The sequence below is a fragment of the Solenopsis invicta genome, chromosome 6 (genome assembly GCF_016802725.1).
Source record: "Solenopsis invicta isolate M01_SB chromosome 6, UNIL_Sinv_3.0, whole genome shotgun sequence".
Classification (NCBI taxonomy): domain Eukaryota; kingdom Metazoa; phylum Arthropoda; class Insecta; order Hymenoptera; family Formicidae; genus Solenopsis; species Solenopsis invicta.
In genome coordinates, this window is record NC_052669.1 from 21930876 (window position 1) to 22156341 (window position 225466).

Sequence of the window (225466 nt, forward strand, 5' to 3'; positions counted from 1 at the left end):
GTTGACCGACATGAAGATTATGCATATAATTGGGCCAATTTAAATTTTACTCATTAATTAAAATTAATATTATCTAACAATGATTAATAAGATTCAATGGTCTTCAACTTCAGATCGCGTGACAAAGTTTCTTTGTCTATAAGAATGCGGGTTCAAAGACCGTGGTTGCTTCAAGGTAAGCAGCTATTGAGATAAGAAAAAAACCGCTTTGTTCTGCTATAAAAATCCTTGGCATGCCTCATAAGACTCAACGGAAGATGTAATACACAACAGAATATAAAGGACATTTATGTATTAAAACTAATTAATATAAAATTAATAAAATGTATATAAATTCAACTTAAATGGCTTAAGAAATTATTGGCAATAACGCAACACATAATAATACAAAAATGTATAAATCATAAAAAAGAAAAGCGTATATTTAACATAGCATGCCACACATATATTTTATAGATTAATTTATAGAGAAGAAAAAGGTATTACGGCTACTGTAGGCATTATGGATATATAAACTATCCCCATTAATATGGTGTTTTAAACAAAATTTTTATTTTAAAATATTTTTTCAATAAATTGATTGTTACTCTAAAAGACGATGTTCTTAATTTAAAAATCTCATAAATTAAACAAATTATAACTTTAATGTGTGCTGCAATTAAATGGATAAAAGTAATTATTAAGTAAATAAAAAATGTTATTTACTAATTACTTTTATCCATTTAATTGCAGCACACATTAAAGTTATAATTTGTTTAATTTATGAGCGATGTTTATTTAAAAATCTGCTTAAATGGAAAATTAAGAAAGGCGTCATTGAAGATCTCTGTGAAAGCAGTTGAAACGAGTTCATTGATCAAGCCTCTTGTTAAGACAAAGCTTGGCTGCCATGTAGAATTAATTATTCTATCAAGGATTTCCTCAAAAAATCGCTTGCCAAAAAGAAGGTTTGAAACGTGAAGCTTTAAATCATTGATAGATTGAACATCCATTTGAGCTCGCAACCTCTGTCCTGGATATTTAGTTACTGTAGTTGTTTGTATAAGATCATCTAAAATGAGGAAAATTATAAAAGTATTGTATAAACAAATGTTTTTAACATTTCTGCTAATTTATTGAAAGCGTGTAATTATGATAATAACATTATTAGTGAAAAATCGTCTAAATTATTTTATGTATATCGGAATTTGAATTTTAGTAATAAAATTCAAATTCTCTAACATTACTTACATAAAGCGAGAGTGAATTTCCCTTTATTGGTCACACTTGAGCCAAGGAATTTGCCTTTAAATTCGTAATTACCCTTCAGAAATTTCTCTGGGAAACTTTGCGTGTACACAACCTAATTAATGCAATATTTTGTTTAGTTATTTCGTTGCTTGTTGCATGTTCATTCATATTTTTTTGTAATAAAAGATTAAATATGTACAAAAATAACATACGGAATAAGAAAAAAATATGTAACCGGAAAAACATTTCGAAATATTGAAGCATTTGAGAGAAAAATGTTATATACAAAAGTTGTACGATCTGAAGAATGATAAATAATATAAAATCAATTATAGAATTAATTTTCGAAAAAAAAGAATTACCATTTTAAGATTAAATAAAGATTATTTTTTAATAAAGGTGTATGATTTTTATTACACAGTTACAAAAACTGTAATTATTTTGCTTATAAAAGTATTGACGCAGATTTTTTAAAGTACCAATAGTCTTTAAGATATTTTATACTCCATTCTGTTATATTTGGCATAAAATTTAATTTTAATTAAATATCTCGTAAATAAATTTTACAATAATTATATATATCTTAATACATTTATGGATAAAATAGCTGAATTAATTGGTGTCAAAGAAAACACGTTGTTGCTTTTCTAAAAAATTATTTAATTGCATTTACATTTTGAAAAGCAACGACGTATTTTTCTTTCATATCAATTGATTTATTTTATATTATTTTTTACACAAAGGTATTAGAATACAATTACAAAAAAAATAATAGTTTAACATCATTCACTGAAGATAGCCTAAAGTTAAGTCAAAACGTCTGTATTTGCAAAACAATCGTGTAAATCTTATTTAAAATGATAATTAAAAATTATTATAAGTTAAATCAATTAATTTAGTTGCACACCGTTTATCTAACTCCTAATTGACTCTTTTTTTCTTATTCTATCATAATATTTATAATACAAGGAGTCCTAGCTCTTAGTTATTAAAGTATAAAAAAATCTCATAAATTATTGTTTTTTCGATAAATCTATCTTTTATATGCACAATAATTATAGATACTATATTATGTAAAAAAAAAAATAATATAACTGCATTTAAAAAAATCTCTTTCATATAACCTTAAAAACCGGTTTCTTCGAAAGTTGATTTACATTATTGTCCTCTTTTAAACCATACAACTTCCATATGTCACATTTTTTTTTAAATGTCTTATTATTTTGAAATATTATATCGATTCTCTATTTTCTTATTTTGTAGTCATATCATTACTTCTTAATAAATTTTCATTTTTAATATAAGGTATGTGCTATAAAATATCCACATTATATCATTAAACATATACATATGTATATATATACAACGTGTGTATACATATGTATATTGAATAAATGACAAATGCTCCGCATAAAATTATATGTTACGCTAAGTGAACACTTAACATATATAGTATAATTACTTATATCAACAGATAATACATGTAATACCTTGTAATTTGTCAAATCAGAAACGAATTTTGTCACTTTACTAAGGGACCATCCGGTCTCGGTGACATTTCGAAGAATTAAAGTGAAGCCGAAATTCGGTATCCCTCTTGTAGCAATTATCTCTTTGGCAAAAAAGGGATCAAACGGGAGTATATTATATTTCGGCACACCGGTTTTGAAATAAGGTTTAATCGCATTCAATCCTTCTCGCACGCAGACGTCAAAGCCTGATACATCGGGGTGACAATTTTTGAAGTGGTCCTCTAAAAACAATAACGTTTAATTTACAATGCGTCTTCTTCCTTGAAAATTAAAAAAAAATTTGAAATATTTAAAAACGTTTTTATAATTAGCTTTGACTACTTCTTTAACCATATACAAAGAATTTAGAAAATCATCCCTTATATTTTGGAAGGTTTGTTATGGAAAACTGTAAAATACGTGTTCGATTATTTTAAGAGATTGCTCTTTTAAGAGGGAAATTGCCCCCTCCCCCGCCCCAGAATGTCCAAGGAGAATTCCAACTCAAAAATTTCAATTGAAATCTCCAATATTGTAATATATCGTTTGAAAAGGCATAAAAAAAAAGGAAAATTTTTTATTCAAAGCGAAGAGGTTGACACGCGTCGACCCCAAAATTATGTAGGATCAAAGTTCAAAAACTAATTTTTAAAAAATCGTTTTCTTATTCTGGAAATTCTAAAAAAAAGCATTTGAGGTGTGAAAATGTTTGTCTTTTTAGATTCTTTCTATTGTAGGCGTATAAGACCACGCAGGGCCGTACAATGTAAGCGGGAAAAAGTAACAACGGAATTAAAATTTGTTAGTTGAAATCTCTTTAAAGCAGCCTTTAAGACCGGAATAGGCAACTTTCCCAATTTCCTGAAAAAGTAGCTCTTCAAAATGATCGAACACATATTTTGCTGTTTTTGATAATTTTGAACTATTTCTATATACACTACTCAAAAGAAAATAGGGAACACTTTCCAGACACCAAAAATTAGGCTATTTTCAAATGACTGTAACTCGGTGAAAAATCATCGTAGATAAAAAATAAAAAAAGCATTTTGAAGCTTGAAGATCCAACTTTAACGCTCTATCAGCAGATTTTCAAAATTCTTTTAACTTCCTTGTCTTATGCAGTAAAAAAGCACACCCTGTTTTGTTTCTTAAAATTTCGTATTTTTGACACTTTGCAGCTCGACCAACAAATTTTTTTCGAATAATTCAAGTAAAGCTTCATAAACTACAACATTTTGCCTACAAAATGCTTTTTTTAAAATTTCTCTACGATTTTTTTTGACCGAGTTACGCAACTTTGAAGCTAAACCTGCATTTTTTACAAATGATATCCGTACTTCGTGAAAAATCATCGTAGACAAAAAATCAAAAAACCATTTTAAAGTTCGAAGTTTCAGCTTTAACATGTTATTAATGGTTTTCAAAAATTTTTTCAATTTCTTAGTACTATGCCCCAAAAAAGATACACTGTTTTTTCCTTGAAATTACGTATTTTTAACAGCCTGTAGCTCAATAAAAAATTTTTTCTCGACAAATCCAATGCAAGTGCCATAAAGTATGACATTTTATCTACAAAATGCTTTTTATAAAATTTTTTCTACGATTTTTTTTGACCGAGTTACAAGACTTGGAAGAAACACATTTTTTACAGTATCTTTTTCTGAAAAATGACGTCTACCGCCGACATTAGCATTACCCAATATGCACCACGTGGAGGTTGCCGGTCGGATATTTGCACATCGTGTGTGTGTGTGTGTGTGTGTGTGTGTGTGTGCGCGCGTGCGTGTGTGTGTGTGTGTGTGTGTGTGTGTGTGTGTGTGTATCACAGCATAGATAAGGACCCCACAGTTCTCCACTTCTGCGGTATTTAATGACTCCAAACCCCCTCTGCTGTGTGTGTGTGTGTGTGTGTGTATGCGCGCGCGCGCATGAGTGTTCAATAGTGTGTATTTCCTCTTCTCTGATCAATTACTACTTGCAAGCGTTCTCGCATATTTATACATCTTGCAATATGATCTTGCGGAATGTTGTGCCAAATTTTCGTTAAAATTTCTCCCAATTCTTCTAAATTTTGCGGCTGTTCTTCGCGACGCCTTAATCGTCGTTCTATTTTATCCCAAATGTGCTTGATTGGATTTAAGTCTGGGCTATTGACGAGATGATTTAACAATCTAGTTGCGTGTCGTTCAAAAAAACGTCGCGTTATATTCGCCGTATGAGGTCGAGCGTTGTCCTGTATGAAAATAAAGTTCCGACAGGTTCGATTTAATTGCAAAACGTGTGGTCGTAGAATATCGTTGATATAACGAACACCTGTCATTGCCGGAGGTGGCAGGATCACTAGATCACTTTGTCTTGTAAGAGATATACACCCCCACACCATCACGGAACCGCCGTTGTAAGATCGTACTGGCATTACGCAACGTTGATCATAGCGTTTATTTCGTCGACGCCAAGAACGACGATTAAGGCGTCGCGAAGAACAGCCGCAAAATTTAGAAGAATTAGGAGAAATTTTAATGAAAATTTGGCACAACATTCCGCAAGATCGTATTGCAAGATGTATAAATATGCGAGAACGCTTGCAAGCAGTAATTGATCAGAGAAGAGGAAATACACACTATTGAACACTCATGCGCGCGCGCGCATACACACACACACAGCAGAGGGGGTTTGGAGTCATTAAATACCGCAGAAGTGGCGAACTGTGGGGTCCTTATCTATGCTGTGATACACACACACACACACACACACACACACACACACACACACACACGCACGCGCGCACACACACACACACACACACACGATGTGCAAATATCCGACCGGCAACCTCCACGTGGTGCATATTGGGTAATGCTAATGTCGGCGGTAGACGTCATTTTTCAGAAAAAGATACTGTAAAAAATGTGTTTCTTCCAAGTCTTGTAACTCGGTCAAAAAAAATCGTAGAAAAAATTTTATAAAAAGCATTTTGTAGATAAAATGTCATACTTTATGGCACTTGCATTGGATTTGTCGAGAAAAAATTTTTTATTGAGCTACAGGCTGTTAAAAATACGTAATTTCAAGGAAAAAACAGTGTATCTTTTTTGGGACATAGTACTAAGAAATTGAAAAAATTTTTGAAAACCATTAATAACATGTTAAAGCTGAAACTTCGAACTTTAAAATGGTTTTTTGATTTTTTGTCTACGATGATTTTTCACGAAGTACGGATATCATTTGTAAAAAATGCAGGTTTAGCTTCAAAGTTGCGTAACTCGGTCAAAAAAAATCGTAGAGAAATTTTAAAAAAAGCATTTTGTAGGCAAAATGTTGTAGTTTATGAAGCTTTACTTGAATTATTCGAAAAAAATTTGTTGGTCGAGCTGCAAAGTGTCAAAAATACGAAATTTTAAGAAACAAAACAGGGTGTGCTTTTTTACTGCATAAGACAAGGAAGTTAAAAGAATTTTGAAAATCTGCTAATAGAGCGTTAAAGTTAGATCTTCAAGCTTCAAAATGCTTTTTTTATTTTTTATCTACGATGATTTTTCAGCGAGTTACAGTCATTTGAAAATAGCCTAATTTTTGGTGTCTGGAAAGTGTTCCCTATTTTCTTTTGAGTAGTGTATATATATATATATATATATATATATATATATATAAATGTAAATATATATTTTATGTAAATATTGTATTTTAGTACGTATATTTAACAATAGTGTTGAAATAATCAGGGGGCTGAGCATAATACATCTTTAAAATATTTGGAATACAAAATACTTTCATAAAATACAAAATATTATACATTTATAAAAATTTTGGTAGCAACAAAAGTGTGTAAAAGAAATTATATTATCCGGTACTTTTAAATAAAATAATAACCAAATATAATTGAGTACTATAGTACAATAATTCTAATAGAATAATCTGTCTTCTTATAAAAGTAAGAGTTTGCAAGAAACGTTATCAACGTTTGCAAACGTTTCTCTTTAAACGAATATAGCATAATAATTGAACAGAAAGCCATTTGCATAACGTAATTGAATAAAAAGATAATGTCACTTGTCCCATACAATTTGCGAGAGAGCGATTGAGCGCGTGTCATGAATGTCCAATTGATCACAAAGAAACTGAAAAAAATTAACTAGAAATTAATCAATCAAACTACATTTAAGTTATTATTTTTGTCAAAAAATTTTAACAAAAATTTTTTGGTATTTCAAATACCAAATAGATTAAAATTGTATTTAAAATACAAAATAGATTAAATAACCTTTTTAAAATGCAAAATAGTTTTTAAGTACTTTTAGGTGCTCTGCTAAAATACAAAATATAAATTGTATTTCAAATACAGTATTTTAAATACAAGTATTTTAAATGTGCTCAATCATGGTAAAAAACGCAGAACTTGTAAAAAGTTCTTTTATTTTCTAATCTAAATATGAATGTGAAAATTTTTACATTGAAAAAATTGATCATAGAAAACTTGTGACAGAGCAGATATAATATATTAAATGTAAAACATATTTTCATCTTATTTCAGTTGTGAAAAACAAAGCAGGAAGTTAAACACAATTTAAATTATTTGTAATAATTATAACAGCTGATTTTAATTAGCAAATACGTTATATTTACATACATTATTATGAGAACACGTTTTAACAGTGAATGTTAATGTATACGTATTAAAATTGAATGCACACACGTAATCGTACATAATGCAACTTTCACTTCCAGGTATTCCGGTTTTGATAGTGCCAGCGTTTCTTGAGAACATTACACTGATGCACTTCACGTGCATTCTATTACAAAATAGAATATTACGTTATATAGTGTATTAACAAACAAACGACATATTCGTTTATTTTTGCTGGAAAATGCATTTTGTAATTTTGATATCATTTTGAATATTTTTGAGCTAATCGAAATTCGAGTTAACTCTAAATAATCATTAGATTAAATTATTTTATTCATTTTGTTTTTGTTCCAAACTCAATAATGCATGTATTACGTTTCTTCTTTTATAGTAATTTTTAAGATGAAAAATAAGATTTTCTTTTCTTTTTCTCCTTTTTTAAGAAGATTCAAAAACGTGTATTTGTTTTGACAGTTTCCGCATAATTCATTAATTTTTGTAAAAATTTATCAAAAAATTTGCAATTTATATACGTAAATGTTACATTTTAGCTTAATAATGCTACAATAACAAAAAATTAATAGAAAGCTTCCTTCATTCTTTAATAAACGGTAATACTCTTTATGATCAATAACATTCTTTATGAACAAATTATTCATGCAAGAAAAAACGGTATGTTGAAATAAAAATTTAGCCAGATACAAAGATGAAATAAATTTTATTTGATTAAAATAATTGTGTATTATGCTCAAACGTAATGATAAATGTTGCAAAAAATTATAATATTCTGACAATCAATTTGAACATATTTATTTTAAGAATAAAATAAAATAATTTTCTGACTTATAATCCTTTCTGAAAAAATCCGTGTTAAATCAATAGTCACAATCTCTCGAAGTTTATTGTTGCCGCTTTTCCAAAATGCTCATTGGTTCTCGCGTTGTGCTTACTTTGTGAGCTGCTATCATCGTGGAGATTGCGTTTTGACAGTTATAGATATAACTGTTCTGTTACATGCATCATGAGATTAATAGTGTATGAGGTTAATGGTGTAATAATAATATTATGACATAATGGTTGTGACATAATTGTTACATTCATCGCGAGGATGATAGTGTTATAATGATATTTTGTTGTTCCTGTTTACTACGTTATAGCTGCGTGTGCATGCGTGTGCGTGCGTGCGTGCGTGCGTGCGTGTGTACGTGCGTGCGCGCGCGCGCGCGTGTATGTGTGTGTGTGTGTGTGTGTGATATAAAAAATATGGCAATGGGAGTAACGAAATTAAAGAAAGGAATTGCAACACTTCAGTGTCCAAGTTATATCTTGGAATGACGAAATTGACCGGGTGGAATCTCACATAAAATCAAATTATGTAGGTGTTTTCATTAGGCACTTTATTTTTTACATATTTAAATCTTTTCGCATTCTTTGAGTGGGCGATATTGAATTGATTGTATTTTTGAGACAAATTGCAGAGTTTTTTAAGAAAACTGGTTCTTGTCGGTGACGTTTCGGCATAATTAATAAATTATTTTGATCATTTTTTAACAGATTATTTATTTAGACGGTACATATTCTTGTCCATCAAAAGCAACTCAATTTAATAATGGAAATGTTAATTATGAATTACAAATCTCATCAAGTACTCGAATTTCATGTTTAGGAAAATATAAATTTGAAAACACATTAAATCTGCCAGAACCGGAAGAAGTTAATTTTTCGGAAATTTTGAATACAACAACAAGAGTCAGTAAGTTTCTCAGGTTTATCAATTTATTATATAAATAAAGAAAGTCGACAATACTAGCAAAAACTAATTATACAATACATCACATTTTTTAATGCATCACATTAACATTTTAATATAAAATAAAATTCTTCTTTAACAATAAAAAATTATTATAGTGATAGAAGGTTATATCAAAACAAATTTTGTAAAACTATATAATAATAAATAAAATAAAAAGATAGGTTGCGGTTCAATAACTAACGGAAGATACAAATTGGAAGTTCACGTATCAAACTTCGATACAGAAGATTATGATGACTTAAATTTAAAAAAGGGAGATAAAATAAAAATAATAGAAATTATACAAACAGGTAAAGTATAAAAGAAATGAGTACAAATTTATATAATATAAAAAATGTGAAAAAATTTATACACTTTTTATAAAATTAAAAAATTTTTTTTTATTTGTGTGCACCAATTACCATATCTATTTACCAATTTATTAAAATATTTATACTTTTAACTAAATATATATTTTTTATAATAAATCTACATAATTATATGGACATTTTTTTATATTTTTAATTTAGTATATTTAGTATTACACACACACACACACACACACACACACACACACACACACACACACGCACGCACGCACGCACACGCACACGCACACGCACACGCACACGCACACGCACACACACACACACACATCTTTAGTTATACTTAATTATTATAACTGTATTACATACATACTATGCATAAAGTTCAATGTTAAATCAATAAAAATAAAAAAATTAAAAAAAATTGTTTTTATTAATTTATGTAAAATTTTTCTGAACTTGATTAACTTTTTAATTTTTTTATATTTATTTTAATATAATATAATATACATTCATCATCAGAAGCTCTATAGCGCGCGCATAGCGCGCGCTTGTTTTGTTCTAGTTTAACTAAATTTTTAGTTATTTCAGCAAAACTATTACTTCCGCATGTAATCATAACTTTGAAATTTACGTTCTAGAGAGCACACACTATTTATAAAAAAGTTATAAAACATTTATAATAAATATTTGAATATTTTATAAATATTTACAAAAATACTTTATAAACATTTTTGGAATTTTATAAATATCTTAAATTAAACAGATAATAAAAATTTATTATAAATATTACGTAAAAATGTTTATAAAATACTGTACTATAAAGTACTGTAGTACCATAAATATTAATTTTTTACTTACCTTAAATGTTATATAAAATATGTTTACATTTTAATAACTTTTTGAATAAATATTTTATGAGGTTTTTTCTTCATTTATATAAAATAATATTTATATAATATATAAAAAATTAAATAATAATAAATATTTATAAATTAAATAAGAAAGATTTATAAATATTTATCACAAATATTGTGTGCTGTCTAACGTATTATTAAAATACATAATGACAAAAATAAGCATAACGTACAGTTAAAACTATTAATTAAGTTACGAGAAAAAACAGTTATAAAATTTAATGGTTTTTAATTTTTGACATATTATTTATGTAATTTATATAGTGCAAAAGACGTAATTAATTTTTAAGCGTTTTGGTACAAAAAACGGAATAAACACTCTAAATGGATTGAACGAAATTAGTGATTTTTAATACTCTGGTGGATATATATGTTAATAGACGATAATAAACTTTTCTCTTAAACCATATATGCAAAACCAAAAGATTAATTATTCATTGAAAATAATATTTTGTGCCAATCTTTTCGTTCGTCGTGTTTCTTTTCAAATACTAAATACTTAATCACGCAATTCTTAACAATTCACGCAATTCTTAGCAACACGCGAGGTATAAGGTGTTACACAACTTTCAACAGTCAAGAGAAAAGTAAGGGAAAACTGTTTTAAGTTTTCAGCATTTTGCGAATTTGTTTATCTCATGTTACAAATCTGCCGACTATGATTCGCGTGCTTTTCTTATACCGAGCATTGAAATCACCGGCGGCGTCGGAGTTCATTGCGCGTGCGATCATCGAAGTCGTCGGGAGTACTTACCGAACTCAACAGCAACCGAAGCGCGCAACAGTAGAACAAACAAAAAAACTTTTAACTGCATCTCTTGGCTTTCTTTCTCTTTGTCTTTTTCTCTTTCTCCGTTTGATAAGCCTAAAACACGTAAAAGAAAGACACCTCGATATTTATCAATATCCAGGAACGATAGAAACGGTGGTTCACTTAAAGTATTACGCGGACGAGGAGCGCGTACCACGCACTTTCACTGTTAGCGATACATCTGAGAGGTGGGTTAGCGAACTGCTTCCGAGTCGCTAAATTTTGGTTCAGATTTATGTAATTTCATCGGTGAAAACATCGGAGAGAAGGGTGACGTATTACATTCGAGTGGGAGCAAGAATGTCATGAGAAACATTCTTTCTTTCCTCTTACTTCGGTCTTTGGGCCAGTTCTTCTTGAGGTATACGAAAACATAAGGCAGATTACATAACATTTCATCGCGCGGTTAAAGGGGGAATAATGCGCAGTCTGTTATGAAATTGTACCTATATTACAGCATTTTATTATACATAATACTGAACTCAGAAAAGCGTTTTTGTACATTACAATTAAAATTTTTATTGTGTAATATTATTTCTATTTTAAGCTTCCGTATATACATACACACATGCGCGCGCGCGCACTCACACACACACACACACACACACACACACACACACACATTAATTTAATCTGCAAAGATAAATAAAGTATATTTAAATTAAATATTAAAAAAATTTATGAACAATGAAAAATTATTTATACTCTTTCCAAAATATGTAAAGATTTTTTTTATCGTTAAAACTTTATAAGAATACGCGTTTTGATTTGTTAATTTTTGATACAAGGACATCAGGATAATAAATTTTCTGGATAATAAATTAAGTTTTCTCGGGATTATGAAACAAACATACTTCATTCTTAATTATTGTATAATGAAATTAAATTAAAATTAAAATTTTAAATTAGAAAATCTTTTACGAAACGTAAATATTCTTTTCAAATATTTATTTAATTTTGACAAAAGAAAATTTACATTGATTGCTAATCTTTTTTAATTTCATTATTGTTACTACACTATTATTTTTGTTATAAAAACACAATTTGTTAATTTTTTATTGTATAATTGCAAACTAGATTAAAACAGTATTTTTTTAAATGTGTTATATTTTTATATCATAATTATCATTTTAATAAATGTCTGCACGCAATTACTTAAATGCATGTTTTATAATAAATTTCATGTCCAATTTCATGCTACAAAAAATTCGAATCCGATTTAATTTAGACATTTAAATAATTTCTTAATTTATCAGATTATACACTTCTAATTCTTAATCAACTATTCTAACTTTAAAGGAGAAGAGGGTATTATGGCTACTGTCGACAATATGGTTACCCCTATTATCTCCGTTATTAGATGACGTATTCTAACAATTGCTTATGGAGTTATTCATTTAGTAGCCCGCCGTTTTTTAGTGATATTAATATGACAATACATAATAAGTGACAATTGTTATAAGGCATTTTTACTTTTGAGCACTTCTAAACTTTTTCAAGGTTCACCTTTAACCTTTAATTAATCATACTTTCTCATTATTTTTAAACTTGAGTGTATTATCACACGAATGTACATACACTTGAGTGTTTTTTTTTATTATTTATCTTTTTATTCAGCTATACACATTTTGAGTTATACAAAGTTAAAATAATAACATGGAATTTCATTAGTATGGCTTTTAAAGCAAAATTTTTATATTGAAATATTTCTTCAATAAATCGATCGTCATTCTAGAGAGCGGTGTTTAGAAACATTAAAAACATTATTTTATGCTTGTTGTTTAATGTTAAACAGGGATAAAATGACATTTCTAACTAAATTTCTAATGGTATTTTTAAAGTTACTGAACGCAAGAAAATTCTATATTAGGAAAATTCTAAACAATGGAAAATTAAAAATACATAATTTTGTAACAAGATACTGTGTTTCTTCTAAATTAAACTAACTTTTTTAAATTATTCTTATAGATAGCCATATTACACTTTTTTTCTGCCACCAGATTATGCAGAGCATTAGATTTTTATAAATCACGTCCTAAATAATAAATATCTCATTACTTTGAGCCTAGAATCTGTCAAATAACATTTTGACGAATGTAATCGTTCAAGTTTCAATAGAAAATATTAATTATAAACAAAATGATTAAAAAAAAATGAAAATGGGTGCCATATTACCCTCTTCTCCTCTATATAATTCAATTTAACATTAGATAATTCATAAATTAAATATTCTAAATATTGATTCTGTACCTATTTACTTACCTGTAAAGCTTTCCGTGAGAGATCTAAAATGCTTAAGATGTTACGTCAGCAAGAAGAGACACCAAATTTAACATTCGCACTGTAACGCTGTCCTACCAGTGTTGTCTAGTGTTGTCCAGCGTTGCCCAGCTTCATATGAAGCAAAAATATGCGTTCTCGAAAAATACAAAACAACGAAGAAGAGAAATACTAGTTCCAAGAGTTAGTTATATCCTTCGTTGAGCAAAATTTTTTTCAAGCAGGCGAAATATAAATGTCTAACCATATACACCAGCAAACGGATATTCAAGAGATTTTTTTCACAAATTGTATATTTTATTACATTTATGTGACATAAAAGTGATTTTTTTAGAAAAAAAATGATAAATTGTTAATATTATTTATAACACTTTAATATAATGTTTAGCAATATTTATATTAACGCACAGAATAAGTGCCTAAAAGATTTTTTAGAAAATATCTTAAAGATACTTTCTAAAAAATCTTTGAAATTTTATCAACACATATCTTAATAATACTTTCAAAATTTTTTGAAAATACGTCAAGCTATAAGTTATCTTTTAAAAAAACATTTTTACAAACGTATACAGCTATTTACAATATTAATTATTTACATTCTCTATATTATTAATTGTAACATTTATTTGTTAAGATATAATATGGTCCATTTAGACGTAGCATCTAAAAATGTTTCGCTATTAACTAGATCAGCAACGTTATACAAAAAAATTTTAAATAGAAATGTATAAAAACATTACTGATAAAAAAACATATTGCAAAAATTAATTTTGCAACTAATTGTTATAATCAAATTATTAAAAACCGACTGTAGAGAAAAACTGATTGCACCAATTAATTCTATGAAAAAAATTACTAAAGAAATATCTTGTATCGCTTTCCTTAAATTAATTTTATTTTATGCAGAAAAATAATAATAAACAATTAAAAATATAAATTATTAAAATTCTTTTTTGCCTATGGCTAAACTAGCAAGGTTAGTTAAAATATAACAATTAGAAATAAGATCGGAGAGTAAAAGAACGTTTTTGAGATAAAAAGTTAATCAATTTTGCAATCAATTGTTATTAATAAATTATCAAAGAATTATTGTAGAGAAAAATTAATTGCGCCAATCAATTCATCAAGAAAAATGATTGAAAACAAAATTACATATTACATGACTCTTGATCTGTATTCGTTTTATTCAAACAATAAAAACTCGTTTTTGCTCACGGTCAGACCAGCAAGATTAGTTAAAATATAAAAATTTTAAATAAAATTGTATAACATAAAAATGCATTCTTGTCATAAAAAACACGTTTCAATAAAAAGATGTTCGTAGAAACAATAGTTTTTGCAACATGCTTTTTAAGTCGAGACAGTTTTTTTTATTCTGATCTTGCTGATCTGACATGGACTTTAGTAAACGTTAAAATTTTATATTTTGATGTCTTTCATTATTCAATGTTTTAATAATGCAGGAAAAAAACATTCTTGTTTTAAAAATATTGTTACTTTTAAAATGTTAAATATTAAAATAAGGTTATATAACATATATAATATTGAAATAAAATTATATAACATTAAAAGACAGAGCAAATAATTTACTCATGTGATAAATTGTTCATACAATTTTATTAAAAAAATATATACTCTTTATTTAACAATGATTTCTATGATTTGAAAAGAAAAAGTATCGGATAAAAAATAATAGCTTCAAATCAAGAATGAGAATTTTTTATTACGTATTATTATTAAAACAGTATTGTGCATTTTAGATGACTCTTACATTATTAAAATAAAAATATAATATTATACTGAAATTTAAAGTTAATTCAAATTTTTCAAAGAAGATTAAATTATATATACAAGCAAAATTATGATTATTTAATATTAGCAAAAACATAATTTCTTGTTTTATATAAAACGACAAATAGTAAAGAGAATATATTAAATTTAATTTAATACTTTTTTTTACAATTAAGTTTTAATAAAAACAAAGAAATTTAAATATGTTGATTTCAACCTTTTTGTGTAGATGATTCAATTAAGAATACAACAATCAAAAGAATATTTTATGATACTTTGTTAAGAAATAATAAAAATTGTTAATAAAAATTTTTCTTTTATATTGTTGCGTCTTTGGGATTTCTCATGACTAAATATGAGTTTTATTTTATCTGATCTGCATAAAAGGTGATTAGCTTAAAAAAAAAGCATGCTTACTTAAAGAATTGAGTTATCAGATATAATAAATAATATTAACATTTTTAATTTGTGATGTCTTGTATAAACGTATTTTTAAATTTCATGAATTTATTAAACATTAAATTTTATTAAATGTGTGTTATTTATTTGTATACGTAAGTGAAGTAGCCTTCCAAACTTTTTTCTCTTCCTCAGATTAACTCACTCACTCACTCACTCACTCACAAAAATACGGAACGTGCGTATATTATGTATAACAAAAATTATAGCAGCAATCGAGATAATTAATATAATTAATATAATATAAAAAAAAATGTTTGTTTTTTAAATTCTAATAGTCTATTTAAATTTAAATAAAAAATTATTATATAAAAGAATTTAAAAAAATTTTATTTTATTAATATCTATTAAAAATATAAATAAAATTCAATGAACTACATAATTATTCTTTAAAATGTTAATTACCTCGATTGCTGCTATAATTTTTGTTATGTTACAGATTTACAAGATCTGAGAGGAAGAGAAGGTCTGGGAAAGGCATCGAACTCCAGCGGAGCAACCTTGGGGTAAATATAATTCCATATTTATGAAAATAATAATTTTTTCCCTTTTTTTGGATGTTATCAAATAAATTTAAGAAAAGCTATTTTTAAAGAAAGTAAATAAATATAAAATTGTATGTACATCCAGAGAAAAGTTACGTTTAAATTGATGAAATCGTTTCTTTAACTTTTTTAAGTTGAAGTGAAAATACCTTTGAGAAAAATAAAAAATTATTAGCATTTTTAAAAGTAAATAAATTATTTGTTTAAATTATTTATTTGATTTAAACAAATAATTATTTAATTCAAAAAAAGTATTAATAGAAAAGTAAAATATAATTTAGTTCTGGTTTTAAAAATATATTTCTTTCATTTAAATAAAAACTGCCTCGCACAATCAAATCGTTTGTTTAATTCTAATAAAAGAAACAACCAAAAAATTTCTTCAAGTCAAAGAAACTTTTCTTTAACCGTATAGCAGTGCACGAACTTCTTTAGTCAAACAAATATTTTCTTACTCAAACAAACTTTTCTCTGACTGTACAAGAAATAACTTTTAAACTTATTGATTTTGAGCGCAGTTTTAATTTTTAAATCTTATGTTTGTGTTACAGTAATCATCGTAGCTTCGTGACTGATTAACTCCGCTCGTTGCGCATCGGGTCGCTGAGTCAGTAATCAATTTTCTTTTTATATTTCATTGTTTTACAAATGTCCTGCAAGAGTTCAAAGCATAATATTATCGCGCAATCGTATCCGCATTTTTGTTAGTATGTCGTTAGTGTGCCAGGAGCGTTATAGGAAAAATAATACCGGCATGGCCGCTTCAAGTTCCTCTCTGCTATAAGTAAATGAATAGGTCGCCTGCAAATAGATAACCATAATACACTTGTGCTCTAAAGGTAATCGGCTTGCTTTACATTCGGAGATTTCTTAGAAATCACTTTCTAATGACCAGATTCTAATAATTTTCAATAGAAAATTAATTTTATGAATAAAAGAAATAAACATTTATAAATAGTATTTATTATATTTATCATATACACAAATAATTTTTGTTTTAATTAATTTATTTGAATTAATAAGTATATGTTATTTTAATATTTAGTATATTTAAAAATATATACCTTAGTATGGTTCATTGCGTTTATTTTTGAAACGTTTAATAAAGTATATTAATATTTAATGTATGTTATTCGTCTTTAAAAAACACATTTAAATAAATTTAGAACATTAATTATAAAACAAATATGAACATATTTTAAATTTATTTTATTTTTTTCATAATTATTTAATTATTATAAGTTTCATTATGCATTATACATTGTGTATTATAATTTTATGCAATACGTTATGTAAATGGAAAATTTTCGTTGCTTTCGATTTGCGGTATTACTTTCTAGGTCACATGTTACGTAACGTTTACTTAATCGAGAAATCAAATAAATTTTAATAGGAAATTATACAATTAACGAGAACGATTTCTACTGTCAGTAATAAATTTACTCAGCATTTTTGTGTAATTATATTTATGTAAATATATTCTTGAATATTTATAAGTGTAAGTTTATATCTCAGACACAGTTGTAACTTGTATTGGAGAGATATGATTAAAAAAACGAAATGTTTTAATTTATTTAAGAATTGCATAAAATACTTTTTAAGACGAAATTAATATTATTGTTACGTCCAGCCTTAAAAGGAAAAAGTAGTTTTGGAAAGTCAACTTGGAATTTTGGTAAGGTAGGGAACGACGTAACAAAAACTTTATCTCCTAGCCGTATTATAGATTTGTACGACACAAGGGCAAACGCACTTATGACTCCGAAAATGAGTCAACGTGTCGTAAAACCCTATAACGCCTTTTCGAGAGTCGTGCGATTATATAGTCACACAAAAAAGAAAAAATGTCCGAGAGATTAGACCCATGTATCCCTATGCATCTGATCTTTTTAACTATTGAACCTAGCGCGAACTGATTTCTGGAGAAATGCGAGGAGGGTTAATTTGAGGGAATTAAATAATTTTTAATATTTAGGGTTTCTTGTAAATTAATATAACATATATTCTATGATTATGGTACATGATAAAAGCTTAGATCTATAAAGCTTATTATAATTTAGTTTGCCGTGTTTTGTAAATGAATTTGATCGACGTATTCTATTATCATAATGGCTATATTGATTTTAAACATTGTTTACTGGAATTTTTATGTTGGTATTCAGAAGAATATTTTTATAGATTTTGCCATGTTATATATTTAATATAAGAGTAATTTGTAAGATCTAAATATGTATTTCAAAACTCTAAGAGTATGTACTAGATATGTACAAATATGTGTAATTAATAACCGTATTTTATTAACTTGATATATCAGAAGGAGACGGGATTAATTTAATTCATTTATGATTACTAAGGAGGGAGGGAAGAAATTGTAAAAGGAATCTGTAGGGACGAGGTATTGGAAGGGATGGTCGGGAACAAACAGATGTATTTCATCTTGCGTGTCTAAGAAGCAAACTATAGAAAACAGGACGTCTAAATTTACGTAGGCATTTAAAGAAAATTTAGAGAGAAAATCAGAAATTATTTTAAATGAAAATTGCACTATTAATTTGAAGAGAAAATTTTGATATCAACAATAATAATAATATTTTAAGCGAGGAGATGGAATATGAACTTTTGTGATTACTTATTAGCGATCGATTCTTAGTTACTTGAATGACAAATTGAAGAAAAAAAGCAAGAAAAGAAAAGAATGAGTGACTTATTTATGGTAGTAGAGAAATGACGCTTTCTGACTCTTGGAAGTTGCTAATAGAAAACGATCTTGAAACTAAACAATTTTGCGTATATACAAAGGTCGTGGTTGAAATTCTCAGGTACAGATTATAACCACTGAGTCAAATAGCTGGAACGATGAAGGGCTTAAGTCGTCAGGCACAATTTTGAATAAGAAATCTTGAGAATTAGAAGTTGAAAATAATGCGTACAGAGTCGAAATCTTGAGGTGTTAGAGAGTTTGAGAGTTAACGTCATTGCTCACAGCTTTGAGTTAGAACTTTGAGGAGTTAAGCGCTTGGAAGTGCTTGGGACTTGGACATTTTATAGGGCTTGGAAAAGAGCGTAGAATTGATCAAATGGGCGAGATAAAGATTTGATTAGTGGAAACTTTTGTGATATGTTATTTTTATCTCATTTCAAAAATTTGATCTGTTCGTTGGTTTATTCACCAACGCTCTTTTGCTGTGATATATCATCTTTTTAGATGATCTTTCATTGATTAATTCTCCGTCTTCCCCAATTTTTTTTTAATACTAAGAGGAACTTAAATCACCCAATTGCTCAAGAAATTCCTTATTAATCGATTTTTTCATTTTGCTAAAATTATAAACTCAATTTCTTGTATCATTTATTTGCTTCGGAATTTCGTATCGTTCGTTTGCTTTCTATACCGTGAGTTTCTCTTTAAGGTATACACTTGAACAAATAAAGCCAGAGCCATAAATTTTAATTTATAATTTTGATATTTTTTGTCCAACATCTTGACTCAATTAGCGTCGGATTTAGATAAAAATTAGGTTTTCTTCAGATTCTGGTGTTACTCGTTTTTACGATTCATTGCATTAGAATAACCAAATATTGATCTCGATTCTGTCAATATACGATTTCTCCTTGTATTTTTCATCTTATTGTTTCGGATATGACATTTGAGAGTCGTATTTCTCAGGAACAAAATTTTTTCACGCTGTCGCGTTTTCCCTCTGATAAGACGAGAAATATTCGTTATTTGTGAAAAGAGAAATTGTGGTGTTCCTTGAGCATAACATTATATTAAAATTTCAAAACGTTGACCGTGTAGTTTCTAAGAAAAGAGAAGTTTAAGTTATAGTTTCATAAATGGCATATTATATCAAGTGTATATTAAATGATTAATGTATTATTTTATTTTTTAAATGTTTTGCTGTATATAAAATTTTTATGAATAGTTATAGCAAATCTTCTTACATGCCCTTGCAAAAATCCCACTCCATTCTTCATGCAGTTTTTTCGTGTACAAACAAAGAGCTGACGGAATAAAGATGAAGTGCTTATGAATTAAAGATGAGTCTTAATGCAGTAAAAAAAAATATAATGGAAAATGTTTTCTTTATTTTTAATTTTTTTTCTAAATTCTTTCATAAAAATTTATTTAAAAATTATACGTTTATACGTTTAAAGGTTTTGCTAAGAATCACATAAAGGTAAAAATCTTTTTCTAATACAATATTATCTTATATTATTAAAGGACGTTAATTTATATTATAAATGTTCATAATGATACATAGCAAATCACATATTCGTTTTACCAAAATCTCATTGCATAATGCAATCGGCTTAATTGCAGTCGAATGCAAATCACTCGTTACATCATACAGAATACGCTATATTCTTACTGCGTTGCGTCCACAACTGCACTTTATTAACGTGGACCTGTTGTTTACATTGCATGTACAATTGTTGTCTTCGTGAACCATCTTCGCAATTTTGCAGTTTCGCAGTTTCGCAGTTTCGCAGTTTCAAATCAAGAACCAAGCGTTCTATTCACTAGAAATAAAAGAAAAAGTTATTTACATGATTTTTGTAATTCTCTCTGTAAATCGCTTTTGTGTAAAAGTAAAATGCTTCTTGTATAAATTGCAATAAAAACATTTTATTATATAATTTACTAAAATAAATGGAGTTTAAGATAAAAATGGAATAAATTTATAATTTTTAAAAAGTTACATAAAGCATTATTTATAGAGAATTAATTAAGCATAACTTAAGAAAATTTCTTAATGTAAAACACTCGCAAAATTCACCAAATATTGATTTTATTGAAAAATATTTTAAATAAATTTGTAAGAAACATTTTAACAATTTCTGTTTCAAATAAAACTGTTTCCAAGATTAAAGGATTGATTTTATTTTACTTTTAATGTGATAACATGAAACTCTTCTTATACAACTTTCTAGTCGTTTTTGTGTGAAAATAGTAAACCAAGGGAAAATAAAATAATCAAGGGACTATACGTTACATTCTATATAGAAATGAATAAAAGATAGCAGATCATAAGAAAATTTAAAGTTTCAAGGTTACTTCAATCAACTCTGATTAATTGTAATTGATGATTCACTTAATTGTTCAGGTAGCAAGCTGACATTATTTTCTAAACAACATACAATGTGCTTATAAAAAATTTACAAAATAAATCTAGAAACTAATGATTATATAAATATTTTATAAATATTTACTGCAATATTTCATAAATATTTTTATAAATTTAAATTGAATAAACCATAAAAGTTTATTATGAAGCATAAAAATATTCATAAAATATTATTATATTTTTAAATAAATATATAATATTTTTAAATAAAATAGTAATAAATATTCATAAATGTTTGTTATAAATACCGTGTGCTGTCTAGGTTATTACTATTTTGACTAAAAACGACAATAAGTAATATCTATCAATTGATGGAAGTGTGCCTTATGTCTCCTATTGTTTAATATTTTAGATTGCCAACTAAAAATATTTTGCAATCAGAGATTAATTTATATACACATTCGCATTTGATATGTTTAATGCTTATTTTCTTCAGTCTACATTTTTTGTAGGAAAAACTGTACGTAAAACGTCCGTTTGTGGATGCAATATGCTTTCGACACGCCGCTGTAGATTTCTCATTATGCGAGTGTGCGGCGATCGATGATTTATACTTTTTACGTGGGGGACACCATCGCATATCTTTCAAAGTACTTTCGTCTCGCCGTTCTCAGTCTGAGTAAGACTCGTCTGCTGTTGCAGACGACGAAGAAGGCGCAGGTGCATGCATGTTGCAGTAGTGAAAGTATCCGCGAGTGCAGCTACGATCTGCCGTCTGTCAATGCCCTCTCTTTCATAGTCAGTCCGATTCTAACGGCGCCGTTTATCGCGCGATTCAAGTCCTCAGTCGAATTCGCCATCGTGCCCGGTGATCCTCGATTGCTATAAGATCCTTGTGTTCAACTTTACCTAAAGATACGATTGAAGTAGCAACGATTGCAATAGTCCCGATAATCGAAACTTTCGCGAAACTTTCGTCTTCATCGTCGACATCGCGGTTGTACTGAAAAATTATGACCAAGAGGCTGCGGGCCATCCTCCTCCTTGTCGGTTGTACGGCAACTCTCTCCTCTAACGTCAACCGTGAGTAATCAAAATATTTTCTGCGAATTTGACGATATCTTTTACGTCTTCTGAATATTCAGTTATCATTGTGTTTAAATCAAATTTGAATACGTAAGAATAATGAATAAGTATAAATCTAAAAGTATAAATGGCATATCGTGGAAAAAAATTTCAGTGAGAGATTGAATTTGTATCTGTTCATTAAGAGTTTTAACGATAGTTTTATTGTTCATAAAGAATTTTAGTGATGGTTACGTTGTTTGGAAGCAGTTTGCATTATCTGACAAATCCTTCGCTGACAATAAAATGTAAAAACACTTAAAAACTAATGGAAACGTTTGAGATTATGCCATTAAACGTCACTTAAACACTTTATAATCGTGAATGTCTCATAAACAGTTGCATGTCTTAGTATTTATCTCATAAATAATTCAATAAACTTTTTAAAATTCAGTGAAACATCTATTTAAGTAAACTTCACATAAACAATTAATAAACTTACAATTTTTACTGGGATTAATGGTTTGCAATTAATTATCGCCAAGAAATCCAATTGTATCTGAAGAAATAAGTGAATTGACTGTAAACAGTAATATCCATAAAAAAAACCTCAAATAATTGAACACAATGTATGATTTTAAGAAATCATGAAATTATTCAATTGTTTCGTATATTATAATAACCGAAATACTTTTTATGATAATAATAAAAACGTTTATTCAAATTACTTGTAATGGTCTACGCACAATTGTGCCGCATTGTCAGAAAGGCCGGATCTTCGTTTCCGTAGAGAATACGATGTTGTAATCAAATGTTGAAAGTACAGCATAAACGTAAAACTTTCATTTAAATTCGATAAATTTGTCATATTAATGATTTAAAACTATTGTGAATATTCATTTGATTTAAAACTATTGTGAATATTCATTTGCCGTATTTACGTTATAAAAACTGAAATTTAGTCCCAAAAAACTTCCCCAAAAAAAGATGCAAAGTAATGTAGAACACATTATGTGTAATAAGTGTATGAATATGCATGTGTACACGCGTATGTGAAGTGTTCTAATTATGCAATTCGCTGTACTCTGGACTAATAGTTTTTTTCCACGCAATTTTGCAAAGCATTAGAAAAAACGGAAAAAGAGCACTTGATATAAGTAACCTCTTGCAGCTGTACCAATTTGCAATACTTATTCTTCAAGCTGCATTTTTGTCACGAGATAGTATACTTTCACTTTTAACGCGACTAGAGTTTAACGCTTTTTATACATTGACGCTTTTACTTATATGATCTAGAACGTTAAATTTCTCCTGCTTAATGGAAAATAAGTGGTACTCGAAGAACACGTAATTACTTCACATTTGGAACAATACGACTGAATAACATACTTTGAGGTAATTTACAGTATGTATAATAGCATTTTACTCGTAGCCGAATATGTGAAGCAATGTTCCAAAAGCGATCCAAAGCTGGTAACTTGTTTGATCGGTGCTCTGCATCATCTGCGACCTTATTTGAGCGTCGGAATTCCCGAAATTGAGTTACCTGCGGTAGAACCGTTCCGTGTAAGTTCAAAATTAGAAAAATGTTTTAAAAATTAAAAACTGCACGAACAATATTATATGTACTGTTGCACTTATTTAATTAATCAGTAGGTTTCTTTCAGAAACATTTTAAATAAAAAATTGCGATTGTTATGAACTTATAGCGTTTTGCTGTTACATTAAAAAAAAAAATTTGACAATCTCGTAGACTTAAAATCAGACCTAATAAATCGTGTTACGCAACGTACGATACAGAAATATAAAGTAAATATTTCAATTTACGCAATTTTACATTCACTACTATATTTTATCTTCCCCTACAGATGGACGAACTGACTCTCTCTCTGACAGGTGGTTCGAACGGTTATAAGATTCAGTTACGGGACCTTTATATAAAAGGAGCGAGTAACTTTTCGGTGGAGGATATCAAACTGGGCTCACCCTTCCAAGCAGTTATACGAATGCCGGCCCTTATATTAGACGCGCATTATTCCAGGTACTTGAATTTGGTAACTATTAAGATTAAAAGAAGAATATACAAGTCATACGAAGTAGAAGAGAATCATCAATACCGACATTGCTCTTCTAAAAGAACAGCTCCTTATTTCTTACACATTAAACATTGCAAATTAATATTGATAAAAACATGTTCTGCTTAAATAATTAAAACAAAAAGTATTTAATAATTTACACATTTGTGGACTTTTTATACATAAAATTTGTTAAAAACAAATTAAAAGTAAGAATGAAAATGTGCTACTCTTTTTTGTAAATTTTTTTAAACAATGAGCATATTATTAATAACACTAAATTATTTTACATGTCTTACATTTTTGTTGCCTTATAAATCTGTTTTATTTTTCTGTTTCTTACGTTTCTTGCAATGCAGTTTTTGAAATAGTATTGGTATAAAGTAAACTTTCACATTTGTCGATAAGATGGGCTATAAAACAATAAAAATTAGAATAGAATATAAACAGCATTATGAAATCCATTTATTAAATTAATAAACTAATCTGCTTTTATTATTATTTTTGCGCTATATACTGCGTCTTGTAGAACAGCATGAAGTATTTGCATAAATCGGCAAAAAAAACGTTTCACATTGAAGTGAAAGGCTCGTAGGAATCCTTGTATACATTAACTTGTAATTATTTCGTATAGATGACTCATGTGAAAGGAAAAAAAAAGAAAATGTGATATTACAGCCTACTATGTCGGTTTTAGAGCTCATTTTGTCAGACGCTCATTTTTGTTTATTTTACAATACTGTACTTGTATTTCTAGTTTTAATTTAAAAAAATATAACTCAAAACCAACTGATATATTGATAACGCAAGTTTTTTCTATAAATTAATTTTTTTTATAAATACTTCAATAAGTACATTGTAAAAAATATTACGCAGTAATGATATTATAAATTAACAAAAATTTTACATTAACTGTAAAAAATGATATATTATTACGCGACAATTTTCTCAAAATAAAATTTCTAAATAATACTTGTACAAAGTTAGACAAATCTATATTTGAGATATAAATACTTTATAATTGATTCAAAAACTGTTTGATTCTTTATTTAAAATTTTGCCATGCTAAATATTTAATATTTCACGTTGCAATACTTCTACATTATAATTTTGAAATAATTATGCTTTATAAGCATATATGTGGTTTAATTTTACTTTATGTATATTTCAACACGTTTTATACGTAATAGAGCTAAAATATTTTTTTTTAATTATTAAAAAACTTCTTTTCAAATTTATTTTGCAAATATATATCATCATATTATTTTGGTTAAGCAAAAATACCGTTTCGAATTTAATTGCGCAAACAGTTATTACTACTTCATAAAAGATAAATATTTTTACTACTATTTTCATAAATATACATAACTGCAGATTATAATTTTTAGAAATACTTTGTCATATATTTTAATAAATATTGTCTTATCACAAAATCTCTACATATATATTGAAGGAAAAGTTATACATATATCTATTTGGAAATAGTATTCGTTTTATAAGCAATAAAAACTTTGATAATAAATAATAAAAGATATAACTTGTATTATTTTATCTTTCTACATTTAAGCAACACATACTTTATTTCATTGAATTAAAATTTTTATAGTTCCGGCGTATTAATAATTTTACCCGCAAGTGGAAACGGTACGTTCCATGCGCGTTTCGGAGATGCTAGAGCACTAGTCAGAGGAACAGTCTCGACGAAGTCACGAGAAGGAAAGTCATATTTAAACGTTGACAACCTTGACGTCGTACTCGCTGTGAAAAACCTACAAATGCGAGTCAGCAAGATCTTCAACAACAATCGAATACTCAGTGAGAAAATCCTACAAACATAGTCTATAATTATTCACAAAATACACAAATAGAATTTTTAAAAAGCGTTATAAACTTGTAGCATTAATAATACTATTAATAATAAATATGTTATTAAAACATATAGCTCTCTCCCTCTCTTTACAAAATTTAATATAATTACACGTTAACTCTTTCAATTAATGTGCAATAATAATAAATATTATTCTACTTTTAATAATTTATTATTATCATTAAATTATCTCTTTATTAATTTTTGTAGCCGAGGCAATCAATCTCTTCCTTCGAGAAAATGGGCAAGAAGTATTGAAATTGATGGAGCCGCAGCTGAAGAAGAAGCTATCGGCACTCTTTGCTGGCATTGTTAACCAACTGCTGCGACACGTGCCACTGGACACGTTCCTTATACCTTGAAACGTTTATGTTATATCTTCATTAGTTACCATTAGATTCTTATTATTGAAATTAATGATAAATTTTGAACATGCACGGGACTTAAGTAACGCGTAATAGCGTAAAAAATGATTTGTTAAACATTCTTCTAATTAAAACAAACAAAAATATGTAGACAATATGTGGACACGCATTTAAGTTGCTTTTCAATTTTTAAGTAGCAGATTTATTTTATTTTATTAATGTGTTTTAAGATTTCTTTTAATATTTAGATATTTTCTAAAGAAAGAAAATAAATAACACGCAATTAAAAAATTGTCAATTTTATAGACAAAGTTTATATCAACAAAAACGAAATTTTAAACACATAATTAAATGTAGGACGACATACAATTAAATTCCAGGCTAATAAATAACTGTTGTTAAATTTTCTTAAAGAAGTATGTTGTAAACGTAATTGTTGCTTATATCATATTAAAATAGTAATATATAAATCGTTATCATGTTAAGTTTCAAATACGGTATTACAGATTTAGCGCACAAATGGAATTAGTGGTTATAAAAATAGAATAAGATAAATGTATTTTTTATCATATATAAATGTATGATAAAAATCAATTACATTGGTTTTCTTTATATATTTGTTTATTTCACAAATTGTTATCTACTGCGTTCTACGTAACATAAACAAATTAAATGAAATTATGCATAGACCAATAATAATTTAGAAGAAGGTTTTCAAGAGTATTAAAAATTAGTCGGGAAAATCATAAATTAAATTTATATATCTGATACTTACTTCTTATTTTGATATTTATTACGTCTGTGCTTTACATAAACAATCACTAGTGAAAATAGCAATAACATAATAACAGTAACAAAGATAAAAATGTTTACACGTTACCTAATATATAATTATATATTGAACTCGCTATTCTCGCACGATTCACACGCATGTCGACGTCGTATAAATCTAAATAACATTATTAGGAGTACGCACGGTGAAAGAAGAAAAAACTTATTACGCCGGGATGTTCACAGATTTTTAATAAAAAAATTTTAGTTACTTTCGACTTTAAGCAGTCGCTCAAAATATTCCAAATTCAGCGCCCCTTTGATCATACTACGCTATGTACGTATCATAGCAGAAAAAGAAACGCATTTTCAAGGGTCTCAAGGGAACGTCTTCGAAAAAGATACTTTTGAGAATATACTATTAAGGACCTCAGTAACATGTTCATCCCAGTTCTTTGCAAGCATTGGCAGCATCTGACGATACAAGGTCGGCCAATATTCGTTAACGAATTTTAAGGCGGCATCGGCTGAAAGTGAAAATTCATAACAATCAGTAACGGTTGTGAGAATCACGTAACGAAGTATGTCTACGCGTGAAAAGGTAAAATTATTCGTAATCAGTATTATGTGACAAAGGATTACGGTATGTATCAAAGTTTCTCATCGAACAATTATCAAAAAATTGCTGAAGTGATATAACAAAACAATTATGGATAATAAAGCAGGTAGTCACAATAAGAGTAAAAAAACATATAATATTTTACATCCAGTACTCCTTTTTGTATCTCACGTACAAAAAAGTTAATTTTCCTTATTTGTGGAAATATGAAAATATATCAAGTATAGAATATATATACATATATAATATTTTTGAGGGAATTTAATATGCATATACTTACTGAGTTCGTTGTTACCATTGAACATATCACTAAACCAGACATTCATTTTTCCGATTTCCGGATTTAGATAGAAATGTTCGATTGTCCATCTATCGTTAGCTACCCCACCTTCTACTATCCACGAGCCTTTAACATCTTCCATGCTAATATTGAACGTTCCTATTGCGAAAGACAATAAGACAATATTAAGCTAATAATATTTATTTGTTGCGTGACTAATTAATATCTCACAGAATTTAAATCTGACAAGACTAGGTAATATAGTACAAAAAAATTTGGAATTAGTAAATATAAATATAATTTATGTAAACATAATAATGCTTAAATTAAAATTTTTTTTGTTTTATTTACAATATTTTAAATAGAAATATTGTTAGAATTAAAAACAATTTATATACCTTCGCCACCCATGTGGAACGCTTTCACAGTTCCATCCGCCTTGAAATTACCCTCCATAAGCGCCTTTGGCAGAGCGAAATCAAACTCCAATTTGAAGAAATTGTCAGAATAATATGGTCTTACAGCTAAGAATTCAATCTTCGCAAGTCCGTAGGTGTTAACATTTTTGACTGTTACATCTAATTTTATGTCTTCAGCTTCGTACAAGATTCTTTCCTCTTCGGTAAAGTACGGATCCAAAACTGGCACACCGATATCCGGAATACCTTCCGGAAAAAATTAAAGCTAGAGTAAAGATATTATGATATATTAACGTAAATACAATATTATTATCCATTTTTAATACCTGGGACGAATTTCGGCCACGCTTCTATTACTGCTGCTTTTAAGCAAGACGCATAGTCATCTGCATCATGCTTGCAGGTTGTGACAGCTGCGTAAGATGTATATAAATATATTAATAATAGTAATAATATTAAATATACTAATATAATTTTAAATATTATTATATACTACTTATTGTCAATAATAAAATTCCATCCAAAATCTGTCCACCAACTGTTCATTACTCGGATAATGTTTTCAATATTATTTTTATTAATTGCTTCATAATTTTAAAATTTAATTCTAATACTTAATTTTATTATTTAATTAAAATATATTTATCATTATAGGTTAATATAATAGAATTTCGCACAAATTGATTTATGAAATCTTATACCTAAGCTTTAAAATTATTGTGATTAACGTTAATAAAGTCTTTTTTTTCCTCATTAATGAAAGTCGCCGTAAAGTGCACTGATCAATACAAAATTATGAATTTTTGTAAAATTGATAATTTTGTATAAAAAACATTTTATTTAGTATTTTGTTTAAAATAAGAAAAATTACTTTTGGAATTGACATATTTTAGTAGTTAAACATGCAAAAAGAAAGATAAATGTTCAAAATTATTTAATTACTTTCTGCCCAACCGTAAAAATAAGTCTAATAAGAAAAAAAATCACAAAAAAGAATAAAAATGTTTATATAGAAATAGTTTTATTATGATTTTTTTTTCAAGATGTATTTACCCAGAAATAATTTCTAGATCCAGTGCATTACTCTATGTATTATAAAATAAGATTGATATAGAGACAATCATTATTAAGAAAATAATATTTTGTTCTTGTAAGGATTATAATAGAAAAATTCTTAAATTTAGAAGAAAATGATTTCAATGCTGTGTCATTACTCTCTATTCTAAAGATTTAGATATAGACAATAAAAATTTCTGACAATCTTTTATATAATATCTTTATATAACAATAGGTTAACTTGAAAAAAATTTTTTTTAATCTTTTTTATTTTTTTATTTGCTTTAATCTAATTTTCTTTATTATAATGTATGCCCTTTTTGTCAATTTCTTGAAACTAGTTATCAATTCTGGATGGATAATATATAAAAAAGCAAAATTGAAAATAATTTTATTAGACTATCAAAACAGTTATGTTGAACCACTCAACTGGTTAGTGGAATGTCAAAACTTTTTGCAGCTTCTGTCATCATCACTTTTATGATCGAATAAAATTATTTTTAGATCTATATCCAGCTAAAATTTTAAATACTTTAGTGCAATTTTTTACTTCAACGTTGTAAAATGACAATAATTTTTATTTTTGCGATTCATTTTGAAATAGTATATAAATCTCTCAAAAATTAAAGTAATAGCTATATATTACTTAATTATGTGTATATTTCGTTAACATTTCAACTATTAAGCAAATAATTTAGTTAATAATTAAATCAAATAAATGAATTTTTTTAATACATAAAAACTGTTTTTTTATATAAAATTTTTACATATATCAAGAACTTTGTATAATTATAACGGGGAATAAGTATCATAAAATAATAACGTCTATCACTAGCAAATTATCAAACAAATTTTTATATTACATGGAAAATAAGTATCATAACCGTTTGTAAAAATTGAAAGATAATGCACACATTTTTATTCGCACACTAGAAAATAATATCCAAAATTATTATCATATAAATATTAATATGCTTGAAATTAATAATAAATTTTCCTATTAACTGCTTTTTGATAGAATTGACATTAAATGCAAAAATTAATTAAACTTGAAATTATAGAAAAAACTATTAGATCAAAGAAAGGAATAGGTAATTAAACAAAAAACTTACGAAGCTCTATTTCTTGAGCCGCAGCGAGCACAAACGCGGTAGCACAGAATAGGGCAAGTGTGCAGAACGACATTCTGCTTAGTTAAAAATCCCAAATGCTAGCTTGACCAATTATAAACATTCGGTTTATATAGTTTCCTAACCCAAGGACTCGGTAAAGATACGTTGTAAAATTGCATGTCATTAAACACGTGAGAGGCGAGAAACAACTGCAGGAGTTGATCAGCGACGGTAAATTAAAATGCTTATGCGACAGCTCCGGGAAATGTACATATTTTTATTTTATTTAATGCATTTCCAGTAAATGGTTGAGAAAACAAAGGAGTTGGCTACTTAATAATCAGTATTGTGTACTAAAATTTAATAATTTTATTTATGAAAATGTTGTTTCATAGATTCTAGGCTTACAGATATACAATATTTATTACTTAGAACGTGATCTATAAAAATGTGATGACATTTTATAATGAGTCGAAGAGAAACAGAAATGGTAATATGATGATAAAAATAAATTTAAAAATTTATTTATTTAGAAAAGACAGTATTTTGTTACAAAATTATATATTTTTAATTTTCCATGGTTTAGAATTTTCCTGCGTCCAGAAATATTAGAGATACCATTTTATTCTTATTTAACATTAAATAACAAGAATAAAAGATATTTTTATGTTTTTGAACACAGTTTGTTAGGGTGAAGATCCATCGAAGAAATGTTTTGATATATAAATTTTGCTTGAAAAAATGAAATTAACCAAATCCCAAGTTATTGTTTTACTTTGCTTAAATCAAAATGTATATCCAAATAAAAGTTAAATAACAAAAAATATTTATTTGTGTAATATTTAATATGTTCAAGCTTAAAGAGACAATGAGAAGGTATGCGTAAATAAATGTCAAAATAAACCTCAAAAAGTTTTGAAATGCTCAACAGTAAAAATTCTTTATAATATTATAATTGTCAGTTATTGTGCATTGGCATATTAGCGCTACTACATAACACCAGGTTACTAAACAAATAATTTCATAAATAATTACTAGCAATTTGTCACCTAACAACGTAGATAAGTACAGGTGCTGGTAATACCTACAGCTCATAATACTACGACTCATACCTTTTTAGCTATACTCTGTATAACATATTTCCAAGTAAAATTAATACCTAATTGTATTTTTTTCTTGTAAAACAATACAATTACTAATAAAATTAATAGTCATAAATTAATAGTCATTATGCGTTTATTTTTATTTTATAATAAATGAGTACACACGTTTGTATTACTTTTAATAATTTTATATTAATTTTAATGGAAAATACTTTTGTTTGCTATTTAAATCATAATTTTATTTATGATTTTTTTCACATTGTTTAATGTTATATCAATGATGTTATATCAATGATGACAACTCTAACAATTAGTAGAATTTAAAACATTTAAAGAAAGTAATATAAAAATTCTTTTTAGCGTATACTAAACAAGGAACACGTTATTTAAAAAATAATATTACAAATAATGTAATTATTTACAATCAGCTATCATTAAAACTACACATATTACTTTACTTAAATATATTTTTCAGTTATTATTCTTTCTATTATCAACCTATGTTATCAATATTTATTATATAGTTTAACAGAAAGAATTATTGAAAGATTGTTAAGTGTTGACATAATGATGGAAAAAATTTTACATAACAAATATGTTGTAATTATCAAATTAATTAATTATGCAATTAACGATGAAACCTTAAGCAGGAAATGCATTCAGGCGTTTACTTCTTCATGATCTTAACGTGAGCAAATGGACTTCCATGACCTTAAATTGTCACCCTTCGCAATACGGACGATCGGGCAAACATGACCTCCAGACTTGATTACATTTTACATTTATCTGGCAACGATGGAATTAAGATCAGACCACGAATGTGCCAAAGTAGCTATCCTTGGAACTTATAGGGTCGACGACTAGAAACGAGTTTCTTTAAGGACATACGCTTGAGATGGAAGGGGGAGAAAAGCAGTTTGTTTGTGATTTAAATAGTATTTTTCAAATATTATAAGGGTATTCTATCATAAAATTCCAAATAGGGGTAGGGGAGTAAAAACTTATTAGAATAATCTTTCTTCTTCAATAATAAATTTATACAGTTATTTTAGTTTATTAATTTAAATATACTATATGGATTTCTTCCGTAGGAATATTTTGTCGTAACTATGACAGTATTTTGTGTATTTGAAAATCTCTCCAGACATTTAACTATTTATGTTATGCATTTCAAGAAATTGACAAATTATATTCTCAATTAGTATAAAAAAGAAAATTTTTTAAAAGTTTACATTATTATTCAGTTGAAAGAACAGGTGAACTAGATGATTATATAACATTCCTGTGTTGTAAAGTTTTCTCGAATTAGCTGTGCTAAGTATAGGTTCTTACTCTTAACTATTAGTGTTTCTTATTTCATTGTCATACAGAGGTGGCTGCCTTAGTATTTAAGAGCAACGTAGGCTGCACTTACCAGTCTTTTCTAACAAATATATGTCGTGCACTGTTACGTGTGATTTCAGTACAATAGGGCGTGTTACATCTGGTACAATAAGGCGTGTAAATTATAAAGGAGCGCATCATAAATTAGCTAAAAGCCAGTGTTTTGATTTCGTAACTGCTCAATGTTTTTCTCGTTGGTTTTATAAGCAATAATAATGCATAATTATAGCACGCGTGATCAATTGTTATCCGTTTATAATATAAAATGAAAACTTTGTTTATCCTGATAAAAATGCATTTTTATAAGCATTTTTAATTCTAGAACAACACACTGAATGTGGCATATTCAACTTCGATTATTTGTAACTTTTATAAAAATAAACATTTAGTATTTTAGAAATTTTTATGTAATTAAAGTTTGAAACATGGAGCAAAAATAAAAATGTGTTTTGTGCTAAATATGTAAGCACGAGGCTAACCTCTGAGGATTATAAAAGTATAAAAAAAAAACAGTTTATTAATATTTGAGGTCCGGTAATGCCCGTTCAGCCGAAAGTAGTAACGTATGCAAGCAAATCTTTGATTAAAAATTTCTATCTGTCTTTCCTACTTTTTGTGCCAAAATGTAAAAGAGTGAGGACATGCTTTAAAGCCTCCAAAATAAAAATAAAAAAATAATTTCATTGAAATACGAGGTCCGAAAGTGCTCGGTTTAACCGGAAGTAGAAACGTACACAAACCAATCTGCGATTAAAAATATAAAGTAGGGGTATACTAATAAATGAAAAGAAATCTTTTATCAAATATAATATAAATACATAATATTTTGTCACATATAAATACATGATCAAAATTTGTGATAAAATGTACAATATGTATAAAAATATGTAATAATTATTAATTATTTTAATTTGTCTAAGTATCCATATTTTTCATATACATTGGTATCTACTACGCAATATAAACAAATTAATTAAACACGTACACATATAGACCAGCAATAATTTGGAAGAAAGTTTTCAAGAGTGTTAAAAATTATTTGGGAAAATCATAAGATTTATGTATCTGGTATCTACTTTTTATTATAATATTTATTACGTCTATGCTTTGCATAAACAATCACTAGTGGAAATAGCAATAACATAATAACAAAGATATAAATGTTTACACGTTACCTAATATATAATTATACAATAAACTCGCTATTCTCTCATTATTCACACGCATGTCGACGTCGTGCAAATCGAAATAACACTATTAGGAGTATGCACGGTGAGAAAAGAAAAAAACTTATTACGCCGGGATGTTCACAGATTTTTAATAAAAAAATTTTAGTTACTTTCGACTTTAAGCAGTCGCTCAAAATATTCCAAATTCAACGCTCCTTCGATCATACTACGCTATGTACGTGTCATAGCAGAGAAAGAAACGCATCTTCAAAGGTCTCAAGGGAACGTTTTCGAGAAGGATACCTTTGAGAATATACGATTAAGCATCTCAGTAAGATGCTCGTCCCAGTTCTTCGCAAGCATTGGCAGCATCTGACGATACAAGGTCGGCCAATATTCGTTAACGAATTTCATGGCGGCATCGGCTGAAAGTGAAAATTCATAACAATCATTAACGGTTGTGACAATCACAGAACGAAGTATGTCTACGCGTGAAAAGGTAAAATGATTCGTAATTAGTCTTATGTGACAAAGGATTACGGTATAGGTATCAGAGTTCCTCATCGAACAATTATCAAAGAATTGCTGAAGTGTTATAACAAAACAATTAAGGATAATAAAGCAGGTAGTCACAGCAATTGAAAATTGAAAAAATATGTAATATTTTACATCCAGTAGCCCCTTTTGTAGCTTATGTACAAAAAAATCAATTTTTATTATTCGTGGAAATATGGAATGGTATATCAAGTAAAAATTATATATATAATATTTTTGAGGGAACTTGATATGTATATACTTACTGAGTTCAGAGTTACCATCGAACATATCACTGAACCAGATATTCATTTTTCCGACTTCCGGATTTATATAGACATGTTCGATTGTCCATCTATCGTTTGCTACCCCGCCTTCTATTATCCACGATCCTTTAATATCTTCCATGCTAATATTGAACATTCCTATTGCGAAAGACAATAAGACAATATTAAGCTATTAATATTTATTTGTTGCGTGACTAATTAATATCTCACAGAATTTAAATCTGACAAGACTAGGTAATATAGTACAAAAAAAATTGGAATTAGTAAATATAAATATAATTTATGTAAACATAATAATGCTTAAATTAAAATTTTTTTGTTTTATTTACAATATTTTAAATAGAAATATTGTTAGTATCAAAATCAATTTATATACCTTCGCCGCCTATGTGGAACGCTTTCACACTTCCGTCTGCTTTGAATTCACCCTCCATAAGCATATTCGGCACAGCTATATCTAACTCCAATTTATAGAAATTATCAGAATAATATGGTCTCACAGCTAATAATTCAGTTTTTGTAAGTCCGTGGGTCTTAGCATTTGTGACTTTTATATCCATTTTTATTTCTTCAGTATCATACACGATTCTCTCCTCTTCGGTAAAGTACGGATCCAAAACTGGTATACCAATACTCGGAATACCTTCCAAAAAAATTAAAGCTAGAGTAAAGGTATGATATATTAACGTAAATACAATATTATTATCCATTTTTAATACCTTGGACGAATTTCGGCCACGCTTCTATTATCGCAGCTTTTAAGCAGGACGCATAGTCATCTGCATCATGCTTGCAGGTTGTGACAGCTACGTAAAATGTAAATTTATTAATAATAGTGGTAATAATAAATATGCTAATATTTATTTTAAATATTATTGTATACTACTTAATAATAAAATTTCATACAAAATCTTTTCACCGACACTACTATTTTAATATTATTTTTATTAATGGCTTCATAACTTTAAAATTTAATATTAATATTTAATTCTTATTATTTAATTGAAATATATTTATCATTATGGGTTAATGTAACAGAATTTCACACAAATTGGCTTATAAAATCTTATACCCAAGCTTCGAATTTATTATGAAGTCTTTCTTTTCCTCATTAATAAAAGTCGCCGTAAAGTGCACTGATCAGTGAGTGTCAATTTTGATAAAATTGATAATTTTGTATAAAAACGTTTTATTTAATTTTGTTAAAGAAAAGGAAAATTGTTTTTGGAATTAACACAATTTACTGGTTAAAACATGCAAAAAAAGGATAAATATTTAAATTTGTTTAATTACTATTTGCTCAACGTAAAAGTAAGTCTAAAAAAGAAAAAAATTAAAAGCAAAGAAAAATGTTTATATAGAAATAGCTTTATTATGATTTTTTTCTCAAGATGTATTTACACTGTAATAATTTCTGATCTAATGCTATTACTCTATGTATCATAAAATAAGATTGATATAAAGACAATCATTATTATTAGAAAAATAATATTTTATTCTTGTATAGATTACAATAGAAAAATTCTTAAATTTAGAATAAAATGATTTTAATGCTGTGTCATTGCCTTTTCTCAAAAAGATTTAGATTTAGACAATAAAAATTTGTGACAATCTCTTGTATAATATCTTTATATAATAATAACTCAACTTGAAGAAAAGAAAGAATCTTTTTTATCTTTTTATTTGCTTTAGTCTAATTTACTTTATTATAATGTATGTTCTTTCTGTCAATTTTTTGAAACTAGTCAATTTTAGATAGATAAGGTGTAAGAAAGCAAATCTAAAAATAATTGTGTTAGGCCATCAAAACAGTTATGTTCGACCACTCAACTGTTTGGTGAAATATCAAAACGTTAGACAGCTCTGTCATAATCACTTTTATGATCAAACAAAATTATTTTTAGATCTGTATCCAGCTAATTTTTTAAATACTTTAGCAAAATCGTTCTTTCTGTGTAATATATCAATAAACACATTGAATATCACGTATTTTATATCCACTCTAATGCAATATAAGTTATATTTATATAATTATAAAATACAATTTTTTATTTCAATGTTGTAAAATGACAACAATTTTAATTTTTGCAGTTTATTTTGACATAGTACATTAGTCTCTCAAAAATTAAAGTAACAGCTATATATTACTTAATTATGTGTATATTTTGTTAACACTTCAATTATTAAACAATAATTAAATCAAATAATTCAATTTTTTAATATATAACAACTGTTTTCTTTTATATAAAATTTATACATATGCCAAGAACTTTGTGTAATTATAACGGGAAAAAAATATTATAAAATCATAACATCTATCTCTAGCAAATTGTCACACAAATTTTTATATCACACGGAAAATAAATATCACAACCGTTCATAAAAATTGGAAGATAAATAATGCACACATTTTTATCCGCATACTAGAAAATAACATCCAAAATTATTATCATATAAATATTAATTGCTTAAAGTTAATAAAAATTTTTTTGATTAAATATTTTTTTGATAGAATTGAAATAAAATGCACAAATTAATTAAACTTAAAGTTATAGAAAAAACTATTAGAACAAACAAAAGAAATTAGTAATTAAACAAAGAACTTACGAAGCTCTATTTCTTGAGCCGCGGCGAGCGCAAACGCGGTAGCACAGAATAGGGCAAGTTTGCAGAACGACATTCTGCTTACAATTAAAAATCCCAGACGCTAGCTTAACCAATTATAAACATTCGGTTTATATAGTCCCGATCCAGGGACTCGGTAAAGATACGTTGTAAAATTGCATGTCATTAAACACGTGAGAGGCGAGAAGCAACTGCAGGAGTTGATCAGCGACGGTAAATTAAAATGAGGATGCGACAACTCTAGAAAACGTACATACTTTCATTGTATTCAATGAATTTCCAGTAAATGGTTGAGAAAACAAAGGAGTTGGCTGCTTGTATCGTAAGTAAACATCTTTGAACAAAATTATTAGGATTTTATCTATGGCCGCCTCAAAAAGATTATTTCACATTTGTGTTCACACTACACTCTCATATTTGAGTATGTAGTGTGAACATAGACGTGGAAAAACCTTATTGAGGCGGCCATATTAGATACGGGTTAAAATCTCAATTGTGTTTTATTGGGGGAGAAAATGACATGAACTTACAGCAGTACCTAATAATCAGTGAGAAAAGCAATATTTTGATTACCCATTTATATTTTAGTCAATAACTTTGTTAATAATCAATGTTGTGTAATGAAATTTAATGAGAATATTTATGAAAATGTTGTTTTATAGATTCTAGGTTTATAGATATACAATTTTATTACTTAGAATGTGATCTATAAAAATGTGACGACACCTCATAGTGAGTCGAAGAGAAACAGGAGTGACAATATGATCATAAAAATAAATTTAAAAATTTGTTTTATTTAGAAAAAACATAGTATTTTGTTACAAAATTATATATTTTTAATTTTCCATAGTTGGTAAAATCTTCTTGCATCCAGAAACATTAGAGACATCATTTTATTCTTGTGTAACAAGAATAAAAGATATTTTTAGATCTTTTATTTCAGATTTTTCTTTTAGATCTTTCTTTTGACTATTAGTATTTCCTATTTCATCGTCATACGTAGTTGGTCGCCTTAGTATTTAAGAGCAACGTAGGCTGCACTTACTAGTTTTTTCTAACAAATACATGGTGTTCAACAGTGTTACGTGTGACATCGGTACAATAGGGCGTGTTACATCTGGTACAAGAAAGCGTATAGATTATAAAGAAGCGCATCATAAATTAGCTAAAGGCCACTGTTTAGATTTCGTAATTGCTCAATGTTCTCCTCGTTGGTTTTACAAGCCATAATAATGCATAATGAATAGCACGCGCTACCGTTTGTTGTCCGTGTATTAAATAAAATGGCAACTTCCGGGTTAAAGAAAATAAAAGCAGGATACTGTTTATCATGCTGAAAATGCATTTTATATGCATTTTTAACTATAGAATGACAAACTAAATATGGCATATTTAATTTTGATTATTTGTAACTTATAAAAATAAACATATTGTAACAAATTTTTATGTAGTTAAAGTTTGGAAAGTGGAGCGAAAATAAAAATGTGTTTTGTGCCAAATATATAAGCATGAGGCTAACCTCTGAGGATTACATAAGTATAAAGAAAAACAATTCATTAATATTTGAGGTCCGGAAATGCCCCGTTCAGCTGGAAGCAGTAATGTATGCAATCAACTCTGCGATTAAAAATTTCTGTATGTCTTTCCTGCGCTTTGTGCCAAAATGTAAAAGAGTGAGGGCAAGCTTTAAAGCCTTCGAAAGTAAAAACACAATAATTTGTTGAGATACGAAATCCGGAAGTGCTCCGTTCAACCGAAAGTAGCAATGTATGCAAGCAAATCTCTAATTAAAGGTATAAATTATAGATATAGTAATAAATTAAAACAATTTCTTTGTCAAATATAATACAAATACATGATATTTTGTCATATACATAAATACATGATCAAATTCATTATAAAATGTACAATTCGTATAAAAATATCTAATGAGAATTAATTATTTTAATTTGTCTATGTATTCATATTTTTCATATAAACTAGTATCTACTACGTAATATAAACAAATTAATTAAATACATGTATAGACCAGCAATAATTTGAAAAAAAGTATTAAAAATTATTCAGAATAATAATTAAATTTATACATTTGGTAGTCTATACATCTTTAATCTCTTCGTATTACCTTTGATACCTTTTACGTTTATTCTTTACATAAACAATGTCTAATGAAAATAGCAGTAACACAATAATAGTAACAATATTAAGAATAATCTACGTTTACGTTACATAATTATACAATAAACTCGCACTATTCACACTCATGTCGATGTCATGCAAATAACATGATCAGGAGTGAAAACAAAAGGACGCACGATGAAAAGTAAAAAGCTTATCACGTCTGCACTTCAGATAGAGGAATTTTGCGGTCCTCCGCGCCGGTTTTGAGCAGTCGCCTAAAAAGTATTGGCGATCTCCAATTTAACGCTCCTTCGATCATATTGCGCTATGTACGTGTCCTAGCAGGGGAAGGAACGCTTCTTCAAGAATCTCAAGGGAACGTTTTCGAGAATGATATCTTCGAGAATATGCTATTGCTGAGCTTGGTAAGATGTTCGTCCCAGGTTTTGTCAAGGAACGGCAGCATCGAACGATACAAGTTTGGCCAATATTCGTTGATGAATGTCATGGCAGCGTTATCTTAAAATAAAAATTTGTAACGATCAGCAAGGATTATGACGATCATGCCACGTGCAACAATGAGTAAAAAAAAAAAAAAACAAATTAACCGGATTCGTAATCTGTATTATGTAACGAAAAGTTACGGCATCAACTTTGATATTAAAATTTTCCATCTTGTAATTATCAAAAAATTGCTGATGTGATATAACAACACGACAATTACAGATAATGAAGCAAGCAGTTATAAGAAAAAATGCAAAATTTTACATTCAGTAAGATTATTTTGTAGCTTACAAACAAAAAAAGTCATTTCATATTTATTCATGGAAATATGGAAATGTATTAGGTAACAAATACATATGAATTTTTGATTAAACTTTTTATACTCACTAAGTTCCTCGTTACCACTGAACATATCACTAAACCAGACACGCATCTTCCCAACTTGCGGATTTAAATGGACATGTTCGATTGTCCATTTATCATTAGTTACGGGTCCTTCCATAGACCAAGTAGATTTAATGTCTTCCATGCTAACGTTAAAGGCTCCTGCCATAATAAAAATAATAATATAACATTAGTTTACATAATTTCGTGCAAGAACATATGTAGACTACTTTTAGACTAACTTTTGACGCTGAGTCTGAGTCTCTGCCATCAAAATACTTTTGTCAGATCTGATGGTTGAAATGTATATAATAAAATACGAATTTTTTTCCAATGTGTTTTTATAATGAAGTTATATTGAAATTAAAAAATATAATTAATATTTAATTTGTATTTATACAAAAAAGTTGTGTAAACAAAAAAATTTCAGAGAATCTGTAATTATTCAACCGTTCTTTCCAATAATTGTCTACAAGCATAGCAAAAATAGTTTGCATTAGACAAATAAATAGAAAAGCAAATAATTTGAGTTAGTCTTATACAATCTTACTGACTTTGTTACTCCATAATACCATAAACATTGTAATGTTACTATCAGACAAAGAATACTACCAACATGTTTTATCTTAAAAGTTCGACCTGATAATTCAAATTCAGAGCAGATTCGAATTTAGTATCTTAAAATACGTTCAAAAAAATTCCCTTTTTTGCATTAAAGTTTACATAAAATTTGTAAACAAAATTTTGTAATTAGAGCTTATTAATAAAAATGATTTTATCCTACAATCTTTAAAAATGATTTTATCCTACAATCTTAATCTAGTAAATTCAAAAAGTATATTACAAATAAAGTTAAAATTAAAAGATATACGTGTTTGTAAATAAAATAAATAAAAAGATTAAGTCTGTGGTGATTTATCTTATTAAATAACAACAAAATTACATAAGATTAAAAAAATTAATTAATATCTTTTTAAAATTTTTTGAGAAAGTGAATGTAACATATTCTTTTATATTTTCAATATCTGTCAAATAAATTTTTATGACGTTTCGTGCATATATTAGAAATAGAAATACTATATTATAAGCAATTAGTTTACATACCTTCGCCGCCAATTTGAAACGATCCCACAGATCCATTCGCCTTGTAATTACCCTCTACAAACATCTTTGGCAAATCGACATCAAGTTCCAATTTGAAGTAGTTTTCGGAATGCTGCGGTCTTACAGCCAAGAATTGAGCCTTGGCAAGTCCATAAGTGTGAACATTTGCGATTGTTATGTCCGCGCGTATTTCTTTAGTTCCGAACTCGTTTTTTACATAGTCGATAAAGTGTGGATCCAAAGTTGGCAAATTGATTTTCGGGATACCTTCCAAAAAAAATTAAAGCTGGAGTAAGGGTATGATGTATTAACATAAATAATGACAAAATGATTTTTATACTTGTACATTTAAATAATAATAAATGTAATGTAAACTTGAAAATTTCATTCAATTTAAACATTATTATCAATACTCCATTTTTAATACCTGGGATAAAGTTTGGCCATGCTTCTTGTATCGCAAGTCTCAAACAAGATGAATAGTCACTTGAATCACGCTTGCAAGTTTGCACAGCTGCGTAAAATACATAATGTAATAATAATAAATATTGTAATATTTAATGTAAATATTACTGTGCACTAAGTTACGATAGAAATAAGATACAATTTCAGTCTTTTCAACATCACTTTGATATTGCTTTTTTTTTTATTCTGTTTCCCAAGATTTAAAATTTAATTCTATTTAGTTTTAATATATTTATTATTATGAGTTACTGTAACAAAGTCTTATAAATTGAAATCCTATATGCAAACTTTGAACTTATTGTGGTTTATGTTAACAAAACCTCTTCTTTCTTCAATATGAAAAGATTAATCAAAAAGACACCAATCAAATGCGTTTTATTTTTCATAACAAGCATTTTATTTGAGTTTTTGCAAAAAAAAATTGCTATTAAAATTAGCATAATCAGCGGTTAAAACGCATGAAAAATGATAAAAATTTATTAATAAAAGTTTAAACTTGTGCAACTATTATTCATTCAACCGTAACAATAAGTCTGTGCACATGCAAACTTAAATTACTAGCCATTTCCTTATATATATGAACATTACTTTGCATATAAATTTATTTTCAAAATATTACAAAATATTATAAAAGGAATTTTTAGAGAAAGTATAAAAAAGGAACTAGAAAGAAAGCAACAAGTTTATATAGAAGTAGATTTGTTATCACTTTTTTCCAAGATATAAACAATGTAAAATTACATATTTATAATTTTCATACAAAAAAGTTGTTAAAAACAAAAGTTATTAGAACAAGATAAATAGTTGTAAATTTTCAAAATAAAAAAATTATTAACATAGTTAAAAAGTTTGACGAACTTGAAAAAAAATAGCAAAATATTGAGAATAATAAATATTTTATGAAAAAGTTAATACGATAAAAATTCTCATTTTAACAAATTATTAAATTGCGTCACACAGTTGCTATAATATTTATTTCACGTTTACTGAAATTTTTTGTTTGCTTTATAAAATCGGGAATTTCACAGTGATGTTTGTAAATAACTTTATAAAAATAAAACAACTAAATTTAAACAGGTTTATCACTTTTATTTCCAAGATATGACAATCATAAAATTACTTACAATCATAATTTATCATCATAAGTAACTTTATGATTGTTACATCAATATAATATATTATATTTTAAAAACAATATATTGAACCTACATGCTCATACATAGCTCTTTTTTGAGGTGCCTTTATACATTCACAAAGTTACATAGTTACATTAAAGGAATTGTAGTTAAATATTAACCTATTAAATATTAAATTAATATCTTAAAACATTATCTCATTTGCTCTAATCTAATTTGTGATAATGTATGATTCTTTTTGTTAAACTCTTAAAACCAGTTGTCAGTTCTGCATGGCGTAAGAAAGCGAAAGTGATATCTGCGTCATGTAATTAATAATAGTATTAATACACCGATAAACGCTCTGAAAACTGTTAACTGAAAACTATTTTATTTACACGGCAGTATAATTTTTAATTCATATAATTCATCGTCATTTTTTATCTCAATGCTGTAAAAAGTGACACCGGTTACAATTCGCGACCTATATTGACATACTAATTAATCCATCAAAGTTCGATTAAAATATCTGCATATATTATTTACTTATGTGTATAATTACAACACCTGTATTCGGCAATTTAATAGTTGCGAAATCTAATGATTAAATTATTTAACACATAAACATTTTTTTTATATAAAAATTATTTACTGTTAACACCAATATATAATATAATACGGCAATATTAAATAATATTTATATCAAACAGACTGTCATAAAAATTTTATCTTACATGGAAAATGATTATCAAACAATAAATGAAACTTAAAAATAAAAGATGCACACATGTTTGTCCGCAAACTAAAAAATAATGTCTAAAACTATTATAACACATGCCAAAATTAATTAAAAATTTTCTGATTGATTGCTTCTTGCTTAAGCTTAAGCTTAAGCTTAAGATTAAAATAAAGTAGGTAATCGATTAAATTCCAAGTTATAGAAATAATTATTAGGTCAAGTAAAGGAATTTAGTATTTGGACAAAGAACTTACGAAGCTCGAAATCCTGAGCCGCGGTGAGCACAAACGCGGTAGCGCAAAATAGGGCGAGCACGTAGAACGACATCCTACCTGGTTAAAAATCCTAGCGGCTAGCCTGGCCAATTATAAACACTCGGTTTATATAGTTTCTCAGCCCAAGGACTCGGCAAAGATACATTGCAACATTGCATGTCATTAAACACGTGAGAGGCGCGAAGCAGCAGCGGCACTTGATCAGCGATGGTAAACTAAAACACGGCTGCAACAGCTCCGGGAAATGCGCTTCTCTTTTATTCAGGGCTCCGATAAGTGGTGGAAAAAACGAAAGGGCTGCCTACACGTGTCATTGGGTTCCAAGTTATATTATTATCTTATTAAATTTTATACATTTAAAATATCATACTCAGAAAATTAATTTTAATAAATATTTTTTTATCATACAATTTTCAAGTATTTCTATATACTGACATAAAAAGATAAATTTACATTTTTATCGCTAAAAAATTATGAGAAAATTGAAACTATAAAAAGATTTAAATAAAAGAAGTAAAGAGAAAAAGAAAGTAAAAACAGAGGTTGATATAAATAATATTATTTTTCTAGAATTGAGAAAAAATTTTACTGCTTTGGAGAGGGAAAAAATGAGGGAATAGAAAACTCTCAACAGAAAGAATATTATAGACATCCATAAATAAAAAGTAAAGGTAATTCTGGCGACTGGAACCATTCGATTTACTTTCGGATTATTTCTCTTTGTCATTGCGTCGGCATTTTGGGCTCGGTGCAATTAAATTGTGCTCGATCAGTACATTGTTGTTCTGTGAGGCAATTTAAATTCTAAGAACTACATACCCGGGAAAAAATGATCATCTATGAACATGCAAGATCATGCATGATCATACATAAACGATCCACATGTAATTAGGCATCATCGTGTATAGATTTTGTCTCTGAATAATCACATCTGTTCATGCATGATTATACGTTATTGCATATGATCATGTATAATTGTATATCCGATGAAAATGGATACATGAAATCCACGTTCTTTTTGCATGGATATTATCCGAGTGGAATCTACGTGAGCAAAAGAACATTTTAAAAAACATTTTTCTTAAAAAAAAAAATTCTTTTTTAAAAACATTTTTTTGAAAATTTCCAAGCAGTCACCCACAGAAGTCGCGACCCCAGTGAACGTTGTTTGACCTCCAAGATCGCTGCAAACTGGCCTTTTGTGATGAGCTGTGAATACTTCGTGCTAATACCTGTATACGTATAACTGATAGATTAATCAATATATGTTATCGAAAAAATAAAACATGTATAATTAAAATATATTATTTATATAAACATATATAAAATTATAGTTTTTTTACTATTCTCACAAATGCGGAATAGCATCTAGAATAACTTTTCTGTTATTCATTTAAATAAGAATGCAACTAGAAAAATGTCAATATAATTAATAAATATAATACAAAAATATTTTTATTAAAAAAACATTTTAAAAAATATTGTTTGCTTATTGGGATGTAGATCGAGATTTTTTTATTCATAGACTTATTTCGTCTATTGATTGTACCACGTATGATTGTCAGGCTTGGATAGTAACTAATTAAAGTTAAAGTTAAGCAAATGTTAAATAGTTAATAACTTTTAACTTAATTTAGTTAATTTTAAAGATGTTATTTTTTAACTTTAACTAATTACTTTTAAACATTAACTTATTAATTTTTTTCTACGTTAATTTTTTTTATCTGTCTTATAAATGACAGTATAATATAATATACATCAGTACCATTTTCAGCAAATGTAAAACGAATGTTTAGTGCAGGTGATTTGCTACTTGATAACATACGAGGAAAGTAAACCGATCATCATTTTGAAATAACGCTCTTATTAAAATTTAATAATTACTTTAACAATGATAAATTTTAATAGGATTATATTTTATCGATATATTTTATCGATAATTTAAAAATTATAAAAGAATACATATTTATATATAAAAAACAATATTTTTTCTTTACTTCATATTAAACTTAAATTATAAATAAAACCCTGATGATTGTATATGGCAACGAAACAAAATTTTTTCATTCATGCAAAATCATACATGATTTTATATCACCATGCATACCTCCATGTGTAATCATACATAATCGCGCATGACTATACATGACAAGACACAGGTTATCCAACTCGTGCAAAATCATACATGATTTTATGTGATCATTCATGATTACATATACAATGTATTATCTCATACAAATTGATACATAACTATACATGACTATGAGTGATTTTACATAATCTTGTACGACCATTTCGAAATTCAGGCATGATTATTCATTATCATATAGAATCATATATTATTTTGCTTGAGTATTTTTTCCCAGGTAATAGAAAGATGTTATTCTCCTTAACACTATTATCTATTTTAAATCTAAAATGTGCATTTAATATAAATGTATATTTATACTGTAAATTAAAGGTAAAGGAAAGATAAAATATAATCAACTTGCACAAATAAAATAATATATTTTGAAATAAAATTAATATACCGCATTGCATTGTCTCATAAAACAATACGATTATTTAATAAAATTAATAATTAAAGTTGCTGCCATTTTGTAATTAAATAAATACATACATTTATTATTTTTTAATAATTTTGTATTATTTCAAAAAAAAAATTTTAGAAAACTTGTGTCATTTAAACAATTTTATTTGTTCATGTTTCATTCACATCGTTTATCATCTAGCGTGGACTGTTGCAATATAGACTATCGGCGATGGACAATCGCGCAAATTTGATCTACCTATTCCTCGCGTTTATTTACCTGCGATGGAATTAAGATCAAATCATGAATGTTGTATCTGTGATTTAAATATTTTATTTGTCAGTAATAATTACTTAAAAAATTATTCAAAGGATATAGTATAAAATTTTTTTTATTAAATGTGTACTACATAAAAAAAAGAAAAAAAAAGTCCACTGGACTTACATGTTTCTATTGTCAAAAATCTATATAAATTAATATACTTGAAAAGGATTTAAACCTTACACTGAAACGTTGCGAACAAATTTTACCAATTTTACCAATAAACAATTTGTTAGTTTGTCGACTAAATTCGGAAGTATTTATTAATTTCATCACTAGCGATTATAAATAATACTATACTCAAATTATTGAAAAAAGATATCACAAATAACGTAATTATTATGCGTATAGTAAGTGCCAATGAAACTGTGATTTGCTTATAATATGCTTCCAAAATCTACGTCATCAACATTTATTGACAGCAGAAAGAGCTATCGAAACGATCTGTTGAGTGTTGATAATAATGTTTTCTTACTATCATACACTTCCTTATGATTTTAACATGAGTTCGATAGATTTCCGTGATCTTCTGATCTTGTATTTACTCTTGCAATGCGGACAATCGGCGATCGGGGATCGCGCAAATTTGACCCGTAGACCCGATAGCATTATACGTTTATCTGGCTGCGATGGAATTAAGAACAGATCACGAATGCGCTGAAGTAGCTACCCTTGGAACAGATCGCGGCGATGACTAGAAACAAGTTTCTCTAAGGACGTACGCGGGAGGAGGTAGGGAGAAAAAATGGAGATGTCGAAGAAACGATGCCACTCTCGACGGGGCTCCACTGTGACGTAGATGTACATGACATATGCCGATACGTCAGTGCGTTGAATGCGAAGGCCGCTATATGGACCAGCGCTTACTATGAATGGTGCACGCGTGAGCTTTCTGTTCTTTCTTATTAGATGCCTCACCTCGCGCGATACTCAGCAGTACTGGAATCTCCCCACGGAATAACACTCACGTTTATATTTTACTTTCAAATACAACACAGCGCGACTCACATACACAGAGAGAGAGATGTTTTTTTTTTAGATTTTTAACTTGTTTTCTTACATTGAAAGAAATTTATCCATTGTAACAGTCCGACCAAACAAATATTTGGTTTAAAAGAAAATACAATTATTTGACTTTTCAAATAATCTTCATATCTTTATTTTAAAGAAAATATTTTTTTTTAATTAATTTTTTTTTCACTTAAGTAATTTTATTATTTCAATGTGTTGCATTATATTTTATTTAAATTATGATACACTTTACACAATTTTATTATTTCGGTAAAACTATTGTGTCATTTTACTTAACGTAAATTTTTATAATAAATAAATTACTTATACTTTTACAATAAAAAGTACCAATTTACAAGTATAACTTCTAAATAAACTTAAGAATTAAAAGTATTTGTGTGAAGAATTCGTAAACAAAATTCAGCACGTAGAGAATTTAAAACCGAGCAGCGCAAGCTTCATCAAATACATTTAAATATCAACTATAACAATTAAAATTAATAATTTTATTAGCAAATATCAACTTTATCTGTTGTTGTTGAAACTCGAATGTGCGATAAACCTCACGCCGCGCGATCTTATATTCACCATGTGCTGAATCCTGCTAATGTGTTATTAGCGATTCTGCTAATCACCTGGTGTTAGTAGCCCGCATAAGTGGGCTACTACCACCAGGTGATTAGCAGAATTGCTAATAACACATTAACGGAAAAGTTATTTAACGTAATCAAAGAAATTATTATTACGTACCTTTTTGATCTCTTTATACAAGGGCAAGAAAATTTGATGAAATTTAAACTTATAGTTATGCATTTGAAGAGTAATTGATTAATTGCATCACGATTACATACTATTACAAAATATAAAAAGGAACAATTTAAAAAATTCCTTTATTATTTATATTTTTAATTAGTAATAATTGAATAGGTAATTATAATATAACAGTCTTGTAAAATTTTGTTTAATTAACCGAGCTAAGTGGAGGTTCCAACACTCTTTACCATTTGTGTTTTCTATTTCATTGTCATAGCGAGGTAGCCTGCTTAGTATTTAAGAGAGCGTAGGCTGCACTTACTAGTCTCGTATAACAAACATTTGGCGTGTAACAGTGTTGCGTGTCACATCTGGTATAATAAGGCGTGTAGATTATAAAGAAGCACATCATAAATTAATTAAAGATCAGTGTTTAAGTTTCGCAACTGCTCAGTATTCTCGCTGGCTTCCATAAACAATAGTAATACGTAATGGATGTCACGCATCACCGATTTTTATCCGGTTTTTATTTATACCTTAAGTAAAACGATGACATCCGTACATTAAGAAATAAAAGAAAAAGAAAAACAGGATGCAGTTTAAATGCATAGCATTATCAAGTTTTGAATAACACATTATGTTTTATCACGGAAACGACACACAAGATATAACACGTCAAACTTTAATTATTTATTACTGTAAACCATATTCAGTATGTCATTCCAGGATTAAGTACAATTTTTATATTATTAATTTATTAACGTAAAATGAATTATTAATTAGTATTTTTTTCATTATTTAATATTTGAAATTGTGCACAAAAAATAGTTAACGTTTCGCCGACGTCACTTTTTAATGTGTTAAATATTCGACGTAAGACCGATTTGAATAGTTGCATGCAGTTTCATCTAGTATACGCGATAAACAGTTGCTAATATTTTCGTCCGACATCACTCACGCATGATACAAATTATTGCACATGATAATCTGCATAAATGCACTCGCGCGGATCAATGAGCGCGAGCGATAGTACACTAAGTCCTTGTGGAGGTAAAGAAAAAAGATAGTCCTTGTCAGATTAAAAAGGAAAGACGCGCATAACGATTAGAAACGATAGAGCGTCTTTTCCTTCCCTCGTCGTACAAAGAACAAACGGGTACGCGTGCATGTCTCTTCTGTCAGTGGCGGTTTAGATCATTTATGGGCCCTAAACGTTTGTTTCATGTCTTTTGATTACGTATTAACAAAAACAAAAATTAAATTTTCAAAAGCTTTCCCTATGAAAAACTTGCCTTATTTTATTAACTACAGCTTAATAAAAGGAAGAAAGAGGAAAACTGGTAGTTTGAAAAAATATGTTTTACACACAAAGCTGCATATGTAAAAATTGTTAACAAAATTTGTTTCGAAAAATATGATGTCACTGATCCACAAAATACTACATTTAGGTTTTGTATTTTATACACTTTTATACTTACTTTTTTTTTTAATATATCAGGTAGTGTAAAATTTTAAATTTTTCTGTTATTTTGTTTCGAATCTCTAATTTACGGATCTAGGTCGCGAATGCTCAACATCCGGCCCACGTAGCTTGTCAGTTTCTTTCTCTCCGGCTCGGGTTTGTATTCTAAAATATAAAAGAGACTACAGAATTCGAAGTCTAAAACTTGCGTCTAAAACTTGTACAATAGAACCTCGTAATAATGCGCAAAATTTTTTTCATATTTATTGCTAGTTCAAAACTCGCGTATTAAAGCATTTCTATCTCTTTGTCGTTTAGATGAAACGAAACAGAAAGCAAACGAGAAAGGATAGACTCTGAAATCTATATAAGAAATGTTAGTTTGGCCCGCGGGCAATGATCAAAATTTGAAATCTGGTCTGTCGGAAAAACGATCCAATCGACACAGTTGTGATTTCACTACACACTACATGATAGCTATAAATATCACATTTTATATAACGTGAAAGTTGCAGCAATTTTGTAGTCACATTATATTTTTGTATTTTTTTTTTTTTAAGTAACGATGTTAAGTAACGATAGTTTACATAACTACTTTTTAAATAACGTCTATATTATATTATAGTTCTAAAGTTTAAATTCTCGGCATTTAATTATTACATATTTGTTATGTAAATAATACGTACCACTTACACATTTATATTACAAAAGGAAGCATTAGATAAAAATAGTTATGACATAGATATTACGAAATATTTGTTATACAAAGTGTTATTTCCAAAATATATGGTAGATACAAATAGTATCGACTGAGTAGTTGGGCATCTTTGATGTAGGCATCTAGGCAATAAAACGTCCCTGCTTCTCGTTAATTCAGAGGAAAGATATGTAGGTCTCTCTTGTAGCATTGGCTTGTTTATACCGATCACCATTCACTTAACAGTGACCACTTCTAGCTATCCGGCGCGCGTGTTATCATTAACGAAACGCACACAGTCGCATGGTTCACACCATCGCGCTCCATTGCACAATAATCTGTATAATTATGTTTAATGATCCACATTTGGTCTCTGAGCCACGAAACAGGTGCAACTAGGTGACGGTAGTAAGATAAAGTATCAAACTTACCCGCTCGTTGATCAGTGTCAATGTTGTATTATATGTCGTCATAGTATTGCACTAAAGAACAATAGATGTAAATATTTGAATTTAAATATTTACATCTATTTCCTGTGAGTATCATAAAAAGTCCTAGATAATCGAAAAATGAGATATTTTTTCAACGCCATGTAAAACTTTTGTTTAAAGAATAATAATTTTTTACGTCACTTATACATTATACATAATACACATTAACGTAGATATATTGTATACACACATCTTACGTAAATAACATAGATTCTACAGTACATAAGTCGGTAATGGAAGTGTAAAAGGAATCAACGTTGAATCATTGGCATTTATTTCATCCCATTCATCATATTTACTAATCGTCTTTTCTTTCCACAAGTCCTCCTGTATGGAAGATATGGCACCTAGCCAAACCTAAATAAAATACAATAAAGTTTAACCCAGATTATGTGAAATTACGATAGAAAGAACATTTTGTTTACCTGCTGACAATGATTTGCCCAAGCATAAATCATTCTGTTGTCGACTTTTAAACATAACTTTTTTGTCTTTTGTAACATTCTTATTGCAGCATTTTTTTTGGACTGTATCATATAATAATAAGCTTTCAGTAACATATATCTGCAAACACCGGTTCATTAAAATAATCTTTCAGAAAAAAAGTCATTTTATGTAAAGGAAAATGTGTTAGTAATGAAATATTCTATGTATACAGGGTCCTAGATTACTGGTTCAACCTCTTTTTAAAATAAAGAAATATGGTACTTTTTATTGCAGATATGAATTATACGTAAAAAAATAAACAAAATTTGTTTTAAATATTTTTCTAAAAGTATCTCCAATAATCTTTTATTATAAGTTTATTTCTTTATCATATTTAATTTGAGATTATTTTAAGATTAATAGAGGTATTTCCGGAAAAAGTGTTTGAGACAGAGTTTGTTGTATTTTTTTGTGTTTGTTATCCAAATCTGTAATAAAAAATATATGTTACATTTAAAAATTTTGATATAAAGGATGTTTTAGTTTATTTTCGGTTGTAACCGGAAGTTGAAGATATTATTGTTTAATAAAGCGTACCTGCTTTACTTATTAAATTTTTTGAGAATTTTTTATAAAAATTATTTCTCTTTAATTTAAAAAGGGTGTATAGTTCGTAAATTTAATAAATTCTGCTCTAAAATTCTACTTTTTTTTCTGATGTTAATAACACTCTAGGTAAAAATTCACTTACAATTAAAAATTTTTTGCGCGTTTAAAAATTAAAAACATTTGTTTCGACTTTATAGATAAAAAGATACTGGAATAATTGAACTAACACTATTTGTATGTAAAAAAATTTTATTATATATTCTTTTTTTCTACTATTTTAAACTGCTTGTATTTACTATTACAATTTTAATAATTAAATCTACACTGAACTCAAATTAATACCTAGGTGAAAATTTACCCAGAGTAGCACTCTAGGATTAACATATTACAACTGCATGTTTTTTACCTGGGAATTGCAATTTTTACGATCTTTATCATACTTTTTATATGCTGGAATTCATGCTTAATTTCTGTTAGTGTGATCAATGCGTTTATATTCCTGTTAGTAACTTCCCTTACTGCAAAATTGTAACTTTGATTCGATAATAATTACATATGTATATTAAATAACGTTCGAATATTTGGCCACTTTATTACCATATAAAATTAACAGTCCCTCAAGTTTCTTCAACGCGGTAATCGTCGCTGCCACTTTATGCTCGTCCACCTCACTCTCGGCCGTCACGTTCCTACTGCGCCAGATTTTTGTAGCTTCCCACTGCTGCGTTCTGATGCACCTGAGGTAACACATATTAAAACGAAAATTTAAAACGTTTATTTCTATAATAATAATAATTTATTTTCAGAATCAATTAATTCTGATGCCAATACAATAAGGCTTCTCGTACTTACCATAACCACATAGAGGTGAAATATCGTCTTTCTGCTTCTGGATCATGAAAACTGACTATGGTCTCACCTTCCTTAAGATAATATTTGTCGCAACTTTGAAACGAAAGGACTGTGAGGCCTGTGTCGAGTTGAACATCAGCGCATAAAGCGTAATACCAAGTGCGACTCGATTTATCCAAGACATGTTGCGATGTAAATTCTGTGTATAGAACTTTATACTTTAATACATAATTAATTATATATACGAATTATCTAAATACTTGCTTGATTTTGGCATTAATAAAACTCACGAGATTAACATCTTTAAGATTTATTGTATTATATATTATATAAAGCATGTTTATTAATTAGAAGTATTTACCCAATTCTCTCAGCATAGCCACTGCTTCCGAATGTCGACACGAAATCATAAGCAAGTGCGCTAATCTCGGTAGTATGAGCAATTTGAGAAACATGGAGTCCAAAGTTTGCGCCATCCTCATTGTAATAAAACCGATTCTTATCGCTTTGCCGATCTCTCCTCTCAACCATCGTGAGAAAAATACTGCCGCGTAAAGCTCAGCAATGGCCTTGAGCTCTTGGAATTCGAGTAAACTTCCTTTCTTCGCGCAGATGCTGAGAGCCTCTTTTTCCAAATAAGGAACAAGTAACCTGCTCAAAAATAATTAAATAACGTAACAAATGTTCTCGTAGAAGGAAGATAAATTCAATGACGCCCAGCATCTCGTAATGAATTTTGTTTATCGAAATAATTAATTGATTGATTAAACTGAAAGACTTTTTGTAGCTCTAAATGATTTTATCTGGAATCGCACTTGGTTTGATAAACGTGCGCAGTGAGCATCATGTTCGTGAACGAAGCGCAGAGAATGAAGAAATCATTCGATGCATCCAGCGCAGCATTTAAACCCCAAATGGCTGCTAACCGCGCGTGTTTCTTCATTGCCTTCATCCCCTGTAAATTATAATACAATTGACAATATAATCTTTCTGAAAACTTTCTGCAATAATTGGTGCTGTATAGGCATTTTGTTAACTTTAGAATTTACGTTTTAGAACTACGTTATTATTATATTTATTTATTTGTTTGTTTAGTTACTTGTAAATTGTGTTATTTTAAGGCTAAAAAATATTAATTAACAATTTAATAAAATGTTCATAATAATATGCTAAATTAACAATTGAGAATGTTAGAAATCCAACACAAAAATTTTTATAAATGGCCGATTTTAACACAAGTACAAAATATTTTTTACCATTTAGATTCGTTACAATAAAATGATCTTTACTCTGAAAACATTAAACATCTGCGCCAAGCAATTAGCCAGTTGCTCGATATAATTCGTAGTTAGTTCATCGGTGGTGTCGATTTTCCAACGCTTGGGACAAATCAATCTCAACTTTAGTATTTCGAGTTGAATTGCCAACTTCAAGTCAATAGTAAATTTGTGATGTGGAAAGTTGTAGCCTAAACTGCTCATTGCGTCGTTCAGATTCTTATTTGCTTCAACAATTAAACCATTTTCCCAATGGCATTTACCTTGAAGCGTTTGGATTTTTGCGGTAAGATAAAACAGCAATATTGATTTCTCCTCGTTGATTTCAAACATCTATCATTAAGCATCGTCGTTAACTCGACTTTTTTTGCACATTAACATACTTTTATTCTGTTATATCCGTTCTGCTTACTTGCTGCACTAAAGTTTCAGCATCACTCAGAAGTCTATGCGCTTGAGGTATGTTGTTACTTGCTAAACAAATCTCCACAAATTCCAAAATCGCCGTCAAGATTATATCTTGTTTTCCTAGAATAGAAAATATAAAATAATTAAAAATGTTAACAATTATTGTAAAAAAAAAGAAGTAAGTATAATATTCGTTAACGCATTCATGTAGACTCACCTATTCCTTGACAATGGTCCAACATCTGAGAGTAGACGGTCATTAAGATAAGATGACATTGACAGTTGGCGAAATCAACATTAAAAAAAGTCTTAGTAGGTCTCCTGACTTTTCGAAAGATGTTGAGATAAATCGGTGTTCTCTTTGTCACCTCTTGCATACCTTGCGACAATATTTTTTATATAATAAAATAACTATAATTTTCTAATTTTATTTTTATACATAAACGTAATAACAGCAAGATGACATCAAAAATCTACATTTAAAAATTGCTGCATACGTATAACTTCCCTAACTAGTAAAAAAATAAATAAATAAATTTGAACAAATTGAAAATTGCAATTTATTTTTGCTTTCTATCTCGTATATAATGCATTAATTTAATTTATATCTACATGCTGATTTCAAGATACATTTCATACCGTTTTCTATTTCTTCTTTGGAAGTGTAAGTTGCTTCTTCTTGTTGATACATTTCGTTGGTGTCGATAGTTAACCATGTTTTTCTAGAATCCTGTGCGGCAGATTTTCCCAACAGTCTTATAAATTGTATCTCACCGCAAGCCATACATCGTTTGGTATGTTGCCGAAGATATTTTAACGCCTTACTGTGTAACTCCATCTTTTGATTTTCCGTGAGCAACCTTAGATGTATAAAGAATACGATTGAATTTATCAAGACCTAAAGTATTAGATGTAATAGAATTGAATACAGTGTAGAATATGTAGAACATTATGCAGAGAAGAAAGTGATATTATGGCTACTGTAATTATTATGGCCATTTCTATTTTCTTCGTTATTAGGTGACTAGTAATTGCTTATAGAAACATTCATTTAATAACCTGCTAATTATGTGGCGCTAATATGCCAATACACAACAATCGACATTTGTTATGAAGCATTTTTATTTTTAAGCGCATTTCGAAACTTTTTCAAGATACATTTTAACATTTATTATAATAATTACACATACTTTACTAACATTTATTATAATAATTGTTTTTAAACTTGAGCATATTATCATGGATGTATATACAATTAAGTACTTTATTTTTGTTATTAAACTTTGTATTTAACTGGCTACATTTTGGGTTATGCAAAATTATTCAATAGCATAGCATTTTGTTAATTTGTTCTAAGTGTGGATCTAATACAACTATCGGGATCTTCATATTAAAATATATAGTTCTTTGATAAATCAATTTAGAGAACTGCGTTTAGAAAAATTAGAGATATTTTATTTTTATTGTTTACCAAATGCTAAACAAGGATAAAATGTACTCGGTCACATGGTGACCATACTCCAGTAGAACGAGTCATAATAACGTTAAAATAATATAAAAATAAACAGTAATTATTAAAAGAAACCTTTAGTAATTATTTTGCAGTCTTTTGATATTATAATTTTTTTATTTTGTTTGGAATAGATTTGTAGTATTGGCAGTGGGGAGATTTACATGTAAATGTGCAATATTTTATTTTTTTTATAATTAATTATAATTAAAAGTCTAAAAATTTGTTTTATAAAAATTGTCCTATTGACAGAGTTTGACTGTGATCTATTAATTGAAGTAAGTCAGCATTTATCTGTACCTATTTTAAATCTTTGCATTTATATTGCAGCTTTTACTAACAATTTATTTTAAATTATACATAATTATGAAATAAAAAAACTGTATGTTTTTACAAACAAAACCTATTTAATTTATTTTTCTGACGACCATATTACCATCTCTGTTTCTCTTCGATCCATTATAAAAAAGTGTCGTCACATTTTTATAAATCACGTCCTAGATAGTAAATATTGCATAACTTTGAGAATCTATTAAACAACACTTTGATGCATATAATTATTAAGTTTCAATATAAAATATTGATTATTAATAAATTTATTGAATAAAATGTAAAATTTAAGTGATCATATCATTTTCTCCTCTATGAAGTGCTCTATCATTACAATTTATTCCAGTAAATTAATTTATTACCTGTAAGTAGTTTCGCGAAACATCGACATTTTGAAATGCATCAGACCACAAGACGCGTACTGCGGCAAGTCAGATAGCTCTTCTAAACATAAACAAAAGTCTACTTTTATTATTTAAAGTTGTGAAAATTTAAGACAGACATAATTTTAATATCTTAAATTCCTTAAATTTCTTATATAATGGAAAAAATAAAGAAAAACGTTCAGACAAATGAAATATGTGCATGACAAGTTATCGAATTAGTTTTTTTTTCTCTTCTTTAATTAAGGGGATATTATGGCTTTTGAGCTTCAAAAAATCAATTACTTTGAACACTTTTTTAATAGTCCCAATGTTAAAAAAAAAGTAAATTAAAAATAAAAGTGTGCTAAAAGATTTATCTACGTGTATAATATTTACAAAATTTCAAAGCATTTTTTTGAAATGACATATATAATATGTTCAAAATTATTCCCCATAATAACACATTTAATTTTGAGATTGTAAAAATTATTATTCAGCACTAAGTATTTAATTTTGTTATACGCCAGATATTTTTTTTTATACGTCCATTACGCGCAAATTAGCAAATAACTGCCAAAATTATGTTTTAACGATTAAAAAAATTTTTAAAGAATACTCAAATTTCAAAATAATAAATGCATAAGTTTAAAGTTTTTCTACTTTTTCCAAAAAAAGATTCCTAAAAAAAGCAAGAATATTCCTTTAATTGCTTCAATTGTAACGATTGCTTAATCATACCTGGTATAATAAGATCCACACATTCGCACTCAATTTCTTCTTCGACAGTAGATTTTCTTATATTTCTGTAAAATACTAGCGGTCTGCCGCTCGTAGTAAAATCGCCCTGTGCGCATCCAAAGATTCGAATCTCGAAGAGTTTCTTGACAGCTGCAGTAAATCATACAAGACATGCTCTAAATATATCGAAGAATTATTATTACAACGCATTTGCATTTTCTTGGATATTTTTTTTACCTAGTCCAATTTCTCTCGTAGATTTGTCGTCCATTAGATATTCCAGCATGCTTCTATTAATAATTTCTCCCAAAACCGACGCGCATTTTAATAATAATTGATCCAACGGTGTTAAAGAATCGAAAATCTTTAAGATCATTACTAACAACATAACATATAAAATAATTTAGGTGACAAAAGAATAGCAATTTTGTACAACGTATAAAATTACACAACATATACTTCCAAATGCCATACAGTTTAAACGAAAAAAAAATTAATTTATAAAAATATATGTATTAACGCTTATTAAAAATGTGAACAATTAATAATTAATTGTGTAAAAAATAGCATAAGAATAGTTTTAATTACCATCCATCGTCATTTCAGCATCTGCCTCTTCTGATGTAAAGCCTTCCGTAAATTTACAAACGGCAATAGTTTCTTCATTATAAATTGGCATTCCCGATTTGTGGATGGCGCTTTGTATCCTTATCGAAGATACGAACTGACCGTTCTGAAATTAAAATAAATATTTTATATTATATACATGAAACTATTAATAAAAGGATAAAGACAAAACCTACTCGATAACTTGTTTTGTACATCTTCCATTTGTCCGAACGTTCTTCATTATTTCCGTTATTCAGAAAAATGTCTTCTGAAGCAAATCTGAATAGGTTTAAGAAAAATTTTTTAAGATAAAGTACAACTATTGAATAAGTTAAAATCTAGAATTATAAATAAAGTGATGAAACCTTTTCAGCATATAAATGGGAGGAAGCACGTAGCCCATTTCCTCGGCGATCGTTGCTCTGATATGGATTATTACGAGGCTACCAGATTGCGTGAGGCTTAACAAATAACTTTCTATCCATCCCGGATTGCCAAAACTATTTTCTTGGATTAATCTAAAAATACAATGTAAAAAAAATTATTAATAAATATAAAGGAATGTTTTCTTGCGTCTATATTTTGTGTATCTGTTTATTATATTTTTAAATTGATTTAATTGCAATTATATTTGTATATTTAGAGTAGCCAACTTTTCGAGTTCCGGAGGAATTCCACATACATCAAGGATCTGACATGCAAGCGCTGCATGATACCACTTGTCTATACGACCCAATTCGATTATCTATTAATAATACAAAATAATATATATTGTATGTACATACTTTACGCCTTGTAATATTACAAAAATAAGTATAGAAAGTATAAAAAATATATTATACAAATTTAACGCAATACTTTTATTTCTTATTACGGAATATTATTTACAAAAAATAAAAGATAAAGGTAGACATTATTATTGGTTAAAAAATTACTTTAATCGTAATTTTATAGATTTTTTTTTAATTCCTCTAAGTATTCGTTTTCACTCTGTTTCAATGCACGTACTTGTGCTTTTTCTAAAACTCTAGGATGTATTTCGTATTCGCCGTTGAGCTGACGCCCAAAGCTGAGGATGAAGAAAATTGTGTTCTGCTTAGCTATCGTACCAAATAATTTCATTGAATTATTGTCACTGTATTGAACGTCATCGATGATCACCACACACAGTTCTCTGAAGCAGTTTTTTATTAATTTAAGCAAAAAATTACGCAATACTTTGCGCTTTTGCTTTTCGGATAGTTCTGCATAGGGCGTGCTTATCATAAAATGCACATTGAAGAGTTGATTAAGAGCGCAGAGAAATTCTGATGCATCTACGTTGCCCAGTTGAGACATCAGTATCTCTTCTCGCTCCCTTGGTGTTGTGGTGATGTTGAAGCCCAGTGGCACAGAGAATATCATATGGATCAAATTGTAAGAAGTCTGTGCTAAGAGAAAAAGCATTGATTTGAATTCTGTTTTGTTTTGATTTTTTATCTATTAAAAAGGACAGCAACAAATAAGTGCCCTAATAAAGTGATAGTAATTTTTAATTAAAAACATGAAAAAATAATCTTTTAATTTTGTCTATTTTTGACATTATTGATTATAAATAAAAATTTATAAATGTAAACTTAAAAAGTTATATGTTAACCTTAGAATCACTCATGACCAAGGAGATATAATTGCGTGATACACCTATGGGAATATTCTGTGCAAATTCATCCAACAATCTTGTCTTGCCAATTCTCGGTTCACCTCTGAAAAACATAAAACAATAAAAATCAAGTTAAATTAAAAATTAGATTAAATATAAAAAATTGTATTTGCAAATTAATAGTTGAGAAATAAAAATTAAGATAATTAAAATTATTTTTTGCAATAAATTCTTTACTGTTTTTGAAGGTAACTTACTATTAAAATTGGTGATTAACTTAATCTAGAGAAGGTAGCATTATGTCTGCTGTAAGCATTACGGCTATTTTTATTATCTCTGTTATTAGATGACGTATTGTAACGATTGCTTATGAAATCATTTTTTTAGTAGCTTGTCATTATGTAAGCACGCTAATATACAATAGCTAATAATTTTTTCAAGACAATTTTACTCATCAGCATTTCAAAATGTTTTAAAAGTATACTTTAACATTTAATTACACATACTATGTTATTGTTTTTAATCATGAGTGTATTACCATGCAAATGTATAAACACTCAAATGTTTTTTTGTTAGTTAACTTTTTGTTAATTAATTTGTTAGTTAATTTAAACAAAAAAATTTTAGTATTAAATCAACAATCTTTGTTTCGTATATAAGCAAGAATATAAAATTTTCTTGGAAGAATTTATAATCTTAAACAGACATAATTTATTTACATCAAGAAAATTTTTCTCTTTATGTAAGCAAATCGTGTTTGTTTAAGATTATAATTTTTTTGAAAAAGATTTATATTCTTGCTTATGTATGAAACAAAGATTGTTGATTTAATATTAATTTTTTTTGCAGTTATACACGTTTCGAATAACATAAAATTTCAGTAGCAAAACATTTTATTAATATGATTACTTAGCAAAATTTTCACGGTAAAATTTCTTTGATAATTCGATTGCCACTCTAAAAGACTACATTCAGAAATAATAGAGATATCATTTTATTTAAATTATATTGTTTAATGTTAAACATGGGTAAAATATCTTTAATGTTTTTAAACGCAAAAAGATTCTAAACGATCAAAAATTAAAAATATATTATTTTATAACAAAATATTGTGTTTTTTAAACAATTTTTTATTTTTGGGCTGACCATATTACCACCTTGTTTTCTCTTCCATCTATTACGCAGTGTTGTAACATTTCTATAAATTGCGTTTTAAGTGATAAATATTTTATAACTTTGAGTCTAAAATCTATTAACACTTTGACAATTATAAATCGTCATGTTTCAAAATAAAATATTGATTATTAACAAAGTTAATAAATAAAATATAAAAGAGTGCCATACTACTACCTTCTTCTGTATATTAATTCTAATTTCAGTTTATAATTGCGCTTCTAAATCGAATGTATTCGGAACGCAGTTTATGAAACTATTTAAGATTTATGTATAAATATATGTTACTCAGCAGTAAGTCTAAACCACGATTGAGACTTTTCTAATTATTAATGTGAGTCACTTCAGAAGTTTGGTTAAATTTATTATTGTTATATTACAAATTTCGATAAGAATTTGACGGCTTACTTTATAACCAACACGTTGTGCTCGGATTGTAAATGCTGCGTCGCATTGTTTGAACTGAAACGCGTTATCAGATTTGATAGCATCTGTCGAAAAATCTTGATTTCCGCTTCCCGTCCGAGTAAAGGAAATTTTCTCCGCGTTAATTCAGGCGAGTCGAATTTACTACCATGTGTCAACAAGAGATAAGCAGAAGTTTTTAAAAAAAATACAAAATAAGAAAATTTTGAAATACTTTATCTGTTCCTCAAACTCGTAGACAGGACCGACGTTTGTGATTCCTTTCAGATGTCTCGGTTCCTGCAATGTAAAGTGCCTCGCTTCGAGACGAGAACGCAGGAAGCTCTCACGATCGCATATTACCTTAAAAAGAGAAACAAAGTATTCGTCATTTTTAATTGCAAATACGCTAAAATTTTATGTACAAAAATTGTAGGAATTGGATTAAAAAATAGCTTAATTTTCAGTATCACGTACGAACATTTATTCACAGGAACAGATAAACAATGTGTTTTCTTTTTATGGAAATATAATAATATTAGGCAAATTTTATGCGGGTATGCGAATATACCCAAATAAAATATTTGCTCCATTTAAAAATTTACTGCACATACAAAATTTTAGAAACATTTTTGTTGCAAAGTTTTATACGACGTTTTGCAGAATTTTTTAGCAGTGCACTTGAAATGCGATACATTGATATTTTTCTGTAAGTTTTGTACAACGGTTGGTGCTAGTGGTTTATTAAACTTTGTAATTATTTTTCTAGAATAAAAATACTTTGTTATTGTAGGCGACCATTAAGCGCGCTGCCTTGTTCACCGACATTCCTATTACAGTGTATTCCCTCCGTAAGATATGACCGACTACACCACAATATGTCATTCCGGTAGTAACGGCGATTGTCACAGATTTTACGTTACTCATTTCTAAGAGATCTTGCCGCACTCTGCTGGCGCATCTCAGTCCAATCTGCGATTCCAGCACGTGTTTGTCACCACGTAATCCAAATATGCATAGAAATATTAGATCTTTGTCGAAGAGAGATGTCTTATTCACGCATCCGTGCATTTCGCAGACTACTCTTAAGAAACATTAGCAGTTGTACACTCCATTAATATAACGTCGCTATTAAGTCTATTTTGAATTATCACGTAACATTTAATAAGCAAAATTACCACATTTGTAACTTATCGCATCAATACAAATAAATAAATATAATTGTTCTGAACTATTATAATATAATTGTTCATGCAAAAAAAAAGATCTAGATAGGAGTGCAAGGTTAGACATTTACCCACAGACTAATTTATAAGCTGCACTAACGAGCGAAATCAATTCTTTGTTATCCATAACCGTCGTAATGACATTGATGAAGAGGATGACTACTTGTCTCATTTCTGTAAGATGCTCTAACGGTTCATCCATTTCGATAGATCGTATTACAGGTCTGAGCATGTAGCTTCTCAATGAATCCTTCAGTAGCTCTTTAGCTACCTTTATGATTTTGGGCCTCACTACAAAATTAAATACTTGTAATTTTAATTTGGAATCTAATCGATTTGGTATGATGTAAAAATAAATAACATAGTGATTAAAGTACCTGAGTCGCGTAAACCCACTTATTTTATTTTTTAAAAGCTATTTTTATTATTGTGGATATTTAAATAGACTAATTGTAAGTAAGAATGAAATCATTACTTCAAATACTAAAAAGAAATAAAATTAATCTCTTATATAAAATTTTTATAAATAAACCAAAGATTCTTTTTAACTCTGTTAATAAGTTTCAATATGTGTTTATGTATGTAAAAAGAAATCTAAAACAAAAATTCATTAAAATAACAAAAACTAAATGTTACTTTTTAAACCGATTTAAAAATCAGTTATTAATCATAGAAACAAAATAATTAAATTTCTTTATCTCTAAGCATTAAAATTATCTTTAATTTAGTCTTTGAGAAATATTTTAATTATTAGAAATTTCCAGATATTTGGCTGCAATTTTCAAAAAGTAATAGCACTGAAAATCGTTATTTTTCTAAAATAGCATCTACACATAACAAAAAATATCAATGATCATATAAGTGAGCCTCATTTGATAAGTACAACATTTCTAAAAAATATACTTTTTAAAAAAATCGATATACAAATTTTATTTGTTCCGTATGCTTTTGCTTGCTTCAAATCTCTCACTTGCGCTGAATTTTCGGCACATAATTAGGCTTTATTTAGTACTGAGCCTTATTTGACTCAGGTACTATATATGCTTCCACTCACGACTGTAGTCGACTTGTTCGAAATTATTTCCATTTTGAGTATCGGCAGTCCAAAACGTTATAGCTGTACTATTTGGCGCTTTAGCATCATGCAATAAATCGACGTAGTTCCCGTCATGTTCAATATTATTTCTCTTATCTAGAGATTGCAATGTATATTATAACTTAGAATAAAATTTCTCACATTTTTTTAGTGTAAAATTACGTACCGATTTCAGTGTCACTGTGAATATTAAGAGGTCTGGAATGATACCACATTGCTGAGCAAGCTATAATCAGAGTATGCACGCCATCTGGCAATTTCTCATAAACGTAGTCGTTAGGATTTGCCCATTGCCAACTACTAGGAGCAACGAGAATATCTCCACCTCTAGATGTTATTTATTGTTAATTAGTGCAAAAATTAAATTAATATTTAATGTAATTCTCTCTCAAAAAATTAAAAAATGTTTTAACAAATCAAAATAGTGGGATATTTTTTATTTAACTTGAAGATTTTTTATGCTAAAAATTTACAATTTACACTTATTATTACTATAATACTTAATAACAATTTATAAACTTATGGAATTAACGTAAACGTAAGTAGATAAGTAATTTTTAATATTTTACTTATTAATATATCTTTTACTTGTTTCATTTTTATTTAATATATCTTCTTATAAAAAATTATATATATTAAAATGTTAAAATATTTTATTATAATACCGGCATAATCCTTCGGCTAACTTTGCATCCCAGACAGGTTTTCCAGTAATGACATAATAGGACATCCCTTCTGGACTGCCAATAGACGTGAAGTATGTTATTCCAGAAGCAATTGCAAGTTTTACTGTCAAAAATATTATTAAATTAGTTTTCAGTTATCGTTAGATTCTGCCATCGTGTAACGTTCTTAAAAATGTATAATGTATATTTTTTATATGTTATGCGATCTTTGATTACTAAATTAATGTTAAGTTTCGATAAAGCTAGAATTCAAACGCTATGATAAATTAATGAATTATTAAGGTAATGGAACCTCTGAGCGTTACACCAACATCAGTGTTGTAGGTTCCAAAATGTTTTTGTATGATACAGGCGGTTTGCATCGCTTCCACCGCGATATCACGCATAAACATCCCTTCTTGGAGCTTCCACATTACTATGAATGCGTCGCCGGAGAATTTTACGACATCTCCGTTATGCGAAAGAATTTCTTGCACCATCGCGCCGATATAACTATTCAATGTTTCCGACAGCTTGGAAGGTCCGCCAACGCCGGTCTTCGTATATTTTTCCGTGAGGTCTGTGAAGCCTGTATTATAATTAAAACTACACATTATAATTTGTCGCGTTAGTTTACTATAATTATAGTTGATCAAGGCCGGCAAAATCCATTACGGTCAGTGTGGAGCGTCCTATGCTTAAAAATATTCAAGGAGAAATTCCACATCTTATGGAATGCTAAAATTTTTCATTATATCAATAAATGATCGATTCAATTAAGAAACTGTAAATTTTATTTGAAGATTTTGAAGCAAAAGCAGTGTGTTTGAGGAAATAAATCAGTTTTACAATTCGATAACAAAATCTGACACAAAATCAGAAAACTGTTTTAATGAACAAAAGCTTCAATTACATCGTGACATGTATTTTGGAAATTATAATTTATGAAAAATAATGCTGCATTGTTTAAAGAATGTAGTGCAATTTATGAGTAAAATATGTTGTTGATAATTTAAATATACAAAGGAGCATATATTAATAATTTTATTTAAAGATAATATTACAGTTACTTTTGCCATCTAGAAATTTAAAGAACGTCTATTAAAAAAAATACGAAAAAAATCTATTTACACAAGCACTTAGACACTCTATACATTAGAAAATTTTACTTTGCCGACCCTGATGATCTAATAAATGATTCCAACCTGAAATGTCACCGAGCAGCAGTGTCGTGTGATATTCTCTGGTTTCGTAGTTATCATAAAAATCGAGGATTTCATCGGGACACATAGATGCGAATATTTTAGTATGTTGCTCCAAACGAACACGCGAAGATCGATTTGAATTATAATCTATTAATTGAATAATAATTAGAGATATGTTTTGGACTGATAATGTAACAACACAATGATGATAAGAAGGCCTTCTTCGGTCGTAGCTAGATCTTAGTGCTTATATTTATTCGTATGATTTTATATATTTTTTCGAATTTAACTAGAATGTGCGCCGAATTGTCACTCATATACGAATATTGCGAGAAATATCATTGTTCCCCGGTCGAGGTGGTAAGATACCGGGACCGGAGATTCCAAAGGGAGGCTTGGGGAGAATGGGTATATCGATGCAAATTAGCATCAATTATTGTATTAAATTAATTAATTTAATAAAAATTGTGATATTACTAATTCTTATTCGACATGCTGTGTTACGACCGGAAAAACAATTTGGTGCACATTCTGGTTGAATTTGAAGAAGGATATAAAATCACACAAATAAATATAGCACTAAAATCTAGCTACGACCAAAGAAGGCCTTCATTGAATAATAATTACTAAATTGTGTAACATCTTAAACAGGATATGTTTGCGTTGATTAGCGTTGACCAGCCAAACTGCCACGCTAACGTATACGTTTTAAAATGTACAAGCAGTATATCAAAGGTATAGTTGAAATGTTTTTCCACGTGACTAAATTAATATTAATAATCAAGTCAGTTTATTTGTGATTTACAATCACGACAATTAAGATGCTTTTATAAGCATCTTTTTACAACTGATGCATATTTAAGATTTTGTATTATATTGATATATTTAAAAAGTTATACAAAAGTACAGATAAAAGTATTATAAAATTATAAAAATAATAAATTATATTTTTGTATACTCTACATACGTCAGATCACATTTAATGTAATGTAACTTCTATTGTAGTTTAATTTTTCCGCATTAATTGATTTACCTTCTGTTATCAAAACATTCGTGTTTCTTAGCATATCCATTGTTCTTTCTTCTCTATACGACCATGATGGAAAATAAAGTGTGCTCGTTCTGAAGAACAATTTTCGTCTGACTTTGCGCAACCTGTCCCTTGACTCCCAAGTGCCTCCATTTTTAAATATCGATACGGAAATCGATATACTGTCATATAGTCATTCATAACCATTGACTGTTTATTCGCACGTGTGTCATTAATATTTTCGTATTTAGATACGAAGTTTGTGGAATTGCATTTCGTATCGTTATTATCGGAACATTTCGCTGATCGCGATGTTTAGTAATAATTATATTTAAAATATTGTCTCATATTGAATCAAAATATCAGTCACAATTCCTCCTTCTGTTGAATGCTGCACCTTTTTATGTATTAATGAACAACAACTTTATTTTTTTTTTTTATAAACTTGGACTTTTAATAATAAGAACTTTATAATAAATTTTACTATTCTGGACACAGATAATTTAGAGCTACTTCAATCTTAGTGAATCGTTTGTTTGCTATGTTTATACTTAGAGATACAAAAATAGATATTTTTCTCTTCAAAGTAAAAGATCAAGGAGAAAACAGATTTTTACAGAAAAATACTGAAATAAAGATATAAAATTTATTTTTGTCTGGTATTTATCATTAAAACGTTTGACATTATGTTATTTTGATGTTATTTGTTAAGTTGATAACGCTTGTTTGTTAATAAATAAGTAATAAGTAAAAAGATTTTTATATATCAACATAGTAACGGAGCTAAAATTTGTAGAAGTTAATGTTACAATGTATAAATAATAAATTTCTAAGAAAACAAAAAAAACGTATACTGGAAAAAATTTTACTTTTAATAAATGTTTTTCAATATGATTTCTTTGATAAAAAAATATATTTCCAAAGTTTAAAACTAATTTTACACTAATATTTGTTTAAATCAAAGAAATTATTTGCACTAAATAAACGTTCTTTTAGTACAAATTTTTAATAAAAGAAAATCCAATTTTGTAACACGTATATTTTTAATTGTAATGAGTGTTATTTGATTAAAATATAATATTTTGACATTTTCTATATTGCTGAGAAAATGAATGATTAAGGTGCACGCGCTCGCTCATTGTTTGAAAATTTTCCATTGTATCACTGACATCTTGCGTTTTTGTTCCCGACTCTTTTTCCCCACTGCGGGAGGATTAAAAGTGCTAGGAAGAGGTCTGTCAGATTATTTACACGACACCATTAATAGGGTTTAATAACATTAGAAGTTACAAACTGCCCAATCACAGTTATTCCATTCTTCAGAAAAATACACTTGATAGGCCAGTTTCATAACTACGGATATTATTAAATCCGATAGTGCCGTGTGATAGAGATCAGTCAGTCAGTGTTTTGTCCGCCACGACAAAACGTCTTGCAGGGAATGTAACAAACGACATTCCGTTAAACAAAAGGAATGAAGAAGAAAAGTTTTTATAAAACTTTTAAAAATTTATTTATATAAATAAATTTATGAAATAGTGAAGGTAAAAGAAAATTGTATAGAAGGACGAAAATTTCATGTTTCTTCACTGCACACATTGCTAAGTATATATTTCGATGAATGCAGCTGATCGTTGTTGGCAGTTTTACATTATCTTTTATAATAAACGCATATATCTTGTAAATTGTGATAAGCATGCAAATTGCTATTTCAAATATATAAAGATTAATTTTATACTATTTCCTTTAATTTTCTACAATTTTTTCAAACAGGTCTGTGGTGTATATCTAGATACATATATCAAACAGAAAAAGATTATTAAGTTGATGTAACAAATATATATATATATATATAGAATCTTAATATACAAACATGGTCTTTTGTACCAAACTATTATTAAAAAATTGTATATGTTTTTAAAGGATTTATTTACTTAATTTTATTTACATAATTTTAGAAAATCTAAAATGTACATGGAGATTATTCATAAATCTATTATTATTTGCATCGTCTAAAGCTCAGTGAAAGAACAACTTACTTTTCACATTCTTGGAGGGTGGGAAATTTAGAAATGCAAGTTAACATCACTATTATCAAATTGATTTTCAATTTAATTATGTTTTAATATGAAAGAATTGTGTGAATTTCTCCAAAAGTAACGGTGCGAGTTCAAAATAAATTAAAACATACATAAATATTATTTCAGCACGAAGACCTTGTTATGATCGTCTAAACCCATTTTCAGTTAATTTGTTGTGAACAAATAGTTATTCTGCATTGGAAAATTAAAGCTCTGATAAAATAATATTTTTAAATTATTATTGATCAATGCTTATTGCATCTGTTTTTCATTGCAGACTGCATACTGCACGGGAATACAAAAAGTATTTCCATTGACATTGTTTACAACTAAGGTTTTTCTTACAATCTACATTGTTTTCTTACAATCTGAAGTTGACAATAAATAAGTTGACAACAGATATGAAACTTATTCTACTTTCACTTATGCTTGTAACATTCTCAGAGGGAAAATCGCGATTCTCGCAGGACATGTCATTTCTTCAAAACCAATTTCTAAATATTTTATTTCCTAAGGATCCTGGTATAGTGAAAGTAAGAAGAATGAATCCAACCGAAGGAATAATGAGCAATGCAGTACTGGATTTTGTAAGTAACAAATCGTTTTAATCAAATTAGTAAGTATCTTAAGTCCTACTTTATTTTAAACAGCTCTATAATAAATGTAGAACAAGTTGTACGACTTGACTTAATTTATCAATTTGACAATCTCTATATATTGTATTAATATTTGTCGATACTTAGAAATCATAAATATGAAACGACGACATCTCTCATGGATGTTAGAAATACTATTCTTTTACATAGATTGGTATGGTAGAACAATACGGTTATCCTGCTGAAGAGCACAATGTTACAACAGAGGATGGTTATAACTTGAAAATACATAGGATGCCTGGAAGTCCATTACTGGATAACAATATAAAGAAGAAAGTTGTATTCCTTCAACACGGTCTTTTCGCTTCATCTGATAGCTGGGTATGGTATGGTCCGGGAAAAGATCTTGGTATGTATTCACTGTATAGAATGTAATGCAGTTGTAATGCAATGTGCGAATTGGTGCAAAGCACTATATAAAATTTTATCATCCAGCATTTTTGTAAAAAAGTTTTTATTAAAAAGTCTTAGAGTTTGAAAATCATCGTTGTCTAATGATTTTGTAAATATGTTCTATTAAAAATTAATCAAACTTTTTCGATACAAAAACACCAATAATATAGAATATTTAGAATTATCTTATAAATGCAAAAGAATTGATAGGTTTTTAAAAGATGTAAGTAATGCTTTCTTTAATAATACACATATTAAAATGTGTTATTAGAAAAAACAGTACTATCATCTGTAAAAAAAAAATTGGTTAACCTGGTTAAGCTATAAAGTGTTTTTAAAGCAAACTGAAAATGAGCGAAGAATAACTTCATGTACGTGTAATAATAATTTATAAATTGCGGAGAAAAACAAATATTCGAAATAGTGTCATGAAAACTTTTATAATGTATTCAAAGAGAATGCTGTGTGTGAATTACAAACCTGCGAAAGATGGATCGCTACATTTAATTTTTGAGCAATTCCTTCATCTTTTGCGAGAAGCGTGCGCTAAGGAGAACGATTTCTCTATTTTAGCATAGAAAAGAATGAAATAGAAAGAACCACCTAACATGTTTAAAATTATGATAATAACATATTTTATTAAAAATACTTGATTGACAACAATAATTTCTGATGATCGTTTGTCACACGGGAATCATGCAGTAAATGTGAATCGTGTTTTTACCAACTATTTGTTGATATACATATATTATGTAGTTTATAATGAAAAACTTTTATTAAAATAGTTGCATTATTAACGTATAGTTAAAAAATTTTTTATGCAATTTGTAGCATTTTCATAAAGGTGAACAAACTTCTTATGTTCCTAGATGATCAAAAGCTACGTAAGCAAATAAGTAAGAAACTGACAATGTCTTAAAAAAATACTATTATTGCTAATTTTTTATTAGTATATTGTGTTATATTAAATTTTTAATAAATATAATAAATTTATAATAATCTCCCTATCTCTTTTAAAACATAAAGTTTATACCAATAATGACAATTTTAATTTTATATTACGTGTAGCAATGCTGTGTTTGGTTACACAAAGAAAATAATGAAAAATAATATGATATATAAAAACGTATTAATTAAAATCTAATCTACAATGTGGTCTTCACTTTTTATTCTTGTTCTTTACTTACTGTCTTTTTGCTTCTTCATACTATTTTATCGATAATTATGTTTCTTATCGCACGTTCTTGTCTCCATTCAACTTTTACCTTATCAATTTCGGTAAAACATTATAAAGGGACAAAGGGAAAATAGGCCAAGATAAAGAAAGGAAGCAAAAAACTAAATATACATTAGTTTCAAATTTAAATAATTAATAACTCGAAGAATAACAAAATCAAAATATAAGCGGATAAGTGAAATGTTGACAGCACCTCAGCACATTTGACGCTTTGTCATTGTTTATTACTTCAATATAAATGATCCATTTCAAGATAGCATAAAGTATTGCAGCAATGCTTTAGGCTACCTGGGATCAGTAAGTTAAGATCAATAATAAGAAGGTAATAAAATAATTAAATCGATGAGTAACTGTTGACAACCTATGTAAAAGTATGAAATACTTTATATAGTACATATAAAGTATAGAAGTATATATTTTATGAATTTAAAGAAATTATTTTTCAAGTGCTACCTCACCTACTTACTTAAAGGTTAAACGAGATGATTTTTACCTCAAATCAAACTCTGAATAGTCTTCTGACGTTGAAAATGACAATGTTTGCAATTTAGTAGATACAAACCTACAAATTTTAACACAAAAAGATGCAGAGAAATTAAACGTTTCTGCATTTAAGAAAATATAATGAACTGTTATTGAAACCTTTTCAACATTTTTGTCTTCACCCAATAACGTAAATTCTCAATTAAGTAATGAACTATTAAAGATAAAAAATTTTTTCATAATTATATTAGATTTCGAAAAGATACATGCAAAAAAATAATATAACATTAGTTATCAGTGTTTAATTTAAACGGCAATAATTAAATAGAATTTGTAACAAGTTTTAAAGAATAATAATGTTTCTTGCACTTAAAAAATAAATATAAATTTAAAAAAGTAGCAATTCATATTTTGTTTGCAATAATTTACTTTTAAAATATTAAGTTATTATTTTTGTTATAGCGTTTCTATTGGTAGATCAAGGATATGATGTATGGATCGGCAATATGAGAGGAAATACTTATTGTAGATCGCATGTAAATATGACGATATACGATCGCAAATTTTGGCAGTATAGGTACTTCATTCTTTAAAGTTTTACATTAAAAATCATTTTTAATGTAACGTAAATTTAACGCATTGGATTATGTTCAAAAATCTGTTTTTTACATCGAAAAGACCTAAATGCTGTGTAAGAATGAGTGATACATTTTTGTACTAAAAGAAAAAACGATAGAGTCATTGTTACTTTCAGTGAATAGAATCAAATGATACGAATATAACATCAAAAATTTGTAATAAAGGTATATAAAAATGAAGAAAAGTTGCTATAACACGTTTTGTAAACGCGAGTATAATAAGTATTCACTTACAATTTGTATTTTTTTTTTTTAATATGGATATGCATTCTGTTTATTTTACAATTCTCTTCTCATTGTAAATTAATTACTTGTATTTGTCAAAGAGGAGAAGAAAGTAAGCAAATATTTTTTGTAAAATATTTTAATTTTTATTTTTTTAGTTATCACGAGGTTGGAACAAAAGATCTGCCGGCTATGCTCGATTATATTTTAAATTATAGAGGGGAAAAGGATTTATACTATATCGGTCATTCAATGGGAACTACTTCAATATTCGCTCTTTTATCAACAAGACCGGAATATAATGTCAAAATAAAAATGGCCATTTTAATGGCTCCAGTTGCTATTTGGCTGAAAACATTACCTACAATATACGCACTTGTTGGCGTCGTGTCAATATTAAAGGTAGTATCTAAAATTAATTACTATTTAATGCAAACAGTAATGTTTAAAGTACAATTGAAGCAATCATTATTTTTATTATTAATATGCTAACAATAGTGTTAGTTATTATGAGCTAACACTTGAATGATTATCTTATATATTTCAGCCATTTCTAGAAAAGAACAAAATATACGACCTTTTTCCACAATCTTTAGCGACTCTTATGTTAGCAAGATTATGTAAAGATAATACGGCAACTCAGATTATTTGCATCAATCTAGTATTTGCATTTGCCGGTCCGGATCCAGAACAACTTAATACTGTAAGTTACGTAACACAAAATATAATGCATTACAATACAATTTGTATAAAATCTCTTATATAGTTTTTCTTATATTATATTATATAAGTCTTTTACCTGTCTATAATTATATAAATTTATTGTGGCGGCTATGTCAACATCTTACCTGTTTCGTTTAATTAGTTATATATTTATTCTGGATTTTTTTTATGTATAAATTATTTATGCCGTAGACAACTTTGCCAGAATTGATTTCTCATTTCCCAGCTGGTTCTTCTTTACAAGCAGTACAGCATTATTACCAAAATATGGGTACAAGTGAGTATTTCACTTTGCATAAAGCAATAATGTAATTTATGTATAATGTTAAACAAATAAAACATTTTCAGAGCACGCGTGTTGCCGTTTAAGATAGCATTATAAATATAAAGAATTTTGCTCATTTTTATAAGAGTTTGGGGTCATCCGTGTTCCGTCATTAATCATATATAATTTTATACATAATAACAATTTAAAAATGAAAAAGAAAGGCTAGATCCTCAAATCCTCACCAAAAGTAGTTCGGTAAATTGTTCATCCTGAATGTCCTTATTTTGCAATCTGTGTTTACATGATTCTTTCATGTTTTCAATCACCAAAAAAATTTTTTTCATACAGTTGGACATGGCTCTTAAAATTTTTGATTTATTATTACCTTCTTGTAAGAATAAATGTTAAATAGTTTTCATATTAAAAGAAAACGACCTATATTTCATAGATTTTGGTATCAAATCAATATCTACTAATATTTCTTAAAGTTCAAATACAGTCCAAATATGTTAATAAAATATCATATCATGTCTAACTTGTAGCAGAACATAATAGTAAAAGAAAAGATGATATTTAAAGAATATTACTGCTCCTGTAAGAATGCCCTACTTCTCGTACATAGTTTACTGTGCCCATATCATATCGATTTAAGATAACCTAAATACTTTTTCTTGACATATGGATACTTTCTAAACACAGCAATGACATACTTGTTGAACAGCTCTAGTGATGAGCCATCGAACAAATAAAATGACATTTATTAAAACTACTTTCGACGAAGGATTGAAGATTAAAATCTATGCTTTTATCTGTATAATTTTATATGATAGATGACTGAACACGAATAACTCAAAATGGCCAAAATTGTTTATAACTGTCTATAAATTTATAACTATACATATATATATATTGTGATAAGTATTTATACATATACGAATATTATCGTTTGTTGCAGAAGATTTTCGACAATACGATTATGGAGAAGATGAAAATTATAGACGATATCAACAAAAAACTCCCCCTTTATATGATTTTAAAAAGATTACTGCTCCAATCGTTTTGTCTTATTCAGATAATGATTACCTTGTTGCAGTAGAGGTAATAACACTATTAGTTTCTGATTTCTTAATTCTTATTTTTAGTTAAAAGCAAAATAAAATTTATATACAAATATGACGAAATGGTAATGTTGTAATTGTTAATATCATACCTAAAAGAGTTCAATTAAATTTACTGCAAAATGTAAAAAAAAATAATTTATATAAAATGGATGATTTATTTTCTACTCTTCACAGGTTTAAATGATCTTGCTAGTGAAACTATCTTTATATTTTTTGATTTTCAGAATGTGCATGAACTTAGCAAACGCTTACCAAACGTTCTTCTAACTGAAAAAGTTCCATATAAACTCTTCAACCACTTAGATTTTATTATTGCAATAGACGTTAAAACTCTTTTATTCGATCGTTTATTAGAATTAATGGAAAAGTTTGATACTAATCAAAATATATCTATGAAATAAATTGAATTAAAAAATATAAATCTTTTTCTCACGCAATGTTATAATTTTAAATGTTTGTAATAACAAACTACTTATAATATCTTTCAAAAAATCATCAAATCAAATATTAAGTTGATGCCAATGAATTTACCGTATCTTTAAATTGAAAATATTAGGCTTAAAATTTGCTTTATTATTTGAAATAGTATCCATTTACTTCTGCCAATATGATACGACTCACATAATGCCAATCTTTAATACCAATCTTTAACAAATTAAAACGGCGACATCAATGATGGAGGATACAAACCCGAAGTAAATTGTCGAGGTTTGTGTCTCTGCATCAAAACTTTTCGAATCAACGCAATGCCTCGTTGTCATTTTAGTGGCAAAAACTTCGCCAAAAGCAGTATTAATGTTTCACAGTGCTTTGATATTTTTACTGAATTTAAACTTGTACAAGTATAAATTAAATAAGCTTGTTTATTTTCCTTGTTGTAAAATTTTGATTTATATATTTACGAAAGAAGAAACTGAATACTTCAGAAAAACGATTGTTTTGCTGAATAAAAAATTAAAAAAGAAAAGTTAGAAATTGTTGCTTGTGCAAAGAATTTGCGCGCGGTAAATGTACAAAGAGAATTACGTACAAATGCATTTCATGTAGAAGAAAGTTGTTGAATGTGTACGGGTCTTCTAAAGCATGTCTATTCAGTATTTTACACTTTTACTTTATATAAGCAACGTTTAGTGACAACAATAAAAAGTAAATCAAAAATAAATAATATAGACAAAAATTTAACAAGTTTTATTTTGTTTTGTGCATATTATTAATATTAAAAAAAATCAGGTACCTTTAATGTAAATTTTTTATCAATTTATATCTACTTATAGCTCATAATAACATAATTACGCAATTTAACTTTAGATTGTTATATTTTTTATAAAAGAAAATTTGTTAAAAAGACATTTTACATTTATTGTACATACGTATTATGAAAATTAAATCAATATTTATATAAACTATAATATTTATATACTCTATAAAGTTTTCTTAATTTGTATCATCACAAATTTTATTATAAAAAAATAAATCCATCTCTATTATTTCTGTTATTAAAGGGTACTCTAACAATTGATTATGAAATCGTTTTTTTAGTAGCTTGCCATTACGTAAGCACGCTAATATATAATAGCCGATTATTTTTCAAGACATTTTTACTCATCATGATTTTATAATGTTTTCAAAGTATATTTTTTTATTCATTAACACGTATTTTTTTATCGTTTTTAATCATGAGTGTATTATTATGCAAATGTATAAACACTCGAATGTTTTTTTGTTAGTTAATTTTTTATTCAGTTATCCTGCAATGTAAAGCTTCAAGACGAAAGAAAACAGGAAGTTCTCATGATCGCATATTACCTCAAAAAGAGACACGGAACAAGAGCAAAGTATTTGTTATTTCTAATTGCAAATATGCTAAAATTTTATGCTCAAAGATTAAAAGAATTGGATTAAAAAATAATTTAATTTTTAGTTCCACGTACCAACATTTATTTACAGGGATGAACAAACAATGTGTTTTTTTATAAAAATATAATAATATTGAGCAAATTTTATACTTAATTATGCGAATATATCCAAATAAAATATTTGCTCCATTTGAAAATTTAACATATACTGCACATGACAAATTTCAGAAACATTTTTGTTACAGAATTTTATACGACGTTTTGCAGTTTTTCAACAGTGCAATTGAAATGCGATACATTGATATTTTTCTATAAATTTTGCGCAACAATTGGTGCTAGTGGTTTGTTGAACTTTGTAATTATTTTTCTAGAATAAAAGTACTTTGTTATTGTACGCAACCATTAAGCGCGCTACCTTGTTCACCGACGTCTATCACAGTATATTCCCTCTGTAAGATATAACCGACATCACAATATGTCATTCCGGTAGTAACGGCAATTGTCATAGATTTTACGTTCCTCATCTCTAAAAGATTTTGTCGCACTCTGCTAGAGCATCTCAATCCAATCTGCGATTCCAGCAAAATAATTATTATTGAATCTTAAATAGGATATTTTTTACCAGGCAAACTGTCGGGCTAAAACTAATGTATATGTTTCAAAATATATAAGTAGAATATCAAAGGTATAGCTAAAATATTCTATCACATTCCTAAATTAATATTAATAATCAATTCAGTTTATTTGTAATTTATAATCACGACAATTAAAATGCTTTTATAAGCATTTTTTTTTACAACTGATGTATATTTAAGATTCTTTATTATATCAATATATTAAAAAAATTTTTATATAAAAATACAAAAAAAAGGATTATAAAGTTATAAAAATAATAAATTATGTTTTTGTGTAATGTATGTGCGTCAGGTTATATAAGGGTTATATATTGTGTTATACAGTTTGTCTCGTTTTTATTTGACTGCCCCTTATATTTAATGCAATCCTATTGTAATTTAATTTTTCTGCATTAATATATTTATTTTCTGTTATCAAAACGTACGTGTCTCTTAGCATATTCATTGTTCTTTCTTCTCTATAATACAGTAAATAATTTTAAAGTTAGCTAGATAATTACAATCAATTCCTATGTATGTACTCAATACTCATAACTAATATAAATGTAAGTTTTGAAACCAAACTTTATGTTTTAAAGCTAGAATTAAACAATACACGATTTTTTGAACAGCTAGCATGTTGCAAAACCATCGAAGAATTATGCCGATATTATGAAGAAATATTTTAATATGTAAATTTTGATAAGAAGATATATTAAATGAAAAAGCTGACACTTATTTCTTCCTTCCCTTTCATAAAGCTTTCTCTTCTCGCTGTCTTTAAATTTTATTGGCAAACATTTTCCGTTATAAACGATGTTGAGTGCAGGACTTTTTTAATAATACTTTTGGACTTAATTATAGCCTTATCCTAAAACAATTAAAATAGTTGTACATATACAGCAAAAAATTGTTTTTCTTTAATTAAAAAAAAAAGTATTTTGCATAAATCAATAAATGGATAATAACACTAAAACAATTAATCATTTTTAGTTAGATAATAATGAGTTAAAAATATCACAATTGTTATGTTCCACAGCGTCACCGTTTATCTTTCTAATGCGGAAATACTATTCTGCCAATCTAGAAGATTAATGTCAATTGATATAAAATGTAGAAATACTTAAAGTATCCTTCGCATCAATCAAAGTCGTTGCAAACGCATTTTCACAATATATAGGACATAAGTTATTAGTCAAGAAAGGATAATAACGGAGCTAGAACTTGTAGAATTTAATGTTACAATGTATAAATAATAAACTTGTAAGAAAACCAAAAAAACGTATACTGGAAAAAATGTTACTTTTAATAAATGTTTTTTTTTTAATATGATTTTCTTGATATAAAAATATATTTCTCAAGTTTAAAATAAATTTTACTAATATTTGTTTAAATTAAAAAAATTATTTGATCTAAATAAACGTTATTTCAGTACAAATTTTTGATTAAAAAAAATCCAATTTTGTAACACGTACATTTTTAATTGTAATATATGTTATTTGATTAAAATATGGTATTTCAACATTTTTTAAAGTATTTTCTATATTACTAAGAAAACAGCTGATTAAAGGTGTACAGTGCTCGTTCATTTCTATCTGAAAAAGTCCATGTTAAATCAATAGTCGCATCTCTCAAAACTTATTGTCGCCGCTTTTTCGAAATGCTGATTGGTTTTTGCACTGTGCTTACTTTGCAAGCTGCTATCATCGCGGAGATCGCGTTTTGATAATTATCAAGAATTACGTATATATCGAATAAATTGTGATTTATAAAAGATGTGTATCGCGCGCGTTTGTCGTTTTGCTAGTGTTTGAAAATATTCCATTGAATCACTGGCATCTTGCGTTTTTGTTCCCGACTTCTTTTCCCCACTACGAGAGAACTAAAAGTGCTAGAAAGAGGCCTGTCAGACTATTTATACGGCACCATTAAGCGGTTTTAATAACATTCAAAGTTATAAAACTGGCCAATCACAGTTGTTCCAATCTTTAGAAAAAATACACTTTATTGGCCAGTTTCATATTATTAAACCCGATTAATAGTACCGTGTGATAGCTATCAGTCAGTCAGTCAGTGCTTTGTGTGCGACGACGAAACGTCTCGCAAGGAATGTAACAAATTACAACATTCCACTAAACAAAAGGAATAAATAAAAAGAGTTTTTAAAAGTCTTCTAAAACTTTATTTATGTAAATAAATTTACGAAATAGTGAAAATAAAGAAAATTATATAAAAAAGCAAAAATTTCATGTTTCTTCATTGCACACATTGCGGAGCATATATTTCGATGAACGAAGGTGATCATTGTAAACAGTTTTACACTATCTTTTATAATAGACGCATATGTATTGTAAGTTGCGATAAGCATGTAAATCGCTATTATTCTAATACTTAAAGATTAATTTTATATCATACACAACTAAAATGGTACACTGTAACTTTCAAGCCTCACAGTTCGGAAAGTACTCAACGAAAATAAACTTTCTTGCAGTGTTTTGGAAAGGTCTCGAGATAAGCTACAAGAATATACAATAAAAAGTAGGTAATCCCATTAAAAAAATTAAAAGTGTCTTTTAAGCAACTATTCAAGGTCAAATTAATGACACCATCTTATGACTCCCTTGAAACCATATAACTTTTGTCTGAAACATTTTTGCTAAAAATGCTTCATTAAAGAATTGTCAAGGTAGATTTTTTAAAATAGGACACCCTATGTGTGTGTGTGTGTGTGTGTGTGTACACACATATACAGGGTGTTTATTGATGATTGTTCCCACGTTTTATCATGGAATCACGCATTTGTTATTTCTAATATAATAATATATTAGAAATACATGTCCGTCGGTAAATCATGCTCCTATGGTAAAAGAATATCCAAAGAATTTATTTATTTAATTTCATTTATATAACCTAAAAAATCTGAAATAAAATTATTCAAAAACCTATTATCATTTGTATCTTCTAAAACTCATTGAAAGAACAACTTACTTTTTACTTTCTTAGAGGGTAGAAAATTTTAAAGATGCAAGTTAGCATCACTATTATCAAATTGATTTTCAATTTAATTATGTTTTAATTTTCAAAAATTGTTTGAATCCAAAGTTAACGACGCGCAGTTCAAAATAAATTAATACATATATAAATGTTATTTCAGCACGAAGACCTTACTATGACCGTTTAGGCCTATTCTTAGTTAATTTGTTGTAAACAAATATTTATTCTGTATTAAAAAATTAAAACTTTGCTAAAATAAAATTTTTAAATTATTATTGATCAGTGCTCATTGCATCTATTTTTCATTACAGACTGCATACTGCACACGGATACGAAAAGTATTTCGATTGACATTGTTTACAACTAAGGCTTTTCTTCTATTCCACTTTGTTTTCTTACAATCTGAAGATGACAACAAATAAGTTGACAGCAGATATGATATCCATTCTGTTTTCACTTATACTTATTATGACATGCTCAGAGGGGAAATCGCAATTCTCGCTAGACATGTTTCTTCAGGGCGATATTCTAAATTTTCTACATACTAAGGATCCTGGTTTAGTGAGAGTAAGAAGAATGGATGCAAACAAAAGAATGATGAACAATACAGTATTGGATTTCGTAAGTAACAAATCGTTTTTATCAAATTAGTATGTATCTTTTATTAAGTCCCACTTTATTTTTAACAGCTCTAAGTGTAGCATAAGTTATATGACTTGATCGTTTTAATTTATCATCGTTTTAATTTATCATCGTTGACAATCTCTAAATATTGTATAAATATTTGTTGATATTTAGAATCTTAAAGATGTGAAACAACGACATCTCTCATGGATACATATATGTATTATGTTATTCTTTTACCTAGATTGGCATGGTAGAACAATATGGTTATCCTGCTGAAGAACACAATGTTACAACAGAGGATGGTTATAATTTGATAATACATAGGATACCCAGAAGTCCATTACTGGATAACAATGTAAAAAAGGAAATTGTATTCTTTGAACATGGTCTTACGGCTTCATCTGATACCTGGGTATTTTATGGTCCGAAAAAAGATCTTGGTATGTATTCATTGATAGCATGTAACGCAGTTACATATAAAATTTTACATCCAGTATTTTTGTAAAAAAGATTTTATTAAAAAGTCTTAGAGTTTGGAAATCATCGTTGCCTAATGATATTATAAATATGTTTTATTAAAAATTAATCAGACTTTTTCAAAACAAAATTACCAATAGTATATTTAGAATTATCTTATAAGTGCAAAAGAATTGATAGGTTTTCAATAGATGTAAGTAACGCTTTCTTTAATAATACATATATTAAAATGTATTATCAGAAAAAACGGTACAATCAGTTCGCTATGGCCGATTAAGTTTTTAAGACAAATGGCGCGAAAAGAAAAGAAAAATTTTGTTTTTCATACGTAACACTTATAATAATTAATCTCTCCACCTCTTTTAAGATATAGAGTTTACACCGTTTACACAGTTTTAATTTTATAATACATGTGCTGTGTTATGTTGCATAAAGAAGATAATAAAAAATAATATGATACAATATATATAAAAATGTTAATTGAGTAAAAGTTAATTTACAATATGCTCTTTGCTTTTTATTTTTTTGTTTTTTACTTACTGTCTTTTTGCTTCTTCATTTTATTTAACTGATAATCATGTTTCTTATCACGTTCTTGTCTCTAGCATTCAACATTAACCTTATCAATTTCGTTAAAACATTGTAAAGAGACAAAGGGATGATAGGCCAAGAAAAAGAAACAGAAAGCAAAAAACTAATTATAGATTAGTTTTAAATTTAAATAATTAATAACTCAAAGAATAATAAAATAAAAATATAAGTAGATAAGTGAAATGTTGACAGTATCTTAGCACATTTGACGCTTTGTCATTGTTTATTACTTCAGTATAAATGATCCATTCCGAGATAACATGAAGTATTGCAGCAATGCTTTACGCTACCTGGAATCAATAAGTCAAGATCAATAATAAGAAGATAATAAAATAGTTACATCGACATGTAACTGTTGCCAACCTATGTAAAAATATAAAATATTTTACAAGTTTGAGGAAATTATTCTTCGGGTGCTATAACCACCTCAGCTACCTACTTAAAGGTTAAACAAGATGATTTTTACTTCAAATCAATCTTTGAAGTCTTCTGACGTTGGCGATGACAATGTCTGCAATTTAGTGGATACAAACCTATGAATTTTAACACAAGAAACTGCAGAGAAATTAAACGTTTCTGCATTTAAGAAACGTAATAACCTGTTATTGAAACTTTTTCAACATCACTGTCTCCACCTAATAATGTAAACTTTCATAAACTGTTAAATATAAAAATTTTTTTTATAGTTATATTAGATTTCAAAGAGTACATGCAAAGAAATCATTTAACATTAGATACCATATTTTAATTTAAAGTGCAATTAAATAGAAATTGTAGCAAGTTCTAAAAAATAATAATATTTTTGGTGCTTTAAAAGGTAATATAAATTTTAAAAAAGCAATGATTTATATTTTGTTTGGAATAATCTACTTTTAATATATTAACTTATTATTTTTGTTATAGCATTTCTATTGGCAGATCAAGGATACGATGTATGGATCGGTAATATGAGAGGAAATACTTATTGTAGATCGCATGTAAATTTGACGACAAACGATCGCAAATTCTGGCAGTATAGGTATTTAACTTTTTAAAGTTTTATATTAAAAATTATTTTGAAGAACATTGGATTATGTTTAAAAATCTATTTTACATCAAAAAGATCTAAATGCTGCTTAAGAATGAGTGATACATTTTTGTATTGGAGCAAAACGATAGAGTTATCGTTAGAGTTATTTTCAGTGAATAGAATCTAATGATACCAATATAATATTAGGAATTTGTAAAAAAGTGTATTAAAGGTGTATAAAAATGAAGAAGAATTGCTATAACACGTTTTGTAAACGCAAGGGTAATAAGTATTCACTTACATTTTGTATTTTTTTAAAATAAGGATATACATTTTTTTTTTATTTTACAATTCTCTTCTCATTGTAAATTGATTGCTTGTATTTGTCAAAGAAGAGAAGAAAATGGGCAAATATTTTTTGTAAAATATCTTGATTTTTATTTTTTTAGTTATCACGAGGTTGGAACAAAAGATCTACCAGCTATATTCGAATATGTCTTTAGATATACAGACCAAAAAGATTTATACTATATCGGTCATTCAATGGGAACTACTTCATTATTTGCCCTTCTATCAACAAAACCGGAATACAATGAAAAAATAAAAATGGCCATTTGTCTCTCTCCAGTTGTTATTTGGATGGAAACATTACGTATAACATACGAACTTGTTCAGATCTTGCCAGTATTAAAGGTAAAGTTCAAAATCAGATACTATTTAATACAAACAGTAATGTTTAAAGTACAATTGAGGCAATCATTATTTTTATTATTAATATGCTAGCAATAGTGTCAGTTATTATGAGCTAACACTTGAATGATTATCTTATATTCCAGCCATTTCTAGAAAAGCATAAAATATACGATGTTTTTCCACAATCGTTAACAACGCTTATGTTAGCAAAATTAATTAATGATAATGTGATAACTCAGAGTATTGTCATCACTATAATATTTTCAATCGCCGGTGCGGATCTAGCTCAACTTAATATTGTAAGTTACATAACACAAAATATAAAGCATTACAATACAATTTGTTTAAAATTTATTATATATTTTTTATTATATTATGTTATATAAATTTTTTACTTATATCTATAATTATATAAATTTAGTTTTAAAGACTTTTTAATTTTTGTGCAGATTATTTCAATTTTTTTTCAAGGATACAAAATTTATTGAAAAAATTCAAAAATTGTTATACTATAACTCATCAGTATCAAAGTTACCTGTTTTATGATATAATTTTTTAACTTTAGCTCGCCACACTTATGTTCGAATTTGTAGTTTGCCATATACTTCTATTCATGAGACAGCTCTATTTTTTGTCTTGTCACTTTCATTCTAAAATTAATATTTTAAAACTTATATTGCAAAAATTAAATAATACATGGTCTAAATTTTATGTTCATAAAATAGTAACAAGTCGAGAGAATAATTTAAAATAATTAAATTTATAACAATATACAGGAAGAAGTAAATTATAAAACGAGTTTACACTTCAGGATTTCACCGGATCAGGATATGGCAAACTAGAGTTAAAAATCTGTGTTAATAAAAAATAACTAGAAAACGGTCACAAAAATAAATAAAAACACAATTAATGTATTTTTTAAATAAAATAAAACGTTTATGTTTCTTGATAATTACTAATATTCTAAAAAAATTCTTCAAATAATTAATATAAATATTAACTTAAATTAGTCTTTAAACTAGTTGCTAAAATTACATTTGTTCTTAGAAAAGTTTGTTTAAAAATTTTGTTAATTATTAAATCTCAAGTGATGTACGAGATTCCAAATATAAAATATAAAAATTAGCTCAATATTAATTCCAGCACTTATACATGGTGTCTTACTTTAATAATATTAGAAAATTAGGTAGCATGTCACTTACATAGAAAATAGCAATTTTTTGCCCAAGAGTAATTTTTTAGAAAGAAATCGGAATTTTTCTGGTTTTTTTATAGCAATTTGGAAAAAAAAGATTTTTTGTAAACTATACATAAATTTATTGTGACAACTATGTCCATATCTTACCCTTTATTTTTAATTAGTTATATTTATTCTGAATTTTTCTTTATACATATATAAATTATTTATGTCATAGACAAGCTTGCCAGAACTGATTTCTCATTGTCCAGCTGGTAGTTCTGTACAAGCATTTGAGCATTATTACCAAAATATTCTCACGAGTGAGTATTTCACTTTGCATAAAGCAATAATCTAATTTATATATAACGTTAAATAAATAAAACATTTCCAGAGTACGTTGCCGTTTAAGATAACATTATAAATATAAAGAATTTTGCCCATTTTAATAAGAGTTTTGGGCCGTCCGTGTCCTGTCATTAATCATATATAATTTTATAGATAATAATGATTTAAAAATTAAAAATAGGTTAGATCCTCAAACCTTTGCCAAAAGTAGTTCTGTACTCTTTATTATAGATATCCTTATTTTGCAATTTATGTTTACATGATTTTTTCATGTTTTCAATCATCAAAAGATTTTTTATTGTACAGTTGGACATGGCTCCTATTTTTGATTTATTGTTACCTTCTCCTAAAGATTTAAGAATAAATGTTATATAGTTTGAATATTTAGAGAAAACGATTTATATTTTATAAATATTGGTATCAAATCAATATCTATAATAAAGACTAAATCTTATTATAAAACACAGGTAGTCTAAAATGAACGATACAGAATAGAACTCACAATCAGACGTGGTATAGAAATTGTTAATCGTTAATTATTATATCAATTTGTTAATCCAACATTTCTTAAAGTTCAAATACAGTCCAGATATGTTAATAAAATACCATATCATGTCTACTTTGTAGCAGAACGTAATAGTAAAAAAATAGATGATATTAATTAAAGAATATTACTGCACTTGTATGGTGTTTACCATACCCATATCATATCGATATAAGAGATTTGTTAAGTAGTTTTTCAACGACATATGTATACTTTCTAAGTACAGCAATGACATATTTGTTGAACAGCTTTGATGATGAGCCATCGAACGTATTAAATGACATTTATTAGAACTATTTTCGACAAAGGATTGTGGATTAAAAATCAAAATCTATGTTTTTATCTGCACAATTTTACATAATAGATGACTGAACATGAATAGCTCAAAATGGGCAAAATTCTTTATAACTTTCTATAAATTTATTATTATACACATACATATATATTGTAATAAATATTTATAAATATATAAATAATATCGTTTGTTGTAGAAAATTTTCGACAATATGATTATGGAATGGATGAAAATTATAGACGATATCAACAGAAAACTCCCCCAGAATATAATCTTAAAAAGGTTACTGCTCCTATCGTTTTGTTTTATGCAGAAAATGATTTTCTTGTTTCAAAACAGGTAATAATATTTTTATTTTCTAATTCCTTAATTTTTACTTTTGATTAAAAGCAAAATAAAAATTTATATACTATACAAATATGACGAAATGATGATGATGTAATTGTCGATAATATATCTAAAAGCATTCAATTAAATTGAATGCAAAATGTAAAAAAAAATGATTATATTAAGTGAATGATTTATTTTCTACTCTTCATAGATTCAAATAATCCTATTTTTAAAGTTATTGTATCTTTATATGTTTTTGATTTTCAGAATGTGTATGAACTTAGCAAACGCTTACCAAACGTTCTTCTAACGGAAAAAGTTCCATATAAATTCTTCAACCACTTGGATTACGTTATTGCAATCGACGCTAAAACTCTTTTATACGATCGTATATTAGAATTAATACAAAAGTTTGATACTAATCAAAATATATCTTTAAAATAAATTAAATTAAAAGATATAAATTTTTTTCTTACTCTACGTTGTAATTTTAAATGTTGATAATAAAGACCACTGAAAATCACTTAAAAGATTTAATGAATAATTGACAAAAATAGTTTCTTGTGTATTCTTATATTTTGTATCAATAAACCTGTCAACATGTTAATAATCTTTTGTAACATTGGATTGCTATATTATCCATTTTTTTAACACCTTTTATGAAAAGGAGGAAAACATAATTGGGCCATGTATAATGTATCCAATACAATCTAAACAATATTTTTTCTGAAATTCTTTACCGCATACACATAAATATTTGAAATTGTCTTATATTTATACATTAAATTTTAGAAATATTTCCAACTTTGAATATGGCCATTAATTTTTAATTTTAAACTTAGCAAAAGTTAGAAAAAATAGACCATATAGGGTAGAGTTACTTTAGTATATGGACCTTAATAGTATATTTCTATTTATAATTTACAAATTTGTGTCTTTTACATTACAGTTTTTGTCATTAGATATACTTATCTGTAATGTTTCCGAAGGAATAAGAGAACGACCGTACTCACAGAACGATATTGATCAGTTTCCACAGACTGATACATCGCACGAGTAACACCAGCCAAGTGACGAGCATCTTCGTGCAAAGAAACGCCGTGAGCGGCGAAAATATCTTCAGCGGTGTATGTACACACGCAGCACCTTAGGCGACATGTAACATGTAACCAATCGAAGACCCGAAAGTATCCAGCAAAGAAGTACAAGCGGTGCTAGCATCAGCGCTCTACTCTATTGTAAGGAAAATTTTAATAATTGTAAACAATGTCACTTGAAATATTTTTTGTGAACTTCCTCCTTTGCAGTATGCAGTCTGCATCTGCAATGAAAAATAGATGCGATAAAAACTGATAGATAATAATTTAAAAACTTTATTTTAATAAAATTTTAATTTTTTATTGCAGAAATAATAAAAGCAGTTATATATGAAAAATTGCTACAAATATGGATTTTAAAATAATAATTAAAACACATATGAACAAATATAGCTTTTTTAAATCTTTATAAAATCTTTCGATTAACAATAGAGACTATTGGTGTTACATTCTATGTAAAAGTAATTCAAAATAGAATTAGATACGAAATGCACTCAAAGATTTCATATGTATAATATATGTGAAAGACATTACGGAAAATGCATACTCATGAGATAGAATGACGAATAGATTAGTTAGGTAATTTTCCAAGAAAACATTCATATTATATTTTAAAAGAAATTTTTCATATCCAAGATGTCTTACATCAGTGTGTTCTCATTTAAGAATAGATAAAATATCGGATAAAATATTTGTCTTTCTCAATTCTCTTTCTTTGTATTTTATAATTAAATATATATTTTAAAGATAATCTGAATGTAAGCTTTCTTTATAATTTTTATATAAAAATTTCAATAAGTTGTAGTTTTGATGACCTTTACAAATTATTTTTTGTTTACAATATATTATGCTTGCTAATTATCCTATGGATGCTTGCACATATATATTAATAATATTTGTAGTCAATTTATACACATAATCAGTTAATAACACTAAAAAAGTCAACCATTCTTAAATAATAATGAGTTAAAAGTTCACAACATGATTATGTCTAATCGCATTCACTGTTCATTTTTGTAATGTGGAAGTATTATTCTGCAAGTCTAAAGGATTAAAGTCAATTGGTCAGACTGTAAAAATACTTCAGGTATCCTTTACAACCAAAGTTGTGACACGTACGCCTTTTCACAATATAAGATATATAAGTTGTTAGTCAAAAAAATATAGTAACGGAGCTAGAACTTGTAGCACTTAATGTTACAATATTAAAAAAATAAATTTTTAACAGCAAAAAACACACTGACAAAAATTTTTATTTTCAATAAATCTTTCTTTTAATATCATTTCTTTGATTAGAAAAAATATTTTCAAAATTTGAAAATAGTTTTATAATAATAACCATTTACATCAAAGAAATTATTTGAACTAAAGAAAATTTTTTTTCAGTATGTGTACAAATTTATTATAAAAAAACCTAATTTTGCAACATATATTTTTAATTATAATTCTTGTTATTTGGTTAAAATGTAATATTTTGATATTTTTGAAAAATTATTATATTTTACTGAGAGCATAGAAGTGATTAAAAAAATAAAGAAAAACGGTTTTTAAAAAACTGTTAAAAATTTATTTATATAAATAAATTTATAAAATAATAAAGACAAAAAGAAGTTGAATGGAAGGGAGAAAATATCAAGTTTCTTCACTGCACACATTGTGAGTATATATTTCGATGAACGCAGCTGATCGTTATTCGTAGTTTTACATTATCTCTTATACTAGACGCATACTTCTTGTAATATACTGTTGTGTGTATACTGTGGGTTGCGATAATCATGTAAATCGCTATTGTATCGCTAAATACTTAAGGATTCTCTGGCATCTAGAAACGTTTCCTACAATTTTCTACATTTTTTTTTTTAATCAAGTACGTGGTGAATATTTTATATATGTACATCAAACAAAAAAAGAGTATTATATTTATATAACAAACATGTGTATACTGTTATTTTATATATAACCATAGAATTTTGTACCAACCTTTTATTAAATAATTGTATTAATCGAGAGAAAGAAAGAAGTTTTTTTGTTTTCAAAGGATTTACTTACTTAATTTTATTTGTTTGATTTTAGAAAATCTAAAATATGTATGGAGATATAATTTATAAATTTATTATTATTTGCATATATTTGTAAAATTTCTAAAGTTCATTGAAAGAGCAACTTGTTAGAACTTTCTTGTAAAGATTATAAAGAAAATTTGTACAAAAAAATTATGTTTAAAAAATATATTCAGAGATAAAATACAAAAGAGTATATCGATATAAGGTCACCGAAAGCCAAATATTTTATCCAATATTTTATGAATATTCTTAAATAAGAATACACTGATGTAAAATATCTTGGATATGAAAAATTTCTCTTAAAATGTAGAAAGGATTTTTGTTAATAAATTATCCAACCTTTTATTCTTCTCTCTACTCCAGTATCCATTTTCGCTAGTATCTTCTGCATATATTACGCACATAAAATTTCCTTTAATTCCCACTTGTTATTTATTTCGTATCTAACTTTATTTTGAGTTATTTTTATATGGATCTTGATATTAATAGTTTCAATTGTTAATTGAAAAGTTTATAAATCCCAGATAGCACATTGCCATCTTTGTTGTCATTTTGACATCAAAATGACACCAAAATTGTCACTTGATATCAATTTGACGTACCTAAACATGCAACATTTGTTTATATACGTTTTAATTATTATTTTCAAATCCATATTTGGAGAAATTTTTAATATATAACTGCTTTCCTTCTACAATACAAAATTAAAACTTTGTTAAAATGAAATTTTGTTAATTATTATCGATCAATGCTCATCTCATCTGTTTCTCATTGCAGACTGCATACTGCACAGGAGCACGAAAAGTATTTCCATTGACATTATTTACAACTTACAATACGGCTTTTCTTGCAATCCATTTTGTTTTCTTATAATCTTAAATTGACAAATAAGGTAACAACAGATATGAAATTTATTCAGTTTGCACTCATACTTATTATGACATTCCCAGAGGGAAAATCGCAATTCTGGCAGGACATGTCATTTCTTCAAGACGAATTTCTAAATCTTGTATTTCCTAAGGATTCTGGTTTAATGAAAGTAAGAAAAATGAATCCAATCGAAAGAATGACAATCAATACAAAAGTATTGGATTTCGTAAGTAACAAATCGTTTTAATCGAATTAGTATGTATCTTTTATTAAGACTCACTTTAGCTCTATAATAAATATATGTACAATAAGTTATACGGCATGTCATATTTTATCATTGTTAACGATCTCTGAATTTCGTATAAATATTTGTTGATATTTTGAAATCATTCAGATGAAACGACGATATCTTTCGTGGGTGTTACATATATTATTATTTACGTAGATTGGCATGGTGGAACAATATGGCTATCCTGCTGAAGAGCATAACGTTACAACAGAGGATGGTTATAACTTGAAAATACATAGGATACCTGGAAGTCCATTATTAAATAACAAGATAAAAAAAGAAATTGTATTCCTTGAACATGCTATTTTGTGTTCATCTGATGCCTGGGTAATATATGGCCCCAAAAAAGATCTTGGTATGTATTTACTGATAGCAATTCTAATGCAATATGCGAGTCAATTTAAAGCATCGTGTAAAATTTTATCATATTTTAGTGAAAAAAACTTTCCAAAAAAATTTAGAGCTTAAAAATTATTGTTACTCTGTTGATTTTGTAAATACGTTTTTTTGAAAATGTATCAAGCATTTTTTTTACAAAAATATCAATAATATATTTAATATTATTTTATTATGTGAGTGCAAAAGTTTTGATAGAGTTTCAGTAGACATAACTAACGCTTTCTTTATTGATAGACATATTAAAATATATTATCCGTAATTACAATACTGTCAGTTGTAGTTTAAATTGCCTAAATTTAATTAAGTTACAGTGTTTTTAAATAAAAGTGAAAATAAACAAAAAAGTTTTATGTACGTGTAATGATGACTTACAAATTTCGGAAACAAACACGTATTCAAAATAGTTAAAAAAACCTTTATAATATGTATTTGAATAGAATGCTGTGTTAATTCCAAACCTGCAAAAGATGGGTCGCTATATTTAACATTTGAGTAGATAGGATGTAAAAAATTACTTAAGTAAGCAGTTAGAAACAATATTCTAAAGAAATATTGTCATTATTATAACATATTTTATTAGTAAAATTAAATTTATATTATTGGATCAAACATTACACAGAAACGTGCAGAAGTATAAAAGAAGAAATTTTAAAATCAGACTTTGAAATATTATTTCTCAGATCTCTATCTTAAAATTGTTTCATACACTACGTTATATCATACACAAGACAAAAACGAATTAATTTTGAGAAACGATTTAAACATAAGACTTGTGAACAATACATTGTACATATCTATTTCGGAATAAGGTTTCTTTCTTGCATTTATTTGTATTATATTTGAATACAATTTATTAGTGAAGCATATAGCTTACAATTAGGGAAAACGTGTGTATATATAAATGTTTTTTAACTAAATAACATTTTAAAATAAAATTTATATAAAACTTTCATCATATACAAAATATTGAGTGCAAAATAAGACAACTAGAATTAAAAATACAGAAAATTATTTCAAATTATAATTTTCTTAATAGAGAAGTAAATTTTGAAATTACAGACTTTGCTCTTTCCTTTTCTCTTTACATGCGTGCGTGTGTGCGTAAGTATTTGTAGCAATTTATAAAATACGCGCTCGCACACACACGAACACACGTTTGTGCATTTTATAATTTACAAATACATATATTATCAAGAGCATAATTGCAACGTTTGAGAAAATATTGCGTTAAATTTACGCCGATAATGACGATTTTAATATTATATTACATAAAGCAATGCTGTGTTATGTTGCATAAGATAGGTAAAGAAAAGTAATATATTGTATGAGAGATATATAAAAAAGTGTCAGACAGTTGGTTAAGAGCTAATCCACAACATCCTCTTTGCTTTCTATTCCTTACTTTTTATCTATTTTATACGTATATGTATATAGGTATATCTCTCTCTTTTTGTCTCTTCATAATATTTTATCAACAATCGTATTACTTATCGTATTTTCTTGTCTCTAGAATTTTTCTTTTTTATTACCAACTTCGATGAAACTTTGCGAAGAGCAATATGCCAAAGAGCAATAGGCCAAAAAAAAGAAACAGGAAGCAAAGAACTAATCATAGATTAGGTTTAACACTAAAATCAAAATATAAGTAAGAAAGTGTTGACAACATTTTAGCACATTTGACGCTCTGTCATTATTTACTGCTTTAACTTAAATTAGCCATCATTGTCACGTCAATTGGTAAAGATCACTAATAGCAAGGTAATAATTAAATCGATGATTTGGGATACTGTGGCCATCGCACCTACTTAAAGGTGAAACGAAGTGATTTCAACCCTAAAGCCAAATTAAACTTTCAACAATCTTCTGACGTTGACGACGACATGTGCATAATATAATATAATGAATACAAGCCTACGAATTTCAACAGAAGTTACAAAAAAATTAAAGCTTTTCGGTATTTAAGAAATTATTATGTACGTTTATTGAAAACGTTATCAACATTTTTTTACTCATTTAATAATGTAAACTTTTAAACTATAAATTATTGAATATAAAAAGTTTTATCAAAATTGTATTAGATTTCAAAAAGATGCAAAAAAATAATAGAAAATTAGTTATTCTTTAATGTGTTGCAATTAAATAGAATTTAATCACTAAAATATGAATTTTAAGTTTTAAAAAATAATAATGTTTTTGACGCTTAAAAAATAACTTTAATTCTTTTGAGAAATTACGGTTTATATTTCTTTGGAACAATCTGCTTTTTAGCACATTAGCTTGTTATTATTTTTGTTATAGCGTTTCTATTGGCAGATCAAGGATATGATGTATGGGTCGGCAATATGAGAGGAAATACTTATTGTAGATCGCATGTAAATATGACGATATACGATCGCAAATTCTGGCAGTATAGGTACTTAACTCTTTAAAGTTTTACATTAAAAATTATTTTGAAAAACCATTGGTTTATGTTTGAAAATCTAGTTTACATGGAAAAAATCTAAATACTGCGTAAAAATGAGTGACATTTTTAAACTAACAATAAAAAAAACGGTAAAGTTATTGTTACTTATAGCAAACAGAATTTAAATAATATAAATATAATATCAAAAATTTGTAAAGAAAAATGCAACAAAGACATATAAAAATGAAAAGAACATGCGCTATAACACGTTTTGTAAAGGCGCATATGCACTGGTATTGACTTAAAATTTATACTTTTTAACAAGATTATACATTTTTTTTATTTTACAATCCTCTTCTCATTGTAAATTGATTTGTATTTGTCAAAGAGGAGAAGAAAGTGAGCAAATACTTTTTGTAAAATATCTTGATTTTTATTTTTTTAGTTATCACGAGGTTGGAACAAAAGATCTGCCGGCTATGTTTGATTACATTTTAAAATATACAGAGCAAAAAGATTTATACTATATCGGTCATTCAATGGGAACTACTTCATTATTTGCTCTTTTATCAACAAAACCGGAATACAATGTAAAAATAAAAATGGCCATTTTAATGGCTCCAGCTGTTCTTTGGATAGAAATATCACCTACATTAAACGAAATTGCTAACATTTTCCCAATAGTAAAGGTAAGTTTCGTAATCATATTTACTGCAAGCATTAATGTTTAAAATAAAAGAAGATTAAACAGTCATTGTTTTTACTATTTAATGTGTTAGCAATTTTAGTTATTATGAGCTAACGCTTGAATATTTGTTTCACATATTTTAGAAAGTTTTAGAAAACCATCAAATATACGATGTCCTTCCACAATCTTTAACAATTGTTACAATGGGAAAAATATTATGTAATGATAATATGATAACTCAGAGTATTTGCGTTACTATATTTTTCGTATTGGCCGGTGCGGATCCAGCACAACTTAATACTGTGAGTTGCGTATTACAAAATACAATGTAATACAATTTATATAAAATTATTAAGTACCTTTTATTATATTATATAAAAATCGTAGGTTTTTAGGTTCACAAGAGATAAATATAATATTTTGCCAACACAAGCAAATTTATTAATTTATTATACTATACCTAATTTATTAAGTGCCGTATAAGGCATTCTAATTGCGATTATTTTTCAAAAAATGTTTAAATGTGTTAAAAATTATATTAACATACGGCATTGTAACACAAAAATTTTACGAAATCTGTATTGTACAGAGTCTTATTGCGGTCTTATATAAAATAGATATAAAAATTAATTACTTAACCTCATAGAGTAACAGAACTAAATTATTCCCGTATAGTGGCATGACACTAAACATATAATTTATTGACAATCTTGGACTGTGGATTTGACAATCAAATAATTTTTTATTCATATTCACACGTTATAACACGTTATAATTTTATTTAATCTGGCAATTTAGAGCAATAATATTATGGATCAATAATTAAACTGATCATCAACGTTTTATTGATTATAATGCAATGTAAATTTATTAAGAATGATTATTACTAAAGATGGTTCCAACACACGACTGAAACGTCTAATATTAATGTAATTTTTTTAAAAACATATACATTTTTTGTACACAGGAATATTTGTGTTTAAATTATATTGGCAAAATATTTTATTTATTATGTTACATAAACTTTCTATAATTATATTTTATTGACAATTATGTCCACTTTCTACTTTCTTTTCTTAATAAAGTTAATTAGTTATATTCTAATTTTTCATCTATATAAATTGTTTATGTTATAGACAAGCCTGCCATATTTGATATCTCATTGTCCAGCTGGTGCTTCTGTACAATCATTTGAACATTATTACCAAAATGTTCTTACAAGTGAGTATTCCATTTTGCATAAAACAATATTCTAATTTATGTATAACGTTAAACAAATAAAACATTTCTGACGTACAAGTGTTGTCGTTTAAAATAAGATATTATTGAAAAATATAAAGAATCATTTTTATAAGAGGGTTTTGAACCATTCGCGTCATTAATCATATACATATAATTTTAAAGACATTAATGGTTTGAAAAATTAAAAAAAAGTTTTGATCTTTAATCCCCCACCAAAAGCAATTTTGTACCTGTTTATCACAGATGTTTTTATTTTGTAACGTTTACGTGATGCTTTTACGCCTTCAATCACTTAAAGATCTTTTATTTTACATTTAAACATGACTCTTAGAATTTTGGAATAAATGTCATGTCTACCTTATAACAGAACGTAATAGTAAAGGAAAAGATTAAGAAGTATTACTGTTTCTGTTAAAAACTTCAAGAATGCCATAGTGCTCGTATTATAGTTTACTGTGCTCATATCATATCGATCATTTGGCATTTAGGATACGCTAAATATTTTTTAAATAATATAGATACTTTTTAAGCACAGCAGTGACATACTCGTATCTGTTGAACAGCCCTAATAACGAACGAATAAAATTACATTTATTCGGAGGTTGAAATTACATTCGGCAAAGATTTGATGATCAAAATTTATTTTTTCTTAAATGCTTACTATTATTATTTGCGTAATGTTATATAATAAATAACTGAACGCAAATAATCCAAAATGGACGCAGTTCTTTATAATTTTCTATAAATTAATTTATACGCATACATTATATTGTGATAAGTATTTACAGATGTAATGAACGAATAATATCGCTTGTTGCAGAAGATTTTCGGCAATATGATTATGGAATAAATGAAAATTATAAACGATATAAACAGAAAACTCCCCCAGAATATGATCTCAAAAAGATTACTGCTCCAATCGTTATGTTTTATGCAGAAAATGATGCGATTGTTAGAGAACAGGTAATATCTTTTTTAGTTCTTGATTCCTTAATTTTACTTACAATTAAAACCAAAAAAAAATTTCTGTACAACGTAACGAAAGGAAGATAATGTTAACTGTTGACAATATAAAAAAATTCAATTTAATTTAATACAAAATGTAAAAGAAAAATAATTTATGTTAAGTGGATGATTTATTTTCTACTCTACATAGATTTAAATAATCTTGTTATTGAAACTGTTCTTTCTTTATGTCTATTTTAATTTCAGAATGTGCTTGAACTTAGTAAACGTTTACCAAACGTTCTTCTAACAGAAAAAGTTCCATATAAATTCTTCAACCACGTAGATTTTACATGGGCAATCAACGCTAAAACTCTTGTATTCGATCGTGTATTAGAATTAATACAACAGTTTGATACTAATCAAAATATATCTATAAAATAAATAGAATTAGAGAATATAAATCTTTTTCTCGCTCTATGTTGTAATTTTAAATGTTTGTAAATGAAAATAAACTCATAAAATTACCAAATCAAATAAATGTATTGGTTGATGCAAATAAAATGACCGTTTCTTTTAATTTAAATTTGCCCCACGCTGTATTAATATTTCATGTTGACTTAAACTTTATTTTTAACAATTAAAACAGTAGTAAGTATAGTTATATATACAAATTTTTACAAACGGGGCACATATACTTTTCACATAATATATATGTCATAGCTATAAAAGAAAAAGTGTATAAAAAAAAGAGAAGTACAAAAGCGGAAAATTCGAAATATATTAGAGAACAAGATACATAGTAATATGGTCACCTATTTACATTTTGTTCAATAACTTTGATAATAATCAATATTTTATATTAAAAATGAAATAAATTATATTTGTGAAAATGTTGTTTAATAGTTTAGACTGTGTTAAAAGATATTTATTACTTAGAGCATGATTTATAATAAAAAGAATCTATCGAAAAATTATATTACGTTTAATAAATATTTGTTAGAGAATATCGAAGTGCGATTTATGCATCGATACAAATGCGAATCTCCTTTATTATATCCCTCATTAATATTTTTATTAAGTAAGACATATAATTATCTTTTCTTTGATAAATTTCTGTGCAGAAATATACAATAAATATTATAAAAAGCAAAATGTGCAACACAATTTTTAATAATTAATGATTAATTTGTTTTTAACTTTCTTGAATATAATGTAGTAGTATCTTTGTGTATCAACTTCAACATGAATTGCGCAATGAATACTACTACAATGATAACGATTGTTGCGCAAAGCAGGAGAAATCCGAACACGTCGACGAGAGACAATTGCCACCAGGTCATATCCACCGCGGGCGAACGCAGAGAATTTTCGCCGTACCTGATGACGTACTCGATCCAATAAGTAGCTGTGTTAATAGCATTCATTGGTCGATCGAGGAATCGTTGAGATAGATTCCGCGCATTTTCCCTGAAGTAAAAATAAATTATAAAAGTGTATTCGATAGCCGTTAAAAGGTCATAAAAAATTCTATGCATACAAATTTAAGATAAAAATAAAACACAAGCATTATTTTGCAAAAATAAGAAAACATAAACAAGTTACGCATACGTTATCTCAAGTATACATAGAATCCTTATCCGAGTGATAATTAGCGATAATAATAAAATTATCATAAAACAAGACATAGCATCTAATCTACCTGTACAGAGGGTCTTTTAATATTGCATTTAAGGCCGCATCCATGCTTTTTTCGGTAATTGTATCGACGTCCAGTCGTATGGCAATGTTTTTGGCGACGCATGCATTGATGTTATTAAATTGATCGAAGAAAAGCGGTATACCGATCATTGGGACACCGCACGATATCGCTTCTTGCATACTCATGAGTCCGCCATGAGTGATAAAGAGTTTTACATTAGAATGTTCTAGGACAAGATTCATTCATATTAGATAGTTTTATAATTTCCCCAATTTTAATTAAGAAAAGGCAATTTGCAATAATTTGAATATATTTGGGATATTTAAAGTTAGTATATAATTATTAATATATTTCACAATACTATCAATAATAACAAAAAATTAATATTACTGATAATATTAATATAAGTATAATATTAAAATTTTAACTTTAATGTTAATAATAACATATTAATGTTAAACTATAAATATTAATAATAATAAATTATTATTATGGTAATATTTATAATAAATATAATAACATTTACAATTATTATGTAATGATTTATTTTGTTTTTTTTTTTGCCTGTGACAGTTAAGGAAAATCAGAACAGTAAAACTGTATAAATATTTATAAATATTATATTATTCATAAATTCTTATATTGAAATTGAATATTTAAATTTAAATTTAAATAAATTTATAATTTATTTATACAAAAATAAAGCAAAAATACAAAAGGAAGAGTTGAATATTTCATTCTGCTGATAAAACTTTTATAAATAAAATATTGCAATACGCAGAAATAATATAACTAAATAGAATGATACTCACTTAATATCATAATCTGCGGCAGCCAAGAAGATATATAAATATTTTTGGGCAAACCGGGTGGCAATTTCTCTGGAAATGGTATCTTCATTAAAACCCGCACGGGTGCTATTTTGCCTAAGGAGGCGTAAAGGACCTTCAGGAACTCGCGTGGAAACGTCTCGATCATCATCATCGAGCCAAAAGTGAAATATATGAAACCATTTTTGCTGTCGTCCATCCATTTCTTTAGTTCCTACAAAAGAGACAATGTCACGGCGCTATGGAAATAAACCGTGAAAATTTCCTAATTAATTAGATATTCATATTTAATTGATATTCATATATAATTAATAAATTTAAGTAAAATTGAAATTCAAATCAAAATGTAGTTGTCAGGAAAGTAATGAATTACATTTTATTGATAATAAAATGATATTATGATTTTAATAATTATAATAAAAAAAGATTTAATAGTAAATTTATTAAATTTAATAAATTGAAATTTAAATAAAATATGTACAAATTGCCCGTCATTTTCATTAGTAATGTAAATGAAAAAAGTCGTAACAAAGTAAGTATATAGAAATATGTATTTAAATTAAATTTATTATGTAGTTGATTTAGATAGTAAGAAGGTTATTCATTATTTAAAGAAATTGAATATCTGAATAATTATAATAATTTCTGTCAGCAAACATACTATTTGCTAATAGAGTGGAGTTGTCTGTTATGGGATAGGTTCCTGATATGAGGTAGCAAGATTTCTTTATTAATAAACGCATGTGGTTGATACCATCATAAACTTATTACTTTGTGGCAAATTATTTACCGTTTTATACGATACGTATGATACCTGGTAACTGAATGAATACTTAAGTTATGAAGTATCATACTTACGAGCTCGTGATCTATTGGCTTGCGCTACAACGAAAAGTGAAAACGGCCACGAAAACGAATCGTAAGAGTCGATTCGACTTACGGGTTGCAACGTTTCGTTCTCGGTCTGGACGTGAAGGCCTCCCACGTCCACCACGGCAGGTGTCCTCGGCTGTATCCCATGCAGCGTGATATGAGAATTGATAAGGATCAGCGACAACTTTCTCTCCAATTCTCGTACACTCGGCATGTCCGGTCCGAAGTTCTTCCTTATCAACCTGTCTTGTACCTGTGTCGTCAAGTAATCGAAATACCACTTGTTGTGAAGCGTGCACAAGACATTACATAGACGTTTCCCGAAACTTAAAGGGGCGGTTAAATTGTCATTCGACACGAAGGCCAGATTCTCAGGTTGACCAATTATGTGAGGTAGCCATGGGTGCAGCATTCCTATGGGAACAATCCCGATCATTGGAATTTTCAATAAGTGGGCGATGATACCGAAACATTGAGCGGCAAAAACCTAAAAAGGCAAATGAAGTAGAGTATTTATTTCATTGTATAAGATGCTAAATATTAATTAACGAATATTATTAGATTCATAAGAAAAGCTTTTATCAAAAGAAGTAAAAAAACAATAATTTAAAATATAATATTGCATTACATTAGCTAGATAAATTTTTATTACTAATTTAGAGGGAATATGGTTTTCTATTATGTACCTCCATTATCACTGCATCGTAAGGTGGATTTTTTGGCTGCGCCAACTCTTTTATTTTTGGATTTTCTAAAAGTTTGCAGAGATCGTTACCTGCTCCCGTCCCAATAGCGTACGTCGGATTTACACTGAAAGAGCGCTTCATTATTTCATAGGAAATTTTGTTCACCAACTCAATAGTTATTGGCACTGTCACGATATCGGTGTAATTTGGATAAGGCTTCTTCAACGGAAAACTGCTGACCACGTCGATCTGATGGCCCTTCCGAGCCAGGCCCTTTATCAGTTGTTCGGCCATAGCGAAATGACTTTTGCTTTGAAAAGGAAATAGTCCGAGCAAACGATATCCATCGCAAATTGACAGATACAACAACCAAAGGAAAATCAGTGATAACACGCGCATTTTTCCGTAATTTTATATAAATTTTGATTTAAACACTCAAAAATAATGAATTGACTATCGTTATCTTAATTAATTACGATCAATGTTAATTAAAGAATTAACTTAAAATTTATTCACCAAAATATATAAAAAAAAAAAAATTAATTAAATCGCATTCTTTTGATATTATATTAGGATGAGTCAAATGAAAACAAGATAGACTATATAACGTAAGTATACAGTCTATCTCGTTTTCATTTGACTCACCCTAATATATTGCCAGCTGCACGTAACTGCACACGATAACAGACTGACTATTTTAGATTTATGCACAAGATACATGTAAAACAGATAACTCATAGTAGAAATATAAATAATTGCATGTATAATAAATGCATAATATTATATATAATAATGCTATAAATATGCTTAAATTTATACAAAATTTGTTTGCTGTGCCACAAAATATAAAATATTACTCGTGTTTTGAATAATCAATCTCGCGAATAATCTAATGATAAGAAAACACTTAAAAGTCACTTATATTTGTCATTTTGCCGTCGAGTGAATGACGAGCAAGAATGCTGATGCGTATGTTTCTTTTGTTGCTTTTTTTATAAACTGAGCATTAATTTTTAAGAATTAAAATTATTTGTGATGTTGAAAAAGTTAAGAACTTGCCGTTAATATCTATTTTCACCAATAAAAATAAACTTTTGATTTACTTTAATTCTTATAATTTTTAGTAATAGAAAATTAAATAAATAATTTTTAATAAAAAAAACTCCCGACTGCCGCCAAAAGTTTGTTTAATAATAAAAATGAAAAAAGTTCAAAAATAAAAATTAAAAACTTAAAAACTTAAACAAATTAAAAAAAATAAAAACTAAAAATAAAAAAAATACTTTAAAAAACAACACTTAAAAAAAACAAAACTTAAACAACTTTAAAAAAACAAAAATAAAAACTATAAAAAACTGCTTTAAATAGGTTAAAATAAAAATTAAAGTAATTATTGAATTAAATAAATAAATAAATCTATAAACTAAATCAAATACAAATACTTGATATTAAAAATTTTTTTAATTTTTATTATTTAATAATAAATTAGACTTAACTAGCAATCGGGAGACGCCACGCTGAATGACAGATATAATATTAGTTATAACATTAAATTCATTAATAATGTATATAAAATGTATGTACATTTTATATTATGCGGTGTATATACATACAAAATACATTAATAAATATACCTATTATATACCATAATGTATATTCAAATTTTGTATATGAAATGTATATACATTCTATATACAGGATATTGTTTTCACATTATAAAAAAAAATACATATACATAGAATGTCCAATGTTATGTGGAATATTATATTTGACATCATTTTTTGCTCAATATATACATTATGCTCGCTAATTAGGCTACGGTTGCTCTCATATATGTATACATTAATACCATTTGCAATCAGTTTATATGCATATAATTTGTCAATGACTCTAAAATAAGAAATTATTCTTAATCATATAATAATGAGTTAAAAGTTCCACAATCATATCAAACCGCGTTACGGTTTTTTCCAATTTAAAAGTGTTATTCTTGTCTAGAGGATTAAAGTCAATCGATCAGAATGTAATAATACTTCAGGTGTTCTTCACAACCGGTTTCATTACATATGCAATTTTACAATATAAGTTATATAAGAAAATATAGTAACGGAGCTAGAACTTGCGGTACTTAATATTATATTATCTAAAAAATAAACTAGTGTGTAAGAAGCACAACAAACGTACTCTTGAAAAATTTTTTGTTAATTTCAATAAACATTTTTTTCAACATTGTGTCCTTGATTAGAAAAAATATTTTCAAAATTTAAAAATAGTTTTATAATAGTAACCATTTAAATCATAGAAATTATTTGAATTAGAAAAATTTTTTTCAGTATACGTACAAATTTTTTATAAAAAAAGAACCTAATTTTGCAACACATATTTTTGATTACAATTCTTGTTACTTAGTTAAAATATAATATTTTAACATTGTTAAAAAATTATTGTATATTTTATTGAGAGAATAGGTGATTGAAGAAATGAAGAAAAAAGGTTTCTAAGAAACTATTGAAAATTTATTTATATAAATAAATTTATGAAATAGTAAAAGCAAAGAAGTTATATAAAAGGGCGAAAATCTCACGTTTCTTCACTGCACATATTGAGTATATATTTCAACGAACGGTTGGTTGTAGTTTCTAGTTTTCATTATCTCTTATATTAGACGCATATCTCTTGTAATATATTTGAGCTGTGATGTGTGATCGCTACATGTAAATCGCTATTTTTATTCTAAAGATTTCTCTGTGTGTCATACACAATTAAAAACGTTTCCTTTAATTTTCTACAATTATTTTTAAATGAATACGTGGTATGTATTTTGGTACATATATCAAACAGAAATGTAATATTTTATATTAAATTGATATAACAAATATACACACTGTATTTTATATATAAACACAGAATTTTGTACCAAACTTTTACTAAAAAATTATATTAATATTAAGCAAAAATTAAAACTTTATTAAAATTTGTTAAGTAATTATCGATTAGTGTTCATTGCATCTATTTCTCATTGCAGATCGCATACTGTACTGGAAAGAATTGCCATTGACATTGTTTACAATTAAAGCTTTTCTTACATCCCTGATTTTTTATAACCTTAAGTTGACAACAAATAAGTTGAGATATGAAATCCATTTTGTTTGCAATTATACTTATTATGACATTCTCAAAGGGAAAATCGCAATTCTGGCAAGACATGTCATTTCTTCAAGACCAAATTCTAAAACTTTTTTTTCCTAAGGATCCTGGTTTAGAGAGAGTTAGAAGGATGGATCCAACCGAAAGAATAACAATCAATGCAAAAATATTGGATTTTGTGAGTAACAAATCACTTTTAAATAATTTAATATGTATCTCGTTTTAATTCCTGCTTTATCTTTAACAGTTCTGTAATAAATATAGAATAAATTATATTACTTGACTGACTTCATTTATCGTTAACAATCTCTAAATGTTATATAAATATTTCTTGATATTTTGAAATCATAAATATGAAACAACGACATTTCTCATGGATGTTAAAAATACTATTTTATTATATAGATTGGCATGGTAAAACCATACGGTTATCCTGCTGAAGAACACCGTGTTACAACAGAGGATGGTTATAACTTGATAATACATAGGATACCTGGAAGTCCATTACTGGATAACAATGCAAAGAAGGAAATTGTATTCCTTCAACACGGTATGTTGGGCTCATCAGAATGCTGGATAATGTATGGTCCCGGAAAAGATCTTGGTATGTATTCACTGATAGCATGTAACGCAGTTCCGCAGGACTATACAAAATTAATTTTAAAGTCCGACTTCGTAACTGGTTCTCAGATCTCAATCTGTCTTTGTCTTGCGCACTACGAATAAGACGCACTACGTTTCATCATACAAAACTTGATTTTAAAGTCTGAGGAACTCCTAAGAATTTAAACTTAAGACTTGTGAAAGTTGTGAACAATATTTTGTACATTTCTATTCCAGAATAAGATTTCTAATTTTGCATTTTTTATTTTTTTTTTTAAATGCCATTTATTATTGAAACATGTAGCTTAGAAAGAAAACGTGTTTAAATATAAATGGTCTAATACTAAATAACATTAAAATAAAATTTATGTGCAATCTTTATCATAACATATACAAAATATTCAGTTTAAAATAAGACAAATAAATTTAAAAATTCAGAGAATTATTTTAAATTATAATACTTTTTATTATAAAATAAACTTTAAAATTACAGATAACCTTCTTGCCCTTCCCTTCTTTCTTTACGTGCATGCATATCTGTATCAATTTATATAAATTATGAAACGCACACAAACACGCACATTTTATATTTCTAAATTGCCTATTACCAAGAGAATAATTGCAATACTTAAAAAAATATTAAATTTAAGTTTACGCCAATAATGACAATTTTATTTTTATATTACATATAAATATGCTGTACTATTTTGCATACACAGAAGAGACATAAAGAAAAATAATATAAGATATATAGAAAAATATCCAAGCATTGATTAAAGGTTAACCTACAATATGCTTTGTTTTTTGTTCCTTATCTTTTACATATTACCTTTTTGTCTCTTTATATTATTTTATCGACTAATCATGTTTCTTATCACATATTCGTATGTTTAGATTCAAATTTTAATTTAACAATTTCGACAAAATATTGCAAAGAAACAGAAAAGCAATAGATCAAAAGAAGCAACAAAAAGTAAAGAACTGATTATAAATTAGAACAAAAATATAAGTAGGTAATAAGTAGAGGGCTGAATCTCGGTGCTACGTTTAACGCTCTGTCATTGTTTATTACTTCAACTTAAATAAGCCATTCTTCTTCCAGATAGCATGAAACAGATGCAACATTATGAATGTTTATCAAAAACTTAACATTTTTGACTTCACTCAATAATGTAAACTTACAAGCTATAAAATATTGAATATAAAAAATATTTTCATAAATATATTGATTTTTAAATAAAAATAAACAAATAATAGTTATCTTTTAATTTGAACTGCAATTGAATAGAATTTAAAGCTTAATCACTAAAACATGAATTTTAAGTTTTTAGAAATAATAACGATTTAACGCACAAAGTTAAAAATCGAATTTAAAAATAAAACGATTTATATTTGATTTGGAACAATCTAGTTTTTAGCACATTCGCTCGTTATTATTTTTGTTTTAGCATTTCTATTAGCTGATAAAGGATATGATGTATGGTTTGGAAATATGAGAGGAACTACTTACTGTAGATCGCATGTGAATATGACGACAAATGATCGCAAATTCTGGCAGTATAGGTACTCAACTCTTTAAAACTTTACATTAAAAATTATTTTGAAGAAGCATTGAATCATGTTCGAACAGCCTTTTTCTCCCGATAAAAGTTATCGTTATTTACAGTAAATAGAATCTAATAATATGAATAACATCGCAAATTATTAAAAAAATGCATTAAAGGCGTATAAAAGCAAAGAAAAGATATATGTTTTATAAACATTTAAATATTGTAGTTTTCATGAGGTTGGGACAAAAGATCTGCCAGCTATGTTCGAATATATCTTAAAATATACAGACCAAAAAGATTTATACTATATCGGTCATTCAATGGGAACTACTTCATTATTCGCTCTTCTATCAACAAAACCGGAATACAATATAAAAGTAAAAATGGCTATTTGTCTTTCTCCAGTTGTTTTTTGGATAGAAATATCACCTGAAGTATACGTAATTGCTGAGGCTTGGCCGACAATAAAGGTAAAATACAAAATTGGCGATTGTTTAATGCAAGCAGTAATATTTAAAATACAATTGAAGATTAAACAATTATTATTTAAAATGCTAACATTATTTTATTAGTATAGAAACTAACTCTTCAGTGTTTGTTTTATACGCTCCAGGAAATTTTAGAAAAGCATGAAATATTCGATGTTCTCCCACAATCTTTAACGATCGTTACGTTAGCAAGAACATTTTGTAAAGATAATTTGATAACTCAGAATATTTGCGCTACTATACTTTTCCTAATTGGCGGTGCGGATTCAGCACAGCTTAATACTGTAAGTAACATAACATAATATACAATGTAATACAATTTATATAAAGTAATTAAATACCTTTTTTTATATTATATAAATCTTTTAACATTCTATAATTAGGAAGAGTAGGAAAAATTGGATCTATTTTCAGTTTTTGTTCTTAATAAGGCAAAATTAAGTCCAATCGTGAAACTGAAAGTGTTGCTTGTAAGATAATTAAACTTCCTTTATTTTTGCATTAGATCATAGTGATATATCTCTCCCTGTATTAAATTATAATGAAAAATGTGAAAACGCTTTTTTGATTTGGGAGCAATGGTTCCAAATTTATCCACCCTCTGTTGCAAATCAAATATCCTTATTTTTAAAAATTTTAAAATAAAATTTAAAAATTTTTATGTATTTTTTTTTAGTATTGAGTAAAAATTAGCAGCATAACAGTCAAAAGTGAAAGTTTTATTCAGAAAATATTAGTGACAATTTATATAAAATTTATATATAATTAGAGTTAAAATTAATAAAATTTAATTATTCCGAGTCTTGTAACTCATAATAGAGGAAGAGGACTTTACAGTACAAATGTCAAATTTGGTTAACCGTATTCGTTTAAATTAAAAAGATTCTATATTTGGAACACGGAATTTCTCTCACTCTTTCTTATATAAATTTATTATGATGACTACGTTCACTTCCAATCCCCTTTTTTTAATTAGTTATATTCTGATTTTTAATCTATATAAATTATTTCTGTTATAGACAAGCCTGCCATATTTATTTTCTCATTTTCCAGCTGGTACTTCTGTACAACAATTTGATCATTATTACCAAAATATTCGTACGAGTGAGTATTCCATTTTGCATATAGCAATATTCTAATTTATATGTACTGTTAAACGAAAGAAATATTTCTGTCGCGCGCGTGTGTTGCCGTTCTATCGTTGAAAAAAATACATAAAGAATTTTGCCTGTCTTCTTAAGGCTTTTGGGCCATCCGCGTCCAGTCATCTATCTCATACATATAATTTTAACTCCAAGTTGACTGCGACCTATTCCCCGTAAAAACTCGTTGTAGGCCTCGTCAAGGAGGCGACGCGCTCTCCTAGTTTTTTCTTTTCGAAGACGTTTCGTGCCCCGGCAAGTTTGTTTCCGGCATGGATTTTGCACTGAGAGTTAATTTGAATAAATAAATAAAAAAAAAATAAAACAAAAGATGGGTGAGGGGAAAAAACAAATTTGTTAGCGACTTACTAGTTGTTGGTAGTGTGATAAATGTGAGTGCAGTACGATGACCCTCGGTCTCGGAGATCTCCAGACGGTGGAGTGTCTCAGAGAGGGACGTCGGCTTCGATCGTGGAGTAGTCAGGCGTGATACTTTCAGGAACCAACGTCGAACGGTTAATCGAAGACACTGGCTGGTTAATCGAGCTCACCGGCTTGAGCGAAACACTTCGCTACCGAACGTCCACGAGGTAGTAGCACGGTAAAACTGCGGGTGTCACAGACTCGAACAGTAAACTGTCACGGACTGTGCGACCGACAAAACAAGAATGAATTCTCCGCTCTGGAACTTCGGCTTATATATCAATTTTGGCTCATAATTCTTACATTTTTTAAGGACCGGGTACTCTATTTTTTCGTTAAGTGTGCCCACGCACTCTCAGAATCTCGGTTCTCAAAGTCCTATTACCTCTAATGTTCGCCAAAGAGACTCGCTTTCGCATAGTGCCGCAAAGCGCTACTTCTTGAAGCGATTTCGAAAATTGATTTTATTTTCATTTAGATAATGTAGGCGACTTTTAGAGGATCGCCAATTCGATACTTTTGACATGTCTATTGTGCCGTGTGCACTGGTTCTGGGAGTCAAGAGAGTAGCTGTCGTGAGAATTCCGATTTCTGGGTTTCATATTTCCAACGTCCGCAGATGTTGCCCACTTGAGTTCGACCTTACGTTGGACCCCATTCTCTCGACAGGCCTCACGTATCAATTTTAGCGTTTGTTTAGCTAACATTTAGCTAACGTTCGTTTGCAGGCGACCTTTAGAAGACTTGTTCGGTAAAGGTTGGCATGTTTGTTGCGCCATGTACATAGCTTTTTAGCGCAGAGAGAGTGTCACAGTCGTGAGGGTTTCGGTGTCCCGGCTTTTCTTATCTTCAACGCTCACTTACACTGCCCACCCGTGTCCGGTGTCAAAAAGCGTCACGCTCTCAAGACTCCTTGTATTTTAATTTAATATCCATTAGGCTAGTGGACCTGACCTGTCAGCGAACCTTGGAGACAATTTTAAATAATTTTATGGTGCCAGGCGCACCGATTTTTATGATTATGGGGAGTTGGCATGTGTCTCTTTTTAGATTGCCCCTTTTCTTTGTCTTAAATGCTTCCTGGTCAAGCCTGCACGTGCGTCGAGCAACGGTGTATCCGCTCTCGAAAGAAAAGAATCGTTACTCCGCAGGACGTAACAATTATTTACAAAATTTTATATGATAGATGACTGAAAGCAGATGACTTAAAATGGGGGAAATTCTTTATAATTATCAGTAAAATAATCAGTAAAATATGCGCATGAGTACACATTAAGATAAGTATTTATAGATTTACGATAGGCATCGATTGTTGCAGAGGATTTTCAAAACTTTGATTATGGAACAAATGAAAATTATAAGCGATATAAACAAGCAATACCCCCAAGATATGATCTCAAAAAAGTTACTGCTCCAATTGTTTTATTTTTTGCAGAAAAGGATACGATTCTTAGAAAAGAGGTAATAATACTTCCAATCTTAGATTTTAATAATTTTTACGCATAATTTTTACGCACAAATAAAAGCAAAAAAATTTCTATATATATGATGAAATGATGATCATGAAACGGTTGACAATATGAAAAACTGCAATTTAACGCAAAATATAAAAGAAAAGATAAATTTATATTAAGATGATTTATTTTCTACTCTTTATACTTTTTATATAAATAATTTCGTTATTGATATTGTTCTTTTTTTATAATATTTTCAGAATGTGATTGAACTTAACAAACGCTTACCAAATGTTCTTCTAATGGAAAAAGTTCCATATAAACTTTTCAGTCACCTAGATTTTATATGGGCAATCAACGCTAAAACTCTTTTATACGATCGTATATTAGAACTAATACAAAAGTTTAATACTAACTAAAATGTACCTGTAAAATAAATCTGATGAATATAAATCTTTATCTCACTCTATGTTGTGTATGTACCATTTTTTTCTCCTGTATCTTTGAAGTTGTTATTAATTATTTTAGGATGTTTGCTTTACGTTTACCTTTTGGAAATTATAGATATGTCTCTGTGACAAAAAGAAGTAAAAATTAAAATTGTATTAAATTGTATCACCAATACAAAATTATTATAAGTCTTTTAGTAACATTCTCGAAAATATCGAAAAGATAAGTAGTCTCCTAAATCGCATAGCTTTTAAACTTTATATAAAATTTATAAAGTAAAAAACTTAAAAATGTAAGGAATCACCTTAGGAAAAAGTTTATTAACATAATTAGAATATGACTCAAACAACATTAGAGACAATATGTTCAAAACAATATTAGAGATACCATAGTAATTATTTGGAAACGGAAACGTTAGATTAATAAGTTTAAATAATAATATATAATCATTATATAATACTTAAAATTCGAAATTAGTTATTATTTAAGATTAGTTTTAAATTATAATTTGCTTTTCCAAATGTTTAAGATTTAGATTATAATTTTTTTTCCAAATATTGAAAATTAGCTTAGAATGATTTGATATTAATGAACTCATATTTATTGCTCTAAATTAGCCTTGAGTAATAACTTTTGTTTTAACATAATAATTATAATGTCCCATTAACAATTATATGTGCACTAGTTTATACAATACTCTATAATACCTCTAGACTGATACCAATGTTGAGTTATATTTTGGTAATATAAAAATATAGAATACATACTAGTATTTATTAAAATTTTTTTTTTAAAGTATTTTTTTTTTTAATTTCCTCTTTTGTCGGATATTAAGTTGCGCTCGGTAGAATCCAAAGTTAAAGATATTCTGAGTCAAATTCAAATCAAAGATTACACTAATCAAAGAAATAGGCATTAGAGTGTTCCTCTGGTACACTGACCCATCTTCCGGAATCATAAAAGGTGCGTTTGACTCGTGCCACCTTCTCTTGAATGTGAAATTAGAAAAGTTTTTTTATTACTCTTTTATCTTTTCCATAAAATAATTTTTTTTCTAAAGATATAACAATCGTATAAAATTTATATATAAAATTATATACTTTTAGGAATAGAAATTGGGAAATTAATAAAATAAGTATTAGTCTTTTCCTCCGTGAGATATTTATTTCATTCAATATCGGATTGCTTAGAGGCTTGCAGAAGGGAACGATCAGCATCAACAATAAATACACTCGTCGGACAATAGACAATATGTGTTTATTTAATAGCCTCGCTATATGGATACTTATACGAGTTGTCGCTCTAACAGATCGCTGTCTACAACGTGACGGCCGAATTTTATTGTGCCTGGCCCTACTAGTCCTTATTGTGCTTGAATCTATGATGGGTCGACGTCACCTCGTTCTTAACGTGCTTACTTATTAAATTCTCCTTGATTTTTTTTTTCACACACCGTCGGTTGTCAACTAACGAGAGTGAATTATACTCGCTATTATAAGACATCGCGTTACGGCTTGTATGTACACCGAAATCGGCTTGTATAATCATAGCGATCCGTTGCTACTTGGACGTTGACGAATCGCCATATGTTGCGCTTATCACCAAATGTTTTTATGTTCTTAATTCTTTGCTTTTGTGGTGAAAATAATGTGTTATATAAACGATTCTTTTTCTAATTTATACATACAAATTAATTTACTTGAAATAAGAATTGCGAAATATTCAACATGCACTTGTGTGTATATGCCTGACAAATTTCTGAATATCTAAAATATATTGTGCATAAAATTTTTAGAGCGCCAAATTATTAATCTCAAATAAATTGAAAAGAATAATTATTCGAATTATTTATCAATGTAATAACAGAGTTGTAGCATCATGCGAATTTCTAACGACGGATGTGGCAATTATACAGGACTATCGATTATCAAAAAAAGACAATCGTTAATAACAACATTGATAAATCTTCTACGTAACACGATGTAGTAACGAAACGACTTAGCGCGCGTAAATTATTATTAACAGATGCTATATATATATATGTATATGTATATATCTTTATATCTATACAGAAAATGCCGTCGTAATCGTCGCATCCGTCGAAATAAACGCATCCAAAGACAGGATATGAAAATTTTTCTTTCTCTCGGCGGTCGAGTCTTGTCGTCGCAGAAACGGATCGTAGCGCCGAATTTCGTCGTGAATTTCGTTTCAGAGCCTCGTTTCTCACGTGCGAAGTGTCGTGTCTACGTACTTGCGCGCGTGCCAATCCATATAGAACAACAAATCAAAATGCGAGTCGTGATTAATCGAAAAGTCGACTTTTAATAATCATTTTGTCGTCATTCTGATGTCACGATGACTTTTTGTTCTATTTTTGGAACATACGTGTCGTACTGTCTCATAGATTGCAATATCTTTTCTGTACTTCGGATGCACAAGGTCCACGCGCGCGATTAGCGCAAACAGGTGCACGTGAGTTCCGCGAGCTCGAGCGAAATCGTTCGCGATATCTGACTGCCGGATATTTACCCCGTCGTCCTTTTCGTATTCTTCCGTATCCTCTCGACGCGTTTCTCTCTCTCTCTCTCTCTCTCTCTTTTTCTCTCTTTCCGTCGAACGATACATTTACTCGCAAAATCATATCTTCTTCAAAGCTAAGTCAATACGTACGTATTAAGAAAAGGCCCGTAAAATTTCCCCCTCGTGCGTTACATAGTAACGACGCGTCAGTTAAAAAATCCTGCGATGATACCCGATAAAATTGTCGTTCTCACAATTGTATAGTAAATTGTATAACAAAATACTGCATTATCAGGAGGGATTTCAGTGCGACGTGTGCGAGGACGACGGTGTAATTCCACGATTCTGAAGCGTTGGAAATCAAAAAGTTTTTCAGACAGACGAGAACGCGCACAAGTATTTCACAGACATACTATATTTTTTTTTTTTTTTGCTTCGTATGTCCGCTATCGTATTCTTCTTCTTCTTTCTCTCTCTCTTTTTTTGTTCTTTTTACTTTTTACGACAAACGTGACTCGTTATATAATGGCACACAGCATGGCAGTTGCAACAATGTACTTCAATAAACTGTTACTTTAATTAGCTTATCTGTTAACTTACTTCGGTAAATCTTATATTCCTAACTTCGTCGCACTTTTCATTATAATCCGTCGTTTTCTCTCGCTTACAATCGTCATCGACTCCTGCTCGGGAGCCGGAAATCACCGAGGCGCGAGGGAAAAAAAAATTCATAAAAAAAAAGCGAACGTGACGGCGGTTTCGGTGATTTTCGGCGGATTAAGCGCAACACTCGCTCGAGATACACGCGACGCCTAATTAATTAAGCGTCGCGAGGACTAGGCGAAACAGGATCTATCTCACTCGTATTCCTACCCTTTCTCTCTTCCCCCTTTCTCTCCAGCCCTTTCACTCTTTCACTCACGCTCTCACACTTTTGACTTACATATATCCCCGTCGTCATATTATTATCATTCGCTTAGGTATATACACCCGATCGAAAATTGTATTGCGTCGAGATTCGTCGAGATTATTAACGATAAACGTTGCACAATAATAGTAATCGAAGCGTCTCTCCCATCCTATCGCGTTTCCTCTTCGTTAAAGACTCGTTATCAATTAGTTTCATTTAGCGATTAAACACGTAGAAATTGGAGAATAGAAAAAGAGCGGGTTGAAATTACGCCGTACCGTGTTACCGAACTGTATCGGATGCGTGGGACATTGAAGCATTCTAATAGGTAAGAACATTTTATTTTTTATAGATTATCACGTGATCAGCGCAAGAAAGCAGTAATAAGAATTAGAAAATCCGATGTTTTGCGAATTGTGCGAGTTTTATTTATTTCTTCTTTCATTTAATTGTAGATAATTCTTTTCCTTTTTAATTTGACGAATCTCTCTTATTTCAATTTTTACTACTTTTGTACCTTTATTATCATGGGTTTCAATTATTTTTCTTTATCTCATTTTGAAATAGCATCCAATAAAGATTACGATAATGCCGGTACGACTTTCCTTACAATATTCACATAAAAATCGTATTTCATTTTCTTTGGTATTTTTTTTTTTTTTTATCGTGGACACTTAACAGTCACGAGTCAAAAAATAATAGGACCGCTTCTCTTTCGCTTTCTTTCACTCGGTCTCTCACTCTCGTCTCGCTCTGCAGTCTCACCATAGGATCATTATGAGTGCCATATAAATTGGTGAGGTTCAAGGGGAGGATCTCGATAATAACTGATGGATACTTGTCTATCGTGATAACGCGCGATTAAGCCTTGTATCTCCTCGACTAATACTTTTTGCTCGACTAATACTTTTTGAAAAACGATCTTAGACATAAAAAGGGCATTTAAAAATTACGTATTAATTATTTAATAAGCATTTTATCGTTAGTAACTTCAATGTACAGATATTCGTCGTTCATGAAAATGATCGAGTTTAAACACAAACGTGATGTTGCAATTGAGATCACCTAACATTGAGGTATCCAGGTATGCATCTCACAGATTTTGAAAAGTTCGTTATTAAGTTATAAAGCTTGATGTTGTTAAAGTAACATTGTAACACTCGAGTAGATTTAGAGTTACAAAATTTTGAAGTATGGAATAAGTGCACGTAACAGCTATCACAGAGAATGATCAAAGTTTTACAAAGTTAATCTAGTCAAAGTCTACTCAAGTGCTAACTCTTTCAAACTTGCAGTTTTTATTTAACAATTCATATTTGAAAAATTATTTTATTGTATATTTTAAATAAATAAATAAATTTATAAGAATGTTTTTTTTCCACAAAATCGTAAAACATTAAGAAAACGAGAAAAAATAAATATAAGTAAGAAGAAAAAGAAAATATTAGTCAGATTTGAACATTAAAGAAGAAGACAAATCTGTAACTCCAACCCTTTAACTCACTTAAATATTACACATATATTACTTTTGCAACATCAAATTTTATATCTTGGGTAGAGAAAAACATTCCTCTACATTCGATATTTTTATTTGTTTGGCTTACATTTATTTCACAGAAACAATATGATTTTAAATAAAATATTTGTTACATACAAGTTTTTTAATTTTATTACATGAAACTTTATTATATGACTAAAGAAACAAATTGTTTTGAACAATATTTTTTATTTAATTAAATCTTTAGCAAATTCGATTGAACTCTTTCAATTGTACTAGTGCGCATTGGTGCACACTGAAGCCACTGAACACTGATCTAATCTAAATGTAAAAGTGACATATCACAAATCTTTACGTTGATTTTTATACGACGACTTTAATGTGCGCATTAGTGCGTCTGATCGAATTCGTTAGATTATACTTAATTCAGGAACACGGTATAACAATATTAGACGAAGCCTTAGATACGAGAACGTGACTAAAAAAAAAAAAAAAAAAAGAAGAAGAAGAAACAATGTGAAAAAAGTAGACCGACTACGATCAAAGGCCATGAGGTACTTAAAAATTGTGTATATATTTTTGCTTGAATTGTTCTTCAATCAATTCAAAAACCAAGATTAATTCTGAGAAGTAAACGCCAAACAATTTTCCCTAAAAAAGGGACAAACGAATATTTCTAATTTGCCTAATATAAGGTTTCAGACTTAAAAAAATATACTACTGTTAACCTTCTTCAACAAAATTCAATCAATAAAGGACAATGGTAGAAAGAAAGATCCAATCCTTCACAGTTATCATTCTCTTTCTAAATCTCAACACAAAATATTAAAAAAATTTTGCCACACACTCCGTCCAGTACTGCATGTCACTTCAAACAAGGCTCAATCTTTTCACCCCCGCTAAATTAATATTACTTTTTTTACTATTCTACTATCACTATTATACTACTACTTTTAATTCTCAAAAACTGATTTTTATTTGGGAGTGAAAAGGAAATTTCTTTACTATTATATAAATATAAATTATAAATAAATACAATGATACAATAGTTTAATTAAAATAATAATTGTATAAGTAAAAAAAGATTTAAATAGTAATAAACTGAAATTTAATTATTTTAAAAATATATTTGAAAATGTATATTATTTAAAAAATTAAACAATTGCATTTTTTAATTCAAATATTAGCTTGATTAGACTATTCTAATGCGTAAATTTCTTTGGATATCAAAAAGTTTATAAATTCTGAAGAAACATTTCTCTATGCATAATATCGAACTTTCCGCGATACGCAAGATATATATCTGGTCCTCCCCTTATAAATAAATTTAATGTCTAACAAGTGCTTATTTTATCGTTTATTACCCTTCTATTAATTTAGGCGCAAAATCGCATCCTCCCCCCTCCGCTTTCTCCTGTTTGTTCTCTCAACCGAACTCTTTTCACCATTTCGACGAGAACGACAAAAATTCTACGACATCGATTGTATCGAAAGGATCTTCGTGGAGTGATCGGATAATACGTTACTATTATATGTTATATCGTTATATTACGTTAGTAGAATCTAATATGTCAACAAGAAATTCGATCTGATACTTTGTCTGTGTCTGTCGCTTTGCCCGTTCGTGCACATGGTCACACATTCCTTGCGGCTTTTCGCAAAACAGAAATTCAGAGTTAAGATTATTATCGAATTACGTGACGTATATTAAAGAGTTGAAACATCGAAAGTGACCTGGATTCGTGTATTAACAATGCTAATCAAGATTAGGTAAGAGTCGAGAATTTTAAAAATGTCGAATATAGTGTAAAAGTGAGATCGTAAAAGTGAGATAAGTATCCGGAGTTATTCGATTTTGTTAAAAAATCCTACGTTTGAAAAATAATGCTGCGGGTTTCTTAAAAATGCATTCACCAGACGCTCAATACATTCATGCTACACTCGCTCTGTGTTAACAATTGTGTCAATTAACGATAATATTTTTTTTCTGCTTAGCTATATATGATGTAACACGATGATATAGGCTTGATATGACATGGTGGCACGTTAACTAATTGTTTCTTCTCATTTCTCTCCCATTGTCCTTCCTCTCTATTTCTACCTTCGATCTCTCGACTCGATCGACACAAAAGAGATACGTTTAACAAAATCGCTGCATCTCTCGTTTAGAATCGACAATAGAATCGACACTTTGCAAACAGATTTTTAAAAAATGGCAAGACGTTGGAAGTTAACAGAAATAAAATAACAACAGTTATCGTTCTGACGAAAATTAAATTATCCCAACAACTTGTCATGTCATTAATAAAATTTTGCCATCTCCCTAACGTCTTCATAAAAATATGAGCAATAAAAGAAGGCGTATAAACTGTTATTGATTCTAAACACACAAAATATTTAGATGGTCCGTAATATATTATAATTATCAGCAACTATTGGATTATCTGAACTGTTTGATTCTTGTGGAAAATTTAACGTAAATATAATTTTTGCCTTGACGGTTCTCATTTTATTTATACACGCGACTGCGGTCATATTAATATAAATCATATCTCAATCTCTGTACGTGTATCTACATGAGAGGTCAGACGTAAGAGAGGAAGCTGTTATGCGGCAATGCATGACATTATTCTGGCAAGGATTGCGGCCAAGTATCGCGATTCTTACTGATTAAAAATGTCACTAAATTAAGTTCGAATAAAAATAATATTGAAACAACAATAATTCAATTGTAAATTTTTACGAGTTATAGATATTATTGTTAATAAAAGTATTAATAGTGATAAACTTTAATTTCACGAAATATTATTTACACTAATAAGAGTGATACTTTCGAATTTCTTCATACATTTTACAGCTCGCGATGCTTCGCTTCAACAAGTATCCATGCCCGCGCACAACACGCGCACTTTGATTCCAGCTTACAGTTGTCCTAACGTTTAAATATATTATAAAGTCGAGTTAATAAGTCTTTTGAGTCTAAATGGTTCGTAGTCAAGATGCAAAGAGGCGCCGGAGTTAAACGAATGAATAAGCCAGCAACGAGAGACGTGCTGTCATACCCGCGGAATTCACAGAGGAGATCTATCCTCAAGTATTAACGATAAAATTTTACACTTTCAACATTTCGCCATTTAACTCACCGCACTGGCAGACGCGACAATATCAGCGACGAGCGAGATCGAACGATCAAAGAATGCGCCATCCGGCAGAATCTCCCCTCACTGATCGTTTTTTTCTTTTTGCAACACGTTGCTACGTTATGGTTCACGCGAGAAGGAGATGCATACTTGATTCTTTTTTTTTTAATGCTGCAACGCACTCGCTGTAGTACTCACATCATAAATATTGCATCGCACATCGCAGCATCTCAGATCGCTCGCCAGCTCGCCAGTCTCCAAAAATGACATTTCAAGCCCTTTATGTGTCAACCGTATTGTGCCGTTTCTATTAATTTTCGACGGTAGCCAACGGTCACTAGGGTAAGGGGAGAAAGGAGAACTCAATGAAATATCGCACCGTGTGCACATTTAAATGCGCTTCGTGAGAATCAGATCAGCGACGACGGATCTTGCGTCTTAATTCGTAACCGTAGTCTCGTTTTATTAAACAATTTACGTCGACGCCAAGCTTCTGCCAACGCTTTTGTTTAAAAAAGCGCACGTTTTCAAGTTCATTTATCTAAAATCAACAATCGAGATTTTATTTCAATGACTTTTCCCTAGCGATATTTTATCACGTTCCGTTGTCCCCTTGCGCGATATACATATGTGTAACGACCGTGTATTCTCCGATAGGACAGTCTCGAGTAAATGTGGATTTCATGAATTCGAAAGATACTTATGCGTGTGTACACATAATAGATTCTACAGCGGTGTACTTTGGGAACGGATATAGATCGTTAAATGGGGGATCTTCCAAGGAATCGTTTATGACTTTCGGAACAGTTGCACGGGTGGAAGAAATAACGTATTATTTACAAGAGATTTCTTTAGTGCCTCGGCTACGTTCTCTTGGCTTTCCGTAATTTTTTCGCGGATCACGTCCTAAAGAGCGCATTCTGATCGTGCACGTCGCCTGGTACTTACAGCGACGTATTCTTCTGCGTATTCCCATTTTTGCGATTAGTGTGACGATTGCAACAATTCAATGTAACGCTCTAGAGGTAACACATCCAGAAATATTTCTGAACCTTTTTGATTTCTTAAATATTAATTTCCAAAAATCACAGACACTGGTTTTAAAACTGATCGTTTCCTAATTAATTTTCGTGAATTCAAATAAATCCAAATGACAAGGATAAAATAATGTAATAATAATATAGCTAACTTCTTTGATTATAAATGCAACATGATATATATATGTATATGTATATGTATATAAATTCTTATATCAATTTTTTTTTAATTCTTACTTTTTTTATTTAGAGGACGAAGACGGCAGGACGATTATATAATTTATTCCAATTGTAATTTATTTATACATCAAGGAATGCCGATATATGTAAACTCATCAAGCAATATTAAATTCTTCTTCAAGCAAATTAGATTAGCCACAAAAAAATTAAAAGCAAGCTCTTATTTACAAATATTTAAATTTTCTAAAATGTTCAAACTGTTTGAATTATCAAAATTCAAGAAATGAACTCTAGTCCATTTTTTATTTCTTTCAATCATCTTCGATCATTAATCTAATTTTTACTTCTTTAAAGCGCTAATTTAATTGTATACCTAAAATTAAATGTATTAAAGAAATAAATATAAAACATTGTTCCACTAATAAATTGTCAATGTCTTTAACAATTTTGTATGCTTTTAACAACAATTCGCATATTTCGATACATTATTGCAATAATAAACAATTACGTCCACAACAGTCCAAATATCGCTGATATCGAAGGAAGAAGAAGATGAACGCCTATAACACATTGTCAGGATAAAATGTCCAAAACCATCGTTATATCATCCATTGTTACTATATTTCATTCATGGTAAACCAAATGCTATCTACTTGGATTACCAGTGGTCTGAAGAAGCTACGGGCTTCTTATAATCTTGACAATTCTTTCAAGCACTATGTATCGCGTGGTATGATAAAATGCCGATTAATGGTGAGAGATGCCGAATAATGACGAAGATGATGATGATGATGATAGATGCGCGATGCGTGATGAGCGGCACAGGCAGGAGTGTTGGCTGTTGCTGTAGTTGCTGATATTGATGGTGTACTGTATTTTTGCTGTTGTAATTATTGTTTGTTTTGTTTTTTTTTCTACTTTTCTAAAGACGTTCTATACACTGCCTCTACGTTCGCGAGTGTATGTGCGTATGACAACATAGAGGTAACGAAGGGACCGATACTCCGAAATACCGTAGATGGTCTCGAGTACTTATCTGGTATCCTGCTGATGAATCCGCGATTGATCTTCGTCTTGCAAATCCATCGACTCCATCGACGTCCTTGTTCTGCATATAAGTTTTACAAGTATTTACTTCTTTAATTATTTAAGCTCATCATATTTTTATCAATATTAATAATGTTTGCAAAGTTTAATTTTCAAGAAATAAGGAGATGTTTCTTTAGAAGATATTTTGGTATTGGAAACCTTTTTCTAACCTTAATAAACATAAAACAAATAGCTGACATTGCAATGGATATTATAATTAAAATAGATATCTTGGTATAATCAAAATGTCTAATACTTCTCCTTTTAAAAAGCTATTTAAATTTCTTTAATTATATTTTATTAGAAAATTTATTTAATTATATTTTTTAGTTATATCAAAAAAGTTTACAAAACTTTCAAAATTAATTATTTATTTATATGTTAAAAGAAATGTTATTGTCAACTTACGAATACTTGCAGCTAGTGATAGCTGACGTCGGCGAGCTGTCGCCATTTACCGCAATTGATTTTGCTGGATTGATCTTGCCAAAGCGGTCGTCAAAAGAATTATTATTGTTATCATTACTGCCCTCATTAACATCAGATGTCTTGAATATTTTCTGAAATAATTGCGGAGTTGTGTCCTGTTTGACGTCTAGCATGATACTTTTTTCGTCCTAGAAAATATCAATCAAAATCGGCGATTGCGTTTTCGATGTTATAAGAACGAACAATTTTTATTAAATTTTCTAAATTACCTCTTCTCTCAATTTATCAAGTAATACTTTCTTATCGGTTTTTAGTTTTGCCGCCTGATCCGCTTGTGTCGGAGTTTTTATGCCTGAATGTTCCAGTAAAGCTAAATGAGCATCCTTTTCGGAAAGGGCAGCTTTTAAAGCTTCACGTCTGCATAAGAGTCAGAAATATTAAAATAAATTGTTAAACTTATATACACATACGTACCTATATACATAGATATACAATCAAAATCAAACTGTTGACTTGAATGCTGAACAACTCACTTAATTTGACGCAACTCTTGAAGCTGAACAGTCTTCTCTTGATTCGATTGGACAAGTTTCTCTTCGGTCTTAAATATCTTGTAAAGGAGCGGCTTGCACGTGATGCATTTTGTAGCTGAAGCAGCTTGCATGACTGCAATTTTCTCCTCCAACTCAGCGGTCTAATGAGATGATAAAAGTTTCTTGAGAGGCTTTCTCATGACTACATCGTTTCTCAAATAATTAATTAAAAATCTCGATAAGCGTATTGCGCGAATATTGTACAATAATAGCATCACAAATTGACGAAAATTTTGATGATACGTTAATACAAAACAGTTTTGTCGAAATAAAATCTCTAGATCATATTTGTCATAAATTAGATAAATCTATATTTGAGACATAAATATTTCACAATTATTTAAAAAACTGTTTGATTCTTTATTTAAAATGTTGTTTTGCTGAATGTGTAATATTTCATATTATACAGCAAAATTCCTACATTATAATTTAGAAATAATTGTGCATTTTTGTAAACATTTATTTGGATTAATTATATTTCTAAATGTTTTACATATAACGCAGCTAAAAATATTTTTCTCAATTATTGAACATTTTTTTACAAATTTAATTTTGCAAATATATCATTAAGATGATTCACCGTATCGTTATAGTTACATCAAAATGCTATTTCGAAATTAATCAATATTTTATAAAAAGTCAATACTTTTACATCTACTTTTGTAAATGTATCTACATAATTGCTGATTATAAGTTTTATGCAAGATTTCGTCATATAATTTAATAAATGTTGACCCATCGGGGAATCAAAAAATAAACAAAAATGTACGCAATTAATGACAATATGAATTGGCAAGAATGTTATTTACAAAAACGATGTTATTTTCCGAACTTCTAATATCTTAATGCAAATCAATACGCCTGACAAAATATGTTAAGCTTCATGTATTGCAAAGATTTCCAACTCACTCTTTGGTCAGCTTCTTTTCTGAACTTCTTTTCAAACTTGAACTTTGCCTCAATTTCATCCGTAATAGCGATACTCTGGCGAAGAGCCGCATCCAACTCCTCTAATTTGCGCCCTTTTTCCGCGAGATCCTTTTTTAATTCAATCTCTATCTCCTCTTTCTCCTTCAGGGTGGCGATAAGCTCTTCGATCGCGACGTCAATTCTCTCGCCAAGCGAAGTCTCTAAAGAATTGACCTCCATCTCTAACTCTTGCACCCTCTCGTTTCTCAGCCTAATCTCTTCTTTTAGCGCGTTAACGTCAGTTTCGTACAACTCTTCTTCCATTTCGGCCATTTCCTTCTCCATTTTCGAAATCTTATTTTGCTGCTCGATAATCTGCTGTTCATATCTCTGAATTCTATTGTCTTTTTCCGAAATATCGTGTCCCATTTCCTTCATTTTTCGTTCTTTTTCTCGCAGCTCTATTTTCAGGCTTTCATCCTGCGCTTCCTGGCTTTTGTTATCCTTTTCCGAAAAGGTTACATCCTTTATCTCTTGTTCTTTTTCTCCCAGCTCACAAGCTACTCCGCCATTGGATAAAATGTTCTCGTTCGGTGTGTCTCTAACTAAAAATAACGTAGAAACGATAAAAATTAAACAAGAACATGCGGCAATATAACTTTTATCCAGATAAAATTTATCCAAACTTACCTGATATATTTTCCTGGAATTTTGACAGGTTCTTCAACTCGGAAATTTGGTTTTCCAATTGACCAATTCTGCACTCTCGATCTTGCAGTTTTCGCTTAAGACCGTCGATGTCATGCTCCTTGACATAATCCTCCAGATTCGTAACCATCTCTTCTAATTCTATAATTCTCTCCTTATCGATCCCTGCGTTCGTGAGGTTGCTGTTCTTCTGAATCCACTTCTCCAGTTTCATAATACGCTCCTTATCGAGCGATACCTGATAATGCAGATCACGCATCTCCTTTACGTCCTCCTTGAGGAAGTTCTCGAGCTCTTCCACGGCGTCTTCCAGTTCGGCGATCCGTTTGGATTTCCTGTCTATCCTTTTCTCGAGATCGCGCATCCTCTGCGCGTCCACATTCTTCTTCAGGAGGCTTTCCAACGATACTATTTTCTGTTCTAGCTCGACGATATGTCGGTTCTTCATTTCGATCTCCTGCTTCCAGGATTCCTCGACTTTCCCGTTCGTCTTCTCGTCACTGTTATCCTTCTCTGAGGATTCCGTTGTGCTCGTGGGATTCTTCAAGGAATTCCTCAAGGCTGTCAGTTGCTGCTCCAGCGCGAGAATATACCGATCTTTCGCGTACGGATTGCAACCATTTTTGCATGCATTTTTCGTCTGCATTTCGATATCCTTATTTGCTCTAGCGTGCCCGATAAAGTCGTCTTTTAGGCCTTCGCAGCGTTTCAATTGTTGCTCCAGCTGGACGATGTGATGATTCAGTGTCTCCGTCTCCTCCTTCCAAGATTCAATGTGTTTCGCGTCACCCAATAGATCCTTGCACTTGTCGTGCTCCATCTTTAGAGTCTCCATCGTTCTTTCCAGCTCGATTACAGCACGGTTCCTCGCCTCTAGTGATTCTCGCCAAGAAAACTCGTCCTTGTTATCCTGAGACTAGCGTGCAGTATGCGTGCCGAAGCGACGTTCGTTGGCAAAGTGACAAAATGTACGGGATGGCGATAACGAAAATAAAGGCGGAAGCACACAGGAGGAAACAGAGAAAAGTGAATGTGTATGTATGTGGGTGCATATGTGTGTGTGTGTGTGTGTGCATTTTTATTTTTTTATACGCGTGCATCGATCCATCGATCGATGCGAAGGACGCAAGAGTGTGCGTCTTCAAGTAATTGCGAGACATTCGCGATCTCCATTATTCGTCTTCTATCTTGATATATTTAATTTATCGTCCGTTAAATTATCCCGTCGCAATTCTTTGTTTTGCCTTCTTCGTTTTCTTCGCGTCTGCCGTTCGCTGTTTAATTTTTTTTTCGCTCCTTCTTCTTTCTTTCTTTCATCTCTATCTCCCAATTTACTGGTATTTATATTTATATTTATATTTACGCGTGTGCATACATATATACATCTACATACGTATAACTTCCGCGATCGTGTGAATAATAGTATGTATATACAGATGAATGTGCAAGTGTATTTGTATCTCTTGTATGTATGTACGCCGGTATGTAGGTATGTATATCTGTATATATATATATGTACTTCGGTCTTTTTTTTTCAATAATAGTAATTAACATTATTGTTACCGTTGTCGTCTTCTCTCGCGTTGTCGCGTTAATATGTATATTTATATTAATTTATCCTCTGCATTATATTTATATTTATAGTTTTATTTTCAATATTTATATATTCTCAATATTTGTATTTATATATCAAGTTATTGTTGTATTATTATCGTTATTATCCTTTTGCTATAATTATTAAATACGTTAACAATGGTCGCAGCATTTTACGTAAAATAATTATATGTCTCGACGTGGGTTTTGTCCATTTGCGGATCGACATCAATCCTTCGTTTAAGTCTCGTGTATATGTCTATACTCGTAAAGTCTCGCTTATTAATATGCAAATTGTACTAAAAAGAACGGAGAAGGCGTCCCCAACGAAAATCGACCTTAGAACAAGCTTTTTAGGAATCCGGCGGGTCCCGCCTGTTAGCAACGTTTCGAGGAAAAAGTAATATCGTTGTTGATTGTGTATTGTTTTGTAGTATTGTCAATGAAAAGCCGAAAGGAAATACATATAGAGGATGAGCAACGATACGTGAAGCATATGCGAAGATGTACATCCGAAAGCAGCGTGGAAAATGTCAGAAGACAAACAATTAGTAGGTTAATAGATAAAAAAAGTATATGTTAATATATGTACATATTAATTAATATGTATTAATTATTTTTTTTATTATTAATATATTTGATAAGTAAATATAAAATATACTGACCTCTTGATGTGCAGTTGTAGCTTGTTTCAACTTAGCTTGTGCGGTTTTGAGTGCACTGCGAAAAAGAAATTGACGTTATTAGTAGTAAAATCATTTCAATTTATTTCTCAAAGTATGTCATAAATATCATAAAAAGTTTGTATGCGTATATCTTCCATAATTATTTTGTTATAACAAGTTTTAAAGATATGTACACATAATTTATTTCACGTCACATAATAAATATGTATCACATTTACATCTGATCACAATATCTTTAATAAAATATGTATCGCATTTTAATAATTTTGTCGCGCATATTTTTAATGAAAAATATAAATAAAATTATATGTTGTAATAAAAAAACTACAATTTTTACATCTTTGCAATGCATTATAATATGTTTATAACTTAAAACTCCGTATTGTAAGTAGTAATTGATTCAAGTGTATTTGTGTCATCACATTTAAGATATAATACTCACTCTTGAAGTTCTCTGATCTGTTTCTCCTTGGAGTTTTGCTCCTCCTGTGTCATCTGCACGAGCTGCAATAGCCTCTCGGTCTCGGCGGCGCTCCTGCCCGATTCTTCCTTCGCTTTTTCTAAATCTCTCTCGGCATTCTCGAGCGCCTTTTGCAATTCCGCTAATCTCTTGTCCGGCGCTCCACCACTCTGCTTGCATAAATTAAAATATATAAATATTAAATTATATAAATTTAATAAAAAATACTATAAGCGGTCACTCACATTTAAGAAATGTATTTGATAAGATTATAGAATCTTATTAATATTAATAATTATTAATGTAACAACGTGTACATTGTATATTATAACTTAAAAATAGAAGTTAAGTAAGCGAATGGAGCGCTCCTCAAATCTGAAAGTTATAAATATTTGCAGTATTTGTATAACATGCAAACTATTCGAAGACGAATTAAATCAAATCAGGCAAGAGTTCAATTCGGTTCAAACAAGAATTCAATTCGGATCCGAGTTATTCGAAAAATTCAAATCTATAATATGTACACAACTAAAATTGTATGATAGCTAAAAAACACTTTGACAAGAAGTGCAATTACCTTCTGTAACTGTTGCTCCAGTTGGTCCATTCTTGCCTTCCTCTTCTTCAGGTCTTGGTCGAGACTTTGGAGCGACCTCTCCTTTTCTTCTATCGTCCTAGCTTTCTGATCTACGGACTTCGCTCGTTCTTCCGTCTGTCTTCTCTGCTCTTCCAATTGTCGTCTTTGTTCCTCGATCTGTTTCCTCTCCTGCATAGTATCGGCGCCAGCTTTCGCGGCGCCAGCTTGGAGTTTCTTGTTCGCCTCGTGCAAATCCACCTGCATTTAGGAAAAAGTCGATTGTAGCCCATCTGTCGCACTTTCGTCGCATGCACGATTTATTATTTATCTCTTTCTGAATTAGCCAGAAAATCAACTGCGAGACAGAGAGAGAAAGAGAAGCTGATATGTGCCGTAAGAGCTATGATAATGACCATTCCAAAATGCAAAACCGACGATCATCTACTTGCACTTGGGTTCAATGTACTCTGCTATAACTCGTTTGCGTATGAATCCCAATTTCCAAAGTGCAATTAGATTTTAAGGCTACAAGCTAACTCTCAGTCCTCCCGTTTCTCAGATAAAAACCGATTAATACTTTATTTCTTTTATGAGCGATATATATTTGAAATTGTGCGAACGCGTAAAATAGATTTTTATATGGGAAGATCAAGAGCTGCGTTTCTGCTAACCAATTGGTCGACGTGACAAAATTATGAATGCATGATAAGTGAATAATAATAAGAACAACAACAACAATAATAATAATAATAATAATAATAATAAAACGAATCAGACGCGACATCACACAGACACTCTTCCATATCTAATTATTACAGCGAGATATGTATGTATATACAAAGAGATATATTAATTGTAATAAAAAACGTGGCGAGTATAAAACAACGTATATACCTACAATAAGAGATATATATACATGAGCAAACGCTCGAGGTGTGCACCAATCAGAGAGAGGAGGATACCAATTCTTTGAAATATTTCGGCAAAGGCTTATGTTCTTCTGCGTGATATTTATGCAGGAGATATCTATCCAGATATCTGTCGACACAATTATGTGATCACTATATAAGTTTCAATATCATATTTTACATAATGTGAAAGTTGCAACAATATCGTAATTATATAAAAAATACTATAATTTAAAGTTTTTTTAAAAGTAATGATAACGATACATTTACATCATCTTATTATAATTATTTTTTTGTATAATATCTATATAGTTCCAATGCTTAAATTCTGTGTATTAAAACATTACATACTTATTATGTAAATAATATGTAACATTTGCATATTTATATTATATAGAAAAACGTAAAAGATACAAGTAGTTATGGTACAAGTAGTATAAATTAGGAATATTACGAAATGTTTGTTTATAAAATATTATTCCCAAATTATATAGTAGTTACAATTGTGTCAACTGGATAGATTCCAGAAATCAGAGAAATTATAGAAACATGAAGCAGTATTTCCTCATCTCATCGATGCAGTGCATGCTTTCCAACATAAATATTTTCACGATTACTTCTTGCTGCCATATTTAACACGCGATATAAGCGCAACCGTAATAATATGATTAAATATAGTAATAATAATCGGGAAAGAGAGAGAAAGAGAAAGCGAGCGAACGAGCGCGATAATCAAGCGCTATAACTAAACATTTTTTTTTTTTTTTTTCATTCATTTATTTATCATTCCATTTTTATATTATCTATATGCCTATTATTTATTCTTTATTTTTTGCACTCGCTTTCTTTATCATATAACAGTAATAATCACAATGCCAGTGGGCAACTCAAAATACAACAACAATAATAATTAATAATAATATATTAATACTGATAATAATATATAACAATAATAACAATAACAATAAAGATAAAAAACAACAAAGACAATAATGATCATAACACTTAGAGCCAGTTTCACAACTACCGATTAACTTAACTGACCGGTTAAGTGTCAACCGTGATTGGTTATTTCTGGTCAATTCTACTTAACGACAAATACAATTGGTCAATTCCGATAGAATAATCAGCCAATTAAATTAACCAATGGTTGTGAAACTGGCCCTTAAACAATAACATTTAAATAATGAAAACTTAGAACATATTCTGACAGCAATGAGCGGCAAATGGCAGTGCTTGGAAATATTATCGGGAAGAAAGGAATTAAAGAAGGAAAGATCGTCGTCGGAGTAATGATCTTCTGTCGAAGGGACGTTGCACTATGCTGCGGATATCTGTTTGTGCACATATATAACGTAAGATAAGAAAAGATGTGCGCGCGTGGATGGTGCAGCGTGTCTGGTCGGTCCCGAATCACGCATATTTACACACATATACATAGATCTGTTCGTTACATATATTTTTTTTTTTGCGACGTGTGCGAAAGTCTATTGGGCGCGTCTGTCTTCGGAGTAGAAGAGAAGGAAGAAGAAGAAGAAGAAGAAGAGACGAGACTTTTCGTTCTGCATCGTTTTCGACACAACGATAGATTCGATTGCACATCAAGGGAAGACTTTTTTTTTTATAGAATGCGGGCAGAGTGCGCGGGATAGTAGTGATAGTGGTAGTGACAGTTGAGGTACTGATGGAGATAATGATGGTGCTTATGGTGATGAATGGTGTTGTGAATGGCTGGATTGTAAATTGTCGTCAGCAGCGCGAGCGAGCACGGCGTGAGGCCAACACGTGCGTCGGCGCCACCGCCGCCGTTGCGGCCCCTAACCTGATTCTTCTCCAGTTCCTGACACAGCATCTCGAGCTGCGCTTGGAATCGCTCGCGCTCCATGATCGCCTGTTTAACTTCTTCGCGAGAGCGTTCCAACTCCTTTCTTAGCCTGGCGACCTCCTGGCCGTTCTGCTGCGAGGGCTGCTGTTGCTGCTGCTGCTGCAACTGTTGTTGCTGTTGCTGCATGGTGACCTGCATCTGTTGGATCTGCTGCTGATGCGCGTGCAGCTGCCGCTCCGTCGTCTGTATCCGTTTCTGCAGGTCGCCAGCCTCGCGTTCGGCAGTATCCGCCCGCTGCCGCTCCGTCTCGCACAGCTTCCGCCACTGCTCAAGCTGAGCCGCGTCGGACTGGGTAGTCTCGGCGCCGCGTGACGCCAGCTGCTTCTGCAACTCCTGCACCCGCTTCTCTGCCTGCTCGGCGCGCTGTCGCTCTTTCTGCTGCGACTGCTGTATGTTCTGCACCTGCTGCTGCAGCCGTTGGACCTCGCGCATTTGCGCGTCCATTGCCTCCTTAGCAGCGCGATCGGGTGTCTGCGCGTGGGCTCGCTGTTGAAGACGGCGGGCCTCCTCGCGCTGACGCTCGAGCTCGGCCTCGTTCGCGCTAAGCTCCTGCTGGAAGTTGACCAACATTTCCTGCGACTTCTCCAGCTGTATAACCAGCTGATCACGCTCCACCTGCAGTTGTTTCGCGTCCGCCTCCAGTTTCTCCTTCATCTTCTCCGCGTGCTTCTCTCGATTCTCCAAAATCGCTGCCATCTTGTCGCGTTCGCGTTGCGCTAGCTGCAACTCGTACTGCATTCGAGCAAGTTCCTCACTGCCGGCGAGTTGTTGTTGTTGCTGCTGCTGCTGCTGTTGCTGTTGCACGCGGCGCAACTCCTGACGCAGCGCTTCGCGTTCGTCCCGCAGTAGCTGCATCTCCGCGGCAAGATGCTCGATCTCCTTCTTACTGGCCTCGGTGGCCTCCTGATACTTGGCGGTCTGCAGATGTGCCTTCTCGAGCTCCTTCGCGAGTCTGCCGGCCTCAAGCTCGACCTGATCGCGCGCCACGATCGCCTTATCCAGGCTAGCTCGTAGACGCTCTACCTCGATACTCGCGCTCTCGGATCTCGTCTTACCCTCGGTCTGCATCAGTCGTTCCAGCCGCACAATCTCGACGCGCAGCTTCTCATTGTCCGCTTCGAGTGCATCAGCCCGCATCTTCACCTTGTCGTGCCGGTCGCGTATCTTCTCGGCCTCGATCCGCGCACGCTCGATCTCCGAACGATTGCGTTCCTGCTGCGCCGTAGCCTTGCCGGTCTCGTCGCGCGCCCGCTCGAGTTGAAGCTGCGCCTCGTGCAGCTTCGCCTCGAGCTCGGCGTGATTCGACTGCGTCCTCTTCAGCTCGGCCTCGCGGCCCTCCAGCCGCTCGCGTAGCTTCTCTACCTCCTGCTGTAGCCTACTACCCTCGCTCTGCCACTTCTCCTGCTCGTACTGGTATTTACCTCGCACGCCTTCCGCACGCTCCAGATCGACGCGCAGTCTCGAAGCGTCCTGCTCGGCCTTCCGCGCGCGATCGAGCTCCGCTTGCACCTTCTCCAGACGATCGCGTAGCCGCTCCACCTCCAGCTTCGCCCATTCGTGTTCCTCCTTGTGCCGCTCCTGGCTCTCCTGGTACTTGCCGAAACGTGTCGCGTACCTCTCGACCTCCTCGCGCGCGCTCTCAGCCTCGGTGCGGAGCCGTTCCGCCTCGCTCTGCGCCTTCCTCACTTCCGCCTGCTGTCGATCGTGCTTCTCGTACATCTTCTCGATCTCGAGCTGCATACGCGCGAGCTCCTCCTGCGTCTTCTCCGTTGCCGCCTGCGCCTTGTTGAGCTGCGAGTGCGCGCGCTCCAGCTCGAAACTAATGCGCTCGTTGTCGGCTACCAGTTTCTCGCGCTCGTTCTGCAATCGTCGCAGCTCGATCTGCGACTTTTCGTAACGCTCGCGCACCATTTCCAGATCGACGCTTAGCCGATCGATGCTCTCCTTCGATTTTTCCTCGTGCTCCTTCGTGCGTCCGAGCTGCAGCGCCGCACGATCGTACATTTCCTGCACCCGGGCGAGTTCTTCCTGGGCCTTACGCGATTCCTCGCGCGATTTTGTCGCCAACATCTGCTGCTTCTCCGTTTCCAGCTCAAGCCGATCCTTGTCCGCCTCCATCACGTCGATGCGGTTCTGCAGACGGTACACCTCGCTCTGCGACCTGTTACATCGCCATCAGATATTTACTTTCCGTTTCTCTTTTCACTATAATTTACGTACATAAATATTTTATAAAAATAAATTTCACTTGAAATTAAAATTATTTTAAACATCTTTGTTTCTCGTATTGCAATATTGTTATAAGTCAATTTTTAAGTCATGTAACAAATTGATCGAATTTTTTCAATGTAAATGTTTTTGGTCAGCGTTACCTATCGTATTTTTCCAGCATCTTTTCGAATTCCTTAGTAGTATTTTCTCGTTCCTCTTGAGCCTTGTTCATGGAATATTGTGCCTTGTCCAGTTTCTCCTTTAGAATCTGAATTTCAGTCAGCGCGTCGTCTCGCTCCATCTGTTTTAATTCCAAAGAAATCACGAAAAATGAAAACTTCAATTTCTGATACAATTTTATTGCAGAATGACATCAACATCGACTGATAAAATAAAATATGCTTTATGTTAAGATTAATTTAAAATGGCTCATAATAAAAATTAAAAAATTATCCTTCCTTACTGTCTGTAAGGGGGCTCATTTAACTCACCGTTAACTTCTGTTGAGTATTGTGCGTCTTTTCCCATCTTTCCTTTACCAAATCGAGTTCTGAGAGCACATTCTCCTTCTCGCGTTGCATCTTAGCTAATTGATTCTGCTGGAATTCTATCCTCTCGTGCATCTTCTCCATCTCTTCTTGGAAGCTATCTCGTTCCTTCTGCAGCCGCTGCATTATGATCTGACGAACGATCATGACACGAGTTATCAATACCAAGTTGTTATTAAATTTAAATATTAGTTGATTACTTTTGATTAATTACGCTTACCTGAGCTTTCTCATACTTGTCCTGCAGTCGATCCACATCAAGCTGAATCGCCTCGCGCTCTTTCTGCATTCTCGCTGACTGTCCCAACGCTTTGTCAAGCTGACTCTGCAGATTCTCGAAGTCGTAGTTCTGTTTTTCTCTCTCCATTTGCATCTATAATTGTCATGTATCGTATGTTCAGCGTACATTGACGCAAATCAATGAATTTAATGTATACAAAAATTAATAGTAAAAATAAATAATTAAGAAATCTCGTCAATGTCGATTTGGGTTTTCTAAAGTAGCGCTCCCTTATTTCTCAAAAAAGTAAACATTGCACTTTGTAAATTCTAATAAAAACACAATCTACTTTAATAATTAAAAAAAATAAAAATTCATGGTTTTTAACTAAAAGCTAATCAAATTACAGAACAGAATAACATTATGAGAGATCTATCTATTAAATTAATAATTAATCTACTAATCTAATTTTTATACATTATTGCGTTACATATTAAATCTTACGGAACAGCATAAGATATTTGTATAAATTACTGAAAAAGAATATTTTACATCGGAGTGAAAAAAACTTGTAGAGAATCCTTATATATATATATATATATATATATATATATATATATTAATTTGTAAATATTCTGTATACAGATGGCTCATGTTAAAGGACAAGAAAATGTAGTATTACTGCTTACTATATCGGTTTTAAAGCTTGTTCTGCCAGACATTTATTTTTACTTACGAAAAACTTAATTATTGCAACATTCGAAAAGATTAAAAAAACTGCTATAATATTTGATAGAAGACACTTTCTAATTTATATTTAGGTTTCCAAAGTTTCATTTTTAATGTCTGTTTTAAAATACATTAAAAAAAAAGAAACAAAATGATGTGTCGGTATTAACGATCTTTTCCTAATTTATGGAAATAATTGAAAGTAATGTCATTCATTTTGCAACACACCTATATATATTAAATAATTCATAAAGCGCATATGTTTAAAAAAAAGTAAAGAATACACATGACAATAAACTGTTATTGTGTACCTACAGAATACAATTTTGATTCTTTTAAAACTACTCACTCTACGAACTTCCGTCTGCGTCTTTTCAAGCTTCTCCTGCAACTTATCGTTCTCGCTCTGTGTTTTGTCCAATACATTTTGCAGTTTATCCTGCTGAAGCTGCGCCTTGCCAAGGGTGGCCTGCGTGCGCTCGAGTTCCTCCTGCGCTTTTTCGAGTTCGCCAATCGCTTTGTCTCTCTCGGAATGAAGACGAGCCACGGATGCCTGTGCTCGGTCGTATTCCTCTCGTAAGCTCTCTTGTTCACCTTGAGCATTCTCCAGCCTGGCTTTGAGCCTGTACACTTCGCCCTGACTCTTTTCCACCTTGTAAAGAAGAAAGAAAATTTCGCATCGTAAATTTCATTGAATTAACTGTGGATTACACGTAAACTTGAATTCTCTTTCAATTAAATCTAACAGTACTGCAATTATAATTTCTTTTTAAATTATAAATTTTGTTCCTTCTTAAAAGTTTAAAAATATCACGGGTGACAAAAATCGCGCAAGTTAGAAATTGCATTTTTGTAATGTAATGCTAGGAATTATATCGTTAAAATAATGAAAATTTATGCATACGTCCAACATCGTTGGGAAATGCTCTCTTCACGCTTTTAGAAAGTAACCTCCTTAATTATAGAAAAATTACTTGCAGTACGAGATCGAACATTAACGCGACTTTTTTCTTTAGAGAGATTTATTCCCATTCTTTATTTCCTGTCATTAACTTGTCGCCACGCGGAGCAAGCTTAAACGACGAGCCAGGCAAATGCGAACTTAAGCACACCGTTTAGCCGTGATCCTCGAAACGAGCGATATGGTAATGCGCGTGAGCAATTTTCCAGTCACTTGGATGGTAGGATCGTTACTTTGCTGCCGGTTGCAGACAACGGGTGCAGGAGATGAAGACGTGATTGGAAATTGGATCCAATTGCGCGGGTAAAGGTATAGACGGGAAAACGAGGGCAGTGACGCGAGGTCTAAGGTGAAGAAGGTCCAGGAGAAATGGGACAAGGACGAGGAAGAAGACGCGTTCTCGAAGTATTTGCCTTCCAGGTGAATACTGAGAACGCGTTCGAATCGAATGCGATTAAAATCGATTGTCTGCGAAGATACGCGACCGATTCGAGCACGATCCTCGAAAAGTGCTCGTCGAAATGGAACTGCCGAGTCGCGGTCCGAAACGGACCTTCGGTCGTCCGTTAATAGATCATCGAGTGGCTACGTGTGTACATGAGTTGTGTGCTCCAGCAAAGTAGTCCAGGTTACTTCTGTGCCGGTCAATCGATAGCACCGGTAATTAATGTATAAATAACATTCTCACTAGAGAGACGCCGAAGAAAACGAGATATTTTAAGTCGTCGCGAAATCGAAATGCTACGAATCGTCTCCTTCGCAATTTATGTAGGACAAGCGATACTTTCACAGTTCCTTAAATAACGATTCTGAAATTAACTTGCTACTGCAGAGATGAAATTCAATAAAAAATATTAAAACAGTCTCGATCAAAATTATTAATAGATTTAAAGTCGTTAAAAATTTTTGAAATAAATTTATCAATGTCATACATTTCAGATATGTATTGCAATTGAGTATTAACTTGATCAGTTCAAGGAGGCCCTTACGCGCTTTCCTATTTTTAATCCTTGGGTCCTAATCAAAACTTTTAGTTTACAATTAATATTTAAAGACATTTAATAATTGCAAAATAGACTAATGAGAGTCAGCGCGAGTAAAAGTGCGCAATTACAAATATTAAAATTAAATTGTTTATTTATTTTTAATTTAGAAATAAATAATAAATTTCTAATTTAAAAATAAATAAATGATTTAATTTTAATACTTGTGATTGCGTACTTTTACCCGCGCTGACTCTCATTAGCCTATTTTCCAATTATTAATTGTGTTTCAATTTTAAGAGTCTGGAACTAATTAATAGACATTTAAAAATAAAAAGAATTACTCTTTCCGATCTAGGGGTGGAATATCTAGTAAAAAGATGTAAGAATTGGAAATAGAAGTAGAAAGAATAGGTCACTGCTCTTTTACTGACAAATGTTCAACAAATAAATAATTATTTGACTATTCCTTTGAGTAAAATTATTTAATATAATTATTATTTTAATAATCTATAAAAAATGTAGATTCAAAGGAGTACAAAAAAGGTAAAAGTGTGAAAACTTTTTACTTCAATAAAAATTTTGTGATTAAAGTTTATATCATCCTTTATCACCATATGGGTCAAAAGGTTGGAAGAGGTGGAAAAATTTTTCCATGCATTTCAATGCTTAAAAATCTCAAGAAAGAAAAATTGTTCACGTCTTTTAAAACAAATAACGAAAAAACTATTTTGTTTTTTCAAAAAAAGATTTTGAGATTAAAGTTTGTATCGTCATCTAGTCTCATAAGGTACAAATATTAATCTCAAAATTTTTATTAAAATAACAAATTAAAACAGAATGTACGTAAAAGCAAAAAAGCTTTTTTTATCATTTTTTCTCTTTTTCGTCTATAAATTTTATTATATATCGTACAAATAATAATTATATTAAATTATTTTACTCAAAAAGGTACTCAAAAATTTGTTTGTTATATATCATTCAATAGTTAATTTTGTCAATAATAGGCAGAGGCCTCTTACTTCATTTACCTCCACTTTCAATCTTCATTTTTTCCCAGATATCCCACCTCATTGTCGACTAAATTTTCGTAAAGAGTAATTCCTTTTAATATGAATTGCGAGCTATAAATTTTGATTAAGATTTAAGTTAAAAAAAAACAGAGTAAAACGAGTAATGACTTCTTGGGACTTAATAAGTTTGTATATCGTCGCAAACGTACGACGAGAAAATAAGGAAGAAATTTACTTTTTCTTGGAGGGTGGCAGCCTCGGCACGTGCTCTCTCATTGTCCGCTTGCGTAACCCTCAGCTCGGCCTGAGCTCTCCTTAATTCAGCAGCTGTTTTGTCCGCACGTTCCTGTACACGCTCCATTTCCTGGGACGAGTTCAGCGTGCCCCTACCATAGCTGGTCTGCGATCGGTCAATGTCGTGTCGCAGCCTTTCGTTCTCCAGTTCCAATCTGGCCAGCCGCTGCTTCGCCGCCTCCCAGTCCGCACCGCTACGTCCAACCTCGGAGGCGGCCTTGTCCAGCTCAGCCTTGCTCTTGCCGAGCTCGGATTGTGAGCTCTCAAGCTTCGACTCCAGCCGATCCTTCTCCGCTTGTGCTCGCTCCAAACGCGCGCCCAATTTTTCAACCTGGCGATTCATACGTGAAGAAGAAAATATGTAAAAGCTTCGTTTTGCTAATGCTTCACTATTGTGTCATAATAGCTTGTTAGTTGACTCCTTTTTTACGTAAAAAGATACTTAACAAATAAAAGAATTATTCACTTTACTCTTTAAATTCCGTAGGGTGTAACGTTACTCTAAAAGCGTAAAAATTAAGCTTGTGTAATGTTTCAAATGCTTTTTAATAAGAGAAAAAACTTTAACAAATAAAAATTCACTCCTATAGAATAAAAATTAAGTTTGTAGAGTTTTCGAGTGACTTTTCATTGTACAAGATTAATAAAAACGTGGAGATGAGATACTATAAAAGAGAAATTGTTTCCGCCTAGTCTTGCTCACCTCGGACTCCAATGTATGTATCTTCATTTTGTATTCGGCGATCTCCCTCTCGTGCAATTCCCTCTCCTCCTGCTTTTCCTGTTCGGCACGATCCCTTTGCTCGCGTAATTGTGCCATTTGCTTCTCTTTATCTCCGATTGCCTCCTCGAGACTGCTAAGTGCACCTTCGCTACTGCAATGATGCGCCTGCATCGCCGTCAGCCTAGCTCTAGCCATATCAACCTGATTGTCTTTCTCCTTCAGCAGGTCCTCCAGATTCTCGATCTAAAGTCAACAGCAAACTCAGCCATAAGTTCAGAAGGCGAGAAGTTTGATCTTACTTGTCATTCGATTTGTTAGTATAGGAATAAGCAAAAATGTTATAATTTTATCTTCATAAAAATAATATCTTCCTCTGTTTGACCTCAGAAGTTGTCTCTCCTTCTCTCTTTAATTAGGCTTTGAGAAACCAATATAATTCTAATATACAGTTGAGAAATTTGTGTTAAATTTAATACAAATATGTGTCCCTAATGGTCCGCTCAATTTACGTGTTAATTTAATTAAAAATGAAGATATTAAAAAGTAATATAAATATTACATAACAAATTAACGCAAAAATGTAACATATTGGCGTGGTTAATAAAGGTATGTATTTTATGGATTTTGATAAGTTTGATGTTAAAACATAATAAAGTTGGATGTCTTAAAATATATACGTAACGTATTCAGGTATCATTGGATCAAAGGGTTGGAGTTACACGATTTTAAAGTTTGGATCATTGCTTGCGAGATAAATAATTCTGCGAATCGCTAAAGTTTCACGGATTCAATCTAACTATAGTTTCTAAGTAATACTTTAGAACTCGCAGCTTTTATTAAAGAGTACTACATATTTAAGAAATTTATATATATTATAAATTTATATATTTATATAGGAAATTGATAATACATATTTAAGGAAGATGTAATGTTATTTAATATTTTAAACAATTAGTTTTACTTTATTTTTATTTCATAAATAAATAAATTTTAAAAAATATGTTTTGTAGAATTATGAAACAAACGTGAAAAAATAAAAACAGAGAAAAGGTAAAAATATATTCAAGGAAAAAATATTAATTGATCTCGAACAGCAAAGAAAAAATAAAAACTTTGTAACTCTAACCTTTTTGATCCATTGGCATCTGACAATAAATGTTACGTATTACTTTTATAACATTAAATTATATATTATAATATTAAACTTTCAAAAATTTGCAAATTACATATCTGGATCTAGCCTTGTTAAAATTACAGAAATAAATACTTCTTGAGTAAAATTAATGTATAATGTGATTAAATTCTTTAAAATATTTATTGACACGTAAATTCATTTATTCATCATTAAAATTTAAGGTTCAACAGTATATTATTTTTATGTTATTTGTTCATTTAATCATACATTATTTTAACATTACAAAATGTCGAATATTAATTTAAATAGCATAGTTAAATAAACACTTGTGTTAAAAATATGCTATGTTAAAAATTCAATAAAAAACTTTAACAAGAAACGATTTTAACATAAATACAACATGTTTTTTTTTTACTATGTTTGATGTCGTGAAAAATCTTATTTTTATGTTAAATGTTTAAAATTAAACGTTAAACATTTAAAATTGTTGTATATGTTTGTGAGATGTAAGGAGAGGCCAGCATGGTAACATCAATTAGTACACATCAAGATTACGTTACATTTAGGAAATTAAATTCAGAATGATCCTAACACGATTTTAGACACTGTATCTCTAATGAAGTCCCACGAGATATCAATGTGTTATCAACTTGTTAATTAATTTAAATTCACGTAATCACCTACCTGCCAACACATTTTCGTCGGTCTTCTTTTACTCACATAATCATACTCAGACATCATTGTCACGACAGGCACGCTAATGTAAAAATAAATACGGTGCTTGTGTCAAAGCAAATAATAGATTCTATAAGTAGCATAACGTAACGCAACACAAATATGACGTCTAATAATGGCACAGACGATAATCAAACTAAATACTTAAATTGGGCATAGGAATTAGCATACATACACTGTATACATAAATTATCCATACAGAAACATAATTAGATGTTATACTAAATAAATTAAATAATAGCGTATATAATAATAATAATATAATTTACTTACAATTATCTATTAAACAAATGGTAATGGAATTAAGAATAAAAGGGAGTGGGACAAAATTCATATTTCTTAAAAATTAATAAAGTAAAGTACTTTGTAATGCGGACATAATCAACGCAAAATAACAAAGCAATTAACAATATAAGTTTTGTATTAACATAAAAGTACAGGAATACTCATTAATTACAAAAATGGTAAACAAAAATAATGCAAATTTGTACGAAACCTCCGGGTGAGTTTACCTTTGTATTTTTCTACGGATTTTGCAGACGGATTTTGCAGTCGATCACAAAAAAAAGGAAAGGTTCTGCGTGATCGTGGTGCAACGATGGTAAAAAATATAATTTGATCTTGCGATACTTTATTGCCGGTGAAACATAACGTAAAGAGAAATACCAATTAATAAAAAGAGGTATGTAACGGAGAACGGTAAATGACGCAAATACAGCTGCAAGTCAACGTAATGTTTTCGCAAACTGCATTTGCGTCCACGACTGCACGTAAACTGCAGGCAAACGCAAAAACATTGCAAGAAAGTCGAATCAAATACAAAGGCGAGTGGGCACACCAACACACACATACGCATACACATCGTATGTCGTTCTAATCGACGACCGAACTACTGGCACTCATGCGCATTTTTCCTTTCTCGCGCTGTAACATCACGGGGGGGATGTATGTACCGACACGTCGAGCGCATCGCATCCGTCGATTGCACTTTTTCCAGCCGCTCCGCGAGAATTAGCTCCCGGTACTTTGCGTACACGAGTGCGCGCCTGTAATCCTAGAAGCTCTCGCATCTGTCCCGTCACGAACGCGAGGCGGGAAGACCTTTATCGTGTTCACGAAGCTGACGAAGCGATAATCAAAGGCGAAGACGCCGTCAAAGCGCCGCGCCGCTCAAAATCACCGTCATGGACAAAAGCTAACGGGAGATAACTGTAGTAGATTTTTATCACGGCGTTTTATCGCAGGTGTTCTCTTTTTTTTTTAGACGAGAATCTTACGAAAATTACAGACCTCGAAAATTAGGCGTATGGCTCGGCGTACATTCCACTTTCATTCTTTCCTTTTCACTCTTTTCACGTACGCGCGACACCCAATTCCCTTTCACTTCATGTTACATTTGCACGTAGACTGTTTCTCCAATTAAATGTAAATACATTCCGCCTAAATCGGCATTCCGCTGTTGTCAAGGACAAAGTGAAAAATTTATTCCGCGACGGGACAATTGCAGTTCTCGCCTCAGGATTACGGTCGTCACACGTGCGATCGATACCGATATACCGAGTTTTACGTTTCGCAGTGTCGGCACGTACGTCACCCCTCGTGGGATCAGCTCCCGGAATTTTCTCAAAGAGCCGATTGCAATTCACTAGGCGATTGATTGAATTTCGTACTCGTACTCATGCGCATTCCATTCTTCCATTATGTGTGGGAGACCGCGTGGGACGCTGGGCGTATTATTCAACCCTTCCGTTAATTCAACTCTCTCATCCCATATTATTACCATACATTAAAATAGATATCATTCCGTTAATAAGAAACGTTTATCGATGCGTTTATTAACTGTTTTATTCACAGTTACATGTCATTCAATTCTCTATTATTTTATCCTTTTAAAGAGAGAAAAGTATTTGGCATTTGAATTAGAATTGCATGAGTAAAAAAATTATAGCAGCTCCATTTTTATAATTATTATTGCTACATTAGTAATTATAACGTTATGTTTATAATTCTACCAACTATAGAAGAATTTTATTATAAATTATAATAATTTTAAATATTAAGATATGAATGTTGAAAATAAAATAAGTATGCATTTTTACGTAATAAATGCAAAAACAAATGCTTTAGCTATAATTTGCATGGTTGTACAGAAAAAAAAATTAATAACAAATTAACAATTCATTGTTTCATATATAAGCAAAAATATAAAATCTTCTTGGAAGAATTTATAATTTTAAACAGACACAATTTGCTTGCAGAAAGAGAAATATTTTCTTCAAGCAAGCAAATTATATCTGTTTAAAATTATAAATTCTTCCAAGAAGATTTTATATTCTCGCTTATATATGAAAGAATGAATGTTGATTTAATACTAATTTTGTTCTGTGTAAAACAATTATAAATGTATAGTTGGCATCAAAAATAATTATAAATTATAATCAAATAATAGTAATTGCAACCATCGTTTTCTCTCAATATATTTTCAGTATGTAAACTTTATGTTGGAACGAAAGAATTCATCAACGTATTGCGACGTGTACGATTACATTTATTACTTTCACAATCATTCACTTTCGCTAATTCTAGAGAATAAATAACTTTTCTAAATAATTTTTGAAGACATCTCTATTATTTAACTTCTTGTTCTTTTTTTAGCGCCAACTCGGCTTCACTTCGCAAGCAGCAATCAGCCGAAAACAATACCATCTATCTATTGTGCGAGAGCACGTTGTAAGCAGAATAAGGCTATAGTTTCAGAAAAGATAATAAGAAAAATATACGGTAATGAAAAACATCCTTTTGCGGCTGGTTCTGCAACAGTTTCCTTTAAAACGACGGACAACTTATTTCATTGGTACAATCTATGTTTCGTATTAACGCGAATATTTTCCTAATCTCTAACTGACTCCACGCGATAAAGGAACGCATTTTGCTAGACACGTCCGTCTTTCGCGTTTGTATCTCTCCTCGGATGAAGAACTAAACGCCACGGCGCCGCGCGATAAGGAAATTCATTTTAAAAGTTATCTGCCTCAAACCGGCAATCTTCTCGTATAATACTCGCCCGTTCCGAGTTATGAATCGCAATGAGGTGGATTCCTCGCGCTGCGATGCGGCTCTTGACGAATGCAAACGTTACAAAGACGAGCAGAAATGGTTAAAGTGAGGAAAGTAGATGATAACGGAACGAAAATAAACGAAACCCTTTGACTGCACCTCGAGGAAGGAAATTCCTCGGTGAAGTAGCTGGAATAAATAAAAGAGGTGACTCACCTTGCGCTGCAGAACATTGATCTTGCGATCCTTGATGTCCATGTGATCCTTGATTTCGGTCAGCTCGGTGTTCATGCGATTGCGCTCCTGTTGCGCCTGCATTGCCGCTTGCGTTTTCTTTTCGATCATCCGGTTCTTTTCTTCCATCCGCTGCCGCATCTCCTCCACCTGCACATTTCCGAGAAAAGAGATCGTAAAAGAAGAATATCGACAAGGGCTGGCTGACAAGAGCAGCCTTTAAGCGAGTCCAAAAATCTGGAATATTTAGCGCAAAGTACTACGCACGTACACGCGATAGAACACGACGGAACGCGGCATTAACGAAGAAGAAAAAAAGGAGAGAAAAGAGAGAAGCTCAACCAAGTTTTCTGATGACTTGGTCTTCCTCTTTTTGTCGGTGGCCTCTTCCGCAGACATGTGATTTACCGTAGCTTGACTTCTCGAGTCGTCGGAACGATTTGTTAAATGACAGTCACGCGTCGCCGATTACTTAACTCAGTCAGAAATCCCTTCGCAAAGGGCTCTTTTAAAGGCTCCTGTATAAAATAGATGTACCCTCTTTTCTATCTCTCCCTATGGAGTTCACTTTGAGAAGTTAATCTGAACAGAATCTTTCTGATACTTTTATAAAGTGATTACTAATCAACATTATAACGTAAGAAATAAAACAATTTGGAACTGAAAACAGATTTTTTTCAATTCTTCATCATTAAAGATATGTCATTTCAAAAATATAAAAATATAATCAATAAAAATTACATGAATAATAAAAATTTCATTATGTTCTTTACTATTAAGTATTTGAAAATTTGAGCACAATTCTCTTATTTATTTCTTCCGTAAGGATGTTTTGGGTACCAGCTAAAAGTTCAAAATTTAAAAACTGTAAGTAGACTTCTTAGATTTTCCTTTTTTTTCTTTCTAACCAAAGACAAAAAGTTTTGGCCCTGAAACTGACAGCAAAGAAAGAATTTAACCTATAAATAATGGCTTATGTAGTAAAAACATTTTGCTACATTTTTTTATAAATAATTTTTGAACGAGTAAGTGTATCAAAATAAATTATTGCACAAATATTTATTAGAATTCTATTAGTATGTATAAAATTTTATTTAATTTGTAACACTACTTCTTTATGAAATTTGCAATACTATAAAACGCGATTTTCATAAGAATCTAGAATAAATAAAATATTAAATGACTTTTAAATCAATAAAGGAATTGTGCTCAAATTTTACACAGACGTTCAAACATAATAATAGAATAATTTATGAAACTTTTATATTTTTGGTAATGCTTTGAAATGTAACTAAGCTTAATTATTTTAAAATTACATTATTTTAAAAGTATGAGATAGAAGTGCAAGATTTTTGTACTCGAAGGTTTTGACTTCTCTTTTTTCAGTTTTAAGCATCTTACATCCAAAAGTCTACATCTTGTAAAATGCTGGAACATTGAAAATCAAGAATTTGCTTGGTGAATTGAAAATAGGGATAAGTTTGAATTGGAACAAAGTTTACACCAAGGATTTTTGTCGCGTCAATGATCATTTTAGAATTCATGAGGCTTGCGTGAGTTGGGTCAACATTTCTGATCACATCGTTCAAATTCGATTCCGCAGTTTTGTCCTAGTTTTACTCGACGTTAGACTCTCGGAGAAATTTTTCAGGTCTTCGCGCTTGTTCCGGCTTTTATGGACTTTCGAAAAGCGTTAATGGGCTTGCGTTCATGAGTCACATAAAGGTTGGAAAAATTAAACCAATAGCTTTTTTTATTTTTTATATATTTGAAATAACGGAATCTTCACACAAGCCTTTGGGTAATGGCATTACGATAGTTACGGAATTTTGTTGCAGCCACATGTTAGAGAACATGAATTCGGCAAATACCCGAATTTGGGAGATGCGGTCGGAAATTTGGTATCGATTCCGAATGTCGGTTATGTTCTAGTTTCGCATCGATGCGAACAACAAAACCGGTGGTAAACTTGTTTACCGAAAACATACTTGGCGAATTTCTGTCCTTGTACATTCTCATACATTTCAAAACTCTCGCAGTATTGAGAATTTTTTTACTTTTGAAAGCAACGAGAAGCGATTAACGAATTAATAAAATAGATACGTCTAAATTCAAACTTAAAAATTTTAGAATTTTTAATTAAGCATCTATTACACCATGATTAACCGTATATATTATTTCCCACAAATTATTTTCTTAATAAATTTGTAATTATTTTTTAAATTTGTCTTTGAATTTCTTTTACAATTCGAGAAAAAGTTCTTTATATATAATTATATATAAATAATTATATATAATTATATATAAAATTATAGATATAAATTATATATATAAAATTATATATATAAATTATATATATAAATATAATTATATATATAAATGATTATATATAATTATATGTGTATGTTTTATGTATAAATGTACATATTTATTTTATACATAACTATATATAATTATGTATAAAAAAAAAATTTTCCCAATTTTTGCAACTTTGCTTATACTGACCATAAAACGGTATAAAAAATAATATATAATTTAACTGTGTACGTTTAAATAAATCAGAAAGAGGGAGAGATGAAAGTAGACTCACATCGGCTTGCAGCATATTATAATGTTCCTCTTTGGCGCAGAGAGACTCCTTAAGTACGGCGATGTGCCTCTGATAATCCTGATGTTGCTCCTCGAGAGTCTTCATCTTCGCCGACATTGCCAGCAGCTCCTGGTCCCGTCGCGTTACCTCCGTCCGAAGCTCGTCCAGCTGCGAAAAGATTCGTCGTCCAGGCGAGGATCAGTCCCTGCGCTCCGTCCGTGTCGGCGACGACGACGACAACAACAGACGACGTAACGACGATGGCGACAAGAGGCGGAGGCGTTGAAATTGCCTGTCGACCTCTTCGCCATGACCGAGTACGACGACGATGATAACGGTTTTAGTAAGGACCGGACAAGAATGCGCGCAGAAATGTCCTTTTTTTTTTATTAACGCGAAATCGTGACTGTAAACTCGTTTGAATTCAACTCGGTGAACAGTAGGGAAAGCGGCAACTTTCAGCACAAAATTATTTGGAAATTTTCGGAAAAGCTGTCGAAACGATTGTGGCTTTTGAATTTTATTAAAAAATCGGAAATTAAATATTTTATTATTTCTCGACTCGAGAGTCAACTGCAAAAGTTACAGATCTAATTGAGTCTTGAATTTAATAAAATAAAGTAGTTTTCCGCAATGTTCCGCTATGACACTACGATAGTCTTAAAAAAAAGATTATGTACTTTCATGTTATTATGTAATACACTTTCCGCGCCAACGTAGTGCCGCATATCTTTAATTATTCCTGATCCAAATTGCGCGCGAAATTGGTTTTCGAGCGAACAGCCTTGCGGGATATAACCACGGAGTTACTTAATTGCCGTTGGACTTTGACACGAGCTTTTGAAGAAGATCGAGATTACTTTAATTAAAATTATGTCGACGTAGCGCGCGAGTAGATCGACCCTACGAAAGAGAGGGGCGGGGGGAAGGGAGTTTCACGTCAAAGATTAAAAGTTAAAGAAAAAAAGGATCACAAATCGCATTGTCATCCTGCTTCGATTCCACCGCTATTTTTAGTTCATTTATGCGCCTTTCTTGATTCCTGAACGGATTAACGAAGGAGGCTGACATTCGAGCTATTACGTTCACGACCTAATTACAAAGTCAAACAAGAAGCTACGTGTTCGAGCCAGTCTCGGTCGATCCTAAATTTAAGAACTGTCCGATATCTCGTGAACTTTAAACTCGAATTCACAAAATGTAACGTATTAGTGATTCTGCAAACTTTACAGCACTGTTGATTGTCGTATTAATTGCGGTTAACTAACTTCCCTTTCTATTTACTGCTAGTAGTATAATCTAAAGAGGGATAAGAGGTCTCGGGCAGAGTTAGTTAACCCGTCGAGATTGAGCGACTGAATTGACCGAACTGACTGCCCCCCTCGTACACGAGACTTTGTTACAATTAGCGTAACAATTATTGAGAGAATCTAATCGGTAAAAAGTCAAGGAAGAGAGAAACGCCGTCGTCGTACTCGGATAGGATTTGCACAAAGCATGCAGCGAGGCCAGCGATACAAAATTACGAACAGTGTTTTTTTCGGGAGTGTAAAAAAATGCACATATACATATATTTATTTATACGTGTGGATTATACGTATTCGTATGTAAGTAAATATAGATATATGCGCACACCCACGTGTACACACACAGCGAAGTGTGGTGGAGACATACGACACAAAGAGAAAGAGAGAGAGAGAGGCGTAATCTCACGCGCACGCATGGAGGATAAAGATAATTTGGGATCTGCCACGTCGATATGTCTCTTTTGTGTACGTACCTACGCTCGTCTACTCTGGTGTTGCCGGCAGGCCGCGTGAGGAGGCTCGTCGCGACATATCGCCAGTACGCGAGATCTCGCGACGATCTCGAAGCAGAGTCGTGATAAACGCAACATAGCTGCTACTGGCTAATCACTACGTACGTAAACGCGATGCGAGCGAGATCACTACTCCATGAGGTCCTCCCTGAGAATTGCGTAGCTTCAAAATTTCGAGCCCGAGAAAATGTTGGCTCAATTAGCGAATAATTGATATTTGAAGATTTCAATTTTCTCATTTTAATTTTCTTACGTCGATTTTATAAACAAGTCAACTCTGTTTAAAAATCACTCTTCAAGCTTCATTTTTATAATAATTAAAATTACTGCAACGGACTAGACCGATGAACATGCAATGTCCCGAAGAACCATAATCCCGAACACTAACAAAGATTCGTTCTCGGTGAATCACATACCCTCTCCGTTGTGTCAATCTTTGTTGGCAGCAGTCGGGAGTAAAAACTAAGATAATATCCCGAATTGTTATAATACCGAAATCTACGATCTGAAACAATGTCCCAAAATGTCCCAAAATACGTCGAAAAGTTATAATTCCAATATGTAACGCAAAATAAAATCCTAAAGAAATAAATTTCTTGAAATATTTCTGAAACTGCGTACAAATAAATCCATATCACTTAAATCCTGTTTAACCTTATTATAGAAAAAAGAAAAAATGTATGGATTATGAAAAACCATGTACCTTATTAAAATTTCTTAAATTGTGAATATCATTAAATTTTTATTGAAAAAATATTATTCATATATACATATACACAATATTTAAGAATTCACTAATATACGCGCTAATATGTAAAATGCATATTTTTATTTTATTGGAAAACCTGATATTAATCTAATATAGCAAACTAGGCCGCGGTTCGGTTCACGTTCAAAACGCTATTGGCATCATTCTATCTTTATTGTTCATTAGATATAAACAAAAATAGAATAACTCCAATAGCGGTTTAAGCGCGAATCGGACCGCGGTCCTAATGTAGTTATCTCATAAATTATTGGAATATTATATTAGAAAAACGTCGTGCATGTAAGAAATTAAAAAAAAAATGTGAATAAAAATCCATGGAAAAAGGAACGTATGTAATAGCGCGTATATTAGTAAATTCTTAAGCACCATATACATATATGAATAATTTCTCCTTAATATAAAACTGTAATATGCATACACGAATAAAACGTTAATGTCTTAATAAAATATACAGATTTTCATAATCCAGCTATCGTTTTTCCTCATTCTACAATAAAATTTTTCATACATATATTTAAATGATACGGCAATTTACTTGCAAAACTATTTCAAGAAATTTATGTTTTAAGGTATATCTTGATATGTCAATTTTTAAAACTATAAACTTTTATTATTTCAATTCTCAGATTTTGTTATTATAACATTTCGGATTTCTCTAATTTATTTCTCAGTTTTCGAAACTTTTCTTCGGTAAAATGCATGTCCACCGCCAGACCTCCAATTTATTGACTGAATATCTCATGCAAAACTTTAAAATTAAAACGTAATAATTCCTTTATCTTGCGTGAAGACAATTTTTAATGTAAATATTTAAAAAAAAGCATTCCAATTAATCATAAGAATTATCTGATTCGCGCGTAGGATCAAGGACCTCTGTCGTGCGTCTCATACTACATCTAATCAAGACAGCAGACGAGAAATGAGCGAATCATCTTTCCTTTCTCAAACGCAAAGACGTTCGAGAAATCTGCATCTGCACTCGAGAGAGGAAATTCAAGACGCAAACTCGCTCCCGTCCGCTGTCGGCTATCGATTTAATCGACAGCGGCTATCACGGCATCCACGACGGTGGCGGTATCGCCCCGCGTCGATTCTCAAAGTCATCGACGAAGTGACGGAGGGCGCGTACTCCGTCGCTCCGACGAAGACGACGTCGATGATTATCTATGATGATTGTCTACGGTGTCATTAGGTCATACACACGCACACGCACGCACGCAAACACGCACACGACGATACTGTCGAATGATGGGGCGGAGGTGAACGAAAGTCCTTCGTTCCTTTCGCTCTTCCGACCGATACGGGATGGATGAATTTAAGTGATGACGAGTCTGGGAGAGTGACGGTCTTCCTCTACGAAATCATTGTCTAGAGACCGGTGTGTAGGTTTATTCTATTTCTTTTTACATGAGATGCGTGAAATGATGATTGAGAGACAGTCGGTCAACGATTCACGCCAGTAGGAAGATAGAGTTTGAGAAAGAGACAGAGACAGAAATAGATATACAGAGTAACAAGTACAATGGCTACGGTATACATCGAAACACTCCGTTACGTAATACGGTAATCATGTAGATGGAAACGGAGAGGGAAGGGTAGTGGTGGTGGTGGTGGTGGTGGTGGTAGTGATGATGGTGGCTCGGAAGAGCTTCTTGGGCGGGTGAAGAATTTCCTTACCTCCTCAGAAAGCTAGAATATTGGGGCACCACGTTTAATAATGCTTCGCTCACCACGAAGGCCGTCCAACTCCGCCGTCCCTCTTCCGAACGAAACGTCCGCTCGTTTTACGTCCTTATATCTTAGATGTCCCGGAATCTACGACCTTAATTATAATGACAGACTCCTCCGGCAAATCCGAAGTCAATTTTTCATTCGGGGCAAAATTTCACATTAAGTGCGTACTATTATTAAAATCGCTCAATATTTGTCGAATAATTTGGTAATTCTATCTTCAATCATAATATTGAGAGAATTAAGCTTACTTAAATTTGAATGGCCAATTGAACTTTTATTAGATAAAATGCGAAAATTTACGTCAAAAACAATTTATCATTTTCTCGTCAATATTACACAGCTTATTTTAATTACGGAAAAATCAGCCTCGAATTAGTCAACGAATCTGTTGCTAAAATTAAGATCGGAGGTTTTGGGACATGCCAGTGTTATAATTTATCACAAGCGCGATTTAATTAATAGTAAACTGGTCAGCTTATTCACGTTTCGTCTCGGTTCAATTCTTAGATCTGCATTTAATTATTTTAGAAACGTTGTCGTGGCGATAAGGCAGTGCGAGCCAAAGTTACAACATTTACTGTCAATTCATCCGACTGTCAGAAGAGTTTTGCGGAATTGGGGACTGCCATCCATTGCTGACTTATCGCTAACTTAGTTCTATCTTAAGTGTTAATTATACCTTAAGCTCTATCGGGCAAAAGGCAACATTTACTCTATCTACGAGTCGCGCGGTTAAAACTCGTCACCTTTTTCGTCATTTATGTTCGATAACGAAAGTAAATTTGCATCGGACAGGCGTGCAATATTAATCTACGTCAATTTCACTGTCAATTAATATCCCTCGATTACTGATGCACAAAATAAAAGAGCGTTTATTCTTATCGGCCAATGCAGGACCCAATAGCTTACATTCAAATCCTAAAAGCTCGTAAATAACAATGCGAATACTCTCAGTGCTGATTCTTTTCGCAGCAATAATCGTTTATCGCAACTTTAAACTTTTTTGCATTTCTCCAACGATCAATCGAGATGACCTGTATTACATTTTTGCATCATACAAAATTGTCCTGTAAATTTGACGTGGCAGGACTCGTAGATAAATTAAATGATCCTCTCCGTCTTTTTTCGTAGACGAAGTGCCGAATTAGCGGGCTCTCCCGATAGGTAATCCGACGTTCGTGGACCTTCGCAGACGATGATCGTCATCCCGACGTCCACGTATGTCTTATTCGCCGAACGGGACGAACGGAGCTAAATGACAGATGCAGACTCTCTGCGCGCGCGTGCAGCATGCATATAGCGCCTCGAAACTGAGGCCGGCGGGGGTGTCAAAGGGGGTTCGGTATAATAAGGGAAGGCGGCATGCGTCTCTCTAATTGCGACACCAACGTCTCTAAGGACGGAGTGATTAAGTATTAAGGGAGACAACGCAAGAGAGGGATTACGAAACAACGTGACGGCGGGCAATTTCGTATACAATATACTTGCCAATGGCGAGCGCGAGACGAGCCGCGCGATAAAACGCGCGGCGATCGCCCTCGCGTCAGAACGGCGCGCTCTCTCGGCGCGGCCACCTTTTCTGATCCCCGCGTGATCGACGACGATGATCGAAACGACACCGCGAGCGAGCGAACGGATGAAACGGAAAATCGATGACGCGATCTCGCCGGGAGAGCTTAGACGATCGTTCGACGACGATAAAAGCGATTATGCTGAACAAACGAGCTTGCGGTGGCTCCTCTCGCCACTGTCCTCCGTTAATCGATAAACCAAGAGACCTTCTGTAAATTTACATTGCATGAATAAATCTTATTATGCGTGTAATAAATTTTCAAAGTTTGCTCAAAGACCATTTCACAATAACTTACAATCAAAATTAATCGAAAAGACTTTTAGTTAGCGCGGGACTCGATTAACAAAGATGAGGACAACGTCGCGAAGAGTTCCGACGAGCTCGCCAAATGTCGATGATGAGGATGACGACGATGACGACGTGAACGATAATGAACGGCTGCTGCGATGACGTACACTACAACCACGTAAACTCCTAACGATGACATGCAACATGCTGGACCTAAGATCCCATGCGAGTTGCACGACTCGAAGAGAGACGATGATGATCATAGTGAGAACTACCGAACGATCTAGCTCGTCCGATGATTTCCGCGCGAATGTTTACCACATATACACCTACGTCAACTAATTCGTGATTCGATAACTATGAAGAGATGAGCACGAACCCGATGATCAAAGAGAATGATTGAGTGACTCGAAGATCCACATTTGAGTGACACGACGAGCGCGAAGCTGATGAAATTATCGATGTCTACGATGCTTTCCGCGTGATAAAATCGACTATTGTAGTCGAGAGCTGTATGTACTTGCGATTGCTTAATTTCGTGGGATGGAAATGAGACGAAAAATGTGGAATGCGTGGCACAATGATTATGATATTTTATCGATCGTTTTTGTGTCGCGTGGCAAGTACCGTGTCGATGCATGTGATATTCGATGTGAAATAGTGCATTCTTTTTCCTCTTGACAGAATAGGAAATCGTTGAGCGAGGAAAGGCAATGAGAGGGACGAGGGAAGAGTATTCATGGATACGAACTGGGGAGAACATGGGAATGTAATTATCTTTCTTTCTCTCTTTTCTTTTTTTTTTGCCATGATCGTCGATGATAATAATGATAACGTAATTATCTTCGTCGTCGTTACTGTAATTGATTACAAAAAAGAAGGATCAAGGCAATTTGAATGTCCGATAATTTCGCCGATATGATTCGATCTGAAGATGTGATGTAAAAATGAAAATATAAACTTGCGACGAAAATGGTTTACCAATATTCGACCCGTATGTTGAGATTTTTGCGTTTGGTATGCAAAATGCAGTCGTCTCATCCGCGAGAAGTCAACCTGCGCAAACAAATTTACATCCACCATTTAACCCTTTTTATAGATTTAACTTGACTTTCTTCGTCCCCTCGAGACGAATAAAAGCAAAGAAAAAAATGTCTTCTGAGCGCAAAAGCATTTGCCATAATCCCATCTGTCTAAACTGCCATCTTGAAATTATTATGTTGCTAGCAAAGCCATAAGATGAGAATTTACGCAATTCCGTTTAACATTTTTTTTCGGAACAAAATATTTGTAAAACAAATATAAGTACGTATAGTACTTTTACGTAACGTAAAAAAAAATAAATACCTCTTTAGAAAAAAAAGTACCGTTTGTCCGAAAGAGTCGAGTGTAATACCAATTGCAGTGTGTTTTTGAAATTTTAATCAAAGTCGGTTTCAGAATGAAACGAGCTGCGATGGATGCGTCGTTGCAATGTCGGCTAAAATAAATCGGCTGTAAAGAAAAGAAAAGGAAAAAGAAACAAAAAGAAGCCAATGATCTCTCTTCTCCTCTGTGCGAGATCTACAACGGATCCGATGAATCCTCGCATCGTCCTCCAGGGTGTCGATTCTGCTGAGGATTTTAAGGAGGATCGGCTCCGTGGAAACGGAGAGGTTGGCAACGCGCGAAAACAAACTCTCCTCTTTACGTTTTTTCTTCATCATATTATTATTACCATCATCATCAGGAGCAGCAGCAGCGTGGTTATAACAGTTTTCATCATTATTATAATACCGGTTTTTCATTATCGCGAGAGCGTATCTCGCCCGTTTAGGAGGCGCAGTCCGAAGAGGATCGTTTGTGTTAATAAGCTTTAAAGATGAGGTTGACCTTGCGAGCGTGTGAAATCCAGGACATTCGTCTTTCGCACGAATAAGATCGCGGAACGTCGCCGAGGCACCGGGAAACGTCCGGGTTATCGGAGGAGGGAGCTCGGTTCCTCTCGGTTCCATCCTCGATACGATGGTAGTCTTGAAGGACGGGACGGGGGATCGGTGAGGACTACACCTAGCTTGACTACTGCAAATGCACTTCGCGATCGCTGTAATTCGAATCCGATCAATTGCGCTAATTAATCGACGCCCCGGGTGTTAATTCGCATCCTCGCGCGAGCGTGTGGCGGCAACCGTAGCGTTACACTCGAACGTATATCGCGACGCCTTACGATCTAGAGTACACAGAGAGTAGAAAAATAAGGATTGTCACAACCTCGAAGCGCGCGCACGGCCTCGGTGGCAGTCGGCGTGTCCGCCTCGGCGAGCGGAAGGAAACATTTTGAGCGTGATGTGTTCGGAACAGAACGAGAACTTCTCGACAATCACCTGCGCTAGAAACACTTGGCTCGACTGGTACATTATTCAGCTACGGTTAAGCCAGGTATAGTCCATAATACGTGATTCACCCAGACGTGTCGGGAGGAGAAAAGAAGGCTAAATATAGGGGAAAAGGGTGCAGGATTAAATCGCTGTGAGCTACGAAAATATCATTTTCTCGGCGAAAGCTTCGGATATACTTTTCTTTCTTTTTTTTTTTTTCTTACCTACACACGCATCGTACACGCATACGCATCTTCACATATATATGCATATTTGAATACATGATCTTCACATACATATATATTTACAGATGCACGTGTATGTATATATATATTTATTTATTTATGTGTAATATAGTTCTTTGCTTGTCATTCGAATAATTTTTCTCCTCCTTGGTATTCTCTCCTTTTATCTTCAATCTCTCGCCGCGCGTTCACAAACAACATCAACATTCATATAATAGACATTTTAGGATTCAACAGTGTTTTCTCGTAAATTCGCGTTCTAAGGCCTAAGAATTTTTATGACTACGCATATTTTTTTCCGCGTCGTAATAGAAGCTACCGAAATATACAAGACTTTCTCATTGACTTTCTCGTCACGGGATTCGAAATCCTTACCAAGTCTCCCTCTTGTCTCACGCCTTTTCAACGATGCGAATCCGTACATCATTAGTATTTAGCGAATATTCCTGAACAATCGGAGTAATCGATTCTTCGGATAATATATTCAAAAGATGTCCGTTACTTGCACGGATTTATCGAATACTTCCGATACGATGTCTCGCAATATCTGAATTTTCGGATAATATTTATTATAACGTGTTGTGTAACACATGTGTGTACGTCACTATTATTTTGTACTGTATGTGAAAAGAAATTGTAGTATAAAAATTAATATACAAATCAAGTACATATAATTTGTACATTAGGGTAACTTTGGTATTTACGTTGCTGAAATCCGAAAAGACAAGAGTGGAAACTTGCTTGTAGCCACTCTATTATATGCTTTTATGTTACATTAGTTATGTTAGTATTAGTGTGTTGTAATTTTAGTTTATACTCTTAATATTATAGAAACTATCGTGAGTCGAATCAATTTGTCAACGTTACGAGTAGCGCTGCGATAAATTACAATCTATGTAAATAATTCTCTGTGGAAAGTGTAAAAGATTTAGTGATTATTTCGTTACGTAAGCATAGAAAGTTAGAAAGGATGGAATACACAAAAATACAAGCGCTTAGCTCTTGTATTCTTTGTTTAACTTGATTGTCCTACTCCCGAATGGTCATAAATCCCACTCCTTTTAATATACGACGAAAACGCAAGGACTTCTTTTAAGTATTTCTTTCTAAATATAAGAAAATAAATATTTCGTATTTCTAAATTTTTTTATAGTAGTAGAGAGTATAACGTTTCTATTCGTAACGGTTTATTTTTCTTAAACATAGTAAATAGTGCTTGATTAAGTTTTCCTTAGGTGCGGCGTATATACCGGAGTTACCCTAATCTGTATGTTTCCGTAAGAAAAGAAAGTTGAAAGATGCATTAATTATTATTACTTTTAACAAACAATTTCAGAGACAAAAGAATAATATTACTATACAACATTACACGAACCATTAGTAACGGTTTCCTAACGTTACGTATTCAAGAAGGCAAAGAAATCTGAATATCGCTCGACGTCTTATAACCAAGAACATGTCCGGCTACATCAGCCCTAATTCCACTTTCTCCGCAATTCGCGACGCGGGCGAATAAGTAACCTTCCTCTTTCTCGCCCTCTCGAGGGCTATTACTGAAAGTTAACGGAAGATCGGAGATCGTCCGAAGACTTATCGCGTTATACACACAGAGGGATTTTTCGAACGACGTATGAACGTCTGTGCATCTGCAGGGTGCTACCTGGGAATTCCTCGCGTTGGAAACGAATCGCGTGTTGCGCGGTCCCGAAACAGGGCTCGCTTCGAAGAAGTAAAAACTTGGTGCCTAACACGCACGGATTGCGTGTGTTATTCCTTCGGTGAAGCTATTTGTACCTTCGACGAATTTCTTAAGTTTAATAGCTGTTCAATCACTTATAAAGTTAACCATGCTGCCGTGAAATATCTACGTCAATATTGTGCGTACAAGCGAGTTTTATTGACAGATATGTTGGGCTGAGCTGTGTTACTTTTTGAAACTTGTGAATTCTCGCGACTTAAAGCCTCGCAAAATATGAAACTTTATGTAGAATATTAATGCAATGTATACTTATGTACAACTTTGATTTTAAGATTCAGTTTAAAGATACGGTTATAATGTTACATTTTTTGTACGGTGTAACTTTCAACTATTAATAATGTTTATCATTAAAAATTTCGTCACAATCCTGTTTCCGCGAAACGCGCGTGCCTTTCCATCGCGAGGCGTCTCACGTAACGCTCTGCACTCACAAGTCTATCACCTAGAACTCACCCTGTATACCTACGACGTCTAAGTACAATCGAGTCAAAAAATAGAGAACTCTGCGTTTCAAGATGTCGCGTGACGAGAAAAAAAGATGTCGGAGTGGTAAAGAAACAGCAGGTACGCGTTAAAGTGTCATATGTTGGTGCACGTGGTGCGGCCGACGAGAGTCAGTGAGAAGTAAAACGATCGCGATTCGCGGGTCGACGCACTACGGGACACACTTACGGTGATATCGCTTATTTTACTTTACTCTAAATTCACGCTAATGACTCGGGCTTCTCCAGGAAGGAAGACGGGAAAGTTTGTAACGCGCGGCAGTTGATAACCGCCTAGCGTAAGGTCCGGGATAACGCTAGGCCGATCGTCGCTCTCTCTCTCTCGCGACGAGAGATTTTCGCCCGCTTAGATAATAACTCGCTCGCGTCGAGCGGAACGCAATTTGCAAAGTTCGAATCCGAAGTTTGCAAGTTCGTTCGTTTAAATTAACGCGTGCGTAGACGTCTTTCGAGCACGCCTATATTCGCACGCGCGCGTGACCGACATAACACTAAGGAGCAACACACTACTTTGTTCGGGGAAACGTTCGTGCGACAATATCTGCTTATGTGATCTCTATGGCTAAAAATTCTATTTCCGACTAAACGTTTCGCGCCACCGTTACACATAGTCTACAAATTAGATAATGCGTGCATGTATTTGGCTTTGTATTGAATTCAGCCTCCAAGAAAGCATTAACATAACTTGCTCTATTACTATTAATTTCACAAAAAGACACTCTTATCACATCGCTGCTTCAACTATCGTTTTTCGACTCTGAACATTATTTCATTCTCTTTTCACATAGAATTTATTTGCTTCCCGTTTTTCTCATCGCGCAATGATTCGAATAAAAAGCAATGAGTCGAATAATTTGTAAGATAAAGAGATTAATTCCAAGAATTTCTTTCCCAAGACAATTGTGAAATATTCACATCTCGTATTAGAAATTGTTTCATAAAGCTATGTTTTCAAACCTAGACAATGACATCCGCAGCCCCATTGATATTTCCGAGATTTTAATTTAAATTAATATAGTGTTGAGTATTATCTAATTATAAAGAACTTTTGTAATTTTACCTTCAAGTTCTTTGATTTGTGTGTATGTGAGCGACTAATTTCATTTCGCACTCATAAAAATAACACACACATCAAAATGAACTATTTATCAAAAATTTGATCTTTTCATTTAAATAAAATCTTTGAACTAAAATATTTGAATGAATATAATATGAAGGTCCAGTGAACATTTCTGTAATGCCGAAATCTTATTTCCTAGTCATCAATAGGTAATAAAAATTTAATTTTTCGAAACGCAGGTGTGACGAGTTGAATAGAGACATCGGTGGCGGAAAATCCTAATAGATCATTCGTCGTTTTAGTTCTCACGGACTCCCGTCACGTGCGTAATACGCTACGTTTCGGAGAAGAAGACGAAGGGAATCGAAAGATCCTTAATCGCGGAAGTCGCCGTCTCGGCGACTCGCTCTTGCACCGGCGCCAGCTCTTCAGCTTCCTCTCCCCTTCAACGAGAGAAGTCGTCCTACGTACTATTGTACGCCCGTTTCTTCGACCTTCTGTCACCTAGATCGCCTCTTCGCGGTGATCTAGCCTCTTCCCCGAAGACACTCATTTTTCTTCCTTTCGAACGGTTGCCCTCGACGAGAACAACAGATCTTTTCTGATCTGCCACTCTCTCACTTTTCTCGAACCGACCTCAACCTGGTCCTGTCCGATTTCGACGGCTCTCAAAACTAGCCGACGAGAACTACAATGACGACGATGACGACAACGATGACGACGACGACGACGACGACGACGACGACAACGATGACGACGACGATGACGACGACGACGGCGACGACGACGACGACGACAACGACGACGACGACGACGACGAAGACAACGATGAACACAACGACGATGACGACGAAGACGACGACAAAGACGCGATCGTAATCTTCGTGTATGTACCTGTATGAGCGGAAGAAGGAACTTCCGCCCTCCCGCGCCGTCTCAGGTGTCGCCCTAGGCGGCGTCGTTCTTTTCGATGCGCACGTTGTTGATGAAGAAACTTACTTGCCGTTTGAAGTTCAGGTCGTGCTTGTTGAAGGTGTGAGCGTGCAGCGCAAGGGCGCCAGCCGCCGCAGGCTCTAAATGTTTCAAGTGTTGCTGCATTTGTTGCTGTTGCTGCAGCTGCAGCTGATGCTGCTGGTGAAGATGGTGATGATGATGATGCTGGTGATGATGCAACTGATGGGGATGATGATCTGTACCGTAGCGATCGGTATATGGATTGACCACACCTGTGGTGGCGCCCGACGAGATGCCAGCCAGGCACGAGGAACCGCCACCGACACCCAACCCGCCGCCGCTCCCGGTGGTAGTCCCACCTGTCGAACCGGCAAGCAATGAACTGGTTAGTGCCGCGGACGACGCGTGGCCACCGTACGGTACCAGCGAGGTCATCATGGACGGTCCCCTGGCCAGGGCCAACGTGCCGGGCTGTTGCTGACCACCCAGGCCGGTCGACTGCGTGATACCCAGGTGCTGATGCTGCTGTAAAGTACCGCCGCTGCTTGGCACAGCGATGGCCTTCAGCAGTTGTTCCCGCAGTCTACCGCCGCACTCCTTAATACGCTGTAGTTCGGCTTCCAGCAACGCCACCTCCTTCTCCAGGGTTGTTATGCGCGCGTCTTTCGTCTCCATGATGGCGGTCAGGGTGGTGCTACCGGGCACGCCGCCTGGAACCGCCACGCTACCTCCGAGGACGGTACCGCCGCCGCAGCCCCCAGCACCTGCGCCCCCCGATACGCTACCTAGTCCGATGACCGATGCGCCCGCCAATCCGCTGATGCCGCCGGCCACCGGCTGTCCCGAGGACGCGGTCGAGGCGTACGCGAGCTCCAGCTGCGTCTGCAGGCTCTTCAGGCTCTCGTTCGTCGCTTTGAGCTCCTGATACAACAGAAGCAACAAACGGGGAAGACGGTTACAGGTCGTCGATTTTTTTTTCTCGCGTCGCAGGTTTCTTTTCTCTCTCGTGTCTCTCTAGCGCGATCTCGCGATCTAATATCTTTTTGTCTGTTTGATGATGTAGTTGAGATGTTGTCTGATTTCTTTTTTTTTTTTTTTTTTTTCTTGAATGTGAAGTATGCAGTGGTGCGGTTTCAGAGATGTGATTAAAGATGGTTGATTGGGTGCGGCTTCGCTAACGCATGAGACTGCCCCAGTGCTTGTTACTTCTTTTTTTTTCGAATTTGTTGAAAAACTTTCGTTTGCTGTGTGCAATGTCATCCACTGCTGTAGCGCAAAGATTTATTTTATTAGTAAGTAAAATCTCTACAAATTTTGTACAAAATTTATTTAATAAGCAAAATTTTTCAATTTAGGAAAAGGAAACAAAATTGCTTTAAAAATCGATGAGAACTGTAACATCGTACGCGTCAATTATCTCACTTTAGCAACAGAAAATTAATTTTGTAACATAAAAATATTCATTTCAATAAGAAATTGAAAGAGCAGCGGAGAAATGCTATTTCGTGAATCTCATAAAATTTTCCATCTCCTTATAAATAAACTGCCAATTTTCCTCGGTGAAGTATTTATTTCTTTATCGAATAATATTCGAAACAAATATTTCTCTTCATTGCGCATTCCGGCGGTGAATGGCACACGCAATTTTCATCCTTCAATCTCTCAATTCTCGGGACAGTCTCGAGGAAGCGGAAGTGGCACCGGTAGCGTCCCGGTTGACGAAAGAAAAGCGACGTACCGCCGAGCTTCCTTCTTCCAGAACAATCTTCTTCGTTCTCTTCTCCGAGCGATATAAGACGATATAAAGGCGTTCTCGTCCCGAAAAAAATGCGATCGAGGAGTCAGAACCGATTCTCGTCGACAGAAGCGGTGAGAAACTCCTCATTCACGCGTCTCGACATTCATTCCTCACTCTTTCTCGCTCTCTCTCTCTCTCTCTCTCTCTCTCTCTCTCTCTCTCTCCCTCTTTCATTATCAGATCCCTCGGTCTGGCTCTGGACTCGCGTCTTTATTGCCTGATTTCTATTCTGAGATTGACACCGCACTGATCACTGGCGACGATTGACAATCGTCGATCGGTAATGCCACGTTAAGTCATTTCGATGATCCCACGATCGCAAGGTCACGCTCTAACATTCCAATGTGTGCTTGCTTGAATTTCTCTCCTTTTTTCATTTTTTTTTTTTCTACTCAATTTTTCTCACGGTGATCCTCTTCCGGACGCCGGGCGCCGCCGCAGTTCTTTCGCCCACCGCGACGTACGGCCGACATCGTTGTCCATTTTTCTGCGCGCGGCGTTTCGATGAATTAAGCACGTACTCCCTCGTACTATCCGAACTTTTGCCTCGGAGAACCCGTCGTTCTCCGTCGCGATCAACAGCGTGTGATCTTTGTCGAAGAAATTGTTCGTAAGGAACAGCGATTCGCGATTTCTTAGCTAATCTCGCTAGAGCTCGAAACGCGGCCACGTCGTATGGACAAGATCTCTTTTGAATGCACGTGCGGATGCGTATCGGTGTTCCGCGAGCATGAGTAAAGGTGGCTCGAGGTTTTTATCGGTTCGATGAAAGAAAAAAGAGACGAAAAGGGAATAGCAACGACCAACGTGTGAGCCTGTGAGGGAACGCTCGCCATTCATCGTATGCGAGCTAAAGCGCTCGCGCACGGATACGCATCTTGATGAGTTCGTGTTTGGGTCGTGAAAGTGCGGGCAGACCAATGCGTTTCCTCGAATGAATCACGTCTAATATAACGCAATGATCCATTTCTCCGAAGACTACAACGATAGGGTTTCGTTACTTTCGAGTCTTGGAAATGTAAAATGAAGTATGCGACGCACACGTGCGAAATGAAATATTAAAATAAAACAAAGTAGGCAGATAAGTAAAAGTATGAAAAATTCACACGGAATTTATGTAGAAGTCTATTTCGGGACTCGCCCGGATGCTTTATCGATGCGCTTAAGCAAACGTCGTAGGTGCAAGAAACATCGATCTGCCGGCACTCCCATCGGCGAAATACGAATGGTGTTATGGTAGAGAGGATAAGACAGTAAGATTACGCGAGGAGAACGACGTCGTATTATCGCATCTCGCACCAGGTCGGTGCCAAACAGTCGCAAAGTCCTCCCTTGGGCCTGGAATCGGCTCGGCTTGACGCGACTTGACGACTTTCGGACCGTCCCGCTGCTCGTGCATCGATAACGACGATTGGCGATGATAGCGGTAAGTCGTGATGGGCAAGAACGTGTCTGAGGCGTACAAGAACGAGAAGAGAGAGTATATATATAAATGGGCGTTAACATTCAGTGAATCAACAGCCGAGATGATGGCAGAACAAATACATAAAAGTAGTGTTGGTGAATGTATATGTGTGTGTGTATGTGTGTGTAAATGTACATCTGTAACATGAGCGTTTATGCACACGTACAATACATATACGTGGGAAATGCGCTCGTGCGCGTACGTATGCATATAACGAGACGGTGCATATATATACATATAAAGAGTCTGGACGTTCCATATGTATAAGATATACACGTGGAAGGTAAGATAGGGATGTGTATAGTATATAACGATATCATTTGTGGGTATTGTATTAAATATATGTATATAGAAAAAGATATAATGTATATATGTGTAGGTATCTATATATTATATAGAACATCGAGGAAAGAGAGGTAAGTGTAATTATATAGATATGAAAGTTGTTCTCTTACGGGACGAGCCAAAAGTCTCGTACAGCCTTGATGTCGATTTTTTCATGGCGTGTCCATCCTCCTGATCGTCAAAACTCGGCCGAATGTCGTTTGGTATATGAATGCAGTTGATGACCACTTTCTCATTCTTTCTTTTATTCTCTCTCGCGTGCAAACGCAAGTAGGGCCAAGCCCACATTTCTTTTTGTCTTCGGGGTACTTAGCATTTCCAGATTAGTCGCGCAATGCCACGATAGACGACAAGTTTTAACGCCATGACGTTATCTATCCGAGACCTTCGCTATCTGAGAGCAATTATCGACAATCAAATTTTCCGATGGACACGCACGATGGCGAGTGTCATCCATCATCGGTAAATGAGAGAATTTTACTCGTCGAAAGTTCTCTCGATAGCAAAAATGTCTCGAGCGTAGGAAAGATCAAGTTTAATCGGTTCGTTAAATCTTTCTCAAATAAATTATTAGTAAATCAATAATTGATGTAAAAACATTATAATCCATAAATATTACTTAAACAATTTAATATTTTGAAATTAAACTCTTTCTTCTTAGCGTATTTATTTTTTATGTTTCAGTTCCGTCTCTATTCTTCAAATATTTAAAAATATTTTAATTCTTAATGGTGTTTGGATTTGAACGACTAAAATGTTTAAAGTTATCGAAAGTTTTAATTTCAAACGTTTTAGCGTTTTAAATCTAAACCGTGTATAAAATATTTTTAATATATTTAAAATATGAAGGAAAAAACATTTTAGTATCTTGAAACTAAACAGTTTTCTTTCAAGTGTAGACTTTCAAAATTTACTTTTTTAATTATAATTCGCAAGCAAACTACGTAAATTCAAAATATTTAACAATATATTTATATTTAATAATATTTGTTATTGCAACGATATTGAACTAATATTTCTTATCGCAACAATATTTGTTGAATATATTTATATTCAACAAATATTGTTGCAATAAGAAATATCATTGATTGTGCGTGTCAAATTAGACGTGTGATCGATTAAATTCGATCTTTCCCAACATCGCAGCGTCCGCGTGCACGTTTAACGTATCAGCGATGACTTACGTGAATTTAGCGTGTGCCACTGATCGAGAGCCACTGTACAATGCGTACATTTATATCCAGGCACACACAGGCAGAGACGCAGTACACGACGATGAATGAGGTACCGGAGAGAATTTTAGGCAGCGATGAAGATGGCAAACGTGCAATTAATCTCGATGAGTGCAAGAAGGGAGGCTTAGACGGATTATATTCGCGCGCGGCCTCTTAGTTCAGCATGCGTGAGCATACGTTATTCACGATGGAGGATACTAACGGTGATATCATGGACGACGTGACTTCATTTTGACGGAATAATTTCGGCATCGCGAAGTAATTCCTATCTCTCAGTTAAATAAACGTTTCAATCACGTGAATGTAGAAACATAAATGTTAAATGCAATTAAATCCATTGCATCAAACGAATTCGTATATTTGAAGGAAACCTTACTCTCAACCTTCTATTTTAAACTAGGAAAGATATTTAATGCACGGATTCCTGAGGCTGTTGTAATTGTTGGACGTCAATTTTACACAGTTTGAAATTAAAATCTAACAATATAAGGTAATCTTCTTTTTTTAATGAGGCTTACGCTCGCTCTGCAACATTTATCTTTCACATTTGTACTTCGTAAAATATGCAAGCTGAAAGTTACGATTAATTTTAATTTTCATGATATTTCGCGAGGACCCTTTTTCTACATACGGTAGCTCTCTCGAAGACTAGCCTATCGCACAAAGCGTATATTTTACTTATGTATATGTACATACACGTGTGACATATCCTATCAGGCACAGATTGTTCGAGCACTTGAGAGACATTATCCGTAATATCACTACCTATAAATTTCTCTCTGGAGGAAAAAGAAATTTGCATCGAAGCCATTTCAGATAATTAGCTTCGCTCCTGCATCTAAACCGGGTCCAATTAGCATTAACGTGTGTAATTAGTGTACCTGTTGGGTTCTCCATGGCGGGGCCTCGTGGGGTAGGAAGTCACGTGCGTATCGCCAGTCCCTAATTTCGAGCTACGTAGTGATGTTGTACTTGTAGTTGTGGTAGTAGTTGTTGTGGTTGTTGTGTTGTAGTCGATGGGTGACTCGTAGTGACCGTGACGATGACGGTGATGGCTGATCATGTGGTGATGGTAGTACTTGTGGTTAGTGATGGATAGTGAATGACGTGAGATAGGCGGATATGCGGGCGTGATATTTCCCCCGCGTGAACGGGGGGAGGGTGGCTAACGTATCTTATCGCCTACACATCCAAAGCAGCTCATTCCACGCATTCCAATCGCAGCTGTTATTGTTACTTCCGACATTTTCTCGCTCGAATTTATTTTATCCTCGCGCCGCCTGTCCCTTCGTTTCCTGCGATCGGCCGTCTGCTTTCTTGTCGGCGTCTTTAGATCCGATCGTGTTCGACAATAACGGTAGCGGCGGACGATTCGTCCTATGACTCGCTGATTCGGTGACGTATCGCATAATTGGATGATTCATCTAATGTCTGATCGAATTAGACTAATGGAACAAATTTAGCTTCATTACGCACCGGCTCCGAGAATAAAGTTCTTGCTTTTTAGAGAATATATATGATGGCTTGTGACGTCTGTGTACGAGCTGATTGTTAGATAAATTATCTCATTTTGCCGAGGTCATCGAATAAAGACATCGTGGACGAATCGTTCTATAGTCGACATGTAGGGTGCAAAACGATAGGTAGAGGAGAACACGTGGCTAATTTGGAGAAATAGGAGTGCGTGTTCCTTTATTATTCACATGATCATTGCATGCTTTTTAAAAATTTGTTTTATAAAAATATTTTATTGCTTTATTTAATTACCTGCTTTATATGGTGAAAAATTTAAATCATAGCAAAATTATAAAAATTATATGAATTCAATATATTCAATAATATGAAGAACATTATCGTAAATGAATATTAACTCGACATGTGAATAACGCGAGAAATAAAAAAAATGTACCATTGTCCAGTCGAAACAGTTCTCGGTACTTAATAATATTTTCATATCAATTGTTAAATACATTATATTAAATTTATAAATTGCGTACCGATTATACGGATTATCGGACTTAAAACGTAATTGTAAACCAAAGCTAGAAATTATATTTCGAATTGATCAGATCGACAAATTTAATAATGACGCGTCTTAAAAAATTGTAAACAACTTATAGAAAAAAATACATATATTTAACAATTGATATGAAAATGTTATTAAGCGCCAATATCTGTTTTGATCAAAAAATGATACTTCTTTTTATTTCTTAAATATTATATTATATATTTCACATAAATATATTAATAATATATTAAACATAAGCAAAAAAAAATTTAAAAAGCAGATTAATACGTAACTTACACAAAAATAAATTTTTGTATACACGACTGCTTCAGACAGCTTCGTGTATACGTGGCAGATACTTTAATTACAGACATTTTAATAATTTCCTTCTTTTCCAGTTCGAAAAATTAATTTCCTTTTGTTTCGTGAATGATACCCAAAGTACATTACTTCGGGGACTTCGCTTGAATTACGGCAATTAATTACGTGCAACGAGATTGCACCTATTAATTGAAGCGCTCGCCCGTCGCATCGAGGTCGGCTTATGCCCGGAGAAATTTGTCGTGAAAAGAGAGGAAATTGGACCGAGTAGTTTCCCCTAGGCGCCAAATGTACGCTCCTCTTCCTCGAGCCAATTGGAAAACGTCTTCCACACGCGTCGTGACATCTGTTAATTCGTCACCAGGAATTTGAAGTGGTATTCTTAATCGAGAATCTCTCGGGATAACGTCTGCATTTCGCTCGCGCATATTTTGTCCAAAAGCAGGTAATTAAGAGAGATTGAAGCCAATGATTAAAACCGTTATAATTTCGACAAGTTCGAGTGTCGATGCTACAAACACGAATTTTCACAGTTTAAGATAATGCAGAGTAAGTGTCAATGATCGCGGATCAAATTGCGGGTTTGTAACATCAACTTTTCCAGCTTGCCGAGATTGTATTGATTTTAATCCCAGCATAGAACACGAAGGACTTGTCGAAGGATCTCAAGGGATTGGTTGAGACGAACTGGACTACAGTTGAAGACACATGGACGAAGTTGGCTGATAACATGATACAATGCTCGTGCTGCTAAGTTGTCACAATGAACAACGAGACAGGCTTTGGTGCTGGTGCAGCTGATCGCTCAAGAGTTTACTTAAAGTAGTTTTCAGAGGGAGAGGGAAGAATGGATAAGGGTTGACATTGTGCGATATCTTTTTTTTCAGTGACAGAATGAGAGAAAGAAAGAACGAGGAGGGAGTGTGAAAGACTTTTCGTGCTGTTGGTGAGCAATGTTGACGTGCTTGCTCCGCTCAATTCGTGCTCAAAACTGCACCCGGACAAGTGCCACGGATCTGTCAATTTTTCGTTCTATCGAATCGCTCCCAACTTCGAGTGCCACTCAAGCTACATAGGCTCCGTCTAAGTCCTAAGTCTAACAGGCATGAACACGAGAGTGCAAGGAGACCGAGCGAGATAACGAATGCGACGTTGTTCGAAAAACGTTAATTGTAACGTTTGACCGCGATGGAACTTTCTTGGCATTATAAAACTTCTATTTAAATAAAAAGCTGACTCGCTTTACTAAATTTCAATAAAATTTACGCAAGTGAATTTAAATAATCTTTAAAATTCAAGTCTAGTATGTACGTGAAAAATTTGATCGGTCAATCGAACAGAGTAACGGATAATTTCTAATTCCGATTTTCTTTGATGCAAATTTTGAACGTTTTTGCAAAAAAAAAATGCAAAGCTACGGAGGAACACAGCGAATATGAGATCTCGCAAAGGAATACGCAGAAAAGCGGCGCGGGTGAGATAATTGAATGGGAGCGCGAGCACGATGCGTGTGGCAAAAGTGGGTTAAAAAGCGCGGAAGAAACAAGCTCGTCAGCTGCAACGGGCGAGATAGTAGCGGCTTTTCCGAACGACTTCGCATTCCATGTACCGAGAACGGACTATAAACGAAGAGAGGGCACTATAAACGCGAGAACGTATCTTGGGAGGTACATGATCTAGGTCTGCTCTAAAGACCATCTAACACGAATTGCGCAAAAGGCAGAGCCATGGACATGGTGACGGCAATGTGATCACGTTGATGGCAGTGCTTGGGTGCTCGAAAACTCCTTTACGAGACTAACAGACTAAATGCTCGTTTCGCTATGTGACAGTACAGCGGAGCGACAGTTGCTGAATGAGAGTAAGCAATGGGAGGTATTGATGCTTCAAAAATTCACAGGTTCCTGTATCATTCTTGGGCATTGGATTCAACGCGAAGACTTCTCTCCGCGGTCGACGGAAAATCGATAGATACGCATCGAGACGTATGTAAATTGTCAAGTAAAGCGAATAGTACATAGTACATGCTTAAAATATTTAAATGCGACACGATGTTTGTGCAAGCAACCTTTTAACAAATAGATAATGCAATTAAAGAATTTTCTATGCAAAAACCAAACAAGACCATTCTTTTTTAAATCTGGATTGCGGCAAATCATTTTATATTAGCACAGTCACACTATAAATAATTTGTTCTGATAAAGATCAATAAAAAAAAAGAAAAATATAAATATAAAATTTTCACAAAAATCAAACAAGCAGTTTTCTATTTTTTTCTTTAATAGATTTTTATAAAATATTTATCAAACATAAAAATTTGGTTTCTATACCTATTACATGTTCAGAAAGAATTTATTTTGTTAAATGTAATTTATAAAATTTTATAAAATAAAAAATATTATAATGTTGTTTTAGAGTATATAATGTCGTACCTATCAGAAACTTAATTTATCAAGCATTATCTAATCTATATTTAGATACATTATATCAATAAAAACTTTATCATGTTAACTACTATTTAAAAAATTAAAGACAAAACAAAATAATTGTTTTCTTATATTTGAAAAAAAACTTTTATAAAGAAATCCTTGTATTTTTGTTGTATAGCGAAGAAGTAAGATATATGGCCCCCCATAAATGTAGCGATCAAACCGAACAAAGAATTAAAGAGCTAAGCACTTTTGCATTTTGGTATATTCCTTTACTATCCATCTGCAGTTATATATCACGAAATAACCACTAAGGCTTTTACACTCTCTTACAGAGAGAGAGTAATCATTTTATATAGCTTACAATACTTTGCTACGCTATTCACAATATTGACAAATTGATTCAGCTCACGATGTTTGTTCAACAGTAAAAAACTAAAATCACAATATAATACTAATACATAAAGAGATATAACAGATTGTGAGCAAATTACCTTTACTCCTATTTTTTTCTGATTTTTGCGACGTAAGTCCTTGCGCGGCGTAAATACCGAAGTTACCCCAGATGACTTAAATAATATTCCCTTTTTTACCTTTTCATCAATGTTATAAAAAAAGATAAATATAAAATATTATTTGATAAATAAATAATAAATATAAATATAAAATTATCGCAAGAACTAAATAAGAAATTTGAGAAATTTTTTTAACAAATCCTTATAAAATCTAAAAGTTTATTCTTATACCCATTATATGTCCAGAAGAAATCGTATTTACATTAAAAGAATCTTATAAAAAATTAAAAGATGTTTTATCACGAGAATGTTATAAAAATTTGTAAATAAAAAGTAAAAAAGATTATTGCTTCATAGTTTATATTTTAAATAATGTATTTCCTTTATCATTATTGATGTTATAATAACAGATAAACTAACATATTGTTCGATAATATAAATTTCTGTTAGAATCAAACAAGTCCGAAAGTTTTTATTCTTTTAAATAAATTCTTGAAATTAAAACCGAAAATTTTGTTCTTACATCTATTGATAGAGAAAAATTACCATATTCATACAATAAACGGTTTAAAGTAGAAAATTTTTTTTTGTTTTGTAAAAAAATTTAACTTTTTGGCACTTGTTTAGTCTTTGTAAGAAACTCTTCAATTCTTTTGTATACAATTTTCATCAAACTGTGATTTTCTTTCGTAATCTTGGTGGAAATAAAGTGCTGCCTTTTTGGCATTATCCGGCGACAAAGATGTCCGGCTCTATCGCGCATATTACCTCTGCTATATAAGTTTTACGATATGTTGGAACACACGCGTGGCACCGTAAAGTATCGAATATTCCATAAAAATGAACTAAACGGTACAGTGACATTCGCAATAAAGCGACGACTTGACAAACTCCTTCTGATATTTCCTCGGCGCATTCATCGGAGATTTCCGCAATCCTTGTTCGCTGCGAAAGTCTATAGGAATAGCAAGATCGCGTTTGTAGGCGTGAATTTTTGAAAACTCTTGCAGTAGTGACGTGAGGGAAAGTACGCGTATATATAAAACACTTGTGAGAGAGTAAACCCACGGTTTTGCGTGCACGTTGAAACGCGACATAGATGCGAAATATGCGCGTGCTGAAAGTCGTATGCGTGTGTGTTTGTATGCGTGTGTGTTTGTGTGCGTGTACATGTACATGTGTAAAGTCTCTGAGTGGCGGCGTGAATCCCGTCGATTTTCCATCTCTGATTCGATTTTCCTTCTCTAGGGGGGAGAAACGCTGTCAAACCGGAATAAATAGAACATCGCGAGCTGACTCGAATCGCATCGAAATATTTTGACTGCGAGCTGCGCACCAATTGCACAAGTTACGTCACAAAAAGAGATGTAATCCCAGATGAATGTAGCGTATTCCGAAATTGAATTTCCCTTTTTCATTCATTAAACGCGCGTTCCTGTATGTTTTACATATGAACTTTTCGTTGTTATAAATTACAGAAAATTGCATAGAGAGAAGCGAATCCCACAGCCGCCGTGTTAGATTCTGCTACAATTATAATATCCTAATTCCAGTTGTATCAAAGCAAGCAACTTTTTTTGAGGATAAAGTGCGCAATTATTACGACCTATTATAACCAGAAATATTACACCATTTCGAGCTTCGAATGAAAGTTGAATTGTGAAGATCTTCGTAAAATGTAAACGAATACTTGAACTATCGAAGTCATTAGATTCCCAGATGTTACAGTAATTTTCATTTTTTACATATTAAAAATTCTCTCAGTCTTTTTAAAATCTTTCGCATATAAGACACACTTCTCTGATGTCTGTTAGATTTTTCGTAGAAACTTTCAATTTTCTGGAAATTTTATATTCTCTTTTTTTTATTTATACACACCCACGCGAATCCCAAAAGATCTTCAGAAAGTATTCTCATCGGATCCCCGAATGGCCAGATCCTTCGCGCTGTCACGGATATTTCGAGCTGCGGATTTTCCGCGCCTCTCGACCGAAGCGTCGCGTTAGCTTCGACCGGCCTGTTGCCTATCGCCGTTTCCCGATCTCGCATGTGCATACCTTATTCTCGCCTGTATTGCGGAACACAGAACGGAAAACCCTTCCGTCACTCGCGAGAGCCCGATCGATTTTGAGGGCAACGATCGAGTCGCACGAGGCAGGCGGGAAGAGCTCGCAAAACCTTGTTGTGGTCCCTGAATCGAGAGTGGACCGCCCGTGCAAGGATAAGGGCTAACTCCATTCACCCCCTGGCGCTCGCCTGTTTCGTTGTTTTTTTTTGTCTCTTTTGTCCGCTTTGTTTTTCTCTCTCTTTTTTCTTTTCAGATCTCAGGTGACACAGAAGTTCAAGCGTGAGCACGGCACACGGGGCGAAAAGTAAAGCCACTGGCGGTGCAATAACTGCAAGCTACTTGCAAGCAACTACTCGTACAGAACAATGGGCAGCGATTAATGTTAGCGCATACGCGTATATACGTATACGTGTAAAGTAAACCTTTAGAAAAGTTAGCAAATCGTTAATGTTCAATATATACACGTACATACGCGTATGCGTATTGAAAATGCGTAATGAGCGTCGATCGAAATGAGAGTGATACACACAAAATATACATGTATATACATATATGTACGCGGAGCATATAATGTATGTACACATATATATACATATATAAATATATATATATACATATATATATATATATATATATATATATATATATATATATATATTTATAGTTATGAATATGAATGGCGACGGATAGAAATAGCTTAAGGACCTGCTTCTGGGCCATCGACTGCATCTGCTGGAACATGATCCTTTCCTCCTCTTTTCCTAGAACAGCAGAAAGTAACGAGGAACTCTTGGAGGAACTGTTTGGTTCCAGGTTTTCGGATTTTCGGTGCAACTGTGAGAGTGTGATGTACGTGTGTATTTGTACATATGTACGAATAAGTGATCCTAGAAAAATGAACGCGACAGTTTACTCGAGCGCAGTCTTTGTTCATTACTTTCTAGCTCTTTCGCTATTATGATTAATTCAACGCACACGGCATTTCCATTGCAATTAATAAATAGAACGATGTTAATTGAAAAGATTTATTTCCCCCTTATTCGCATTTGTCACTTCTATGCAAACGTGTAAAAATAAATTAGAAAGCAAAGTTTTTGATGTGATGTAAGATGGATATGTCTGCTAAATGCATACATAAATATGGCAATTTACTCTAATACGTGTGTCGCAAATTGAATCATTGTTCATAGCGACACCTTCCTCATTTGTAAAAGCATGTTTGCAATCATAAAATTATTTGGCAAGATTAATATTCTCTTCCAATGTCTTTTTGGACTATGCACCGTTAACTTCGCATAACGAGAGTCTTGCCTTTGTATGGATCATAATAATGGTTTCAAAGCAGATTCGTCTGCTTAGACGAATTGCGATCCATGGATTTAACGAGATAACTCGATGAACCGTTGCAGTCGTGTCGAGAAAGACCGACGGCATTTGCGCGAAAAATTTCGTTGTAGAGAAAATTGAGTCTTCCCTTCGTTAGAGAAGAACGATACCAAGCATCGTGTGTTTGCAAACGAGATATTCGCAAATTTAAATTCTGATAACTCGCTATGTATATTTGCTATATGAAGCTGTTTACGAGCGTTATTCGAAAAAATTATTTGACAATTATGCAAGAAAAAAAAATTGTTATTAAAAGCTTGTGTCGCTGGAAAACGATATTTTTGTTTGAAAAATAAATGTGGACTGTAAAATCAAGCGGAAATAAAGTTTCAATTTTTAAATATGAAAATCTAAGCTATTTGTAATTACTCTTCTCTGTTAATCCAATTTGTTTTTAGAGTTTATGCTTTGAACTGTTCATTCCTTTGTACACATTTTTAAATAGATATTTTTTAATAAAATATTTGAAATATTATTTTTCATATAAAAAAATCATAATGCATTATAATATAATATATCATCATTATGCATTATAATAAAATCTAATCTGTTTCCTTCATGTTTCTTTTTTTCTTTTATTTAACTAACTTCATTTATTTCTTACGATTTTTTGATCTTACGATTACACATACATGTAGTTTTTGTTTATAAGATGCAGTGTTAAAATAGTTAATCATTGTTCATCAATAGTGAAATAATTAATTATAGAAATTGCAAGCAAGTGCCTCACCCATCCCCTTGTTCTGGAGCATCTCGAGGAGCTTCTTGATACTCTCATCACGAGCCTGCAGCGTTTGTTTTTGTGTTTCTATTCTTAATTCCAGCTCCTGTAAGAAAAAAGAATTAGCAAAGTTAATTAAAAGTAAAGACGTTGCAATAATTAAAATTGTTTTTGCTTCACAATTCATCACAAAATTGTTACTGTTTCATCAATCACTTACATTGATTCAACAATATTTGTATTAATTCAGTAGTATCTTTCATTTTAAGAAAATCGCGATTTTCTTTTAACATTTACATTAACCACTTTAGATTTTAAATTTAGATTATATTACATATAATAAAAATTTCTGTAAATTAAAATATATTAAACAACAATTTCTATTTATTTATTTAATTATTATATTTATTTTATACTAACGTGCCATGATGATACTTTTAAAATGTTTTAAATTATATTCGTTATTTAAAATTTGTGAAGTATATGTGAATATAATAATTAAGCCCAAAGTTACCATAAAACTTAATTAATTGTGGACCGTCAAAATTAGGACTTCATTATGAATATCATAATGGATAACTCACTTGCGCTTAAAATGCTGCTCACTATATTAAGTTAAAATTATTTCAGCATCTACAGACGGTACCACTAGAATCACAAGGCCTAAAGAGACTCAACATATTACATTATGTAATGGTACGCATATTAAAGATTCTGATGTTGATTTATAAATTTCTCATTTTTTTATAACTGCAAATTCACTTAAAAATAATTCAAGGATAGATTCTTCAATAAAAATTTTAGCACTACGCAATTTCTCTTTAAAAAGTTGCCTTTAACACAAAAAAAATTATTTTGTTTTAATTCAACAATTTGTTTTTAATCCAAAAAAATTTATATATTAGAATAGTCGAACTTAACTAATGTTCGAATTAAAATTAAAAAATTAAAATTATTTTATTTTTCAAATAATGTATATTATTTTTATTTTAATGTAAATCTATTTTTGAAATAATTTTTTTCTTTTACTTAAACAGTTTTATTACTTCAATAAATGTTTATTTGTTGAAAACATTTTATTGCTTTACTAAAATTTTAATTTTATTGCGCCAAACAATTTTATTATTTCAGTAAAAATATCGTATTATTTTATTTACACTTTACATTTATGTTATATTAAAAAATTTTTCTTTTAATTTGTAAATAAAAATTCAAAAATGTATTTGGAATAAAAAATAATATAATAGTAATAGTAACAATAATAGTAATAGCAGTAAATAAATAATAGTAATTCATAGTTGCGAGGAGAAGGGGGAGATATAGATGGTTGAGTCATAGATGGTTGAAGCTAACGTCGTACAACCTTATATCCGTCATACTGAATCTTGCTTACGAGTTATTAATGGTCCCTATCATAGCAATAGCGGTTCGCATGGGGAGTCACACGGGACGATCGAAGAAAGGCTATTAGATGTTAAAAATTATTATTTCATCTAAAAATAAGTATTGTTTCAAACAATCGTGTTTTTTTTGCCAAACTATGTAATTTAAAACAACAAAACTAAAAAATTTATATTAATAAAACAATATTTATTTAAAGTTACATTGTTTTTGTAAAATAAATAGAAATACTAAATGTAAAGAAACTTTTTTTCTATGCACATCATTAGCTCTTGTATCCAATAATATTTATTATTCTCTTCCAAAGATGCATCACGTTTGAACTTTACAATTAAATTTAAGATATTTAATTCATTATTATACTCATTATTACTTTATTGCTTTAAAAGAAATTAACATTTTCAATAAAATAAAATGAGAATTTACTGTAAAACATAAATAGCGCAAAATATTTGTGTAGAGTTTTGTTGCTGTGTATACTTTATATAGATTTCTTTGTATAAAATTATTTTTTTTTTTGTAGCGTTATTTATAAATTATTTGTATGACATTCTTTGTGTGAAAATTGATGGAACTCCGACTGTATAATATTCTTGATTCTAGGGTCAACGATGCATAGTGTCACCGCTTGCGGCCAGCATAACAAATTTAGCACGCCTCTTTGACGACGGAAAAGTAATTAGTCTGGAATTAGACACTCGCTGCTAGCCTTCTGTTTTTCCCGTTATGCGAAAGGAACGTTTACGTGTGATATTACCTGCGAGGGGATAGCAACGCGGCGCGCTCTGGAATTGCGAGAATTTCCGAATGTTGTGTTCGAGACGTCGACCGACGTTCGATAATTAATTCGATTAACCCTTTTAATAAAAACCTTCGCAAACTTCACAGTTGTGAATGCATCGGTTGAAGAGTATCTTAAAAAAACACGTGTACCGTACTGCCGGCACGTTTGATCTCGGAACAGCATCGCACTATCGCCGACGGAGAGTCGCTAATTATAGCCAACCCCGCAAAATGAAACTCTGAGGCATATCGAGTCAAGGCAGCCAAGTGTTAAATATATTAGCCACGAATTTGGACGAAAGCTATATAAATATCCCTTCTTGTATTACACATTATTGATCGTATAACATCCCTATCAGAAAACAATATTTTTTTAAATGGTTTTTCAAATATTTAAAATACATTATAATAAAAGATAAATATTTAAAAAACATTTAAAAAAACATTATCTGCTAATAGGGATATTAATGTATTAATAGGGGAAAGTAGTCGAATACGTATCACTTAATATTTTTTTATTAGATTTTCCATTTTATATACTCGTATACTGATGTGTACGCAAATAAATATTAAAATTTGTAATATAACATTTCACATATCTATTTCTATGATGTTTAATCTTGAATTTCACAAGTAATATACATGTATTATAAATCCTTTTCAACAAGTTTCTTTAATTTTTCTTTCTGCATGTCGCTTTTGAATGTATTGCATTTATGAATTAAAATAATTAATATAAGAAATCATTAACTAATATTTGTTTTATTAATAATTTTACAAAAAGAATCAAATATTTAATAATTATAATAATGAGTAACAACAATGAAAAGCAACTGGCTCAAACTTATTTGTGCAATTGACATATTTTATTTATACCAATTATTATAATTTTACTATCGTTTTATCGTTTATCGTTCTTAATGTCATTTATTGTAATAAAATTTATGATGGTACAATTTAACTGGATAGATTTTATAAGAATATCAATTTATTCTTTATAATAATCACAAATACGTATATCATAATAAATGTAAAATATTTTACAATAAACCTTTTTTATAAAATTATAAAAATTATACAAGTATAATAGTACACGATTCAGTGTTATCAGCTCCATAAATTAATCAAAAACCAATATCAGTTACCATATCTTGATTTTTTAAGTGTTTGTTAATATTTAAAACAAGATGTATTAAATTTTTGTCTGTATCACTCATTTTTCATTTATTTCGTACTTTTGTCTCATTGAATGTTACTTATATTAAATAAAAATATAAAATACTAACAAGATATACAATTTAGGAAACCGGTACGTATTCAGTAACTTTTCCCCATATTAATAAATAGTTACAGACAAACAGTTAAAATGCACGGTATATGATTAAAAAGTCATATAGGTACTGAATCGTTAAAATAATAAATTGAAAAACGTTGGATTGTCGACAAGTAGGTATCTTAGGCCTTTTGTTTCTGAAAATTTGATCGACTTGAATTCGATAATGAAAATTTACGGAATGACGAGAAACCGAGTGCATAAACTGGCGAATGGCCAAAGGCGACCAGTTGCTTCTCATACGTTGTGCATTTGACCCGTCCACGACATTTCGGTCATGCTTATGAATATCACTTCGTGTCTCACGGGAGATTATTTTTCGAAAGAATATCTCCGGGTTCATCTTTCCTTCGAAATATTGAGTCAACATATGCAGAATTTATTATCAACTCCCTCTCATAGTAGAAATAAAATATTGCTTTTACGTGAGAAAAGCTTTCTAGACAAGATTTATGTCATACCCCGTCATGCCGCTTCTAATAAACGAAAAATGATCTTTCAATTGTGTGCCTGCGTATATCGATTCGACGTTACACGCAGCTTGTTTTCGACGCCGCAGGTGGCGAACTTAACGAATTTATCGCAATGAGGATGATATTCGTGTCGCTGCCAAGATTTCCGGAAGTATTCTGGATCATGCAGACAATCGGCCGTTTACCTCGAACGCGACCTAAACCCCTCGTCTATTTCGGGTCTACAAGCACAACCGTATGGCGTACGAGAAGTCAATAAACTACGGGCACCTATCGCCGAATGGATTATTTCGCGAACGTGATTATTTTGTTTACGATCAAACGCTTTCGCTAGATGCAAATAAATTTTAAATAAATAAATCAAAGTTGTCCCCTCCGAATTCAGACTCTATTCTTAACTCTAAAATTTATATTAATATGCTATATCAATAAAAAAAAATAAAAAAATTGCAATTTAATTATCACCATAAATTAGGAATAGATAAGATACTATTATTTGTATTATAATTAAATTAAGGTAAAGTTAATGACTTTTAACTCAGATAAAAATTACGTTAAAATTAAATTAAGTTAAATTTCTGAATATTCAAGAGGAAGAAATCGGACAAGCCTGACGCGTTTCTCTTGAATACGTTCGGAATGTTAGGGTACGTGACAGGCGTCCGCAGCGGTGTCACAAAATCGGAAGATAGCGCGAGGTCCAATATATACCTGGCAGACGCGCGAAAATTTTCACAAATGTCAGGGAAACTCGGGCGCCGCCCCGGTGAGAAAGGAGAAAACAAGAAAAAGACGAGGAGGATAGCCCGGAAGGGGCGTCTGCGGCTCTTTCACGCATCGACTCCCTGGGGACCCTCCTCCGTTTTACTTCCATTTACCGCACTTATCCTTATTATTCCCTTATTATAATGGGACCCCCTTCGATCGCGCGATTATTCCAGCGACTTTCCAAACTTGCGGATGGCGCGCGCCATTCTATTTCGAGGCCGGGACTAAAATATTTTCGATGTAAGACGCGGAAAACCGGCCTAGGCCCGCCGATTAAGACCAATCTCGTAAACCGCGCGACTAAAAATTAGTTTTTTTTTCTCTTTCTCTCGGGAAAATTCAATTATGCAGATATGGGAGAAACACTGGATTACTGCGCTATTATTTTATGGAAATAACTTTGAACCCCACTTTGATAAAGAGAGCTGGTAAAGGCGACTGATGGACTGGAAAGTAATCTATGACATTTACACACTAATGTTTACCTTTATCGTATCACGAAGTATGGCAATTTCGCGAGTCAGATGCTCGTTCTCATTGTACAAAACTTCCATTTGTTGCTGCATCTCGACGCTCGGCCCGCGCATCCTCATTCTGAGCTCCTCTTCCAGTTGACGAACCATGATACTTTGTTTCTGTAATACAAAATAGCACATAATTATTTAGGGATAACAATCTTCGTTGTTAATGCAATGTTTAAAAGGGATATAAGTACTTGTAAAACTTTATCGTATCCTTTTATTCAAAATCCTCCGTCTCTCTAATTCATGCCTTGTTATCATCGAGATGAAGAGAATTAGAATAGGATTTCGTAATAGTAACTGTTGTAATAATTATAAATACTATGGAGCTAAGAGGTTGTTATACATTGAACGTTATTATTTTTAACTTGAAATCAATTTTATTAAAGACAACAAATAATATACGACTGTCTAAACATTATAATTTCAGAACAGAGCAATGAAGAGTGGTTTTTGGAACACACAGACCATCTTGACAATTATAAATTATGCTCGAAGTATTAAGAGAAGAGGGAGACAGTCGCCGTGAAAGTTCACTTGTGCATGCGCCGCAACGTCGACAGCCGTGTTTCATAACCGGAAACGCGCGCGGTTACCTGTCTCCGTCGTACGTACTCATTTACTCTCATATGGATGTACTTTCGAGTGGTATTGTTCCACCCAAGCTCTCCGGTCTGGGCTCGTTAGACATCGTTAATGACGCCGACGACGCGATGTAAGCGCGTGGATGGACAAAAGTCGCGTCGCGAAAAAGAAAAAAAGAAAAGCTTCCTAACAGCACTTCCGGGCTCTTCCGGCGGCCTGCGATTAACAAACGCATATTGCACACTGATGCTATTCTACTGATTAAAGCACTTTGGATGCGCGATACACATTGTCTTGTGACACAAACGAGTGTTTTAACTTTATTCGGATTCAGAGAGACTTCGTTACTGTAAACGATATATATTTTTTATTATATTTTGTACAAAAAAGGATAGAAACTAGCACTCGAGTATTGTACTCTCTTGTATCATAAAAGAACCTTTCTATTTAGATTAAAAAATTCATAAAATCAAGAAAATGGTAAATTAAAAATAGAAAATAAATAGTAAAAATTGTAACTTAAAAAGTAAGAAAAGTAGTAAAAAATGTTTAATCTGTAAATAACAATATGTCAAAATGAAGAAAGATCGATTAATCTAGTTCAAATTAATCCATCATTCTCATTCTATGACAGTAATGTACGTTTTCGTATGTAAATGCATGAGCAACATTAATAATAAGTTGAATATTAAACTAATTTGTGAATAACATAAGAAAGAAGAGTACCATATTTTTTAGTCAAAGCAGATCTTGATACTTAATATTATAGTATTTCCACATCAAAATTGCTAAATACATTTTTTAATTCTATAAACTGTGTGCCAGTATTGTTGTGTCAGACTTGAAAGTCAAACGTAAATTGAAGCTCGAAATAATATCTTTAATTTGATCGTCAAAATTAATATAAGCATTTGAAAAAGATGTATAATAGCTTTTTCCAAACTATTACTGGTTATTGATAAATATTACCGTATGTCCCTCAAACTAATGACTTCCAAAAATAAGAAGAGAATCACAAAGTAAGAGAATTCCAAATACAAACTTTGTCCCGAATGATATTGTTCATAATAAATTGTTTGGAATAACTTCAGTATTTTACGCTACGCGAGGATTTAATCCTAGTCTACAGCAAATGTAGTAAGCTTTAAATCTTAAGAGATTGACCTATCACAGAATTGTGAAAAAAATAATCAACTTTGGTTGGTCAATTTCTTACGGCTTAAGGCTTACTAAACCTATTGTAAATATACAGTTGACATGGAAATATTATTAAGCATCAAGATGAGCTTCAAAAAGTGGCACTTCTTTCTTGTGTGAAATGTAATACTAAATAAAGATTGCAGTACATTACATAACCTGTTGCAATATAATACAAAGTGATGAAATCCACATCAAGAGAATTAATTAACAAAGGATAACTTTCTGATAAAAAAAAAACTATCAGCTTGTAACGATAGGAATGCGCGTGGAAAAGATTTTATCGAAGTTATAGCGATTGCATGAGAAGATCATGCAACGAGTATCTGCGAACGTGTAACGAGAGGAGCATTAATAAATGAATATTCTCCAATTCCTACTGAAACCAATACGTTCAATATTACCGATTGACCTGATTTGGCGTGCGTGGAATCAGTGCTATGCTGCGTCATGGAGGGGAAAAGGAGGAGGGTGAGATGCGGAGGCGGAGAATCACATTCTAGCATGCGTGACGTCATTTTCTCCATTAATCATTCATGGTTACTACATCATCCACCCGTATCATGAACAAATTTATTTTTTGCTTGCAAAAGTTTCTAACATCTTCGATAATATAATACATGGAGAAGTCCATTACGTCTCATAGTATACATAGTAGTGATATCAATATATATCACGTATATACATAATTATCAATATTTATATAGATATTAATATATTATCAACAATACATCACATATCATAGCTATCAATATTTATATACAAAATGTTTCTTGTAATTCGACCATTTAGAATATATCTGCTGTTTTTTAAAATTTGACAAAAAAAACCCAAGAAAAAAAGTTATGCATTTTAAAAGAATATTTATGTTATATGACAGACAGCATTTTTTCCATTTATGTTTATTATTTTACGAGATTTTAAGATCAACATTTTTTACAAATAAAACAGTATATTTTCATTAATAATGTATTATGTTGTAATGTATTCAGCAAACATGACGACATTAATTTGTCGTGAATTTCTCGTCATTAGTTACATCATTAATGACCAAAACATAACGTTAATGAAACGTAAAAATAACATCCAAATGTCATATATTGATAACGTTTAATTTCGTCTAAACTTTTGTTAGTTTTGACCAAATATATGCGTTACAAATAAATAAATAAATAAATAAATTTTATTAACTGACATCACATTCCAAAATACACACAACAAAATTACAAAACAAAAGGTACTCGGAATTACGAACAAAAAGGTACTCGGAAAAAAGTTCACAATGCTCCCAAGCGTGTCATTCTTCCCAAAAACCATTCTAAAAACTAGCAGTCGTTTATCCGAGACAGGACCGATCACCAACGTTGCTTGACTTCAGGAATCATAAAAACTAATATTTCATGATAATCTATCAACACTTTATGTTAATGGACATATATCCAGGATAGATCATTTGTACAATAATGCTAGTAAAAAAATAGAAATATATTTTTTTTATAAATATAAATATAAAGTTGCAGCTTTTATTGATTTTTATGTAAGTAGAATATTTTTTTTTTATTTGTTTGAATATTATATATTAAACGTCGATTAAATATATATATTGATAAAATATAGTTAGAGACCCTTATCTAATAATAAGTTATGTAGTAATACAATTTATGTTATATAAAGTACGTCACTACACGTAACATATTTAACATGATATTTAAATGTAATAATTAAGACGACATTAAAATCACATAAAAAAAGAAGTGCATTGTAGGCCGTATGACGTTAGTAATCATAAAAAGATATACTTTTAATATCATTAATATCATCAAACCATATTTACCGAGTAGTTCATAAACAAATTCAACCGTATAAAATAGGTCAACTTTAAAATGACTTTAAATATTTAAAAAAAATCGTATTTAAATATAGTCTCTTTAAGGTCATCTTAAAGTCAATATTTCCTACGTAGCTTCGTTTCCCTTTTTGTGAATTACATTACTACGTTAATGAAAATATGTCACTTTATTTAAAAAATGTTGACAATCTTTAAACCAAATTACAAGAAAAACATCCTGTATACATCTCATATTAATTATTAGTATTTACTGTTTATATCATTATATATTTTATTAATTTAATGTTTTTTTAATAAATATTTATTTTATTTATTTACCTTAATTATTTACACTAAATCTTTATCTTAAAATTGATAACTTCTAGGAGTGTGCGGGTACCCGAGATTTCGGGTTTGGGTTGGATTGAGAATTTTTTTTGAGATTGAGTCGAAAGTTTGTAAAGTTCGGATACCCGAAATCAAGTCGGAACCCAAAATAAAAACAAAATTCCAAAATTTTGTAAATTTTGAGTACTCGGATCTAAAGTCGGGTCAAGTAGCAGTCAGAGATCTAGATACTTTATTATAATGTGAGAAAAAATTACTAAATTTACATAAGACATTTTGTTTATATTGAATTACTAAATTTGAATACTGCTAATGAAATATTTACTTACAATACATAAGTATTTACTCAATAAAAAAAGATAATTAAATTAGTGGTCATTCCTTGTACTAAATAAATATATTATATATTTACGTTCGGAAAAAATTTTATTGGAGCAATATTCAAACAAATAATTATTAAAATTTTTTTTTTTCTCACATTAGTGTATAAGCTATTTAGATCTATGACCGCTTCTTGACCCAATTTTAGATCCGAATACTCAAAATTTACAAAATTTAGGGATTTTGTCTTGATTTCGGGTTCCGACAGAATTTCGGGACCCGACTTGATTTCGATTTCCGACTCAATTTTGGGTTTCAATTCTATTTTAGGTACCTGTAAGTTTCGAAATTTTTTGGGTACCCAAACTTTACAAACTTTTGGGTCCAGACTCGATCTTGAAAAAAAATTTTGACCCGACCTGAAGTTCGAGTATCCGTAATTTCGGGTACCCGCACACCCCTAATAACTACATTACTGATTAAATGCACTCTTAAAATTAATAATTAAAGATATTTAGCTATTTAGATTTAAAACTTGGCTCGTCAAAATGTTTTTTAATTTTTAATTTCAAAAGCTTTTCAAATAAAAAATTAATTAAGGTTTTGTTGAAAAGCAATCAAACGCTTAAACTGTGTACAAACGTTTCGAACATGTCAATCCGCTTTTTATTAGAATTTGCAAGACATTTATGATGTGAAATATTGTGAATAAAAATCAATAAAATATGCGATAAAAGAACAAACAATATTGTCAAGTGTGAACGCTCGATGAATATTCGCGTAAATATCGAATATAGTCAGTTAAGTGCTCGTAACATCGTCACGAATAAATGCTGTTTAAAATGCTTAGCACGTCGTTTGGCGCCAAAGTCTCGTTAAAATAGAAATAGAATTTACAGGAAGTACTAAAAAGTTATTATAATTTTATCAGTAGATCAACTAATAAAGAACGGAGTATTGTTTGCAAACAGTAATAAATTATAACAATAATTCAATAATAATAAGTTAGTAATAAGTTTCAAGAAAAGCACTCAAAATGCTCGAAAGATTCTCGAAAGAAGGATGTCTTCAATATTGCATAAACATTTAGTTAAGACGCGATGTGAACGGGTTGAAGATTGAAGATCGAAGAAGGGAAAAAGAATATGGAGGTTTGGAGTTTAACCGAAGCCCCTCTTAAGACAAGATCCTATTAACGATTGAGCAAACCCTATATTCCTTGCAACGCAGTAGATACACTTTTAACATGAAAACTGCTGGTCTACCTCTTGCAACTAAAATACTGACGTAATCACTGCCACTTACGAAATACTCCGTAATGTTTAATCAAAAAATTCGCAAACATTATATGAAAGAAACGTTAACCTATTATGATAATCATTTGAAATTTTATCATTTGGCGCATGTAAGTGTTTTTAATTTAAAACATTTTTTTATAATTAATCCTCATTTACCGCACGGAAATATATATCATATCCTCTGTGTTTGAAAATCGTGCGGCATTCATAAAAGTCAATAAGGGAGGTAGTTTATCGTTTACATTACTCTATGTACCTAGCGTCACCAATTTCTATGAAGAAGTCAAAGAAATTGCATGCCGAAAATAAAATTGGATATAGCATACCCCCGTATGATAACGATGTAAGAAAAATGTTGGTACTCAAAAAATTAAAGGTAAATAAATGTTGAAAAAAGATCATTATTTATTGAACATTTTACAAGAATTAAGTAGCTATTAAAATAACAATATTTTATATATATATATATATATATATATATATATATGTGTATATATATAAATTAAAAAATATAATTTTTATTTTTGTTTCAGAATTATTTTGCTGCACTTAAGGTAGAGTAAAATTATTTTTGTTTTCTTTTTGTGTGTCTTTAATTTGTGGTTTTTGATATTCGCGTAACTTGCTCTCAGAAAATAAAATTGCTTCATACAAAAATGTGCTTACTACCCACTCTCGTTGAATTAAAAAATTCAATATATGTAAATGTCTCAAATGTGCACAGTCATATGCAACACGGTGCAAAAGTGAAATGCCATTGTGTCGTAAATGCATAAGTTAGAAAATAAAAAATGTATACAAATGTTAATAATTTTTATATCAATTATTATCTTTTTTATCGAATTAAAACTCTATTTTGTTAAAACGCATTTTTTTATTTTTACTGAGTTGCCATTTTCTTTTTTTATATTAAAATAAAAAATTTGTTTATATCTAGAAAAAACTATTTTTTAAGTAAAAAACACTTTTTAGCTGCATGTTTTTAGTGTAAAACTATGATTTCAAAATACAACGATACTTTGTGTTTTTCCTAAATAAAAATCCAGCAACTTGCTTATCGAAATAATTGTATTTATTACACAGGAATGTTTTGACACATTTTATTAAAATATATACCTTTAATTTTTTATTGCCGACGTCCTTTTACTTTGATAATTAATAAAATTTGAAAAAAAAGCATTTTTATGATTTTTTGGAAAATTTACTTTTCCTTAGTGTTAAATATCTTATACAATTTTCAATTTTGTTTTAACAACTTTGTTTATATACGAGGCACGCGCTCGTTATTAGACTTCCCAGAATAAAAATTTTCTAGTGCTGCTTTAAGAGATGCATTTTATGAACACTTAAACGAAGGGTACGCAATACTCCCCTACAGTAAGTACCATAAACGCAAAAAAAAGGAACAGAGAATTAACTTAGTGACTTTTTAAATTACATTATTGAACATAATTGTATCTAAAATATACAATAGTAATTAATTTTAATTAGCAGAGTCAATCTGATAAAAATAATTAAAACTGTAGAATCTTTCTTATTGCTTTGTAAATCCATACATCTACTTTTCATATCTATTACAATGCTATTCTAAAAGTGAACAAATAATTTTCTCTGAAATTTTTCAAACGACAAAGTGTTAAGACATTAGACAAGATATAAAATAATTTGAAGTTTGCTGAGTTGTTTGTGTATCTCTTTTAAGCTACGTACCAGCTGTATAAACAGTATGATCATCGCTGATCTAAGCAATCAGAAAATAGCATTAGTAGATTCTATCAAGGACTGGAACTACGGTAGGCGGACGGTGTTCCGGTGAACATTGTTCCGCCGACCGAAGGAACGCGATTTTCGTGATCAGATTTTAATCAGCGTGTGCAAGCACGGAGGATCGCCGATATCAAATCTTTCCGGCATTCAGAGAGTAACTTCAGATTTATATAGTTAGATTGCGATTCCCATTTATTTACGCTGTACGAACTGGAAATCCTGGAAATAAGCACTATTTGTTATACTTATCGTTATTTCGTCGAAAAGAAACTGTTACAAAGATGTTGCAGATGTTTGTGACTGTAATTCCATGAAAATTTTTAATTAGCTTCTAATATTCTGTTCTATTTTAAAAATTACGTATTTAAAATTTTTAGATACATATTAATAACAAGAATAAAAAAATTAAAAACTGTAAACTTGTAACTTACTTTATTAAAATATTTATTCTATTTCTTGTTTTTAATTTCGATGAATTTCTTTGCGGATGATACATTTTCGATAGTTGTGAAATTATTAATGTATTTCTGAGTAAAATAAATTGACAAGTTCATAACAAATAAATCTAATAAATCAAGTTCTTAAAGCGTAAATAATATTTCATGTATTTTTATTTCAATTATGTGTCAACCATATTTCACAACATATAAATTCAATCAGGAATATTTTAACTATTCAATACCGGTTCAAAGTTATTGAAATTTAAAAATTACAGATTTCTTAGGTTTATTCACATTTTCATAATCAACAACAAAAAATTTTAGTTATAAACATTCAAATTTTGGTTCTAAAAATTAGTTGTAAAAAATCAAACAAAAAACTTGTGCTACAAAATTGTATCATATTTTGCTGCAATTATAAGACAAATAACTTTTAAACGAGTAAATGTTTCTACCCGATGATTTCCACCCGATAAGTGTAGATTAATTTAGACCTTAATTTAATTTATTCTTTTACCTTTTTCTTAGAGAAACTAGAAAAAGGTGAAGAATGAGTTAAATCGATAGTAAAGTGTTAATCTATGGACCATAAGTGAATCCAAATAAACTTTTGCATTAATATTTCATTTTTGTTAGTATATTTGAAAAATTTGATTCAACTCGTAATGCTATTTTCTGATCAAAGCAAATAAGTAACACAAAATGATTTTGCATAAGACTCAAAAATTAAACAATTTTTAAACCAATAAGAGAATCGTGTTCTTTGCACAGATACTCAAATAGTTTGTCACATTATTTGAGAACTTGCTAAAACTCGCTAAAACTAAAGAATTCAGCACTATGATGTGCTCACGTTGCGTAACTTTGCGATTGAATGTTCACGGAAACGCGATGGAAATCAGGACAATCAAAACAATAAAAATCCGCGATCAACTTTCGATGGGAAGTCCGTGCGAAGGGGCGAGTCCGACAATATAAACGATCCGGTCAGCTACATTACCATAGCAATTATGTGGCACATTGGTCTCCGTTTTTCTTGGGGTCGTTGTACCCAACAATCGATCTCCAAGAAACGGGGCAAGAGTGGCGACGCGCGGTCAGTTCTCTTGAACGAGTAAGGAGCCATTCAGTCTTTCATCTTTCGAGAAGTTCAACATTCCGATACCCGTGTCTACGATCTCCGACTAGTTTTAACAAAGCGACAGTACATACACACACGCGAGCCCACACACACACACACACACAAGGTACACATATCGATTTACCTATGTACTCAGAAAAATAGACGCGAGAAATCATAGTTGACTCGGCCAAATCGATCTCATTCGACGGGATGGAAACTCGAAAAATAGCTATCCTGGGAGGCAACGTGTTAAAACCAGAGATAGCTACAGTTTCCGAGGCTAGAGGAAGACGATCGTTCAATTTCTAGTGCGCATGACGAAATGGTCCGACATTTAAAATGTTTGTTTTTTTATGATGAGTGATCTCAGCATTTTTTCCGCTCAATAAAAATGATATCTTTTTCAATATAGTCAAAGAAATTTAAATAAAAGTACTATCTTTGAGAAAACAATATTATGAAATCTTTTTACTGCATAATTTATATATAAATTTTGTTTAAGTTCTGTGTATAACACAAAGAACAATTGGTAAAGTAAGCACTTGGATTTTGGCACTTGGAATGTAACAAATAAAAATGATATTTTTTCTGCAATTTTTGAGTTGCTGAATCTTTCTAATTCTAATCTTTAGAAACATTTAATTTACTGGAAAAGTAATAAAATCAGCATATAGAGCTATTAAATATAAGAAACTTATGAGAACGGTATTTCAAAAAAAGATGTGTAAAAGTACAATAAAATAAACAATATTAAGTAAAAATAGATCAATATGGTTGATATAATTTTACTAAATTAATAAGTGATGAAAGTTCTGTTCGGTCAAAACAGAACTTAGTGTTTCAAAATATTTTTTGTGCAAATCTTACAATTTCTAGTAATAAAACACTACAATATAGAATACAAAATATTTTGGAAGAAAGTCTTTAAAAGGCTTATTGAACAATGTTGTCAAGTACTGTATGCCGTTTCAAGATTTAAAATAGTTCCCATTAATAATGCCTTTGTTTTTAAATATTGATAATTTTTTGGTTTTTTATCAAGCAGAACTATAATATTATTGATGAGTAATTATCATGTTTTACAGCAGAAATTAATACGTTCGTAAATCTTACTAATAATAATAATTTACAGTATTATAAACATAGATATTTAAATTTAATAGTTTATGGTGATTTTAGTAATACTTTCTTGACGAATTAAAATTTTTTAAAAATCAGCATCAGATTCAACATCATTTTTATTTGCCATTTCAAGGAAATGGACATATTTTATTCACCAACCTTTAATATAAAATATAAACAAAGGCTTCAAATTTAAACGTAAATCAAAAATTAGCATAAGTCAATTTACCTATATAAAATATTTATACACAGATTCATACAACATTGGAAATTCCGGGAAGATATAAACTACAGGTGTACACTGAAAATAGGTATAAAACTACCTCCTGGATTGTGTTCACGGAGGATAAGCAAAGAACAATAAATGCTCATATTTATTCACGAGAGTCCCCATAAGCGAGAGCTCTCTTCAAGATTCTCGGCGAACTTTGTGCGGATCACCCAGTATTCAGGCATTTTTAAATGATGAGCCGAGGCGAATGTTAAACGATCATAACTTGTTCCGGCGTAAAAAAGTCTTTCGTTGAGAGAAGTTCAGTCCCGCGTCTAGATCTTCTTCCCTCTCATTCGGCGAGTTTTCCGGGCGAGCTTCCCAACGAGGTTGTTATCGATCGACCGTGCGGTCCTTTGTCGTTCGCGTTTCCTATGAAATCCACCTCGGCGTAACCAACCGTCCGCAAAATAAATGTTGCAAAGCCGTACATGTGCAATCGCGCATTGCGATTAATAACGCAGCGCGGTAAATATGCCATTCTCGCGGGTTTTCAGACCGTCCCCGGTGGATTAGAATTAATTTTCAATTAGTTAAAATGGTAAATATAAAATACAGAAGATCGCCAATAAAAACTTTTGCCACGCTTTTATCGTTAACAACGGATTTAGTGTTACATTAAATGTTAATATGTTTAAATAAGAAAAAGTTCCATTTGTTAAATTGAAAACCAATTTAACAATATTACAATGTTATCATAGAAAACTTGCCGTTCTCTTCACTCGTGTTCTTAAGTTTGGATTACACTTGGAACAAAAATTGTTATTTTTACGATGTAATTATTTCCGTGTAGTAAAATTTTATTCAACAGATTTAATGAACAAATAATTATTATATTAATTTACATAGATTACATGAGTTCAATTAAACTCTACGATATTATATTAAATCTAATAAATAACAGTGCTAAGAAGATGAACTGAAGGAAATTCAATAGAAATATTGATTTAAAGAATATGTATAAAAAATATTATTTGTTATAAATATTTCAGTAAATATAGAAAAACTAATATATTATATTTATATATATTTCCTTAAAATAAGATATTTAGTTTACGTTTTGATACATTATAATATATTTCAATATAAATAAATATTCTCTATTTTTTATTGCCTTATTTAGTATTTTCTATTTTCTATCTAAAAATACAAAATAGAAAATAATAAAACTAAATTTTAAAAAACAGCATTTATTATATAGACATAATTTGTTTTTCTATAACATGTTTTACAAATTCACATGTTATTAGTTACCAAGTAGTTATTAGTTACCAGATAATTTTAGCCTTATTTTAATCCAATTTCTATTTCTATTGTTAAAAAATAAAAAATATAATAAATAAACAATAGAAAATAGAGAAAACTTATGTAAATGAATATCTAAATGTAAAATAAATATCTTATTCAACTGTATAATGTATATAAAAACGTCAAATACTATTTGTATTTTTATATTTATTACACATAATATTTATTTCAAACAATATTTTATTAGTATTTTTTAGATACATTTTTTAAATAAATATTTCTCTCACGCTATTTTCTGTTTAGCATATTAAATAATATATTTCAAAAGGTGTTTACTTATTTATATATTTGAGTTCATAATTTTAGACACAACTAAATTTCTAAACAAAAAAAATATATCGCGAAAGGATGGGCAAGAGAGAATAAGAACGACGAGACGGAGGGGAATGATGGCGGAGTAGAAGCAGAAGCGTTATCGAGCGGTACCGACTCGCCCTCTCCACCCTTCTCCGAAGCTTTCGTTCTCTCTCCCTCGCCCTCGCTCTTTCGCCGTCAGGCATGGGATGCCCTTTATCATCTTCTCTTTGTCTCGCCCACATTTTCCACCCACTCTCGGCCTCGCGCACTATACCACCTAGAAAGAAATCGGAGTAGGCCGGCCTGAGGGCTTTCCACCCGATTTTCTCGACCGATCCCGTGGCCAACCTGATCATCGCTCGTGTATCATTGACAGCTAAATGGAACGAGGTGCCCTAAACGTGGGTAACATTACACGAGACAAGAGCTCATTCACCGGGAGAATGCGAGGGGTGGTTGAAAAGTTCCGCATTTTATAAGTGTATATAAGCTGTCGGCGCATCTCTGTCCAATCTCTTTTGGGACAGCTTTTGCGAAAGTAAAAGACAAATTGCATAAATTTATGTAATGGACAAATTTAGAATGCATTCGAGACTTGTAACAAAAATCAGATAACTATCCTTTTAATTTTCAAAATGAATGAGAGATTTTATTTTAGCGACAGAAAAAATAAAAATTCGACAAATAATATAAAATACATGCTGCCTGGAACAAAAACTTTGTTTTTTTGTACTGATTTGTCAATTCGATTAATAAAGAATAAGCTAAAAAATATTAAATGGACCTATTATCACGTTTTAGGTCAGAGTATTATTAAAAAAGTTTCAACATGTCGCAGAAAACAAGAGAATAATTGTCTTGAGGCAAGCTAACGCTGTTATTTAATTAGACTGTATTGAGGAAACTAATTTCGCGCGCAAATCGATACTGATTTAAGAAGCGAATTACGTGAAAATTTGCCTCCGGTTAGCAAGTAGAGCAGCTAATGAAACTTTCAGATATTTCGCCGAGGTCACTCTTTGTCATTCTCTGATCCATTCGTCCCCCGTAATACGTCCCCATTTCTCTTTGAAATCGAGAAAAGTTGTACGGCTATCGTAAGAATATACTGATCCATTTCAGACTGCCATTTGATATTGACCACAATTTTTTTCCCGAAACGAATCCATATAAAAAAACCGAAGTCTCATAAAATTCCTATTCGCAAAAGTAAAGGTTCTTTCGATTTGATCTTTACAACATCAATATAATGTAATTCTGAAAGTTGCCATTTCTATTAAATGTAAATTCTTTTGTACATTGTATATAATATATTATACAATGTCAAAGATTACAAATTTTTATTATATTTTGTTATCGTACAATAAATCGCTTAAATTTTAATATTATGTGATACAATACAGATCTCAAGAAACTGTTATGCACGTACTTTTAATTTAAATGAGATCTTACGATTGCACCGTAACAATTACCTGTAAATCTTATTTCGTGACTGCACTTTGTTCTTTTCAAAGTAACTAATTAGATAGCCTGTAAGAAACAGTACGGAACGAAATTATTCTGACAAATTACCTGTGATATTTCCACTTTTAAACATTCTCAACTATGTGAAACGTAACAGAGATCTTATTGGTAGAGTTCTGCATGTATTCTTTGTGAGTACCACCTCTTGCCCTTTCTTTTATCTAATATTTAATTATTTTCTTAAGTATATTTAGAAAAAAGGAAGCGCAATACTGAAACGATTACGTCATAAAGATCCAAATAATTTTGACAAAATATTCGTTAAACAAACTTTCTTTTTCAACTTTTGCTTATCTAATATTCTTCTTGGAATTAGAGATATAAATAAAAATGCGTTTGATTTTTCCAGAATATATAAAAAAAAAGAAACAATTTTTATTCTTCTTATTATTCTTAAATCATATTGTATCTTGTTTTTGCTGTTCCTTAATCTCTTTTCCTTATTGCACTCTACTATTCATAATATTTTGTGATATGTATATTAAAAAAACAATAATTAAACAATTATATGTAGAATTTACTCTCTAAATGTGGAATCAGTTAATTATTCATTAAAAGACAATAAACAGCCTGATTTTAGTAGTACACTTATATAACTATATCAGTCAGTGATATATGCCCTGTCTTTTAGTGATAATACACTGATTCCGATCAGTGAGAGTACCCCCTTTTTAAGCAAAATCACTGAAAGTGAATAATCACTGATTACAGTTATAAGTATAGCACTATAAATCAGTAGGATGTCACTGATTCAGATTTAGAAAGTAAGTATAGGATATAAATAGAATATAAGTGGAGTATTTTTACTCCAATAAATTCTTATTTAAATATAAATATGAAATTTTATTCTCAGCAAATAAACCAATTCATAAAAAAATGAGATGATATTTTGCAGAAATTCCGTCATTCCAGTCAAATGTTTTTATAGCCAATAAATATCGAAAAAAACGTCATAAGTAACATTTGCGTTTGAATATTTCAACTTTTTTCAGTGTAGGTGTATATACATACATCAGGATTGAGAAACTTTAAAAAAGTAACGCTTTACCATTACTTTTCCTAGAAAAATAAATCGTACTTTTTTAAAAAGTGTTGCGTTAGCCAAAAAGTAACGATTTAATCGTTACACTTTGTAATAATCCTAAAGAAAAATATTAGGTTTTAAAATTATATTATTTAATAATTAGTATTAAAAATGTGGTAATTAATATTAAAACACAAGACTCTAAACTATACAAAATTTTTTAATATTAAATTTATCTATTAATTTTTTTAATTTTCTACATTAATATTTTTAACTTTTAGTATATTTGTCTTCATGGAAATTTACATATAATTTACAAACACGCAAATCTTATCAATAATTTTTATTAAACATTGTTTTTAAACATTAATGTCATTTTTAAAAATAAATTCTAATATTCTCTGAGTATTGCAAATCTATAGTTCACGTTACATATATACTACAGATTTTTAATACTTGCAATTACTATTGCAATGCAATCTAAAATTTAAAATGCAAAATATTTTTTTATACCTAAAATATATTATACAATACAAACAATACAATACAATGAATAAAATTTATAATTGCATTCATGCAAATCTATTAAATAAGTATGAAAATAATAGGAAGTTAAAATAACATTCAAAGTAACAGCTAAATCCGTTATCGTTACTGTAAAAATTTAACTACGTTATTATTACCGTTGCAGGCAGAAAAAAGTAACTATTACTATACAAAAATAATAGTAACGTTATTTTCCTGGATGTATATTGTGTGTAAATATATAAGAATGTCCACAGTATTAATTGTGTCAAACTCGCGCATTCGGATTCACTTACAATAAGCCAAAATGACTATACGATTTCGAATTTTTAACCGAAAGCGTAATCTTGCGTTTTATCGCCGTGAAACTGTGACGCATACACGCGTGTCCGCTAATTACGTCAATATGCAGGACACATGTAAGCTGGGGGCGATATCGGCGCGATATATCAAACACAGGGGTAAAAAATTGGCAGGCGTCCGTTGCAGATCGATAACGTATCCACGATATAAAAAGGTTAAGATATTGTCGGGAGACTCTTTTTGTAACGCAATAAATCGTATATATATTTAAAAAATTATCAAATTAAGTGAATATAACGAAATTAAATTTTACAATTTATTTACACAACTAATTAAAGCTGAGTCTTATTCGATCCTAACAAGATTGTCATGCAAACTTTCTATTAGCAGTGTTTTCACATATCGGTCTATATTATCCTGTTATTATTTTTATTACGCGCTTTTGACTTTGCATTCTTCTAAACATTATCAGTTATTGCGATAAATCACCACAGTGCCTTAATGATCAAAGTGAAAAGTTATCTAAAACCGTTTTGGAAAGTCAGGAGGTTCTACACTGTAAAAACATTTTCTCAGAATTAGTCACAATAATAGGTGTAAAGTTACTAAATAGTTGTAAATTTCCACGAATTTGTAAATTTGCAGTATAAAAAGGTAGAATTAATTTTGTAATTCGTAATTAAGCAAATTGCAGAAATAAATTTACGATATGTATGAAAGTTATAGAAATAATAGGGTAACGATACGTTTTGCAATTGTATTATTATACATTCAAATATGGTCTGTTTTATATATGTTGTAAATAATAAAGTGACTACTTATTGTGTGTGCCCACACATGGTGATGCTAAGCAGAACAAAGTTTTCACTCACGCACAGTAGACGCTGATCGCATTATATTTTACAGCGATATATGGAATATTGTTGTATTACGTAATACTACAAAAATTTAGATAATTATATATAATATTTAAAATATCTTGTTGTGTACATTGTGTGTTGTGTGATTTTCTGTATAAAATAAAATATATTTACTCAATATAAAAGTAAAAATCTACATCTTTTTTGTAGAATTACATAATTTCTATAAAGTTACATGATTTTTTTTGTTTACTGGACTAATTGTGTAATTTGCATATCTATTATAAATTTACTGAATTTTTTTTACACGATACACTGAAAGAACAAGTTTACTGCAACATCTAAAAATTTAGTTAAATACAGGTCAGAAAATAATTTTATGTTGGATCGTTAAAATAATGATGTAGCTAACATACACGGAAAAAAATAACTTTGCTGAAATAATTGTGTTGAACTACTTAAAAACTTGAATGTTTAACTTGATGGTTGAAATGTCAAAATTATTTGCAGCAACATTATGATGCTTATACGCCCTATATAATTACTTTGATGGCCTAACGTAAAGTTATTTTCTAATCTATATGTAGTTAAATTTTTAGAGGCTGCAGTAAAATTGTTCTTTTTGTAAAAAATAGTGCTGCAGACAATTTTGACATATCAGTAATTGATACAATTTTCTAAATGGTTTAACATATTTATTCTCAGATTTTAGCAAAATTGTTCTTTTCGTGTAGGTTTAATCTCTCTAAGATATTATTTTTTGCATCAAAATCTTTACAGTATTTAAAAGAAGGGAGTAACATATGCTTGTTAGCATCATTATTATTAAATTGATTATGAATTTAATATCGTGATGTTACAATTCTTGTTAAATTTACAACTCTGTTTCAAGACCAAAAATTTATTCTGCAAAGTTTGACGAACTTGAAATGTATATAAAATCACACTTAAAATATCAACGTAAAGCTCCAACTATATCTGAATAAGGTTTATTTTTAATTAATTGTGTTTTCTCATATCGATCCATATTATCATTCACAAAAGAGACAGTATGAAGAATTTTTAAGAAACATAAAAGATTTACTTTGTCATGCAAAATCAAAGGGACACGCCACGTATATCGATTAAATCGCAGTTGATCCTATTTTTATTCATCGCGCAAGAACGGCCTCGCGACTCTCCCCAACGTCTATTGGCAGCTCCGCACTTTCTCCCTGCCACCCCCTCTTTCTTTCTCTCTCACTCTGTCTGTCTGTCTCTGTCTCTCACTCTCCGCAAATCTATTTCAATCTGTGTTGCAAACTGAAACGGATCGTTCGCATCGATTCGCGCGCGCGTCCACTTGCCGGCGAATGTCAAGAGACAATTGATTCCTTCCCCTCCGCGTACGTTGGTGCATCAATTGCTGCAGTTCGCGTAGCGGTCGTACATAAGCGCCGTGCGACATCGTCGAGAATTGTCTCGGCAATTTCGCCGGTCATTGCGATTCTTCGTCACTTATATCGTCTCCGCTACGAGCAATAGAGCAACACATTGGATGTTATCATTAGCATAAGATGGCTGTTATCATAAGCACAGGCGTAACTGGCAGATGCAGCACTGCGTATTTTCAAACTTGTCACTTATTGAAACATACACAAGTTTAAAACTTTGTTAATTACTTTGCTAAAGACTATTATTTCCACATACAAGAAAGTATAAATCTTTACAGAAGTGCTTTTTTCTAGAGTGCGAAAAAGAGGCCTCTATTTTTGAGAATTAAAAAAAAACGTGCTACACCTATTCTTCTATGCGATAACACATTTACGTGTACATATTTATTAATAAATATCTACAAATTTTCTTATGGCTAAATGTGTTAGTTGGCTTTTACACATTACCTAAATTTAAAAACAAACACATTTTTCAAGTTAATATGATTTCTTAGAAATTACTAAAGCTGTCGGCTTCAACTTTTGCTAAAATACATGTCAATTAAAAGTGTCTAAAAATTTAGCTGAATATAGATCTGCAAATAATTTTGCCCATCAAAATAATTATGTTGGACGCTTGAACTGATTATGCACGCTGGAATGTCAAAACTTTTTGCAGCATTAAGCTTGAACACAAGTACGTCATAATTATTTTGATTTTCAACAAAATAATTTTTAAATCTGTAAATTTTTAGACACTTTAGTAAAATTATTCTCTCCGTATAGAATAAATATAGAACATTGCAAATTATTAAAGTCTATCTTCGTAATTATTTTGAGATAATTTTACTTCTTATTAATTATTCTTTAGTACTAATTTACTAATTGATTTCTCATCGCGATAAGCGTTTTTCAATAAACAGATATTAACGCAAACTTTTCTTAAATTGACTCACAACGCACTTATTTCGTGCCATCTTTATTTTCTTCACGCCTTATTAGGCGTGAGCGCTCAGCATAAAATAAAACATGCGAGAATATTGATCCTGAATTCATGTAAAATTATTTTGACCAGTGCCGTGAAAACTTAAGAGCAATACCGCATGAACCTGTAGAACGCTGGTCGGACATTTTTGCGCCCAATTGAACCGAATAGCGCGCATACTAATCGCTTTTGTTTCGACCAGCACATACGGGTCGCACATACGCGGAAGAATAAGCGTTTTCCTAGATAACGTGCAGGAGGAACCATCGATCGTAAGCGTCGAATAAAAGTGGAGTTTATCGGATGTCCCCGATATAACCCAGATGTCCCAGCACGCGACCCAGATAGAAGAGCAGAGTTTCCCAATGAAATAAATTTCTCAATGCTCTATTTCTGATTTATTTTGATAATACAGTGGATCTAATTGAGACAAGAAAGTTATTAATTATAAATAAACGCAAAGAATTGAAATTAGCTTACAATTTTTAGTGTCAAGGAACAGCTATTTAAAATCCTTTCCGCGTTTTCGTTTCCCTTCATCATCATAAAAATATCTATAATATTTTTTAATAAGAATTTATTGTGCAATTCAAATTTCATTATTTGAATAGTAATTAATGTTAATATAATAAAATTATTAAGAGACTTCTCACTTGAGGAAATAACAAGATCTTCGTATTCTACAGGTATTTAAATTTTCATGTTGTTTTATGTTTTATTAAACATTGACAATTTAATAACGATTGGAATGTTATTAAATGTTGTATCGGATAGCACGCATGCATTGCATACAAAATAGAAATTTTTCAAAATGAAAACTTATATTATCGAAATTGACATTCTCTGCTCTTCATTCGTGAAACAATTTGCAAAACGGATGTTACAAAGTAACAGTTTAATAACTATTCAAAAGATTACCTTTTTATAATAACTAAAAATTTTTTGCTATTTTTTAAAACCAAGAACGTATATACATATATATAGCTCTCTGAATTTTTTTTTAAATTTATTATAGTTTATTTTTTCCTCAAACTAAAAAATGTAATAAATTCCAATATCGCGCGTAGATCCAGCGTTTTTCTAAAGAAAGAAGAGAAAAATCTATTTTATTAGACGACAACAATATATATGAAAACTATACTGTTTTATATTCTGTGTCAAGGTAAGGGTTAATAACTTGAACAGAGAAAATTATATGTAGAAGAAAACTTTTACAAAGTTTACTTAATAATAATAATACCTTTCACATCACTTCCTTTATTTGTTACGTCAATTATTAAAAAGTAATTCAGAAGTTCTGCTACAAATGGAAAAGAGAAAATAAAACAATTATTTACTAATTATAAATCTATATTAAAGTAATTCGGACTTATTATATTTAAACAAATGTGTAAAGTAAAATTTTGAAAACAAATTTTCAGTTTTTACTAATATTGAATTTTTTCACAGCAAAAAAAAATGTTTTTTTTTTAAATAATAGCCTTTAGTAGAAATTATTAATCTGCTAAAAAAAGACAAATTAAGTCGTCGCATAAACTGGGCAAAGTTTATTAGTCCCATAGACATTTGATCTTTTTATGAAATTTATGTAACATATACATCAACATTCACGTTTATCTAGAGCTCAACCTATTCTCGACGAAGTCAGCAAAGTTTTTTTTGTCCTTATAAATCCGTTCGATATCGATCGTGTCCGAGGCTGGACTTAGTTATCGTGTTTTCCATGCCTCAAGGTTATTGCATAATAGATTATAATTTACAAATTCTTTTCACAAATTTTGACGATGTCTTCTCTTATAAAAAGCGGAATCGAGATGATTTTAGTTAAATAATTGTGGAGAAACAATTTTCCAGACGAACGCGTACCGTTTAAAAGGCCAAACTTACGTAATAATGAATACCAACAGCCTTAGCATGTGCAAACGCCGCCTACTTGCGTATTGCAAATTATTTTCTTATTAGATAGAGACGTAGCAAAAGAGCAAAGTGTATAATGTATAGGACAGACGACAGCAATTTATGCTGTCCCATATTATTATCCTATGTAAATTCATTCATTTGCATCACATATTATTACAGAGACTCTCTATTATACGAATAGAGAAAAATGTCAAAATAATTTAATATCACAAAATCCTTCGTACCTTTCATATCGTTATATGACATTTGCACATTGTTTGCTGAGAATCAGTGTAGACACAATGAATATATTATGCCTCGAATAAAATAGATCACTACAGAAATGCGTGCAGCGTGCATTAAAATTGACGTGAAATCAAGTCGGTATAATTTAATATATTACTTTCGCAATTATTTTATATTAGAAATTGACTTGATTCACGTTGCAACGACAGCGTTAAATATAAATGTAATTGTATATTATATAAATCGCGCATCGCGGGAAATAAATCGAAGATCGCCGGCGAAATTAATATAAAAATTCGATATAAAGTGATACGGCAAGCAAAATTGCCTCATTCCATATATCCAAGTTTCAGTGAAATTTAAATCCCTAAGCTTCACTCGATTTTTCGAAAATAATCTGCTCGGGATTTACTCCGTTATTTTCGGCGGCGCCAATTGGAAGTTGACATTTTCGCATTGGTCGCGCTCGCACGCGCGATCATGGCGTTAAAGCACAATATATCCGTCTATATCGATCGGCCTAAATATAACGAAGGCGGATTAACGAGATATGCCCTGTGCCATATGTGGCACAAGTACGGCGCGACCGCATTGTTCCGCGTTCAGCGGCTAAATCCGCGGCTCGTCTTCGCGTCGCGAGAAAACGTTTCTATAATGTCTCAAGGATACCTGCTATCGCTGATCGCGGCGCGTGTCCTTCGACATCTCTCGTCATTTATTAATCATTCATAGACGGCGTCAGAATAAACAGTGGCCCGATCAATACATACGGCGCGGATGTAAATACGTGAAATGTAATTTAATATCAAACGATCAGAAGGTAGAAATAACGGAATAAACTTTAGATTATCGCGATTAGCATGTATTTATAACACGAGACGGTTATTATAGCGATTCTAGCGTTCACGTCATACTTGCGTTTAACTTGCGGGAAAACTGTATTACGTTTAAATAATTCTGCCTACTGGTAAGAAAAGTTCTTTCGTTCTCTTTCTGCTGTATTTTTATACCACGGAGATACGTATAAAACAGCACAAACTTTGATTAGTTTCGCTATACCTTCTAGTCTCGCTTATATGCTGATGTTTGCGCAGTGTTTGCACATCGTATTTGTATTAAAAATCACGTTGAGCTAAAATGTCTGGGAGAGCGCAGGTAAAATCGTGAAAGTTTTAGAAAAATCTTCAAATAAACTTCGAATGAGCTCTCTCGAGTTTTTAATGTACACTCTCGTCCCTTGTATTATAATGCGACGCCGCCGCGCTGGTAGAGTCTGATAGGAAAGCGGAATACCGGAGATAGGGGAGAAAAAAAGAGGTCTGGATACATAGTAACCAGACGACAAGAATCCCCGACTCGTTTGAAAAGCGAGCAGATGTGAGAGAAGATGGAAACAAATTCACGGACTCGACAAGATTCATCAGATGTGAAAATAAAACAGGTCACTAGCCTGGCGGTAATTAACGAAACGAGAGTCTTATTTCTCCGTCCGGAAAAGATGCAACACGTGGGATTCCGCATTACGAAATCAATGGACGCGTCCTTAAATCAGATAAGAATGCATTTAATTCTCGTTTCCTTTTCGCGATTTTTATTATGTAAAAATTATTCTTCGGATATAATCCATTATCGATAGTTACTTGTTTGCTGAAGCATCTTATGAAGATTATTAATAGCGATTATGTAAAATATCCGTGAAGAGATAAGTTTGCTTTACGCTGGCTGTCAAATCAATTTTATCAGCATGGCATTTACATATTCATCGAGTCTAAATTAACCTTTGGGTAAGTCAAAAATTGCGTAATAGGTAGGTGGAGTGCTGACAACGCCCCAAAGAAATGTTATTATTATTGTCACAATTTTTTTAATATATTATATTTAAATTTACATTAATTAAACCCTTAGGAGGTAGAGGAATGTAAAAAAATAAACTTTGAGACTTGTGGAGAATACTTTCTATTTTTCTAGTCTAGAACAAGGTTTCTAATCCTGTATTTCTTCGTTGCCTAGGGTGCTGTAACCATCCTACCTACCTTCTTAAAGGTTAAATAACTTTTTCAATGTTATATGCATTATTAAGGCGCTATAAAATAAAATAAAAAATAAAAAGTCCCTAATGTATGCTGCATTGGGAATTTTTTTCTATTGATGATAGCACAATAACGCTCTCTAAAATCGACCGTCTTCATGCAACCACGGCTTCGAATAGCAGCTGCAACTTCAGATGAATCACAGTGGCGTGTGAACATTCATGAGATGAAGGACGGTATTGTCGGCATTTAGACATGAACAGATTCGCACATCCCACTGCAACGGCGCTTATACGTGTACGGACATAAGACCGACCCACGTCCAGAAAAGCAACTTTAATTTTCAACAACTTATTCGTTATTAATCACTTCGCAAATTTACTTTTATTACTTTTATTTAAAGGGTCAGAAAGGAATTATGCGTAAATACGTTAGACATACCTTGATATGAATTTATTAACCTATCTTCTTTATCAACAACAATTTTAATTAATATCAGATATAACGTTATAGAGATAATTGGAATATTTCTGTTAATTGGTTTCAAAATATTGGAAATAACATTTATTAAATTTTGCTCTTTTCAATAAATATCAATTTTATTTCTCCCAAATATTATTATAATATTCGATGATTACTGGTGTACAAAATTATGTTTTATTCAGCAGGTTCAAGACATAGATTTGATGTTAATGCATTAACAAAGTATTTCTCGCTCGTGTTATCAAAATAATAAATGAACAGAGACCAAAAAGAGCTAAATTGTTGTTTAAATTACAATAATTTATTCTAGTACTGAAACATACTTTTAACGGACGTTTCGACCTCACTTGGTCTTCATCAGCCGTCTATCTAATTATAAAAAATTTTTCTTACGTGCTGTATCACTTGTGATTAACTAATTATTCCTTAAATCTTACTCATTCATGGTCACGCAAAAAATACAAACTTTAAAAAAATAATAATTAATTTACATCATTTTATTTATTATTTTTTTCACCACGTGAGGTCAAAACGTCCCGTTAAAAGTATATTTCAATGCTAGAATAAATTATTGTAATTTAAACAACAATTTAGCTCAGTTTGGTTTTTGTTCATTTATTATTTTAACGCGTTATTATTGATTTGATGAGTTTCGACTTTCTTGAATAAAATATGATTTTATACTTGCGCACCAAAACCTCTCATTAGCTTTTCTTCTACTTTATTATTTTACATATCAGTTTTATTTAGATCTAAAGATTATATGTCATCTAGATCTCAAGATTTTCCTCTGTGATTCCTGATCAAGATTACAAATTTAAAAATTTGAGATGTGTGGGTTCAAACTCGCAATATATCACTTACGAGTTGACTCATTAGCACTTTTTTGTTTTATTTTGAATTCTGTGAATCCTATTAAATATATATAAAATAATATCCTAAAGTAGCTATGGGACGTATAGTTTGGATGAACAATTTAAACTATACGTTTAGACTATACATCTCACGTGCTTCCATTATTACTACTAATATTACTATATTTTAGAATATTATTTTGGTACGTTAATTTTGGAAATTATAATTTCTCGGAATCTTGTCTGAGTTCTTAGATTTTGATATACTTTTTAGGAAAACATTGTATGTCTACACGGAAAGAACAGTTTTACTGAAGTGCCTAAAAATTTTGCTGAATATAGATCTGAAAATAATTTTGTTAAATCATCAAAATAATTGTGTAGAACAGTCAAATTACTAGAATGTCAAAACATTTTACAGCCTTGCTCATCATGCTTAGTTAAACGTCCTACATAATTACTTCTTCACGCCTCAGTCGAGAAACTTCGCGTTGACGGTAGTGACGTAGGGTCGCGGAAAAAATTAAAACTAAGGCGTGAAACGTGACATGTTGATGAAATTTTATCTCACATGTTATTTTGTTATTATGTATTTTATTATAAAAATGTGACTTGTCTCGTGTTTATTAAATTCGTAAAAATAGGCCGCAAGTAAAGTTATCTTTGAATTTTATATGTAAAGGCATATTTTTCACTCCTTTCAACAGTTGTCGATGTGTTTTCCTGCCTAAATAGATTGTCGGAGAAGAAAAAATTAATTGAGGCCCACTTTTACAAATGTTTTAAAACAATCTTATTATTCTGTTTTATCCAATTTCTTTCTATTTACAATTGCCACGGATCAAACTTTTACGTGTCATTTCTCGTTTATGACATTACGTCTTCAATATGGCTGCGACGAGGAGCCAAAATTTTCGACACTAATCGTTCTTTTGGTGTACCCATTATTTTATAAGAAAATATTTGGCATACTTCTCTACAAAATTTTATTAATAACCATAACATTTTGTAATTATTTATTCGTAAATTTAATAAAATATATTGTGAGACTGCTAATTTTTAATAATATCTACAAAACTACAAAAAAATATATATATTTGCTTCATATAACGTAATCTTAATCAAAACTTCAAATATTAAGATTATCACGTCGTGTTATTCAATTATCGAAGTTTAGATACCGTCAACATTCTCTACATGCTTCGTGTACGTATTACGTGTGGTTCGTAGGCGCCATGGTGCCTTTGATGCTGCAGGAATTCGCGCAGAATGTAATTTTCGCGTTTTACGTCATCGTAGGGTGTAGAAGAATATTAGTCGGGAATATTACAAGATCATAAAAAGTCAAGCGACATTTCCTGCGTATCACATGCGTATCACGTGCCAATCTCGAGCCGTACGCTCCCGCGAAAGAGAAAGAGAGAATTAATTTCACGCTCGCATTTGGACCGTTTTTTTCTTCATCTGCTGCTGACAGTTTAATGCGTTTTTTTACACGTTCGTTCTCAGGTTCCCGATGCTAATGGAAGAAAGGAAGGGCACAGGAAAAGCGCGCCGGAGGCTGTGTGCGGATCGATCGAAGACTCCACTCACTCTCTCGACACCGCGTCAAGGGAGATGAACGGGAATTATTTCTTTCAACATTTCTTCGACGTTCGCGGACACCTTTTCTTCTTCTCGCAAAGCGACACAGTAATGTTAGCTTGTTCAGCAAGTTCTTCCGGAAAATTGCGCGATTTCTCATAAAGTTTTTCGCAATGACGGACCGAGAACATTCAAAGAGAATATCGAAGTGAATAAACCGTATACGCGCAATTAATATTGTTAATTTTTGTAACGGGAACGAAAACTAAACTTTAATATTATTTGCCGGCAGCGTACCGTCATATAAGATTATTAACTGCGTGGACATCACCAGGATTATTTTACAGCCAGATCCCGCGCTTAATTAAAAGCCTTTTTTTAATAACGAAAGATTATAAATTTTAATTCAAATGAGTGTACAAACGTTTGAGTTCTAATATGAAAAAACTGTGGATAGTACACTCGGACAAATAATACGCTAATAATTATATGTAAAGTGCCCGTAAAATAAATACAACATATTAAAATCGAGATATTCAAATCATGGCTGAGGTAATTTTCGTAATACATTCTTTACAATTTTTCAAAAGAATTTTATAGGTGGTCTTGTCAGTCTTATTAAATTGACTGTCACTTTAATATTACGATATTAATATTCTGATTCCAGACCGAAAGGGTGCAGTTCGAAGAACTAGAAAATCTCATATGGAATATTATTTGTGCACTAAGATCCGTTATGATTATTTTTCGCCTTTTCTCGATTTTAAACGCGATATGCTACATTTATAAACTGTACCTTCATAATTTAAGGTGTCATAATTATTTTTATGAGCAGAGTGGCGAAACAAGAAGAGACATTTCTCTTGGCAGTATTCTTTATGGCAATGAAATGTTTTATTTCTTTAATTTTACCAAGGAGAATAGACCACTACCCAGCGATGTGAGCGCAAAGCGACTAGTCGCCGGTATAAAAACGTCGTAATTTACAGTATACCCGACTCGACTATGATTGCAAATTTTTTGCATGAGAGACTAGCATGTCGGAAGCAATGGGATTGATGTAAGCCCGACAGGCATTCGCATACGTACGTACGTTGCAAGAGAACGTATAGTAGCGCGCGTTTACTCAGACGAGGATAAACGGAGGCAGAGGAACGAATGTGGGCAGTCGGCCAGAGAAATAGCTCTCTTTGAGATTCTTCCGTTCGCGGGGGCAATGACTCATTCGACGTCGTCGCCGTGAACGCGACACGCGACGTGTAAAAACGGACGTACGCACACACGCAGACGCATCAATCGCGACACGGGGTCGCGCGTAAGCGCATCCGAGTACGGATTTAATTGTATGAGAAAAATGCAAATAAAGCGTCTGCAATACGCAGCACGTCGTTTTTATGCGTTTTTAACAAGGCCAAAAGGTACTTCTTTTTTTTCCTTATGGCTGCAAATTCACGAACACATGCGGTCACTAAACCGCAAAACAGATGGCAACAAGACGAAATGATGATTTAATTGAATGTTGGATGTGTTATTAAGTGAAAAAGATGTGTTATGGTATCCGTGACTTTTATATAAATGAGACTTTCGTAAATTCTCGCAAATATGTAATTATGTATTATAGAATGTAATTTTTATGTTAATTCATATAAATTTTCTATCAGCAATTATTATATATTGTTTTATTAAATTTTGCTGAAAATGTATTATAATATGATAAATTAACCTTCTCATTACTCATGATAAATTATTCAAATTCCAAACCAAATATTTTCATAATTAAAATACACGTTAATGTATTGATTACTTTGAATTGCGGAGATTGATATTATTTAAGGACTTGAATTAAAAAATAAGTGCAGATCCAAGTTCCAAAGTATCGTCATAAATATCGCTATGAGGAGCTTGCCGAAGCGTACGCAATTTAATTAATTAATCGACGTATCAAATGAGTCATTGTAAAATATCGTAAAGCAAAATAGATGCGAGAACAAATTACAGCGTGAGTGAAACTTGTTGCCGTGTCATGCCGATTATTATGAATGATTTACGCAACATTTGTGCGACAATGACATGCTGCACCCGCGCTGTCACAACGTTAATTGATACTGCATCTCACTGCAAATGCGCACATTGTGATAATGGACCAATTACCACAAAAGCTTCGAAGGACTATAGGTATGTACGTGATGTTCGTGAAATCGGCATAAAGGTGGCTCTCCCTTCGTGTTGCATTTTTAGCCAATCGATAATAAGATTCTGCAACAGTGTCGTTACCGCAGAATGAACTGTCGTTATCCTAGCTTGGCTAATTCGCCGAAAGAAGTCCAATAAGCGAAACGTTCAGTGATATCACAAAAGTACAAAGTAACGTGAGTGTCTTAATTAGTAGGCAATTTCTTTTACACGACATATTTAGTTACATTCATAAATTGAATGCGGCAGACATGTTTCTGCAAAAATAATGACTCGTCGCTCTCGTAAAAATGCCATTGTCCGTTAAAAAATTTTTTTATTAAAGAGTTGACCCATTTCCAGCTGACGCTACACGAACGCATTTTATGTATAATCTGTTCAAGTTGTTTCTATCTTTAAAGAGGATGTTGTTCCCAATTTAGTTATCCTGAATAATAGATTGCCTTTTTAAAAATATATCGCACTGGTAAATCCTTCTTGTAAAAAAATAAAACTCATGCCTGACTGAGACTACACAAAAACGCAGTATATTCGATAATATTTTCCGTTTTTATTCGTTTCGAGGAACATTCAATTCCTTTTTAAAGGCTTAACCCATTTTCGGCACTGCACAGACGTTTGTGCTTACGTATGGTAATCTTTTTGAGACCAGCCCGCTAAAGATAATTAGGCTGGCTAAAGATAATTAGGTCACACACATGTGTTAAAATATTTCGTAATGTACGCAGTCTCGCAATCGCGGACGAGGGTTAACGTCGGACACCCCCCCAGGTCACGTCCCGCGACCTGATTTCGAGAGGACGGCCTTCGCGCAAGGACGCGCGTGACGTGACAGCAGCAGCCACGACAATCTCGGCCAGGACGAGGTTCGGGCATTTCCGCAGCTTTTCAAGAACCATCACCTCTCGTATTTTAATTGGCGAAACGAGACGCTTCGATGATGCTATTATAAGCATACATCCCGCGCGCACACAGTGTGGCAGCTAGTATTCGTGTGGGACCAACGGAATCCGATAATCGAATCCTACGATGACGCGACCACAGACGCACACGGAGACGCGAGCGGCGCGCGGCACACGCGCTCGCAAGGCTAAACCGAGCATCGCGCGAATCGACCGGTCCAGAGGTGAGTGTAGAGACGGTGTAGTTGTCGACTGACCTGATTCTCCGAGTTGAGCATCTTGAGTTGTTCATTGATGAGGCTATACTTGGTGCTCTCCTCCTTGCGCAAGGCCCGTTCCTTCTTGAGTTCCGGACTCCAAAAGGTCTTGATACTGTGCATCGAGCTGCCCAACTTCTGATTCGTCAGCTCGAGTTCCTTCTTCAGGTTGCCGAGCTCGCGCTGCAGATCGTTGTTCTGGTGCTGGAGCTCACCGATGTAAATTCCGCCGTCGCGCAGCATGTGCGGATTCGGACTCTGACGCGCCGACCTGGAACCGTATAGCTCGTCCTCCAGGTAGAGTCCGCGATCGCGGCTACGTTCGCGACTCGGCTCGCGTATCGGCATGAATTCCCGATCATGATCGAGAACGCCAGCGGAGGCACGATCGAGGCTAGTGTAACGCGCTACCATGCCCGCCGAGCTGGACATGGCGGGTCTCGAGGCGCTTCTGGATCGGTGATGTACGCCCCCACCGCCCCCGGTCGACATACTCCTGCCCCTCTCCTCGAGCATCACGGGACTGCCGAGGTCCTCGTCGCGGGAGTAGTACGGGCTGCCCAGCTGATGGTGATGGTAGCCGTAGCCTAGGTGCTCCGGCGAATTGTTGCCACTACGTGTTCCCCGTTGCTTACGACCACCGAGCGGACTGCCACGACCGCTAGCATAACTTCGCGACGGGCTGCGATCAACGGTCGGCAGTTCGCCCACGCGACGACCGCTGCGTGGCGAACGTGTGCCACCACCGGGACCGATCACGCCACTGCTCGAGTAAGGGTCCCGTGACATTCTACGGGAAACCTCGGCGAATAGCCGTACCTCCTCCTCCTCCTCGTAGGCGCGGGAGAACGTCTTAGAGTCAGTGTCGTCAAAGTCTCGTCAACGTCGTCTCGTCGATGATGGTCGGTATTCCGTCGTCCTCCTCCTTCTTCTTTTCTTTCGCGATCGCTTGGTGCGATTAATGCGATCCACGCGTCTTTTTCTTTCTCTTCCTCTCTCTCTCTCTCTCTCTCTCTCTCTCTCTCTCCTCTCGTTCTTCGACAATGCTCGTTTCCCGATTTCCCAAGAGGCTTCTATATAATTCGGACTTGTAAATTTCCGTAGTGGCTTTGTCACGCCTCGCTGAGACAGTTCCCCTGTCTCTCGTCACCCTCGTCCGTCTTCACGCTCATATCAGCCCGATTGTTCGCAACGGGTGATTCGATCAACGAGCGTTTTCCCGTCCGTCCGGCCTATCCGAGCTTTCAGTTAGGGTAACAGCCGGAGGATAGAGGTGTGTTGCTTCACGCGCCGGAATCTCGACGATCGCCTTTCTTTAGGCGACTCGATCTTCGCTCCGTCCCCAACTTCGTGCTCCAGCATCCGGCTACGGCCGACGATACCTTTCCGATCTCCTTGCGCCTCCGCGATCTTCCACGCCAAATCGCGGACACGCCGTCGTTGTCGTGCCCCGATGGGATGCGCGCGAACGTTTCTACTCTACGTGCGATGGCGCGTTCGTGGACGACGTGCATTGACGTGATCGTTTCGGTCCTCGTTCTCTCTCGTACGCGAGAGACAAAAAGAGAGAGAGAGAGAGAGACGGTTGGCTACCGTGCGTGGTATCGTCGATCTCAACAAAAGTCGCCGGTTCGACGGTCCCTTCTCTGCCGGTCGATCGACCTCATCCTTGCATCGCGACGATGATCCTCCGCCCGATCGATCCTCTCTCCACCCACCGCCACTCCGCCACCGCCACCGCCACCGCCACCTCGCCTCCTCACCGAATACAATACTTCCGAGCTTCTGGCCGGCGTACTACTACTAGCGGATAGTACTACTACGCGCGTGGGTCACTTCGTACTCGGCGGCGGCGTACGGCGAGGTCACGACCCTCGTCGGCCCGAGAATCGATCTTTGACCTTCTTTCGGCGGCGTAGCCCATCGAGCGAGGGCGAATAGAGATCGAGGGGGGGAGAGAGAGAGAAAAAGAGGCAGTCGATTCCCTCTTCCTCCACCTTCCTGTCTCGCTGAGCGGCCGACACGACGCGAATGAACGAACGAACGAACGAATCCTCTCCCGTTCCCTCTTCCGGTCTCTCTCGCTCTCTCCCTCGGCCTCCGGTCGCGGCGTCGCGCTCCCATCCGGATCCAAGAACCGCCCTTTCGCGAGCCAGCCAAGTCGACGAACCGAGCCGGCGGCGGCCGCCGCGTTCCTTCCTCGCGGACCTCGCGTTCCACCCTCGTGTGCCGGCGCGGCGCGACGACGGCTCGCTCACTCGCCTGCGCGCACTCGCGCCTGCGTGAGTACGTGTGCGCGCGTACTACACGCGTGTGTCCCGCTTTCGTCGCGTGCGCTCCTTGTCGGCGCACTACACATACACACACGCGCACCCTCTCAATCTCGGGGGCTGGAGTAAGAGGAGAGGAGGAGAGGATATATATCTCTCCTCTCTTCACGCGTCGCACACCGTCGTTCCCGTTTCGCGAAACCAGCGCCTAAGGTTCCTCCTTATCGATCTCATTCTCTTGTCTCTTCTCTCTCTCTCTCTCTCTCTTTCTCCTTTCTTGCGGTCCCGTCGTCGTCTCGCCGTCCGCGCCTCGTGGACACGATGCTCGAAACGTCGTTCCGCCCGGCTTCCGGTGAGACACGACGGCAACGCGAAACGGACGGCGAATCAACCACCGGCCAACCGATCCAATCGACCAACCGCACTACACTATCCACCGTCCACTACCGGAGCACAACCACTTCCGTGCACTGATGCCGCTACCGCCGCCACCGCCGCCGCCGCTACCGCCACCGGCGTTTGCCGCCACCCTCGCGCACCCTTACCCACCCTCTCTATGTCTTTTCCCCGCTTGCTCTTTTCTCTCTACCCTCTCTCTACCCCTTCCCTATCTCTGTCCTCCTCGTTCGCGCAGTCGAACACGGGCTAGCCACTCCGCACGCGTACACTTGCACACACACACACACACAAACACACACCTACGTACACTTGCGATTGCGCAAGACCGTGATTACTCCCCCATTCGCCGGCGCGTAGACGTATGCATGTGTATGTATCAAAGACTACCACCGTCGTCGCGGAGGAGCGTCTCGGCGCGCGACGGATCCGCGCGCACTGAGAAAGTGCTCTCTAATGCCGGCTACGACCGAGCGAGAGAGGCCACCCTTTGGTACCACTACCATCGAGACCGCTACCATCGCTAACCACCACCACCACCATCGCCACCTCCACCTTTGCCGGCTCTTCCATCATTGGCGCTACCTTCGTGGAAGCGTCACTGCGAGTTACGTCCCTACCCCTCTACGTACGTCACTATAATCGTCGTACAAATACACGCACATGTATACACGCGTACACGTACACACGCGTTGGAGGGCGAAGGTAAAAGCATCGGCAGCGCCACCGATCGACGTCACCAACGTCATCGCGACGGCCACGACGCCGAGGCGTACCACCCTCGATTTTCCCCGTCAACCCCTTCACTATCCCAATCACATCCCCTCACCGTTGATCGTTCCCAACCACCCCTCCGGCGGCGCGACAAGCTCTATGGTGGACACCCCTCCTTCAGGGTGGCTCTTCAATGCGCAGTAGCACGCGCGGATCCATGTGTAGGCTAGAGTACAGGATACCATGCTCCACGCGTTGCCACTGAGTGGCAAACTTTAAAAAGAAAATTTTTGACCTTAAGAATTTTCGAACGCGCGTTCGTTTAAAGTGATAAGAAGCTTATACTAGAACATTAAAACAGTAGTATTTGAAAAATTGTTAAAATTATTTGTACTAATAAACTAGTAAAACCTTAAGATTTTATTAAAAATTTTATTTTATTTTATTTTATTTTATTTTAAAAGAATAACTATTACTTTTAAATAGAAACAGAAAAGACGTTTAATGACGAGTAGCAAAAGTTTATTTCTTAACCACTGGCACGCTGTATTTTAAATAATTGTCAAAAGATATTCTAATGTATTGTACTTGAATATCTTAACATTATTATTGTTGCTGATATTTTATTAAACTTACTTTATTAATTTACATCATTTTTATATTGATTTAAAAAAAATTTATTAATAATGTTAGTATCAGGAAAACATGTTCCAGAGAAGTCATAAAAGTTTGCAGATTTATTATAAAGTGATCTTTGACACGAGTTGTGTTATCGCTTGCAGCTGCAACCATTTTTAATAAAAATAGCTTTACGTAAGAGAGGTTACCAGTGCACAAGTCTGGGGCACCCCATATTCCAACCCTGAATGCACGTTCCGTTTGGATTTTCTTCTCCCTTCTCCCCCTGACGACCGTCGACCCAGCGTACGAGCGTCGCAATCAATGAAGCTACGATTCACCGAGCAGTAGCGTATCGTCATGAAATTGGATTAAGGCGGCTTCTCTGATGTAATAAAGTGGTACTAAGTGTACAACGGCGGTGCAAGTAGTTACCGTTTGAGAAAAAGATTTGCGATGTATCGAGCGGTGCGATTAACACGTACTCCTGATTGCGCGTTTAATCTGGCCTTACAATAATATTGCGCCAAACGCAAATGTAAATTTAGCTCATAAATTATGTAACACGTTCTAAAATATGCAATATTAAAATATACGATTTACAAAATCTTAATAAATAAAGATAGTTCCTTGATTTAAATGCGTTTGCAGAAATTTTAAAAATTTATGATTTTTTTTAATATTTTCTAAAAATTTCATCAATATAATTTTTATGTAATTCACAATTATAGATTTTTTTTATTTAACATGCATTTTTGCTTTTTAAGCAAAACTCAATGAGAAAAATTCAGAAACTAGTATGCTAAGTGCTGATGAGTTAGCTGATAAATAATTAGCTGCATTTGTTGAAAAAATCCCAGAATGATAAAGCACGTATGCATACAAATAACATATGTAATACAGGTCCGTGATGCTAATGACATGATTCTATAATTGCCATGCTTACCAAAGTGTTCTGTATAGTCCCGGATATACAACAAACGCAATTTTATATTACGTTTTACCTTGAACATAATTGCGTTTGTGATTATATATTATTATAGTGATTGCAAATTATGTTAGCCCACGAAGAAAACCCATTGATGCGATTGATAAAACAGATATAAATAAATATATGTGATATCGAGTTAAAGATTAGTCGTAATTTTTAAGATCTACTCTTTACATTGCTCTTACTTTATTTTATTTTGTTTTCAAACTCGATTGAACTAAGTCATCCGATTGACCTACATCTTCTAAATACAGAGGATTACGCGAAGAACGATTAATCAAGCAGGAAAAGGCGTGTTTTTGTGTAACGTTCGCTCGAGAGCGTATCGAAATGTGTTATTCGGAACGAATCGAAATGAATTTAGCCGTTATATATTTTCCGCTATGAGTTTCATGACGTTTAAATGGACAAATCATGGCAATTAGAATGAGCGGAAAAATATTATCGAGCTATCGATCACTACACCATAATAATTCACGATGCCGATGCCATAGCGAGAGACCATTGATCTTTGCACTCGACTGTTTGTAGCATTCTGGTAATGTTTTGATAATGATACAATTGCGATAATGCGATCTCGTGCCCGGCAAGATACGCGCGGCATCACTTGTAAATAATATATTGTCGATAAACTAGGGGATTTCTTTACGCATGTAACGCTTATCAAGAAAAGAACAGATATTAGTATATTTAAAGCTACGATAGAATTAATAGATAATGTAATGTTTTTCGCGCTCCTTAATTTTCTTTTAAACTATAATACAAAAAATAAATTATAAATTTCTAATAGACACGAGATAAAGTTAAAAATCTCTTTTAAGTAAAAAACACTCATTGTTATATCATATCTTTGATAAAAGTATTGTGAATCTGTCAACATGTGAAGATAATTAATTAAATAACGCCCCAAAACAATAATAAATTTGTAACAAAAAGATTAAACAATATAGATAAAACTCCAGATAAGAAATGTTTACATATTTGCGTTAAGTATTTAATATCATTTTGAAAGCAATTAAAAATATTTTTGTTGTTATAACAATAATCTTAGTAGGTTCTTCTTCTTGTTTAAAATTTAAAATAGAAAAGTTTTGACAAACTCTATATGATTTCTATTTGACCTGAAGATAGATTAAAATCTAGCAATCAAAAACAGAAGATATCAATTTCACGATTAATTTGCAAATGTGACTTTTTAATTATCCGATACTCACGAAGTCTATTTTATCTAATCTTATATCCTTCTTGCAATTATATTTATTTTTTTATGTATTATCTTTATACATCAACTAAAAATGACAAAAAATAATGGACAAGATATGTAAAATGGAGTCATCTGCTTTTTAACCGATTATTACGATCGCAAAATGAAAAATTTAACGCGAAAAATAAAAGTGTCATTAAACAAGTATGCATTTATATAATATATTAATAAAAAAGAAAATTAAATTCTATGATTCTTTTAATTCTTCTAATTTCTTCTCTTCTTTCAAAAAATAAAATATTAAAATTAGTTGTCTTGATTTTTTTTATGTCTATTAATTATACGTAGGATGTGATAAGACTTTTTGGATAAACGATTTAAGGATAAAACGGCAACTGTGACGGCCAGGAGGACTGGTTATTCTCACTTGACCGTGAAGCTCTCGGGGACCAAAGTGATAAAACTTAAGTGGCGCAGGCTAAGGTCGTTACCACTATCGTATATACGTGCGTTCTCCGGCATCCTGCGATCGTCAGTAGACGATGACCACTCGTTGGAGTCGCATCGTTCCTCGATCGTGCACCTAAATCGTTTCTTTTTAACTAAAAACAAATATGTGGAGCCGCGTTTGGATCGTTTTGGTTTTGGTGGCCGCCGTATCACAACAAATCTCTTCGTTGCATTCAAACGCGGGTCCATGGGTCCCAGCTACGAAAGGCGAACTGTGGCCTATGCCGAAAATGCGTATGGTCAAAGCAGACTTCTATTTATTGCGACCGTTAAACTTTGATTTCCGTGTAAGTATTCTTATCTGTGATTTCTCTTTCTTTATAAGTATCTTCTTCTTCATGAACTATGCCAAAATGTTAAATTCTTTTGACAGTCATTACTCTGATTCAGCAAATAAAATGTGATAAGTCTTTAAATCTTTGCTTTGATTTATTCATATTGAATTATTTAGACGAATTAATAAGTCATTGTACATAATTTTCATCACTTTCAATATTATCACAGCATTTTCTCAGTAATAAAATAATAAGACTTGCGTGCACACATGTACCGACTGTTTTAAGTTATTATTTTGTCAAATGTAAAAAAGCACAATATGCAATAAATTTGTATACAATATTTACTAACAATTTTTACTAACAATATATTTAATATTATATTTTTACGTATATTTCACATGTATTGAAATTAATTCGAACACACACACAATATATATATATATATATATATATATATATATATATATATATATATATATATATATAAGATTAAATTAGTATTAAAAATACTTTACATCTAAATGAAAAATAACAGTCTTAATTTACAATCGAATACCAAAAGCTTACATCATGCATATTTACTAGTTTTAATCAAATTATCAAAGAATTTATTGTTCTTTTTATTTATTTGACTTTACTTGGCTTAATTTATCTAAATCTCTTTATCTGAATCTGAATCTGTTTAAAAATTTTTACTGTATGACACATCACACTTAATTTATTTGCATTCTGTTATTGTTTGATATGTCACACTTTTATTTTTATTTTTCTTTATTTATATCTTTACCATCTTGACATTTCTTGTTATCTTATTTATTTAATTGATTTAAAATAATGTATAACGGACAGATACATATTAGATTTCGAACAGTAATCGCATTTTTTCTGCGGAATTTTGTGTTTATGTATCGAACTGGAATATATTCATATTCAAAGCTTCTCTACAGATTCTCAGTGTTTCCGGATGAGTGACGTTTAGACAATTCCGGTTAATTAACATATCAGTCATCTTTAGTAGTTTGTCATATACATTTTCAGGGGAAATATTTCATCTCCTCTGACATTACACGTTGCAATTGAAGGATGCCACCTCGAATTTAGCAACTCGCTAATGACTTAACCGTTGTTGAACTGAGATAATTCTAAAGAGAATCGTAACATTCGCCTTTTATTTAATTTATGAATTTATTCACAATTAATTTTGAACGTGTTTATAATTTAATTTGCGCTTTAATAATTGTGCTATACTCTGATTAGCCCTAATTTTCATACTATTTGAACTTTGAAAGTTCATTGTTTTATTATTTTTGTGATTACGTATATACTATACAGAAAAGACAATTTTGCTGAAATGAAGATCTAAAAATAATTAAGGGTAAACTATTAAAAAATTTATATTGGACGTTTAAACTAATTGCTGAACTGTCAAAATTTTTTGTATCATCATGCTTGAAACTCTTACATAATTATTTTGATAATCCGACATAAAATTAATTTCTGATTTGTATTCAACTAAATTTTTAGATGTTACAGTGAAATTGTTCTTTCCGTATAAATATATTATAACAAATATATCAATTTATATTAATATTTTAATGAATATATTAATTCTTTATATTGAAATATTTTTGTAATATAGAAAATTGTTTACAATTTTTTATATTACAGCTTTGCAAAAAATTTATTCAAAATTAATTTTCTTAAAATATACAATATTATATCTCAATTTCTATAACAATTTCTTTACCTTTTTAATTACTAGTTCTTTAAAACCGGTATTCATAGTCATAAATAATTTTCAATCTTTGATTAAAAGCGTAATTAATTACAGATTCACTCATACATTTATTTTTTCTTTCAATCAAGATTGAAAATTATTTACAATTATGAATACCGGCTCTAAAGTAAATTAAAATTTATTTGTAGTAAGAAATAAATTATCTTAATTTAGGCACGGTGGATTGTTATATATTTTTTTGAATTTTATTAAAATGTGAACTGGGTTTTATATTATTTAAAATAATTTAAAATTGTTATGTTCAAAGGTGAACGGCGAGACATGCGATATCGTGACCGAAGCGATAGAACGGTATACGAGAATTATTTTGACGGAAGCTAGGATAGCAAGGTTAGTCACGGAAGGGCAACCAAGAACATCCGTCCGAGACGATCCTCACTTTAAAGGCATTCTTGAGGCCCTAAGCATCCGTTTTTTGCAACCATGTGAACAGGACGGAGAACATTGGCCACATTTGTACATGAATGAAACTTGTAAGTTTATATGAAATTAAATTCAATTTTTGTAATTTGTTCACTTCTGTAAGCATATTTCAAATAACTGAAAATGATTAAAAAAAAAATAGTAAGTTTAGTTGGCTATTTGCGCACCTTTGCATTTAATTTAAATTTACTTTTAGATTAAAACAGATATATTTAATTTAATTAGATTTAAACAGATATATAACAACTTTTTCTATCTAATTAATTAGCTGATGGCATAAAACCTTCAACTCATTTTATAAATTTATGATAACGCATCCTAATGCGTGTTTTGTGTGCAGTTACTCTCTTTGTCTGTGCATTTGCAAAGTAATAGGTAGTGCACTAACAAATTAATTGAATGATACCAGTCAGCAGCAGCTCATTCGTAACCCCGACCTAACATTTGACGATTTGCGTCGATAACGGGCTTGCGTGCGCATAAATTGGATTTTTGTAGTCCTTAATGACATCTCTCCTTATCAGAAATAGCAAAAAAGCTAGTTTAAAATCGATTTGATGATTCGGACAAATTTTATTAAATAATATGTGTAATAATTTAATATATCATAAATAATAAAAATAAAAAATATTATTAAGTTGTAAGACATAAATTTATCCATTGATAGTGAAGACAAATGATAGATTTATCTTTCCCAATTAATTAATTCCACTATATACAATTATATTTTTATATATATAAAAAAGATAATTTTTTAAATAAATCTTTTGCAATAGAAAACAGTCCTGCATACGTGGGAAGAATTAAAATATATTTATTATAAATAAATAATATATCTGATTTTTAAAAGTTACTAAATAAATAAACAAATAAATTTGTAGAAAATATAATCAATATTTTTTTCAATTTAGTCTTCATTATATAGTTATGTTCAGAATCTTTGAAACGATCAATCAATTTATAACTGATCGCAGAGGAAATTACAATTAATTTAGTCCAATTAAACCAAGGAGATTTCGCGGCGCGGAATGACGAATGCAGACCGAACACGCGCAAGACTTTTGAGCGAGTTAAGCAATGCACCATCAGCGAAATTGAAACGAAGGCAAACAATAAGACAACTTTGATCTGCTTCCTAGTTTCTTATCTCTTAAAACTAAATGCCATAAGGTCGTGACCACTGATTAGCAAGCTAAATTATATGATTTTATCCGTGCTCGTCTTCCTCGAACAAGTCGATTTAGCACGACGCTTGACATCGCGGTACACGCCTTTTGCAGATAAGCTTGAGATAAACGAGACTTCATCGGTCGCCGTCCTATGGGCCGAATCCGTGTGGGGAATCCTTCGTGGTCTCGAGACTTTTTCGCAGATACTAGCACCGTCTGGCGATAGCCCGAGTGTAAGTATTTGAATATTTATATATCTTTTTTAGCTTAAATAATGGATCTTTTATGCAAAATTATATGCAAAAGAATAAATCGCGAAATGACAGGCCGCTGATACTGACATATCACTTTCTTTTTTAATTATATTTCTTAAACAAAAACTGAAAATAAAACTTTGGAAACATAAATATAAACTAGAAAGTGTCTTCAATCAAGTGGTGTAACAGTTTTTATAACATTGTTATTTGCAATAATTAAATTTTTTGTAAGCAGAAATGGGTGTCTGGCAAAATAAACTTTAAAACCAATATAGTATGCAGTAATGCTACATATTCCTATTTTTTTTTTAATATTAATTATTTATACAAAATACAAGTTGATGCATATTAGGATTCTTACACCAAAAAAAAATATTTGTAAATCAACAGCATAAATCTAATTGGAAATATTTATGAAACAAAAAATTGAGTAAAGACAATAACAAATATATGTTGAATGAATAAAATTTAGTTGAATCAACTTATATATATATATATATATATATATATATATATATATATATATATATATATATATATATATATATATTTGTGACAGTCCGTAAATCAACGTTTAATTGAATCAAATTACATTTTAATTTGTATTATAGCATTTTTTTCAATGTAAAAGCCTTTTATTTCAATATAAAATGGTTCTTTTTTTGTAGATTATAAAAATATTTCGTCCCAGTAGACCTATTCTGTAACTTTTAACAATAGTTCAGTATCGTTATAGTATCATTGTGCAACTCTTTTATCATATGATATTCACACAACAATACTGTAACGATACTGAAGTGTCGTTAAAAATTACAAAATAGACCTACAAGATTTTTTAAAATCTGGGAAAGAATCGCGAAAAATTTTTTAGTGATGAAATAAAAAAGAACTAAATATAGTTTTGACATCATTTACGATTGACAAACTTTTTGCGCATGAAAATTATAATTTACGTCAATGTCGACGTCAAAGCTGTTATCAATAGAAATAAAAAATAAACGCATTTTTTTCACATATTTATATGCTATTATAAAAATAAATCTACAAAATTATATTCAATAAAAAATTAAAAAGTAGGAGTAAGTTAATTTAAATAAAGTAGTGTAAATAAGTAGTTAATTTACTCTATTCCATGCTTTTTCATATTTTGCTGAAACTAGATAAATCAAGAATGTTTGCTATTTTACAAAATAGGTCACGGTCTACACAAGTTTGCAAAATCTTGTTTTATTCAGTTCCACAAGATGCAAGATGTAATGCGACAATATATAAAAATTATATCAGGTTGCTTACTTAATAAATGTCATAAATATGTGTCCTTTATCTTAGATGGTTTTACTATCTTTATAATCTATCTAATCGACAAGTGTGATACCTTACGCCCCCGTTTTTATGTTTAAAACAGTATTATGAAAAAAATAAGAAAAAGGAAAGTATAAATAAAACAATTTTAGAAAACTGCGTGTAAAATGATGTAATATTATTAATAATATATTTATTATTTAATCTACATAGATTTAAAAAAAAATTTGTGCAAATTTTGTTTCTACTTTTGAAGAATTTGTTTTCAGTAGATTTTATTTTATATATATATATTACATAAGCCATGAATATACTATATAAATTTTTACTTCTTTTGTTATCTAAATAGATAACATTTTTATCAGTATTAATAAAGTGCAATGTTTAGATTCCAAGAAATAAGAAGGTATCGTATTAAAAAACCTATATAGATATTTGTAAAAATAATATTTCTTTCGTATTTTTATTTTCTTGTGAGAAACATCTATAACTTCTTTTAGCCTTAACTGTGTAAGTGAAACTTATCTACAGTAAAGCAACTTTCAAAAAGTGTAGATTTTATGTATAATTAATAGTTTCCGTATAATTTTGCTGTACCGATATTATGATCTTTAATCTAAACGTCTGAATCAACGTTGAATCACGCACGTTACAGTTGAAAGTAAAATGCCAGACCATCCTGGACGAACCAAAACTGCCACATCGCGGTCTCCTGCTCGATACCTCTCGTCATTATCTACCCCTATCTGACATACTGTTGACACTGGACGCAATGTCGTACAACAAGCTAAACGTCCTTCATTGGCACATCGTCGACGACAACAGTTTCCCGTATCAGAGCACCAGGTATCCCGACCTGTCTGCCAAAGGCGCTTACCATCCCTTGATGATCTACACGCCTAATGACGTACAGAAAGTTGTCGACTACGCGAGATTACGAGGGATTCGTGTGATGCCCGAGTTCGACACACCTGGTCACACTAGATCATGGGGTATAGCCTATCCGGAATTACTGACGACGTGTTACGGTAAATGAAGAAAATATAATTTATTAGTCAGTCGTAACGTTCTAACAAAAATCCAAGTGTTCAGAGATGAATAATAATTTTGAAAGATTCAACGTAGACCTATTTTTATCTACGTTGCTTATTAAAATTTCTTTAGCAATGTACATTAGCCCCCATTTGTATATCCGTTAGATTCTTCCGGAAAACCGAACGGTAAACTAGGTCCGATGAACCCAACAAACCCATCGCTCTACGACTTCGTGCGGAATTTGTTCTCCGAAATCGTGCAAGTATTCCCGGATCAATATCTCCACCTCGGTGGCGACGAAGTACCCTTCGATTGCTGGGCCAGCAATCCGAGAATTGTCGAATACATGAAGGAGCACAATATGTCTAATAGATATGAACTGCTCGAGAACGAATATATAGCCAAAGTACTTGCGATCAGCAGTTCGCTGGAAGCCAACACTATTGTATGGCAAGAGGTGAATTTTATTTTTTTAAAAAACTTGATAATTAAAATAATAGACATCTCCGCGATATGATTATTATTACATGAGATATAAATAGTATCGCTTGTTATTACAAGACATTACGTTAATATGTACGTACGATGCACGGTTTATAGGTTTTCGATAATGGAGTTGAGGTGCCCGCGAGCACCGTAGTTCACGTTTGGAAACTACCATTTTGGCAAAAGGAGCTAGAGAGAGCAACGATGGCAGGACACCCGGTCTTGCTGTCATCCTGCTGGTATCTGGACCACATTGCCGGTGGTGGAGACTGGGAGAAGTATTACAATTGTGATCCTTTTGATTTTGCTAATGCATTTAATGCCACACATCTGATGCTCGGCGGTGAAACCTGCATGTGGGCAGAGTTCGTCGACAAGTAAGTTAATCCCTTTTCTTTCCTCATTTGACACAGCATTTGTTCAAATTTAGTAAAAGAATTCCTTGAGAATTCTTGGATTTTCTAGGAATTTTATTCAAAATTCCAAGTAAGATTAAAAACTTTTTAACGTAGTTTTGAAATAAATTTATTTTATTATACGCTTTTAATCTTCCTCATACAATCATAAAGAAAAGCTGTTTAAGTTTGGATTATCAAATTTGAGAAATTACTAAAAAGAACCCAGTAAGCAAGAAATATTAAAGTAACTCATAAAAATGTTGATTTTATATGTATTCTTTTTAACGTTTTTTTTTTAATAATATTGTATAAACAACAACATATAGTTAGAGAGAAAATGAAAAAACAACTTATAAGGATAAAATCTGGTAAAAGAGCAATCACATTTGATAAAAAGTTAGGGAGAAATCGAATAATATAAAATATTGATAGAGTGCTTGAGAGAAATAGAGAAAGAAACAAGAAAAATAAAAAGAGATGGAAGTTGGAAAAAGAATTGTATTTTCATAGGAATAGAATGTCGGTAGTATAGAAGTTAAAAATCTTTAGAAAAGGGAGGAAGAACACGAGAAATTGAACACTAATGAAAAAAAATATATAGAAATCCAGAAAACAAATACAATAATATAATAAAATCAAAATTTCTACATATGAGAAAAAGTATAAGGGATTATGCAGAACAGAAATTCCAGAATATTTAAAGAAACATTGTCAAAGATTTTCAAAATATTACAGCAAAATTTAGATGCGGTAACAAAGAACTAAGTAATATATTTTGGTGTAAACAGAAAGAAAATAATTATTATGTAGGTTGTCATAACAAAATCGAAACGTTAAGATCATTTAGCAAAATTGTATAACAGAAATAAGTATCAATACAAGTACATAAATAAATATTTATCTATCATTCAATCTATCTATTGCATAAACATGCAAAAAGGTTATTTAATACATCTTCAAAACATTGTTGAAACATTTTGAAAACATTATCTCTATGTCATGATCGAAATTCATATTGATGTTATATACGATTAAATACGATATATTTGCAAACATTATATGTTGGTGAACATCATTGTAATAATATGATATAAATAATTTTCTGCTTACTGGGAAACAATATGAACTATTATAAATACCGTATAACTCTGCAATACACACATCTAACTTATTGAAAGTAAAAAGTTGATTAAACACACACAACACCGATTCAGATCGACGTATTTTCTTTTATTGTTACTAACTTTTTAAAATAACTTGCGTGTTATACGGGAAAATAATATAAAATAATATAATACGTATATAAATGTTATATTTATGTCATGTTTGCTAATCGATTGGTATTTTACATTATCAATAAAAAAAAGATCAAAAATAATTTTGTAAAAAAAAAATAAAATTTAAACTTAAAAGTAAAATTAAACAAAATTTTTTAAGTACTAATAAAATTCTATGAAAATCCATGACTTTCAAGTTCAAAAAAGTTCCCTAAAAATTCTCGATTTTTTTCAGTATTTTCCCAGTTGTAAGTACCATCCTTGAAAATAATTTTCAGTGTTGTGTCTAAATAATTTAAAATTATCTAGAGGGAAATATATAATTATATATTCAAATAAATATATCATTAAATATTTAAAGGGAATATATAAAGACTCATTATATATTCACATTGTAATAACTGACAAAGTTTCTTGTGAAATTTTTTAAACTATTTATAGTTTTGGAGCAATTTTTATATTGTGTGCTATTTTCTAATCTATGCAATCTATTATAAATACAAAAGAATTCTCTCGTTCAGATTACTGATAATTTAAAGCTAAAGACAATACTATATACTCGTTGTTGTCACATTAACTTAGAACCAAGATAATTTGAAAAAGCTAATACTTCCTTAATCTACGATAAAGATGAAGATAGCATACATTATGATAATCTAAAGATAAAGATAAAATAAAGTCATTTCATCTAAATAATTATCTAGATATTTATATATAGATACTGACAAACACTGATAATTTCAAACACTCATAGCTTTTTCTTGGAAAAATATATCAAAGAATAAAAATACTATGCAAACGATTATTTTTTCTGGTAAAGAAACGATTACGAGGTATGCGTCAAGTGTTCTCGTTGAGAGAGCCACCGTTTATTTTCAGAAATAACGTGCATCCGAGGATCTGGCCACGTGCAAGCGCAGCGGCCGAACGCCTGTGGAGCTTCAACAAGCAAGATAACAATATTGCCGCTCAGCGCCTGGAAGAGCACGCTTGTCGTATGAACAGACGCGGCATTCCCGCCCAGCCGCCGAATGGAGCAGGATTCTGTGTGACATAGCTGGTTCCCCGTTGACACCAATGCTCTGTTTGATCTACGCAATATTTACGCTTACACAGCGAACCCACGAGAAATATGATCTTTCGTTTTGCGCACTCATTCATCGCTATCGTATAAGCACGTATGTGTGTGTGTAACAATAAATGTAGTTCGAGTAATATGAGAATCTGTATTTTTGTTTAAATGATATCAAATTGTGCACAAATCTTTCTCCAGCAACGACATGCGACAGTTCCCAACACATTCATTAATAACTGTTATCAAAAGAGAAAGTTATAATAATGATATAAATTAAATATTTTCCTTTTAGCTTTAAAAATTGTAATTAAAATCAAAACCATAATTGTAATATTATAATTATAAACACATAATAAACACATAATAAACGTTTTTAAATACAAATTACATTTATGGAATATTATTTCCTGTGTATTTATGTAATATTATTTCATATATTTTTACGTGTAAAGTAAGATTTGTTTTGATTATTTAATCTTGGAAATAATAGGCTATTGAAATACTTAAACCTCATCTGCATGTATGTATGTCGCGATTGCGTTACATCTATCACTATTCTTCTCTAACAATGTCAAAATCGTGATATATTCTTGAATGTAGATATTGCGACAAAGATACAGCACTGCTTTTGTTAGCAGCTTTTCAGTCGAGCTCGTGAACCATTGCTGGAATGCACCGACCGATGTGCATCGAGAGTATTGTTAAATGTGGACATGCGGTGACAGTCGCATTCCCTGTAGAAGGAATCCCTTTGTCAAGAATTGAAACAGTTGCAACGAAATTGATTTCCGTTGGCGGTTAAAGTCAATTTAGACCGAATACTTTTTATCAGTGCTAAAGCAAATGCTCTGTTCATTAAGTAATTGAACCCAATACATTTCCAAATGTTGCATAAATAATTGTTCAAATGATATAATGTGATTAAACAATTTATGTAAATTATACTGTGTGATAAATTTGAACTCTTTTTTTCAAACCACAAACAAGATAAGTGATTCTTATAGATTTATTGTCAATGAAAACAAATCTGCAAACAAAATTACTGTATTACATCACATATTTGAGAAAAGTGGACTTTATAGTAAGTTACCAACAATGACAATTTTGAACTAAAATAGCTAAAAAATGTGATGTGATAGAGCAATTTTATTTACAGATTTGTTCCCAACAATCTAAAACCTATAAAATTCACATATTGTATTAACTGTTTTATGCAAATTAAAATTTATAATAATAAAAAAAAAAAGGAAAAATTATCAGCTTACATAATTTAAACGTATATTAGTAACATTACGTAATTTACATGCATATAACATTATCTTGGATCTCCGATAATAAACACATTGTCAAAATTGTCAAATATAATTTATTTGAACAACGATTGTTTAAACAATAGAATAAAAATTTTGATTTTAATAATTTTCCTTGAAATATGACGTGATAGAACAATTTTATTAGCGAATACGATTTCACTGACAAAATATCTATAAGAATTATTTTGTCTGAATTGTTTTCTAAAATTTATCGCACAGTATTATTGTTTAGTCAATTTATTTTTAATATTCATTTCTCTTAATTAAATAAAATAAATAAAAATTTTTATTTATCTTATACTTTAATTTTAATAACTTTTGTTATAAATTTTGAATAAAATTAGAAATCGCTATATTTCATGCAAATGTTATATTTAATATCAAATATCTTTTGATTAATAGTCTGTTCGAAAATGGATTTGGTTATTATTTGTAAAAATAATGCAGTTGGCAGAAATGAAAATTTCTAGCGTTGCGTTTTGTTTTTTCCACCAGTAAAACCAGTAGACAATCCCAAATAGTTCAAAACGTCGTTCGAAATAAAAGTTTCCAGGTTTAAAATTGCGGATATTTCAATGTTACCGCAAGCTTATAGTGCTGTTTAACACTGCAGAAATCTTTTTCTAACTTCTGTACAATATTACAATGTTTCTACGTAAGGTTTATGCAATGTTTTTTTAGTTAATCTTTCAATGCTGGTTATGATACTAATCTTCACTTTTTATAACAAATGTTACATTAATTATTAATATTATTAAAATATGGATATTTTAATTTTAAATTCTTTCTCTCTTCTTTTCTTCTCTGCAGTTTCAACTTTCCTTCCGTATTTAAAAATTTCTTTCTTCTTTATCCTTTTATTTTTCATTATTTTATTTCTTTCCTTTCTTATTTAACTTTTAATTTTTTAATTACTCAACCCTGCAAATGAATCACGAGAGTTTGTAATAACGGTGCGATGCAAAAAAATCTCCCTGAAAGTCGTTGATCAAGAGACGCGATAGTCTCGCACGGTCCCGTAAGATAGGTGACCCGCCGCGCGCCACTCTGTCTGGGCCGGCTTCCCCACTCTCCTCGGTCATTCAACTTGCTCGAGGCGCACATGTGCTCCGTCGGCCACGTGCGCCTCGCGCAAGTTGAATGACCGCGTAGAGTGGGGAGGTCGGCCCAGCATTTACGAGACCGCATGAGACTACCGCCGCTACCGCGTGTTACCGAGTCTCTTGATCAACGATTTTTATAGAGATCTTCTTGTATCGCGTTACAAACTCTCGTAACTCATTTGCAGGATTAAGTAATTAAAAAAATTAAAAGTTAAATAATAAAGGTAATAACTTTTAATTTAATTAATTTTAAATGATTTAATTTTTAACTTTAACTAGTTATGTTTGAAACACATGAACCACTTTAATTCATTAACTTTCTACCAA

At 31.5% G+C, this 225466-nt stretch overlaps 13 protein-coding genes and 1 long non-coding RNA gene across 30 annotated transcripts; 6 read left to right on the forward strand and 8 right to left on the reverse strand.

Annotated features, from left to right (window-relative positions):
• Window positions 1-723: 723 nt before the first annotated feature.
• On the reverse strand, window positions 724-11671 carry LOC105203865. Its single transcript, XM_039450996.1, has 4 exons — window positions 11155-11671; window positions 2721-2983; window positions 1231-1342; window positions 724-1051 (listed from the first exon to the last, which is right to left on the reverse strand). The coding sequence occupies exons 1-4, from the start codon at window positions 11213-11215 to the stop codon at window positions 774-776; spliced, it is 714 nt and encodes a 237-aa protein (XP_039306930.1). The 5' UTR covers window positions 11216-11671; the 3' UTR covers window positions 724-773.
• An 8684-nt stretch (window positions 11672-20355) lies between these two features.
• Window positions 20356-21798, reverse strand: LOC120358061. The gene is made up of 2 exons (XR_005575018.1): window positions 21664-21798; window positions 20356-20810 (listed from the first exon to the last, which is right to left on the reverse strand). It is a non-coding gene; the product is annotated as an uncharacterized LOC120358061 (long non-coding RNA).
• A 182-nt stretch (window positions 21799-21980) lies between these two features.
• On the forward strand, window positions 21981-27339 carry LOC105203832 (circadian clock-controlled protein daywake). Of its 2 annotated transcripts, none has more exons than XM_011172746.3 (5): window positions 21981-22438; window positions 23853-23986; window positions 24289-24461; window positions 26102-26310; window positions 26573-27339. In XM_011172746.3, the coding sequence occupies exons 1-5, from the start codon at window positions 22369-22371 to the stop codon at window positions 26722-26724; spliced, it is 738 nt and encodes a 245-aa protein (XP_011171048.1). In that variant the 5' UTR covers window positions 21981-22368; the 3' UTR covers window positions 26725-27339. The 2 variants fall into 2 exon arrangements, with proteins under 2 accessions (XP_011171048.1, XP_039306597.1); XM_039450663.1 differs by lacking the exon at window positions 21981-22438 and adding an exon at window positions 22653-22728.
• A 156-nt stretch (window positions 27340-27495) lies between these two features.
• On the reverse strand, window positions 27496-31218 carry LOC105203833 (circadian clock-controlled protein daywake). Its single transcript, XM_011172747.3, has 5 exons — window positions 30985-31218; window positions 29143-29229; window positions 28796-29062; window positions 28398-28556; window positions 27496-28025 (listed from the first exon to the last, which is right to left on the reverse strand). Exons 1-5 carry the CDS (start codon window positions 31055-31057, stop codon window positions 27877-27879), a joined length of 735 nt encoding a protein of 244 aa, XP_011171049.1. The 5' UTR covers window positions 31058-31218; the 3' UTR covers window positions 27496-27876.
• Window positions 31219-34532: 3314 nt separating this feature from the next.
• Window positions 34533-44943, reverse strand: LOC105203866 (circadian clock-controlled protein daywake). The gene is made up of 10 exons (XM_011172789.3): window positions 44772-44943; window positions 42626-42712; window positions 42199-42465; window positions 41098-41256; window positions 38616-38623; window positions 38068-38167; window positions 36180-36266; window positions 35837-36103; window positions 35440-35598; window positions 34533-35064 (listed from the first exon to the last, which is right to left on the reverse strand). The coding sequence occupies exons 1-10, from the start codon at window positions 44842-44844 to the stop codon at window positions 34916-34918; spliced, it is 1356 nt and encodes a 451-aa protein (XP_011171091.1). The 5' UTR covers window positions 44845-44943; the 3' UTR covers window positions 34533-34915.
• A 5987-nt stretch (window positions 44944-50930) lies between these two features.
• Window positions 50931-66791, reverse strand: LOC105203868 (adenylate cyclase type 10). Of its 5 annotated transcripts, none has more exons than XR_005575029.1 (30): window positions 66592-66791; window positions 65700-65975; window positions 65387-65510; window positions 64888-65048; window positions 64680-64817; window positions 63697-63916; window positions 63180-63483; window positions 62635-62762; window positions 62403-62564; window positions 60819-60924; window positions 60191-60607; window positions 59836-59927; window positions 59548-59700; window positions 59377-59461; window positions 59162-59306; window positions 58811-58951; window positions 58574-58723; window positions 57833-57914; window positions 56270-56490; window positions 55848-56009; window positions 55635-55750; window positions 55235-55555; window positions 54761-54900; window positions 54307-54596; window positions 53946-54144; window positions 53691-53830; window positions 53500-53611; window positions 52484-52622; window positions 51999-52415; window positions 50931-51905 (listed from the first exon to the last, which is right to left on the reverse strand). XR_005575029.1 is itself a non-coding variant. In XM_039450731.1 (30 exons), the coding sequence occupies exons 1-29, from the start codon at window positions 66674-66676 to the stop codon at window positions 52272-52274; spliced, it is 4953 nt and encodes a 1650-aa protein (XP_039306665.1). In that variant the 5' UTR covers window positions 66677-66791; the 3' UTR covers window positions 50931-52121; window positions 52249-52271. The 5 variants fall into 5 exon arrangements, 4 of the variants coding, with proteins under 4 accessions (XP_039306665.1, XP_039306666.1, XP_039306668.1 ...); XM_039450731.1 differs by having other exon boundaries at window positions 50931-52121; window positions 52249-52415; XM_039450732.1 differs by lacking the exon at window positions 62403-62564 and having other exon boundaries at window positions 50931-52415.
• Window positions 66792-68983: 2192 nt separating this feature from the next.
• On the forward strand, window positions 68984-77713 carry LOC105203869 (lipase 3). 4 transcript variants are annotated; one of them, XM_039450660.1, is made up of 9 exons: window positions 68984-69165; window positions 69980-70289; window positions 70509-70707; window positions 72934-73048; window positions 73493-73736; window positions 73882-74037; window positions 74250-74334; window positions 75281-75423; window positions 75671-76623. In XM_039450660.1, the coding sequence occupies exons 2-9, from the start codon at window positions 70104-70106 to the stop codon at window positions 75845-75847; spliced, it is 1305 nt and encodes a 434-aa protein (XP_039306594.1). In that variant the 5' UTR covers window positions 68984-69165; window positions 69980-70103; the 3' UTR covers window positions 75848-76623. The 4 variants fall into 4 exon arrangements, with proteins under 4 accessions (XP_039306594.1, XP_039306596.1, XP_039306593.1 ...); XM_039450662.1 differs by having other exon boundaries at window positions 70218-70289; XM_039450659.1 differs by lacking the exon at window positions 68984-69165 and having other exon boundaries at window positions 69232-70289.
• A 2145-nt stretch (window positions 77714-79858) lies between these two features.
• On the forward strand, window positions 79859-87524 carry LOC105203835 (lipase 3). Of its 3 annotated transcripts, XM_011172748.3 has the most exons (10): window positions 79859-80213; window positions 80408-80454; window positions 81222-81531; window positions 81779-81977; window positions 83509-83623; window positions 84064-84307; window positions 84451-84606; window positions 85723-85807; window positions 86868-87010; window positions 87269-87524. In XM_011172748.3, exons 3-10 carry the CDS (start codon window positions 81319-81321, stop codon window positions 87443-87445), a joined length of 1332 nt encoding a protein of 443 aa, XP_011171050.2. In that variant the 5' UTR covers window positions 79859-80213; window positions 80408-80454; window positions 81222-81318; the 3' UTR covers window positions 87446-87524. The 3 variants fall into 3 exon arrangements, with proteins under 3 accessions (XP_011171050.2, XP_011171052.2, XP_039306693.1); XM_011172750.3 differs by lacking the exon at window positions 80408-80454; XM_039450759.1 differs by lacking the exons at window positions 79859-80213; window positions 80408-80454 and having other exon boundaries at window positions 81199-81531.
• A 2247-nt stretch (window positions 87525-89771) lies between these two features.
• On the forward strand, window positions 89772-97749 carry LOC105203836 (lipase 3). Of its 3 annotated transcripts, XM_026135818.2 has the most exons (10): window positions 89772-89965; window positions 90939-91053; window positions 91112-91257; window positions 91477-91675; window positions 94018-94132; window positions 94569-94812; window positions 94955-95113; window positions 95948-96032; window positions 96874-97016; window positions 97266-97749. In XM_026135818.2, exons 3-10 carry the CDS (start codon window positions 91138-91140, stop codon window positions 97440-97442), a joined length of 1242 nt encoding a protein of 413 aa, XP_025991603.1. In that variant the 5' UTR covers window positions 89772-89965; window positions 90939-91053; window positions 91112-91137; the 3' UTR covers window positions 97443-97749. The 3 variants fall into 3 exon arrangements, with proteins under 3 accessions (XP_025991603.1, XP_011171053.1, XP_011171055.1); XM_011172751.3 differs by having other exon boundaries at window positions 90939-91257; XM_011172753.3 differs by having other exon boundaries at window positions 90939-91257; window positions 96877-97016.
• Window positions 97750-97897: 148 nt separating this feature from the next.
• Window positions 97898-101709, reverse strand: LOC105203837 (UDP-glucosyltransferase 2). The gene is made up of 5 exons (XM_011172755.3): window positions 101090-101709; window positions 100471-100890; window positions 99513-99744; window positions 98701-98926; window positions 97898-98468 (listed from the first exon to the last, which is right to left on the reverse strand). The coding sequence occupies exons 1-5, from the start codon at window positions 101486-101488 to the stop codon at window positions 98183-98185; spliced, it is 1563 nt and encodes a 520-aa protein (XP_011171057.2). The 5' UTR covers window positions 101489-101709; the 3' UTR covers window positions 97898-98182.
• A 2000-nt stretch (window positions 101710-103709) lies between these two features.
• LOC105203838 (lipase 3) lies at window positions 103710-110365 on the forward strand. 4 transcript variants are annotated; one of them, XM_011172758.3, is made up of 9 exons: window positions 103710-103901; window positions 104115-104414; window positions 104642-104840; window positions 106288-106402; window positions 106616-106859; window positions 107003-107161; window positions 107897-107981; window positions 109761-109903; window positions 110157-110365. In XM_011172758.3, the coding sequence occupies exons 2-9, from the start codon at window positions 104223-104225 to the stop codon at window positions 110313-110315; spliced, it is 1296 nt and encodes a 431-aa protein (XP_011171060.2). In that variant the 5' UTR covers window positions 103710-103901; window positions 104115-104222; the 3' UTR covers window positions 110316-110365. The 4 variants fall into 4 exon arrangements, with proteins under 4 accessions (XP_011171060.2, XP_025991604.2, XP_025991605.2 ...); XM_026135819.2 differs by having other exon boundaries at window positions 107931-107981; window positions 109734-109903; XM_026135820.2 differs by having other exon boundaries at window positions 107931-107981.
• A 1219-nt stretch (window positions 110366-111584) lies between these two features.
• Window positions 111585-124243, reverse strand: LOC105203845 (interaptin). The gene is made up of 6 exons (XM_011172766.3): window positions 123345-124243; window positions 122655-123259; window positions 121686-121846; window positions 121422-121569; window positions 121132-121340; window positions 111585-120742 (listed from the first exon to the last, which is right to left on the reverse strand). The coding sequence occupies exons 1-6, from the start codon at window positions 124195-124197 to the stop codon at window positions 120667-120669; spliced, it is 2052 nt and encodes a 683-aa protein (XP_011171068.2). The 5' UTR covers window positions 124198-124243; the 3' UTR covers window positions 111585-120666.
• A 426-nt stretch (window positions 124244-124669) lies between these two features.
• Window positions 124670-209807, reverse strand: LOC105203844 (ELKS/Rab6-interacting/CAST family member 1). Of its 2 annotated transcripts, XM_039450757.1 has the most exons (19): window positions 206523-209807; window positions 177501-177650; window positions 172267-172363; window positions 170856-170911; window positions 158012-158887; window positions 152070-152144; window positions 144906-145073; window positions 142298-142465; window positions 137134-137397; window positions 136372-136761; window positions 133529-133831; window positions 132451-132603; window positions 132174-132362; window positions 131844-131983; window positions 129409-131632; window positions 126679-126936; window positions 126084-126271; window positions 125621-125675; window positions 124670-125330 (listed from the first exon to the last, which is right to left on the reverse strand). In XM_039450757.1, exons 1-19 carry the CDS (start codon window positions 207309-207311, stop codon window positions 125295-125297), a joined length of 6579 nt encoding a protein of 2192 aa, XP_039306691.1. In that variant the 5' UTR covers window positions 207312-209807; the 3' UTR covers window positions 124670-125294. The 2 variants fall into 2 exon arrangements, with proteins under 2 accessions (XP_039306691.1, XP_011171066.1); XM_011172764.3 differs by lacking the exons at window positions 152070-152144; window positions 158012-158887 and having other exon boundaries at window positions 206523-209772.
• Window positions 209808-213234: 3427 nt separating this feature from the next.
• On the forward strand, window positions 213235-223103 carry LOC105203842 (beta-hexosaminidase subunit beta). Its single transcript, XM_026135815.2, has 7 exons — window positions 213235-213512; window positions 215549-215774; window positions 217005-217126; window positions 219108-219480; window positions 219652-219944; window positions 220088-220350; window positions 222528-223103. Exons 1-7 carry the CDS (start codon window positions 213330-213332, stop codon window positions 222703-222705), a joined length of 1638 nt encoding a protein of 545 aa, XP_025991600.2. The 5' UTR covers window positions 213235-213329; the 3' UTR covers window positions 222706-223103.
• The last annotated feature ends 2363 nt before the right edge of the window (window positions 223104-225466 follow it).

What these genes read in the sequence shown, in the direction of transcription:
- LOC105203865 (XM_039450996.1), bottom strand. Translation starts at nt 11,215, where the DNA reads ATGCAGTTAAAAGTTTTTTTGTTTGTTCTACTGTTGCGCGCTTCGGTT. An exon ending in TTCGGTTGCTGTTGAGTTCG is followed by an intron (nt 2,984 to 11,154) that starts GTAAGTACTCCC and finishes TATTGTTTTTAG; the next exon opens with AGGACCACTTCAAAAATTGT. An exon ending in GAAATTCACTCTCGCTTTAT is followed by an intron (nt 1,052 to 1,230) that starts GTAAGTAATGTT and finishes TCCTCATTTTAG; the next exon opens with ATGATCTTATACAAACAACT.
- LOC105203832 (XM_011172746.3), top strand. Translation starts at nt 22,369, where the DNA reads ATGACCAAGAGGCTGCGGGCCATCCTCCTCCTTGTCGGTTGTACGGCA. An exon ending in CTGCGGTAGAACCGTTCCGT is followed by an intron (nt 23,987 to 24,288) that starts GTAAGTTCAAAA and finishes CTTCCCCTACAG; the next exon opens with ATGGACGAACTGACTCTCTC. An exon ending in CAACAACAATCGAATACTCA is followed by an intron (nt 26,311 to 26,572) that starts GTGAGAAAATCC and finishes TAATTTTTGTAG; the next exon opens with CCGAGGCAATCAATCTCTTC.
- LOC105203833 (XM_011172747.3), bottom strand. Translation starts at nt 31,057, where the DNA reads ATGTCGTTCTGCACACTTGCCCTATTCTGTGCTACCGCGTTTGTGCTC. An exon ending in GGCTCAAGAAATAGAGCTTC is followed by an intron (nt 29,230 to 30,984) that starts GTAAGTTTTTTG and finishes CATCTTACGCAG; the next exon opens with CTGTCACAACCTGCAAGCAT. An exon ending in CAATGGTAACAACGAACTCA is followed by an intron (nt 28,026 to 28,397) that starts GTAAGTATATGC and finishes TTTCACTTTCAG; the next exon opens with CCGATGCCGCCTTAAAATTC.
- LOC105203866 (XM_011172789.3), bottom strand. Translation starts at nt 44,844, where the DNA reads ATGTCGTTCTACGTGCTCGCCCTATTTTGCGCTACCGCGTTTGTGCTC. An exon ending in GTTTCAAATTGGCGGCGAAG is followed by an intron (nt 41,257 to 42,198) that starts GTATGTAAACTA and finishes TTATTATGGCAG; the next exon opens with GAGCCTTTAACGTTAGCATG. An exon ending in GTGGCCGAAATTCGTCCAAG is followed by an intron (nt 36,104 to 36,179) that starts GTATTAAAAATG and finishes TTTTTTTGGAAG; the next exon opens with GTATTCCGAGTATTGGTATA.
- LOC105203868 (XM_039450731.1), bottom strand. Translation starts at nt 66,676, where the DNA reads ATGTGTCCCGATGAAATCCTCGATTTTTATGATAACTACGAAACCAGA. An exon ending in TGTTGGTGTAACGCTCAGAG is followed by an intron (nt 65,511 to 65,699) that starts GTTCCATTACCT and finishes TATTTTTGACAG; the next exon opens with TAAAACTTGCAATTGCTTCT. An exon ending in GAGTTTGAGGAACAGATAAA is followed by an intron (nt 62,565 to 62,634) that starts GTATTTCAAAAT and finishes GACACATGGTAG; the next exon opens with TAAATTCGACTCGCCTGAAT.
- LOC105203869 (XM_039450660.1), top strand. Translation starts at nt 70,104, where the DNA reads ATGAAACTTATTCTACTTTCACTTATGCTTGTAACATTCTCAGAGGGA. An exon ending in TGGTCCGGGAAAAGATCTTG is followed by an intron (nt 70,708 to 72,933) that starts GTATGTATTCAC and finishes TTTTTGTTATAG; the next exon opens with CGTTTCTATTGGTAGATCAA. An exon ending in CGCAAATTTTGGCAGTATAG is followed by an intron (nt 73,049 to 73,492) that starts GTACTTCATTCT and finishes TTATTTTTTTAG; the next exon opens with TTATCACGAGGTTGGAACAA.
- LOC105203835 (XM_011172748.3), top strand. Translation starts at nt 81,319, where the DNA reads ATGACAACAAATAAGTTGACAGCAGATATGATATCCATTCTGTTTTCA. An exon ending in CGCAAATTCTGGCAGTATAG is followed by an intron (nt 83,624 to 84,063) that starts GTATTTAACTTT and finishes TTATTTTTTTAG; the next exon opens with TTATCACGAGGTTGGAACAA. An exon ending in ATCTAGCTCAACTTAATATT is followed by an intron (nt 84,607 to 85,722) that starts GTAAGTTACATA and finishes TTTATGTCATAG; the next exon opens with ACAAGCTTGCCAGAACTGAT.
- LOC105203836 (XM_011172751.3), top strand. Translation starts at nt 91,066, where the DNA reads ATGAAATTTATTCAGTTTGCACTCATACTTATTATGACATTCCCAGAG. An exon ending in CGCAAATTCTGGCAGTATAG is followed by an intron (nt 94,133 to 94,568) that starts GTACTTAACTCT and finishes TTATTTTTTTAG; the next exon opens with TTATCACGAGGTTGGAACAA. An exon ending in ATGCGATTGTTAGAGAACAG is followed by an intron (nt 97,017 to 97,265) that starts GTAATATCTTTT and finishes TTTTAATTTCAG; the next exon opens with AATGTGCTTGAACTTAGTAA.
- LOC105203837 (XM_011172755.3), bottom strand. Translation starts at nt 101,488, where the DNA reads ATGCGCGTGTTATCACTGATTTTCCTTTGGTTGTTGTATCTGTCAATT. An exon ending in AGAACGAAACGTTGCAACCC is followed by an intron (nt 99,745 to 100,470) that starts GTAAGTCGAATC and finishes TCTCTTTTGTAG; the next exon opens with GAACTAAAGAAATGGATGGA. An exon ending in GCCGCAGATTATGATATTAA is followed by an intron (nt 98,927 to 99,512) that starts GTGAGTATCATT and finishes ATCTTGTCCTAG; the next exon opens with AACATTCTAATGTAAAACTC.
- LOC105203838 (XM_011172758.3), top strand. Translation starts at nt 104,223, where the DNA reads ATGAAATCCATTTTGTTTGCAATTATACTTATTATGACATTCTCAAAG. An exon ending in ATTCAGCACAGCTTAATACT is followed by an intron (nt 107,162 to 107,896) that starts GTAAGTAACATA and finishes TTTCTGTTATAG; the next exon opens with ACAAGCCTGCCATATTTATT. An exon ending in TTACCAAAATATTCGTACGA is followed by an intron (nt 107,982 to 109,760) that starts GTGAGTATTCCA and finishes CGATTGTTGCAG; the next exon opens with AGGATTTTCAAAACTTTGAT.
- LOC105203845 (XM_011172766.3), bottom strand. Translation starts at nt 124,197, where the DNA reads ATGGAGACTCTAAAGATGGAGCACGACAAGTGCAAGGATCTATTGGGT. An exon ending in ATTCCAGGAAAATATATCAG is followed by an intron (nt 123,260 to 123,344) that starts GTAAGTTTGGAT and finishes CGTTATTTTTAG; the next exon opens with TTAGAGACACACCGAACGAG. An exon ending in GAAAAGAAGCTGACCAAAGA is followed by an intron (nt 121,847 to 122,654) that starts GTGAGTTGGAAA and finishes TCATCTCATTAG; the next exon opens with ACCGCTGAGTTGGAGGAGAA.
- LOC105203844 (XM_039450757.1), bottom strand. Translation starts at nt 207,311, where the DNA reads ATGTCACGGGACCCTTACTCGAGCAGTGGCGTGATCGGTCCCGGTGGT. An exon ending in AACATACGGGTCGAATATTG is followed by an intron (nt 145,074 to 152,069) that starts GTAAACCATTTT and finishes ATCTTTTCGCAG; the next exon opens with CTGGACGAGCTTCGGACGGA. An exon ending in CTACAACTGCACATCAAGAG is followed by an intron (nt 125,331 to 125,620) that starts GTCAGTATATTT and finishes CGTTGCTAACAG; the next exon opens with GCGGGACCCGCCGGATTCCT.
- LOC105203842 (XM_026135815.2), top strand. Translation starts at nt 213,330, where the DNA reads ATGTGGAGCCGCGTTTGGATCGTTTTGGTTTTGGTGGCCGCCGTATCA. An exon ending in CGTTAAACTTTGATTTCCGT is followed by an intron (nt 213,513 to 215,548) that starts GTAAGTATTCTT and finishes TTATGTTCAAAG; the next exon opens with GTGAACGGCGAGACATGCGA. An exon ending in ACACTATTGTATGGCAAGAG is followed by an intron (nt 219,945 to 220,087) that starts GTGAATTTTATT and finishes CACGGTTTATAG; the next exon opens with GTTTTCGATAATGGAGTTGA.